Source organism: Bos indicus, chromosome X (assembly GCF_029378745.1).
Source record: "Bos indicus isolate NIAB-ARS_2022 breed Sahiwal x Tharparkar chromosome X, NIAB-ARS_B.indTharparkar_mat_pri_1.0, whole genome shotgun sequence".
Lineage (NCBI taxonomy): Eukaryota > Metazoa > Chordata > Mammalia > Artiodactyla > Bovidae > Bos > Bos indicus.
The window spans coordinates 60208257-60478882 of record NC_091789.1 but is presented as its reverse complement, the minus strand read 5'-3'; the positions used below and the strand labels follow the sequence as shown (position 1 = coordinate 60478882).

General features: G+C 46.7%; 2 protein-coding genes and 1 non-coding gene across 8 annotated transcripts; all 3 read right to left on the bottom strand.

Moving 5' to 3' along the window:
* Nucleotides 1-48862: 48862 nt before the first annotated feature.
* Nucleotides 48863-48935, bottom strand: TRNAW-CCA (transfer RNA tryptophan (anticodon CCA)). The gene has a single exon. It is a non-coding gene; the product is annotated as a tRNA-Trp (tRNA).
* Nucleotides 48936-51632: 2697 nt separating this feature from the next.
* On the bottom strand, nt 51633-74070 carry PRPS1 (phosphoribosyl pyrophosphate synthetase 1). Its single transcript, XM_070784703.1, has 7 exons — nt 73793-74070; nt 61766-61949; nt 59896-59994; nt 58652-58776; nt 55499-55672; nt 53280-53439; nt 51633-52694 (listed from the first exon to the last, which is right to left on the bottom strand). The coding sequence occupies exons 1-7, from the start codon at nt 73912-73914 to the stop codon at nt 52602-52604; spliced, it is 957 nt and encodes a 318-aa protein (XP_070640804.1). The 5' UTR covers nt 73915-74070; the 3' UTR covers nt 51633-52601.
* Nucleotides 74071-93542: 19472 nt separating this feature from the next.
* FRMPD3 (FERM and PDZ domain containing 3) lies at nt 93543-239184 on the bottom strand. 6 transcript variants are annotated; one of them, XM_070785392.1, is made up of 15 exons: nt 238862-239184; nt 162480-162634; nt 158400-158502; nt 154747-154792; nt 144323-144427; nt 139435-139542; nt 136166-136297; nt 134014-134133; nt 129792-129928; nt 129364-129490; nt 127105-127194; nt 124889-125068; nt 114004-114148; nt 98944-99765; nt 93543-97366 (listed from the first exon to the last, which is right to left on the bottom strand). In XM_070785392.1, the coding sequence occupies exons 2-15, from the start codon at nt 162625-162627 to the stop codon at nt 94413-94415; spliced, it is 5217 nt and encodes a 1738-aa protein (XP_070641493.1). In that variant the 5' UTR covers nt 162628-162634; nt 238862-239184; the 3' UTR covers nt 93543-94412. The 6 variants fall into 6 exon arrangements, with proteins under 6 accessions (XP_070641493.1, XP_070641494.1, XP_070641498.1 ...); XM_070785393.1 differs by lacking the exon at nt 238862-239184 and adding an exon at nt 178916-179061; XM_070785397.1 differs by lacking the exons at nt 98944-99765; nt 238862-239184 and adding an exon at nt 178916-179005.
* Between the last annotated feature and the right edge of the window lie 31442 nt (nt 239185-270626).

Genomic DNA, 270626 nt, shown 5'->3' with positions numbered 1-270626 from the left:
GGGCATGGGAAAGGGAAAGTTCCCAGAAATTTCTGCCATCAAATTACGAAGGCTAACCCCCTCCTTTAGTAGATTCAGTCAGTCATCCATTGCTTCATTCAATAAATATTAATAGAGAACCTATTGTGTGCTGAGCTCTCTGACAGATGAGGTTCCTGATCTCCTGGAGCCTACATTCTAGCAGAGGGAAACAGACAATCAAGAAACAAACAAGGACTTCTCCAGTGGTCCAGTGGTTAAGACTCCACACTCCCAATACAGGGGACATGGGTTCAGTCTCTGGTCAAGGAAGATCCCGCATGCTGCACAGCCATAACAAAGAGGCAAACAAACAACAGCAGCATCAGGTAGTGAGGAACTGAGGCTACAAGACAGGAAGAGACTTGCCCAACATTGTATTGTCCATGTCTTCTCTCTGTCTCTCAGTTTTTCATTGAATATATTTTGAGTGTCAAGTATCTTCTATGTGCCAGGCACAGTGCTAGACAATGAAGATACAAGATAAATAGGACAGACAGGGTTCCTGTCCTTACAGAGTTTATAGTATAATCAGGGAGTGTGTGCGTGCTGAGTCATGTCCAACTCTTTGCTACCCCAGGGACTGTAGCCCGCCAGGCTCCTCTGTCCATGGGATTGACCAGGCAAGAACACTGGAGTGGGTTGCCATTTCCTCCTCCAAGGGATCTTCCCAACTCAGGGATTGAACCCACGTCTCCTGCGTCTCTATAAATAAACACAAAGAAAACCAGAGAAACTTACAGTTTCTAGTCCAGTATGTAAGGAAGCCCTGGTAGCTCAGTGGTAAAGAATTCGCCAGCAATATGGGAGAAGCGGGTTTGATCCCTGGGTTGGGAAGATCCCCTGAAAAAGGAAATGGCAACCCACTGCAGTATTCTTGCCTGGGAAATCCCATGGACAGAAGAGCCTGGAGGGCTACAGTCCATGGGGTTGCAAAGTTGGACACAGCTTAGTGACTAAATGACAAAAAAAAAAAAAAAAACATGTAAGGAGTTGAAAAGTCAGCACTCCATTGAACAACAAATAAAAAGCTTAGATTCATAAGAGAAGTGAGGTCACTGAGTAAACTGTTGCCCTCCAAACTGGAGAGACAGACAAGGAGATACAGACTCACAACTTAGAGCAGAAAGCTCCACCGAAACCAGTACTGGAGTAGGAAAATCTGAACGTAATTAAGGAATTGCAGGTTACTCAGTGTGGACAAGCTGTGATTTTAAAATTCTAGAGGACCCAGTCCACAGGGAGGCCATAATACTTTTGTTAACTTTGTATCCAGGAGCTCAACCAGGTCCTTAGAGTGAATATTGGAAAACAAAAACTTCCTGTGCTTTAGGCAGAGGGGAAGCAAAAAGCAATCATTTTGAAATACACCAGATCATTCTGCACTTCTTCAAATGATCTGCCTTCTGGAGAAGCCAATTAACCAATGCCTAACCTTCTGGGGTTTTATCAGAGCCTAACTGACCCAGGAGAAGGAAGTAGTCAATTCCAGCCAATTCTAACCATCTTGTTCCATCAAAGCTGGAGGAAAAACTGAGATGCACTGGTGGTGTTCAAAGTCGAGGGGCACAACATCATGGACTGAGACCTAACCATAGACCTGTGGAATTCTTCCCCTCCTCGACAATTTACCACTATTTCACTATTACCCTGGTTCCTTTCACCCAGTGCATCATGTCCCCCTTTCAACAACAATGGAAAAAAAAAAAAATACAAAGCCTATTCAAAGGCAAAAAACACAAGCTGAAGAGACTGAACAAGCATCAGAACCAGACACAAATATGGTAGGAATGTAGAAATTATCAAACCAAGAATTTTTTAAAACTATGAAGAATATGCTAAGGGCTTTAATGGATAAAGTAGACAACATGCAAGAATAGATGGATGATGCAAGCAGAGGGATGAAAGTCTAAGAAAGAATAAAAAAGAAATATTAGAGACTGAACACACTGTAACACAAATGAAGAATGCCTTTGATGGGCTCATGAGTAGACTGGATACAACTGAGGAAAGAATCTCTGAGGTTAAGGACATGACAATAGAAACCTCAAAAACCGAAAAGCAAAAAGAAAAAAGTGCAGGAAAAAAACACAACAGAATCCAAGAACTGTGGGACAACTACAGAAAGCATGATATATATGAAGTAATACCGCAAGGCAAACAAAAAGAAAAGACATGTTTGAAGCAATAGTGATTGAGAATTTCTCCCAAATTGTTGTTGTTATTGAGTCCCTAAGTTGTGTCTGACTCTTTGTGACCCCATGGACTGCAGCACGCCAGGCTTCTCTGTCCTTCACTATCTCCCAGAGTTTGCTCAGATTCATGTCCATTGAGTTGGTCATGCCATCTAACCATCTCATCCTCTGCTGCCCTCTTCTCCTCCTACCCTCCATCTTTCCCAGCATCAGGGTCTTTTCAAAATTAATGTCAGACACCAAACTACAGATCCAGGAAGCTCAGAGAACACCAAGTGAACAATGCTAAAGAAACTGCATAAGGGAATATCATATTCAAACTTGAGAAAAATCCAAGATAAAGAAAAAAAAAAAAAAAAAAACAAACCTTGAAATAAAGCCAGAGGGAGAAAAATACCTTACCCATAGGGGAGCAAAGATAAAGATCACATTTGCCTTCTCCTCAGAAACCATGCATGCAAGAAAGGAATGGAGTGAAATATTTAAAGTATTGAGAGAGAAAAAAAAGACACCAACAGAGAATTCTGTAGTTTGTAAAATTATCCTTCAAAAGTGTAGGAGAGGGCTTCCCCGGTGGCTCGGTGGTAAAGATTCCTCCTGTCAATGCAGGAGACATGAGTTTGATCCCTGATCCAGGAAGATCCCACATGTTGTGGAGCAACTAAGCCTGTGCACCACAGCTACTGAGCCCAGGAGCTGCAACTACTGAGCCCATGTGACACAACTACTGAAGCCCATGCACCCTAGAGCCCATGCTCCACAACAGGAGAAGCCACCCAAGTCAGAAGCCCACACACTGCAACTAGAGAGTGGCCGCCACTTGCTGAAACAAGAAAAAACCCTGAGCACCAATGAAGACCCAGCACAGCCTAAATAAATAAATAAATAAAACTACTTTTTAAAAAAGGTGAATGAGAAATAAGGACTTCCCTGGTGGTCCAATGGTTAAGAATTCACCTGTGTGTGTGTGTGTGTGTGTGCGCGCGTGCGTGCGCATGTGTGTGTGTGAGAGGTGGTGGTGCAGGTTAGATCCCTAGTCAGGGAGCTAAGAATCCATATGGCTTCTGGCCAGAAAACCAAAACACAGAACAGAAGCAAAGTTGTAACGAATTCACAAAAGACTTTTTAAGATGGTCCACATCAAAAAAAATATTTTTAAAAAATTGAAGGAGAAATAAAGAATTTCTCAGACAAATGAAAATTGAGGGAATTTGTTGCCAGTAGACATGTGTTGTAAGAAACATTAAAAGAAGTTCTTTAGTGACAAGGAAAATAATACAGGTCAGAAACTCAGATCTGTATAAAGAAAGGAAGAACATCAGAGAATGAATATGTTAAGCTAAAGTAAAAACTTTTTTCTTATTCTTAATTGATCTTACAATAACAGTTGTTTTCAAAATAGTAATAGCAATAATGTATTTGATTATGTATGGGGCTTCCCAGGTTGCTCAGTGGTAAAGAATCTGCCTGTAATGCAGGAGATGCAGTTCAATCCCTAGGTTGGGAAGATCCCCTGGAGAAGGAAATGGCAACTGAATTCAGTATTTTGTCTGGAGAATGCCATGGACAGAGGAGCCTGGTGGGTTACAGTTCATGGGGTTGCAAAGAGTCAGACATGACTGAGTGACTAAACAATAACCATTTGATTATGTATGTTTGTGTATAAGTGAAATGAACAACAGCAGTAGTACAAGGGACGAGAGAGAGGATTGGAATATTTTGTTACTATAAGGTATGTGCACTGCCCATAGGATGGTATAGTATTATTTGAAAGTTGACTTGGATAATGTATATTGTAAATGTATATTGCAAACTCTTGGGCAACTCAAGACTGAAGGAGAACAAAATCAGAGGACTGACACTATCTGATTTTAAGACTTACTATAAAGCTAAAGCAATCAAGGCAGTATGGTATCGATGAAAGAATACACAAAGAGATCAGTGGAACACAAAAAAGAGCCCTATAAATAGACCCACATAAATATACTCAACTGATCTTTGACAAGGGAGCAAAGGCAATACAGCAGAGCAAAGGTAGTCTCTTCAACAAATGATACTTGAACACCTGGACATCCACATACAAAAGAAAATGAATCTAGACACAGATCTTTATCACTGTGGCTTCATAGTAAGTCTTCACGTTAGATAGTGGTCAGTCCTCGGACTTTATGTGTACATGTAAAATGTAAAACTATGACAACGTTGAATTCTAGAAGCTAACACAGGAGAAAATCTAGATGACCATGGGTTTAGCAATGACTTTTTAGATACAGTTCATGAAAGAAATAATTGCTATGCGGGACGTTATTAAAACGAAAACTTCTTTGTGAAAGACACTGTCAAGAGAATGAAAAGGCAAGCCACAAACTAGAAGAAAATATTTGCAAAAGACACATCTGTTAAAGGACTACTATCCAAAATACACAAAGAACTCTTAAAACTTAATAATAAGAAAATGAATGGCCTGATTCAAAACTGGACAAAAGACTGAGAACTCCTTGGTGGTCCAGTGCTTAGGACTCTACGCTTTCGCTGCTGAGTGCCCCGGTTCGACCCCTGGTCGGAGAACTGGGATCTCGAAAGCCTCGAGGTGTGGCCAAAAACAATTTTTTTAATAAAAAAATAAAAGTGAACAAAAAACCTGAAGAGACATCTCACCTGAACAGACACTATACAGATGCAAGTAGCATATGAAAAGATGTTCAGCATCATATACTATCAGGGAAAGGCAAATCAAGACAGCAATGAGATACCACTACACACCTATCAGAATGGCCAAAATCCAAAACACTGAAAACACCAAATGCTTGGATGAGGATGTAGAGCAAACAGGAAATCTTATTCCTTGCTGGTAGGAACGCAAAATGGGACAGCCACTTTAAAAGACAGTTTGGTAGTTTCTTAACAAACTAAACATACACTTTCATAAATCCATCAGTCATGCTCCTTGTTACTTACCCAAATGAGTTGAAAACTTATGTCCACACAAAAACTTGCATGTGGATGTTTAGAGCAGCTTTACTCATAATTCTCAAAACTTGGAAGCGACCAAGATGGTCCTTCAGTAGGTGAATGGATAAATAAACTGGGGTACATCAGACAATGGGATATTATTCAGCACTAAAAATAAGTGCGCTATCAAGCCATGGAAAGACATGCAAGGATCTCAGATGCTTATTACTAAGTGAAAGAAGCCAATCTGAAGAAACTACAAATTGCATGGTATCAATTATATGATATTCTGAGAAAGGCAAAACTATGGAGACAGGGAAAAAGTCAGTGGTTGCTAGGGGTTGAGGGGAGGGAGGGACAAATTCTCAGAGCATAGAGGATATTTAGGGGCAATGAAACTACTCTATGATGGCAGATACATTTGTCAAAACCCCATAACATGTGCAACATGAATAAGGACTTTTGAGTGATAATGGCATGTCAAGGTAGGTTTATTGATTGTAACAAATGTACCCCTCTGGTGGGGGGCGAGCCTAGTGGGGGAGGCTGTGCATTTGGGGGGACAAGGGGTATTCAGAAACTCTATACTTTGCACTTAGTTGTACTGTGAATCTAAAGCTGCTCTAAAAAATAGTCTATTAATTAAAGGAAAAAACCCAGAATGTTGATGCAGCATTTCCCTTAGAGATCATCTGTCCACTCTACTGATTTGGCAAATGCAACAGCTGAGGCCCACACAGCAGAAGGTACTTGCCTAAAGTCACACAGCAAGCTGGTAGCAGAGCCTGGGCCTAAACCAAATGTTGTGTTTCTCTGTCTGATATATATATATATATCACACCAGGTAGCAAGGGTCAGCACATTAGTGTTTTTTTTTTTTTTTTTTAGTTAGACAATGATTTGCATGTACACCTCTGAAATAGCTTACCAGCTCCACTGTCTGCAAAAGGACAGAATGTTTTAGCCTGCAGTCCTTCACCCTTGGAGAACAAACTCTCCGCTTCCCAGAAGATCAGCGCCACACCCAGGCCTCGCTTCTATCCAAGTTCTACTGAACCATCAGGGTTAGGGGCGGCCCCTGAGGCCAAAGCCAACAAAGGAGCCTGGGGCCTGGCTCTCTGTCCCGTTCTCAGCCCTCCAGCTCTTGCCCAAAGTCCAGAACAGGGAAGAACAGTTGGTAAACCCATTCATTAGGTCCTATTTATTCATCATAAAGTCTCATAATTTGTTTTAAGGGAGACTTTTTACCTTGATTAACATCCAAAGCTCCCAAGCGTGTGTGAAGCTATGTTTGAGTCTCTACCAGTGTACCTGAAGTGTGCGTTGTCTGCAGTTCCCTGTGGGCGACTAGTGCCTCTGTCAACGCTGTCCTTTCCAGATGCTTCTGACCACGGCCTGGGGCCCTATTTGAACTGACACATGACTACACCCTCACTCTCTGACTTTGCAGACCACCCCAATTCACACGTGGATAATTTGATCTTCGCTGTTTCCTTCATGTTGAAAATGATTCCACGGGCAGTGACCCTTTAGAGAGATATATGCTTTTTCCTGCTCAACCCTAGCCCCAGTCTCTGGGCTCTCTGTCATTAGGCCCCCACCTTCCTCTGCTGGAGAAGGATATTGCAACCCACTCTGGTATTCTTGCCTGGAGAATCCCATGGACTGGGGAGCCTGGTGGGCTACAGTCCCTGGAGTTGCAGAGTCGGACATGACTGAGTGACTAACACTTTCACTTTCCTCCACAGGTGAATTCCTTCCTTTTCTGGGTTTTCAGTCTTGTGTGTCTACTGACTCGGGAGTTAAAAATGAGCTTCCTTCTTTCTTCCTTATAATAATGGCTCTCTTTCAACCCTTCACCATCCCCTCCTCCAGCTGCCATCCCACCTCACTCCTTCCCTTCACAGTCAAAGGTCCTTAAAGAAGAACCCCATCACTGAGCCCTTCTGCTCACTCTGCAGCCCTTGTAGTTTGCCTTTAGCTGCCCCCCATCCCCATCTGTGCAGCTCTTGTCTTGGGGCCCCCCCATGCAGCCCTGGGCACTGCTGAGCATGCTCCTCTTACAACTCCCTCCCCCTGGGCCTCCAGACCCTATTCTCTCCTGGTCCTCATGCAATTACTACTACGATTTCATTCTAGCCACCTTCATGAGGTCTTCATCTTCTGCCTCTCCTGTTAGTGTTCCCCAGGACTCTGCCCTTGGATCTCTTCTCACAGTGATACCTACGCTCCCCCATTCTGGCCTCGTCTTTTCAACCTCCATCTATATGGTCCCACATCTATGGTCCCTGCCCAGACTTCTCCCCTGAGCCCCAGACCCATACATCCAACAGATCCAATCTGCTGACACCTCACACTTGACACATCTGAGGTGACTTGACATTTCCCCACAAATTCTACTCTTTCTACTGTGGTCCCCATCTTGCTGAATGGCCCCATTAGACACCCAATCACTGAAGCCAGATAGCTGGGAGTTATCCCAGACCCCTCTTCCTCTTTCTTCCTCCCCTACACCCAGTCCATCAGTTTGTCCCACCTGCTGCACCTTCAAACATATCCAGAACATGACCACTCTTTTCCATTTCTACTATTGGGTTGGCCAAAATAATTCATTTGTGTTTTTCCACTACATCTTACGGAAAAAGTCTGAATGAACCTTTTGGCCAACCCAATACTACCTTCCTGCTCCAAGTCACCATCCTCTGTCACTTCAAAGTGGCCTCCCTGCTTCTACTCTCTCCCACTTCAGTTCACATCCCACATTATAGCCACAGGGATCAATGTAGCATAAACTGACCATATCACTCCTCTGCTCAAAATATTCCAACAGCTTCTCATGTTCCTAAGAATAAAATTCAAACTCACTACCATTGCATAAAAGAAAGTCTACATTCTGATTCCCGCCTGCCCTATCCAGCCATTCTCACAATAGTCCCCCTTCCCATCAAAAGTCCCAGCCCCTTTCCGTGCCACACTCTCTCCCCTTTCTGGATCTTTGCTCACAATTCTTCCCTCTGCCTGGTACAATCTCTCAAAATGGCCAGCCAACAATTTGACCACAGACTCATGTTTCAAGACGACAATAGAAACCCTTCCTGTTATTCCCAGCTGAATCTACCATTCCTTCCACAGTGTCCTCTATAGCACCCAATGGTCATTATCAGGAAATGCTTGTAAAGCACCTACTATGTGCTGCTCCCACCCTCTCTGTAGGTAACCAATTCTATGAGTTTCCAGCTTCTACTTATTGTGTTCCTATACAAATGAGAAGATGCATCTATATTTACTTATTTCCTCTTCTTTTTACACCAAAGGAAGCATGCTACAGATACTTTTCTTGTTTGCTTTTGGCCTTTTTCATGTACCAACATATCCTAGAAATCACTCCCTATCAGTTCATAAAGAGCACCCTCCTTCTATTTTATAGCAGCTTGGGACTCCATTCTGTGGTTGTACCAAAGTCTGTACAACCACTCTCCTCTGTAAGGATACTTAGGTAATTTCAAATATTTTGCATATATGTAAACAAAGCTATAGTGAACAACCTTGTGCATATACATTTTCATATTGTTTGAGGTGTATTGTCAGGGTGTCTGTGTGTGTGTGTGTGCGTGTGCTCAGTCATGTACAACCGTTTGCGACCTCATGGACTGTAGCCCACCAGGCTCCTCCATCCATGGAGAATACTGGACTGGGTTGCCGTTTCCTCCTCCAGGGGATCTTTCTGACCCAGGGACTGAACCGACATTTCCCACATCACCTGCATTGCGGGCAGTTTCTTTACCACTGAGCCACCTGGGTAGGTTCCTGGAAATGTGACTGGTAAGTTAAAAAGTAAATGCATATATGATTTTGTGAGATGTTGTCAAATTCTCCCCTGAAGGGTTGTATCCATTTTCTTTTCCACCAGTAATGTATGAGAGTCACCTCAGGAATTTTTGGAAGAGGGTTTTCTCAGGGCATGAGCTCTGTTTCCCAGCTCACCTGTCTTTGTGACTGATCCACCCCAGCACATAGAAGGCTGCTCAGCCTCTCAGCACACAATCCTGCCCTTTGAGAATTCTCCTTCTGGGTGGAGCAAGGCAGAAACCCACACCCTGCATTGCTGGCAATGCTCCTGCATCTTTTGCCTTCCACATTATTTGTGAAGGAAAAACAATCAGCAAATTTTACACTGGCTTCACGTGTGCAAGGCTCCAGACCTATCAGAAGGTTCTTAAGTCTCAATCAGCTTGAGGAACAGAGGAGGAAGTTCAAGGAAAGTTTCGTACTTTTCTAGGCTCAATGAGTACCAATTTGGTTTGTTCAAAGGCATCTAATGAGGACAGGCATCCATCTTGTAAATAAATAAACCATCCTATTCAGAAAAATAATAAAAGTAACTTACTGTGCTTCAAGGATCACAAAGTGCTTTCATACACACACACACACACACACACACACACACACACACATTGTCTCATTTGATCCATACAACAGAAGCATCCATGCTGGAACCATTGCTTCCTTGGCCAATCTTTGATGTACATTAAGTAGTTCGTGGACTTTGATTGTAATTTATCTACCCAGACTTCAAAGGGTTAATGAGAGTTGAACTCCCAGCAACCTGAACTTATTAGAGGAACATGGTTGGAGGGAGCCTGGGAGCCGGAAGCGGTCAGGAAGCCCAGTCAGCCCCAGGCTCGAATTTCCCTGACTGAGAGCCTCCAATGAATTATGATTGAAAACCCCCAACTGCACTGTATCCTTTCCCTTTAATTTAGGCGTTTAATAAACAGATTGCATCGTTCTCCAAAAATGAGGAAGGTTAATAATTTCCTTGGACGAAGAGTTCCAAGCAGCCCTTGTGGCTTTGTGCAGACCTTCAAAAGAACTTCTGCAGACAGAGTCTGTGAAACTTTTTATAGTTGTCTATTAAATTTTCACTAAGCTCCCCTGCCCTCATTAATATCATTAAGGTATAGACTTGAGAACTTGTCCAATATTTGTCAGATATCCCAGAACCCAGGGAAGGGATCTTAAGCTATAAATCTGATGATGCCCTCATGGGGCATTTCTCCTGCCAGTTTTCCCAGCTGGCAGTGCCCTCCTGCTTCTTCCTGGGCCCCCAGGACTCCCCACCATTGCACCCTTGCCAGGAACTAGTTGAAAGAGGCCTTCTCTTGACCCCTCAGCTCATGGCAGAAAAGTGTCCATCTACCAACATAACAGGCTGGCACAAAAAATGTAAAATGAGGAGGCAAGGTCATTTGTCTCTTGGGCCTTCCCAGCTTGTCAGGGCTCCAAGGGCAGTCTGGATGGTGTGGAGCCTGTAAAGTCACAGCTTAAGGAAGCAGTTATGAGTATGGGATGTGGGATCAGATAGACCTGAACTCAGATCCTGGCTCTGCCCTTTGCTGGCTTTATGTTCTTGGGTAAGTCACTTAGCCTCTCTGAGCTTCATTTTCCTTATCTGTAAAGTGGGAGGAGGTGAGACATAATAGTATCTATGTCACAGGAGTTGCTGTGGGAATTTAATGAGATGAAGAATGCAAAATGCTCGGCCTGGTATCTGGTGCACAGTAGCTATTAGACTCCTAATAAAAGAACCAGGGTTAAACAGAAGCAGACTCAACAGGTATAAAGAACAAATTAGTGGTTACCAGTGAAGAGAGGAAAGGGGGCAGGGGCAAGACAAGGGTAGGGGTTAAGAGGTACAAACCACTATATATATATATATATATATATATAACAACGGGGAATATAACCAATATTTTATAATAACTGTAAATATTTATACTAATACTGAATCAATGGCTTAGTGAATAAGGAACCTGCATGCAATGCAGGAGACACAGGTTTGATCGATGGCTCAGGAAGATCCCCCGGAGAAGGGAATGGCAACCCACTCCAGTATTCTTGCCTGGAAAATCCCATGGACAGGTCTACAGTCCAAAGGGTCGCAAAGAGTCAGACACAACTGAGTGACTAAGCACACATACATGTTGTACATCTGAAACTTACATATTGTAAATCAACTCCAATAAAAAATAAAGAAAAGGAAAGATTCCCTGAGTCTTTTCAGTGCACTTTTTCAATGCCTCTCTTGCCCAAGGAAGGGCACTCCCAAAGCAGAGAGTAGATAGTGAGGCCAGGCCTGACCTGCTGGGGCCCAGGGAGAGCAGATGGCAAATGCCTCTTTGGCCTGTGCAGTGTATGGAGGTACCAGAGCTGACTAGCAAGCGAGGCTTTGTGAGAATTTTCCTGTCTAGGGTGATTTTTGTGATTATCTACAGCTAAAGGCTATAACCTTGGTTGACTATCCATTTGGAGTCATTTCTCCCTAATAGAACTAAAGAGCCTCTTGATGAAAGTGAAAGAAGAGAGTGAAAAAATTGGCTTAAAACTCAACATTCAGAAAACTAAGATCATGGCATCTGGTCTCATCACTTCATGGCAAATAGATGGGGAAACAATGGAAACAGTGACAGACTTTATTTTCAGATCAGATCAGATCAGATCAGTCGCTCAGTCGTGTCCGACTCTTTTGACTTTATTTTGGGGGGCTCCAAAATCACTGCAGATGGTGACTGCAGCCATGAAATTAAAAGACGCTTACTCCTTGGAAGAAAAGCTATGACCAACCTAGACAGCATATTAAAAAGCAGACATTACTTTGCCAACAAAGGTCCATCTAGTCAAAGCTATGGTTTTTCCAGCAGTCATGTATGGATGTGAGAATTGGACTATAAAGAAAGCTGAGCGCCAAAGAATTGATGCTTTTAAACTGTGGTGTTGGAGAAGACTCTTGAGAGTCCCTTGGACTGCAAGGAGACCTAACCAGTCCATCCTAAAGGAAATCAGTCTTGAATATTCATTGGAAGGACTGATGTTGAAGCTGAAACTCCAATACTTTGGCCACCTGATGCGAAGAACTGACTCATTGGAAAAGACCCTGATGCTGGGAAAGATTGAAGGCAGGAGGAAAAGGAAACTACAGAGGATGAGATGGCTGAATGACATCACCGACTCGAAGAACATGAGTTTAAGTAAGCTCCAGAAGTTGGTGATGGACAGGAAAGCCTGGCGTGCTGCAGTCCATGGGGTCGCAAGACAGGACTGAGCGACTGAACTGAACTCCCTAATAGGTCTTCAACGGAGTTCTTCCCCAGAAGCAAACATTCTGCTTTGGGAAGCAAAGCAATTGATACTCCTTGGACTGTGAGCAGGACGCCTCTCCTCAAGGCCTGGTGTGAGGTAGCAGAGGAAAGAGACTTCTCTCCCCAGCTCACTTTGTGGTGGGAAGTTCTGTGGTTTTCACAAGGACAAGTGAGGGGCGGGGTGGGGAAAGCAAGGATGTTGTGGCTCCTGTGATTGGCCATCCGCGGAAGTGGTGTGTCAACAAGCAGCCAATTCCACGCAAGCTGGGGAGTGCAGGCCCCGCCCCTGACCTCACGTGGCCCTGCATGAGGTTGCTGCTTGCTTGCTCCTGGACCCAGGAGCACTGGGAGTTCTGCCCAGCTCAGCACTTCATTATACTATGGAGGCAGGAAGGAACTGGCCAGTAAGTACTTAGCTCCTGGTTGGGCCACAGCCAGACTAAACAGAGCTGGGATATGCGACTGAGGGTTGGTGCTGGCTTCACTGCACCCCCGGGCAGTGGAACTACAGAGCACCCCCAAATAATGGATACCAGAGTCACTTCATTTCCTTCCCTCTCCAAGCATCTGCTTTGGCTGCCAGAACCCAGATGTGCCACGAGGCATCCATGAATTCATCCTACCAGAATGCACTCAGCTTTCTCTGCTTGCTCCTCTGTTAACCTCTCTCTTGTGGGAGAATAGGACCCGGGGCAGGGTGAGTGTGGGCAAATCATTCCCCTTCTCGGGGCCTCAGTTTCCTCATCTGTGAAATGTGTGGACTGAACGCTTTCACTGAGGTCTCCATAGCCACTATTCTCAACCAGGTCACCATCATAACCTGATTTGTCTCTCTGCTTCCACTCCCGTCCCCCTTTTCATCCATTGCTAACACAGCAGCCAGGGGACCCTCTTTAAAAATGCAAATTAAATCGTAACTCTTCCAGGTTAAAAGCCTCCCATCCCACTTTAAATAAAATCTGAAGTCCTTACCATGACCCACAAAAAGCCCCATGTGATCTGGTCTAGTCTCATCACCTGCCCCCCACCCCCTGCCTCCTCACTCCCTCTGTTCCAGTCCAAGCATTCCAGCACGTTCCACAAACACGTCAAGCTTGTAACTGCCTCAGGTCCTCACGTGGCTGTACCCTCTGCCTGAGATGCCCTTCCCCAGCCTTTTGCCTGTTTACCTTCTGGTCATGCTTATGGTCTTGATTCAAGGTCAGCTCCCTGGGAAAATCCTCCTTGTACAGACAGCATGCTACTGCTAAGTCGCTTCAGTCGTGTCGGACTCTGTGCGACCCCATAGACAGCAGCCCACCAGGCTCCCCTGTCCCTGCTCGCCCCTCCCAAAAGGCTAATTCAAGTACTCCTGTTATATATGCTTTTACCGGACACTGTTTTTTGCCTTCATAGCCCTCTCACAACTATAAGTCTTTCTACAATTATTTGACATCTGTCTTCCCCACAGAACTGTAAGCTCTGTGAGGGCAGGAGTCTTGTCTGTCCTGTTCCCCTTTTTATCTTTAGTACCTTCCCTGACTGGTAGCTCAGACAATAAAGAATCTGCCTACAATGCAGGAGACCCAGGTTCAATCCCTGGTTTGGGAAGATCCCGTGGAGGAGGGCATGGCAACTGACTCCAGTATTCTTGCCTGGGAAATCCCACGGACAGAGGAGCCTGGTGGGCTACAGTCCATGGCATCGCAAAGAGTTGGGCATGACTGAGCAAATAAGAATGCACCTTGTGCAGTGCCTGGCACATTTGCTTCAGTGAACGAATGAGTGAATGAATGAAGCTCCTTGCTGGCCTGGGCAGCCCACAATGTCAGCCCCATAGTTCCTTAATCTGGTCACTGTGTTCCCACCCTCTCTGGGGCTCGAAAGCAGCAGTGTTGATCTATTGACCTCACTGGCAGGCAAACATGGTCTCCGAAAGGCAAATGTGAAGGACTTTGGTTTATGTCATTCAGTCCTCTTGCTCCTTTCTTTAGTGATTCAATCCCCCCTAGTATCCATCCAGCACCTACAGTATGCCTGACCCTTCCTCAAGGCTGCTGGTCTAAATGTATTGGGCTCCGAAAGAGCTCACGTGTAAACAACCAGCTCTCACACGCTGCAGCCTGTGCTGAGTGCCGGGAGGACAGAGGAAAGAGCAATTGAGCATTGATTGTCCTGTGGAAATTTAGTGGGGGAAGGGGGGGGCAGAAGATTGTGCAAGAGGGTGATCTAATTAGTGGCGGGGCAGGAGTGCTTTTCCTGATGGAAAGAAGGATGCCCATGTCGGGGGCAGCATTCTGGGGTGGACTCTGTCCATCGGGTGGCCTTCAGGGACTGCCTGCTGGGGTAGCAGGGCCACCAGCGCCCCAAATACAGTCACACATTGCTGGCTCTCACAACCATCCAGGGAATTTCTGAAATATGTGGAACCCACTCCTTCCTCCTACTCAGCCCTGTAGATTCTGATCGAGTGGGGTCAAGTGTGGAGTCTGGCTATCTGCCTGTTTAATAAACACCCTCCCCCCATCCCCCGCCACATCATCTTGAGGCAGGGGCTCTAAAGAGAACACTTAGAGGGACACTGGCACATTGCTCTGGCAGGCGACTCATGCCTGAGTGGGAACTTAAGTGGAAGCTTAGGATGACGGTACTTCCTGAGCACTTGGATGCATTGCTGATGGATGCAGGAGGGGTTAGGGTTAAGTAACAGAGTCTGGGTGAGGGTGGCGGTTAAGTATGTAAGAGTCCTGAGCCCATGACAAAAGTCCTGAGGGCCTACGCGGCCATCTGTTCCCACGTGTCCCCCACCCCCAGACCAAGGATCTCTTGTGTGCTGGGGTGGTTTTGGGGCCAGAAGGGAAAGAATAAGATGCGGGTTTCTTAGAGGTGAACTGGGAACAGTGGAATCTCCAGGCTGCTCCGTCTCCAAATGGGCAGTGAGTACACCGGGGTCCAAAGGCCTAGCCTATGGGTGAAATAGAGCGACAGAGTAGGAGATGACACGAATGCACTTCATTCATTCATCCAATCATTTCTTCATTCCACAGACTTGTGCTGAGGGCCTGTACTAAGTGCTGTGAGGTTTGATGGTGCCACCACCTGGCCACCTATCAAAGTCAGGAACCAGAGTGTCGTCCTAGACCCTTCCATCTCTCTTCCTTATCCCCTCCAGGCAATCTGTTTTCCAAGTCTCATTGATTCCACCTCCTAAATGTCTAGTGATTTCAGCCCTCCTCCCCCAACCCCTCTGGCACTGCCTGAGCACTGCAGCTCACTCTTTTGCAGACCTTTGCAGAAGTTTCTTCACTGCTCTTGCCAAGCCCAGGCTTGCCTCACTCTGATCCATTTCCCACACTGTGGTCAGACTGATGGTCTTATTCTGAAACAGCTTTATTGAGATATATGTTATATACCATACAATTCAGGGCTTCCCAGGTGGCGCTAGTGGCAAAGGACTCGCCTGCCAAAGCAGGAGACATGAGAGATGTGGGTTCGATCCCCGGATCAGGAAGATCCCCTGGAGGAGGACATGTCAACCCATTCCAATATTCTTGTCTGGAGAATCCCATGGACAGAAGAACCTGGCTAGCTACAGTTCATGGGGTCAAAAAGAGTCAGACATGACTGAAGTGACTTACCACTCAACACACACACCATACAATTCACCTGTTTTAAACATATAATTCCATGATCTTTGTATATTCAGAGTTGTGTAATCATCACCACAAGCCAATTTTAGAACATTTCCGTCACCCTGAAAAGGTCCCTCGTGCCCATTAGCAGTCACTTCCTGTTCTCACCCCTAGCCTCAGACAATCACTCATCTACTTTCTGTCTCCACGGATTTGCCTTTTCTGGGTATTACAATATAAATGGAATCATGCAATATGTGGTCTTTTGTGTTGGGCTTTTTGATTGCTTCTCTTAATATACACATCTGCTCAGTTAAAACCCTTGGATGAAATGATAATTAGCTGGTGGATGGGTTGTGTTAACTAACCTTACTGTGATAATCATTTCACAATATAAATGTATATCAAATCATCAGATAGACCTTAAGTTTACACAATGTTTTATATCAATTACATCTCAGTAGAGTTGGAAAAAACATCTTGAGCAGCTGTTCATCATTCACCCATCAGACACCTCATGTTACTGTTCCATGTTATTTATACCTTACCCTGTGGTTCCCTAACATATAGGAATGCACTTTTTGGCCAATCCAATACACTCTTTCCTGCCTCCACACCTCTGTGCCTGCAATTTCCCTGCTTGGAATGTACTTTGTTGTTCAGTCACTAACTCATCTCTGATTCTTTGTGACCCTAAGGACTGCAGGATGCCAGGCTTCTCTGTCCTTCACTGTCTTCCAGAATTTGCTCAAACTCATGTCCACTGAGTGCTGGATGAGTCCAACCATCTCATCTTCTGTCATCCCATGCTCCTCCTGCCTTCAATCTTCCCCAGCATCAGTCTTTTCTAATGAGTCAGCTCTTGGCATCAAGCGGCCAAAGTATTGAAGCTTCAGTTTCAGCATCAGTCCTTCCAATGAATATTCAGGATTGATTTCCTTAAGGATGGACTGGTTTGATATTCTTGCTGTCCAAGGGACTCTCAAGAGTCTTCAACACCACCATTCAAAAGCATCAACTCTTCTTCACTCAGCCATCTTTACAGTCCAACTCTCACATCCGTACCTGACTCCTGGAAAAACCATAGCTTTGACTATATGGGCCTTTGTCTGCAAAGTGATGTCTCTGCTTTTTAATCCACTGGCTAGGTTTGTCGTAGCTTTTCTTTCAAGGAGCAAGCATCTTTTAATTTCATGGTGGCAGTCACCATCTGCAGTGATTTTGGAGCCCCCCCCCCCAAATAAAATATGCCACCATTTCCACTTTTTCCCTATTTGCCGTGAAGTGTTGGGACCAGATGCCATGATCTTAGTTTTCTGAATGTTGAGTTTTAAACCAGCATTTTCACTCTCCTCTTTCACCCTCATCCAGAGGCCCTTTCCATCCCCCTAAAGAGGCATAATCTCTGGTAAAATGTCTCCAACATTCCATATCCCAAATTCTGCTTATCACTTCCTCTGTAAGCACTTTACACTTTGTATATGCTTTATTCATTGCACAACTCATGTTGCTCTGTAAGTAACCATACTGATCATACCTCCCTAGACACACCATGAGTTCCTTGAGAGCAGTAGCATGATGCCCCCTGTATGCCATCTCTGTATCCTCAGGAATAGAGACGCAGACATAGAGAATGGACTTACCGACATAGCTGGGAAAGGAATGGTGAAACTAATTGAGAGAGTAGCACTGACATATATCCACTACCATGTGTAAAACAGACAGCTAGTGGGAAGCTGCTGCATAGCACGGGGAGTACGGCCTGGTGCTCTGTGACAACCCAGAGGAGTGGGATGGGGGGTTGGGGTGGGAAAGAGGCTCAAGAAGGAGGGGAGATAGATTAGATTAGATTAGATAATTATGGATGATTCACATTGTTGTATGGCAGAAACCGATACAACATTTTAAAGCAAGTATCCTCCAATTTAAAGGAAACGGTTGTCAAACCAAAGAGAACTGCATGAGATTGAGTCCACAGACCACCCTTGAGGCGCTCACAGTCTTGTGGGAGAGCAAATAAACCACTGACTCACCAGTGAACATTGATTGAGGCCCCATTCTGTGATGGTGGGAGGAAAGAAAGAATAAAAAGCGCTAATGGTAAAAAACACACCTGCCAGTGCAGGAGACATAGGAGACTTGGGTTTGGTCCCTGGGTGGGGAAGAGCCCCTGGAGGAGGGCATGGTACCCCACTCCAGTATTCTTGCCTGGAGAATCCCATGGACAGAGGAGCCTGGTGGGCTACAGTCCATGGGGTTGTAAAGGGTCGGAGAGGACTGAAGCGACTGAGCATCCGCACATGATGGCAGCCATGATGAGGATGTGGACAAGATACACTCTCCACAGATCAGTGCATTGCAGTGAAACCATGACATAACCAAGTGTTTTGGTGCAACAGTGGGATGTCCTAATGGCATTCCAGAAGAGAGGGCAGTGACCAATGTTAAGACTCTTGAACAGAGCATAATGGAGGAAGAACTCGAGTGTGGAGAAGGATCTGGACAGGAGTGGGAAATGTAAAAAGCAGTCTTCCATGGCAGCAAGAGAATGACCCAAGAAACATCTTGGGATGGAGGGGAGGATGGTTTGGAAGAGGGAGGGCCCAGGAGTGAAGGAATCAGTTTGGATGCTGATTCCTTGGCAACTTCATCCAAGAAAGTGTGATGCCAAGGGCCTGAAATAGGGCTCTATCAGTAGGAATGGCAACACAGCTGAAGTAAGGTTTCCAGATTTAGCAAATGAAAATACAGGACACAATACAAGGGACACACTAACTAAAAAATAATATGTTGTGTGTATTCGAAATTCACATTTAACTGAGCACCCCTGCATTTCGCCTGACATGCCTACACTGGTGGAGAGCAAGATGGGGCCAAACTTGGAGAACATTGAATGCCACGCCAAAATGTTCACCCTGTGCCCTGGTGGGTAATGAAGAGCCACTGGAGGGTTTTAACCACAGGTGAATAGATACCTTTCACAGTGATGGTTCACGTAGTGGCAAGGGTAACGGGCTGAGGCATGGTGGTGGTGGCTGGAGGCTTTAACAGTAATTCAGAAGACAGACGCTCAAGGGTCTGAGTCCTGGCAGAAATGGTGGGCGCAGGAAGGGGTGGAGAACCCAGCTCAAATCAGATGCTCCAGTAATGCTAAATACACACTGCAGGAGTAAGGCATGGGGGCTGTGACTCAACACCTAGGGCCATCGAGGGAGCTGCCTCCAAGTTGGGGCGCCCGTGAGTGATTTCACCTGCTACCTCTTGCCACCCAAGGTGGGGAATCCAGGCATCAGCGGTGACACTTGGGAGGAAGAGACTGAGCAGCGGCAAGGGCAGAAGCCCCTCCCAGGCTCTCCACTGCCTTCCATTCTGCACTCTTCCCTTTCCCCTCGGGCTCCACTGCCAGTCCAGAGCACACAGTGTTCTCCCAAACAGATGCATGAATTCTGGGCTGGGTGATTCACTCTCCCTGGCCAGAAGGCCCTGCCTGCTGGGACAAGGACCAGGCCATGCCCAAGACCACCCCAAAGGGCCCCCTGGTGCGAACCCTTACAGAAAAGTACACACCGAGGAGAACAACAGGTGTCTAAACAGTGCTGGCTCTCTCTGGGGGACAATTTTTAGCACGGCTGATGAAAGAGATGCCCCATCTTAGCCCTGCTGGCCAGGAACATCTAGAACACTCTCCCAGCTCAAACCTAGGGCTCCCTGGGGCTGCAAGAGCCAAGAAGGCCGAGCCTCCTGCATGTTGATTTGTTTCCCACCAGCCAAGACATCTGCACCGCCCTCTGGTCCTGCCTGGTCCCATGATCCTTGGGGCTGCACGTGGATCTACACACGGCTGGGGCAGACACCTACAGCTGACAGAAGGAAAGGGCTCATCACAGGCTGCAAAGCTGGGCACAGAGGATGGGATGATATTTTTTTCTCCACAAGCCCCACTGTCTTTCTTCAGAATCTCTGGGAGGCAGTGGTCCCTCAGCGCCTGGGCTGGAGTTGCCAGCACCTTCCTTGGTAATTCTGAGGCCATTATGCTGGCGGTGAGGGGGCTATCGGTCCAAGGGTAGTGGCTGTAAACTCAGATGGAGCTGAAGTCTAGGCTTCGCTTTCCCTTTACTACCTATGGGCCTTGGACAGGTTATTTAACCTCTCTGAGCCAGAATTGCTACTAGCCATGTGTAAAATAGAGCCAATTAGGGTAGTTGGGGGACTTTCCAAGTGGCACTAGTGGTAAAGAACCCATGTGCCAATGCAGGAGACATAAGAGACGCGGGTTCTATCCCTGGGTTGGGAAGATCCCCTGGAGGAGGGCATGGCAACCCACTCCAGTATTATTACTTGGAGAATCCCATAAACAGAGGAGCTTGGCAGGCTACAGTCCATAGAGTTGCAAAGAGTTGGATATGACTGAAGTGACTTAGCATGCACATAGTTGGGAGGATTAAATGAGATTATATATGTAAAGCATTTAGCCCTGTACCTGGCACTTAGGAAGCATTCATTAAATGCTAAAGGGTATAATTGCCCACCTTTGACTTTATGTCCATCTCCCCTTGTCAGATTTTTCCCCAGGGTCACAGCTCAGAACCATCCCCTTCAGGCCACCACCGCGTGGCCACAGAGCCCTGCTTAAGAACCCTTGTCTCAGGGACTCAGTCCTTGCTCCATAGACAGTGGTCCTTCCAGGGCCTCTCATCCTAATTCACAGCAACTTGCCTCTATGGCTCAGCCTTTTGCCTTTTATCTCATGTGCCATTGTTGGAGAAGAAGCCAGAGACAGAGGGCAAAGGGCAAGGGCAGAGCCAGCAGGCTACGCCAGGTGGGGCCAAGGAGATGCTGACTGTCCAATCAGCCCTTTTTCAGTGTGGGGAGGCAGCTACCGCCGAGGGAGGAAGTTTTGTAAGAATGTCCAGCCTTACTCTTGCCTTAAGCAGGCATGCTGGGAGGTAGCAGCAGGTGTATGTGGCGGAGGGAGGGTCGGGGGGAATGGCCCCTTCCCCCCTCCAAGCTCTGATCTCTTGGGTGGAAGGAAGGAACAAGGAGCTCAAAGAACTCAAAGATCACCTCCTACCTAGCCATCCCCGTGGCCACTCAGCTACCCTCCTCCAGTGCAGGCACCCATGTGCCCAGATTCATACCACACACTGAAAAACGAAGGAGAAAAGCTAGTCTTGAAAACAGAGGGAGTCTTGGAGGGCCAGGCAGTGACCCACCACTGGAGGCATCTGTTTGCTCTCCCAACTGTACACCAGATCTCAAAGGCACCTCCTTGTTCCTGCACCTCCCAGGAGTTATCAAGAGCAAGTGTGAAAATGTCCCTGGTGCTAAATCAATTAGGATCGCTTTGGCAATCCAGCCTTTAACAACAGCTTTTACTGCACCTTCTAGATAGAAGCCAATTAGATCTTCTCCAATCTCTAGGAAAAAGAGACAAGCACTTGAGAAAAAGAGGACACAAATAGCTGCATTCAAGGCAACTACACAGAGAAAATAGTCAGTGGGGGAAAAAATATAGATGTTATCCTTAAAACATCTGGGAAATGGTGTCAGTCCTGTAAAAGCAAGGCTGGTTGGTGGTGGGGGGCGGCTTTCCATTGGCCTTGCCCAGCTGTCTTCCTCCCACTCAGAACGAAATGTTCTGTCTTTCTGTGGTTATAACCTCTTTTCACTTGGAATGACTTGCCCGTGTCTGGACCTTGCTCAGGGCTGCCGCTCTAAGACGCTCTCACGCAATCGCAATCGTGAGTTACCCAAGTCAACCTCGGCGGACGCTCTCCTCCCCCGCCCTCTCTCCTGCCCCACTGCTGCCCAGGTCCCACAGGAAGAGTCGCTGCGGTTGGTTCTTAAGCGGCATGCAAGGCATCCCTTGCCTCCCGCTCACCCTCCCCGGTGAGCACATGGCTTCCCATGCAGCGTGGGCCGGGGAAGCTAGAGGGCGTGTGCGTGGGCCGGGCAGCCGCCCGACGAGGGCTGGGTGGGGAGGGGAGGCCCGACTGCCGCGGAGCCCCACCTGTGTTCCTGTCGAATCCCGGCTTACTTACCAGAGGCACCTGGGAGGATCGGGGGCTCTTTCAATTTCCCAAAAGCCTCTGACAAACGTCCTCACCCAAAGCTGCCCCGGGAAAACCAAACGACCTATGCGAACTCCCAGGCACTTGAGAGGAGTTGGGGTAGGAGATGTTTGGGTTTAGAATCCCAGAACCAGCGTGGGATGAGGGCAGTGGGCAGGGCCAGGGTGGCCAGTCACAGCCTTCCTTCGGGGGGCTTGGAGCGGAGCAGGGGTTCAGATGTCTTGGGGAGCGCCAAGGAAGTAAAGGGGAAAGCAGCCACCGGCCAAGACAGGGGTTCTCAAAGTTGGTTGCCAAGTAGAATCAACTGAGGAGCTTAAAAAAAATTCCGGTGCCCGGGCTTCACCCCAGACCAAAGTGATCTGAGTCCCTGGGGGTGGGACCCAGGTGTGAGTAGCTTTTAAAAACTCCCTACATGGTTCCAGTGTGCACCCGAGATTGAGAGCCCACGGTGTCTAGAGCCTCAGTGAGCTGGTCTTCAGCCTCACAGCCCTGACCACACTCGGGAGCTTGTTTGAACTTCGGGCGTCTCCAGCCCCACCTCTGGCCCTACTGAATCAGTTTCTGCATTTTTAAAGTAACCGCTTTATTAAGATATAATTCACACACCACAAAATTCACGCTCTGAAAGAGGACAACTCAATCATTTTTACTGTAAGTTTCACAAATTTGTGCAACTACCACCTCTTACCTGATTTACTTTTCATCACCCCCCAAAGTAATCTGGTACCCATTAGTAATCACCCCGCCTCCTCCAATTCCCTCCTCCATCCAGCCATGGGCAGCCCCTATTATACTTTCTGTGGATTTGCCTCTTCTGGATATGAGCATGTGCACTTTAACAGAATACTGGCCTGCCAATGCAGGAGATGTAAGAGACATGGGTTTGATCCCTGGGTGGGGAAGATCCCCTGGACGAGGGCATGACAACCCACTCCAATAATCTTGCCTAGAGAATCCCACAGACAGAGCAGCCTGGCAGGCTACAGTCCACAGGATCGCAAAGAGTCCAACGTGACTGAAGCAATTTAGCACGTACATCAGGTGATTACTCCGAGAATTACAGTTTGAGAAACACTGGTGTGAGAGACCTTCCAGAAGCAGCCCTTGCTGGCTCCCTTCCCATAATTGCTGTCATGCAAACATGTGGGTCCCGGATTGCTAGATTTTCTGCTTTCTCAAGAGAGGCCAGAAATATGTACTTTCATGTGAAATCTTTCACATTTTAAAAGGTTGGCAAGTAATTCAGATTTTTGGAAAACACTGTTTGAGCCAAAGAAAACATGCCTGAGGGCTGGATTCAGCCTGTCAGCTGTCAGTTTGCAACTTCGGATGATCCCCAGGTTCTGACCCACTCCTACCAAAGTGCTTCCTACTCCGGTTGTCATCCATTTCTCCTTGTTCCATGGATATGGGAGAACAACTACTTCATAACGTTCTCATAAAATCCTCTGTATCTTATTCTTCCCTCTCCAAACTGACAGCTATGCATTTATTGAGGACCTACTATGTGTTTTGTGCTTTATGTCTCTGGATTCACTTAAATCTTCACAAAAATTGTTATGGCAGATATTGTGATTCCACTTTTAAGGACAAGGAAACTGGAGCTCAGGAGGTTAAGTACCTTTCCTGATGTTGCAAAGTAGCTCAGTGTCCAGCTCCTGAATGTTGGTGCCTGGGTCGTGCTACCTTTCCTTTGCCAATTTTTGCTCAGATGTCCCATTTTTCATCTTTTTTCTCCTTTTGAACCTTCTCCATTTCCCCCAGATTCTGGACATAGCTCTCATACAAAGCATGGTCTCAGTGAGCCTAGGACTTAGGTTTGCTGGGGAGAGTCTCAATTCCAACCACTGAAACTTGTTTCCCCTAAGTATACTCATCCTTGCTTACTAGGCATTCTGATCTTTGGTTTGGAAAATGCAGCCAATGTAAGTGAGCCATGCTGTCTTCTGAGGCTGATTCATATCCAACTTGTGGTCAACTCCCTCCTTCACTTGGTGTTTTTGTGTTTATTTGTGTTGAGCCAAATTATGTTGTCAGGTTTTGTCACTAACAAGCCCCTTGCACTTGTCCCCACTGAATTTCATCTGGTTTCAAAGGACCTTCTTTCTCCAACTCATCTGACCAGAAGTCCTTCCGTCATTTTCTGTGGGTTTGGCCTCTTCCCAACCTGCTTTCATTTTCAAATTGCTTCAATAAACTGTCTCCACCCTCCCCAAAGGTCTCATCTGTCTCTGTGCTTTCATTGCTCTGGGAACCCTGGTGAGGCCTCCTGGGCTTGGAGCAGACAGGTGGAGGGAGGGCAGAATCTGTTCCCCGAAATGGGTTGGGGTGGAGGAGGGTCTGGTTGGGACTGCAAATGCTCCCTCTTGGTGGCCTTAGGCTGGAAGCTCTCCTAGGTCAGCTCCAGACCTAGTTTGGCCCAGGAGGGTGCCAGGGGTCCACAGACCTCTCTTCAGATCAGAGAGACCCAGGGTCCTGGGAGATGCTCTGGCTGGAGGTCCTTTAACTCAATCCTGGCCCCCTTGGGACATCCCACTGTCCAAATGCTGTGGCATCCCAAGCCAGTTGCTAGGCACAGGGCTCTCAAACAATGTAGTGTGACAGCTCCCCAGCCCGCCCCAGGGGCCTCCCCAAGCCACAGGGTGTGGTTTGCAGTCTGGGTACATTCTGTACCCTCACTCAGGGGACGGGTTTGTGGTTCTTGGTGCTGTGCAGCAGAGCCCCGCCCATGCCTTTCCTCTACAGCCACAAAAACAAGCTTAGACATCAGGAGGGGGGAATCGAAACAGTGGCTGTTACTGTACAGCTGGGCCTAGGAGACTCTGAGATGGACACACCCCCTTCCCGTTCTCCTTCTCTGAAGGCGTCTGGGGCTTGGAAGGTCAGCATTACCACCAGCTCTCTGCTGCTGGCTCTTGGCTTCCCTCCTGAGACCCATCCAACAACAACCTAGGGGGAGGCAAGGCAGGGCTCTCTGGGGACTAGCTGTTACTGTCTTCCCCAGAGACCATGAACTATAGCTTTCCTCTGTGTGCAGGCACTGTTGTGAGCACTTGACAGATCTCATTTAATCTTCACAACACCTGAAGAGCAGTCCCTGTACTGTTATCAGTCACATCTTACAGACAAGGAAAGTGAGGCACAGAGGAGTTAAACAGTGTGCCCAAGATCATACACTACCAAGTGGCATAATCAGGATTTGAACCCTAGTCTGAACCCCTGATCTTGCCACTTGGATTAGACTGCCTCCTTTCCCCACAGTGTTCCTGAAGACTGGACAGGTAGCATACGTGTATGCTAAGTTGCTTCAGCTGTGTCCAACTCTGTGTGACCTTATGGACTGTAGCCCACCAGGCTCCTCTGTCCATGGGATTCTCCAGGCAAGAATATTGGAGAGAGTTGCCATGCCCTCCTCCAGGGAACCTTCCTGACCAAGGGATCGAACCTGCATCTGTCTCCTGTATTGACAGGCAAGTTCTTTACCACTAGCACCACCTGGGAAGCCTGGACATGTAGCACCTCCTAGCAATCTTTTCATTGGAGAATAAACCGTCTCAGGCCTTGGAGGGGAGGACTTACTCCCTGGAGAAGCTGGGAGAAACAGGCACGACCTTTGCCCAGTTATAGGGATTCCCCAGGACTCCCTGAGAGTCAGGCCACACCCAAAACTGCTGGCTTGGCCGGCAGTGTCTTCTCTGCAGAGGGGCGTGTGTGTGTGTGTGTGTGTGTGTGTGTGTGTGTGTGTGTGTGTGTAGAGGGTGTGTGTATCTGGGTGTTTGTGTCTGGGCGTGTGTGTCTGTGTACAGGCACAGACTGTGCGTGGGGTGGGGTGGAGTAAGGAGCTCCCAGAGCTCTCTGGCGCCCTCTTGAGGCAATGCCACTCACTGCCGCTCTTCTCTGTATGTGACCTGCTTCTGACACCTGAGGCTCTGTCCTGGGACCTCAAAACCCATTTCTTGTGGGCTGCAAGCTCAGCGTACCAGGCCGCTGCTGGGCCTGTTTTGTTTTTATTTTATTTAATTTATTTTTTAACCATTTTAAGTGTACAATTCAGTGGCATTAAGTATATTCACATATGTACAACCATCACCTCTATTCATCTCTAGATTTTTTCATCATCCCTAACTGAAACTCTGTACCCATTAAACAATAAATAACTCCTGAGTCCTCCCTCTCCTCAGCCTCTAGCAACCACTATGCTACTTTCTGTCTCTATGAATTTGACTATTCTAGGTACCTCATATAAGTGGAATCATATAGTATTTGTCCTTTTGTGACTGGTTTAGCATAATGTCTCCTGTTTGACCACTTCCAATTTACCTTGATTCATGGACCCAACATTTCAGGTTCCTATGCAATATTGTCCTTTACAGCACCTGACTTTACTTCCATCACCATCTACAACTGGGCATTGTTTTCCCTTTGGCTCTGTCTCTTCATTCTTTCTGGAGTTATTTCTCCACTCTTCTCCAGTAGCATATTGGGCACCTACCTACCTGGGGAGTTCCTCTTTCAGTGTCATATCATTTTGCCTTTTCATACTGTTCATGGGGTTCTCAAGGCAATAATGCTAAAGTGGTTTCCCATTCCCTTCAATGGCGAATTTAATTCAGATGATCCTTATATCTACTACTTTGGACAAGAATCCCTTAGAAGAAATGGAGTAGCCCTCATAGTCAACAAGAGTCCAACATGCAGTACTTGGATGTAATCTTAAAAGTGATAGAATGATCTCTGTTCATTCCCAAGGCAAACCATTCAATATCACAGTAGTCCAAGTCTATGCCCAAACCAGTAATGCTGAAGAAGCTGAACGGTTCCATGAAGACCTACAAGACCTTCTAGAACTAACAACCCAAAAAGAGGTTCATCATAGGGGACTGGAATGCAAAAGTAGGAAGTCAAGAGATACCTGGAGTAACAGGCAAATTTGGCCTTAGAGTACAAAATGAAGCAGGGTAAAGGCTAACAGAGTTTTGCCAAGAGAACGCACTGGTCATAGCAAACACCCTCTTCCAACAACACAAGAGAAGACTCTACACATGGACACCACCAGATGGTCAATACTGAAATCAGATTTATTATATTCTTTGCAGTCAAAGATGGAGAAGCTCTATACAGTCAGCAAAAACAAGACCAGGAGCTGACTGTGGCTCAGATCGTGAACTCCTTATTGCCAAATTCAGACTTAATTTGAAGAAAGTAGGGAAAACCACTAGACCATTCAGGTATGACCTAAATCAAATACCTTATGATTATACAATGGAAGTGACAAATAGATTCAAGGGATTAGATCTGATAGGCAAAGTACCTGAAGAACTATGGACGGAGGTTCATGATATTGTACAAGAGGCAGTGATCAAGACGATCCCCAAGAAAAAGAAATGAAAAAAGGCAAAATGATTGTCTAAGGAGGCCTTACAAATAGCTGAGAAAAGACGAGAAGCTAAAGGCAAAGGAGAAAAGGAAAGATATACCCATTTGAATGCAGAGTTCCAAAGAATAGCAAGGAGAGATAAGAAAGCCTTCCTCAGCAATCAATGCAAAGAAATAGAGGAAAACAATAGAATAGGAAAGACTAGAGGTCTCTTCAATAAAATTAGAGATACCAAGGGAATATTTCATGCAAATATGGGCTCAATAAAGGACAGAAATGGTATGGTCCTAACAGAAGCAGAGGATATTAAGAGGTGGCAAGAATACACGGAAGAGCTATACAAAAAAGTTCTTCATGACCCAGATAACCACAATGGTGTGATCACTCACCTAGAGCCAGACATCCCAGAATGCAAAGTCAAGTGGGCCTTAGGAAGTATCACTACGAGCAAAGCTAGTGGAGGTGGTGGAATTCCAGTTGAGCTGTTTCATTTCCTAAAAGATGATGCTGTGAAAGTGCTGCACTCAATATGCCAGCAAATTTGGAAAACTTAGCAGTGGCCACAGGACTGGAAAAGGTCAGTTTTCATTCCAATCCCAAAGAAAGGCAATGCCAAAAATGTTCAAAGTACTGCACAACTGCACTCATCTCACATGTTAGCAAAGGAATGCTCAAAATTCTCCAAGCCAGACTTCAACAGTTCATGAATCATGAACTTCCAGATGTTCAAACTGGATTTAGAAAAGGCAGAGGAACAGAGATCAAATTGCCAACATCCGTTGGATCATCAAACAAGCAAGATAGCTCCAGAAAAACATCTATTTCTGCTTTATTGACTATGCCAAAGCCTTTGACCGTGTGGATCACCACAAACTGTGGAAAATTCTGAAAGAGATGGGAATACCAGACCACCTGACCTGCCTCCTGAGAAATCTGTATGCAGGTCAAGAAGCAACAGTTAGAACCAGGCATGGAACAAGAGACTTGTTCCAAATTGGGAAAGGAGTACGTCAAGGCTGTATATTGTCACCCTGCTTATTTAACTTATATGCCAGAGTACATCATGTGAAATGTTGGGCTAGATGAAGCACAAGCTGGCATCAAGATTGCTGGTAGAAATATCAATAACCTCAGATACGCAGATAACACCACCCTTATGGCAGAAAGCAAAGAAGAACTAAAGAGCCTTTTGATGAAAGTGAAAGAGGAAAGTGAAAAAGTTGGCTTAAAACTCAACATTCAGAAAACGAAGATCATGGCATCTGGTCCCATCACTTCATGGAAAATAGATGGGGAAACAATGGAAACAGTGACAGACTTATTTGGCGGGGGGGGGGGGGGGGGCTCCAAAATCACTGCAGATGGTGACTGCAGCCATGAAATTAAAATTGCTTGCTCCTTGAAAGAAAAGCTATGACCAACCTAGATAGCATATTAAAAAGCAGGGACATTACTTTGCCAACAAAGGTCCGTCTAGTCAAAGCTATGGTTTTTCCAGTAGTCATGTCTGGATGTGAGAGTTGGACTATAAAGAAAGCTGAGCGCTGGAGAAACAATGCTTTTGAACTCTGCTGTTGGAAAAGACTCTTGACAGTCCCTTGGACTGCAAGGAGATCCAACCAGTCCTAAAGGAAATCAGTCCTGAATATTCATTGGAAGGACTGATGCTGAAGCTGAAACTCCAATACTTTGGCCACCTGATGCGAAGAACTGACTCGTTGGAAAAGACCCTGATGCTGGGAAAGATTGAAGGTGGAAGGAGAAGGGGATGACAGAGGATGAGATGGTTGGATGGCATCACCAACTTGATGGACATGAGTTTGAGCAAGCTCCGGGAGTTCGTGATGGACAGGGAAGCTTGGCGTGCCGTGGTCCATGTGTTTGTAAAGAGTCAGACGCAACTGAGCAACTGAACTGACTAGCATAATGTCATCAATATTTACATGCCAGTTGTGGCATGTGTTGGCATTTCATTCTTTTTTAAGGCTGAGTAATATTCCACTGTATGTAGGGACCACATTTCGTTTATCCACTCATCTTGTTCAACCACTCATGTTGATTTGGGTTTCCACCTTTGGACTATTGTGAAAAATGCTGTGACCATGGGTGTTCAAAGATCTGTTGGAGTCTGCTTTCATTTTGGCAAATATGCCTAGAATGGATGTTGTGGTATTAGCCCCTTCCCCACAATAGGCTAGTGGCCTGGCCCTCCTCAGAAGAAACTTGCTGTCACAGATTTCTGCCCTGACTCCGCTTTGTCTCAGCGCACCTATCAGCATCTCTAGGAAAAGCTCCTCACTTCACCCCATTCTGCTGCAACATGCATGCTTCGACCCCCTGGACCATAACCGGCTGTGCTTCTCTGTCCATGGGATTCTCCAGGCAAGAATACTGGAGTGGGTTGTCATGCCCTTCTCCAGGGGATCTTCCTGACTCAGGGACCGAACCTGTGTCTCCTGCATTGGCAGGTGGATTCTTTACTACCAAGCCACCTGGGAAGCCCCATCCTGCCTCTAGGCTGTTGCCAAACTCTGACTGGTGAGCCTCTCTGGGCTTCATTTACTGTTTCTGCTTTGTGTACTTATGGTCATATCCTCTCCCCTTGAAGACCATGTTGGTTTTGATTGCCTTCTTTGTCAAATCCATGAGTACCATAGCCACAACTGCCATGGCCTTTGTACAACAAGTGGGAGAGAGTGTGGTGCCATGGTAAACTGTGTGGGCTCTGTGGGCAGATTGTGGGGGAGTTTGAATCCTGGCTGGTCCTAGTGTAAATTGGGGCAAGCTACTTAGCCTTGTCACACCTCAGTGTCTTTATCTGTCAAACGGGGACAATAAGGATAGTAATCATCTCAAGAGCTTGAAAAGTAAGTGTTAGTTGCTCAGTTGTGTCTGAGTCTTTGTGACCCCATGGACTATAGCCTGCCAGGCTCCTCTGTCCATGGAATTCTCCAGGCAAGAATACTGGAGTGGGTTGCCATTCCCTTCTCCTGGGGATCTTCCCAACCCAGGGATCAAACCCAGGTCTCCTGCATTGCAGACAGATTGAGCCACCAGGGAAACGCATCTCGTGCATGAAAGTGAAAGTTGCTCAGTTGTGTGACTCTTTATGACCCCAGGGACTATACAGTCCATGGAATTCTCCAGGCCAGAATACTGGAGTGGGTAGCTGTTCCCTTCTCCAGGGGATCTTCCCAACCCAGGGATCGAACCCAGGTCTCCCACATCGCAGGCGGATTCTTTACCAGCTGAACCATGAGGGAAGTCCAAGAATATGGGATTGGGTAGCCTATCTTCCCAACCCAGGGATCAAACTGGGGTCTCCTATATTGTAAGAGGTTTATCAACTGAGCTATCAGATAAGCCCATCTGGTGCATAGTAAACTCTTAATAATTGGGACCTGTTAGGTCACCTTTTTCCTCTTCAGTGCCTTCTTGACTACCAAAAACAAAACAACAACAACCCCATCAGGAGATAGCAGGTGCCACCTCAGTCTGATTTCCAGGGAGGGTTGTTGTTGAATTTTTAGACTCCTTCCTCCATCATCCTCCACTCCTTCCCTGTGTTGATCTGCCTTCTCAGGCTGCCACCCCTCCACTTGTGTGCAGTGTTTTTGTTAAGTTGCTGTTAACAATAAAGACTAGAGAGATTGTTCTCTTCACCCACAGCCCAGCACATTGTAGCCATTGTGTGCTCGTTAACCTGGAGGTGCCTTGTTGGGCTCCCACATGGGTTGAGGAAAGCTGCCAAGAGCAGCTGGCTTGAGGAAACTTCTCTTCCCCTCCCAGGAACCTGAAACAGTAGGGAAACATTGTTTATGGCTTCCAGGATAGGAGAGAAGAAACCGGGCTCTGGGGAGTTCCTTCTTATCAGTAAAGATAGCTCTATCTACTTAGTCCTGTTGGTTAAAGCAATATATTAATAGGGTCTATTCATGGGGTGAAGACCATCACTTCTGTCTCCCCAGCCATTCTCCAAACATTGATTGGGTACCTGTTACAAACCAGGCGCCATGGTTCACACAGATAAGTAGAGGAAGTTGCCTGTTCTCCAGGGCACCCAGGCCAAGAAAATGGGAACACAGAGATTAAAGAAGGTCACCACAGACCTCACCTACACAAGTCCTCCTAAGAGAAATAAGGCAAGACTTCAAAAAGGCAGTGTGGACTTTTGTGTTTTTTTTTTAAATTTTTTCATTTTTATTTTAGATCATCATTTTAACTCTTTCTACTAGTAAATGCATTTTATTTCTTTTTTATTTTTTAACCACTGGACCGCCAAGGAAATCCCTGCACTGACTCTTGAAAGAGAAGTTTTTCGGAGTGAGACAAGGCACGGGGCATGGGGCACTCCCCCAGGGGACATGACATGACACTTATGCACCAGGGGACTGAAACTGCTGGGGTGCTGAGGGCCATGCTGTGGCCTTGGCCAATGCATAAGGAGTGCAGCAGGGTGGCAAGATGGGCAGGGGAGCAGAACCCAGAGCATGGGTTGTTGCTGTTTGTTTTGTTAATTTGGACTTTATTCTGCACATTTCCCCATGGCCTCCGTGGAGCTGCCCTGCTCTCCTCGGGAGCTGAGAGGGGAGGAAGGGACATGGAGGGACACTGAGCAGATGGGGCTTTAGGATACTTGCCCCTCTCCAACTAGAACAGCTCCATTCTGACCTGTGTTTAAAAGTTTCATTTGTTTCCCTAAAATCTTTTTTAAAAGTTCCTCTGTTAAAACCATCACCCACACAGAAGTTTCAAACCTGTTGCTGTGGACAGTGGGCAAATGTCAAATGATTTGGAATAGGGGACTTGATTTATATGCTTTTATATATATGATAAATCAAAGATTGTGATAAATCAAATACATGTATAAGTCAAATATATCAACTTGCTTACTCTCCAATCCTTTAGTATCTTCCCATTGTCCATAGCACTGGAGGAGGGCATGGCAACCCACTCCAGTATTCTTGCTTGGAGAATCCCCATGGACAGAGAAGCCTGGTGGGCTATAATCCATAGGGTCACAAAGAGTCAGACATGACTGAGCGACTAAGCATAGCACAGCATTGTCCACAGCAGCAGTTTTTAAATATCAAAATGTATATATATATAGATAAAGATATATCTGCTATATGTATGGAGAATGGATTCTAGGACAAGAATGTGTGTTCAGTTGCTCAGTCATGTCTAACTCTATGCAGCCCCGTGGGCTGTAGCCCACCAGGTTCCTCTGCCCATAGAATTTTCCCGGCAAGAATACTGGAGTGGGGTGCCATTTTCTGCTCCAGGGGATCTTCCTGATCCAGGGATCGAACCTGAGGCTCTTGCATCTTCTGCATTGGCAGGTGGATTCTTTACCACTGGCGCCACCTGGGAAGCCCCAGGACAAGAATGGAGGCAGAAAAAAAAAAAAACAATTAAAAGTTCAGGAAAGAATATGGTGGCTCAGAAAGGGGTGAAAGCTATAGAGATGGTGAGATGTGGTGGGGGTGGGGCTAGGTTTAGGAAGCAGAATTGGCAGAACCTAGCAATGGATAGGGCAAGGAGGTCAAGAAGATGTCAAGTATGACTTCTTGGTTTCTGCTTAGGGCCAGTTCCTGAAGTGGGGGAATCTGATTTGGGCAATGACTTGAGCTAAGTCTTAACCACATTGGTTGGGGCAATGTGACCTCCAAGTGGAATCTCCTAGTAAGAACTTGGCTGTATGACTCTGAGTTCAGAGAAGAGGTGTGGAGTGGGGCTGTAGACTTGGAATTCATCGGTAATGAGGCTGAATGAACTCCCCATCAGCCCCCATCAGCCTGAGTGCAGAGAGAGAAGACAAGGGCTCTGAGTTCGAGAAGGGCCCTGCAAAGCAGATTGAGAAGGAGCAACCAGTGAGTCAGGGAAACCAGGAAAACGTGGAAGAGATCCCAAAATGAAGGGAGGAAAGAATTTCAAGAAGGACTAAGTGATCAGTGGCAAAACTGGTGCTGAGAGGTCTAGTCAGTTGAGGACACACAATTGATCACTGGAGCTGGTGACTTGGAGATAATCAGGAACTTTGACAAGAACGGTTTTGCTGAAATGTTGGGGCTGACAACTAGAAGAGAATGGGTTGAAGAATGAATGAATTAAAAAGGAAGACCACTTGGGAAGCGAAATTGAAGCCATATGTGCAGACAATTCTTTCAAGAGTTGTGTTTTGTTTTAGAGAGGAGGCTGGAAATAAGTTCAACTTGAGGCAAATTGAGTGGGAGGTGCCTTTAAGACATCCAGAGTGTTCATTTCGGCAGATGGAGGTACAGGCCTGGAAATGGGAAGAAAAGTCTGGGCTGTATACAGTTTCATGAGTCACGCATTCAGTAGGTAATCACTGAAGTGCTGGGGACTGATGGAAGAAGGAAAGTTAAGGTGGTGACTAAAAATAGAGAAGATTTGGTAGGAGGGCAGCTCGAAAGTTGAGGAAATTCCTGGCTGTTGGCCTGATAGGAGCTAGTTAGCGTGGCTCTATTTATAAGGGACATAAAGCTGGTCTATGGAAGGCTGGTGTTTAGACCTCATGAAGCACAAGGCTGTAAAGTAATTGGAGCTCTCTTTGAGGGCGATTATCTTGTTTAGTTGCTAAGTCGTGTCAGACTCTTTGCAACCCCATGGACTGTAGCCCACCAGGTTCCTCTATCTGTGGGACTTCCCAAGCAAGAATACTGGCGTGGGTTGCCATTGCCTACTCCAGAGGATCTTCCCCACCAAGGGACTGAACCCATGTCTCCTGAATTAGCAGGCAGATTCTTTATCATTGAGCCATCTGGGAAGCCCAAAGGCAAGTCTAGATGGGCCCTAACTCTTGACATTTATGATCTGGAAACTACGTCAATGAAGCCATCCACTAGAGCGGGGGTCCCCAAGTGCCTGGGCCAAGGACCAATACGGGTCCATGGCCTCTTAGGAACCCAGCAGGAGGTGAATGGCAGTTGGGGAAACAAAGCTTCATCTGCTGCTCCCCGTTGCTCACATTACTGCCTGAACCACCCCCAACCCCAGCCATTCCATGGAAAAATTGTCTTCCGTGAAATTGGTTCCTCATGCAGTCCATTCTGAAGGAGATCAGCCCTGGGATTTCTTTGGAAGGAATGATGCTAAAGCTGAAACTCCAGTACTTTGGCCAACTCATGTGAAGAGTTGACTCATTGGAAAAGACTCTGATGCTGGGAGGGATTGGGGGCAGGAGGAGAAGGGGATGACAGAGGATGAGATGGCTGGATGGCATCACTGACTCAATGGACGTGAGTCTGAGTGAACTCCGGGAGTTGGTGATGGACAGGGAGGCCTGGCATGCTGCGATTCATGGGGTTGCAAAGAGTCGGACACGACTGAGTGACTGATCTGATCTGATCTGAACAAAAAGGTTAGGGACCACTGCACTAGAGCAAGATACAAATTAAGCACTCGTTTCCAAGAGAAATGTACATAATGACACCAGTAGTGGAAAATAAGAAAAACAGAAATTGGGGCTTTTGTGGTAGCTCAGTGGTAAAGAATCTGCCTGCCAAAGACGGGACATGGGTTTGATCCCTCATCTGGGGAAGATCCCACGTGCCCCAGAGCAACTAAGCTCATGTGGCACAACTACTGAGCCTGTGCTCTAGGTCCCGCAAACTGTAACTACTGAGCCCATGTCCCACAACTACTAAAGCTCACCTGCCCTAGAGGCCTTACTCTGCAACAGGAGAAGCCACAGCAATGAGAAGCCCACACACCGCACTATTGAACTGGTGCTCTAGAGCCTGGGAACTACAACTGCTGAGCCCACTTGCTCTACTACAGAAACCCATGTCCTAGAGCCTATGTTCTGCAACAACAGAAGCCACCACAATGAGAAGCCCTCACACTGCAACCAGAGAGTAGCCCCTGCCACACAATTAGAGAAAAGCCCATGCAGTAGTGAACACCCAGCACCATCAAAAAATAAAAATATAAAAGTATTTTAAAAATTAAAAATTATATAAATCAATACTACAGAGTGTTTATGGACATAAACCATGTAGTAAAACTATCAAAGCATAACTAGGTGGGACTTCCCTGGTGGTCCAGTGGTTAAGATTCTGCATTAAGAATCAATGCAGGGGGCATGGATTCGATCCCTGGTCAAAGAACTAAGATCCTGAATGCCATGTGGCACAGTCAGAATACATGAAGTCTCCAGCTACTGACATTTAAAAAAAAAAACCAACATAACTAGGAAAGATCCTTCCCCACCGACCACCAACTCCACAATAATGGTTGACAGTGGGGAGGGTAGAAGAGGAACAGGGAGAATGTTAACTGTTTCTGCAGTGTCACATTTCTTTCTTGTTTGCTGTTGAAAGGATACTAGGTAAATATGGGGAAAAGTGAACATTTGTTAAATCTGGCAGGTGGCTATGCAGGTGTTTATTATAACAGTACCACTTTCACTGGGTTGTTGTGAAGAATGGTTAATCCACCAAAACTACTTTGAATAGGACTGGTACATTACTGCACTCAACTATGAACTTTTCAAAGCAGCTATTATTGTTTCTTTATTTTTCTGTGTGTTTGTAGGCTTTCAAAATTTATTAAATATGTATTTCCACTCTGTGGAAAAAGTAACGATTAACTTCTGAGCACTTTGAGCTCCTAGGGGAATGATCACTGTGCTAATACCATTCATTATAATCCAGACCATTTACCTGCCATAGCACTGCAGTGTGAAATGGGCAACACTGCAGAGGCGTTGAAAGAAAAACACAACTAGCTAAGCGGTGGGCCCATCAGACCTTCCAGCTCTATTTCCCTTGAACTTACGCTGTTCAATTTGAATTCAGACTATTATAGTCGATAGGAACGTCTCTGCCAGTTTGGAAGATTGGCAATTGTTGAAACTGCTCTTCTGTGGCCAAGGGATAGAAGTGTCTCACTAGAGAGGCCAGGATAGAGGCCTGCAACAGATGAGAGGGGTGAGCACATTGTCCAGCGGGAATAGACCCAGTCGCCATGCTTAGATCTGTGGACTGGCTAACAGAGGCTGGGAAACACCTCAGGGCAGGAGGAGTAAGTAGAGGCCCTAAAAAGAGCAATCCCAAGTATGAGACTATGAACTGTTAAAGCTGGAAGGGCCCTTGCATGCATGCTAAGTTGCTTAAGTCTGGTTCTTTGTGACCCCATGGACTGTAGCCCACCAGGCTCCTCTGTCCATGGAATTCTCCAGGCAAGAATACTGGAGTGGGTTGCCATGCCCTCTGCCAGGGGATCTTCCCGACCCAGGGATCAAACCCACATCTCTTATATCTCTTGCATTGGCAAGTGGGATCCTTAACACTAGTGCCTCCTCGGAAGCCCAGAAGGCCCATTAGAGATCATCTATAATCTAATTTTCTGTCTAATTTTTCTATCATTATGAATTCAAAAAAGCAGGGTCCAGGAGGAGACAAGACATGTCCAGCATTGCCCAGCCACTCAGTGGCAAGTCTGGGAACAGAACTCCAGACTCCAAATTTTTCTGGTGGGTCTGCAGGGTCTCTTCCAGAGGCCACCCTGCCTTCCTGGCCCTGCAAATCCTTTACCTGGGAAACAAGGTTAGGGCCTGAGAATGCAACTCCCTTCAAAATGAATTCATCTCTTCATGGAATCCTCCCTTGAAGCTTTGACCATATTGGTCCAAAGATGCAAGCTCAGTCTGTGAAGGCTCTGTTCATTTATCATGCACCAATGACAATATGAAATGCAGGCCAGGCTGTCAGGGGTGCAAGGTGATACCTGGGGTGGATGGAGAAAGGCTCTCATGTGTGGCCAGGGACCAGAGTCTTCAGTCCTAGAATGATCAAACGAAGCATGGAAAAGCTGCCCACAAAGTATATTGAGTTTGGGATGATGGTGAGGGGTTGAGGGGACAATGACAAGCAAGAGAGGCCCCTCAAGGGCAAGACCAATGAAAACAGGTTGAGATAAAAGGTTGGAGGGGAGAGTAATTACCAAACAGGCCAGAGGGGAGTGCCGGAAGCTGCTGAAAGGATATGATGGGGGTTGTGGGGGAGTAGTGGGGACTGGAGGGAGGGAGTGAATAAAGCCAGGAGGTTATTTAATTATTCCAACTTCGCCCTTTCTCAGAAGAGATTTGCAGTAGCTTACCAGGGCTCACAAGATAAGACAGCATAGATTAAAGATAGAAAAACAAGAGTGGGCAGAATGTAGAGCCAAGAATAAGGGTAGGAATGCATACCATCAAAACCTCTGCTCCCACGAAGGGTGGGCCTGAAAGTCACCTCTAAGCTTTCTAGCAGCAAACAGGAAAGGGGAAAGAAATCTTGGACACAATTCACAATGTCCAGCAGATAAAAACAAACTAGTTGCTCAGAAGGGCAACTGTTTCCAGTACTCAGATCAGACAGGAATTCCTCCTGGGGGGTCCTCAGAGAGGATGCTGTGGGATACAATGAACAACATCCTTGACGACATCCTTACAACAGCGGTAGCAACAAGTTTCAAAGGACTGTTTTTCATAAGGACCCTCAGGATGGGTGGCCTGTATCCCACTGCAGTCAGGCAATTAAATGCTAAAAATAGCGTGTGAAGGTGCAGAACAGTGTGGCTAGTATGTTCACACTGGTGGGAAAAAAAGAAGGTTATATATAGGCATACATATGCATAGGGCCACTCTGGAAGAATAAATTGGTAACAGAGGTTGCCTCAAGGGAGAGGAAGTGGAGGACTGTGGCTGGGATAGGAGAGACTTCCTTTTCATAGTATACCGTTTTGTACTGCTTGGATTTTTGTTAACCATGTCTTATCTTTTTCAATAAAAGCATTCGTTACTAAAATAATAATGACATGCACAGTTCAGAGGGTCAGCTGGGTTTTTATCTCTGAGCCACAGACAGGCCGAGGATGTTGGGAAGTTCTCCTTGATGTTTATGGAAAGTTAATATTTATTGAGCAACTCTTGGGTGCTAAGAGCTTTCATTTCCATTTACTTGTCTAATCCACACAATAATCCAGAGAGAGAAATCTACCTCATAGACAATCAACTCAGTTTCCTTGGAGAAGAGACCTGAGTTAAACTGCTTATTTTTCTTCAGACTATTGATTTTTGTACGAGAGGTTTGCAAATTGGGAAGAAAAGAACCAGCTATGAGGAACGTAAAAGAGCAGTTGCATGGGACTTACTTATATCACAGAAATTAGTCATTTTTTAAAAAATTATTCATTTTTATCTGAAATTCAAACTTAGCTGGGCATCCAGTATTTTTTTTAGCTTTTTACAAATGTAGATCTAATTGAGAGAAGACATTATATTAGTTTCAGGTGTGCAATATGATTCACTATACATATATATTTTTAAATGATTACCACAATAAGTCCATCCAGTATTTTTTTCATGTTTTTAAATCTATTATGTAACTTGAAGACTTTTTAGGTGTATTTAAACCATATATAGTACATCAGATAGAATTATTTGCTATATATTCTGGAGATTGAGACCACTATTTTACCGTGGTTTTTTTTTTTCCTATTCTGGTTTTTTTGTTGTTGTTTGTTTTCCTTTTTCTAATTTCCTGTTGGTTACTTGTATCATTTTTAGAATTTTATTTTAATTATTTATAGTGCTTTTGGGGTTTAGCTGATTGTATAATTTTTCTAGTGGCTGCCTGAGGCATTATATAATATATATTACATATAATAATATAATAAACTTATCACAGCCTACTGGTGTCAATACTTTTCCAGTTTGAGTGAAGTATAAAATTCTTATCTCTCTTTACATGCCATTATATATAATATAGTGGTCTTTTTTCTTATTTTCTTACATTTTTTCTAGCTTTAATAAAGTATAATTTATAAATATATAATTATCTTAAATATTACTTCTATATATGTTGAGAACCACATCAGACATAGTTATGTTTTGTTTCAACCATCAAACATAATTTAGAAAGCTCAAGAAGAGAAAGCAAGCCCATTGCATTTACCCATGTTTTTGCTTAACCATATTCTTTCATTTTTTCTCATGTTCTAAGACTTGATTCCTTCTTTTATTGATTCCTTTCTGCTTGCATGCTCAGTTGCTTCAATTGTTTCTGGCTCTGTGCAACCCTATGGACGGTAGCCCACCAGGCTACACCATGGGATTCTCCAGGCAAGAATACTGTAGTGGATTGCCATGCCTCCTCCAGGGGATCTTCCCAACCCAGGGATCGAATCCGCGTCTCTTATGTCTCCTGCATTGGCAGGCAGGTTCTTTACCACTAGCACCACCTGGGAAGCCCTTCTTTCTGTTTAACCCCTATTAACTCAGAAAATCTTTTTCTATTTTTAGGGAATTAACCTAAACAGCCAATTTTGTTGCACATTTCTGTTAATCAAAGTTTTACAGTGCTTCTAGAACCTTGGCATCAAAAAAGCAAGAGAGTTCCAGAAAAACATCTATTTCTGCTTTGTTGACTATGCCAAAGCCTTTGACCGTGTGGATCACCACAAAATGGAAAATTCTGAAAGAGATGGGAATACCAGACCACCTGACCTGCCTCCTGAGAAATCTGTATGCAGGTCAAGAAGCAACAGTTAGAACCGGACATGGAACAACGGACTAATTCCAAATAGGTAAAGGAGTATGTCAAGGCTGTATATTGTCACCCTGCTTATTTAACTTATGTGCAGAGTACATCATGAGAAATGCTGGGCTGGATGAAGCACAAGCTAGAATTAAGATTGCCAGGAGAAATATCAATAACCTCAGATATGCAGATGACACCACCCTTATGGCAGAAAGCAAAGAAGAACTAAAGAGCCTTTTGATGAAAGTGAAAGAGGAGAGTGGAAAAGTTGCCTTAAAGCTCAACATTCAGAAAACGAAGATCATGGCATCTGGTCCCATCACTTCATGGCAAATAGATGGGGTAAGAGTGGAAACAGTGATAGACTTTATTTGGGGGGGCTCCAAAATCACTGCAGATGGTGACTGCAGCCATGAAATTAAAAGACGCTTGCTCCTTGGAAGAAAAGCTATGACCAACCTAGATAGCATATTCAAAAGCAGAGACATTACTTTGCCAACAAAGGTCCATCTAGTCAAAGCTATGTTTTTTCCAGTAGTCATGTATGGATGTGAGAGTTGAACTATAAAGAAAGCTGAGCAGCAAAGAATTGATGCTTTTGAACTGTGGTGTTGGAGAAGACTCTTGAGAGTCCCTTGGACTGCAAGGAGATCCAACCAGTCCATCCTAAAGGAGATCAGTCCTGGGTGTTCATTGGAAGGACTGGTTGAAGCTGAAGCTCCAATACTTTGGCCACTTCATGCGAAGAGCTGACTCATTGGTAAAGACCCTGATGCTGGAAAAGATTGAGGGCAGAAGGGGATGACAGAGGATGAGATAGTTGGATGGTATCACCGACTCGATGGACATGGGTTTGGGTGGACTCTGGGAGTTGGTGATGGACAGGGACGCCTGGTGTGCTGCGGTTCATGGGGTCACAAAGAGTCAGACACGACTGAGCGACTGAACTGAACTGAACTGAGAACCTTACAAACATCCCTTCCCATGTATGTCAGTGACATTGAGTTTGTGCTAATGAGGCCCTCTGCTGTCTGCAGAGAGAAGGGCAACACCATAAATCTAGCTGCTGCTGCTGCTAAGTTGCTTCAGTCGTGTCCGACTCTGTGCGACCCCATAGACGGCAGCCCACCAGGCTCTCCCGTCCCTGGGATTCTCCAGGCAAGAACACTGGAGTGGGTTGCCATGGCCTTCTCCAATGCATGAAAGTGAAAAGGGAAAGGGAAGTCGCTCAGTCGTGTTCGACTCTTCCCGACCCCATGGACTGCAGCCTACCAGGCTCCTCCTCCCATTGATTTTCCAGGCAAGAGGACTGGAGTGGGTTGCCATTGCCTTCTCCGCCATAAATCTAAAGGATGTAGCAAATTTTTCTACACTGGAACAAGGCAGAGCAGTTTATAAATTACATTCAATTATCACAGCAGCTGATCCCCAAACTTGGGGACTTGTAATGCCCTAGCTCTTTTCAACTTCAGGATACTCTTTCCTTCTCTTCTCACAGAAATGTGTAGTGAGATAGTTTGAAAATGAAACTTACGTCAAACTACATTTTGTATATTTAGTGACAAACTCTCTCCTTAACCCCCAAATTGGGAGACAACTTGGAGCTTCATGGAGGTAGGTCTGGGCATGGCAGTCAGTACCATTTGCCAGAGAAAGGAAAAGACTCACAGGGGCCATCCTGGAGTATGGAGTGGTACTAGCCTGGAACCCTCCAGGGCCTTTATTCCACCATATTAAGGAGGAAATACAATAGCGTCAGAGCTGAGGGGCCAGGTCCACCTTAACCTGTGGAGAGCAGGCTGGCTTTCCCATGAGCATTGCCTTCTGCTCCATCTAGGCCTTTGCCCAGAAGAGTCTTGAGTCAGGGCATAAAGGGAGGCAGTGGGAGCTGAGTTTGGTCCCAAGCAGGGGAAGGAAGTCTGTCAAAAGGGAACCTAATGCATATTCCCAGGAAGTGTGGGAAGGACACCACAGCACAGCTACTATCCCCACTGAAACTTTTCCTTCTCTTCCCCCAACCCATGAGAACAAAATTACCAGTACCAACTCCTTAGTGTTCCCCTGCAAGGCTTTCCTGGTGTCTCAGACAGTAAAGAATCAGCCTGCAATGCAGAAAACCTGGGTTCCATCCCTGGGTCGGGAAGATCCCCTGGAAAAGGGAATGGCGACCCACTCCAGTATTCTTGCCTGGACAATTCCATGGACAGAGGAGCCTGGCAGGCTACAGTCTATGGGGTCGCAAGGAGTTGGACATGACTGAGTGACTAGGCAGGCAGGCAAGAAGGAGGAGAGCTCACACTTACTGTCAGGAACTGTATCAGGCACTTGACGTAATTGAAATCCTTTAAGAATCACAACAGCCCTCACACTAACCATGGTAATACCTAAGCTGATTGAGGGTTGGTTGGCCTCTGTGTCAAGCGTTGTTCTAAGCACTTCACATGAGTTGTTTCATGTAATCCTCACAGCACCTAGACATAAGGCCCTACTGTTATTACCCTTTTCTAGACCACACAGTCAAGTGGGAGAGCTGGGATTTTAAGTCATGTTTGGGGGCTTCCCAGGTGGCACCAAGAGTAAAGAACCTGCCTGCCAACACAAGAGACATAAAAGACATGGGTTCAATCCCTGGGTAGGGAATATCCCCTGGAGGAGGGCATGGAAACCCACTCGAGTATTCTTGCCTAGGAAACCCCATGGAAGAGGAGTCTGGTGGGCTACAGTCTATAGTGTCATACAGAGTCGGACATGACTGAAGTGACTTAGCACAGCTTGACCCCAAAGCCCACATTCTTAGTCACTAAACTTTTGGTAAATAATGGAACTCCAATTTGAACCCAGGTCTGTGAAGAAATTGCAAACCTAAGGTGCCTAGGTGAGGAGGTCAGATGAATAGAAGTTGTGTGAAAAACTCTACCAGCCTGTGCATGAGGGGAGAGGTGTGAGCACACACACACACACACACACACACACACGCACTCATGCTCGCATGCTGAAGAGAGCTACAAACCAGTCAAGGTGGATCACCAGCTGTTGCTGCCCTTCTGCTGGACCACCATGTAAGAGCCACAGAGGCAGTAGCTACTCCAGTGTGGAGAATGTGGTTGAAAGGGCTGTGAGGAGACTTGTGGGGGTACTGGTAATGTTCTTCTTCTTCTTTTTTTTTAATCTGGGTGCTAGGTGGGTTCAGTGTGTGAAAATTCATTAAGCTGTAAACTTGTGAATCGCACACTTTCCAATATGTTACTCATCAATATAAAGTTATGGTTTTTTCCAAAGGCAAAAGGGGGTTTAGGAAGATGAAAATTAAAGTGAAAGTGTTAGTCACTCAGTTGTGTCCGACTCTTTGCGACCCTAAGGACTGTAGCCCGCCAGGCTCCTCTGTACATGGAATTCTCCAGGCAAGAATACTGGAATGGCCATTTCCTTCTCCAGGGGATTTTCCCAACCCAGGGATCAAACCTGTATCTCCTGCATTGCAGGCATATTCTTTACCATCTGAGCCACCAGGGAAGCCAGTGTAGACTTAATTTTGCCGATTCCTTCAGCTAAGTACAACTGACAACTCTGGACAGTATGTATGAAAAAAACCACAAGAGACTTTGAAAGATGGAGAAGGCAGACAGGCTAGGGGTTTTTAGACTCAAGCAATGACACATGGTGGTGAGTTTCCTGAGTTTTCTTCTTGCCTCATTTTTTCAGCCTTGGAGCTCAAGAAACTGACAACCTGGAAAGGCTAATGGTTGCAGATTAAAAAGCCCCAGGAAAAGTCATCTCTCTCTAGGAGAGGGACAGCTTAGCAAGATAGAACACTTTATTTTCATCTTTTTACTTTCATTTATTTATTTATTTGGGTGCACCAGGTCTTAGTTGCAGCATGCAGGCAGGTAGGATCTTTAGTTGGGGCATGCGAACCCTTAGTTGCAACATGTAGGATCTAGTTCCCTGACCAAGGATGGAACCCAGGCCCCCTGCATTGGGAGCACAGAGTCGTAGCCACTGGACCACCAGGGAAGTCCCAAGACAGACCATTTTAGATAAGAAGCTCTCTAGTGTCGCTGAACACATCCACCAGCAAAGGCTGAGTAGGGAGCAGAGATTTCAACATCAGGCTCCCAAGCTCCCACCTGAGTCCCTTACCAGACAGGATGCCAGAGAAGGCAGAGGAGGGAGCTAGGTGGTAATTTGGTCCCTGCTTGGGCATCAGTGGAGACCACGTGGGGAGCCAGGACTTCTACACCCACAAGGCGGTAATTTGACTACTACACTTCCTTCCTGGCTGGGTGGTGTCAGATGCTCTAGTAAAGAGTTAAGACTTTCTCTGTCACCCAGCAGTAATAGAGCCATACCCTTTCCACCTGTGATGTCTATTGAGGCCAAGTGGGGAGCGGTAATGAGGAATTCCTAGGCCCCCCAGCCAGGAGGTATCAGTGGAGACTGGAACACCCAACCCTGCCCACCAAGAACAGGGAGGTTCCCTACACAGTTGTCTGTGGAGGCTGAGTGGGGACCTGTGTTTTGACCCCCAGCTGGCAGTCCTGTGGTGGTGCCCCAATCCCCTCCCCTTTTTGTGCTAGAGCCCTGTCAGAGGGAGCTAAGCTGAAACAGAAGGCTTAGAAAAGATCCCCCTAAATTTGATCAGACACTACAGCAAAGAGGATCTAAGGATGGCAAGTAAGCACAAGAAAAGATGCTTAACATCATTAGCCTAGGGAGCACAAATGACAACCAGGAGACATTACTACACACCACTCAAACTGGCTAAACACAGGGCGAAAATCCAAATGGTGACAACCAAAGGCTGCGGAGAAACTGGACCATTCGTACACTGCTTCTGGGAATGTTAAAATGGTGCAGCCGCTGTGAAAACCAGTTTGGCAATTAAAAAAAAAAAAAAAACACGAAACATGCAACCACTATAAGACTCAGCAACTGTGTTTCTGGGCATTTATCCCAGTGAAATAAAAAACTTCTGTTCACACAAAAACCTGTACATAAATGTTCGCAGCAGTTTTATTCTTAATAGCCCCAAACTGGAAACACAGATGTCCTTAGATGGGTGAAAGGTTAAACTCTGGTACATGTATACCATGGAACAAACTATTGATAACATGCATTTTGTATTAATAGCCAGAGAATTAGGCTCAGTTTAAAAAGAAAAAAAGTCTATCCCAAAAGGTTACATGCTGTGTGGTTCTATTTACATTACACTCTTGAAATGATAAAATTATGGAAATGAAGAACAGATTAGTAGTTGCCAGGGACAAGGGAGGGTGCAGGGGTGGGAGGGAAGCGGCTGTGAGGGCTCCTGGTGACGATGGCACTGTCTGTATCTTGCTTGTGTCAATATATTGATTCTGTTGTATATTACACTCTAGCTCTGCAAGCTGTGACAAGCAGGAGAAAGTGGGTAAAGGGGGTATGGGATCTCTGAATTATTTTTCACAACTGCATGCGAATCTAACTATCTCAAAATGAACATTTTAATTAAGAAGAAAACAAGGATCCTGTTCAGCATGGACACAAGGCTCTGAAGCCTTTGCCCTCCTTTGCAATGAGTCTCTGACTGCCATTCCCTAGCTGGGTTGGTGATGTAGCCTTGTAAATCTGGCCTTGGACCCTGTTAAACTGTTACCATAGATTTTCTCTAGTTCACCTGCTGTTTCCGCTCTTGCCTCACTCATGCCTACCTCCCAAATACACCAAAATCATCATCCCTGTCATGGAGCAGCAGATTATGGGTGAAGGCTTTTTACACACGTCTCCCTAATGGTCACATGCTGTTGTAAACTGTAATTTTAAAAATATCCACCTTTCTTTCCTGTACAGCCTTCTATGTTGGCTTCCATTTATTGTTCTCTTTTAGATAACCTATAATCCAGGTTTTTACCTTGTGCATTTAAAACTCTTTTTACCTTTCTTCACTGTTCCCTAGCTTTCCTCCCGTTACATATCCTCCTCCCACTTTTCCTTATCCTTTGGATTCAAATATCCAGGATACTTAAGGCTGGCCCGGTTTGCAGCCCCACTGCCTCATAACTATCTGGAAAAGGCATTTGGGCAAAAATATATTGATGACCACAACCTCTCCACAGGCAGCCCCATCCTCCACGGTACCAGCATCCACCAGGTTCTGTTGCATTTTGCTGCCCAAAAGTACAAATTGGTCTTCTCTCTACCAACACTTCTCTCGCCCTGGCCACCCTCATCTCTCCCTTGGACAACTGCATGGCTCCATAACTGACCTTCCTCCACACTTAGCTCCACCCAATCCATTCTTCACATACTGCCAGTCTATTTTATCTGTCTGGATCTGATCCTGTCAGGTCCCTCTTCCAACTTTCAGGGGTTCTTCTCTGCTCCTAGAATGAAGTTCACATTCCTTAGTATGTCTTACAAGTAGGATAGCATGTGATAGCTTACTCAATTATCCAAACCAGGACAGCATGGAAGGGGGTGCTGTTACTAAGTACCCTGGGAAGACAGGCATCCAGTCATTCTTATACCATCCGTTATGATCTGGTCTTCCCACCCCCGTTACTCATTACAGCTCCCCATCTTACCTGTAAACACACACACACATACCAGCCCCATTCTTGGTTTTGTTTTTTTTTTTTTGGCTACCCTGGGTCTTCATTGCCATGCAAAGAATTAGTTGCCCCAGGGCATGGGGAATCTTAGTTCCCCAACCAGGGATCAAATCCACATCCCCTGCATTGGAAGAGAGTCTTAACCACTGGACCACCAGGGAAGTCCTCCTCAGCTGCATTCTTTTTTGCTATTTTTTTGCCTGAAAGACCCTTCTCCCCGAACCCCTTTGGCCAACTTGTAAGCAACTGCTTTAAGTCAAAATGTTTTCCTTGAGGAAGCTTTCCCTGACTTCCACCACTGGCTCAGGTGACCCTCTTGTGCTCCCATCGCACTTGGCTCTTCCCTCATCATAATCTCTATCACACCAAGTTGTAATGCCTTATTTCACCCTCTAGACAAGTGCTTCGGGTAAATAACAGTTTCCTTTCTGAGTTCTAAGCATCTAGCACAGCACTTGGAATGTGCTTACACTGTGTGCACTTTCCTGTCTGCTGAATGAGTGAGAATTGAGCACCGTGTTGTCACCCTGACTGCTGGCGACATAAAGGGGAAGAGGGGACCTGGAGAGCTCTAAGCTCTTAGCAGGTGCTTAGAGCCCTGAGCAGGTTTGGCTCCCCCTGGTGGCAGCTGAGTAGTAGTAACAGGCCCCGTGGGAGACGGCTGCAGGAAAAGGATGGGAGGGGGAATCCTCCTCAAGCCAGGCTTCAGCAGCTCTCCCCATGGCTGCAGCCCTCCTGCATAGTAAGTCCCCAACCCCTGTCATCAGAGGCCCTACCCCAAGAACTTTGAGGATGAGAACTACAGTTCAGTGGAGTGGCTCCAGGCTGACTTACTGCTCTGTGTATTGCCCGGGTGAAATGGACAAGGCTGACTGTCCTGTTTTTACATTCAAACCATGAATCGAAACCCCAGTATGTGTGTGAGCTCATGGCAACTGTATGGGTGAAGTGACAAGACCTGGCTGGAACAGCAGGTGTGGAGGTAAACTTGGAGAATACAGATACAGAACTGAGCCAGTTGAAAAAACGAAGGACAGAGAGGAATGGGACAAAGGCTTCTTGTCACTCTGCAGGGCTTCAGACATTTTTGTTTCAAAAGGAGCCTTCCCCTCCGTTTTTTTTTTTTTTTCAACATGTCACTCTTTACCTTTAAAAATTTTTACTTTTTGGCCATGCTGTGAGAAATGTGGGAATCAGTTCCCTGACCAGAGATCAAACCCATGCTCCCTGCATTGGCTGTGTGGTCTTAACACTGGATTGGAAGTTCCCCTTCCCGCCCCTTCTGTTTTTCACAGGTGGCTGCCTAGCTACTGAAGAAATGTGCTGGGGAAAAGACCTCGGGGAAAGGGAAAGATGAACAGTCAGACTCTGATGGCTGGCTTTGGTCTCCCTCGGGGCATGGGGGTGGGGACAGTGAGCTGTCACTGGGGGGGGGCATATAATAGATCAGCAGCAAAGAGGATCAGCTGGAAGAGGAGCTAGCCACAGGGACTCAGCTGGAAGAGGAGCCAGCCAGCTTTCTGAGGCTCTGGGGCGGGTAAGGTTACCAAGGGTTGGGATGGAAAGTTTCCCTGCCCCTCTGGGTTTCCTTTCCTTTCATTCTGGAAGCTAAAAACCAAGGGAACATACTCAAAAACACAGGGCCTAAAGACCTTCATGGCATAATCAATGTCCTTAGGAACATCAGAGACTAAGGGCATCCAGGCAGGAGAATGGGGGTTGGGGGAATGGAAGGTGGTGGACAGGCCCTCAGTGCTGAGACAGGAAAGCAGCCTCGGGAAGGGAGAAGCAGCAGGGCCTGTTCAGCCCCTGCAAGGCCTTTGCAATCTTAGAGGTCAATTCAACTTCCTGAAAGCTTTAAGGAAAGAACCCTACCCTTGCTTCTTTTAACCTCTGTAGGTTGATATCACCCTCTGTATCTCCCGCCCTTCATTTCAATCCTTCTCATTAACATACACTCAAGGGATGGAGGGGAAGTATTTATACTGATTCATGCTGATGTATGGCAGATACCAACACAACATTGTAGAGCAATTATCTTCCAATAAAAACAAAAACAAAAACATACACTCAAGGGGATTCCTGGTGGTCCTGTGGTTAGGACTCAGCTCTTTCACTGCCGGGCCTGGGTCCAATCCTTTGTTGGGGAGCTAAGATCTTGCAAGCCACAAAGTGCAGCCAAAAGAAAAAAGCATACAGTGGGCCCACCACCATCCAAATGAACCAAAAGAAAGTGAAAGTAAAGTCGCTCAGTCGTGTCCGACTCTTTCCCCGTGGACTGTAGCCTACCAGGCTTCTCCATCCATGGGATTCTGCAGGCAAGAATACTGGAGTGGGTTACCATTTCCTTCTCCAGGGGATCTTCCCGACCCAGGGATCGAACCTGGGTCTCCTGCATTGGAGGCAGACGCTTTAACCTCTGAGCCACCAGGAAAGCCCCAATGTTACCTCAAATCAGTCTCCTGGTTATCAGATTTATGAGAAACTGACTTTACACTGCAATTTCCTTGAGATTCGACAACACCTGGCCTTACATTCAATTTTATCCCTGAAATACGTTTTTCTAACAACAGGTTTTTCTTAACAGCATAAAGGTCTGAGGCAGCTAACATCACTTGCCCCAGCAGAAATCACCCCAGAAGGGCAACCCAAGAACCAATGGCAAGGCCTGATGGATCCTAACTCTCATGTGTGCCTAGTACAAGGGACCTGAACATACCTATTAGCATCTTAACTCCCCTGCAGTTGTCCTACCAAGACCTAGACTTTGGAAAAGGTGATTTTTTAGAAGAAATATTTGAACCAAGCAAGATTTTACAGAACATCAAGTCATCAAAAATCTGTCATAATTTGGAGAATTTGCTTTATTTTTAAACAAGGCGTGTAAGACCTGCAAGAAAAGCCCAAGAGAAAACAAGCCTCAAAACCTAGCCAAAGAATAAAGCAGGAGGAAGAATCTTTAGCTGTAGCTCCATTTCAATCATGACCGTCAAAAGAACCTGTTTCAGGCTTCCCTTGTGGTCCAGTGGCGAGGACTCCACGCTCCCAATGCAAGGGGCCTGGGTTTGAACCCTGGTCAGGGAACTAGATCCTACATACCACAACTCAGAGTTCACATGCTACAACTAAAGATCCTGCACACTGCAACAAAGATAGAAGATTCTGCGTGCCACAACTCAAACCCAGCACCGCCAAACCAATAATTTAAAAACCCAAGTCTCCTACAATGGCAGGCGGATTCTTTACCACGGAGCCACCAGGGGAAGCCCCTTTGCAATCCTTAGAGGATCCGACACAGGGCCCTCCTATAAGGACCTCTTTTGGTCCTTGATGCACAGGTTGAAAAAGGCCTGTGCCTTTTTTCATGGTAATGAAAATGAATCCCTGGCAAAGGCGGGGCAAGGGAAAACCAGACACAGAGGAGACTGGGGCTCAGGGCTGCAAGAGCCAATCATCAGGGCTGAAGAAGCATCCATCTTAAGACTGGAGGTGCAGATTCAAGCCAGGGTAGGGGGCTGGCTCCAATTTCTGACCGCGGACATAAGGGCTATTCTTGCAAATAGGGTACTTACACTTTTAGTGGTCTCCAGTCCAAGCGGTGGGGCCTCGGGGTGGCAATACAGTGCTTTCTATCCTGCCCCCACAGCCCACAACGTGACTTCTTTCTGGAGGTCTCTTCCCCCTCCCCCACAACCAAGAGCGAGATGGTAGGAGGGCAAGTTAATAGGAGAGCTTTTTCTTTAATTTCAACTTTTACATGATTCTAATAACCCTCAGGTTAAGGGCTACATACTATTGATGGGCAAGTTAAAAAAACTCGAGCAGAAAATGCTTTTATTTCAAATCTGGAAAAGCCCCAACTTGAGATGAAATAAACCTCTGATAAAGACATTAGGTTTGAGAGTTGCCCAGTTCAGCCTTGGTCTAAGTAATCTCCTTTTCTCTGGTTCTAAGGGTAAGGGGAGGTGAGGGCATGTGAAATTAAACCTGGTGATGTCTTTTGCTCAGAAGTAATTACAAAGCTATTAAGGCTACAGTTTCTTCTAAACCGTGCTTTCCTTGCAACTCCATTCAGCTTTTGTGCCTCCTCCCTGGCCCCTCCAGGCCTGTTCCTGCTACTGTTCTCCAGTTAAGAATTGCTTGCCATCCAGGACACTTGGGACTCTCTCACTGGAGGAAAAAAACAGTCCTGGCAGTACTTCAGGCACTGCTGGGTGTCACAGGGAATTGAATCTTGACCTTCCCTCAGGCATAGGAATCAAAGATGGGGGCTAAGGGCCTTTCTTGAGGGCCTCAAAACCTCATCCTAGAAACTGGATTGCCCAAGGCCCAGAGAAGAGGGTCCTGATGTCAAAAAAATTCTGACCTAGCAAACCCTGATTCACTGACCCAATACTTCAAGAAATAGCAGAATCAGCAATTTATGGCATCAGTGTTCCACGTCAGCTGGCCCCAGAGCAAAGACCTGAAATAGAAGAGGCCTAGAGGGTCAGAGGAACACATTTCACAGCTCAATTTGGTTCCCTTTTGAATCACTTTTTCCAAAAGATCATTGTAAATACCCTGATATTCAATATAAAACAAAAACAAAAGCCAAACCAGGCTTCAAAGACAAGGCAGCACCCTTCACAAAGCTCTAGAAGCATTTAGTTTCCCAAAAAGTCAGTGCGCTTATTTGATGATGCACACACACACTCACACACAAAACCCTCATGTAACATTTTGGAACGCATTATAATTAGAAGAGCTGAAATTAAATGCTAAATGTGTGTCAACTACAGATGGAGGGAAGTTTTAACCACATTCGGCAAAACTGGCTCAAAAATGAATAAATTATAAAAACTACTCTCTTCCTCTAAGAAAAGACCTAATTCCTATCATCAGGATTAAGAACCAGAGATCCAACAGGCATATACAGCCTACAACTCAGGTATAATGCAAAGAATTACACTATACCTAGTTCTCAATTAACCCCAGGCATCTTCAATTCTTATAACTGAAGAAAAGTGCAGCTGTGTCTATTCTTGGCTTAACAATAAACAGCTTGGAAACAAAGAAGTAAGAACCATGATTGGGCGGCCAAGACACCTAAACCAAAGCTTCAGCAGGGAGACCAGTACAGATATAGACCCACAATCAAAGAGATAACTTTATTAGTTTCTTCTACAAGAGACAGTAATACCAACTTTTTTTAAACAGAAATCTCAGGTCATTTGAGAGGCCAAATAGATCCAAAGAAGAAAGATGATAAACAGTTAAATTAATCAAAAGGCACTACACCACAGTGGTAGTGGGCTAAGGAAGATCAAGCTACAGCAAAATCATCTCATGTTAATGTTACAGATCATAGAGCAGGAATTGAGTTTGCTTTCCAGAAAATGATGGCACAACAATCACTTGGGACCAAGTGGATAGAAGATCAGGCCAAATGGAAAGGAATAGGGACAAAAAAGAATCCAAGTAACAGAATCCAAGCAAAGGGTGATGGATCAGGCTTTTTCCTCCCAAGAAGCATTTGCTCTATGGTGGGCTGCTTCCCCTCAGGGTCCTGCCCTAGGGCTTCTCCAGCCTACAGGGGCTCAGCAACCAGATCTGGGTTCAGGTTGCCCTAGGTTCTTTTATAATTTAGTACAGACTTTAGAGAACTTATCACACATTGCAGGGGGGTGGGTGTGCTGAAGCATTCACATACAAAGTAGTCTGAGCTTCCCCAAACATATTTGGACACTCTACAAAAAGCTTTCCAAAGTCCAACATCTTGTAGCAGCCGAACAGTTAAAGCTGCAAGGCTCACAAGATCAAAGAAGCCAGGATGAGACAATACAGGTAGAAAATCCCAGCGGCTAATGTCACTCTATATTTCTCTAACGTATTTGGTTGACCAAGAAGTTCATTCAGGTTTTCCCATAAGCTGTTAAGGAACAACCCAAATGAACTTTTTGGCCAACACAATAGTAGTAACGCTCATATAACTGATGAGGGATGTAGAAAGCTACACTGCAACAAGCTGGGTCTTCTGCTGGATTTTTCATCAAATACCAAAGAAAAAAACAAGGGGTGAGGCTCACTTTATTTTTGAAAAGCCTCAGGAGTTATTCTATTATAAAGGGACATGGCTGAACAGATAGGAGACGGATTCTCCATTGTGAGTTCTCCTGATGGCTTCTGCGAGGATCATGGAGATGTCAATCACCTAGGAAGGCAAGGGGAGCATCGGGTTAGTATACAGACAGAGATGATTGACTGGTCATTGCAGACACTGATGAGCAGCCCAATGAGGGTCCTTCCTCTTGAGACTGTGCACTGTGCTGTTTCCCCAAGTGAGCCCACAACCAGCTGCTCTTCATACTCACATTTTAAATATAACCAACCGCTTAAGAAAGAGTCAAAATGCTAATGGAGGAAACACTCTTGACTCACCAAGATGGCGGTGGGCTGGCATTTAAAAACCAGTTTGAAGGTTTCACATTATGTTTGCAGGGGCTGACAGACAAGAGTGACACACACAAACGGTAAAGCATGGACCTGATGTGCATCACAAACACTGGGAGAGTCTGTTAAAACACAAAATTCTGGGTTCCATCCTCCAGAGAGTCTGAGGTCAAGCTGTTTGAATTTTTAGACACATGATCCTTCCTTTTGGGTCACAGATCCTAATGGTTAACCCTTGAGAGCAATGGAGGAAATCTTCAGAACCCACCCAGACACCTAATTCAACACATGTAATCACCTCCTAAATACTCAGGGGAGTCTTGTTTTGCAAGAATCTCAGTCTCACCTGTATTTTGGAGCAATGCTTCATCTTATCCTCCTGAGGTATGGTATTGGTGACTACTACTGCTTCAAAGCATGCATTATTAATACGAGAAATGGCTGGGCCAGAAAAGATTCCATGAGTCAGGATAGCATAAACCCTGGTGGCTCCAGCTGAGAGAAGTCTAGAGGAAAAAGGAGAGTTGATTAGGAGTAATCTTACTTGTTACTATAAAACCAAAGTTAGTGAAGAGGAATGTTTTAGTCAGCTTGCACTGCCATAACAGAATACCACAGACTGGATGACTTACACTGAATTTTATTTCTCGCTTGTTTCTGGAGGTTGGGAAGTCTAAGATCAAGGGGCCAGCAAGGTAGGTTTTGTTCTGAGACCTCTTCTCTTGGTTTGTTGGTGGCCATCTCACTATGTGCTTATGTGATCTCTTTGTGTGCACAGATTGAGAGGAGGAATGAGGTTGGGAAGAGCTCTCTGGTGTCTCTGCTTATAAGGACACCAATATCATCATCTTAAGGCCCCACCCTCATGCCCTCACCTAAACCTAATTACCTCCCAAAGGTCCCATCTCCAAATACCATCACACTGGGGGTTAGGGTTGAATTTTTGGGTGATACAGTTCAGTCAATAACTTATCTGAATAGGTTTGGATTAGTGTAAAAGGACTGTGGCACAGACAGCTATGCTCAACAAAATCTGTCTCTTCTTTCTAGTACACAGCTGGACACTTCCCAGCCTCCCTTGCATAGTTAGGTATAGCCAAGTGACTTACTTCTGGCTATCTAAATGTGGACAGATTCTTATAAAAAACTTCCCATGGATGATCCTCCATGCTCTTTCCCTTTCTGGCTGGCCACAATGGAAATGTTAAAGATGCAGTGCCATAAGACTGAAAGGGGCATACTTGCACTGGAGAATACCATGAACAAGTAACTTTACTGTGTTAAGGGAGCTGATCTGTTATGAGCAATTAGCATTATCTTACTAATATGATAAAAGGAGTTTTATAAATGCATACTCCAGGATCCAAGCCAGGAAATCAGTCCACATACAAGTTTTGTTTTTAGCACACACACACACACACACACACACACACACACACTGGAGAAGAAAACTGCAGCCCACTCCAGTATTCTTGCCTGGAAAATCCCATGGATAGAAGAGCCTGGCAGGCTACAGCCCATGGGGTTGCAAAAGAGTCAGACACGGCTTAGCAATTAAACAACAACAAATATATATGAGATTTTTAAAAATTATGAGAAACAATGCTGTCCATAGTGACTTGGATTATAAGCAATGGGTAGCCACTTACAGTTTTAAAGGAGGCATGAGTGGAATCTAGTTTTAGGAAGATAAGCCAGTGGGGCAGCAATGTGAAAAATGGACTGGGAGGTAAGAGACTGGTGAATGGCAGCAGAGAAGAGAGGCAAGGTAATTCAGAACAGTGCAGGCAAACGATGAGAAGGAGTAAGAATGAAGGAAGGAGCAGCAAAATGGTCTAGAGGTAAGGCCAGGGCTTTCAGCTTAGATAAAATATGAAAATGGGGATATATTTCTGTCTGCTCAGGACTCTGGATTTCTTACCTTAACCTGTTTTAAAGAACTATCAAAAGTAGATTACTCAGGGAATTCCCTGGCAGTTTGGTGGGTAGGACTCCATACACTTTCACTGCCGAGGGCACAGGCTCAACCCCTGGTCAGGAAACTGAGATCCCACAAGCCACAAAGTATGGTCAAAAACAAGTACAATACTCAGAGAGATAAGATAGTTTTTTGGAAATACAGTGGTGATAGTTGCACAACATTGTGACTATAACTAATGTCACTGAGCTGCACACTTAAAAACGATTAAAATGGGGAATTTCCTGGTAATCCAGTGATTAGGACTCTGTTTTCAGTGCTGTGAGCATGGGTTCAATCCCTGGTCAGAGAACTAAAATCCCACAAGCTGCACGACACCGCCCCCCCCCCCCCAAAAAAAAAAGTTGAAATGTCAAATTTCATGTTGTATACAGTCTAGCACAATAACAAGGAAAAATAAAACTAAGAAACTAGAGAAAAAAAAGTAAGAATACTCATCAATTTACATGCATTGCAATTCAAGCCTAGGGTGACAAAACAGTCAGTTAGAATTCCCTAAACTGAGTTGCAAAGAAAATCAACAGGCTTAGGGCAGTCAGGCAGTAGTTTTTCACGTCCAGCGCCCAGCCCCACCAGCAGGCACTCACTTGTCAGCTGCATGGCAGATTGTGCCACAAGTGTCAGCCATGTCATCCACGAGGATGGCCACACGGTCCTTCACGTCTCCTACGAGCACCATGCGGTCCACTTCATTGGCCTTCTTCCGTTCTTTGTGAATCAAGGCAAAGTCCACATTCAACCGGTCTGCGATGGAAGTCACTCTGCAACACAGTGTATTCACAGGTAAAACCTCACTTAAAACCACTGTGTGTGTGTATCTTAAGACAAAGAAAGGAACTAAAGGATGGACTTATTTTCTAGGTGAGAATACTCCATGAAACTCAACAGGTCCCAGGGTTGGAAGAAAGTAACTGCAATTAATTGGCATCACAAATTGGGTTTCATAGACTAATGCCTCCATACTCCAAGATGTAGATGCCTCCCACATCCTAAGAGCAGTTTATGAATTATTAGTCAAACTTAGATTAAAATTCACTCTGGGTTACAGTAGGAGATAGACAATTCTCACCAATCCCAGGAAGCAGTATAATGAATGCTAGGGCATGTTCATTTACTGGACTGGCAGCAGAAGTGGAGAGATATACGACTTGGTTAACTAATGCCAGGAGTGTAGATGGTCCCATTATGACATGCAAATGTGGTGAGAAGTGAACCTGAATTTGAGGGGAGAGAAGCAGTGCCCAGCCTGTTCTGTTGTGCCCTCATCACACTCAGTTCAGTGATCTACCAACTGTCAATGTCAACTGTACCTGGACACCAAGCTTGGGAGTTCCTTTAATGACTGCTAGAAAGAAAGTTATACCAATTAAGCAGGCAGACTGGGCATCTTGCTGTACAGACCAAAGGATTTCCAAATCAAAACAGAATTCCTTTTGTTTAAATTACAAGGTAATACAAACCAGACTAGAAGGTGGGATAGAAGACAAATCTGTCTGGTGACAAAGTACCACGTAATCTCTCCATCAGCAATGACTGCTGCCTGTGACATCTGTGGCCACATTCCACCCTGCCATCTTGTTATATGTGAAGAGGCCTGTGCTTTGGGCTTTGTTTTTTAATGTAGTGCTGATCCAACCAAGTATCAAGTCCTATTTCCCTTGTGACTATGCTCAAATATTTTGAGTTTGTGCAAAATATGGGAGAAGCTGTGACCATATAATAGAGAACAGACAAGACCTGGACCACAACCTAGGCAGCATCTGCACCTGACCTAAACGACCCATATCCTGTGTGCTCTCCACCCCCACTGTGCAGGCACATAACATCAAGAGCTACCAATCTGCTTGGAATGATTACTTAGATGAGGCAAATGCATGATCACTTAGTTCAAGCATCCTAAGCCATCCATACTCAGTGGCCAACAAACTCAGTGACCGACAAAGTGTAAAGGGCTCAAAAAAGTCACTCCCTATATCCTTGAGGGGAGAACTACATGCAAGTCACAACTGCACAGGCATTTCTACCTAGTCCCCAAACCCTGCCAAGACAGATGTGATAGCCACTCACTTTGAAAAGATTCCACCACTAAAAGAAAATTACAGGACTTCCCTGGTTAACAATCTGTCTGCCAATGCAGGGGACATGGATAGGATCCCTGGTCCAGGAAGATTCCACATGCCTCAGGGCAACTGAGCCCATGCACCACAACTACTGAACCTGTGCTCCACGAGAGAAGCCACCACCACGAGAAGTCCACACAGCACAACTAGCCCCCACTTGCCACAACTAGAGAAAGTCCGAGAGCAGCAATGAAGACCCAGTACAGTAATAAATAATTTAAAAAAGAAAACAGTAAACAAAATTATGGAGCAATAAACCATCTACTGAAGGCAGTTTTTCTATACCCAACTTTGGAAAGAAAAATGTGCTTGATTACTTATTTCAAATGAGACTGTTTGCTCAGTCTCTGTAGAAGATGATCTTCACAAGTATGACAACCACTGTGAGGGGATGTGTTTTAGGCTCTATCTCTAGTATTACAGATGGTAACTAGCAACAACAAGGGACTCGCAAAGCCATGCATCTGGCTGGAGAACAGAACTCAAGCTCTCAGCTTATCAGTTCTGTTGAAGTTCCTGAAATAAAGAGGTCGTTGAGAAATAGTCATTGAAAATTTGAATGGCTTTTGCAAAGATGTGAATTGGCATTTCCTAATCATCTGTGTTTTGTAGCTCTTCATTCTATTTCCACAACAAGAAGAACATGTGTCACACTTCTGAATGCATTACTAATGAGTGAGCCACTAAGGAAATGAAAAGCTCTTAGTCTGTACCACGTGAGCTGAAGCACTGCAACTAGCGATCCCTGGCAATCAGTTTGTTTCGAATGTTCAGCGCTTGGCTTAAATAAAATCACCACACTTTCTTTTCCGTCCTGCTTAGTATTCTAATTCAAAAGATCAAAATGGTTTAACCAACAACATTAAGAGATATGTAAAAGCTTGTGCATGAGTGCTAGGCTGCTTCAGTGTGTCCAACTGTTTGTGACCCTCTGGACTGTAGCCTGCCAGGCTCCTCTGTCCATGGGATTCTCCAGGCAAGAATACTAGAGTGGGTAGCCATGCCCTCCTCTGAGGGATCTTCCTGACCCAGGGATTGAACCCATGTCTCCTGCATTGAAGGCGGATCCTTTACCACTGAGCCACAGGGGAAGTCCATGTAAAAGCTTACTTGTTCACTATCATCATGGGTTTTGATAGCAAGTGGCATTCATTAGAAAATCAAATTGCCTCCTCCTCCTAATGGGTCATAGTGCTGTCACTGACCCTGCAGTGCTGAGTCACTAATGGGTTTTGGTCAAGCCCATGATCCCAGACTATTTTGTGCCCCTCTGCTGCTATCTTATCTTTCAGGCAGTGACTCAGACCAGTAAAAGAGTGAGTAAAACCATATCCAGCCTGTGTCCTAAGCTATCAGAACATCCAAATACTTAAAAACTGTTGCTTCTCAGTATCTTGTAATCACCTATACTGAAAAAGAATTGGAAAAAGACTTTATATATATGTGTAGTCTTTATAGTCTTTTTCAGACCACTTTGCTGTATACTTGAAACTTAACACTGTAAATCAACTATACTTCAAGAAAAGAAAAACTCAGTTCAACAACAAAAGATCACTTTCTGACACAACTGTCTGAAAACTTTCCCCAATACATTGGGAATAATATGAATTTCAACCATACCTCTTTGCTCCTCCAGCATCAGGTGAGACAATTGTGCAGTTCCTCCACTCAGAGATGTTCTCCCTTATCCACTTGAGGACCGCTGGCTCTGCATACAAATTGTCGACTGGGATATCAAAAAAGCCCTGCAGAAAGAACGAACCTGGGTCAGTTTGGCTTGTTTTCCTTCTCTTCCATTTACAAATAATGAACACAAAGAGAATAGTAACTTGCCCAAAGAATATTTTACTGGAACATTCAAACTGATCCGAAAACATGCCTGGTATGGCAGACTGTAAAAGCAGACTCCTAAAGTGTGGGTTGTGCAAGAAAGCCCAGCCACAAAGTGAGCCCCCGGCTAACCCACAACTGACCATAGACACATGAACAAGCTCCTGAGGAAAACACCCAAGTCCAGCCAAGATCAGAAATACCCAGCCAATGTGCAGACCCACAGGGTAATACATACTTACTACCTTCTGCCACTCAGTGATGGGCTGGCTTGTTAAGAGAGCCAAAGCTAACTGGTAAACCAGTTAGAGATGCTATGGTATATAAACCTAGTGGAAGGCATTTATAATAAATGGTCACAGTAACTAGTAGTCAGGAGATTTGTGTTCTAATACTAGTTGCTACAGATTTGTTGTACTTCACAACTAATCTGTCCCTCTTCTATAAAATGGCTGTATAATCATCTGGCCTATATCTCACTGAATTCCCAGAAGCCTCCAAAGATAATGATTTCAAAGTCTCTTTAAAAAGTATCAACTATAAGGTAGTATTCTGCTCCCCAAACTCTTTTAATGCTAGAAAGTAGGCTCCAACATCTATGGATCTAAATTTAATGATGACAATAACAACTCCCATTTATTTCATATCTTTCATGAGCCAGGTGTTTCACTATGAATTTTACATCTTGTTTGATACTCACGATAACAAAGCAGTGTGTATTCAGAGAAGTTAAATAACCTGCCCAAGGTTACAAAATTTGTAAGTGTCAGAGCCAGTATTCAAACTCAGATTGATGCCAAAGCCTACTACGCTCTTCCCAGAATCCCAAACTGCCTCCCTGTACAACCAGCCCACATGACTAAGACCATAAACTATGCTTCAGTTGAGGATGTTGAAAATGTCATCAATGTCTAGTTTATCTGAGCTGTACTTGGGCAGTTTTTGCTTCCCTGTGATTTTCAGCATTCAGTCCTCTCTAACCCCATGTCTAATCCCTAATAATCCCTAAGCTAATATTTAGCTCCCAATGATACCTGAATTTGAGAAGCATGAAGGTCCATGGTGATAATATGATCCGCGCCTGCTACAGACAGCATATTTGCAACCAGCTTGGCTGAGATTGGAGCCCGGCTCTAAATGGAGGGAAGGAAAGAGGAAAAAAAGCCAATCTGAAAAACAATTCATTTGCTCAGGAAGCATTTATTTATTGTATACCTATTGTGTTTAAGGCACTGAGCTAACAGAAAATTCATACAAAGTGACATAGCCACTGATTTTCACTTCATCACAATCTGGCACAAATAGGAAGTGGAATATCATTTTTCCAAATCAGGATACATACATCAGAAAAAACCTTCCCAACGTTTCACTTTCTTCATGTATATATTTTCAGCCTATTCAAGTCTTTCCAATGCTCAATTATTTAAATTAGGCAGACTGTATACAAATTTTTTTGAAAGAATTGTATTAAAATCTCTTTTAAGACATACATACTCAAACCTGTACAACATCTAACATGTCAACATTTAAAGGCACATCAAAGGATGAAAAGTATAGTTTTATTTTATTAATTACACCACTCCCCTTACTCATCCGGAGGCCCAACTTCCAGTAACCTCAATCCCCTTAAATAACAGGTAAACACACCTGACTGCACCATAAAATAACAAGGCCCATGTCCTACACTCTACTCCTTCAGTCAGTTCAGTCCCTCAGTCATATCCAACTTTTTGCCACCCCATGAATTGCAGCAAGCCAGGCTTCCCTGTCCATCACCAATTCCCAGAGTTCACTCAAACTCACATCCATCGAGTAAGTGATGCCATCCAGCCATCTCATCCTCTGTCGTCCCCTTTTCCTCCTGCCCCTAATCCCTCCCAGCATCAGAGTCTTTTCCAATGAGTCAACTCTTCGCATCAGGTGGCCAAAGTACTGGAGTTTCAGCTTCAGCATCATTCCTTCCAAAGAACACCCAGGGCTGATCTCCTTTAGGATAGACCGGTTGGATCTCCTTGCAGTCCAAGGGACTCTCTAGAGTCTTCTCTACCACCACAGTTCAAAAGCATCAATTCTTCAGTGCTCAGCCTTCTTCACAGTCCAACTCTCACATCCATACATGACCACAGGAAAAACCATAGCCTTGACCAAACGAACCTTTGTTGGCAAAGTAATGTTTCTGCTTTTGAATATGCTATCTAGGTTGGTCATAACTTTTCTTCCAAGGAGTAAGCATCTTTTAATTTCATGGCTGCAGTCACCATCTGCAGTGATTTTGGAGCTCAAAAAAAATAAAGTCTGACACTGTTTCCCCGTCTATTTCCCATGAAGTGATGGGACCAGATGCCATGATCTTCGTCTTAGCAGCACTGTATTCTATTGAAATAAAAATATCTAGGCTTCTCCCAGGTATTGGACATATTAATAAAATCTGGGCACCAACTACCATGGACCAGCAAAGTTTTACCTATATGCTTTATCTTCTAATACTCCAAAGAAGGTGAGCTGTGCGTGTGTGTATTCATGTAACAGACTTCAAGTTATACGAAGAGGTCACAACTATAACCAAGAGGGTCCCAGAGGATCTACCAGTTTAAAAAAATACTCTGCTCCATGGGAGCTGGTGCTTAGTCTTACTGATACAATGAAAAAAATATCACTGAGTTAGCCAAAAGTCACATATGTATGACTGGGATAAAACAGACAGACTGCAAATGTGTTGCTTTATACAAACCAATCACATCAATTGTTTAGAAAATCAGGTAATGCCTAAGATAAAAAAATAATATCCTCTAAATATACATTTGATAATTAAGGAAGTTTTTTTAACTTTGGGCAAGTGCTCCTGCTTCTCCTGATTTAAGAAAAGAAAGAATTAAAAAAAAAAGAGAGAGATTCCACTCCTACCTTATCCTTCTTATCCTGCCGGGCATAAGGGAAGCACGGGATGACTGCAGTAACCCGGCTGGCTGAAGCAATCTTGCAGGCATTAATCATAATCAAAAGTTCCATGAGATTGTCATTGATTTCACCGCAGCCACTCTGAACAATGTAGACATCTTCTCCACGAACACTTTCTCCGATTTCCACACTATAGGAAAAGGAAGGACAACAAAAACAGATTTTAAAGCACTATACTGTACATCTACAGTAAGGTCTAAAAGTCACAGCTTCCCCACTAGTATGCTATGAATGGATTACAGGAGATTCCCCTGGAGGAGCCCCTGTACCAGAAACCGTGTACTGCCTGTTTACTCCAGTGTCCTATACCTGTTTTTATAGGTGACACGACATGAAAAAAATTGGCTAAGGTACTTAGTAATTGGACCATAATTTCAGTAAGCAGGCTGTATCTCATTTCATATGTGTGAATGCAAATTAGATACAGCATCTATGACTGTCATCAGTATATAATAAAGGAATCAGAAAACTCATACAAGGAATGAATCACTACTGTTTTAGAATGATGCCTTCTACAGAAGACCGTACCACGTCTACCACACTGGCAGTTCACTGAACAAATGTTCATATGCCAGTCACTGTGCTAGGTGCCAGGGACACGATGGAGAACAGACATGGTCCTTGCCTTCATTCTATGCTAACTGTACGCTGGTCCAATTAGTAAGTCTTATTTTAAAAGAATTCCATAGGAAGTTACTCTAATTATGGAGTAAAGCTATATTTTACTATAAAATAGTAAAATATTTTAATATTTTATTTACTATATTTAATATTTTATTTTATTATATTTTATTTTATATTTTATTACTTTAAATAAAATAATAATTTTATTATTATATATTTTATTTTATTTTAAATAAAATAATATTTTATTTACTATAAATATTTAATATTTATTTACTATAAAATGCAAGTTTTAATATTTGTACTTGGATCCTTACCAAAAATAACTTCTTAAAAATAACCTCAAAAAAAAAAAAAAACCTCAGTGATACCTCAAAGCAAAACCATTTCCCCAATTAATATCGTAGGTGACGAGGAGGAGAGGGGGGTGTGTGGGTATATGTACGTGCATGCTTGTGTAGGCAAGTAGATCAGAACAGTTAATAACCTGTACTGATGAAGAGGAAAACTTCAACAGGACATAATTCCATTGTCAGAAGCTGATATCAGAGATAATTATTATTTAAAACTTATTTGTTCCCAATCCAAGTAACAGTTGTAAGGATCCTACTTTTTAAAAGAATGGGGTTACTTTATATTATAAAGCAAGAAAAATAAAAGCAAATGGTAAAAATCAAACCAGAAACCAGTTAGAACAGGGATGCTGAAATTCACAGTAGTCCAAACAAAGACAAAAACATATTAGTTTGGAATACCTGGACAGAAACCTTCAGGCACTGAAAAATGGGCAAAATGAACCCAAAATAAGCAGAAGGAAGAAATCAGACATAAGAGCAGAAACCAATGAAACAGTAAAACAATAAAGAAAAACCCCTGAAACAAAAAGCTCTTGGTGGGGGGGGGGAGGAATCAATAAAATTGATAAACCTCTAGAAAGGCTGACCTAAAATAACTTTACAAGAGAAGCTTACCAAACATTTAAAGAATTAACACGAATTTGGGGGACTTCCCTGGTGGTCCAGTGGCTAAGACTCCAAGCTGCCAATGCAGGGGGCCTAAGTTAGATCCCTGGTCAGGGAACTAGACCCCACATGCCCCAACTAAGGCCTGACACAGCCAAATAAATAAATAAAAACTGATTTTTGCGTAATCTTTTCAAGAAAATAGATGAGAATACTTTGCAACTCATTTTATGAGGCCATTTATTACCCAGATAGCGTAATCTTTTCAAGAAAATAGATGAGAATACTTTGCAACTCATTTTATGAGGCCACTTATTACCCAGATACCAAAGCCAGACAAAGGCAATATAAAAAAAGAAATCTACAGAGGAGGAGGAAGACAAAAATGGGTGTGGTTGCGACAGGGCAACAGGGAGGATCCTTGCGATGACAGAATGGTTTTTTTTTTCCTTGACTCTATCAATGTCAATATCTTGGTGGTTGCATTATACAACAGCAACAGCCAAGAAAACTACAGTTTGGAAAAACTAGAGTTGGGAACCTTGGGAAAACTGCATAATGGGTACACAGGATCTCTCTGTGTTATTTCTTACAATTCCATGCTAATCTAGGATGACTTCAAAATTCTATTTTAACAAAATGTGTATTGTTATACCTTGTGTATACTTGAGTAAATTACTGCAACCCTCAGTGAAAGCTGAGGTCATAAAAGTACTGGGTTGACCAAACAGTTCGTTCGGGTTTTTCTGTAACATTCTATGGAAAGAACTTTTTGGCCAATCCAATATATCTTAAAACAGGCACTTCTGTAATAAGTCAAAAGAAACTAGTCCGATTGTATCAATATTTTCTGAGAAATGAGTTCTAGTTTGAGGTTAACTTGAGTAGTAGCTCATCTGGAAAAATATTTTCTCCCTAGTTTACTAGGCATCAGTCAAACCGTCTTCCTTTACATTCCTTGATTCACCCTTTCCTGCCTTTGCACACATATTCCCACTATCTGGAATGCTCTACCTGCAACTAACTCATTAATTTCTTAGGTCTCCAATCAAAATATCATTTCTGACCATCTTAATACAAGTGACTTCCTTAAGAACCTATAACATTAAAAATGACTTTAAAAATATCAACCAATTGCACTGTGTGAACCTTATGTGCATACTAATTCAAGCAACTGTTAAAAAAACCACATTACTGTTAATTTGTTTTAGGCGAGAAAATGGTATTGTGGTCAATGATATGTATGCAGATCATATGACAGAATATCGAGGTTTGCTTCAAAATAATCCAATTATGGGGAGTGTGGCGAGGTGGAATATTAGATGAAACAAGATTAGCCATGAATTGATAACTGCTGAACCAGGTGATCAATTCTTCGGTACTCAGCTTTCTTTATAGTCCAACTCTCGCAACCATACATGACTACTGGAAAAGCCATAGCTTTGACTAGATGGACCTCTGTTGGCAAAGTAATGTCTCTGCTTTTTAATATGCTGTCTAGGTTGGTCATAGCTTTTCTTCCAAGGAGCAAGTGTCTTTTAATTTCATGGCTGCAGTCACTATTTGCAGTGATTTCAGAGTCCAAGAAAATAGACACTCACTGTTTCCATTGCTTCCCCATCTATATTCAATGAAGTGATGGGACCAGATGCCATGATCTTAGTTTTCTGAATGTTGAGTTTTAAGCCAGCTTTTTCATTCTCCTTTTTCACTTTCATCAAGAGGCTCTTTAGTTCTTCACTTTCTGCCATAAGGATGGTGTCATCTGTGTATCTGAGATTATTGATATTTCTCCCGGCAATCTTGATTCCAACTTGTGCTTCATCCAGCCCAGTGTTTCTCATGATGTACTCTGCATATAAGTTAAATAAGCAGGGTGACAATACACAGCCTTGACGTACTCCTTTTCCTATTTGGAACCAGTCTGTTGTTCCATGTCCAGTTCTAATTGTTACTTCTTGACCTGCATACAGATTTCTCAGGAGGCAGGTCAGGTGGTCTGGTATTCTCATCTCTTTAAGAATTTTCCACAGTTTGTTGTGGTGTTGGAGAAGACTCTTGAGAGTCCCTTGGACTGCAAGGAGATCCAACTGGTCCATCTTAAAGGAAATCAGTCCTGAATATTCATTGGAAGGACTGATGCTGAAGCTGAAACTCCAATACTTTGGCCACCTGATGCAAAGAACTGACTCATTGGAAAAGGCTCTGATGCTGGGAAAGATTGAGGGCAGGAGGAGAAGGGGACGACAGAGGATGAGATGCTTGGATGGCATCACCGACTTGATGGACATGAGTTTGAGTAAGCTCCCGGAGTTGGTGATGGATAGGGAAGCCTGGCGTGTTGCAGTCCATGGGGTCACAGAGTTGGACACGACTGAGCTAATGAACTAAACTGAACTGGGTGATGGGAGGAAGGTACCATCCTTGCAAGGTAGGAAGATCATTTATTCTCTCTACTTCTGCAGGTATGTTTGAAATATTCTATAACTGAGTTAAATAAATAAAGTGACTCTCCCCAGGTATTCTCTCATTATCCTGGTTATTCTCTGCAGAACACATCACAGTTTCTCATCACCTTATATTTTACGCACTTGTTTATCTGTCACCCTTACTAGAATGCAAGCCAGCTCCATGAAGGCAGGAACCGGATCTGTCATGCCCAACCGGCCAGTGTCAATAACACAAAGAAAGAATGAATACCACTCAGGATTAGGATGCCCCTTGAGTCTGCTCACTTTAAGGCAGAATATGAACCTTCTGCACGCCTGCTGTTGTGAATTCAGAAGACAGTTGATTGTCCCTCACAAACTAACTCACCTCACACTAGAGGTAAGTGGGTCCAACATGTTTCTTCAAAAGGTTTTAACAGATCTGCTCATCCCTTTAACAGATACTCAGCTGACAGATATTTAATGGGGGTGGAACTACAACCTGATGAGTTCACCAGGATTTGATGGCTACAAAGAATTTTATGGTGGGATCCTGAAACAGTGATGCCAAGGAACATAATGAGCCAAACATCAATTTTGTGGACCCTAAGACATAGTTGAACAGACATCTATTAATCACCAAGATCAGCCTTAAGAAACAACTAATGTGGGCTTCCCTGGTAGTTCAGTGGTAAAGAATCTGCCTGCCAATGCAAGAGACTTGAGTTTGATCTGGGAAGACCCCACATGGGGTGGGGCAACTAAGCCCACGCACCACAACTACTGAGCCCACCTGCTGAAACTACCGAAGCTGCAAAGCCTAGAGCCCAGGCTCCACCACCACAATGAGAGGCCCGCGCACAACTAGAGCCCAGCACAGCCAAAACTAATACATTTTAAAAATTATTAAAAAAAAAAAAAAAAAGAAAAGCAACTAAAGGGACTTCCCTGGTGGTCCACACTCCCAATGCAGGGAGCCCATATTCAATCCCTGCTCAGGGAACTAGATCCTCCACGGCACAACTAAAGAGCCCACATGCTGAAGAAGACTGAACATCCGTGTGCCACAACTAAGACCTGGTGCAATCAAATATTTTTAAAAAAGAAAGAAAGAAACAACTAAATCTGTCGGCAACGTCAACTACGCTAATGCCAAAATTGCTTTCGGGAGACGTTGTTCTAAATTCAAATGGGCACGCAGGAGGAGACCAGGGAAAGCTTCCTGGAAGAACAACTTGCATGTTGTCTAAAAGTAGGCCCAAGAGCACTACTGTCCAATGTGGGAGTCACTGGCCTCGTGTGGTTATTGAGCACCTGGATGTGGCTACTGCAACTGAGGAAGGGAACTGAGATGTGAAGTAATATTAACACCATACCTTCCTGTAAAGACAGTAAAAAATTTTTAAATGTATTGATTTTTATATCGATTATATGTTAACTTAAAAAAATACCACTCAAATGGATAGAATTCAGTAACACCTGTGGAGCTAAGCCTGCTCTGCAAGTTCCTCACTGAGGAGGGCCAAACAAGAGGCCGAGGGAGTTTCAAGGTACTTCCAAATCTCCTTTACCAACACTGCCTGCCCTTTGAGAGGTTCCAGGCTAAGAGTCCCTTCTATGCTTTATGGTGCACAACTCTATGGTCCTGACAAAGTAGTATTTCAAATATCTGAGCAACTTCAAAACTCAAGAAAATTTTAGTCCTGCCCACTGTCATCCCCACTACATCATCTCCTTGTCCAAGACCAAGCTCTCCACTTCTCTGGGGGAGAATGAAAGTCAGGCACATTGATTGCCCATAAAGCCAATTGGATCTTCCATATCTGGTATAGGAAGCCTATGGCTCTCGTTTGAGTCAAGAACACTAAGAGAATCATCTGTGCTCCATTCACTCACCAGTCAGACTGCTGGATTAGGAGCCAGGAAAGAGCAGTTTGACAATTGACCTAAGACAGTATAAGGGACAGGCTAATTATCTACTACTCTAAAGCTGTCTTTTTATCAAATAAGGCCAGAAAGCAACATACTTAACACCATGGTGGCTTATCTCTTTTTAACAAATGCCTCCACTATCAAAGTCAATACAAAAAATTGCTTACATTGTTCATTATGTTACTGGGTATCATTATTTAAGGATCCCACCCAAAAACTTCATAGAATTGTGTGTCTGGAAGTAGTATCTAAAGATTGTTATGAAAATAAAAATTACATAATTTACTGCACAAGCCTTTATGCCTTTATCCCTTTGGCTGCCAGGAAGCCAAGGGATACAGTTAAAGTAACACTAAATAAACTTCAGTAATCACTTTATGCCAAATTCTTCACATAGTTACTATAGTCCTTTGTTCTAATAGGCTTCTGCTGTACTTATCTAACTTTTTGTACCTGTGAGCATCATGAAACACTAAACCTTTCTTGAAAGCAGGCAAGGTATTAATTACAAAATTAAATTTTCACTGCCAACTTGTACCACTTTTGTATTATATCACCTAAGGATAATCAACCAACAGTGCGGCCGTTTCCCAAAGCCAAACTTAGGACTAGCACTTACCTTTCAAGCACAGGAGGATGTTATGACCAGACATGCATTTAATAACTAGAAAAAGTTATTTAACTATATGAAAAATAAAAGTAGCACATGTAAATTAGGACACTGTCCTTGTTTTACGGTATGCAATTCCAATCTCACTAATCAAGACCAATCTTTTCCTCCAGTTAGTACTATGATGTACTTTCACAAAGTCTTTTTCAAAAGCCCAGGAACTACACTTAGATTATACAGCTTGGTCAATGAACAGTTCAATGAATCCTCAAAAAACCTTAATATTATTCTTATGGTTTCCTCTAAGTCTCAGAGATAATAAGTTAGGCAGTGATGTATGGCAGAAGAATTTATGGTGTGCCTGAAACCTGTTTGCTTTTAAACCAGGTAGGAAGACCTGGTTTAGCAACTGAAAGGTAACTCTTCTTGCTCTTTCCCTCTAGCTAATGGCTGCTGCTGCTGCTAAGTCACTTTAGTCGTGTCCGACTCCATGCAACCCCACAGACGGCGGCCCAACAGGCTCTTCCATCACCAGGATTCTCCAGGCAAGAATACTGGAGTGGGTTGCCATTTCCTTCTCCTAGCTAATGGCATGTCCTCCAAATTGGCTTTGGGCCAGTGATTCTCTCAGCTGTTCTGGGGAGGCCAGGTGACTAGCTCCATCCATTCCATTTAAACATAAAACAGAAAATACAGTGAATTTAAAAATGCCTTTTAATTGGTGGTATTTTTAAGAAAATCTCAAGAATTTAGATGGGTGCTGGCACATGCAAAACAAGGATTAACTATAGGAAAATCCTAGGTAACCAAGGTTAGTCACTGCCCTTTCAGCCTATCTAGAGTAACCAAATAAAACAAAGTTATTTAACAATATTGAAGAGAATTGAATCCAAACATTCAGTATATATCTTTTTGCCTTTTCATACTGTTCATGGGGTTCTCAAGGCAAGAATACTTAAGTGGTTTGCCATTCCCTTCTCCAGTGGACCATGTTTTGTCATTGGAAAAGCCCCGATACTGGGAAAGATTGAAGGCAGGTGGAGAAGGGGACGACAGAGGACGAGATGGTTGGATGGCATCACCGACTCAATGGACATGAGTCTGAGCAAGCTGCAGGAGTTGGTGATGGACAGGGAAGCCTGGTGTGCTGCAGTCCATGGGGTCACAAAGAGCTAGACATGACTGAGTGACTGAACTGATTTAGTACATATAATAAAAAAAGAAAAAGACCCAGGGGACTTCCCTGGTGGTTCAATGGTTAAGAATCTGCCTTACAATGCAGGGAGTGCAGGTTAGATCCCTGACTGGGGAACTAAGATCACATGTGCAGCAAGGCAACTAAGCCCACGCACCACAACAAAGAGCCTGCATGCTGCAACTAAGACCCGACACAGCCAAAATAGTTCTGAAAAAGAAAGAAACAGAATCACATACAAAGAACCAACCAGTGGTTACCAATGAAGAAGGGAAAGGGGGGAAGATAAGGGTAGGAGATTAAGAGTACAAACTACTGTGTATAAAATAAGCTAAAAGGGTATATAGTACAACACAGGGAATATAGCCAACATTTTATAATAACTATAAATGGACTATAACATTAAAAAATTATTTATCACTTTGTTGTACACCTGAAACCTTATATAAATACTGCATGTCAACTACACCTCAGGTAAAAAACTCAATACATTCAGAAGTTCCAAAATCCAGATAAATATTGTATCAGCAAAAAAATTAAAGGACTTGCCCCAGAGGTGGGCAAGGTACCCTCTGAATCGTAGTTCCTTCATCCATAAAATGGAGATTGTAAGAGTAATCTCTTACAGCAGTGTTGAGGGGATTATATGTGAAATGTGTATAAAGTACTCAGCATGGGAACTAGCACATTTTAAGCACTCAGTATTTATTATTATTAATATCACCATTACTAATAGCAGAAACTTGTTCAACTTTTTTGGAGATCAATTTGGCAATAAGTATTAAAAAGCCTGAAAAGTAGTGTATACCTTTTAACCTAGTAATTCTAGAGATCCAGGAGTTTTCATTTAAAAGCATTAGATCAAAAATTATAAATATTGAATAGGGACTTGGTGATCTAAAATTATAGTAAAATCATGACAAGACTGTACAGCTATTTAAAACAATGGAGACTAAATATTAAGAGAAGTGTTCAAAATATAGTGCTGAGTGAAGAAAGCTATAAACAATATGCCATACTTTTTTGAAAAAGTATATAAACACACAAACACCTGGAAGGTCATAAACTCAAATGTGAACCGTTTGTCTTGGGTGGTAGAATTATTTGGGACATCTTTTATCCTATATTCCCCACATTTTTTGCAATACCATCACCATCCCTTACCAACACTGAGAATCTGTTAAGACAATGTTCTAAGAATTTTACTCCCATCTCATTTAATTGTCACAAAAGACTCTAAAAAACGTGTATGCTCAATCATGTCCAACTCTTTGAGACCCCCATGGACTGTAGCCTACCAGGCTTCTCTGTCCATGGGATTTTCCAGGCAAGAATACTGGAGTGGGTTGCTATCTCCCCATCCAAGGGTTCTTCACGACCCAGGGATGGAATCCGAGTCTCCTGCATTGGCAGCTGGATTCTTTATCACTGAGCCACCTGGGAAGCCCAAATTTATTATTTTAAAGTTTTATAGAGCCATTCCCTTGGTCTTCAAACCTAGGTCTTCCACATTGCAGGCACATTCTTTACTGTCTGAGCCACCACAATACTCTGGGTAGATAATATTTTACAGGTGAGATTACTGAGGCAAAGAAAGGCTTAGGATTCAAATCCAGCTTCTCTGACTCCAGAGCCGGAACCCTCAATCTCTTTCATAGCTATCTGTGTGCCATACACCCACATATATGTATGCATGTTTCTCCTTAAAAACTTGACAGCAGGAACTCCCTGGTGGCACAGTGGTTAAGAATCTGCCTGCCAATGCAGGGGACATCGGTTTGATCCCTCCTGAGAAGATACCACACACCACGAGGCAACTAAGCCCATGTGCCACAACTACTGAGCCCATGTTCTAGAGCCCAGGAGCTGCAACAACTGAGTCTATGTGCCCCAACTACTGAAGCCCTTCTCTGACAACAAGACAAGCCACCGTGATGAGAAGTCTGTTCACAGCAATGAAGAGTAGTGCCCCCACCCCACTCCCCTGCCAACTGCTACTCGCTGCAAATAGAAAAAGCCCACTCACAGCGAGGAAGACCCAGCGCAATCAAAAATTAATTAATTAAAAAAAACTGGACAGCAAAGGATGATCCTGACTTCACGAGAAAACTACTCAGGAGAGCATCAACCCCTGAGATTGTGCCAAATTGCAGCAAAACAGTCTCATCTGAGGATGGGCTTGCAGTTCCCCATCTAATGACCCATAGCACCCACTGTGGGTAGGGGCTATCCTGTCCATGACCTTTAGATCCCAGAGTCAGGGCAGCAATTACCACTTCTGCAGTGCAGAAAAGCCAAAGGTTGGGGGAGGGAGGTGAGGGGAAGCTCCATCGGCAACATATTCGATTATGTTGAATGAAGATTTCAGAACATCTAAGGAGCCAAAAAGCTAATGATAAAGCCAGAAACAAAGCAACCGAACCAGTCAGCAATTTTCCACATTGGGCTTAATCTTATCCAGTGTTTCCAAGCATGTTACTGTCTGGTTATTTAAAAATGAAATCAGCCTTTTAGCTCAGTCTCAGTAGACTGGGACTCCAGACAATTTTAGAGAAATCAATCAGTAGACCACTAAACTGTTCTCCTCCTCCCCTCTCCCAATTTAGCCTCAGGTTCTGATGTGGTGCACTAGGCAGAGGGTGCACAGGGAAAATAAAGTCTTTGTATTTTTCCTGGAAGCATAGAAAAAAGATTTAATAGTCACAGTTCTCTAGGGAACAACAAAAAACCTCCAAATGAAAATCATTCTGGTCCCCTAGCTATACTGCCACTTGCAAAGTCTGGTCCTGTTTTATTACAGCCCATGAGTCATAATGGTGTGGTTAAAGCTAAAGACAGCAGCTTGGCGAGCCTTTCGACTAAGGTATTGTCTGGTTACAGAGGGCATCAGGGCTTGCACCATCATTTGCATCACAACCAATGGCACGATGATCAAGCATCCAGAAGGAAGCTGTCCACTAGAGATGAATGCTTTTACCAGCAGGGTCTACAAAGGACAGGGGAAGTTACACTTTGGGAAGAGAAAAGGAAAACAAAAGCACTTAGGAAAAAATGTTCAAGGCAATCTTCACTAATTTAACTGACTCATTAGGTTTGGTGTGAATTTTCCCCTTAATAGAGGACTGACTGTGGGTACTGCTCTGACTTGATCAACAGGGTAACAACAAAACACAGAAAAACACTTATCAGAACCAGAAGATTCTAGATTTAGATGGAAGTGGTACTGAAAGGATTTGGTGACCAAGTTATCTCTAAGATGGCCCCAAGGTTCAGGAGCATGGTGGAAGTGGGGGGAGGGAGCAAATGTAATCAGCAAAGCAATGACAAAAAAGTCATTGCAATTAACTATGCATTTCCAGCCTTCCACTCCATTATCTTTCTTCTATTATCTTAATATTCAGGGATAAAAATGTTTCTTAAATCCCCCACACATTAGAAGAGGGCAAGTTCAGGATAGACTTTGGTTCTGAAAAATATGCTTTTGCACTGTTTTACAAACAGCTATGCTTGGGAAGATCAAGGATTCCAGAATTAAGGTTCCCTATTATTTTCTGGATGGCTCAAACCAAGATGCTGGCAATCGGGATGCAGTTAACGCATCATTTTATTCAAGCGACTAGAGTTAACTTCGAGTTTAAAGATGTGAAAATTCAACACTCGCCAATCTAAGGAAGTCCTCAGTATTAATTTTGGCGCCCTCAGCACATAATGTCAAGTTCCCTCAACAGTAAATCCGATCAACACGGTTTCAAATTGAAAAGCTGCTTCTCAGACGCTAGGGGAAACACCACGAGGGTTCAGTACGCAGTAAGATCTCCCAAGCGAGCCGGTCTAAGAGCAGAAGAGAACCCAGTCTGGATGGCTCAACAGCTAAGCGGCAAAGCCACGTGTCCCCACCGCGGAGCCTAGGCGTTCTTCCCCTCTAGCCGCTCTAGGAAGCCACCATCCCCGCGTTGGGTCCTCCGGCGATTGGCGTCAAACCCAGTAGCTTCGCCTCCTGCTCCATCTTGACTCCACCCCACCTCACAGTGAGAATGAACGTGACCCTCCCGCGAGAGGTAAAATAACGGAAACAGCCCGTGAGGCACGCTCGTCACAGAGCTGCCCCTTCCCCCCAAACCCGGCCCCTTGGAACTCATGCTGTGACCTCATCCCCCTACCCTCGGTTGCCCTGGCCTCTCCGGCAGGTGAGGCCGGTCGGCGTCCCAACTTCATCCTCACCAGGTCTCCTGGTTGCTGAATTTCTTAGTCACCACCTTGCCCAGTTCCAGGCCCAGGCGGTCGGCAATCTTCTGGGATAGGTCCTGGTGGGAGCTGCCGCTGAAGATTTTGATATTCGGCATCTTGGCCAACTACCCTAGGCTCTCTTTGCTTAACGATCACTGGTGCTGCCTCCGAGACCCGAACCGAGTCGGCCCTGAGACTCAGTACTAAGCACTCGCGTTTCTACTCCGCCATCTTACATTCCCGCCCGGTGCGCGGCTCTAAATCGCCCAGCGCTGGGTAGGCGGAGTCAGAGAGGAAGTTAACACCCAGCCCTCTCCGATTGGCTGAGCGCTAGCGGGGGGCGGGTCCTCGTTGTAGTTCCGCCTACCCCCGACTGTCTCGAGGATTGACTGGAGGCCCTGAAGGGGGCGAGGCTAACGAATCGCCCCGCCCCCTGCAGCGAGGCAGTTGGGGAGGGCAGAACGCCTAGAAGCCCGGGTTCGGATGGGGGTGGAGGGATGCTGGTGACGCGTAGGGCCAGATCTTTCCTGCAAGCGGGAAATCAGCCACGCTTTTTTTTTTTTTTTTTCCTTCAGCACCTGAAAGTAAGCCTGGCTCTGGTTTACAATTCCTTTTTCTTTTCTTTTTTACAGTTTCTTTTAAAAATATCTATTTCTCAGGATAGCAGCCGCAGTTCTGAACATGATTTTTATCTTTTTGTAAGGATGGAGCTGAACTTAAAGCATGATTGCCTCACAGACAGACGCCCATAGCACAGGCTCATCCAAAGGGCACACCGGTAATTTCACTATCCCCTGTGCCTGATAGACAAGTCCCAAGGGGTAAGTGACTGAGGGCAAGCTACCTGAGTCATCCAGAGACACTGCAAGAGAAGTCACATTTCGTTTTTAGCACTGGGACCAAGTACGTTCAAACAGGTGCTGGAGTATGGATTTTCCACAATATCTGGGTGATAAATGGTCTGATTTATCTGACCCTTGGAAAGGAAAGAAAGTACAGTATACTTACAGGACTTCAGATAAAGATCCCCGAAGGAGTCAGAAAACCTAGTTTTGGGTACTATCTGCCTGATGTTATCCTCAGCATCATATTCTACCTGTTGCTAATGTGTTGTTTTACACCACTATTTTATTACTTGTGTGATGATACCAGCTAATTAGACCAAAGACAGCCTTTATTCTCACACCACATTTTCATTAAGCATATCCCAACCATGGGTTAGAAGTAAGACAAAACTCATGTAATTTTAGAATCATACAATTTTAGTTAGAAGTGCCATAATGCTCATAACTACAAGCTGTAAAAATAGAAGGGACTTCAGAAATCATCTAGTCTACTAGCTTCATTTTACATACGGTTGAAACGGAGACCAGACATGGAAAGGAATTTGTCCAAGTGGCAAAGGCAAAAAATATTTCAGGCAGCACCCTAGCTTTCTCTTCCTGCCATTTTCAGCAGTGCCCACAGAGGACCTCTCCTTCTGACCTTTTGTTATAATTTTATGAGTTCAGAAATTCAATATAAGCCCAGGAGTACAGGAATACTTGAAGAAGGAAGTAGACTACAGGCAGAATATTAGCAGTGTTCCATCACAATTCATTCATCAAATATTTACTGAGTGCTTCATTGCATACAAGGCAGTATACTAGGCATTGAGGGGACTATAAAATATTTGCCTCCAGGGAATTTGCTCATTCAATATTTATTGAAATTTTTGTTGAATTCTTCTAATGTACCAGGCCCTGTTCTGGGCACAAGAATGCAGTAGTAAACAATCAGAAACCCCTGCTCTCATAGAGTTTACATTCTCAAACAATAAACATGTAAGTGAAGAAACTGTGTAATATATCAAGTGGTGATAAACCATATGGAGAAAAATCAGGGGAAATGTGCCATGGTGCTTGTGGAGGAAAGGGAGAGTCTAATTTCAAGTAGGGGAGTCAGAGAAGGCCTATCTGGGAAGGTGACATTTGAGCAAAGACCTCATGGAGATAAAGGAATGAGGCCTGTTGATATCTGGGATAAGCAGAAGGCACAGCAAAAACTCTAGGGAAGGAGTGCACCTAACTTGTTCACAGACTAGTAAGGAGATTGGTGTGTCTGGTACAGAGTGAATATTGGGACCACAGGGGTGGAGCACACCTGTAAGAGAAAATAAGATCAGTGAGATAAGAGTGATTGGTGGGAAGATGTCAACCATGTAGGACTGTGAAGATCATTTAAAGGATTTTTGCTATTACTAAGTAAGGGTTTTTACCAAAGAATGACATGAGCTGACTTCTTTCTTAAAAGGAATAGAGTGTAAGCAACAAGCCTTTGACTGTGTGGATCACAATAAACTGTGGAAAATTCTTCAAGAAATGGGAATACCAGACCACCTGACCTACCTCTTGAGAAACCTATATGCAGGTCAGGAAGCAACAGTTAGAACTGGACATGAAACAACAGACTGGTTCCAAATCGGAAAAGGAGTACGTCAAGGCTGTATATTGTCACCCTGCTTATTTAACTTCTATGCAGAGTACATCATGAGAAACGCTGGGCTGGAAGAAGCACAAGCTGGAATCAAGATTGCCAGGAGAAATATCAATAACCTCAGATATGCAGATGACACCACCCTTATGGCAGAAAGTGAAGAGGAACCAAAAAGCCTGTTGATAAAAGTGAAAGAGGAGAGCAAAAAAGTTGGCTTAAAGCTCAACATTCATCATGGCATCTGGTCCCATCACTTCATGGGAAATAGATGGGGAAACAGTGGAAACAGTGTCAGACTTTATTTTTTTTGGACTCCAAAATCACTGCAGATGGTGATTGCAGCCATGAAATTAAAAGATGCTTACTCCTTGGAAGGAAAGTCATGACCAACCTAGATAGCATATTGGAGAAGGCAATGGCACCCCACTCCAGTACTCTTGCCTGGAAAATCCCATGGATGGAGGAGCCTGGAAGGCTGCAGTCCATGAGGTCGATGAGGGTCGGACACGACTGAGCGACTTAACTTTTACTTTTCAGTTTCATGCATTGGAGAAGGAAATGGCAACCCACTCCAGTGTTCTTGCCTGGAGAATCCCAGGGATGGGGGAGCCTGGTGGGCTGCCATCTATGGGGTCGCACAGAGTCGGACACGACTGAAGTGACTTAGCAGCAGCAGCAGCAGATAGCATATTCAAAAGCAGAGACATTACTTTGCCAACAAAGGTCCGTCTAGTCAAGGCTATAGTTTTTCCAGTGGTCATATATGGATGTGAGAGTTGGACTGTGAAGAAAGCTGAGAGCCGAAGAGTTGATGCTTTTGAACTGTGGTGTTGGAGAAGACTCTTGAGAGTCCCTTGGACTGCAAGGAGATCCAACCAGTCCATTCTAAAGGAGATTAGTCCTGGGTGTTCTTTGGAAGGACCGATTCTAAAGCTGAAACTCCAATATTTTGGCCACTTCATGCGAAGAGTTGACTCATTGGAAAAGACTCTGATGCTGGGAGGGATTGGGGGCAGGAGGAGAAGGGGATGACAGAGGATGAGATGGCTGGATGGCATCACTGACTCGGTGGACATGAGTTTGGGTGAACTCCAGGAGTTGGTGATGGACAGGGAGGCCTGGTGTGCTGTGATTCATGGGATTTCGAAGAGTCGGAGACTGAACAAGAAAAGCAGAGAGACCAATTAGGAGATGACTTCCTAGTAAAGAAGATGAGACATTTATACAAATATTTAAGACACAGTACAATTTAATACACTACCTTACAGAACTCTGTGTTCGGGTAAAGAGCAAGGTGCTGTAACATAGACCCTAAAACACAGTGGCTCAAAGAACACAGACTATTTCTCTCTTGTATAACATGCTCCCAGGCCGATGGGACCATTCTGCTCCATGCTATGTCATGAGCACATCCACCTTCCAGTCTGTGGGAAGGAGGAAAGAGAAGAGGTCCAGAGAATGACATGAGCTGACTTCTTTCTTAAAAGGAATAGAGTGTGGGGACCAGATGCCATGATGAATGTTGAGCTTTTTAATCAAGTCACGTGGAATTTCCCAGATGGTGCTAGTGGTAAAGAACTCGAGTGCCAATGCAGTAGACGTAAGAGACACAAGTTTGATCCCTGGGTTGGGAAGATACCCTGGAGGAGGGCATGGCAACTCCATATTCTTTCCTGGAGAATCCCATGGACAGAGGAGTCTGGCGGGCTACAGTCCCTGGGGTTGCAAAGAGTCAGACTTGACTGAAGGGCTATGGAAATTGCTCATTTCATTTTCCATCACATCCCTTTGGAATGAGCTTAGTCACATGGCAAGAGCTTAGTTGCAAGTCACACCTACCTGCAAGAAAGACTAGGAAATGTCTTATACTCAGGATGCAGAGGAAAAAGGGATTTTGGAGGTACAACTAGACATGCAACCCAAACAAAGTGATAATGCAGACTCTGGTAAAAAATGTCTCCTCTACCTGGGATATCCTGAGTCTTTCTGGCAGTGAAAGCACATGAGCTAGGCCTTGAAGGATGGGCAGGGTTTTGGCAGTGATGAAATAAAATTCATATTTTGTGTCAAGACAAAATTCTTCTCTGCCCATCTGGGACTCCTCCTTCCCTTTTAGTGTGTATTATTATTATTAACCAGACCTCTCTAGAAGATAAACTTCCTTCTCATTCTTGTGATGGGTCATGATGACCCACTACTCACTTTGTATGCACAGATCAGGATTATGTAAGCTGTCAATCAAACTGTGATTTGATGTATAACTCTATGTCTCAGGGAGGCCTGGCGTGCTGCAGTCCATGGGATCACAAAAAGTCAGCTATGACTGGACAACTGAAAGTGAAGTCGCTCAGTGGTGTCCAACTCTTTGCGACCCCATGAACTGTAGCCTGCCAGCCTCCTCCATCCATGGGATTTTCCAGGCAAGAATCTTGGAGTGGTTTGCCATTTCCTTCTCCAGGGGATCTTCCTGACCCAGGGATTGAACCTGGGTCTTCCACATTGCAGACAGACTCTTTACCATCTGAGCCACCAGGGAATCCCTGACTGGGCAACTGAACAACAACAAATGTCTCAAAAACTTATATAACTGCTTTGACCTGTGATGGGCAGAACAGTCCTTAGTGCTGTCTGAAAGACTGTTTCCCAGATTACAATCCTCAGGTTGGCTTGAATAAAATTTTTCATTCTTTCTTAGGTCGATTGTTGATTAATTTTTTTGCTGACAGCAGACAATGATTGGGAGGAGGTGGTTCTCCCCTGACAAGAAGAAAAGGTGAGGAAGTAGATGTGTTGAAGAAAGGTAAGTAGTCTGCCTTGACTAGCGTATCAGGTACCATATTGATTTTATTCTGCGGGTGATGGGAAGCCATTTACTATTCTGGAATAAGGGAATGACATGATCATAATTGTGCTTTTGGCAAGTTTAACTGTGTGGGTTAATAATAGGGAAGAGAAGATTGGAGGCAGGCAAACCAGCTTGGGAGGGTAAGTTAGTAATGTCCTTAATTGGGCCAGTAGCTGTAGGTTTAAGAGGAGGGATGAGAGATGTAAATCTCAACCTTTTGGATGTCATGGACCCCTTGGAGAACTTTATGAACACAAGGGATCTTCTCCCCATATAAATGATCAAAGAACCCTGGGCTTATTGGATTAAAACTAATAATGATCCCATTAGGACAAAAACTAAGTCACCTAATCAGAGAATTCCAGAATATAAATGTGTGTGGGGAAAATGCTGTTATCTTTATTCAATTTTTCTCTCTCTAGAAAGGTAAACAACCTTAGGGCATGGGGGATGGGAGTCTTAGTCCTTATTTTAGGTAAGGTAATCGGGAGGAGAAAGTTTAAAGGAGACTTGAATTAAAGTGATCCAGGAAAAAATGTCCACAGACCTTTAGGGATGGATGAACATGGCCAAATTTGTTGTTCAGTTGCTCAGTCATGTCTGACTCTTTGTGACCCCATGGACACAGCATGCCAGGCTTCCCTGTCCTTCACCCTCTCCCTGAATTTTCTCAAACTCATGTCCATTGAGTCGGTGATGCCATCCAACCATCTCATCCTCTGCCACCCTCTTCTCCTCCTGCTTTCAATCTTTCCCAGCATGAGTTTTCTCCAATGAGTTGACTCTTCACATCAGGTGGCCAAAGTATTGGAGCTTCAGCATCAGTCCTTCCAATGAATATAGAGTTGATTTCCTTTAGGATTGAATGGTTTGATCTCCTTGCTGTCCAAGGGACTCTCAAGAGTCTTCTCCAGCACCCAGTTCTAAAGCATCAATCAAAGGTGCTCAGCCTTCCTTATGGTCCAGCTCTCATATCTGTGCATGACTACTGGAAATTAGGTCATCAGAATAGGAACAATGTATGTGAGGCTGGCATAAGGATCCTAAAATACGAAATTTAGAAAAGAGTGTGCTGAGTTATATGTAAATGGTGATGAGTTCTGTAAGTTTGATATCATTCCAAAGAAATATGCTGAGATCCTTCTATATGTCAGGGCTTCTATATGGAGGGCGGAAATGCAAACAGTACACATTCTTTTCTTCCTAGCATGCAAGACAGATACAGAAATAAGGTTAAATATGGGGGGCAGGGGTGTGAGAAATGCAGTCAAGTTGAGAAGATGTAGGAAGAGTCTTGAAGGAAATGGGTCTCTTAAGATTAGTGAGGTTTGTTGCATGGGAAAAAAGGATGGTCACATCCCAGGTCTGAGGTGAGTCCCTGGGATGGGCCATGAACTGTGAGTTCTTGGCTTCATGCAGGAAAGAATTCAAGAGCAAGCCATAGTAAAATGAAAGTTGTTTTACTTAACAATATACATGCCACAGACAGAATGAGGTCTGTCTCAGAAAGTGAGAGAGGCTTTGGGAGAAACACATTCCACAGAGTGTGGGCCATCTCAGAAAGTGAGAGACCCTGAAATATGGGATGGTTAGTTTTTTTCCAACCTTTTATTTTATATTGGAGTATAGCCAATTAACAGTGCTGTGATAGTTTCAAGTGGACAGCAAAGAGACTCAGCCATACATGTACATGTATCCTGCTGCTGCTGCTAAGTCGCTTCAGACGTGTCCGACTCTGTGTGACCCCATAGACGGCAGCCCACCAGGCTCCCCTGTCCCTGGGATTCTCCAGGCAAGAACACTGGAGTGGGTTGCCATTTCCTTCTCCAATGCATGAAAGTGAAAAGTGAAAGTGAAGTCGCTCAGTTGTGTCCGACTCTTAGCGACCCCATGGACTGCAGCCCACCAGGCTTCTCCGTCCATTGGATTTTCTAGGCAGGAGTACTGGAGTAGGGTTCCACTGCCTTCTCTGATACATGTATCCATTCTCCCCCAAGCACCCCTCCCATCCAGGCTGCCACATAACATTGAAGAGAGTTCCCTGTGCTATACAGTAGGACCTTGTTGGTTATCCATTTTAAATATAGCAGTGTGTACATGTCCATCCCAAACTCCCTAACTAACCCTTTCCCTCACCCTTGGGGTGGTTAGGTTTTATGGGCTGAGTAATTTCATAGCTAATGAGTTGGAGGATTAGGATTAGTCCAACTATTTGGGGAAAGGGGCAGAGATTTCCAGGGAATTGGGTCACCATCCACTTTTTAGTCTTTTATGGCTAGCCTCAGAACTGTCATGGTGCTGGTGGGTGTGTCTCTCTCTCTCTTTTTTTTTTTTTTTGGCACACCACATGGTATGTGGGATTTTACTCCCCCATCTAGGGATCTAACCCATGCCCCCTGTAGTGGAATTGCGTGTGTGTGTGCTAAGTTGCTTCATTTGTGTTAGACTCTTTGTAACCCTATGGACTGTAGCCCTCCAGGCTCCTCTGTCCATGGGATTCTCCAGGCAAGAATACTGGAGTGGATTGCCATGCCCTCCTCCAGGGGATCTTCCCAACCCATGCAGAGTCCTAAACTCTGAACTGCCAGGGAATTCCCAAGGGTGTCATTTAGGAAAGTTGATGTATTACAATGGGCATTTAAGGAGGTTCAAGCTCTTCTAGTGGAAGTTGACTCTTCTACCATCTTGGGCTTACTTACTTCTAACCAGTTTATATTGTGTTCTCAACATCTAAGTCATTCTTTTAAAGGTTGTGCCCTGCCCCTTTCCTGTCTCAGGTTTATCAAAGGCCTTGGGGCAGGTAAATGCACAGATGGGGAGGTGAAGTAAGGGAAGGTATGTTTGGAGCTCAGGCAAGAAAGCAACTCAGAAGCTTATGATGGTCAGTTTTATGTATCAACTTTTCTAGGCAGTGGTCTTAGTTATTGTATCAAACACTAATCTGGGGGTTGCTGTGACAGTATTTGGTAGATGTGATTTATATTTCTAATGATTGTCTTTAAGTAAAGGAGATTTTCCTAGACAATTTGGGTGGGTCTGATTCAATCAGTTGAAATGTCTTAAGAGGACAATTTCAGTTTCCCTGAGGATAAAGGTATTCCACTAGTAGAATTCTAATCTCCCCTTCCTGGTGACTGGCCTACAAATTTCAGACTTGTCCAGCCAGCCCCTGCAATGGTATAAGCCAATTCCTTATAATAAATCCCTTAATATACACCTCCTACTGGGTCTGTTTCTCTGGTTGACACTGAGTTATACACAACCAGGTTGTGGAGGGTTTTGAATGCCAGTTTCAGGCTGCTAAGGGTAAAGGACTAGAGTCCTGGTCCCCAAATAGGAGAGAAGGGGAGGGGAGAATTCAAACTATTTTGTTCTAGAAAGGGCTGAGAAATGTCCTCTTGCCTGTTTCATATTTCCAACTAACTCCAAAGCTCAGGGCTAGTGGGAGAATTTTGTAAGCACCTTCCTCACTGAGAGAGTCCCCTCCCTCCTCTATAGGGCAGGTCTGGTTTTGCTTCCTTCTGAGATTCCAGGCATTATGTTGTTATTGCCAGGATTCTCTGTCCTCCACTGTCTCCCAGAGTTTGCTCAGATTCATGTCCTTTGAGTCAGTGATGCTATCCAACAATCTCATCCTCTGCCACCCCTTTCTCCAGACATTATAAAAGTGAAAGTGTTAATCGCTCCATCGTGTCCAACTCTTTGTGACCCTAAGGACTATAGCCTGCCAGGCCCCTCTGTCCATGGAGTTTTCCAGGCAAGAATACTGGAGTGGGTAGCCATGCCCTTCTCCAGGGGATCTTCCAGACCCAGGGATCAAACCCCTGTCTCACTGCCTTGGAGGCAGATTCTTTACTGTCTGAGCCACCAGGGAAGCAGGCATTATCCATCCTAAGTCACTTCAGTTGTGTCTGACTCTTTCGATACCATAGACTGTAACCCATCAGGCTCCTCTGTCCATGGGATCCTCCAGGCAAGAATACTGGAGTGAGTTGCCATTTCCTTCTTCAGGGGATTTTCGCGACCCCAGGGATCAAACCCTTGTCTCTTATGTCTCCTGCACTGGCAGGCAGGTTCTTTACCACTAGCACCACCTGGGAAGACTGTAGCATTATTCAGTTCAGTTCAGCCGCTCAATCGTGTCCAACTCTTTGCGACCCCATGAATCGCAGCACGCCAGGCCTCCCTGTCCATCACCAACTCCCGGAGTTCACCCAGACTCACATCCATCAAGTCAGTGATGCCATCCAGCCATCTCATCCTCTGTCCTCCGCTTCTCCTCCTGCCCCCAATCCCTCCCAGCATCACAGTCTTTTCCAATGAGTCAACTCTTCGCATGAGGTGGCCAAAGTACTGGAGTTTCAGCTTTAGCATCATTCCTTCCAAAGAACACCCAGGACTGATCTCCTTTAGAATGGACTGGTTGGATCTCCTTGCAGTCCAAAGGACTCTCAAAAGTCTTCTCCAACACCACAGTTCAAAAGCATCAATTCTTCGGTGCTCAGCCTTCTTCACAGTCCAACTCTCACATCCATACATGACCACAGGAAAAACCATAGCCTTATAGGAGGGTCTAAATTTATCCATTTATTCAGTCACTTCTTCTGCAGGGATTTCTTGGGCAGCAACTATGGGCAAGATAACAGTGGTCAGCCTTTGGATTACAGAAATGAATAAAACATGACCTTTTCCTTGAGAAGCTTTACAGATTCGTAAATGACTACTTTAACAGCAGGCAGAGAGAAAGTTATGGTTCTCTCCTCCCATCCCCTGCAGGAATATAAGGAAGGAGTTACAGTAGAGTCTCTTCTGGTCCTGCCATTTCAATCCCAGTGCGCAGGGCTCCTTCTAAGCAGCAGCTTTGACCAGCTGGACTTCCTTGTCATCTTCAAGCAAACTTTCCTGCTCCTTCTGGGTATTAGCATTTCTTTCAAGCTATTTTCTCTTTTCTGTCTCCTGCCTTAGTTCTATCTCTTTCCCTCTCGAGGCCAGTGTGGCCTCTCATTGTTCATATCCTCACCTTCACATTTTCAGCCAACTCCTAACTCAGTGCCAGGGTGATGGCAGGTGGGTGTCTCTCTTTTGTCAGCACACCAGAGGGCTTTCAAAGGCCACCACAAAGCACAGTACATCTGTAGAGACAGCCCGATGTGCTGAGCCCACACTGAGTGCACCAACTCTCAAGAGTTAGCCCTTCTGTGGGCCCTGAACTCCCAATTTATGTTCTCTGTGTCTTCAGTGAGCACACAAACTCTTTGAGGCCAGAGACCATGCATCTCTCACAGCCCTTAGCACAGACCCTTAGAGTGGATGCATTTTAAAGATTTAAGAATTTGAACTGAAAATCTGAACTGATGCCAAAGATATATTACGAGGTGAGTAGTAACAGCTTTTCAAAAGGATTAACTTTAGTAGTCCTTTGAAAGAGCAAAAGGCATAAATGTAAGTCATGGTTTTATTAACAAAAGTCTTCTTCTTTTTTTTTTTTCCATGTGCCTTGTGGGATTTTTAGTTCCCTGTCCAGGGATTGAACTGGGGCCCTCAGCATTGAGAGTTCAGAGGGCTAACCACTGGACTGCCAAGGAATTCTCAACAGTTTATCTTTAGGTTTACTTTTTCTTTTCCTCTAATTTTTGGCTGTACCCTGTAGCATGTGGGATCTTAGTTCCCTGACCAGGGACCGAACCTGTACCCCCTGCATTGTCATTCAGTCGCTAAGTCATGTCTGACTCTTTGTGACCCCATGGACTGCAGCATGCCAAGCTTCCCTGTCCTTCACCATCTCCCAAAGTTTGCTCAAACTCATCCATCGAGTCAGTGATGCCATCCAACCATCTCATCCTCTGTCATCCCCTTCTCCTTTTGCCTGCAATCTTTCCCAGAATCAGGATCTTTTCTAATGAGTTGGCACTTCACATCAGGTGGCCAAAATATTGGAGCTTCAGCATCAGTCCTTCCAATGAATATTCAGGGTTGACTTCCTTTAGGATGAACTGATTTGATCTCCTTGCTGTCCAAGGAATTCTCAAGAATCTTCTCCAGAACCACAGTTCAAAAGCATCAGTTTTTTGGCTCTCAGCCTTCTTCATCATCCAACTCACACCCGTACATGACTACTGGAAAAAGGTGGAATCTTATCCACTGGATCACCGGGAAAGTCCAACAGAAGTCTTTTAAATCCAGTTCTGGGACTTCCCTGGCACTCCAATGGTTAGGACTTTGTGCTTTCATTGCGAAGTTTATTCCAGTCTATTCCTGGTCGGGGAAGTAAGACCCCACAAGCCATGCAGCAAGGCCAAACAAACAAAAACAAACAGACAAACAAAACGCAGTCCTGTTGCAGAAGATTTATCTCATAAAGCCAAGTTTGCTGCTTTACCTTAGGATTTGCCTGAACCCTTTAGATGGATTTCACTCTCTAGGGTTCTTGTGAGTTGGTTTCATGTGAATGTAGGCTTTATTGTACAAGGTCAGTATTCCAGGGAGTGAGAATCATCCAGGGATTTAAGAAACAGGAGATTTTATCCCCCTTGACAGAGGGGATTAGATGAAAGCAGCAGGGCCAAGCTGGCTCGGTGGTCTGTTCTGGTGCTTACATTTTATGAGGTTGCGGAGTTCTCCCAGTTTAATTACTGACCTGGCGAATGTTTGGGTGATGCTAGAAGTACTTGTCTTTGTCTAAAAAAATGCTTATATGAAAGAATGTAGGGAAAATGTGCTCTTTTAAAGCTAATAGGCCCTCTAGTTCAACCCACTCCTTTTATTAATGTATAGCAAGACACTGATACTCAGGGGAGGGAAGTGAATGCCCAAGGTCACACAGCTAGTTCTTGAAAGAGCTGCAAGTAGAACCCAAATCTCCTGGCTCCTAGTGCCGCTCTGTTACAGAGCCAAGCTAGCATGGGCTCAGGGCTGCAGAAACGGCAAGTCAGATCAAAGCCTCTTCCATTGTTCAGCACGGGGAACATCTGCCTGTTTTTGACTCAGTTCTTTGAATTTTTCCAGGTCCCTGGAGGCATTGTACATTCCTGCTGTGCCAGGCAAGGAAAGGGGCAGGAATGCTTGTCCTTGTCTCCGTTTCCTACCAATTCTCCTGTCCTTGGGGGCCAAGAATCACGTCATTGCCATATGGCATTTCCCCCCTTTTCCTCTAAATTGTACTAGGAAGCAGGAATTTATAGGAAATGTACCATTTCCTAAAAATTGTACTAGGAAACAAGAATCTGCAAACAGCTTGCCCATACTGCAGATTTACCTTCAAATTTATATGAGGGAAATTCCCTGGTTGTCCAGTGGTTAGAACTCTGTATTTCCATTGATGGGGGGCATGAGTTCAGTCCCTGGATGGGGAACTCAGATCTCACAAGCTGTGTGGCTTGCCCCCCACCCCAATATTTTTCATATGAGGTAGGGAGAGGTGGGTGGGTTTCTGAGTTTACAAGTAGACAGGCTGAGGGATTGAATGATTAGGATTCTAGAGAAGGCAAAGAGAACTCTGTTTACCTCAGTGGCTTAGACCATCCCCACTGGCATAATGCCATAACCGAGAGAAGGGATTTCCAATGGCCATGTTACCTAGGTCACAGGCATGCATACAAATTCAAATATCACATTCATTGCATCCTGCACTGGTTATCACTAAAGCTAGCTTTATAGGAAGCCATGAGGCATGGTATAAATTGATTTGTGTGTTAATCAGATGGCTCCGAAACCAAACATAGGCCTGTAATACTAGTTTTTATGTGGGGAGAGGAAGAGGAGGAAGAGGTCATTTTGTAGGGGGGGAATGCCTAGAGGGTTATCACCATGTAGGGCATTGACCGGAGAAGGCAATGGCACCCCACTCCAGTACTCTTGCCTGGAAAATCCCATGGACGGAGGAGCCTGGTAGGCTGCAGTCCATAGGGTCGCTAGGAGTCGGACACGACTGAGCAACTTCACTTTCACTTTTCACTTTCATGCATTGGAGAAGGAAATGGCAACCCACTCCAGTGTTCTTGCCTGGAGAATCCCAGGGATGGGGGAGCCTGGTGGGCTGCCATCTATGGGGTCACACAGAGTCGGACACGACTGAAGCGACTTAGCAGCAGCAGGGCATTGACAAGCTAGAGGAATGCTTGAGGGCCCAGAGTGTCCTGGCAAGGGAGAACCAGGGGTAGGGAAAGAACCAGGGGGTGGGAACCAAAGCCAGCTTTGCCTTCTAAGCCGTCTTGCTGTGATCTGGGAGCTGAACTGCCTCTCCACCCCCTGCCCCCATGGGTCTTCAAAAATCATTTCTCCTGCTGCCCTTGGCCCACTGCCATAGGTTGGCAAACTTCTAAGGTGGGAGTGGGATGCACAGGAGCTAAACACAGGCACTGCAGCAAGAACTCGAAGCTGTCCTTGAGAAGCTGGCTAAGAATTTGAAATGGAAAGTTGTTTCCTGTGAACTAAGCCTGAATGTTGAAAAAAAAAAAAAATGAGAAGCTCAAGTTTCCTTGAATTATAGCTGCTTTAAAGCAAAGAGGATGAGAATGGAGAGGAGAGGAAGGTGTCAGAGAAACAAGCTGGGGTACTGGCCAATGGCTGAAAAGAGCGTTGGGTCTGCCTGACAGGGAGCCTTGGGTCCAGGATGGGAGTGTGTACTGAGGGAGCAGGTGGGCTTCCCAATTTCAAAAGAAAGGCCCGAGAGGGCAGAGACCTCACACATGCCTTTTTGAGGGGAAGGTGGTTTTTGTCAGAAAATAATGGATATTTGAAGGAAATAGACACCCAATTTCCTAGTGCCAGGCTCTTGGTACAAGCTTAATTAGTTTCTGTGGACTGGCTGCAAACGGAGCAGTTCGATTTGCACTTGTTAAGCTCTACAGCTAGGACTTTTACAGCTGTTTTTTTCAGTACCACCTCATTAATCCTCCCAGCTGCAGAGGGAGGCTGAAGACTCAGTCATCTTCGTTTTAGAGAAGAGATCCAAAGAGAAGAAATGATTTGTACTCCCATCAGATGACAAGTTAGCGGCCAGGCTGAAAATAGAACCGAGCCCTGATTCTAGGGGGAACCACTCACCTTATGCACATGGCCACCCTGCTTTGCCTGCTCATTGCAGAGGAAGAAATTTTGGGTGGCATAGAATCTGACTTCCCTGTCTGTACCCAGGGCTGTGGTTGGTGGTTTATTTGCAAAGTCGTGTCTGACTCTTAGTGATCCCATGAACTGTAGCCTGCCAGGCTCCTATGTCCATGGGATTTCCCCAGGCAAGAATACTGGCGTGGGTTGCCATTTCCTCCCCCGGGGATCTTCCCGACCCAGGGATCGAACCCATGTCTCCTGTATATTGCAGGCAGATTCTTTACCACTAAATCATGGGACTGACCCTGTGCTAAAGTGTGTCAGAGGCAACACTGGGGCTGAGAAGGAGACTTTGATAATGTGCTCAATCTCCTCCTGGCGCCCCTTCCTGGCACTCTGTCATGCCAGGTGTCTCATACCCAAAGAGGTGCCTGACCGCCAGGGCCCAGATGCACAGAAATAGGTGAGCCTTAGCTGTCCTCCCCTTGGGGCCTACATCACTATATAGTTCATCTGATGGACTCAGAGCGTGTCCAGCATTTTCACCAACGCACATCTAGGGGTAGAGAAGGGTGAACCTGGACGCTGGTGCAGTAGACATGGTAATGAAGCCAGAAGTATCAACCATGCGTCTCGAGTGTCTTTTGAAATGATATGTTTTCTTTACAGCAAGTTCAACTTCTTCATTCCTCTCCAAAGTTTTACATAAAAACATTGAAGATAGGGACGTCCCTGGTGGCCCAGTGGCTGAGACTCTGCACTCCCAATGCAGGGAATGGTTCAATCCCTGGTCAGGGAACTAGATCCTGCATGCTGCAACTACAACCCTCTCCAGCCAAATAAAAAAATAATAAGTAAAATAAATATTTTTGAAAAGTTAAATATATCATTCATGTGGTATTTGCCTACAAAATCTTTGAGAAAAATGCCAGTGCATAATGAGTATGGGTCATACCCATAGGAAACTCAGATTCCCATTTGAGGAACATGCGGGAGGGATGTTCCCCTCATTTTGATGATGGTGACTTTTTGGACACAGCTGCTCTATATGACTCCACTGCTTCTGAGAGTCACATGGCACTGGGGCCGCTGGGTGAAGAGTCAGCTGGGCTTGCAGTATCCTGCACCTTCCACCCCAACCTTATCAATGACCCACACGCTGCCTGTACCTTGAGCAACAGTTATAGGCCATCCTCTGACGAGTGTGGCTGCGCCTGTGCCTCTGTTTTCAGGGGGAGGGGCTTTAAATTTGGCGCTAGGCTGAGTACTGCAGGGTAGCAGGTGAAAGCTTGGTCTGAGTTTGGAAACCAGCTAGCTTACTGCTTACCAGCTGTATGACCAAGGTAGTGACTTAACCTCTCTAGGCTTCAGTTTCTTCCAAGAAAAGTGGATATGCTTGTGGTATTTCTCTCTAAGGATCTTAGAAAGTTTAAATAAGAACATGCATGTGTGCATGCGTGCTAAGTCACTGAGTTGTGTCTGACTCTTTGTGACCCCATGGTCTGTAGCCCACCACCAGGCTCCTCTGTCCATGGGATTCTCTAGGCAAGAATACTGGAGTGGGTTGCCATGCCCTCCTCCAGGGGATCTTCCTGACCCAGGGATCGAACCCATGTCTCTTGTGTCTGCTGCATTGGCAGGTAAGTTCTTTACCACTAGCGCTACCTGGGAAACCCGATAAGATCATGCATGTAAAGTACTTAACACAGTGCCCAGCATAGGGTAGATACTCATACACGTTTGTGTGTGTGTGTGCATGCGCACACATTTAAAGGCAGGGATCAAATTTTTCTGTGCTGTGGAAGGCTCCCAACTTATTCATATTCCTTTCAGCCAAAGCAGTGAACATTAGAATGAGGCGTCAGTATGCAGAGGGAAGGACAGTCATCGCAGATGGGAGGGCAAGAAGCTCACAGTGAGCACACTGCTAAGTGGTAGGTCCAAAACCTGCAGCTGGAAAGGTCAGTGAGGGTGCCCGGCAGTGTCCCTGAGATACTGGGAGCATGGGCAGCACCTGCAGACTTACTGGTGTGTGGGCCGTGATCATGAGTGGGAAGCAGAAACCCAAACTGAAACAAGAAGTTCTGTACCTGTGAGAAGTCAGGCCTCCATGGTTTCCATGTAATGGTTGCTCCCAGCAGGTCAGGGCGTTGAAACCAAGAAACCCACCTGGAATCCAGGACATTTTGCCCAGACCCGAGACTGAACCCTCAGGGGTCATTTCCTCTGAAGACACACACACACACACACACACACAGTCTGGCTCCCAGGCTGACAGGATGGGGCATGGGATGGAGTTAGTACTCCCATCCTAGTGGCTCTTTGGAGAAATTTGATCCTAAGACAGAAAACCATACCCCTTCCTAGTGCTGGTAGCCGATCCTCCCCGGTCCCTTTGGCAGTAGAAGTTCTGGCTCAGGCGGCCCCTTTCAATTCATTGTTGATGAAATTGACTATGATCCACAGTGTCTTGATAGCAGTTTGGAAAAAAAAATGTGATTGTGCCAACACCACTGGCATCCTGGGCCCACGCCAGTAGTGTGAACCCATTTTCCTCAAATGGCCTGAAGTTGGAAAGGCAGGAGGCAGGCTCTGGGGACTTGTGTCAGGTACAGGATGGCTGGAGAGGATCAGCTTCCGGCTCCAGCTCAGGCCAAAGATGGTGAGGAAGGTGCTTGTGGGGAGAAGCCTGTGCCAACCCCACCCAGGTCTCCCAGCTACTGCAGAGAACCACCCCAGGTCAGGAGAAAAGGAGTCCATTGAGCACCTCAGGAGAGTTTGTGGAGCTTTTGGAAAGTAACTGGTGAAACTCAGCTCTGAGTCTGTGGTACACTTTTCCTAGTTGGCACAAAGGTATCTCATAGACTTGTGGGGACCTGTGATTACCACAAGGACCCAGAACAGGAGAAATAGAATCAGCACCCACCATTAGATATCTCTGAAAAACCAGAGATGTCAGCTCTGCTTAGGGTCCTGCTGCTTCTATTGTACGGAAATACCCCTCTCCCTAGAAATCGCCAGAGGCCATTGCAAAGTCTGTAATGAACGTGACTCCTCATCTTTGATAGGAGGATGCCAGGTTGCTGCGCCTCATCCAACTGCACTGACTAGGGTTAGCCATTCCCAGAGAGAGGACCTTTTTCACGAGGGTCAGAGGTCTGGCAGGACTCTCTCACGGCAGTCATCTCATTCAACACATTCATTCAACAAATGTTTATTGAACACCTACTATGTGCCAGGCAGGTACTGTGTGGGTGCACACCCAGACTATAGAACTGAATAAGATATGCTTTCTGACTATAAGGAGCTACCAGTGTGGTACAGGACCACAAGTTTCTGGACTGTCCAATCAGGTCATTTTGAGTGGTGGCCTCTGTTCACACTGGGACTGACTTCAAGAGTCCCAACCTTGATGTCATGGGATGTATCCCTGGTGGGTATTTCCCCAAAGAGTTCTGCCACCAGGTAACCCTGGGTAGCCTCCCACATGCAGAGCCACCCAGCCTGACTGCTGTCTCTGGTTCCTCCTCCATGTGTGGCTTCCAAACCACTTTAGCCATGACCTTTGCAAACATGAGGAAAAGCATCTGTGTCCAAGCTTTGGGAGGAAGTAACTCATTAGGGCTGCTGTACACAGTTGTATAGGATGTACACTCGGCCAGGGAAGCAAGTGGGGCTGAAATTACCAAGCTATGTGTCCAAAGGCCTAGCATCACCCAGAGGACTGGATCTGCCTCCCCTAATTCGTCATGGCAGGTGGGTGCAGCAGGGAGAAACTTCCTAGTTGGCACAAAGGTATCTCATAGACTTGTGGAATCTGTGATTACCACAAGGACCCAGAACAGGAGAAATAGAATCACCACCCCCCACTAGGTAACTCTCTGAAAAACCATCTCTGCTTAGGGTCCTGTTGCTTCTATTGTATGGAAATACCCCTGTCCCTAGAAATTGCCAGAGGCCATTGCAAAGGATTGGCTAGCTTTAACTACAGGCTAGTTCTGAGGTAACTGGGTGCAGTTTCAGAGGGAGAGGCCCCATTTCCCAAAGCAACGTGAAAGCTGACCTGAACCTCTGTCTCCTAGCTCCCAGGCTGCCCAGTTCTCCCAGCACAGAGCACATGGTGTTTCTGTGCTGCCCTTGCTGGCAGCCACGGAGGCCAGTGGAGCCAAAGGCCCCAGGGTCAAGTGAAAGGAGCACAGTATCCAACTCCTGTGACCAACAGGAGACTTCTAAGAGGGGCAAAGGGGAGGCTGGAAGAGCAGGGTTCTCAGCTCTCCTTGTCCACCGGGGCCCAGATAGATGGGTGAGGGGCCCAGTGGGAGCATTCAGAGGGCTGCCAGCAATCAACAATTCAAGGACACAAGGACTCCCACACAGAGGCACTGCAAAGACTTATTGGGATAGTAAGATGAATAGATTTAATCATTCTTGTTTGAAAAACAAGACATAAATTAGTATATATATAGAATTTATATATTTTATGTAGTATATATACTATATACAGACATTAGAAAATGTGTCCTCTCCATGAGGTTGAGGGAGAGGTGAAGGATGGCGGTGGAATGAATGACACAGGCGGGACCTAAATGGTGAAGAGGCAGGATCAAGAGGTTGGGAGAAGAGGGAGACCATGTCAGCAAGTGGGCTCACAGTGGTCGTGGGGGCAAGGGTTCCCCACCTGGCTGCATCTCTGGCCCATTAAACAACTTGGTCCTGTGGGAGGAGAGGCAAGGAAGAGCGGGGGGCGCTGGCTTTTGCAGAACGAGCTCCTCTAATCCTTGCCGGGAGGAATTGCCACTCAGGGGGTCTTTTATCACACTCGGGGGTACCAAGGATAGGTGGGGGTTGAGCACAGTGTACATCTTTATAAAACTCACATAAGAACGGGAGGTTTCACATGAGCCCCTCACAGAACGATGAATGAGGCAGACACAGGGCACGAGCATGTGGGAAATGGGGAATATGGAGAGGTGCATGAGAAGCAATCTATACAGAAGAAACATTGGCTTTCTTTGTTCCCTACAATGGGCAATTAGTAGGGACTCCGTGTCTTCACTCCCAGGAACACTGTGGGGGGACGGTGACGGCAGCAGATGTGTGTCAAGAAGAATGCAAAACAGTGTGAATTCCCTTCCAGATAACTCCAGGGGAGGGGAGAGAGAGAGAGAGAGAAAGGGAGAGAGAGAGGTGCAGGACTGCACCGGGTAAGGCGCTCAGCTTCTTTTCTTAGAGAGACAAATCCACAGGGTCAATACACAGCCAAAAGCATATACTCAGGATTAACATATCACGCTAGCTTCCAGAAGTTTAAGATATAGTCATCGACACCCCCCCACCCCCGACCCCCTGCCCCCCACCCCCCACCCCCCACCCCCAATCTGTAGCTAAGTCGGACTCCTAAGGACAGTCTGTCTGGTAGAGAGATGTTGAGAGGAGTCGCATGCTGGCAGCGACAGCCCCTGTGCTGGGCCGGGCTGGGCAGGGTGGGCTCCAAGGCCTGCACTGGGTCTCCCCAGGGCAGACATGGTCACCAGGTACCTTACCCAGGACGAGCGGGGTAATCCCAGATGCCTGCTCCCTAGTGGACTGAGCTGCCCTGCCCGTCAGCGAGGGACAGGGCACTTTGGGAATGGCTGGTGTGGAGCTACTGGGCCCAGGGGCGAGTGCTCCCAAGGCTGCCAGCCTGTAGAGCTGGCCACCAACAGCCCAGAGTGGCTGTTTTCTGCAGACCCACCACCTGGGCACCAGCCCTCAGGGTGGCTCCTGCCAAGTGAGTGAGAGCTTGGGCACATCTGGGCTGTGTGCCCTCTCCCCTCTGCTCGCTCGGCACCGCCGTGGCCCTGGAGGGAAACAGGTGCCAAGAGGAGCTCGAGACCCACGGGCCTCTGGCTTCAGGCCTGCCTCCCTCTGACTCCCACGATGGAGCAGGAAGTGGACCTGACGTCACGTCTCAGCCCTAGAGAAGAGAGAAAATACAGCTCTGTGACGGGCGTAGTGACGGGGGGGCCGTGGCCCTCACAGTGACGCCCAGAGGCCAGGGAAGGGGCGAGGATACCCAGGGTGGCAGCTGCCTGGAGCCCTCAGGGACAGCCTCCAATCCAGGGACTTCTCAGTCCCTGGAGACTGAGGACTCAGGGGGGCCCTGACTGGCCCAGCAGACACATATACTCACCACAAGATGCAAAGACCACAAAGCTCAAACCTGGGGCCACGGTTGGAGAAGGGGGGCAGGCCTGGGCAGATGGCCTACTTAATAAGGGTCTTTAAGGAGCGGGTGAATGTGCTCATAACAGTCGCTGAAGTTGGGGAGCCTGGCGGGTGGCCCCCAGCTGCCCCCAAGGCTGTTGCTGCCTGCTGTTGCTGCTGCTGCTGCTGGTTAAGGTTCCGGGCAGTGGACTCTTCAGCTGCGCGCAGCAGGAAGGTGTAGTTCCTCACCACTTCCTCCACCTTGGCCAGCAGCTCCTGGCGCTGGGCCTCAGAGCGCACGATGAACACCAGCCGCACAAAGGTCTCAATGAGGCTGCTCAGCACCTGGAAGCTGCCTGTGATGGCCGCCAGCATGTGCGTGGGGCTCTTGTCCACGTTGGCCACACGGCGGCAGGAGGCCCGGAGCTCCTTGAACTTGAGAGCCAGTTCCAGTTTGTATTCAGAGATCTGGGAGACGTAGGGCTTGGGGGCGCGGGCCTCAGGACTGGCCACACACTGCCGCAGGACCGTCAGCAGCTCGTTGGTGTCCAGCCGGGCGGCCAGGAAGCCGTCGGGCAGGCCATAGGCATGGGCCCGCAGGGCATTGATTTTGGCCAGGCTTCCCTCGAAGGTGGACACCCGCAGGTCGATCTCCTGGGTGCGGGATGCCTCGGGGCTGCTGCTGCTGCAGGTGGTGGCATCCAGCACCTGCAGGGTCCTGCTCACCACGGGCACTACCTGCTCATCCAGCTTCATGCCGGGCAGGATCTTCATGGGGATGGAGTACGAGAGCTCATCCTTGCCATCACTGGCATCATCTGCCATGTCACACTTGCGGTAGTAGAAGCAGTAGCGGATGGAGCAGCACTTGCCGTTCTCACTGTCCTCGTCCAGCTCTGCGGGCTTCCGGTACACCTCTTCTGGCAGTGAGAACACGGCCATCTGTCGGGGCCCTTTGGTCTCAGGGGTGACATGGACGTAAGAGGGGTCTCCCAAGGTTGGGGACTCCAGCGACTTGCTTTTGGGACCCATGCCTAGGGGGAGGCCCGCCTCTACCTCCTTGGCCTCCCTGGGCAGCATGCCCAGGGGTGGGTGCGGGTAGATGTCTGAGGTCAGTGAGGCCCTGTCACCCTGGTCCAGCTCACTGATGCTGTAGCGGCGCATCAGTTTCCTGTAGTTGGGAGCTCCGAGACACTCGCCCCCGGAGGCACACGTGGTCAGGCAAGAAACACCACTCTCAGGGTCCGATCGGCACTCTCGGGACTCCAGGCTGGTGGAGCGGATGCGCCTGACACTGGTGGGGGTGTCGAGGCTCAAGCCTGGGCCAGCCTCTGGCTGCCTCTGGGTAGGGGGGACCCTGTCCCGATCCTTCCCCCGGAGGCTGGGCACTGGTGTCTGGGGAGCCTGAGGCCAGGCCCCCCTGCACATGCGCTTGCAATCGCAGCTGCGCCTCTGCTCACGGGACATGCCGGGTCCCTGCTGCACAGGGCTGCTGCGGAGCTGGCAGCTGCAGCGGCCTGGCGCTAGGGGTTGCAGGTACTCGGCTCCTGGCAGCTCCCCCTGGCTTGGCGGCTTAAGGAGTTCCTCGAGGAACTCCAGCTCATACTGCTTCACCTTCTGCAGCTGGGCCTGCCGCTCATCGGTCTCCTTCTTCTGGCGTGTTGGGAAGGTGGCAGAGAATAAATTACGGAGCCGGAAAGGACCCCGGGAAGATTTGGGCTTGACAGGACCTTCGGAGGCTGACTGGCCTCCATCCAGGGTGGTTTCGATCTTTCTGGAGGGCATAGTGCTCACCTGCCGGTTGATGGCTTGAGGCCTCAGTGGGCTCTGGCCTCGTGTCAGGCAGCTGGGGCTCTGCAGAATCATGGGGTAGCCGACTCGGGGGACCAGGCTGGTCTCCTCAAGTTTGCTGCTTTGGGGGGTGCTCTCCAGCTGCCCCTTCTCCCCATGGCCAGAGACAGTGCCCTGTTTGTGCACAGAAGGCTTGGCACCCTCGGGCCCACCCTTGCCTGCCACCTCCCCAGTACCTTGCTTGCCTGCTGACTCTCGACTCGCTCGAGACAGATAGGTTTTGGGAGGGAAAGTTTGAACAGGCAGCCTGTCCTCTTGTGGGGAGAGGTGCAGGCTCTCAGCTCGGCTGCCTGTGGGTGCTCTGGAGCTGGAAGAGACCTCTGGGCTCAGCTGCTGCTGGGAACTGCGTGAGGTCTCCGGAGCACCGGGGCTCATTTTGAACTTCAGATTCTTAGTGGCACTGCCACTCATTGTGCTAATTTCTGGCCTTACTAGGCTGACCTCTGACCTCCCCATGCTGGCCTCTAGCCTTCTCTCTCCACTGCTGGGAGTGTTCCCCAAGGCTCCGGCAGGGGCAGGTAGGCTCTTAGTGTGAACCACCTGCTGGAGGGCAGCTGAGATGATGGCTGGGGTCATGCTGCCCTTTGGGTCCAGGATAAGCTTGGGGCTCAACCTGACCTCCTTGGGCAGATTCTCCCTTAGCTCAGAGACCTGCTCTTCACTAAGGGATGGTGTGGCTGCCCTCAGTGACATCTCTAGGCCTGCCCTAGTGTGGCCAGGCCCTTTGTCCTCAGGAACTGGGGACAGCAGGCTCAGATTCTTCGGCTCACTCAGCTGTGGGGACAGTGCTGGGTGCACTGCCAGGGCATATGTTCGTTCACGCTGTGGCTGGGCCTCCGATGAGGGCAGCTTCCTCCGAGCACCAGGGGGACCGGGACTCTGACCTGCAACCACTGGCTGGAGGGATGAGTTGGGATCCGGGCGCCCGAGAGAATAAGGGGCCGTGAGAACAGCCTGGGCCGCACAACTCTGGATCCGGAAGGGCAGGTCCTTGCGGGCCAGGAGGCTGTCCTTGTTGAGGTGCTGGGCCAGGAAGTAGGTGGTGTTCTGGTGCTGCTTCATGGCCGACATCATCTCCGACATGTCTGTGAGCTCTGAAGAGTTGGTCTCATGGCCCGAGTCCAGTGATGATTCAGGGGTGATTGTGGCCAGCACAATCAGACCTGGGGGGACAGGAAGAGGGGTCTGCAGCACTTACTCAGGTCAAGTCCTTTCCGATCATATGTAGATGGTCTGTGAGGGTAAAGGTTAGTCAATAGGATTTCAAGCTGGGAAAATCCAGTCAGCCCTGGGGGGCCTGCAGGGCTGAGGGTGTGAAGCGGGGAGGGGAGGGGACAAAGAGAGGCAAGCTGGGAGAGGGGTGATGAAGGGCTGGAATCCAAAAGAGAAACAAAAGAGGCCAGAGAGAAGATCTGGGCAGTTTGATGGCAAATTAACATGCAAATCACAGGCAACATAACATGCTAATAATCATCACTATTTTTAGACTCAACAGCCTAGGAAATTTTTGTTAATTGTCCTGAAGAGAGCTGACAAAGAGAGCTCCCTCTCTCTGGCACTCCTCATTTGGCCAGGCCAGCCTACTGTCCCCGCAGCTGAGACCATTTAGCAGACCTTGGCCTCTCTCTGGCTACCACATGGGCCTCTAGCCTGGGAGCAGCTAGTGCTTGGAGCTCCAGACTCTGAGTAGAGAGTCACGCTAGGCCTAGGGGCCGAACACATAGGGGCTGCCCAACACCAAGGATGCTCTTACAGACAGAAAAGGCACACGCTCGCCCTGGTCAGCTAGGCTCCCTCTGACCCCAATAGCTTCACTTTCTGTCCACACTTGTCCTTGCCTCACATGCTTTCCCATATGCCTTCTTCCTCCCTATTTCTTTCCTTTCACTACAGCATTGACCTCTTTTAGGCATATGTGTATGGAAGGATGTACATGTGGCTATGGGTGCATGTCAGACATGTGGGCTTGTTTATAAGATGGATGTATGTGGGTCTATAACAGGGAATAACATGCATGTTGTATGGCTTGCCTACCAAATAATAATAACAATGGCTACAATTTACTGAATCCCTACAATGTACTAGGAAGTGTTTATGTACTTTGCAAGAATGATCTCAATTTAATCCTCACAACACCCCTATGAGATAGGACTGTTCTCAGATCCATTTAAGATGACGAAAGTGAGGCTCAGAGAAGGTTAAGTGGCTTGGAAAAGCAAAGGTGACACCGAAAAGTGGTGAAGGAGCCAGGACTTGGGTGCCTCTGACTGAGAGCCAAAACTCTGAGGTGGGATAAAGGCCTTAGCCCTGAGCAGTGATGGCTCCTGGCTCCTCTGATCCCAGGTCCCTACGTGGTTAGTTGGTCATTTTGTTTTTCTTCCAGACACATGCATGCTGGATGCTCTTTGCCTGTCTTCTATCTCTCTCACAATTTTGCTCTGATCCTCCATCCTGGCCTGGCTCCGTAGCTGTCATGGCCCCAATCCCTGGGGTCCATCCGCAAGACATTTCCAAAGCGATGGGATGGTGAGAGCCAGACCTGTAGTGGGGGCTGAGCAGTAGCTCCCTGTCACAGCATCATCGCTCCCCTGACCCTATCTGAACTGCCTCTGGGCCATCCACTGCCCTGACACACCACGCTGACTTTGACCTCTGCTTGGGAAGAAGAAATGTCACCTGCTGGCCCTGCCTGGCCAGGACAAGGAAGGGGAGGCAAGAGAGAGGAGGAACGGGCTGTTACCTGCAGTCTGTGGGGGTGGGGGATGTGGTCCATCCTCTGAGGCTGCCAGGGCTTCCAGAGCCTGCAGAGTGGACACCAGGGCATCATCTAGCTCCTGGGCATGATCTCGGACTGTCCGGGTCTGCACGCTGTCAATCAGTGTCACTGGAATCTCATCGTACAGGAGCCCCCGCAGGTGGCGTCCTTGCTCTTGGCTCTGGGCAGCCCGGCGCTTGGGGTCATCCTCATCAGAACTGTTGTCTCGGAAACCAGGAGGTGGGGCAGCAATGGCAGGCAACAGCGAAGTGCTCTCATCTTCTTCCTCTTCCTCCTCCTCACTCCCAGGGGGTGGGAGAGACATCAAGTCCACCATATTGTCACGAGAGGAGCCAGACCTCCCACCTTTGCGAGGGCCCAGCTGCTCCTGGAGTTTGGCTTTGCAAGAGTCACAGTAGAAGTTCAGGGCTTCAGCCCCAAGGGAATTGTCCAAGGTGTAGGAGCGGGCCCTGCTGGCACAGGGCTCGTGGTCTAGGCTAGCTGCATCAAAGTCATCAGGGATCGCCTCATAACCTTGGCCAGAGCTCTTGGACGTGGGGTCAGACTTGGTCCGGGGCCTGGTCTCCTCAAAAAAGATTAAGTTTTCATTGACATCCATCCGGCTTTCCTGTTCCTTCCTTTGTTCCCGCATGTGGAGGTAGCAAAAGCTGACAAGCTCAGAGTCGGCAGGTGGGGGCGTGCAGCGGCTCGACTTCCTGGGGCTGGTGCCCACGCTGCCCACATAACTACTCTCCTTTTTCCCCAGGTGGCCCCCAGTGACAGGGCGGTGGGCGCTGTGCATGTAATCTAAACCCAGAAAGAGAATCAACAGATGAGTCCTGGTGCTGAGGACTGTGGCTGACTTCACATGGCGTCTTGGGCCTGGGTCTCTGGCGCCCAGCTGGGTGGTGGGTACTGAGAAAGAGCATGATTTGGCTCCTAGAGATGAGGGGAGGGGCAGCCAGGCTGCTGCTGACCCTGAAAGTAGAGTGAGTAGAATTGAATGGCCTGGGTGGCTAAGAGCCCCCAGGGATGGGGGCAATGGGGGCCCCCATGGGGGGCCTTTTCTGCAATGGGCAAAGGCATGGGGTGAGGTGGTGTAGGGATGAACACCTTGGTGTCTGGGCACAGCTGGACTCTTACATGGGTATATGTCTGGTCCAAGAGTCAGCTGTACGGGTGAGGTTTGTTTCATGTTCCCTCGGAACTGTCACTGTCTCCAACCCCCTCTATTCAGAGCCTGTGTTATACTTGTGTGAGGTTGTATCTCTTCTAGCAGAAGGAAATGAGTCTGACAAGTTAGTAGTGCTTTAGTGAGAAAGTGTACAACAGGTAGTACAATTCCAAGAGTGTGTATTTCAAAGAGGATGGTCAATGGAGGGCACCTAAAAGAACAGAGCTCTACTAGCAGAATTTGGGGCATCTGAATGTGTCAAGCATATGAGACAGATGCTGGCATGTATATTATGTGGGAGGAGAGTAGGAAGAGCATTTTTTTCAATTCCTCAAATCACATCACTTCTCTGTATTCATACAGGGCTAGCCTGCCTGCTCTATGTACATGTGGCAAAATATTCTAGTCAAGTATTTATTTTCCTGACCATGCCTCACTTAAGAGGAATCTTAGTTTCCTGACCAGGGATGGAACCCATGCCCCATGCATTGGAAGCACAGAGTCTTAACCACTGGACTGCCATGGAAGTCTGCTACCAAATGTATTTTAGAGACAGTAAGTGCAGGAGGAGTTCACAGAAGAGACAGAGGCCTTCAGTCTAGAATGATCAGAGAAGACTTTCACAGAGGAGATTTAACAATGGTAAGTATGTAGATCTGAGGATTATTCATAGCAAATGCTTTCTTTCTGAATGGCTTCTCTCTTTTAGGCTGCTTTTTGGCCCCTTCCCATGTTACTTGTGAGAATATACTCAGACAATGCCAGTTTTCTTTGCTATCAGCAGACAGACCGATGGCAAACACTATCTTAGGCTAAGGCTATATACCTGATCCAATTTAATCCTCACAACAACCCAATGACGTAGGTGCTATCATTATCCCCATTTTACAGAGAAAGAAACTGATCCATTCATTTTGTGACTTACCTAAGGTCACATGAATTGTAAATGGCAGTCTGGATTTTTTTTGGGGGGGGGGCGTTATGCTACACAGCTTTTGGGGTCTTAGTTTCCCAACCAGAGATTGAACCCACGACCTTGGAAGTGAACGCTCAGAGCCTTAACCATTGGACCAGCTGGGAATTCCCTGGCAGTCTGTATTTGAGCCCAGGTTTGAGAGACGACGAAGCCCATGTATTTTTTTTTTCTTAAACTTTTTACTTTATGTTGGAGTATAGACAGTTAACAGTGTTGTGATAGTTTCACTTGGACAGCAAAGGGACTCAGGCATATTTATACGTGTATCAGAGCTAGTGGAGGTGATGGAATTCCAGTTGAGCTATTTCAAATTCTAAAAGATGAAGCTGTGAAAATGCTACACTCAATATGTCAGCAAATGTGGAAAACTCAGCAGTGGCCACAGGACTGGAAAAGGTCAGTTTTCATTCTAATTCCAAAGAAAGGCAATGCCAAATGCTCAAACTACTGCACAAGTATACTCATCTCACACGGTAGTAAAGTAATGCTCAAAATTCTCCAAGCCAGGCTTCAGCAATACATGAACCTTGAACTTCCAGATGTTTAAGCTGGTTTTAGAAAAGGCAGAGGAACCAGAGATCAAATTGCCAACATCTGCTGGATCATCGAAAAAGCAAGAGAGTTCCAGAAAAACATCTATTTCTGCTTTATTGACTATGCCAAAGCCTTTGACTGTGTGGATCACAATAAACTGTGGAAAATTCTGAAAGAGATGGGCATACAAGACCACCTGACCTGCCTCTTGAGAAACCTGTGTGCAGGTCAGGAAGCAACAGTTAGAACCGGACATGGAACAACAGACTGGTTCCAAATCGGAAAAGGAGTATGTCAAGGTTGTATATTATCACCCTGCTTATTTAACTTCTATGCAGAGTACATCATGAGAAACGCTGGGCTGGAAGAAGCACAAGCTGGAATCAAGATTGCTGGGAGAAATATCAATAACCTGAGATATGCAGATGACACCACCCTTATGGCAGGAAGTGAAGAACTAAAGAGCCTCTTGATGAAAGTGAGAGAGGAGAGTGAAAAAGTTGGCTTAAAGCTCAACATTCAGAAAACTAAGATCATGGCATCCGGTCCCATCACTTCATGGCAAATAGATGGGGAAACAGTGGAAACAGTGGCTGACTTTATATTTCGGGGCTCCAAAATCCCTGCAGATGGTGATTGCAGCCATGAAGTTAAAAGACCCTCCTTGGAAGGAAAGTTATGACCAACCTAGACAGCATATGAAAAAGCAGAGACATTACTTTGCCAACAAAGGTCCATCTAGTTAAGGCTATGGTTTTTCCAGTGGTCATGTATGGATGTGAGAGTTGGACTATAAAGAAAGCTGAGCACCGAAGAATTGATGCTTTTGACTTTGATGTTGGAGAAGACTCTTGAGAGTCCCTTGAACTGCAAGGAGATCCAACCAGTCCATCCTAAAGGAGATCAGTCCTGGGTGTTCATTGGAAGGACTGATATTGAAGCTGAAACTCCAGTACTTTGCCCACCTGATGCAAAGATCTGACTCATTGGAAAAGATCCTGATGCTGGGAAAGATTGAGGGCAGGAGAAGGGGACAACAGAGGATGAGAGGGTTGGATGGCATCACCGACTCAGTGGACATGGGTTTGTGTGCACTCCAGGAGTTGGTGATGGACAGGGTGGCGTGGCATGCTGCAGTTTGTGGGGCTGCAAAGAGTCGGACACGACTGAGTGACTAAACTGAACTGAACTGATACTGTTTCTTTCCTTCTGCTTGTTTTGAGTTTAGTTCACTGATTTTGTTTGTTTGGGGTTTATTTTGTCTATGCCTTGTGGCTTACAGGATCTTAGTTTTCCCACCAGGGATTAAACCTGAGCCATAGCAGTGAAAGTCCCATGGCCTAACCACTGGATTGCCAAGGAATTCCCATACTTTGTCTTCTTCAAGTTTTGTAAGGTGGAAGGTCAGGTTACTGATATGAAGTCTTTTTTTCTTTTTAAATCCAGGTGTTTATAAATTTCCCTCTAAGCCCTATATTAGTTAGATCTCATAAGTTTTCATGCATTGTATCTTCATTTTCATCCATGTCAAAGTATTTTCCAATTTCCCTTGTGATTTATTTTTTGACCCATTGGTTATTTATGAATGCTTTATTTAATTTCCATGTACATATGAATTTCCCAGGTTTCTTTCTGTTATTATTTTTTTCTATTTCTGTTGTGCTCAAAAAACATACTTTATAAGATTTCATTCCTTTTAAATTTGTTGAGGTTTATTTTATGACCTAATAATATATGGTCTGTCCAGGAGAATGTTCCAGGTGTACTTAAGAAGAGTGTATATTCTGCTATTGTTAAATGACATATTCTATAGATTTCTGTTAAGTCTAATTGGTTCATGGTGCTGTTCAGGTCCTCTGTTTCTTCACTGATCTTCTGCCTAGTTGTTCTATCCATTATTGAAAGTAGGGTATTGAATTCTCCAGCTATCGCAGTTTTATTGTGTTTTTCTCTTTTCAATTCAATCAGGTTTTGCTTCATGTATTTTGGGGCTCCATTGTTAAGTGACATCATCACAGTTTTGTGCTGGCTGTAAGCTCTAGTGAAAAGTAACACTGATTCATTGCCCCCGTCAAACTGGAATTTGAAAGGCATTTGGAAGTTTTTTTTTTCCCCCCCCCAGCATCTAGACCACTATGATGAACTATAGGGTAATGGTTAAAAACATAGGCTTATATAGTTATATGACAGCCTGTATGCGAGGAGAGTTTGGGGAAGAATCCATTCAGTTCAGTCGCTCAGTTGTGTCCGACTCTTTGCCACTCCATGAACCACAGCATGCCAGGCCTCCCTGTCCATCACCAATTCCCAGAGTTTACCCAAACTCATGTCTACTGAGTCAGTGATGCCATCCAACCCTCTCATCCTCTGTTGTCCCCTTCTCCCGCCCTCAATCTTTCCCAGCATCAGGGTCTTTTCCAATGAGTCAGATCTTTGCATCAGGTGGGCAAAGTACTGGAGTTTCAGCTTCAATATCAGTCCTTCCAATGAACACCCAGGACTGATCTCCTTTAGGATGGACTGGTTGGATCTCCTTGCAGTTCAAGGGATTCTCAAGAGTCTTCTCCAACACCAAAGTTCAAAAGCATCAATTCTTCGGTGCTCAGCTTTCTTTATAGTCCAACTCTCACATCCATACATGACCACTGGAAAAACCATAGCCTTAACTAGATGGACCTTTGTTGGCAAAGTAATGTCTCTGCTTTTTCATATGCTGTCTAGGTTGGTCATAACTTTCCTTCCAAGGAGGGTCTTTTAACTTCATGGCTGCAATCACCATCTGCAGGGATTTTGGAGCCCCGAAATATAAAGTCAGCCACTGTTTCCACTGTTTCCCCATCTATTTGCCATGAAGTGATGGGACCGGATGCCATGATCTTAGTTTTCTGAATGTTGAGCTTTAAGCCAACTTTTTCACTCTCCTCTCTCACTTTCATCAAGAGGCTCTTTAGTTCTTCACTTCCTGCCATAAGGGTGGTGTCATCTGCATATCTCAGGTTATTGATATTTCTCCCGGCAATCTTGATTCCAGCTTGTGCTTCTTCCAGCCCAGCGTTTCTCATGATGTACTCTGCATAGAAGTTAAATAAGCAGGGTGACAATATACAACCTTGACATACTCCTTTTCCGATTTGGAACCAGTCTGTTGTTCCATGTCCGGTTCTAACTGTTGCTTCCTGACCTGCACACAGGTTTCTCAAGAGGCAGGTCAGGTGGTCTTGTATGCCCATCTCTTTCAGAATTTTCCACAGTTTATTGTGATCCACACAGTCAAAGGCTTTGGCATAGTCAATAAAGCAGAAATAGATGTTTTTCTGGAACTCTCTTGCTTTTTCGATGATCCAGCAGATGTTGGCAATTTGATCTCTGCTTTGCTGGAGCAGCCGTGAAGAGATACCCCACATCCAAGGTAAGAGAAAACCAAGTAAGAGGTAGGCACTGACAGAGGGCATCAGAGGGCAGACAGACTGAAAGCACAATCACAGACAACTAGCCAATCTGATCACATGGACCATGGCCTTGTCTAACTCAGTGAAACTATGCCATGCTGTGTGGGGCCACCCAAGATGGACAGCTCATGGTGGAGAGGTCTGACAGAATGTGGTCCACTGGAGAAGGGAATGGCAAACCACTTCAGTATTCTTGCCTTGAGAACCCCATGAACATTATGAAAAGGCAAAAAGATAGGACACTGAAAGATGAACTGAAAGATGAACTCCCCAGGTCGGTAGGTGCTCAATATGCTACTGGAGATCAGTGGAGAAATAACTCCAGAAAGAATGAAGGGATGGAGCCAAAGCAAAAACAATACCCAGTTGTGGATGGGACTGGTGATAGAAGCAAGGTTCGATGTTGTAAAGAGCAATATTGCATAGGAACCTGGAATGTTAGGTCCATGAATCAAGGCAAATTGGAAGTGGTCAAACAGGAGATGACAAGAGTGAACATAGACATTCTAGGAATCGGCAAACTAAAATGGACTGGAATGTGTGAATTTAATTCAGATGACCATTATAATTACTACTGTGGGCAGGAATCCCTTAGAAGAAATGAAGTAGCCATTATAGTCAACAAAAGAGTCCGAAATGCAGTACTTGGATGCAATCTCAAAAATGACAGAATGATCTATGCTTGTTTCCAAGGCAAACCATTCAATATCACGGTAATCTAAGTCTATGCCCCGACCAGTAACGCTGAAGAAGCTGAAGTTGAACAGTTATATGAAGACCTACAAGACCTTCTAGAACTAACACCCAAAAAAGATGTCCTTTTCATTATAGGGGACTGGAATGCAAAAGTAGGAAGTCAAGAAACACCTGGAGTAACAGGCAAATTTGGCCTTGGAGTACAGAATGAAGCAGGGCAAAGGCTGATAGAGTTCTGCCAAGAGAAAGCACTGGTCATAGCAAACACCCTCTTCTAACAACACAAGAGAAGACTCTACACATGGACATCACCAGATGGTAGACACCGAAATCAGACTGATTATATTCTTTGCAGCCAAAGATGGAGAAGCTCTATATAGTCAGCAAAAACAAGACCGGGAGCTGACTGTGGTCAGATCATGAACTCCTTATTGCCAAATTCAGACTGAAATTGAAGAAAGTGGAGAAAAGCACTAGACCATTCAGGTATGACCTAAATCAAATCCCTTATGACTATACAGTGTAAGTGAGAAATAGATTTAAGGGACTAGATCTGATAGACAGAGTGCCTGATGAACTATGAATGGAGGTTTGTGACATTGTACAGGAGACAGGAATCAAGACCATCCCCAAGAAAAAGAAATGCAAAAAAGCAAAATGGCTGTCTGGGGAGGCCTTACAAATAGCTGTGAAAAGAAGGGAAGCAAAAAGTAAAGGGGAAAAGGAAAGATATAACCATTTGAATGCAGAGTTCCAAAGAATAGCAAGGAGAGATAAGAAAGCCTTCTTCAGTGATCAATGCAAAGAAATAGAAAACAATAGAACGGGAAAGACTAGAGATATCTTCAAGAAAATTAGAGATACCAAGGGAACATTTCATGCAAAGATGGGCTTAATAAAGGACAGAACTGGTATGGACCTAACAGAAGCAGAAGATATTAAGAAGAGGTGGCAAGAATACACAGAAGAACTGTACAAAAAAGATCTTCACGACCCAGATAATCATGTTGGTGTTATCACTCACCTAGAGCCAGACATCCTGGAATGTGAAGTCAAATGGGCCTTAGGAAGCATCACTACAAAGCTAGTGGAGGTGATGGAATTCCAGTTGAGCTGTTTCAAATCCTGAAAGATGATGCTGTGATAGTGCTGCACTCAATATGCCAGCAAATTTGGAAAACTCAGCAGTGGCCACAGGACTGGAAAAGGTCAGTTTTCATTCCAATCCCAAAGAAAGGCAATGCCAAAGAATGTTCAGACTACTGCACAATTGTACTCATCTCACACGGTAGTAAAGTAATGCTTAAAATTCTCCAAGCCAGGCTTCAGCAATACGTGAACCATAAACTTCCAGATGTTCAAGCTGGTTTTAGAAAAGGCAGAGGAACCAGAGATCAAATTGCCAACATCTGCTGGATCATCGAAAAAGCAAGAGAGTTCCAGAAAAACATCTATTTCTGCTTTATTGACTATGCCAAAGAAACAGTATAGAGGACAGAAAAATAGAGAAACATCAGTGAATCTAAAAGTTGGTTTTTTGAAAAGATTGATAATACCAACAAACTTTTAGCTGTACAGACCAAGCTCAAAGAGAGACAATTCAAATTATTAAAATCAGGAGTGAAAGAAAGGACATTACTACTCACTCTCCATCAATAGAATCATTTATAAGGTGAATATTTTGAATAAGCTTATGCCAACAAATTAGATAAGCTAAGATAAAATGGACAAATTCCTAGAAATACACCAATTACCAGAACTGAATTAAGAAGATAGAAAATCTAAATAGGCCAATAGCAAGAAGATAAATTGAATCAGTAATTAACTCTCCCCAAATTAATCAAGTCAGTCAGTCAGTCAGTCCAAGCCCAAAATGACTTCACTGGTGAATTTCATAAAGTGCTCAAAGAAGTAATTTATAGTATTCTTCACAAACCCTTCCAAGAAATGATAAGGAACAGATACTTCTCAGCTCATTTTATGATTGTCAATATTACCTTGATACTAAAGCAGACAAAAACATCACACAAGAGAACTACAGACCAATATTCTTTATGAATATAGATACAAAATATAGTCCTCAACAAAATACTAGCAATCAGAATCCAGCAACATATATCAAGAATTACACATCATGCCCAAGAGGGATTTATTGCAGGAATGCAGCATTGGTTTAACATCTGAAAATCAATTAATGTAATATACCACGTTAATAGAATAGAGGACAAAAACCACATGATCATCTCAACAGACACAAAAAAATCATTTGACAAAGTCCAACATCTTTCATGATAAAACTCAACAAGATAGCAATAAAAGGAAATGTCCTCAACATGATAAAGGTTAACTGTGAGAAACCTAAGTTAATTTCATACTTGATGGTGAAAGACTGAAAGCTTCCCCCTAAAATAAGGAAAAAGTCCAGGATTTCTACTTTCACCACTTCTATTCAACACCATACTTGGATTTCTTGCTAGGACAATTATTAAAATGAAATACAGTCATCCAGATTGGAAAGAAAGAAGTAAAACTATTTCTATTTGTAGATCTTATATATAGAAAATCCCAAAGAATCCACTAATAAAATATTAGAACTAATAAACAATCTCAGCAAGACATCCCTGGCAGTCCAGTGGTTAAGGCTGTGCTTCCACTGCAGGGGGCACAGGTTCCATCCCTGGCTGGGGAACTAAGATCCTGCATGCCACACTGTGCAGCCAGAAAAACAAAAAAAAGCCCAATATCAGCAAGGTTACAGTATAAAAACTTAATATATAAAAATCAATTGTATGTTTATGCAGTAGCAATAAATAATCTGATAATAAAATTAGGAAACAATTCTATTTACAATAGCATAAAAATAATATACTTAGGTATAAATTTAATAAAAGAAACTGGAAACTACTGGAAACTACAAAACATTTATGAAAGAAATTGAAGAAGATTTAAATAAATGGAAAGATACTATGTGTTCATGGACTGAAAGACTTAATATTGCTAAGATAGCAATACTTCCCAAATTGATCTATAGATTCAACACAGTCCCTATCAGAATTCCAGCTGACTTTATAGAAGTGAAGTGAAAGTCACTCAGTCACATCCAACTCTTTGCAACCCCATGGACTATACTCCATGGAATTCTCCAGACAAGAATACTGGAGTGGATTGCTGTTCCTGTCTCCAGGGGATCTTCCCAACCCAGGGATAGAACTCAGGTCTCTTGCATTGCAGGTGGATTCTTTACCAGCTGAGCCACAAGTAGAAATTACAAGCTAAGTAGAAACTGACAAGCTAATTCAAAAATTCACATGGAATCACGAGATCCAGAATAACTGAAACAATCTTAAAAAGATCAAAGTAGGAGGACTCATATGTCCTGATTTTAAAACTCACTACGAAGCAATGGTAATTCAAACTGTGGTACTGGCATAAGTTTAGACATTATAGGTCATATGGAATAGAACTGAGAGTCCAGAAAAAAATCCCTTTTTTATGGTCAAATAGGCCAATTTAAGAGCTTCCCTGGTGGCTCAGTGGTTAAAAAAATCTGCCTGCCAATGCAGGAGACATGAGTTCGATCCCTGAGTTGGGAAGATCCTCTGGAGAAGGGCATGGCAACCCACTCCAGTATTCTTGCCTGGAGAATTCCCTGGACAGAGGAGCCTGGTGGGCTACAGTCCATGGTGTTGAAAAGAGTTGGACACGACTGAGCACACACACACACATGCTGCCTCTCTAAACATATAGTCAATGTAACCACATTGAGTGGGTTTAATTTAGATCACAGTGGCTGACTCTAGGGAACTCTAGGTCAGCGGGAGAATGGTATGTAATGACCTCTGTGCTTTAGGTAAGAAGTGCTCTAGGGGAGCACCAAGCCAGGAGCACGAACTAGCAGTTCAGGAGGTCTCTACCCACAGGCACTGTTCACAGGGCTCAGCCATGTACCAGGTGCTAACTCCCTTTGAGGCAGATGAATAATCAGCATAGCCAGCCTGGCAACAAGCTGCCATCATAGGTGGGTCCCAGAGGCATGTGCACTAAGCAGGTGGTGACTTCTCTCAGCCAAGGTCCTGATGTCCAAAGGTGGCTTCCCTCCCTGCAAGATGGAAACATCTCCCAGCACCAGGTTGTCAAGGCCAGATGAAACACAGCCTGCCACTTGGTGCTGTGATGTGCAGATCCAAGGAGCAGCATGGGGCTGTGTGGCAGAGACAGTGTGCCTGCAAAAGCCCACATCTGAGGACAGAAGGTTACAGATGCCAGTAAAGTCAGCTATGATATGCTGACGGCTGGGACAGCATGCCTCTCAGACTGAATCTGCTGTAAATTGCTCATCAGCTTTCCCCAAGAGGGATGCCCTAGTCTAGCCCTCTGTACTCAGTTACTCTCAAGGGTAACTTAAATGCTTGCAAAGAAATAGGATAGTGATTCAACTGTGCTGTGCTTAGTTGCTCAGTTGTGTCTGACTCTTTGTGACCCCATGGGCTGTAGCCCCCCAGGCTTCTCTGTCCATGGGGATTCTCCAGGCAAGAATGCTGGAGTGAATTGCCATGCCCTCCTCCAGGGGATCTTCCCAACTCAGTGATTGAACTGAGGTCTCCCGCATTGGTGGTGGTTTGTTTACCGTCTGAGCCACCAGGGAAGCCTGGTGGTCCAACTAGATCACTATATAAGTATATGTGTGTGTGTGTGTGTGTGTGTGTGTGTGTGTGCGTGTGCTCAGTTGTGTCCAACCCTTTGCAACCCCACAGACTGTAGCCTGCCAGGCTCATCTGTCCATGGACTTTTCCAGGAAAGCATACTGGAACAGATTGCTATTTCCTCCTCCAGGGGATCTTCCTGGCCCAGGGATCAAACCCGCATCTCTTGCGTCTCCTGCATTGGCAGGCGGGTTCTTTACCTATATATGCTCAAGTATATCTCACACACATACACACACACACACATACAGCAGGATGTTGACTTAGCTAGCCTCCTATTACTTGGCCTTGCTATATTCTACAGTCCAGTAATCATTACTGGTTATAATAATGACCTAGAGGCTTTGGAATAAGTTCATGTTCTTTCTGACTCATCATTAAAAAAGCCTGTTATGTTCAATCCAGCTTTAGCACTCTGTGCATGTCATGGAGTTTTAACTTCATGAAAATCAGTAAGCCATGCATGGGCTATGTAGTAGCCATTAAGCATAATACTTGATTCACTAGACCAAACTGCCTTATAACCGTGAGAGAAAATGTAGAGTGAGTTCCTCCAACTGTCATCCCAGTTGGGGCCCCCAAACCTTACTTTCATGGATTTCCCCAGGATACAAGGGAATTCAAGGCTGGAGAGAGAAGGTAGCTGCCTCTGGATTTCCCACAGCTGGAGAACAGGCATTTGTCTGAGTCTTTCTCAAGCCCAGGTATTGTTCTGTTGTGTCAGCTGAATTTCCCCTAAATAAATGCAAAGGCACTTACTGCACTGACATTATCCATTTCATCATCTGTCCGTATTCCCCCGCTGGACTGTAAGCTTGGCGAGGACAAAGACCATGTCTGTTACTCCTGGCTCTATCCGCACTGCCTGGCACATAGTGAATACTAGAGAAAGAGTTGTTGAGTGAATAAATGAAATACCTCCTGTGGGGAAACTACTGATAAAACCCAAGAGGTAATCCCTTCCTTCCCACATCCCCATTTTCCTTTTTCATTCAGTCTCAGAGGAGAGGAGGTGCTTTCTCTTTTCTACTTGTGGGTTTAACAGCATCCTTTTGGCCCAGCCAGCTGAGAACTGAGTCGAGCTAGCTGGCAGCCAGTAACTGCCGAGGGACAAGAATAGAGAGCAGGCCAGGGATACCAGGCCCTGAGTGGTCTGGAGCTTTGGTTCCTGAAGGTAAAGCCCAACTGAAGTTGGCAGGATTCCTTTTCCCTATAGGCCTTGGCTAAGTAACACAGCACTGGGCCTTGTGTTCTGAAATGAAAGTGCGGGCCAACAGAGGAAAGCCATCTCAGCTTTGTACCAGGGACTGATGGCCCCTCACTGTAATCTGGGCAGAGGGCTCCTCAGTGGTACCCATTGCTGTCTTTCTAGCCTGTCCTTGGGGCCAAGGGAGAAGAAGTGCACACCAGCCCCTGACAGGCAGAGCCGGGAGGCTTGCCCTGTGCCACTGGCTGAGAACACTGGGTGGCTGTTGTTGAACCCAGCATCTGACAGTCCCAAAGGCCACACAACTAGGCCCTGCTGTGGACTCAAGGCCTTGGGGAGGTGAAGCACTGCAAACAGCAGGGACACCACTGTGGTCTGTGTGGCTCCCACATGGACAAGTGAGGCCCTGTGGTAGAGACAGCCTGAGCCCCCATCACTCTGCAGGCCCAAGGGGGCTCTCAGGAATCAGGAAGGACCAAAACCCACATCCAGTTTTTTGGAAACCTCTTTGCAGGCTGCAACACCTCCATGAGAAATGGATTTGCCTTTGGAATAGCAGCAGGGTTGCAACATACAATGTGCTCAGTGGAACTGCCAGGACACAGAAGACTGTGCTGCTTACTTGGTGCCATTGTCCCCACAGCAAGGAGAGTATTTAAGGACAGCATTGGCTAGGGTGGGATGACAGAAACACTTTGTCAGGCCGGGTGGGACTGGCAGAGTCACTCCCAGGGTCTTGTGAAAGTGGATCCCTTTAAACAACTGTCATTTCCACACCTGGTCCTCAGCTGGGTTCCAGGCTTTTCTTTCTGGCTTTCCTTTTCCATGTCTCCCTCTTGGTGCTGTTCAGTAAGAGGTATCACTGGATGTGATGACAGAGAGGAAGACCACAGGTGACACTGACAAGGTTAATGCTGGCCTTGGCATCCTTTGACCATCAGAGGTTTGATAGTGCAGATGGCAGCTCAGCCCCTTGGCTCCTTCTATTCTAAGTCACTTCCTATGCTTCTCTACGTAGAACCTCCTTCATGTGCCTTAAGGCCACTGATCCTTTCCTACATCTGTGTTTGGTGGATTGCCTTCTAATTCCTTTGGTCAGGGGCTTCCCCAGTGGTCCAGTGGCTAAGACTCCGAGCTCCCAATGAAAGGGAGCCTGGGTTTGATCCCTGGTCAGGGGACTAGATCTCACATGCCATAACTAAGATTTCACATGCCACAACTTAAAAAAAAAAAAAAGATCCTGCATGCCACACAAAGATGGAATATCCCACATGCTGCAGCTAAAACCTGGCACAGCCAAATAAAATAATAATAATTCCTGTGAACAATGCGATGAGATGTAAACACAGGCTTGTCACCACGTTCGTGAAGAGATCATGAAGTGAGAGGGTGGGTGTGAGTGTACACAGCCCACAGGCTGCTGGTTCATCCCCTGAAAGTGTGTTTCTACTCCTCACTCTACATCACAGGTAACCATACTGCAAACCAAGACAGCCTTAAAGAGAAGAGACAAGCAGCAAGGCAAGCGGATGGAGTCATCAGCATGTGAGGAAGGCGACTCCTGGGCAGTCAGTCTCAACTTCCGCCCACGATGTTTGGGTGCTGGGACAAGGCAAGCCTCGGGTGTAATACATGGAATGTCTGTTCTTTGGGTCTCCTCCCTCTCCTCCTACTGTGGTTCAGGACAGCAGTATCTGGACTGGGCTGATCTGTCCTAAGGCCCCTATGTGTCGCATCACCAGCACAGCTCTGGGTGATACACTGAGTTGCCTCACTGGGAAGCCTTCTGTTGGGGGGCAGCCCTTGACTCTATCTGATCCTAGTGATCATTCCCTCCTATCTCTGAGCCTCTTGCTGGGCTTGCATAGCCCTTCCTACCCCCGCCTTCCATGGCCTCTTACTCCAGGCAGCTCCGTCAGTGCCCACTCTGATGAACAAAAGAAAGGTTTTAGCTTCATTTTCAACTGCGCCAGGACATCTGTGCATCTCTCCTAGATCACTGTACCTCTAAAGCTTTGCCTTAGATCCCATGTGATTCTCCAATTGGTTCTATGCATTGCTCGTTTGCTATTTTTATGTTATGCTTGTTGACCAACTCAGACACAAAGTATTGTCACCGGCATCCTTTGTGGGACAGGCCCATATGAAGGCCAGCTGTCTTTTCCACTGGCTTGGGCCAGGGGAGACGCAATGGTGTATCAGGGACTCCTGGTAAACCAGGAGCTGGAAGAAAGGGGTGAGCCTTCCTCCATGTCTGCAGGGTCCAAAGGGCCTCTGAGACACTGAAAACTCAGGCTGAGCCCTACCTGCCTTGATCATTGGAGGTGGTAGAGGCTGGCTGGCGGGCCTGGAGAAGACCATCTTCTTGGAATCCAGCAGGAGGCGGCAGTACCCCGCAATCAGGCAGGCAAAGTTGGTGGCTTCGGGCCACTCCATCAACAGCACCAGAGGCTGGGGGAGAGACAGGAGAAAACGTGAGGAGGCAGGAGGGAGGGGAACAGGTACATGTCCAGGAGAACAACAGCAAAGACAAGATGACTTGAATAGTTAACGAGAACATCCTTTCTGAATCCCACATTAAGGCACCTAGGCTGACAGATAATTTCTTCTGATTTGAGAATTTATTTATAGTCAACTCTTCCCCAGGTATCAAAACTAAATCAACCTTTAATTACACATTTAATGAACCACTTTTACTGAAACAGACTAAAATTATATAACATCACATGACTGCTGTGTGGCTGTTTGGGTTTACTGAGGCTCGGCAGATGGGCAAGCCTGCTGAGAGAACAAGGCTAAACCTGGGAGTCTAGGCTAGGTTGGGGAAGATCCTTGACAGGAAGTTCCTCAAATGCATGAACTATCTCTTACTCAACTCTATAACCTGCTATGATACCCAGGAGAGCTCCCCGGACATGGACACTCTGAGCAATCCAGTCCTCCCTGTGTCTTCTGGGCCACAAAGTCTTTCTGGTCTGTAGTCCTGCTCAGACCTGCATGCTGTTCCCCGCATTTCCCTCTATTTCCCTAAGTGCCCTCACAGTGTTAATCGGTGCCACTTAAAAGAGTTTCTTGGTCAAATATGTATGTGAAACAATGAGTTAAACAAAGCTATGCACACAATTATACTTATGGGAATTCTCAGATCCTTTAATGTGCGCTGTGAAACTTCAAGAGGAGGGCTTTAATACTGCAACTTTTTCCAATTATTTGATCAAAAAAATCTATTTTTATAGAACATCTCATAGTAGCAGGGCTGCTTTTTTTTGGGGGGGGGGTTGTTTTATTTAACCCACACTGGAAAATACTAGCATACTCTGTTGATTTCTGTTCCTGACCCTAAATCAGTCAAATTAATCTTGGGGTTAGCTAGCTGACTACTTCAAAGACCTGGCAATGATATACCAACAAAAAAAAAACACCACACACACACAAAAACACAAAAAAACCCCCCAACCCCAAAAAACACCTACACCTTTTCCAGAAACCTTCCCAATATCTGTATTCTTCAAGTGTGGCTTGAAAATAAATTTGGGTCAGACTGAAGCCAGCCATGAGAGTATTTTCCCTGCCATAGGGAAGTGGCCTCCAGGTAAAGACCACTGAAGACTAGCTAAAGAGGAAGCCATGGGGTCATGCATCATCTTGTCTTTTGAGTGTTTCTGGACCAAGCATTAAGAGCAAAAGGAATTAAGAGGAGGGAATGAGCCTCCTCTGACTAGTGAAGAAGCTACTGCAACAGTACAGGTGAGGGGTGATTAGGACCCTACTAGGGGATTTCTTGATAGCTCAGACAGTAAAGAATCTGCCTGCAATTCAGGAGACCTGGGTTCGATCCCTGGGTCAGGAAGATCCCTTGCAGAAAGGAGTGGCTACCTATTCTAGTATTGTTGCCTGGAGAAACCCCACGGACAGAGGAGCCTGGTCGGCTACAGTCCATGGGGTCACAGAGTCGGACACAAATGAGCGACTAACACTTCTACTTTCAGGGCAGTAGCAGTAAAAAGGCACATCACAAACACTTGATGGAACTTGGTCACCAACTTGACGAGCCCTGTTTGGCTGGACCCTCACCTTGGGAACAATTCTGAATCCAAACCAGCTCAGCTTTTAGCTAAAGTTGCAGCAGTCAGTTTTTTTGCTATCTCTCAGGATCCTGAAACATAGCTTGCATTGAATATTTTCAGTTCATATAGACCAGGGATTGGCAAACTTTTTCTGCAAAGGGCTAGATAGTAAATATTTTAGGCCTGGTAGGCCACACAGGCTGTGTTACAGCTCTGCTATTGTAATGTGAAAAAAGCCATAGATAATCTGTAGGCTAAACAAATGGGTGTGGTGGTCTTCTCCAAAAACTATTTCTAGAAACAAGTGCTGCTGGGTCAGGTTTGCTTCATAGTTTGCCACCTAATCTATGAGTAAAGCTACTTTCCAACTAAATACAATAGTCTGTATTCACATTCACACCTCTCAGCTTGTTTCATTTGTCAACAGTGATCTCATAGTCCTTTGGAAATTCTTCTCTGGACTTCTGTTTCCGAGAGATGACACTGTGCTCTAGTTCTATAAGCTCTGACCACATTTGTCTCTCTCTCTCTCTCTGGGTCTCTTCTTGTCTCAGGCTCAGTCCTCAGGCATCAACTTTCATTTTTGAGCTAGGGATCCCAAAGTCACTATTTCTAGTCCATTCCCCTCTTGAACTCTTTTCCTATCTCAGAGCTTGTACCGTGCTGGGTCTATATCACACAGTCTTGTGCTGGATCGAATCCTATCTTAAGTTGTTTAATAGTTATTGTTCATCTAATTATACTGCACGCCACAGTAAGGCATTTTGGATTCTGCCCCACAGACAGTGAGTTAGTGATGTTCCTGTGGAACTCATTCAACACCATCAGGAAAAAAACAAAAAGGAACCATCTTTACCCAGAAGAGCAATGACTCTATTCTCCAGTGATAAAGGGACCAGGGATGAGACACTACCTTTGAATCATTGTTTGGAAGGGGTAGAGGAGATGTTTGTACCTCCAGTTAACACATGCTTCTCAATCACCACAGAATGGTCAACTTTGTGTACAACAAAGCAGAGGCAGAGGGGAATGGGATGGGGTGGTGAGGCAGGGGGAGAATAAGATCCCCTTCCTTTCTGCGTCACCCCCTGCCACCAACAGCAGAAGGATACATAGAGTGGGTGTAGATAGCTGCTACTGCCATTACTAAGGCCTCTTGCCATTACTACAAGCTAGGCTGGCCTCTGGAGCATTCACACACATCATGGCCATTGCTTCATTCTGGACCCTCATAATCTTCCTCTAAGACCAAATCTTCTCAAGGTACATGTAAATGGGTCACAAGTGTGCTGAGATCCTGAGCCCCTCAGCCTCTGGCCAAAACTGCCTCATCTGTTTATTCCAGTGGGCCATACAAATTGTGATATTTTCATGATTAAGAAAAGGTGAGGATACACTAACCTGAGGACCTTTGATAGCCTCCTGATTGGCCTGCCTTTTTTTTTTTTTTTTTTTTTTCTGGCCATGCTGCACAGCATATGGGATCTCAGTTCCTGACCAGGGAGCAAACCCATGCCCCTGTAGTAGAAGCACAGAGTCCTAACTACTGGACTACCAGGGAAGTCCCAGCCTCTTTGCTTCCAGTCTCTACTCACTTCACCTCCATCCTGCGGCCTGAGCATCTGTCTAAAACACAACTCTCACTTAAAATCTTTAATATCTCATCACCTAAAATCTACTGCCTTCCAACATCACACAAAGCCTCTCGTGACCCAACCTACAGCTCCAAGCACATCTTCCACTAACTCTGACTCCTCTCATCACTGTCCTTCACCATATGCTACAGCAACACCACATCATTTACAAGGTGCTAGACAGGCCTTGTGTCTTTGCCCCCTCATACCTTAACCTATGCTGTTCCCTCTGGCTGAAATGCTCCCATGCCCTGTCCACCTAGCAAGCCACTACACACTGGCTAAACGGCTCAAGGACCACATGACCCCCTGAGAGATGCAGCCGTTCATCCTAGAGTGGGGCCAATTAGGTCCTGCCCTCATGGAGCTTATAATCCATCAGGAAATAAGATATAAATGAAGGGAACTTCCTCAGTGACTAGGACTCAGCACTTTCACTGTGGTGGTCTCAGTTCAATACCTGGTTGGGGAACTAAGATCCCACAAGCCTCTCAGTGCAGCCAAAAAAATAAATGAAGTAATCATACAAAGGAATATGATTACAAGGTGTGATAAGCACTACGAAGGGAAAGTGTGTGTGCATGCTAAGTTACTTCAGTCGTGTCTGACTCTTTCCGACCCCATGGACTGTAGCCTGCCAGGCTCCTCTATGCATGGGATTCCCCAGGCAAGAATACTGGAGTGGGTTGCCATTCCCTTCCCCAGGGGATCTTCCTGAGCCAGGGATTAAACCCTTGTCTCTCTGTATCCTGCCTTGGCAAGTGGTTCTTTACAACTAGTGCCACCCAATATGAAGGGAAAGTAGAGAGACCGATCAGAACATAGAATGTACTGGACTGGTGGGTGGGTGGGTGTGAATGTGTGCATGGGTGACTACTTTGGGTTCAGAAGCTGGAGAGAGGTTCTTTGTGGAAATGGCACTGACTGACAAATAGAACGAGAGACCACTGGACCAAAGCACAGGCTGACTGACTGATGGACAGACTGATGACAGACTAGCTGGCTGCAAGCAGTCTGACTCACTGATGCACTGGCTGATGAGCTGGCTGCAGGGCAGGCAGAATGCCTAACAGCCTGACATCTTGACTGGTTAGCTGGCTAGCTGGCCAATGGATAGATCAGAGGCTGAGTGCCTAACTGGCTGATTGACTGAACTGTCTGCCTTCAATGTCCCCTCTTCTCTCCTACCCCCACTATGGCCCAATGTCAGTAATAAAACAGTATGAAACAAAATCTTATGCCCAGAGAGGGCCAAACGTAGCCTGAGTTGGCTCAGCAAAGCACATCAGCAGCCTCTCATCTGCATCGCCATACAACCCAATCGGCTCCAGCAGGGGCCAAATGTAGCTCATGAAAGGAACAGAGGCAGTTTTTGCCATCAGGGGTAAAAAAAAAAAAATCTAATCAGAGGCAGGCAAGCAGAGAGATTGGATAGGTTTTCTTAGAAACCTTCAAAAACAACATTTTATTTTAAATAGGATTTTAATGATCATGACGCCTAATGTAATGCTTGTCCCGACAGAAACCACTAGAGCAATAAGGCTCAAACATGAGAACAGGAGACATACTGGGCCACAAGAGATCCTTTGGGACTTTAGCGTGATGATTTCTTTCTCCCCCTTATGGGTTTCCGTGGTAATGGGGTATGGTAATGGCCCAGAGCCATCTCAGTCCCAGACTGCTGTCTCCTGGAGAAAGATATTTGCAGACTACCTCATGTTTACCTCACTCAGAGCAAGTAAACTGAGTGAAAACTGTAACTAAATAGGCCCAGTGAAAAAGTGAAAGTGACAGTCGCGTCCAGCTCTTTGCAACCCCATGGATGTAGCCTACCAGGCTCCTCTGTCCATGGGATTCTCCAGGTAAGAATACTGGCGTGGGCTACCATTCCCTTCTCCAGGGAATCTTCCTGACCCAGGGATTGAACCCAGGTCTCTGACATTGCAGGTGGATTCTTCACTGTGTGAGCCACTGGGGAAGCCCTTAAATAGGCCCAAGCCATCTTCAAATGGAAAAGAGGAGAATGGAGTTGGAGGCATGGCCAGCCCTGAGAAGGTACAGCAGGGATTCATCTGACATGCTCTAGCACCACCTTCCTGGGGTGCCCTGGGAGTTTGAAGGCACCCAGCACTTGGGGATGCCAGCTAGGGAGGGGACTGGCCTTGGGGGAGCCTCAGCTCACACTAGCATCCCTGAAAACAGGAAAAAATGGAAATTTAGAGGCCTGGAGGAGTAAGGAACAAGATGGTTGTCCTTGAGTCCCAGGGGACTGGTGCCTTTGCATTCTTGCCTCCACAGCACCAGGAAAGGCTAATTGTAATAGTCGGCCAATTCGGGGGCAAGGCAGAATATCACTTTAAGGCAGTGGTTCTCAGGCCAGATGCACATTAGAATCACCTGGGAAGCTTTAAAAACTTATCTACTCCTGACCTCATCCCCAGAAATTCTGGTTTTTAAATGGTTTGAAAAGAAGGGCCTGGGCAGCCAGTGGTTTTTAAATCTCCATACGTGAATCAAATGTGCAGTCAGAGCTGACTGCCTTAAGTGAACAGTCTCAGTTATTAAGGCCCTTCCAGAATATTCCCAAACCAGAATAGCACATCTAGGGGGAAATGGCCAATTCTGGTTTGTAACTTCATGTTCCTTGTTCAGGAAGTTCAAAGAGTCTTTCCTCAGTGTACCTCATGCAGTGGTGTGCTGGTAAACATTTAACAACCAGTTCTCCAAAGTTCTGATTTGTAGCGTTTGCTAACTTCCCTGGCATACATACTCCCACCATGGCTGCTTTCCAGTTATCAATATGACCTCACTGAATGCAGAGTTGGGAGAGATACATATGCCCAATCAGCTCTTATGTGCCTGTGTGAGTTGGGTCCAGCACGACACTGGCCCTACAGAGAGACTCCTACTGAGCCCAGGAAGTCACCCTCCAGTGCAGAGCTTCCCAGACTGTCTTCCCAAATCCTCCTCCTTGTGCACATATATGGAAGAGGCACTGCTTGGTAACCACAGATCCTGCTAATATAAAGTGCCTGCTGGAAGCTTCCTTAATCCCCCAGCCAGAATTAATTTCACACTCCTCTGTATTCTAACATGGTCTTCCCATGTTAAGAACCTGGCAGCCAATGCAGGAGACTCAAGAGACACAGTTTCAGTCTCTGCATCGAGGAGGAAATGGTAACCCACCCCAGTGTTCTTGCCTGGGAAATCCCATGGACAGAGGAGCCTGGTGAGCTACAGTCCATGGGGTCACAAAAAGTTGGATGTGACTGAGCATGCATGCACATACTCTAACATGATCTTGCTACCTCTTCTAAGGTACCTTCTTTGGTATGCATATAAGGGTGTACTTCTTTCTCTCCTACAAGACAGTAAGCTTCTTGAGGGCTAGGAGCCATTTTTTTTTTTTCATCTTTGTATCTCCCATTGGGTTTAGTGTCCTTCCAAGCAACAGTAAATTCACAGTAAATGACTGCCTAATGAAACCTGGATCATTTTGTCCCCACCCTTCCTCTTTTCCTCCTACCAGTATATCACCAATTCTGCCAGTTTACCCAAGAAAGGGACACTTCCCTGTCCATTTCATAGGGCACTGACTTGTAAATAGAGATGCTCATGTCAGACATCTCTGAACACAGATGCATCAGATTTTATGTTAACAGAAGTTGGGTTGCAGATGAAACATTTATCAAAGAAATGACACTTTAACGGAGTGAATGAGAGCTTCCTATTTGAAGGAATCTTAGTTTCCTGTTGCTTCTGTAACAAATTAAACTTAGTGATTTAAACAGTACATGTGTGTTCTCTTACAGTTCTGGATATCAGAAGTTTGACACAAGTCTCATAGGCTAAAATCAAGGGTAGGCAGGCCTGCGTCCCTTCTGGAGGCTTTAGAGGAGAACAGGTTTCCTTGCCTTTTCTGGCTTCTAGAGGCTGTCCACATTCCTTGTTTTATGGTCCCTTCTTCCATCTTCAAGGCCAGCAAGGTTGGGCTGATTCCTTCTCACATCACACCACTCTGACCTTCTCTTCTGTCTCCCTCTTCCACTTACAAGGACCCTTATGTTGACACTGGGCCCACCTGGATAATCCAGGCTAATCTATTTATTTTAAAGTCAGCTGACTAGCAATCTTAATTCCATCTACAACCACAATTCCCCTTGCCATATAACATAGTGTATTCACAGGATCTTGGGCTTAGGGCATGGGAATTTTAGGGGAGGTGTATGATTCTGCTTACCACACATGATAAACCTTTTGACAAAGTAGAAACATTTTAATATAAATTAGAATTCTCCCATAGTTTCTCATATGCATTTTATCAGCACCTTTAAGTAGAGCCAATCTGATCTATCTACCACTTGATGGTTGTATCATCTACCTAATGATTTGCTGCTTTTCACTCAGCAAAGCATAACCTTCTCATACCCCCCTCCATGCACCAACAAGATGTCCTGTTTACCCTGCGATGTAGTGTCTCACCACCTCACCCAGCCACAGTGTGGACCGTCTGTGAGCCGTCTGCACGGCACCGTGCTTCAGTGCATTCAGGATACAGGCAGCAGGCAGCAAGGGTTAGGTATAAGACCTCTGCATTGTGTGTGGAAGAGAGGAATGTGTATGGGGATATGCAAGCAAACTCGTAGTAATTCTATGTTTCACCCTCACTCTTGTCCATTATCACAGCTATTCCTCCAGTTCAGACCCTGCCCTGGTCACTTCACCCTTGTACTTGCACTACTTTCCCCTCTCTGCCTCCCTGGCTTCACATTAGCCTTGCAAACATCCATCTGGTACACTGGTCCCAGTCAGCTTTTGGCCTGTCATTCCTCTCTTCAAGGGCCTACAGTGGATTCCTAGTATTCTAACACATTGAATCTCAATTCCTCGGACTGGCCTTTGAAACTTTTCACCAGCTCGTTCTGCCCACCCCCAATCTCTCTCCAATCTCTTTTCTCATTATTCTCCTCTCCAGCCAAGCAACTATGCTTATCGACCCGCACATATGGCTTACTTATTTCCGTGCTTGCTCTCTGTCTGTGAACACATCCCACTTCTCCTTGCTAATCCATGCCTATCACTTCAAGATCCAGCTTCAAACACTCTCCTGTGGGAAGCAAATTCTGATTAACCCCTTCCTCTTCTTTTGTTCCAGGTTCCACACCACTGCTGCTGCTGCTGCTGCTAAGTCACTTCAGTCATGTCCGACTCTGTGTGACCCCATAGACGGCAGCCCACCAGGCTCCCCCATCCCTGAGATTCTCCAGGCAAGAACACTGGAGTGGGTTGCCATTGCCTTCTCCAATGGTTTCACACCACACTTAACCACAAAATTGACTTCATATGAACTTTTCCTCAGTGCTGTTTTGCATTGGCAAAAATAATAGGTTGCATTTGTTGAGTACTTACTCTGTGTCAGACAGTGTCCTAAGACATTTTACCTCATTTTCTCATTTAATCCTGAATGACGACCTTTGGAGACAGGCACTCCATTTTGCAGTTGAAGAAATCAGTGTTCAGAGAGGTTAAGACACTTTCTCAAGGCCACACAGCTAGGAAGTGGCAGAGCTGAGATTTGAACCTGGTCCGTCTGATTCCAGAGGTCCATACATGTTCTGATGTGGTATGATTAAGGCAGGTCATGTGCCTTTGTGAGTCTCCCCAATAAGAGTGTGACCCCTCCTGGGTGGCATTCATGCCCACAACTGTGGCCAGATCACTCCTAGAAATGAGAGGAGGGTTCCTCACTCAGGCAACACCCAGCAACTCTGCTGGGGCTGGTTCCTCCCAGAACCACAGATGCAGAGGTCAGTGGTTCTCAAACTTGACTGTACTACCGAATCACCAGGGAACTGAAAAAGAAAGAAATCCTGATGCTCGGGCTGCAGCCTGACCAATTAAATCACAAACTCTGGGAACAGGGTTCAGTCATCTGTATTTAAAAAAAAAAAAAAAAAAAAACTCTAAAGGAAATTCTGTTGTGTAGCCAATGTTGAGAATCACTCTCCAAACAGGAGACTCAGCTGGAAACCCGTTTCTCAGTTTTAAACCCTTTTAATTTCTCAGGAAGTCATATCTTCCCTGTATGTCTTGTCTTTCCTCCCCTACTTCCCTGTCTGTTTTGCTTTTCACCCAACAACATCTGAGGAGGCCAGCAATCATTGGTTGAGGAAGTGGCCACAAGCCAATTAAATACTGGCTCCAGGAAGGTTCCTAAACCAATGGAAAGCCTATGAATCACAGGTGGAAAAAATTAATATATTAAAGCTTCCTGGGTTTCACAAAGACAAAAATAAATAATTTGCTCTTTTAGAAACAGCAAACATTCCACCTCTTAATCTGCTAACAATATCTCCCCCTGGGAAATCCTTTAAGATTAAGAAAGGAAACTTGCACCTCCTCTAACAGCTTCCACCAGCTGGCAGGCAGGCCTGCCCCCCATCCACACTGGTCACTGGGTATTCAAACAGGAGAGCCATAGAGGGGGCGGCTGATCACGGCTGCCAGATTCTGTACAGGCGACAGCTGCTTGCCAGTCTGAAGGAGCTGATCTATGGGAAAGGTTGTAAGATCCTAGAAGAACTTGACTCTGGAAGGTGAAATGGGGACGAGGCTCTGCCTGCTCCCTGTCCCCCCAGGACCCCTTGGTTCTGTCCACACACTCAGACACTCCCCTCCTCAATGAATCCAAGTGTGTGCACCTATGGCACCCAAATGGTGTGCACACATCCCTTCAGCCTTGGGGGAAGCCGGGGGCGGCGGCGGGGCTGGGGAGGCCAGAGTCCCAGGGGCTGGTCCATTTACCCCAATGCCCCACGTGAATATCAAATTCTATGTGTGCTGTGACATGAGAAGGATTGGGAAGAGATGGCCTAGGGGTAATTCCAAGTTCCCCAATCTCTGTGCCCATTGCTAAAAACCTCTCACGGGTAGATCAGACACTTTCTAGCCTTCCCTAGCATGGGCTGACCTTAATAGGGGGTCAAGGGCCTCCCTGGTGGCTCAGTGGTAAAGAACCTGCCTGCCAATGCAGAAGACTCCGGTTGAATCTCTGGTCTTGGAAGATCCCACAACTGAGCCTGTACTCTTGAGTCCAGAAGCTGCAACTACTGTGCCCTAGAGCCCATGTTCCACAATGAGGGGCAACGAGAAGCCCATGCACCGAAACGAAGAGTAGCCCCCACTCATCGCAACTAGAGAAAAGCCCATGCAGAAAAGCCTGTGCAGCAATGAAGATCCAGTACAGCTGATAAATAAATAAATCAAAATTTTTTTTAAATTGCAAAGGTGGTTAAAAAAAAATGAGGTCAAGATAGCATGTCCCAGAGGGTTGAAAAGAGGAAGAAAGATAAGCCCCCAAAGGCCCAGGATCTGAACCACTTCAGAATCACTGAACCTCACCTCATGGGCTAAAACTATTTGTCAAGTTTACTTCTTCCTCTCTTCCCCAGGCCTGTTCCTGGGAAGGAACCCCTCGAGGCTGGACTTACCTTGGCATCCATGATGCTGGTCTCCACCCGGGCCACGCCCTGGTTCTCCCGGAACAGCTGGATCTTGCTGATCTTGCTGAACTCGGACAGCACAGTGGTGAGGTTGGTTTTGAGGTCAATAACATGGCTGATGCCGTGTCGGGGTCCCACCAGGAGGGTGGTGGCTGACTGCTTCTCATCCTGGGGCCCCAGCGTGGTGCACAGCATTCACAGAAAGAAGGGCAAAGGAAGTGGGGAAGAGGAGGTGGAAGGCGGAAAGACAAAACAGGCATTGGACTGGTTCTGTTGGGAGATCTGGAAATATCTGGAGCTCAGGGTCAGGGCAAGAAGACAACCTCGAAGGGAAAATGGTCTGGGATGCCCCTGTTCCCAGGACAGGGCCCTGGATCATCGGTCTAAATGGACACATTAGCCTCAGTAGCAGGGAGAGTGAAGTGGGCAGCAACAGGGCTAGTTCTAGCAAAATCATCAAATAGGTGAGGTCTGTTTTGGTGCCTTTGAAGTACCCTTGTCCTACTAAACCCCAGAGATTTTTCCATTGGTTGCCTTGGGCCACTCAAGTCTCCCTTGGTGCTCTGTCTGAACAGGTGGCATCTGGTGTTTGGTCTTTACCCTCCCCCACCAACAGCTTGCACTTCTCACCTCGTGCTAAAAGCTAAACTGACAAAGTAGCCTGGAGGGGGATCTCCCTCCCTAAGAAGCTATTTGCTCTCTTGAATAGGCACTATGGGCTTCCCCAGTTGACTCAACAGTAAAGAATCCCCTGCAATGCAGGAGATATGGGTTCGATCCGTGGGTCAGGAAGATCCCCTGGAGAAGGGAATGGCTACCCACTCCATTATTCTTGCCTGGGAAATCCCATGGACAGAGGAGACTGGTGGGCTACAGTCTATTGGGTTGCAAAGAGTCAGACACGACTAAGTGCACACACACGTAATAGGGACCACAGTAGTCTTACCCCAGAGGAATGATCTATAAGAATTTCAGCAGTGGACTTCCCAGGATCCTCAAATCTCAGTATGTAAATGGTCACCTCTGTGCCTGATGGACTAGATTCCCTTAAGTGGTCCTGACAGGCTCCTTGGTGCCATCAAGCCTGAGTCCTCTGCCAGCCCATTCCCTGGCATTAGCATCACCCCAAGGAACCTCTTCCATCTGTTCTAGACACTTTGATAAGTGGCTTTCCATCAGTGTGCCCCACGAGCATGACAGCGTGTTCCCCAGAGCATGACTAACACCTGGATCCAGTAAGCAAATGATTTGAATTTCCTTTCACAGAAGCACACTAGGGTAAACTAGCCCGGGGCACAGTCTTAGGGGGACCACTTATGCCCTACCTCAGGCGAGCATTGCTATACTGAAGGCCCTGGGTGGGGGCTGGTGCAAGGGGCATCCAGGCTGGGGGACTGAGGGAATATGGGTAAGAACAATGAAATAGGGCAGGGGTTGGCAAATTCTGGCCCACAGGCCAATCCAGTCCTCTGCCAGTTTTTGTCCAACCCACAAACTGAGAATGGTTTTGTACATTCTTAAATGCGTGGAAACAATTCCAAAGAACCATATTTTGTGACACATAAAAATCACATGAAATTCACATTTCAGCATCCGTAAACAAAGAGATATTGGAACAGAGCCAGGCCCATTTGTTTATGCACTGTTGATGGCCACTCTTGTGCTACAATGGCAGGGCTGAGTGGTTGCGACAGGGACCCTTGTGGCCTGCCTGCCAAGCCTATGCAATTCACTTATCTGGCCCTTCACAAAAAAAGTTTGCTGACCCCTGAAATTGAGAATAGGAGGCACAAAAGAGCCTGGAGGGATGCTGAAAACAAATATTGTCTCCTACTTTACATTTTATTTTTGGGCTGCACCACATGGCCTGTGGGATCTTAGTTCCCCAACCAGGGATCGAACCCAGGGCCTTGGCAGCAACAGCACCATGTTCTAACCACTGGACTGCCAGGGAATTCCCGAAAGTTTTTACATTTTACTTTATTTATTTATTAATTTTTGCCTCCTACTTTAACCATTTTACCAGAGGTGGGACCAGAACACCACAGGACCCAATGGGGAGAAGGAGGAAGGGGAGGGAAGTCTTTTAGAAATATTCACTGATAGGGAATGCCACCCAAAAGATCTAATGGAGTCCCTTCTGTCCCCCCACCCAAGGACAAGTGCCCCTAAAGAGCTCCCACCCCCTCACTGGCCTCACTTACCAGGCCCACAGTGTTGAACAAAACGCCCGTGAACGTTGGAAGTTCATTCAGAATTCGAAGATACTGGAGTTTGGCCTGAATTGCAGAGCCCTGTGGAAACAACCCACCCAGAAGTGTGAGAAACTTGAGGTGCAGAGGAAAAGCAAACCCATGTTTTCAGGAAGGAGGGTCAACAGCTTTGGATAGGCAGTAGTCAGACCAGCCAGCAAGCCCCACTGTGGGACCTTTGGGAAAAAATCACAGGAAGGTTCCAGTTTGGACAGCTCTTGCCAGACTTTAGCATCCCACCCGCCTTCCTAAACCCTCCTGCTACCTCCAGGTCCTCATTCCTGAAGAATTCAGCTTACTCATTTTTTTCCTGGGTTAATCTCAATGCATTTCCCCAACTTCAACACCCCATGACATCTATACCTCTCTCCTGAGATCCCTGATGACCACTAGGTGCTGGCCATCCCCAACTCGATACCTTTATCCTGAGCACTCCTAAGTCCCCACCCTGCTCTTCCTCTGGCAGAAAAATTTCCAACAGTGGTCCAGGCATTCCCTGGGCATTCAGGCCAGAAACCTGCGAGTCACACTGGACTCTTCCCTCAGCCTCTCATGTCACCAAATCATCTTGATTCTACCTCTTAACTCCCTCTCCACCCTACCATCCCTCTTCTCTAGCTCCATGGTCATTGCCTCAAGGTCTGCCATTTGCATCTGTCAGCCATGTTACCTTCAGTACCAACACTCATTTCCCTTCACATCTTCAATGAGAGGGAGCAGCCTAAAACTTAAATCACATCAGCTGCCCAATTAAACCCTTTGATGGCTGTGTGCTGCTTACAGGATGAAGGATAATCCCTTTCCACAGCACATGAGGCCCTCCATGAACAGGTTCCTGCCAACCTCTCTGGCCTCTTCTCTTGTCTGCACCCTACCCAGGAAGGTTTCTTGAACCCTCTCTACTGGTTTATGTCAGATTTCTCTGCCTGGGGATGTTCCTCCCTGCAACTCGTCTAGACAAACTCCTATCTGTACTTTAAGACCCATCTCTGGCATTAGATGGCATCACCAACTCAATGCACATGAGTTTGAGCCAACTCTAGGAGATAGTGAGGACAGGGAGGCCTGGCATGCTGCAGTCCATGGGGTCTCAGAGTCGGACACGACTGAGACTGAACAACTGGCATCAAATGCACCAGTTCCTGGCTTTTTCCATCTCCTTCAGGATGGGCTGGCTGTTCCTCCTCTAAGCTTCCAGGGAACCTGCATGAGTTGGATTGCACTGTTGTGACTGCCTCTGGTTTTCCCACCAGCCTATGCTTGACTCAGGGCAGAGACTCGGCTTTCTTCATCTTCATGTCTCTCGCCCAAGTGCTGGGCGGGGGTGCGGCGGGGGTGGGGGGGTGGTGGCGCTCACAAATGATGTTTGCTGAGGAGACGGTTAGGAGCCCTGAAACTCTCCACTGGGAAGAAAACAATCTGATTAAATATGCACAGCAAGGTAGGAATGGCTTAACTCTCCGGGGAAATTTGCATCTTAAAAGAGAAGCTAGTTGGGAATGCAGGGAATCTGGAATGGGTGTGATATAAGAGGGCAACTGTGTCTTGTGTCTCCATCTGCATGTGGATTCTGGGGCCTCTCACCACCGCCTCTTAGGAGGCAAGTGGATTGAGCCTTATAAGTCAGAGAAGGGCCTGCAGGGCTGGGGAGGCAGGGAGTGGGAGTCCCTCAGAGGGCACCCCAGAAAGGGAAGGAAAGTACAGCAGTGACCTGAGCCCTCAACGTGACCTGGAGTGGCCAGCAGTGATCTGGAGTCCTGTTATCCAGGTCAGACCTTGTCCCATGGGGTTGGGCTTTTATCTCCCTGTACCAGGACTGATGAACTAGAAAGCTAATGGAGGACAGAGTAGTCGATTCCATGGGAAATGTGTCTATTCAGGGTTCGGGGCTTGTCCACACAACAGGTGCTTCATCAGCAATGACTAAATCGGTGAAACAACCCAAGAATTTTTTCTGCCTGCATCTTGGTCCCTTTGCTTTGAGGATCCTGGGCTCTCCCAGTAACTTGCCACTGAGCTGTCTCTGGGGGAGGCTCAGGCTTGGGGAAAAATCTCCACAGTCATCCTCCATATCTGGTCAAGCTGGATGTGTATCCAGGTCAAAAACAGCAGGGAGAGTCCCCAGAAGACCAGACTTGCTGGGAAACCAAGCAGGAGTCCCCCAGTGCCACTAGTGCCCCAGCAGGGGGCCCCGGGGCTGACTCTGGATACCTTGGTGCCACTGGAAGGATGTGTTTGGTGTGCCTTCAGCTGCTGAGAGAGAGATTTCCGGAGGGTCTTCTCTTTGATGCCCTGTAGGAGGGAGGGGGGAAGAAAGGGTTCCAGGCCCCACTCCTTCCTAAAAGCAGAAGAAAAGTAGGAAATTAGAGGGACAAAGTGAGACAGGAAAGGAAGATGGCAAGACAGAAACGGAGTGAAATTGGAGACAGAGGTGGAGGAATGGAGACTAGGGGGCGGGCAGGAGGCAGGCAAGTAGGAGCTGGAGCTCAAGGGCATCTTGGTCTAGGGGGTTTGAGGAAGTCCAGTTCTCACTCCCATCCCAGGCCCATGGTCCTCAAAAGCATAGCACAGCTCAACCACTGTACCTTCTCCCTGTGTGGCTATGTGCCCCCCTCCTGAAGTGCCCTGGCACAACTCACTCCACATTCTTGAGCGAGATCTTCTGACTAGGTCGAGTAGCTGAGACAGTGATATAGATGTGGAGGGCAGCAAGGCCCAAAAGCATCTCCGGCTTGGGGTCCATTCCAAAGCGTTCTCGGATGACATCATTCCGACTCTGTGAGAGAGGGCAGTCCAAACCCATCAGTTAGAGATCTTTCAGCCACTGCACCACGGACTCCCTTACATCCCAGAAGAGAATCCTGGTGTCACTAAGAATCCCAGATCAAAGGGAAGAGGAAGGTTCTGCCCTTGGGGAAGAGATACTATTTGCTTCATTCAGCAGATAGTTGACTGCCCCCTTCTCAGTGCCAGGTACACACGATGGCAAGGCACAAACAGGTAGGATGTCTAGGGCACTACAGAAGTGAGACATGGCAATACTCCCCTTCTTTCCTCCTGTTCCAAGAGACCTTTCTGCCTTTTCTCTGGGGCCTATACTCACCACTGTTCACCCCCAGCCATCTGAGGCTCCTCTACCAGCTTAGATAAGAACAAAATAAGAGAGACACTGGGAGGGATTCTCTATAGGGCTCTGGCCCAGAAGCCCACAGTGAGAGATGGATGGCAGGCATGGGGCAGATATTCTTTTCCTTGGTGTCTGAAGATCAAAAGCAATAATGAGTCAGTCTTCCCTCAGTTCAGTTCAGTCGCTCAATTGTGTCCAACTCTTTGCGACCCCATGAATCACAGTACGCCAGGCCTCCCTGTCCATCACCAACTCCCGGAGTTCACCCAAACTCATGTCCATCGAGTCGGTGATGCCATCCAGCCATCTCATCCTCTGTCGTCCCCTTCTCCTCCTGCCCCCAATCCCTCCCAACATCAGAATCTTTTCCAATGAGTCAACTCTTCACATGAGGTGGCCAAAGTACTGGAGTTTCAGCTTTAGCATCATTCCTTCCAAAGAAATCCCAGGACTGATCTCCTTTAGAATGGACTGGTTGGATCTCCTTGCAGTCCAAGGGACTCTCAAGAGTCTTCTCCAATACCACAGTTCAAAAGCATCAATTCTTCAGTGCTCAGCTTTCTTCACAGTCCAACTCTTACATCCATATATGACCACTGGGAAAACCATAGCCTTGACTAGATGGACCTTTGTTGGCAAAGTAATGTCTCTGCTTTTTAATATGCTATCTAGGTTGGTCATAACTTTCCTTCCAAGGAGTAAGCATCTTTTAATTTCATGGCTGCAATCACCATGTACAGTGATTTTGGAGCCCCCAAAAATAAAGTCTGACACTGTTTCCACTGTTTCCCCATCTGTTTCCCATGAAGTGATGGGACCAGATGCCATGATCTTCCCTATGCTATCCTAAAAAGGATCTCCTGGAATTAATGGCCAAAGGTAAGAAAACCCTCAGACCCTGAAGGTCAGAATCCCAGCTATCAAGGATCAGCCTAGGTTAGACCAGTTGCCCATTGTGTTGAGGTGGAACCAGAATAAGCTGAGAGACTAGAGAGCCACAGTGGTATCACTACAGCAGAGGAGACAGTGTAAAAGGAATGCTTCATCAATGATCATCTATGTAGAAAATCCAACAGAATCAACAAAAAAATCTACTAGAAATAATGAGTTAACAAGGTTGCAGGATATAATCAATATTTCAGTATCAACATAATCAATATACAAAACCAACCATATTTCTACATGTTTGCGACCATCAGAACCTAAAATTGAAAATCAAAACCATTTCTAATAGCATCAAAAACATGAAATTATTAAGGACAATCTGTCAAAACATGTGAAAGACCTATACACTGAAAAGTACAAAAAACTGTTGATAAAAATTACAGAAGACCTTAAGAAATATAGAAATATACTGTCTTCATGGGTTGGAAGATTCAAACCAATGTATAGATTCAACACAATCTCGATCAGAAGCACAGCAGGTTTGGGATAGAAACTAACCATCTAATTCTAAAATTCACACACAAATGCAAAGGTCCTAGAATGGCCAAAACAGTTTTGAAAAAGAATAAATTTGGAGGACAAACACTACCTGATTTTAAGACTTGTTAAAAAGCTTCAGTAATCAATAAAAATAATAATAATCAATAAAAAGCCTCAGTAATCAAAAAAGTGTGATGGTGGCATAAAGACCGACAAGCAGCTCAACAGAATAGAATAGAGACTTCAGAAATGACCCACACATATACAGACAACTGATTTTTCACATAAGCACAAAGGCAACTAATGGGAAGAAAGGATGCTCTTTTTAATAAATGGTCTGGAACAACTGGATATCCATATGGAAAAAAGAAAGAAATCTGATCAATACTTTGTACCACATACTAAAGTTAACTCAAAATGGATCACAGATCTAAATGCAGAGCCTAAAATGATAATGCTTTTAGAAAAAAACAATAGCAAAATCTTTGTGAACTTGGGCTCGGCCAAGATTTCTTAAATATGACACCATAAGCACAATCCATAAAACAAATTGACAAATTGGACTTCATCAAAATTCAAACTTCTGCTCTGTGAAAGACACTGTTTAGAGATTAGGATGAAATAATTGCAAATAACACATCCAATAAACAACTTGTATCTAGAATACACAAATAACTCTCAAAACTTCCTAATAAGTAAACAAACAACCCCAACTTAAAAAGTGGGCAAAAGATTTGAACAGATACTTCACCAAAAATGATGCATGATGACAAAGAGGCACATGAAAAGGTGTTCAACATCATTAGTCATTAGGGAAATGCAAATGAAAACCAGAATGAGATACTTCTATACCCTATTAGAATGATGGAAATTTAAAAATACTGCCAAGTGCTGATGAGGGTGTAGAGAAACTGGGACTCTAGCACATGGCTGGTGTGAATGTAAAATGGCACAGCCACCTTGGAAAACAGTATTGGAATTTCTTCAAGAAATTAAGGAAAGATAGATCTACCATATGATCAGGTCATTCCATTCTTAGGTATTTACCCAAGAGAAAAGAAAGCATATATCATACAAAGACTTGTATATGAATGTTCATAGAACCTTTATTTGTAGTAGCCAAAACCAGACAACCCAAATATCCATCAGCAGATGGACTGGTAAACAAATTTTTGTATATCCATACCATAGAACAGTACTCAACAATAAAAAGGAATGAATTACTGATACACATAACAACATGAGTGGGCCTCAAAATCATGCTGAGTGAAAGAAGCAAGATCAAAATAAGGGTTTATACTGTATGATTTCGTGCCTATAAAATCTAGAAAATGCAAACTAATCTACAGTGACAGAAAGCATGTCAGTGGCTGCCTGGGGATAGGGGTACGAATTACAAAGGAGACTGAGGAGACTTTTGGGGGTGTTGGATGTGTTTAATATCTTGATTGCGGTGATGGCTTCAAGGATATAAACATATGTCAAAACTTACCAAATTGTCATTTTAAATATGTGCAGTTTGCTATGTGTCAATGAGACCTCACTAAAACTATCTTCAGTATAAAAGGAATATAGCTGAACACATCATCATAAAGGCGAAAGGCAAGGTGGACAAGGTCTTGTCACCAAATTCCAAAATATCTGAACCAAACATCCATCTCTGCGCCCAGCAAACATTCACTCATCCTTCAAGGCTAAGAACACGCATCTATCCCTTCCACTGTGAAGCCTTCACTATGCCTCACCCAGGAAGAGTTGGCAAATTGCTTCCTGAGCACCCCTACTGACATTGTAGCCTGCCATCCTCATAGTGCCTGTCACACTGTCTTGTATTTATTTGTGCACATATCTGTCTGAGCTCTAGCAATCTGCGACAGTTCTTTGATCATTGTGATTGCCAGCACCTAGCACAAGGCCTGGCCCAGAGTAAGTGCTTGGCAAATGTTTCTGGATGAACTGATTTGGGAACTGTCTCCTTACTGGAGCTTAGAACTGAGGAGTGGAACCTTCTGGTACCCAAATGCACTTGTTAAACCAGGGTATCCTGCGAAGATGCCAGAGTTACCAGGGTTGCTTCCTCCTGAATGTTGATGGGATCTGTCTAGACAAACAGACAAACAGACAAACAGACTGGCGCCCCAGACAGCCCAAGTTGCCAGGCCAACTAACTTGACCATGCCCTACCATGGTAGCCAAAAAGGAAAGAGCTACCTGAAGGTTGGAAAAATTTACATTGTGACAGCAGAGCAGCCTGCCTGCTTGTTTGTCCATTGGTCTGTTTGTCTGTGTACCCCAAAACCAGACTCTACCTGGATGTACAGGTACTCGAAAGCAGCAGGATCCCGACGCAGCAGCTCCACGGGGTCTTTGGGAAAGAAGCTTATCCGGAAGAGGCATTTCATTCCATGATAGTGTGTCCGCTGCACTACCTGAATCCCGGAAGTGAGAGGTGGGAGGAAAAGAGATCAGGAATCAATGGCTGGGGTGGCAGGAGTCTGCTCAGGGCCCCCCAAACAGAGCTAGCTGCTATTTCCTACTCTGTCTTCTGCCTGGCTGATTCCAATTACCCTCGGGGAAAGTGATGAGGAGCTGAGTCTTTTTTGCTCTTCTGACCCAAAGTGATTAGAATTTTTCAAACCACTGATCCATGACTTGGTCTTTATCAACAACCCAAGGCCCAGGACACAAGGTAGGAAGAAAGAGCTCCCGGCAACTTCTCTGACTCTTCTTGCTGTGGGGCCTTTGCCTTGCAGAGGGGCTCAGCCTCTGGCAGAGGAAGTTGCTGATGAGCAACCAAATCAAAGAGTTAAAATCCTATTTGGAGGTGTAGCTGAAACAAGCCAGCAATATGCCAGTAACTGCTGAAGCTGGGATGGGTAATGAGGGTTCATTATCCAATTCCTTCTACTTTGGTGTATGTTTGAGATTTTTTAAATTATAAATTTATTTATTTTATTTGGAGGCTAATTACTTTACAATATTGTATTGGTTTTGCCATACATCAACATGAATCCGTAATAAAAATGCTTAAAAATCCCATTTGGAACAAGAGATCAGTTGGATCCATAAGCTCCCCTGATGGGCAGGGAGGTGATTAGGCCTCCATCCAGGCAGGCCATCCACCTTTTTTCCTTCATAGATGGGAACCTAAGTCTCTGGACTACATTTGGCTGAGAACTACCCTTGAAGAATTCCTCTCTCTTAAATCCTTTCATTTTGGTGTGTCTCATTTCAGCTTTTGCTTTGCTTCCTTTAGACATTTCTTTCTGGCCGTCCCTCTCCAACTCCTTCTCTCCCTCTCTGAGAATGTTCTTTTTTTAAAGCAAATGAGAGATTCTTTCTTTCTTTGGCCATGCCATGTGGCATGTGGGATCTTAGTTCCCTGACTAAGGACCAAACCTGTGTCCCCCTGCATTGGGAGAACAGACTCTTAACCACTGGACCTCCAGGGAAGTCTGCACTGCCTGGGAATACTGATTGGCCCTGGTTGCCTGTCTTCCTCTTCGTGGTGAATCACCATTAGTGAAACGTTATCCAGCAATCCTAGATTTCACTGGCTTTTTTCCATAGGCGGGGAAGATAAGACACTTCCCCTACTCCACTGTGGAACCTGACATGGCTGTCACATGGGTGACACGGGTGACACACTGTCCATTCTCGGCTTCACTCAGCCCCTCCTCAGTCCACGTGTCAGCCTCGGGGGTTTCACTAGACTCCACTCGCCAACTCCTCCATATTACAGCGCTAATCTGAAGGTTGAGTGTCCTCTCAGAGGCAGAAACGTCTAGCAGGCAGGGACTCCATGAGATGGTGGAGTTGACACTGCTCTTCAACTCAGCCTTCCACACAATGAATTGCCACTCCACGCCTTCCCTAACTAGTGACCACCAAGACTAACAACCGTCATGCCTTTTTTAGGTTACAAGAGACATTTTAAAGAATTTATTTATTTATTTTGGCTGAGCTGAGTGGCTTGTGGGATCTTAGTTCCCCAAGCAGGGATTGAACGTGGGCCCTCAGCACGGAAAACATAGGGAGTCCTAACCACTGGACCACCAGGGAATTCCCAAGAGACATTTTCTTTAAAACTTTTTTGGGATATGGACCATTTTTAAAGTCTCTATTGAATTTGTTACAATGTTGCTTCTATTATGTTCTGTTTTTAATTTTTTTTTTTGGTCATGAGGCATGTGGGATCTTAGCTCCCTGACCAGGGATCAAACCCACACCCCCTATATTGGAAGGTAAAGTCTTAACCACCAGACTTCCAGGAAAGTCCCTCAAGGGACATTTTTAAAGGCCTCTGTGGGTGGTTGGGACAGATCTTGATTGAGAACTGGGACTTCTAGGAGCTGGCTGAGCAAGTCATGATGAATTTTCCAGTAAGAGATTGCCTGGTGGCCTCTTGTCTACTAGAGGCCACTTGCAAAGGTATGAAGCTGTGACAGAGGAATTACTTACATAAGCCAGGGGCTGCTTGTCCTGGAGAAGCAGGAACTTTTGGTTCTGTTCTGGTCCGGCATACTCAAGGACAAGAGCAAAGTGCTCAATGTACCTCAGGGAAAGCCGGTCCTGTAATGTCACCATCACATCCTATAAAGACAAAGGAGCCTTGAGAGAGAGAGATCCCTTCCAGCTCTAAGATACTTTCTGTACCCAACATGGCAGAAGGGGACTGAACATCAAGAGAGTCCTGGGGAGAAGGCTGAGGGTGGGAAAGTGGGTCAGACAGAGCCACTGGCCTTCAGGGTGGCCCAGGCACAGGGCTCCAGGACGAGGAGAGTGACCTAGGAGTGTTGTTCAGAGGCCTAGGCCCTGGAGAACACAGAAGGGGTGAAGGGAGGTCTTCCTAAACTTGGTTGGTCCATGTAGATGGCAAAAGAAGGTCATGGCCCTTCCTCCCCCTCCCCCCTCTCCATTCAACCAATGATCTCCTGAGCCTGTCCTTAGTGCCATGTGTGGTGTGGGTTCTTCCCTCAGCTTCTCACGTAAATGAGGATGTTCCCTCTGGTTTGTCCAGCAACTCTTTACTTAGGAATCAACAAAAGCCAAGGCCACAATTACATGATTTCAAGGGTACATGATTTCTGGATTCATAATCTAAATTGAATGACTTGCAGTTACTGGCAAAATATTCATCTTTGTCACTGGCTTTTAGAGATGATCAATTTACCAACTTGAAAAATGTGTCCATGCAGAGGAACAACATCACATGTTCTATGTACAGTCAGGAATCTGATGACTTCCAAGCTCCGTCTGCTCTGCTGCCTGCCTTTTAATATTAGGGTGTCTGGAACAGATCTGTGGGGGCTGCCCACATGTCAGTTCTGAGACTTCCCATCTACCTGCTGTGACTTTGGCATACACCGACCTCTAACACGTGTGTTTTAGAGTCAGCGTGGCTCAAGCCTCCAAGGGCCAGAGAGAAGCAGACTTGGGAATGCAAAGCTCCCTTCTAGCCAGGGTTGCCAAACAAGCCCCTCAGTGAACACTGAAAGCCGATTTGCTATTCAAATGCCAGGCTGGAAACTGGCGGGTACTTGAGAGTATCTCTTTGTATTATGCAAGTAGTCACAGAGGCCCCAGTGTTGCTGGAGTGCTGGCACAGACAAATGAGGTTGTCTTTGCCTTTCAACTGCAGTGGGACTGTGGGTGGCCAAGCTGGTGATTGCCAAATTGTATTACAAGTGTAATGGCCCCCGTGCCAGGCTGTCAATTCACCCAGGTACCTCTCCAGGACAAGTGGCTTGGCAACCTGTCCAAGTTCCAATGAAGCAGCCAGTGCACCCTGAAGTCAGGGTATGGTCACCAACCAGGGGCTGCCATTGTTTTGGAAAGCTGGGGCTACCTGGAAGCACCAATGGTGGTGACATTGTGAGGGGAGAGAATGCTTAGAGAAGCTACTCAGGCAAAAGAGAGTGGTAAATGCTCCAGTGTGGGAACAGATCAACATGGCCATACCAGTCCATGATGTAACACACAGGAAGATTCTGACACACCCATACCCACTTCTTGGACTTGGACTTGGGAGGGCACTTGGACATCACTGGGTGGCTTAGTTTTAATGTCTGTCCCATAGACGGAAGCCTTCAACAGTCAAGAGACCACCTCAGGACAGCTTTGGGAGTGTGTTTTAGTCCTAGGTTCCCTGGGGAATCCACCCAGGCCTAAGCCTTCCAAAGAAACTCTCGGTTCAACCAACACAGGTTAAATAAAGCCTAGAGTTTTGCAACTTGGCTGCTACTAGCACTTTGGACAGGACAATTCTTCATCATTTGGGGACTATTCCATTTCTTGTGGGACACTTGGCATCTCTGACCCTGAGACACTAAATGCCAGTAGCACGCCAAACCATGGGGATGACCCCACATACACTCAGACATTCCCAAAAACTACCTGGGAGGGGGCAACGCTGACCCAGGCTGAGAATCGCTGGCAAAGTCAATTCTGAACACCTGGTAACTCCTCTTAGGGAAAGTTTCCTGGCCCACAGCTTGCTTTAGTACAGGGTTGTATTGGTCCCAGCAGGGGTACCCCAGGAGAGCCCTGGGCCAAGTGGGTTTTCTGGGCAGGTGCTGTAGCTGCCTGGCAGTCTTGTTGTTCAGTCACTAAGTCGTATCCGACTCTTGTGACTCCGTGGACTGCAGCCTGCCAGGCTCTGGGAAGCATTAACTGCATGGAAACATTCACTCTGAGGATGGCATTCTCTTTCTGGAGAGAATCCAGAAGGAGCAGGAACAGATATTTCTGTCCCAGAGCAGAGTAGATCCAGGTGGTTAATGGTACATACTTCTCATCCTCAGGACTAAGGGAATTGCTACAACTTCCAGATGCCTGCTGCTGCTGCTGCTGCTAAGTCGCTTCAGTCATGTCCAACTCTGTGCGACCCCATAGACTGCAGCCCACCAGGCTCCCCCGTCCCTGGGATTCTCCAGGCAAGAACACTGGAGTGGGTTGCCATTTCCTTCTCCAATGCATAAAAGTGAAAAGGGAAAGTGAAGTCACTCGGTCGTGTCTGACTCTTAGCGACCCCATGGACTGCAGCCTACCAGGCTCCTCCGCCCATGGGATTTTCCAGGCAAGAGTACTGGAGTGGGGTGCCATTGCCTTCTCCCCAAATGCCTGGCTGAGTTGTTAAGAATCAGAGCTCTTTAGTTGCTCTTCTTGTGAAAGGACTGGCCAAAGGGACTGTTGGTGGACTTTTTTCAATCTTGTTCAGTGCTTAAGAGCTGGTTGTTATTTAAAAAGCAAGGCATGGCTAAGCTAATCTCCTGAGAGATCATTTGTTGATTTCTGTGTGTAAACTTGCATAGGTGTTATTGTAGCAATACAAATCACTTTTGCTTTATAAATGGTTTAATGATCATCACACTCCTTAGCTCCTAAAAGTCATGAAGGATGCAAGGTAACATGACACAAAGCAGTTTGTTAACAGATGTGTGCACACATGCATGCCTACCCACATGCATGCACATGTACATGAATGCACACACACACACATTTACAATCACTAGCACACAGTTGGGCAGGCAACTTTCCCCCCACTACAGTCATCCAATGACTGTACATTTTTACAACCAGGTACTTCCAGGAGCAGGAGGTCAAAGACCAAGAGCACCTTGCTCTGGCAGTGAGCAGCCCTGTGCAGACTCAGAGGAACTCTGAGACCAGTGGCTGTGTGTGCTCCAGAGAGTACAGTACCGACCCGCAAGAGGAGATTTTGTGGGTACCTTAACAGTAGTCCGGCCATCAAACGTGAATGACTTGATCTGCCCATTTTCTAAGAAAACCTTCAGGACATTGGGGATGAGGAGGAGAGCTTCTTTCTTCATCATTTTCTGTGAAAGGACAAGGAGGGGGCTCATTTAGAAGGAGGAGGGAAGCAGAAAGGAAGAGAGAGGAGTGAGTGAAGGAGAGGGAGCCAAAGGTATGGAAGGACAGAGACAGAAGAAAGAACTGATCAAAGATAACATTACACAGAGACCAAAAGCAAATTCTCCAAGAAGACAATGGGCCATATCCAAAGCTCACCCTTCATTTGATGTCACAGCACACCCACGGTCTACTGTGGCTCAAAGCTCCACAGCTCAGAGGGGGCTTGGCCAATAGAGACCACCACACCCTGAAGGGCTGATGGGAGGTCTTAGGAGCCCACCTCACTCACCAGCTCCTATCTCCTGCCTCCTTCCTTTCCACCGGGCCCCTCACACATTGAGATCACTTCCACGCCTTTGCCCTGCCAGTCTCCCTCCGTCCAAGCATCTTAGGTCTTCTCTGACCTAGTCCATGCCTACTTCTCCAGTCATGTCTTATCATTCCTGGTACCCACACTGTTCTTTCATACCTGTATACCTCTAGCAACTCATCATTTGAGGACTGCCTCACTCCCCAAAGGACATTTAGCATCTCTGACTCTGAGACACTAAATGCAATAACAAGCCAAATCATTGGGATGACCCCAAACACCCTCCAGATATTCCCAAAAGCTCTCTGAGAGTGGGCAGTACTGACCCTGATTGAGAACCACTTGCAAAGCCCAGTTCTGAACACCTGACAACTCCTTAAAGCTTTCCTGGCTTAGGCATTTCTGTATTTATAGAGTGGTTCATGTTAGGCTCTTGATAAACCTTTATTAAATAAAGACTGTTTCCTCTGCCTCCCTCTTTTGATACCTGGAAAACTTCTACTCATCCTTCAAAATCCAGCTTAAATATGAATTCTGTAAAGCCTGTCTAATATCATTAGGTACTTGAACCTGGTGTTCCCACATTGTTCTTTTAGCAACTTATACACACCTATCAGTTGTTGTCGTTCAGTCGCTAAGTCATGTCCAACTCTTTGCCACCCCATGGACTACAGCATGCCAGACCTCCTTGTCCTTCACACACCTCTCTAAGTGCTCTTAAATATTTAAGTATTTCCTTATGCATTCATTTTTAAAAATTTTTTTTAATCTTTTGGCCACACTGTGTGGCATGTGGGATCTTAGTTCCCTGACTAGGGATTGAAACCACATCCCCTGCATTGGCAGCATGGAGTCTTAACCACTAGACTGCCAGGGAAGTCCCAGTGCTCTTTTTGAAGAATGTGTGTCTTTTGTAACCGAACAGTTAACTCAGCACTGGGACTATGTCCTATTCAATCTTTGTGGCCCTGACATTGAGCAGAGTTCCCAGCGCACAGATGGTGCTCAATAAATGGCTGCTGAACATATGAGCAGGAGGTGCTTACTATGTGCTTGCTTGATTAGACTCATTACGGAAATCCAACCATTTCCTTGGGCCAACATCATCAGTTCTAGAGGACCTGAAAAGCTGCCTCAGACGTGCAGTGTCCTGAATTCTCTGAGCCTCTGCTACACACTCAGCACTATACTAAGCCTCATGAGGGTACAGCAAAAGCAGAGGACCAGGGTCTAGCCTTATACTGTTTTTAAAAACATTATTTATTTATGGCTGTGCTGGGTTTTTGTTGCTGCAAGCAGCCTTTCTCTAGCTGCTGGTGAGCAGGGGCTATTCTCTCGTTGCAGAGCATGGGCTCAGTAGTGGTGGTGCATGGGCTTAGTTGCTCCGTGGGATGTAGGATCTTCCCTGACTGGGATTGAACCTGTGACCCCTGCACTGGCAAGTGGATTCTTAACCACTAGACCACTAGGGAACTCCAAGCCTTACACTCTTACAGTGACGTGGCACACACATGATCCACTAGAGAACAATAAAACCAAAACAAACCAAAAGGTATAAGTTAAGGTCTCCTAGATGGCGTGAATTGGATTTTGATTGTAAAGGAGATGGCAGGCGTGGACTATCAGAGAGGCCAGACAAGAACAGTCCAGATCTAGGGACTGTCATGGACAAGTACAAAAACATAAAGCAAGTCCTCTTGGGTCGGGATGTGGTAAGAGGAGGGGGTGGTGCTGTTGTGACATCAGGTCATTTCCTGATGGAGTCAAGCCACATCGGGGAGTGATGGGATCTAAAGTTAGAAAAGTGACTCCCTGGTTCTCTCCCTGATCCCAAGATGCTTCACTCCCACCAAGCCCAGAGGCCCCAGATTCCCAGGCTGATGACGCTCTGTGGTGGCAGGTTTTATTTAGCACACTGGGTTGGACTCAGATAATTACTTAATTGATTTTGCTTAAAAATAGAGTTGGCAAGGAATGCCCATAGGATTTATTTTTGCTCTTGTTGCTTAATAAAGTCTGGAACAACAAGAGAAAGGGATTCTGGAGTCACCTGGGCCTGGACACCCCGCCCCACCCCCAACCCTGGACCTAAACAATGGGGAGGCTGCTATGGTCCACGCTGGTGGCAGCGGTGGTCGGGGGGGGGGAGTGTTGTGACATCAGGTCATTTCCTGAGCACAGCTAGGGTAGGAAGGTTGATGTCTCGGTCTCTCCCAAACAAGAGCCTGCCACCACCTCTGGTTTACCTGACCAGGAGCAACAGAGTAACCTGGGGTGGGTTCTAGCCACTCTGCGGCATTTATGTCTAGATTGGTCTGGAGTGGGGGCTTGCTTCTGCCTGTGGCTAGATGTGACATATGGAGAGGCGAGTCATGGTAGAGGGGAGAACACAAGGGAGAGGAAGAAAGGGGAGAAAAAAGGGGGGAAAGAATGGAAGGGGGAGGAGGGATAGGATTCTTCACTGGGTGACCAGGCCTTGGTGGGTTTTTCTGTGATGTTGATAGCTCAGTTGGTAAAGAATCTGCCTGCAATGCAGGAGACCCCAGGTTGATTTCTGGGTTGGGAAGATCTGCTGGAGAAGGGATAGGCTACCCACTCCAGTATTCTTGGGCTTCCCTTGTGGCTCAGCTGGTAAAGAATCCACCTGCAATGTGGGAGACCTGGGTTCAATCCCTGGGTTGGGAAGATCCCCTGGAGAAGGGAAAGGCTACCCACTCTAGTATTCTGGCCTGGAGAATTCCATGGACTATATAGTCCATAGGGTTGCAAAGAGTTAGACATGACTGAGCAACTTTCACTTCACTGAGATGGGAGAAGCTGCACCTGTCTATTGTGTGTGCTAAGTCTCTTCAGTCCTGTCTGATTCTTTGCGACCCTATGGACTGTAGCCCGCCAGGATCCTCTGTCCATGGGATTCTCCAGGCAAGAAAACTGGAGTGTGTAGCCATGCCCTATCCTTCAGGAGATCTTCCCAACCCAGGGATCAAACCATCTGTCTTATGTCTCCGGCACTGGCAGGTGGGCTCTTTACCACTAGCGCCACCTAGACCCTCCAAATTCAGGTCTCATTTCCTTTGGGTGTTCAGGGCTCAGGACACAAATGTACCCTTAGTGACTTGTACCTCAGCTGACACACAAGGACTCCACACAGCTCCCTTTCCTCTCTGTGGCCCCTGCTTTTCCTCAACCTCTTCTGCTGAGACTGACATGAAGCCCAGCCACCAATTATTCAGTTGGCTTAGCCAGTGGGGCCCAGTTGTCCCTTGGGCCTCACAGTCTTCCTCAAACGGGGAGGGAGGAGGGCCTTGGCAGAGTTTGGGGATAAGGGTCAGGGAAATTGAGTCGTAAGACATCTCTGACCTCTATCCATACCATCCTCTGGGTGGTTCTGCCTCAAAGAACTAGAGGGGTGCTGGTGCCCCACTGATTCTCCACTCAGGCTGGGCCTCCTACCTTGTCTCAGCTGCAGCTGTGCTTCACTACAGAAATGCCATGGGCCTCCCGAGAGCCCAGTCCATGACAGCCTGTGAAAGCACACAGCACCTGTTAGCGCTGCTGGCCTCCTCCCACCCACCCCCATGGGATATCACCAACTTCTGCCAACTCCTAGAGGACGTGAAGTTATCATCCATGGCCACCTAATACACATCTTTGTGTGTTCTACCCGCCTCTTCTCATTTGCTTATCTGAAGCAGACAGCTCAGTTCATGTTAACCCCACAAGGCAGTAATAAAGACAGTGGGCTGGCCATGACCCCTCCAGACTGGCTGCTGCATGACATGGGTGGTCAAACACCACCTGCTCCTCAAAACCCTACCACCCAGGGGTGGATTCTATACTGTCTCAATCTGAGTTGCCTGTCCTCCCAACATCACTGAGAGGAATCCAGAGGCAGGGAACAGGTATCTGTTTTGCATCCCTTGTAGTGCTGGGAACACAGCAGGCATCTAGTATTAATAAAAGTTCTGTGACTTAATGAGAGTCTATATCATTTCCCCTAGGCTGCTTCGCCCTTCACTGCCCAGTCTTCTCCAAATGAGACCTGGAGTTGCAGGATCACTTCAACGTGCCGAGGGCTCAATTTCGCCGCATTTACAGAAAACCACTACTTCCTTCCTGTTTCTATCAAGTAGCCAAATGTTTATGGAGCACTTGTTCCGAGTACTGTGCTAGAGGTGAAAATTTCTTGAAGTACCATGAAGATTCTGAGTGAATTGATACATATTCCTTCTCCCCATGATGCCCAGGGCTTCTCTGGATGCCACACACCCCTCACTCGCTCCCCACCCAGAGCCCCAAGGTCCCTCCTCTGACCCCTTCATAATGCTGTCCACTTTGAGGAGCAGCAGATGAGCAACTGGCCCAGAGGGATACTTCGACAGCCTGGCTGACTCTGGCCAAGGGCTGAGGGGAGGAGGTGAAAGCTCACTTACTGCATCTGTTTCTCCAACTGCCACCTGCTCGGAAAATCGGACCTTCACAGGATTGGATCTCAGCTTGGCCTTCTTTGCCGCACTAATGAAGGCAGATTTGGGGGACTGGAAAAAACAGAGAGGGCTCATGAGTTCACCATACTTGGAGAAAACCTGACATCTGCTGCATGGAGTTAAGACGTCTCAGTTCGGGTACCCCCTTTTGCCTTGTGGATCAATAAGCCAATAAATAAGTATTGATTCCCTACTAGGTGCAAGACAATGTGCTAAGTGCTTCCTTAGATGATTGGTATGTTCTGAGTAAGCTGGGCATGAATCGAATTTGAGTAAATTGAATCCCATTATTAATGCTCTAGGCCTACGGGAGTTTGCAAAAATTCTTTGTAATAACGTACACTGAAATTTTATATATTTGGTTTCCTTAATGTGAGATATACCTAAATGGTGATTTTTATTACATCTGAATATGAACATTGCAAAGGATTTAAGGAAATAATCTTATTCATTTCAAAGATATGTCCTGCCCCTAGGAAGGAGGTTCATAGAAAATATTATTTTAGATGCAGAAGAAAGGAGGCTTAGCATGCCAAAATGATTTATCCACAGTTTCTACACTATTTGACAGAAGAGACATTAGCGATTTTACCCAGGTGTCCTGGCTTCCAAGTTCTAGGCTTTCTACTACTTTGTTCATCCAACTCTGTAAGACACACTCAAACAATCAGCTAGGGTCTCTCGTTTTTGAAAACTCCCACAAATTCAGCAGGATGCATGGTTAGCAAATGCTGGAAACTGAGTCTTTCCTGGGTGCACTGTGGATTTGAGAAAATGCAGGAGTCCTAGTGAGGGGCACCCTCATGTCTCTGGGGCATTTATTCATTCGTGTAACAAATTTTGGGAGGGCCCACTCTGTGCCAAGCACTGTTCTACATGACGAGGATCTAGCAGTGAATAAGATGGACAAAACTCTGGCTTCAAGGAGTGCCTATCCTAGCAGGGACAGACAGACAGATAAGAAATACTGAAACACCTCTTAGGAGGCAAATAAGGGCTATGAGAACAAATTGAGCAGACTGAGGGACTACAGCAGAGATTGAAGTCGTGAGGGAGAGAGTGGTGGGGTTGTTATTTTAGACAAGACAGGCAGGGAAGACCTCTTTCAGGAGGTGACATTTAAGCAGAGGTCTGAAGGAAATGAGGGAGAGACAACCATGAGGATATCTGGAGAAAGAGCCTTCCAAACAGAAAGAAGAAGAAAGTGTCTGAGGTGGGAGGAGGAGTGGGGTGCATGGGGAACAGTCAGGAAGCCAAGTGTAGCCACAGCTGAGTGAGTGGGGAGCTGAAGAGGTCGTGCTCAGAGAGGGAGCCGGGGGCTGCGTCAGGTAGGGCCTTGTGCGTCCATGCATGCGTGCTAAGTCATTCTGGTCATGTTTGACTCTGTGCGACCTTATGGACTGTAGCCTGCCAGGCTCTTCTGTCCATGGGCTTCTCAGGCAAGAATATTGGAATGGGTTATCATGCCCTCTTCCAGGGGATCTTCCCAACCCAGGGATCGAACCTGCGTCTCTTATATCTCCTGCATTGGCAGGCAGATTCTTTACCTCTAGTGCCACCTGGGAAGCCCAGGGCCTTGTAAGCCATGGCAAAAACTTTGGATCTTGCTCCACCGGAAGGCTTTGAACAGTTTTGCTCAGTCATGTCTGACTCTTTGTGACCCCATGGACTGTAGCCTGCCAGGCTCTCTGTCCATGGAATTCTCCAGGCAAGAGTATTCGAGTGGGTTGCCATGCCCTTCTCCAGGGGATCTCCCTGACCCAGGGATTGAACCCAGGTCTCCCACATTTCAGGCAGATTCTTTGCCATCTGAGCCACCAGGGAAGTCCTTTTCCTCATCTCAGTATATGGCATCTCCAGTCTTCCAGTTGACTCCTTTCTTTTTCTCACCTCCCACAACCGATCCATCAACATAACTTCTTGGTGCTATCTTCAGAATCTAGCCAGAATCCACTCACTCGTCATCATAGCACCATTATTACCATCCTGGCGCAAGCCTCTATCATGTTTTAACTGTATTCTTGCAGGAGACTCCAAACTAGTCTCCCTCCTCCGGCCGCCAGCCTCTGGTACTATTTTCCACACAGCAGACAGAGGCGTCCTTTTTAAATGCAAGTCAGACCCTGTCTGTTCAAAACCTTCCGGTGGAACAAAATCCAAAGTTTTTGCCATGGCTTACAAGGCCTGGACTTCCCAGGCGGCACTAGTGGTAAAAATCTGCCTATCAATGCAGGAGACATAAGAGATGCAGGTTCGATCCCTGGGTTGGGAAGATCCCCTGGAGTCGGACATGACAGAAATGACTTAGCATGCACGCACGCACGCACAAGGCCCTACTGGACGCAGCCCCCAGCTGCCTCTCTGAGCAGGACCTCTCCAGTAAGGAAGGAGAAAATCAGGTTTGGGGCTCTTTCAAACCACCACCACTACCAGCCTTGCCATGCAGCCTGTGAGCCCTACAATCAAGCATTCCTTTGTGTTCCCAGCCCTGAAGGGTCCCTGCCAGCTGGGAAGGCAATACATTAAGCAATTTTCTGCCATTAATGCTGTAGTTGAGATTCATTTACCAGATCAGCCACAGGAGGGCAGGGCCCTAAGATAAAGACACACCAGAAACAAACGTCCTCATCAGCTCTTGGGCCCTGGTCCCAGCTGTGTTCTCTTCCGGAGCCAACAATCTCATTCCCCACGGAGGGCAGATTGCAGAAAGCCACCTGTTCAACCCAAGTCCAGCCGAACCTCAGGCAGTGGGTCTCCGTCCTGGCTAGAGGGCAGAAACACCGGAGGGAGGAGCTTTACAAAGCACCAGTACCCAGTCCCCACCCCCGATCAATGACGTCAAATTCCTGAGGATAGGACCCAGGTATTAAGCTTCGAATGATTTCAAAATACAGCTAAGGTTGGGAACCACTGTGCTAAAGGAATCTTAGACTTCTCATCCTGAGCCACAGGGACAATTTGTTGGCAGCAGACAATATAGCACAAGGAAATCCAGGGCTGGAGATGGCTGCAGAAAGTGATTATAGTATCGATTGTTCACAGGAGTCCAGAAATGCCTTTGTGTTACACAGCTTGGTGCTCAGATCCTAGGGGCGGGGGTGGAGGGGGCATGGGCTATGGCAGGAACAAGGGAAGGGGCGAGGCAGAAAGATCTGTAGTTCTGTTCAGGCAGCTCTGCTTGACTCGTCTCCACAGTAGTCCCATTTCCACTGGAGGTGCCAGACACAAGGTAGGGGAACTCTTTGTTCCACCCGACAGTCACCCTGTATTTTCTCTGTGATCATCTGTCATCCTCGAATATCCTCATGTACAGTGTGGAATGAGGCATCTCTAGAGACCTGAATGGGCCATGCAGTCCACCCTTCATTTTTACATAGGAAATGGAGCCCAGGGAAGAGGCTATGGTTTATTCAAAGTATCAAAATAATTGAGTAGTGGAGCAAAACCCAGAACCTAGATTTTCTGAGTCCTGGATTAGCTATACAATCCCCTGCAGTGGACTGAAGCTGGAAGTCCATTCCTGGTCTTTTGTTCAATGGTCTGGTTCTATCTTGGTCCCAGCGAATGGATTTGCACAAATAAAGAACCCTAACTGGTACCCTATAGGCAGAGGGGACAGCCTCTTTGCTATCTCTACCAAAAGTCCATGATTATATCCTGTCCTAGAGATACAACAACAAAAAATTCAGATATTTATAGGAGCAAAATCAGAAAGTGGGATTGCCAGTATTTTCAAGGATTTTAGTCATTTCCAGTGTCTGTTGTACAGCCATTTTCAGCTTGTTTGTGCCTCATTACTCACTGACCCCTGCCTGTTGGTTTCTAAGACTCCATCCTACTCTCAGTCTTCAGCCTTGATCACTGACAGTGACTCACTCATTGCCAGCTGGTCTCTGCTATATGTCATAGAGTCATGTCTAGCCTTGTGCTTTGACACAGATGACGCCTGCCTTGCAGTGTGACGTGAGTGGCTCTCAAAGGTTGCCCTGTCCCAAAGCATCTTCAAAGTGCAACTATGGGGCCTGAGGTTTTTGATACTAGAGTGGCCCATCTGAACTAAAGTCTTAAGAATTGGGAAGGCCCTGGCCCAAATTCAAATGTACCTGGAAGGAGTAATGAACACATTTCAGAGGTCAGCAGATTATGGGCCTGTGTGGGCCAGCTCCTGTCTACCACTTGTTTTTTGTAAATAAAGCTTTATTAGAACACAGCCATTCTCTTCATTTCTGCATTGCCTATGGCTACTTCTGTAGTACCACATATGGTCTGCATGCATGTGTGCTAAGTCACTTAAATTGTGTCTGACTCTTTTGTGATCCCATGGACTGCAGTCTGCCAGGCTCCTCTATCCGTAGGATTTCCCAGGTAAGAATACTGCAGTGGGTTGGCATTTCCTTTTCCAGGGGATCTTCCTGACCCAGGAATTGAACCCGTGGCTCCTGACATGTCTCCTGCATTGCAGGAAAAGTTTTTACTGCTGAACCCCTGGGGAAGCACAAAGCCTAGAGTATTTACTTTATGGTCCGTTACAGAAGAAGTTCACAGACTCCTGCACTAACTCATTAGCATACTCTCACTCATGTTTCTAAACCTTACCTGATGCTAAAAATCACCAGGAAATGCTTATTAAAACACAGATTTCTTTGGGAATTCTCCGGAAGTCCAGTGGTTAGGGCTCTACACTGTCATTGCCAGGGCACAGGTTCAGTCTCTGGTCAGGAACTAAGAACCCACAAGCCGAGTGGCATGGCCAAAAACAAAACAAACACAGATTTCTCAGCCCATTTCAGACTTCAAAGGTCAGACTCTCTGAGAGGGTAGGGCCGAGGAATTGCTGAAAATGTCCTAATCCACGAAGCATAGATTAATTGAGTACCTTAAAGCTGGGACATCTGAGCTCTTGACTGACCCCATTTTTCCTCTAAGCAGCTGGAAGTCTCATTTTGCAACAGGCACCCTTTCTAGCAAAAATGAATTTTGGCTTGAAACACGGGACTAGAATTTCTAAGTACCTCCAGGGCCATTGCAAGCCCCTTGAAGTAAATATGAAGCCAGCAGCTTGGTGGAATAAGCAATAGAGGAGACAGTCTGCCTTCTCCCTCAGGGCTGAATTCAGCAGCTGGTGATTCTTTGACCATTTTTTAATTTGGTGACTCTATTAGTACAGATTTCAGGGTTGTGTTCACATATCTTGGCCGAAGACAGGTATATGGCTGAATGTTTTAAGTGTACGATAGGGCCCCACTTTGATAATTGTGAAAGGATTTTAAGAACATGGAGCTCAGGTTCCTGAAGCTTTAACAGCCTCCTGATTTCCCTTTCTGCTGCCTCATTTTCTTTGACACCTGAACCTACTTATAAGCAATTCCCACAGCAACCATTGTGGGAGCCTGGGACTATGGAGGGCCATCCTGATTCCAGGGGTCCACTGATAAGGGACCTGGGGGTCCTTCCTTGCTGCATTCAGGACTGCCTACAGGGGAACATGTCCTCTCCCTGGATTTCAAGGCCCCTGACAAACCACACATAACCCTCACTTCCCATCAATCACCTAATCGAGTTATTCTGCCCACAGCTTCTTCCCGTTTCTGTGCCTATGTCATGCTGTCTCTTCACCATCCCCACTCTTCAGGGCCCCCTTGTGTCCCTCTTGCTCAATAAATGCCATCTCCAAAACCCAGCTCAAATCCTACCTTAGTCCTGAATCCTTTCCCAACCTTGCCGTTCCCTTCTCTGGATTTCCTATAGTCCTCCTTTGTGAATCCACATAGCCATTACTTATCTCTCCAACTAGGTTGTAAAAGAAGAGGTGACATTTTGCATTACTGTGTCTCCCCCAGCACCAAGCACAGAGGAGGCACAGAAGAGAAGACAGTCGTTGATTGCAGGGGCTAGTACTGAATTAATTCATCAATTAAGCAAATAGGACTTGAGTACCTACTGTCTGCCAGGCCCTATACTCAAGAAGCTCTATGGAAAACCAGTTCTTCTGCAGTGGTTCCCATGATTTTGGCTTTTTTCTGGACAGGTGGCTTCAAGCAGAGGGGACTGAGACTCTCTGGGTACAGGCTGTTTTCAAAACCAGAAAACTAGTTTCATTTGAAGGGACTGTCTGCTTGCTTTGCCAGGACTGTTCTAGGTCACCAGTCAGTACTTTATTTTAAAATATTTATTGAGGACAAATGATGTGTCAAGGTCTAAGGATACCGAAATTAATACATATTCAGTCAATCATGGGGAATAGTTGGTCACTCAAAGATTAAAGAACATTCTTAAATACATCTAGACTTAGTAAGTGGCTACCTATGCAATATTGTTTGAGGGTCCCTGGGAAAGGATCTCTATGGCCGCTCAAAATACTCCCCAATGGTCTGCTACGGTAGGAGTCACTCTCTTAAAAAGAAAATGCCATCTGAAAGAGACTACACATTAGACCACGCACCTTGGCTACATATCAGAATCATTTGGGGAGCCTTTTCAAAAGATCAATACCTGGGCTCCATCCCCACAGCTTGTAATTCAATTGGTCAGGGCTAGAGCCCAAGGATCAATATGTTTAAGAGTTCTCAGAAAGTTCTAATGTATATATAGCCAGGGTAGAGAACCACTGTGGAGAAGGCAATGGCACCCCACTCCAGCACTCTTGCCTGGAAAATCCCATGGATGGAGGAGCCTGGTGGGCTGCAGTCCGTGGGGTCGCTAAGAGTCAGACACGACTGAGCGACTTCATTTTCACTTTTTCACTTTCATGCATTGGAGAAGGAAATGGCAACCCACTCCAGTGTTCTTGCCTGGAGAATTCCAGGGGCAGGAGAGCCTGGTGGGCTGACGTCTATGGGGTCACACAGAGTCGGACACGACTGAAGTGACTTAGCAGCAGCGGCAGAGAACCACTGTATTAGACCATTGCCAGCCACACAATGTATGAGTGGTAGCAGCCTTAAATATAGTCTGGTTCAATGTTTCCCAGATTCTACCGAGCATCAGAATTACTTACTTGTGGCTCTTATTAAAAGTACAGATTCTTGAGCCACAACGTGAACCTATCAGGAGGAGACTGTCCTCTGGGAGACTGTCAAGCCTTCACAGGAGAGTTTGATAAGAAGAAGCAGTCTTCATGCACCCATGAGATATCAAGTGCTACCTTGTTACGTGATGTAGGAGCTACAACAGTAATGTCTGCTGGGGGCGGGGGGTGCGATCTTCAAGGAGTTTTCACTTCAGTGTAAGAGAGAAGATTTTCTCACTTGATTTTTGTTATTCACAGTTGTGTTAACACTGAACTAATGAATACTGAACAACTGTTCTTAGGGGGATTGTGTATGTGTCTCACATAGATTATAATCTTAAATTCTAAAAACAATTCATCCTGGTAGATTCGATTTTATTTCACCAGGAGAAAATGAGGTTCTGAAGTGTTAAGTGACTTGCCTGATGCCGCCCCTCTAACAGGTATCAGAGCTGGCATTCAAACCCCATCCCACTGTCCCCGGGCCGGAGTTTCCTGGACTACACTGCACTGCCCACTACCATCTCCATCCTCAGGACAACTCTGCATGACAACTAAAACAAGACAGAGCATCATTTTGCCTGACCTCAGCTGGGAACAGGTACATTGGGAGACTCAAATTTTTCATGCTCTGCATATGTCAGCAAATGACCAGGAAAGCGCCGTAAGTCTCGATTTTGGAGTCACAAATAAATTTTAGGAAGTGGGCAAATTGGAAAATATGAAATCTGTGAATAATGAGGACTGACTATACATGTTTGCAAGGCTGATATTTGGTCGGGACGTGCTGGGATGGCCATACCTATTGTAAAACATTGAGGGACTTTTGCTCACTGTCTGATAAGTAGTCTGTGCCCTAAGCTTTTTGGGTGCCACCTGATCTCTCCCCTGGAACCTCTTTATAAAAGATCAAATAACAAAGGGTTAACACCTGGCACAGTTAGGTGGCCTGCAAGACTCTGCTCCACCGCCTGTGGATGGCTTACATTCTCACTGGAAGGCCCTTCCTGTACAGGTTGCTAACTGTTTTGACTATCCCTTCTGTGTATATGTGCCCCCATACTTTTCTATGTTTCTAGGGTTTAGAGGGGCTTCTCCGGTGGCTCAGTGGTAAAGAATCTGCCTGCAATGCAGGAGACCCGGGTTCAAACCCTGGGTCAGGAAGATCCCCTGGAGAAGGTAACGGCAATTCCAGTATTCTTGCCTGGAGAATCCCCATGGACAGAGGAGCCTGGTGGGCTACAATCCACAGGGTCACAAAGAGTCAGACATGACTGAAGGAACTTAGCAGGAGCAGCAGGGTTTAGAGGGCACAAGGCCAATAACTAGAATGTAAGCTCTCCAAGGGTAGGAAGCATGTTTGTCCTGTGCACTGCTATATTCCCAGCCTGGAAGAGTGCCTAGAATAGTGGGCATTCAGTAAATGTCTGATGAACAAATTAATGAACTAGAAACTCTCATTGAGGTTAGTCAGGCAAAGATGTTTGGAAGACATAAGTCTTAAGGCAGGTATTCAAGGAAAGAGCCATGTGTTACAAGAGATGTGGATCACAACAAGGATAGAAGTCTACAGGGTGGTGAGAACTAAGAAATGTACAAGGAAGAGAAGGAGAGCACCCTGGCCATGACAAAGAGGTGTTGGGGGCACTGGGATGAGAGTTGGGACAGAGATGGGGGAGTGTTAGGCTCTTTATTCTGCACCTAAGTTTGGACACTTGAGTTTGATTTAGGTTTCCTTTATTCCAACAAATACTGAGCACCTATTCTATGTCAGATGCTGTTCCAGGTGCTAGTGATACAGCAGTGAACCACAGTCTACTCTCATGGAAAGCAGTCTGGCTGTTTCTTAATAAACTAAACGTACACTTAGTATATGACTGGACAATCACACTTTTGGGCATTTGTCCTAGAGAAACGAAAACTTATGCTCACAAAAAACCCTGTACATGAATGTTTATAGCAGCTTTAATATCATGCTAGCCAAAGCCTGGAAGGAACCAAGATGTTTTTCAACAGGTGGATGACTAAACAGTGGTACATCCATACCATGGAATACTACTCAGCAATAAAAAAGGAGCAAACTGTTAATACAAGCAATGGCTTGGATGAATTTCAAGGGCATTGTGCAGAGTGAAAAAATCCAATCCCCAAAGGTTACATACTTTATGATTCCACTTATATAATATTCTTGAAATGATGAAATTACAGGAATGGAGAACAGATTAGTGGTTGACACGGATTGAGGGTAGGGAGTAGGTGCCCCAAAAAAGAGCAACATGAGGCATCCTTTCAGTAATAGAACTCTCCAGTATCTTGGCTGTGTTGATACATGAACCCACACATGTGACAGAGTAACACTGAACCATTCACATCACTGTACCGACATCAGTGTCCCAGTTCTGATATAGTACTGTTAGGGATGTAACATGTAACCACTGGGAGAAACAGGGTAAAGGATACACAGGGATGTCACTGTACTAGCTTTGCAACTTCCTATGAATCTACAATGATATCAAACTAAAAAGTAAAAAAAATCAGGGATTCCCTGGTGGTCCAGTGGTTAGGACTCCATGCTTTCACTGTGGAGGATACAGGTTTGATCTCTGGTCAGAGAACTAAGATCCCACAAAGATTACTACGAGGAAGTGACCTAGTAACAGACACAGTGCCTCTGGATTCCAACTTTTAAGAAGGGCCTGGGGACTTCCATTTTTAATAAATAGTCCTGGTGACTATTATGATCAGGCAAGCATGGGGAACACTGATCTAGTCTAAATCCCTCAATTTACAGATGAGGAAACAGGTTCAGAAAAGGGAACTGACTCCCCCAAGGTCATACAGGCAGTTAGTAATTGAACCTAGACAAAGATGAACCTATTTGTCCAACTGCACCTCCCCAGCAACTTTATAGTAAATCCTCCACATACAGTGTTGTGTCTCATACACCATAGGCCATTTAGTATATACCTGTATAAAATGAATGAATAAGATTAGCACCCACAGTCTACAAGGATTAATGGAATTGGACACTGGACAGGTAAATTTTGATGGGACACAGCAAAAAAGAGGTAGAAAATATGTCTGGAACTGGGGCAGTGGTGGGGTAGCTTAAGTGGGGGAAAGCAGAGCACACAGGGCAGCACACAGCACTATGGAGCCCTTCAAAATCCTCAAGTCTGGGATGTGAGCATAGACAAGATGTGCAGAAGGTACGATTTTAAGTTCACTCCTAAACCCTTGGCTCACAACAATGCTGGTCCTAGTCTCTCCCATCTCCCTCTCCCATCACTGTCACTTTCCAATGTGGGAATGCTCTTGTCTCAATCAGGAGGAAGGGTGGATGGCAAAGAGGCTCACTCACCTGATGAGTGTGCAGAACTGTAAGAACGATGAATTCCTTAGCGCTCCTACAGAGAGAAGAGGGAACAGGAGAGTAGTGTATCATGCACTGGGTATTCATCTAGCACAAGAAGGAACACCAGAATTCTCCCCTGGGCTGCATTCAGGTATATGGATTAGGACAGAGGGCAATCTAAATATCTGCATGGCTGCCTCGCCTCCCATCATTTGTGGCAGCTGACATCCACCATCCATAGAGGTTCACACAGGCTTCTGAAAATGGTATTATCATTACCTCTGGGTTGTCATTTTTCAGGTCTTTTTATATTCCTTCTCACATTCTCTCTAGAAATCCTCAAACCCTAGGAACCTTTTATCTATAGGCAAAAAAGTTTGCAAGGAAAACGAAAGACCTGAATTAAGGAACTCAAAGGGAGCACAATCAGAGTCCTGGGAACCGTGTACCATGATTATTGGCAATTTGGTATTTAAGTAAGAGGAGAAACTCAAAGGAAAAACCCAAAGGAGGTCATTTGGTCATCATGACTCATACTCAGCAGAGTTGTTTTAATTGAAGGACCAAAAAAAATGAGAGCCAGAGAGCAACAGATGGAAGACAAGACTCTCCAGATAGCAAACATTCAAAAGGATGAAGAATTTGAAACTCTTCAGACAAGAATTATGCCAATGATCCAACAAGCTGTGAGGTATGAAAATTCTCTCCCAAGAATACATCATCCTTTAAAAGAACTAAAAGAAATGGAAAGAGTTCACCTTGAAGGAGCTTCCCCTCTTTGCTGGTCTTTTTACAAATGTTTCTGGGAACAAAGGTGTTCAGGAAGCAGAGTCAAGACACCCTTGATTCTGGGTATTCAAGAAAAGCCCGGGCTTCCCTGGTGGCTCAGTGGTAAAGAATCCGCCTGCCAACACAGGAGACTCAGGTTCGATCCCTGATCCGGGAAGATCCCACATACTGTGGAGCAACTAAGCCCATGTACCACAACTACTGAGCCATGCTCCACAACAGGATAAGCTACTGTAATGAGAAGCCCATGCATTGCAACTCGAGAGTAGCCCCTGCTCTCCACAACTAGAAGCAATGAAGATTCAGCACAAAAATAACAAATAAATAAAATTATTTTTAAAAAAAGAAAAGAAAAGCCCAGGGCCCCTGCTCGAGGACTTGGACTGGTACCATATTCAATGAGGCAGAGTCCAGGGATGTTGTCAGCTCCTGGGTCTGGGAAGGTCCTCGAGTAAGGAAGGAGCTGTGTTCCAAGGAAAACACCTGGAAAGTCCTGTCTGTTGGCCAGGGCAGGGAACTAGTATAGATTGAATTATGTGACTCCTGTGCTCCAGCCCCTGCCACGTCTCCCCATATCATGTAGAGCAAAGCTAAAGTCCTTGCAGTAGCTACAACTACCCCGTTCCTTACCCCACTCCACACGTGGGCTTCTCCCATGTTCCCCAAACATATCACACACACTCCTGCCTTAGGGCCTCTACACTGGGTTCTTCTTGCCTTCTCTGATATCCTCATTTCCTCCAAGTCTTTCTTCAAATGTCACCTCCTCATTGAGGCCAACACTGGCCATGCTATTTAAAGTTGTACTCTGCACCCGTGTTCCCAGCATTCCTGATCTTTATCTTGTCCCCCTTTCTATTCTTCAATAACATTCATCAACTTCTAATATACTGTGCAATATTTATTTATCATGTTTACTGCTTATGATGTGTCTTCTTCCACTAGAATGTAAACTCCAATGGGCAAGGATTTTTGTCTGTCTTATTCACTGCTGTATATTCAGTGCCTAGAACAACAACTGATGCGCAGGAGACACTCAATATAATAAATATTCACTGAATGAATGAATGATTTGCTAGTCCCAGAGATTATCAAATGTGTGAGCTCTAACTTGACCCAGAAGGTGCTCTGAGCAGTCTCACAAAATTGGGCTACCTTGGTATGGGGTACAAAGATATCCACGAGAAGCAAAGCAAAGACTTCTGAGGGGTCAGCCTGAAAGAACCCCCAACATGCCCTGATGGGGTTGAAAGAATTCACCCCATGGTGATGTGGTGGTGGACCATGAAGGGTAGAGAGTGGGGGAATGCAATGGACAAACTGAACTTGGAGAAGAGCCAAACTAAGGGTCATTAGGGACCAGACACATACCAGGATATTGGGCTGGAGTGGGGAGCCTATGGAGGAAGACCTGCTCTGGACTTCAGGAAGGGGCAGTGCAAACCCTTCCAGAAGTAGCAAGGGGGCGTCACTCCTCTGCCTTTGAAGTGGAGGGAGGGGCCCTGGAGGCAGGTGGGCTTTGGGAGAACAAGAAAGATGAGTGGAATGAAAACACTCCAAATGGAGAAGGGTTGAAGGAGATGGAGGCAGAGATGGAGCAGACTACATCAGACAGAGAGAGAGAGAGAGTAAGAGAGCAAGCGTGTGAAGATAGATAGCTGAGGTCCCCCAAACTGAGGTTATCCCCTGGAATTTAGAGCTGAAAGAATCTAATTCCGTTCTCTCAGTTCTGTTGTCTTACTCCTTATCAAAGTGTCTATGCAAGGGGGCGTGGGGTGGTATGTGTGTGTGCATGTGATAGGCGTGTGGGGTGGGGGAGTATCTATGGCATAGGTGTGTGTGTGTGCGCGCATGTGGTACCTGTGGGTATGGGTGTATTTTTAGCGCATGGTGTGTGTGTGTGTGTATGTGGTGTGTGGTGGCATGGTGTATGGGGGGGAAGAGGTATGTAGTGTCTGTGTGATATGTGGTGGTATGGTATATACAGAGGTTGTTGTTGTTTAGTCGCTCAGTCGTGTCCAACTCTGAGACCCTGTGGACTGTAGCCCACCAGGCTCCTCTGTCCATGGGATTCTCCAGGCAAGAATACTGGAGTGGGTTGCCATGCCTTCCTCCAGGGGATCGTCACCACCCAGGGATCGAACCTGCATCTTCTGCCTTGGCAGGTGGGTTCTTTACTACTGAGCCACAAGGGAAGCCCCATATACAGAAGTAAGGGAGGGTAAAAGTCAGTGTGATGACTCCATGGACAGTGGTGGTCCTCCTCACATTCCTTTCTCTCTCTGACCTGCCCCCATCTGGGGAGGGCACTACACACACTGTGAGCAAAATCCAACATGGCAGTTTCCATGCCTCAACCTGCTGGCCAGGCATTTGGATTTTATTCTCCTTGTGGTTTTTTTTGGGGGGGGGAGGCGGTGCGGGGAGGGAGTGGCGGGTGGGAAATAATGTCTTGCTCACATTGATTCTGCTTATCTCAGAATGTTGTTTGAATGGCTTGTTTATTTCTTATTCTTTACTCACTTGGTCTGTGTCATTGGTCACTCACTTGTTCTCAGTAGTCACTGCACAGGTAAGTTGAAAACCAAAGGGCTTGGGTGAGGGGAGTTGTTGGGTGAAGGGAGGTGAGGTGAACTTCCAGGAGGCTGTTCTTTGTGTCTCTTCACATCACTGAATGAGGTTAAGCCAGAGTGTGTGAGGGCCCTCAGTCCCTGGAAGTTCTGGGTACCCAGGAGCCCTGGCTCAGGTTGCTCTCCCTGGGAAGACCCCTCTCTCTTAGCCAGGGAGGGCTGTGGCAGTCATAGTTACACTACTGGTGGGATGGGGATAGCCGTGCTCAGCTCTCGCAAGGCCCAAGAGGCTCCTATTACCTGATGAGTTCTATGAACCTCTCCCTGGGGGCTTCACTCACGTCCTCCTCATTAATGGCCACAATCTGGTCACCAGCCAGGAGCTTGTCCTCAGAGGGGCCTCCTGTGGAGGAGAGGAGAGAGGCGTGAGGCCTGGGTGGGAGGGAGTTGCCAGTGCCTGAGGGAGTGGCTGCAGGCACTGAGGCCTGCAGGAGATGCGGGCCGAGTGGTGCCACTGACAGGCAACTCTTTGAGCCCTGGGCCACTGTTGCCTGTAGCAAGTGGAGGGCAGAGGGCTGGAGAAAGAGAATGGAATGGCCCTGCCTAGGCTGGGAGTGGTGTGGTAGCAAAGGCCTGGTGCTCAAGCAAGGTTCACCAGTGATTCCCGGCTCGGACCTAGTGAGGAGCACAAACTTCGGTTTCATCAGGAGGGATCTGCTTGGGCACAAGGCATGGCTTCCAGACTACTGGAGGGGTTACAGGTGACAGGAGCGGGTAAGGAATCTTCTTACTTGAACATAATTCATACTTACTGGTCTGGAAGGATGTAGGCATTCACTTCCCTGGAGACAGGGGGATGAACTAAAGAACCTAAAGTGAAAGTGTTAGTGTCCAACTCTGTAACTCCAGTAGCCCGTCCACCAGGCTCCTCAGTCCATGGAATTCTCCAGGCAAGAATACTTGAGTGGGTAGCCATTCCCTTCTCCAGGGGATTTTCTCAATCCAGGGATCAAACCCAGGTCTCCTAGATTGCAGGCAAACTCTTTACCATCTAAGCCACCAGAGAAGCCCTAAAGGCATTTATTTTCTTTCACCTAAGAGACATGCTGCTGTCTGAGAAATGAGAAGAACAAGGCACAGACCCTAAATCACTGGCAGTTGGAAATTTGCTTTCTCTCCTCCTCACGTCTACTGTTGAGGTTTAGAAAGCAGACCTGCCTGAGGGCCCTACCTTCCTGATGGGGGTAAAGGGTGGGTTGGAGGGGCGCCCTGGGCTGTGCTGCCTCTGGTGCTTAGCAAAGATCTCCTTGGAGAAAAGGATTTTAGAGATTTAAGGAGAATGACAAGTAGAACTCAGCTTAACTCAAACCCAAAATAGGACATGTCTAAGGACATGTTTAAGGACATGTCTCACTCTCAACCCAGCCTGGATGCTTGTTGGGATCCACTTGAAAGGGTCAGATCCCAACTGTTCCTCTCTCTGCAAAAAAGTGTGCTGTGTAAATGCAACAAACATGAACAACAACCAGGTCACCATGTCAGTTGAGCATCACTCTGTGGCTCTGGAGAGTGGGGCCTGTGTGCTGAGGGTGAGGCCTGTATGCTCAGCGAGCAGGATTCCCCACTCCAACCGCAAAGACCCTCAACCCACTCTTCTGACAGCACAGGGATGTCAGAAACAGGAAGCCTGCTGGTGAAGAGCCCATTCTTTGCAGCAAGTCAGGCTTGGACGCTCAACTCAAATCTACAACTCAATGGCTGTGGGACCTCGGATGAGACATTTCATCTCTCTGAATCTCTCTTTCCTCATCTAAGAAATGGAAAAATAACAGCAGAAGAAAGATGGGAGGATAAATGGGATGATGGATGTAGAGCATTTAAAACAGTTGATTGATGTTGGTAAGAATTCAATAAATGGTACTTATTATGTCTTCCAAGGGACAGTTCCTTCCACTCATTTCATTCCTCCTATTTGTTGTCGTTTAGTCGCTTCAGTCATGTCCCACTCTGTGCGACCCCATGGACTGTAGTCTGCCAGGCTCCTCTGTGCATGGGATTCTCTAGGCAAAAAATACTGGAGTGGGTTGCCATTTCTTTCTCCAGGGGATCTTCCCGACACAGGATCAAACCCACATCTCCTGCATTGGCTGTACTGTGCTTATTTACTCAGTTGTGCCCAACTCCCTGTGACCTTTGGATAGCAGCCTGTCAGGCTCCTCTGTCCATGGGATTTTTCAGGCAAGAATACTGGAGTGGGTTGCCATTTCCTCCTCCAGGGGATCTTCCTCACTCAGGGATTGAACCCATGTCTCCTGTGTTTCCTGCATTGCAGGTGGGTTCTTTACCCGCTGAGCCAGGTAGATTCTTCACAACTGAGCCACCAGGAAAGATATTCCTCCTATCTACTTCTGCCAAATATGCCAATCTTTTAGGTGCAGACCACTCTACCTATTCCCTCCCTCCCTTCTTTCCTTTCTCCTGTCCATCCATTCATCCCTCCATCCTTCCTTTCAATGGAGGAGGTCCTCATAGAACTTGGTCTCCATCACAGGCCTTGGCTCTCTGATGGCAGTGGTAAGCTCAGTCTACTTACTATTTTCATGGAATTGTTTGTTGGCTTGTTCAGCCTTAACTGTTCCTCTCTGCTGCTGCTGCTGCTAAGTCGCTTCAGTCATGTCTGACTCTGTGCGACCCCATAGATGGCAGCCCATCAGGCTCCCCCGTCCCTGGGATTCTCCAGGCAAGAACACTGGAGTGGGTTGCCATTTCCTTCTCCGATGCATGAAAGGGAAAAGTGAAAGTGAAGTCACTCAGTCGTGTCCGACTCTTCTTGACCCCATGGTCTGCAGCCTACCAGGCTCCTCCGTCCATGGTATTTTCCAGGCAAGGGTACTGGAGTGGGGTACCATTGCCTTCTCCTGTTCCTCTATAGGATGCATCTTATCTTTTCTTGTGGCCTCAAAATCAAGTTTTCTGCATTGGATGGAGGGGCACCTGGGTTGGAGGCAGGTCTGAGATCAGCCTGCTGGCCCCATGGCCTCCTGTGGTCTCCCTTGTGGCTTTTCTTCTCTCCACTCCTCCAACCCCTTCTTATTCATTCTCAGACCACCTGCAGCAACCCTGTGAATTCTGTCTCCTCTAAAGTTAAACCAGGGTCTCCTGGTGATCTGTTACTAAGTTTTATATGGTCCCTCTTTCCCAGGATAAATTTGATTTTGGATCAGAGACTCAAAAACCTTTTGCAAAACTGCATGACTACCTCAGGAGCCTTAGGTCAGCCACAAACTCCTGTACCGAATTGTTTTTTTACTTTATGCCCTCCAGTTGAAGAGCAAGCTTACAAAAATCTTTTTCTTTTCCTTGGAGGATTGCAAAATTCATCAAATTTCTGCTAGACCAGTTTGTACTCCGGCTGCTCCTCTTGACTGAGCAAGAAACTGTTGTAAACATCTAAAGCCTCAGGCCCAGCAATTCAGGAATAGAGCTCCTTTCCGTCTGTCTTTTCTTGTCAATGCCTAGCAAGATTTGGAACAAAACAGTGCTCAGGCCCTTTCCCATTTCATTCACAACAGCAGGCTTTCACAGTTCTGGTGGGCTCGCACTTGGTCCACCCCGTATGGTCCCATTCAAGCCCTGCTTCCCTCCCCACCCCCCTCAGTGGCATCACACAGGCACAGGTGCAAATCCTAGCTCTGCTACTTCTTAGTGGAGTGACCCTGGACATGCCATTTCTCTTCCTCTCTGCCTCAGTTTTCTCATCTGTAAAATGGGAATGGTATTACTTACCTTGTGGACATAGCCGCAAGCACTGAACAAGATGATGTAAATTTGTACACTCTAGGGGGCTTCATCAATGGTAGGTGTTGTATTGCTACTGGGGCTTCAGAGATTTCACTTCCTCTCCCTTTCTCTGCCACCTATGGTCTATATCCTGACTCCAGCCTTCACTGGATGACCTATTTGGTGAGCGTGTACTGGTCTCTACAGCCTGATGATTAGATTCTTGGGGGCAGGAACTCTGTCTTGTTATTTCCCTATAACCTTGCTTAGAGTAGGCAGTCAATACATACTTGTTGAATTGAATCAGATCGGTATGTCTCACTCAAGGCAGTATGGCTCTTCTGTGAAGGTTCTATGCAAAGGGAAGTTTTGTTAAGACCCAGACCCTACTAAATTATCAACTGCAGCGTCAGTGTTGTGTGTGGATAAATCTTTAAAAACCAGCTCCCTCACACAGTTATTGGCTGGCAAGTCTTCACCCACTCTTCATGAATTCCTTGGCAACACAGTATACTTGGGTGCTCTTTTCTCTGGGACGATGTGTGGGTGTTTGGTGGGGGTGGGAGCCAGGGCCAGGGGGACACTCTGGGTGACACCTACCTGGCCTCACAGATCGCACCACCACAGGCCTCTCACTGCCAGCCACGAAGCCAAAGCCACATATAGGGTCCCGGTGAATGGTCACTTGTCGCAGCGTCTCTGCCGGCAGCTGCTCACATTCCATATCATTTGCGTTCTCTTCCTGCATCACATGACTGAGGGGGAGGGGAAGATGGGAGCAAAAGAAGACGCAAAGGCAGCTAAGCCTCAGAGCAGCTGGGAGGGATGCTGATAAGGGTGCTGGCCATGGCACCTGGGAGTTCACGCACATTGCTTCCTACATCCTCTGGCACCAGCAGAAGGGATGACCAATGCATATTTCACACTGGAGAAAGAAGAGTCTAGAAAGGAGAAGCCACTTGGCTATAGGGCCAGGGCCAACAGAGGACATGGGTGCCATGGAGCCTGACATTAGAGTCTGTCCTTTCCTCAAGATACTGGGACTCAGAAGGAGCCTAAAAGCAAATGTGTTGTTGGAAGGTTAACCGGTATCACCCATGGAATCGGCTATTAACTCCCTGAGAGAAACCAAAACCTTGAGGGAAGGGACTGCAAAACAGGCAAGGCCGTGGGGAAGGAATGTGAAGTCATTTCAGAGTGTGGAGCACCTTCACGAAGTCCTTGTGTAATTTTAAACTTTAAAATCCCTTAGGTCATATATAAAAAGAAAATATTGAGATGCCATATGAAAACAAACAGGCTCACATGGAGGACCAGTCCCTTACACAACTGTGCATAATGCTAACTTCTGTTTTTTGTTTTTTTGGCCACACCAAACAGCATGTGGGATCTTAGTTCCCCAATCAGGGATCAAACCCGTGTCCACTGCAGCAGAAGTGCAGATTCTTAACCACTGGACCACCAGGGGAGTCCCAATGCCAACTTATTTCAGTTAATAGGACAGCTGGAGAATAGCTGCCAAGGGCAAGTGGGAAGAGCCACTGCTGGAGGCTGTCAGCAGACCTGAACCCAGGTGAGCTGGGAGAAGAGAAATCGCTGCCCTGATACTTGGGAGAGATTATAGATGGCACTCCAATGCCCGTAACAGATCTTACTGAAGCTTCAGAATTATGCCAGGACTTTATAAAGGGTTAACATCAAGGGCAAGGGTGAAGCATATTGCAGGCAAGGATGGGTCTGAGCTCAGTATTTGAATGAAGAGCCTTAAGGAGTGAAGGCATGGGGACCCCTGGGCTATGTGAAGGCACTGGGTTTAGGGGCAGAAAAGAGGAGAAAAGGGAAATGAATGACCGGGAGGCAGGATAGGGCAGGTGGAGGTGGAAGAGAGGGGACCAGAGCCAAGAGGCTTTCTGGTCTAATAAATGAGGTTGAGTTTCCTAGTCTCGGCGTGTGTTTCTGAAACACTAAGGTTCCAGGCAGGGCCCTTCTGAACAAGATACAGAGGGCCAGGAGCTAATTAATCAAACTAGTGCAAGATTTGGAAAAGAAGTGGGAGGTTCTGACACTAGGAGAGTGATTGTTGACTAACTAAGAACACCAAATTCCTCAGGAGCAAACGGTTGTAAGCAATTAGGTTGTTTATCAGGACACAGATTTGCTAATTAGAGAGGAGCTTTAGGACTATCGATGGGGAGAGGGTGGGAAGATTTAGAGTAATTGTGTAAAAGAGAAATTCATAGTCCCAGACTCATCTCTCTCATTGAAGAACTCAGGAAGAAAGATGGACCGTGGCTGATTGGAATCTGACCACATCAACTATGGCTGCACCCAAGCTGACTTGGGCTCTGTCTGGTGTCCCTTAGGGAGGTGGAAGGGGCTTCCAGGGCTAGGTCAAGGCTCCTGAAGATGAGTTCAGGAACTGGCTCCTTCCATTTCACACTGGGTAAGACAAATGGTCACTCTTTGACAGAAAGTTAGTTGGGAGCTGGAATATGGCTAGTTGGTGTTCTAGAGAGGTACCCTTCCAGGACAAGGGCTCAGTGACGGTGGCCTCAGGCTGGCCCCTCTCTCATTTCTGCTCCTGGGGGCAGGTAGGCACTTGAAGGCTTGAAGGGAGCCACAGAGGATCTTCCTGTGGCTGCCATCGTGCCTCACCATGGAGGCTGCTTCCCAAATGAGCCCTTGGCCTGCTGTTTCCTAATCTCAGCTCACTGGCCCTAAAAGGGCCTCTGCTTGGGATGACACCAGCTCATTTCGGCCATGGGCTCCAGCCAGGGCACCCTGGACAATGAGAGCCTGTCGGGATACACAGGCTGTGGCGTGGGAAGCAGGGACACCACAAGGAAGACCCACACATGCAATGAGAGCGCTCGACACCCTGTCCTTTGCTCAGGGCCCCCTGGTCACTGCAACCTTCCTTTTGGTGCCTTTTTCTTTTTCTAAAGCTAGGGACACTCCAGTCTCCACTGGGCCTTGAAGTACCACCAATACTCATGAAAAGAGACACTCCTGGTGCCAGGGGAACCGACAAGCTAAGAGCCTTTTGTGACCCAAGTGTTCTGCTTTACTGTTTGGACTATGTTAATCCATCAACAAGTATTTATTGAGTGCCTACTCACACAGTTGGAGATTTGGGGAGGAGGCACAAGAAGTTACAGATCTCTGCCTTCAAAGATCTTCCAGTCTGGGGTTGGGGGAGGGGGAACACACAAGTGTACACTGAACAGGAGAAAGAGAGTGGTAACTAAGAATAGTATAAAAAGTCAAAGTGTTAGTTGCTCAGTTGTGTCCCAATTCTTTGCAATGCCGAGGACTGTGGCCCTCCAGGCTCCTCTGTCCATGACATTCTCCAGGCAAGAATACTGAAGTGGGTTGCCATCTCCTTTTCCAGGGGATCATCCCAACCCAGGGATCAAACCCAGGTTTCCTGCATTGCAGACAGATTCTTTACCACTTGAGCCATCAGGGAGCCCATGAGAATAGTATATGAAGTTCATAATTAAGGTCCCAATAGTATGTTCATAGAAGGGAGTGAAGACTGAAGGGCTCCCTGGAGGAGGTAGGACCTATGCTGTGTAGTCAGAAAATGGCACTGATGGGAAGAGAAACACGAGGCTAAGCTCTGTCCATGGGTGGCCCCCATCTTTTCACAGGGGACCCAGCTATTTCTCCCACAGCCACAGGCATGTCTCCAGGTGTGACTGGAGCACTTCATCCCTGGGTTGTGTCTGACAGAGCTGGACTACCTGTCCCTAATTAGTTCTTCTTCCTTGTGCTCAGTTGTGCCCCCATGGGTACCCATGGGTGACCCCCCATGGACCGTAGCCTGCCAGGCTTCTCTGTCCATGGAATTCTCCAGGCAAGAATACTGAAGTGGGTTGCCATTTCCTTCTCCATGGGATCATCCCAAAACAGGGATCAAACCTGTGTCTCCTGCACTGACAGGCAAATTTTTTACCATTACCATGGTGCCAACCACTAGATCCTCCCCCAATTCTGCAAGGAGTCCTTTTTTCACACTGCTTGGGCCTTCCCAGCATCTGTGGTCAGAGAAGAAACCCCTCCTTTAACACACTGGAAGGCCATTTTGCAGTGCAAATTGCAGCTGTCCCCACCCTCCTGGGGTTGGCATCTTTCAGTGTCTGAGGCTCAGTCAGTCCCTCCGAAATTTGCTCAGTGCATAGAGACTTGGGAGTGACATTGAAGGCCAGTGGTGATGGATGACAGCAGCTCAGCTGTCCATGGGCCACGTGACTGCCCTCCTGGGGGAAATATGCACTTTGACTTTGAAAGATGTTTGGCTTCTGGTCTCATCAAACCGGGCAACTCTGAACAAAATTATGAAGCAGCCACAGCTTATGGTCCTCTCTCCCCACCCTCCACCCAGCTTTGTTTCTGGGATTGGCTATTTTGTTCTTCAAACCACACAGTGCCTTCAATCTGTCCTGTTCCTACCCAAGGTCTCCAAAGGTATATCCCTTCAGCCTGCACCAGGCTTGCCCTCTCTGGTCAGTGACCTGGGTAAAGGTCTAGCCTTTTCTCTTCTGCCTAATGATAACACTTTATAGCCAAGTGGTTATTTCTTTTTTATTCTTAAACCCATTATCTCATCCAACAAAAAGATCCTTTCACATCCATTATCACTTCCTAGTCGCCAAACAGACTAGGTCTCTGCCCCTCCTCCAGCCCAGACTCCAAGGCGGAGGCCAATGAGGGACTCAGCTGGGGCCAGATTTCTTGGACAGGGCTCACAATCCCAGTACCCTCATCTATACCCACCCAGGGTCCCGGACCTTCTGGCTATTTAGTCTCCATCGCAGAATTGGCCTAACCCTGCAGCCAGCAGCTCTCCACATCCTGGCCAAGTCTGACGGGCTGGCCCTCATCTTAATTCATCTGTCTTGGATCCCATTCACTCAGCGTCACTGGGAGAAGGAAATGAGATCATAGTTACAGCAACCCTTTAGAAGGTTAAACATATCATGTAGATGTAGAGGTGGTGATCTTACCAGTGGCATCATTTGGGGTGGCAGGCAGAGCAGAGAATAAGGGCTGAAGATAAACTTCGCTTTCTACAGTCCGGGCCCTTCCCCCACCAACTCCTGGCCTCTAAGTGGCAGCCCCAAGAAGTGCTCTGCCCCCTCATTTTCCAAGCAACTGTCCCCACTATCAGATGACCTGGCTCCCTATGGACACCCTGGCACCAGTTCCTTTGTGGGCTAAATTGATCCCCTACACCACCACCACTAACAACTCCCACCCTCCACCCCGCATCTCTGTCTAAAGAGGAGCTGGTGGCTGGAGCTCATGCTGACAACTGTTGCTAGGCAGGATGTGGTTGAAGGACAGGTGAACTGAGAAGATGGACTGATTGTGAGCTGCTGCTCTCTCCCCTGCACTTCTGGGCAGGAAGATAGAAATGTTAACAGCTTAACTCCCAGGCATCAGCTTTGAGCTCCCCATCCCTCCTTGCCTTTGGCTCCTTCTTCTTTACATTTATTGGCTCCTTGGGGAGTTTTGTTGCTCCCCTCGAAACTGGCAGGCTGTGGAGACACATGGGGCCAATTAGCCCTCTGCTTCCAGTCATAGGAGGCTGATTCTCCTGAAAGCTCCAGAGATCCCACGTGGCAGCTGGGACCCCAGGAGATGCCATCTTCTCCTTGTGGTAGGAATGGGAGATCCTGGGTGAAGGAGCTGCTCTGGGTGCCCTCTTTTCAGGAGCTTGAACACAAAACCCTTCTTTTGCTAAAGGAGCCCTCACTTGGGCTCACTTACTCTAAGCAGGGTGGCTCACCCTTGAGTGTGTAGTTGCACCACCTGGGAGTAGTACTAGAATGATTCTGATGCAGTAGGTCTGGAGTTAAGTTTAAGATTCTAGCAAATTCCAGGGTGCTGCCCAGGTGGCTTGTTCATGGACCACACTTTGAGGAGCAAGATATAAAAGAACACCTTTGTCAGACAATGGGAGGGCCACAATCAAGTGGGAGGGATAAGGTGCTTTCATTCCGTTGGTTTATGGCATTGAAGGCACAGTTAAAACACAAATGCTATCTTGGGGAAACGATACAGAAAGCCATGCAAACAAATGACTGACTGGCTGAATCAGATTTACCCCAGGAGAGAATAGGGAGTGAGCTATAAGGATAAGAAGTGACAGGTAAGGCTGAATTAGGGGAAAGGAGAGAAAGATCTGGAGAGATGGGGCACCATTTACCCTGAAGAGTCTGGTCAGTCAAAGAACAGCCTGAGGTCTCACACAACATCTGGGAGTAAGGTGAGGACAATGCTGAGAGAGGACAGTGCTGAAAACAACAGCTACCATTTACTGAGGACTTGTGGTGTGCCAGGTACTATGCACATATTGCCTCACTCCAGCCTCACGACAACCCCATGAGTAGAAGACCTTATTGCCATTTTACAGATGAGGAAACCGAGATTGGGGAAGAGAGATTAATTTACTCCACGACATCCACCTATTTACACTGTGGTGTAGCTACAATGTCAACCCAGGTCCATCCAACTCCAGAGCCAATTTTCTCACACGATTTGGGCCAAGAACCTGTGGGTAAGTAACGGGCATGAAGAGATGTTGGGGGAGAGTCAGCAGACTGCTCCTCTGCCAGGGAACAGAAGGCCACGCCAGTGCTGTGTGTCAGAGCAGCCTCCCCTGAAGCCACCACAGCAGAGGGGACAGGTGGGAGACTCCAGCCCCAGAACTGACTTCCTACCTGCCTCCAAGTCCACCCTCCTACATGGGAGACTCAGCCCAGGGGGCCTCCCATGCCTGTTAACCTCAGTCACCACCAGAGAGAAGTGCACTCAACTCTGGTCATCCCTCAGAACCCAGGGGTTCTCATCCCCGTGGGCATCTGTTCACCCTCTAATGCCACCCTTCTCTTCTCTTCTCTTCGAACTCTTTTGCGGTGCCCTTGGGAATTCTCAGTCAATAGCAAACTCCTCTGTATCTTTCACTGACTCTCTGAAAGTGCCCTTTCGCTTCTTTCTCAATGGAAGCCGGCTTTATTCCTTGAGGACATCACTTGCCCACCAAGCCCTCTCAACAGGAAGCTGGACTTTTTTCCCTCTCAAATCTCAAGACCCTCAGGGCCTGTGTGTGTGTGGGGGGGGGTGGGGAGGGCGGGTAGGTGTCTCCTTGCTTGCCAGTGCCATTCCTCCTCCTTCCTTCTGCCTAAATCCTGCTCCCTTGTGGAATACGCCTGCCACCCACCTCTACCTCTCCCTCTCCATTGCTGTCTATGATATCCTGGGTAGTCCCCACAGTGACATTGATTTATGTTACTAGTCATATGTGATCTTCCCCTCTGCTCTAACTTTTTATTTTATTATGAGAAAATGTGTCTAACATAAAATTTATCATCTTAATAATTTTTTAAAGCACATAGTTCAGTGGCATCAAATACACTTACACTGTTGTGCCACGATCACCACCACCTGTGTCCAGAATTTTTCATCATCCCAAAGTGAAATTGTGTACCCATTAAATACTGACATCCTATTTCCCCCCTCCCCACGGTCACTGACAACCGTTATTCTATTGAGCTGGTCAAAAGTTTGTTTGAGTTTTTCCATTACATCATATGGAAAACTCCAAATAAAGTTTTTGGCCAGCCCAATACCATCTCCACTGTCTGACCACCACTTTCTCACTCTCTAAGATGACTATTTTATAGGTCTTCCTCTCCTCCATCTGCCCCACCTCCCCATTTATCCCAATGAATCTCATCTGATGACCTTGTCCTATATGTTATTGAGAAAACACAAGCCATCAAATGGGAGCTCCTTTATCTTACCACCACTAAATCTATACACCACCCTGTCTGCATCTGTACCCATGACTCTGTTTTCCCTCCTACTAAAATGGAGGATCTTTAGTTTCTTGTGTCAATGGCAGATCTACTCAGTTATGCCCTAGTACCATAAAGAAGACTCTTGTCTTCTCAAAGACTTCCCTCCTTTGGCCATTCACTCTCTTCCCTAAGTCATCAATCTCTTCATCTCTCCAGAATCATGCTAGCATACTGATGGAAATCATCTATCCTTAAGAAAACTAACAGAAATGACCTGGTTCCACTCCATAATCCCCTTACATGGCAAAATTGCTCGAGTTTTCTACAAATATTTTCTCCACGTCTTCATCTTCTACTTGCTCCTCAATCCACTCTAATCTGGTTCCTACATATCTCAACTCCACAGAATCACTCTTGTTAAGGCCACCAACGGCCTTCATGGTTCTCTCTCAGTCCTTATCTTACTCAGCCTCTAACCACCCTTGGACACAGTTGACCACTCCTTCCTTTTGAGGAGGCTCTCCTCCTCTGGTTTCTGTGGCTACTCCAACTACCTTTCTGCCCAATATTTCTTAGTTTCCTTTGTGGGCTTCTCCTCCTACACCGAATCACTGGATACCACAATTCTTGCGAACTCAGAACTTCTTACCAACTTCCCAGACCTTCTCTCTAGACTCTCTTTCCCAGGTGATCTCATCAGTCCCCTGGCTTGAAATACAATCTATGTGCAGACAATGCCCAAATTTCCATTCTATCCACACCTCTTCTGTGAGCCCCCAAACTCCTACATTCCAACGATCTACTTTGACATGTCTGCTCCCATGTCTCAAGGGAACTGCAAATTTAACATGTCCAAAACTGAACTCAAATTTTTCCCCCTCAAGCCTAGGCCTCTCTCAGCCCTCCTCATCTCAGTACATGGCACCATCATCTCTTCAGTGACTCAAGCCAGAAACCTCAGAGTCATTCTTGTGTCCTGTCTCTCTGTTTCCCTCACCCTCATCTCTAACCTCTCAGTAAATGCTTGCAGCTATTCCTTCAGAATCTGACCAACTCTCTCAATCTCCATGACTGTCACCCAGTTCAAGCCACCATCATCTCTCTCCTTCATTGCTGCAGCAGCCTTCTTTCTGGTCTCCCTATAGACATTGCTGCCCCCCTTTAAGCCTGTTCCCTATAGATATTGCAAAAGCCCAAATCATATCCCGTCATTCTTCTGCTTAACACCCTGAAGACATTTCCCACTGCAAGTGAAGAACATCCAAAGTTCTTTTCCATGGCCTACGAGGCCCTGTTGTGATCTCTTCCTTGCCAACCTCTCTTGTACGTGTGTGCTAAGTCACTTCAATCATGTCCGACTCTGTGTGACCCTATGGACTGTAGCCTGCCAGGCTCCTCTGTCCATGGGATTCTCCAGGCAAGGACACTGGAGTGGGTTGCTGTGCCCTCCTCCAAGGGATCTTTCTTACTCTTGCCTAGAACAATCTGGCCCCACTAGCCTCCTTTCAGTTTCTGATCAAGCTCTATGCTACCTTGAAGTCTTCCCAGTTGGTACTCCTTTCTTCCTGGAAACCTCTTTCCCTATTCTTCACGTGGCCAATCATCCTTCCTTCAAGTCTCATGTAAATATCACCTCCTCGAAGGGGTCTTCCCTGAAAACTCTGCCCCTTGATAGTCCTAACACTGTAAACTGATCTGTTTCCTTCATGATATTCATCAGGATCAGTAACTATAGACTCATTTCTGTGATTATTTGCCTGTAAACCTCATAAGAGTATTGATTATGTATCTTTTGTTCAACAGTATATCTCCACCTTCTAGTGTGTACATGGCACATAGTGGGTGCTATAATAAATATTTTATAAATGGCTTGATGGATGGATTTTGAGGCATAAGGATTAGAATCCTCTGGCTAGACCATGTAGTTCATTATCAAATGCCTACTGGCTCTGCCTCAGGTTTCTAAATGGGGAGTCTGGTCCATGGAAGAAAGCTTTCAACATCTCTGACCAAAGACAAAAAGAGGGAGAGAATGGAGTAAAAGCAAGCACACAAGGAGGGCTACAGTTTAAGAAGAAATGGCTACAGTTCTTAGAAGAGTATCAGGGCGGGAAATCTAATGACTATTCCTTCCTGGGACAGAAAAGTCTCTTTAAAGGGCAACAACTCTTCTTTCAGAATGGCCAGAGGCCCAGGGGTGGGCAGGATGACTTTGGATAGTCTTTTCCCTTCCAAGAGCCTCTAGGCAGACAATTCAATCGATTACTGTCCCAGGGCTGCCTCCAGGGCTTTCCGCCCTCTTTCCCTCCAGGTCTTCATGGCCCTGACACTTCTTTCTCAGCTGAGACTGGAGAGGCATCTCCCGGAAAACCTGCTGGTGTCTGGATTCATTTTCTCATTGTCCAAACAGTTGTTCTTCCCCAGAGGGCTGGAATGGAGACACCTGTCACCCATTCTAGCAGGTCACAAGGGAGCAGGTAGAGAGACCAAAGCCATTCGTCCTTCCACAAATACCCGTGAACCTGGAGTCACCTCACAAAAGACCATCCCCATGATCCTTCTGAGAGGAGGCTGCAGTGGACCCTCTGGGCAGCCGCCTCCTCCCCTCCCTACTTCTCCCCCTCAGGGGCTACACATTCAAGAAACTCAGACATGTTGTCTAATAGGCCCAGATATGCTCCTCAGCCCTCCCTGCCAGCCCAGTGACAGATGTGAGGGCTGTGCCAGTTGTGAGGCTGGTACCATATGGCACCATGGGTCACAAGGTCTGAAGCTGCTGCCACTGAGCTGTGGCGGAGTTTGTGGGGAGATCCTTGCATTTTAGCCCCCACTCACCTGTCACTGGCAGAGGCAGTGAGGGGGAACTGGAGCTATGAAATATTCACGGGAGCTTGCAGGAATTGTCATGTCACCCCAAAGAGCACCCTGGCCCCCACCCTCCACTTACACATGAAGTATTTCTGAGGAAGGCTGAGAGAAAGACTGACCGAGCCAGTGCGGGAGAGGTGAGGAGTGGAGGGGAAGACAGGAGTGGGGGCCAGACAGAGCCAGGAGGGAGAAGAGAGGTGAGGTGAAGCCCAGAAACCCAGACAGAAGCAGAGATATGAGATAAGAGGAGGGCTTTGGAGACAGTGAAGAAGAAAAGACAGGGCTGAAGAAGGCAAGCCTGGCAGAGAAACTGTGCCCGCCAACTCATTTGCCTTAGCTTTTTGGAGGCCCACTTCTGTGCCTCGCCTGTTCTCTAAATACCCTCAAGCTGCTCCCAGCTCTGTCCTCAGGCTCTGGCAGTAGGCCACACGGTAACAAGAGCCCTCTGTTATAGGACTTCCAGTGCTCCATCTCTCTGGGGAAGGGTACTGCTATTCTGCCACACTGACCGCATCCATTTCATGGATGGGGATGTGGGTGAGCGAGGGGCAAATCTGAAGTAGGCTGAAGAAGAAAACCCAGGACACTGTCCCAACTGGGGCCAATTCCCCAGCCACAAGAAGCTGTATTTTTTGGGGGAAAGAGATCAAGAGGAGAAAATAGGATGGAGAGAACATTCCAGAAGGTGGGAGGGAATGGTCATGATGGGAAAAGTGGAGCTGGCAGGGAAGGGAGCAGCAGGCCTGAATTCTTCCCCTCAGCGAGCATACCTCTCTGAGGCCAGGCTGGGCTGCAGAGCCCTGGCACAGAACACTAAGCTAGGAGAGGGTCCCTGGCCACCCAGATCTTTCTCTTTTCTTGGATCGCAGCCTCTAGTCTGCCCATGGCTGAACTGTAAACAAGGCTTGGAGGCCAGAGAGGGGGAGCAGGTGTGAACAGGGGCTTCTGGGAATATCCCCATAAGTAGCTACCTCCAGCAGCCAAAGACCTGGGACTCCAACAGTGGCCCTATGGGGTCTGCTTGGCAGGCACCAGCTGCACAGGGCTCCAGGCAAAATCTCCTGAAGCCAAATGAGGGCCCGCTCCTCGGCAGGCTGGCTGCGCTATCTCCCTCCACTCTGTGAGCCTGCCAGGCATCCATGGCCTGGGCCGCCAGCCTGAGAGGTCCCAGGCTAACTCCAATTAAACAGCTGGAGAATCTTGGAGTTGCCAGGGCCCTGGGAAGAAGTTATTTATTTCACCTTTATTCACTCTGAAGATTTGCAGAATGACAGGGGAAGGCTTTCTGGAGAAATTGCAGCTGGGGGTTATAGGAGGGGCCAGATTTGGACCCTGAGATAGAAGTGGGTGGTGAGGGGCTGTGGCAGGAGGCAGAGGAGACAGCCCAAGTGCAAGGCGCTGGGGAGAAGTGGGCCGGGGGAGCAGGCAGCTGGAGCTGACCCAGAGAGACAGTGGGTAAACTTTCTCCTCCCTCCCTTGCTCACGTCTGGCTCTGCTGGGGCATTATGTCCTCTCTGCAGTGCCCTCTTAGGGAGCCAGTCTAGTTGTGGCTGGACAGAGAAAGGCACATCCATCCCGCTGCTTTGCCTAGATGGCCCATCTGCCCCCTCTTTGCCTGAGATGATGCAGGTGGTAGCTGAAGCCCAGGCACCAAGCCCAGCAGGCACCAGGCTCACCTCTTGCGAGGGAACAAACTGGAGCAAGCCCCGGCTTCCCCCACTGTGCACTGGCTCCAAACTCTGTTCATTGGGTCCATGGGGGGAGGGGTGGCAGGGCAGAAATCAGGCCAAGAAGCAACTCAATAAAAGAGGTTATGTGAGCAGAGGCCTGGTAAATTCATGTCACCCCATCTGGAGGCATCCAGAGATGCCAACTACAGCTTCAGGGCAAAGAGATACCTTTTATTCTGCCTAATTGCATCTTCCTGCAGACAGTGAGTAAGAAATTAGAAGGTTTTTCCTAAAGCAAAGAGAAGATTCTATGGGATCAGAGAAAGGGAAACAAGGTTGGTGAACCCTCCACCTAAGAATAAAAGTAAAGGGCAGGTACTTCCCTGGTGGCTCAGTGGTAAAGAATCTACCTGCCAACGTAGGAGGCACAGGTTCGATTCCTGGTACAGGAAGACACCACATGCCTTGGAACAACACTGTGTGCAACACTATTGAGCCTGTGTTCTAGAGACTGGGAGTCGCAATTACTGAGCCCATGCGCCGCAACTACTGAAGCTGTGCACCCTAGAGCCTGTGCTCTGCAACAAGAGAAGCCATCACAATGAGAAGCCTGTGCACTGCAGTGAAGAGTAGCTCCGGCTTGCCATAACTAGAGAAAAGCCCGCGGAGCAGTGAAGACCCAGCATAGCCAAAAAATAAAAATAAATAAATAAAATTATTTTTAACAAAGTTAAGGGCAAGGGCAGGTGCCGATCTCATAAGGCGTGAGTTAGCCAGCACCTCCTCCACGTTGTTAGTTGGTTTCCAGGATGTGAATGGCAGTAAAACTGCAAAACTCAAAGGGCCTGTAGACTTGTTTTTGACTGGCTGTGAGGGTGATAAGGAGATTACACCCAACTATGCAACCAGGCTTGAGGGAGACAGGATCCTAAGGAATTCCAAGAACCCACAGGCTGCCTACTTGGCAACACTGCTTCAATGGTAGACCCCCCAGATTCAACTCATTATTTCTGGTTTTAAAACTAGACCCAGACATTGTAGAAAGAACAAAAAAGGGTAAGAAAAATAGCTTTTTTTTTAACCTAATCCTCAGTTACCCAGAACATTCTATTAACCAGAAAAGTCCTTCCCCAAGCATTCAGGTTTTGGCATTACAGGGTATTTGTATTTTTTCAGTGATTCACATATGCAGAGCTGGGACTCTTTGTTACATCATAATGCCAGCTCTGCTCCCACCTGCCCTCTTGTAAGAGGAATAATAGCAGAGCTATTATTATTAGCCATTATGTGCTCAATCACTCAGTAGTGTCTGACTTTTCGACCCTATGGACTGTAGCCCTTCAGGCTCCTCTGTCCATGGGATTTCCCAGGCAAGAATACTGGAGTGGGTTGCCATTTCCTCTTCCAGGGGATCTTCCCAACCCAGGGATTGAACCCATGTCTCCTGAATTGCAGGTGGATTCTTTACCAGTGCCACCTGGGAAGCCTTATTAGCTATTCTCCTCGTTGTAAGTCAGGGGCTCCCTCCACAGGCTCTTACATAGCATTTATTCATACAGACAACAAAAATTTACTGAGCACCTACTATGTGCCAGGCACAGTGCTGGGTACTGAAGAAAAACTAGGGCCAGTCTCTCCCCTCAGGGAGGGTGCAGTCTGAGGTGGAGGCAGGTATGTCAACACACAAATATAAAACCGTGTGTCACCTGGCACCACAGGGGGAAGCAGGGGATGCCATGGGAAAGAGAGGAGGGCTCTTCCCCCGGCCCTATGACTCCCACCACAGCCCCCTCACCCCAAGCTGAGTGGTGAAGGTGAGGAGTCCAGCAGACAGACAAAGCAGAGAAAGGCATTCCAGGAAGGGAAAAGATTCAGTAAAGAGGGAAACCTCTAGCTACTGAAGCTGCTATAATGGAAAAAAGAAGTCATAGGAAAAAAATCAGGCATAACTCGTCAGTCTTTAATTTCTAGGTATGGGAATGAGGGCGGAGGGCTAGTGCTACCCAGTGGCTCCTTTCATGTAGCCTTCTGAGATGATGCACTGAACTCAGAAGAGGTCACAGACACAACCAGGGACACAGCCCAACACTGGGTTACCAGCCACATATCTATACACCAGCCAAAAGCTACACGTGGAAGACCCCTGTCTCATGGGAAGGCAGAAAGGGTGGCCTGCTAGTGGATGCACTGAAATCCAGCCATAGTAATGGAGACCAAAGCTGCAAAGCTCAAACGCCATTATGCCCACATGGCAGCAGGTCTGTGGAAGCCAGCTCTGTGAACAAGACAGGGCTAATAGTACGAAATGACAAACATCCTGACTGCAGGGCCACCTGTGCCCCAGGAAGAGCCCCTCCAAACCTGGCTACATTTCATTCAGTTCACAGGGGCCATTCTGGGGGAAGGAGGGACAAAAATCAATAGAAACAGCAATATTTCTACACAAGCTACAGTCTCAGTTATTGAAGTCCTGCCAGGAAAAAAGGCCCCCTCTCCCTCCCTGGGAGGTAAAGAGATGACTTTGCTCAGCACTGCAAATCAGGCTCTAAAAACTTTTTAGAAAACAATTCTGAACAGAGGTACTCAGATAGAGCCATAATGTCAGATTAACAGCTCCAAACCAGCAGAGCAGACACTTGTCTAATTAATAAAACTTATAAAGCATAACAACTTATTGATGTTACAGGCCCAGCACTTAGTACAACAACAAAACCCAAATCCATGCAGAACGCTCCATGTTCCTTAGGAAACCCTTTCTCCGCCAACTTGTACAATCCTTTCATCAATGCAAACACAGGGCTGGGGGATGGAGGGAACAGTGCAGTTGTTGTTCAGTCGCTCAGTCATATCCAACTCTTTGCCACCCGATGGACTGCAGTGCACCAGGCTTCCCTGTCCTTCACCATCTCCCAGAGTCTGCTCAAACTCATGTCCATTGAGTCAGTGATGCCATCCAACCACCTCACCCTCTGTCGCCCCCTTCTCCTCCTGCCCTCAATCTTTCCCAGCATCAGGGGCTTTTCCAGTGCTGAGCAGAGCCCTGGGCAACTGGCCGGGGAGGAGATGGCTCAAAGAGTTGATGCACATCTGCCAAAGGTCTGGTCCAACCTGGACTTTGGAGCCAGGGGATCTGGGCTGGAATCCCAACTCTGTGGCAAGTTACTTAACCTCTTGAGCCTCAGTTTCCTCGTCTATAAAATGAGGCTCATGATAGTGCCTACTTCAAAGTACCTACATGAGGATGAAAGGTACAAAGTAAGTGTCAATTACTAATGGCTATTAGCAATGACTGTTATGGTTGTTATGTTTAGATACTAATAGGACCTGCTGTCCTGTTACAGCCTGCTAGGTTTGCCTCTCACCACAGAATGTAATGAGGATGATTTGAAATTGTTTCAAATCTCTGTGGACCTTGGGCCCTGACTTCAGATCTACAGAATAAGCAAGCTTTGCTATGGGAAAAACAAAGCCTGTATTATTACTTCATTAAAGTCAAGTTCTCATCCTATTTCTAGCCATTAACAGTGGGGAGTGAAGATCATGGTGGGGCAGGGTAGGAAGCCCAGCTCTGCTTCTCACTAGCTGAGGGACCTTGGGCTTGTCCACCCCTCAGTTTCTACCACCTCAATTTCCTCATGTGTAAAATGGGGAAAATATCAGGTTTTATCTCACAGAGTTGTTCTGAAGATTAAATACAGGTAAAGCACTTACAACAACTGTGTCCCCATACACAGAAAGCACTGAGTGAACACCAGTTACAGTTCTTATTGTACACGACTTCTCATTACTACCTAAAGAGCTTAGCACAATTCTTGGCATATAGTAATAGTGATGGTTGGTACTCTTGAACTCACCTTTGTGATTTCACACACTACCCTCCCCGCCCCCCAACTGTACACAGCTCAAGAAAAAAATGTGACAGGTACAGGCCTACATATTCCCGCCTGCCAAGCTTTCTACAAGTAAGCATCATCTCATAGGGCGGTCTCGTTTCTCAGCCTCGCAATGCTTCCTGAACTCGAGAGGGCAGGCCAGCCTGGGTGCATCCGCCCTTGGGAAGACTAGGTGCTGTGAGGAGGGCGGCTAGAAGTCCCCCTCCGGGTCCCCCGGTAGTTCAGATACCCGGCTCCCTCCTGGGGGCTGAGCTTTGGGGGCGGGGCGGCAGCGGGGAGGGTGGGGCCGAGTCCCCTGGAGGTGTAGCCCCTGCTCCCGCGGGCGCGTGCGTCGCGGTTTCCAGCTCTCCTTCCCAACCCCCACCCCCCGCCCCCCAGCCACCCCCACTTCCAGCGGAAAACTTCCCGCTTGCGCTTCCACCGTTCCAGCGGCGTCCAAACCCTCAGCCCCGCGCATCTTGTCTTCCTATTTCATAGCGAGCGGCACTGCGAAGAGGCACGCGGGTGGCCTGTCGACCCGAAGGGTTCCCTGGGGACCCAGGATGGGAGGACGAGAGATGTCGGCTCTAGACGCGCCAACTCTGTCCCCTCGTCCATCGACTGCTGGCGCCCAGCGGACGCACACCCTGGACCAGGGACCCATGCCAGTGCCGCCCGGAGTCACTGTGTGGCCGGCGAGGACCCCCAGCACCCGACTCCCCCAACCCCACAGACACCGGCCTCATCAGCTGGGCGCCCCACTTTCTGGTCCTTTCCTAGGCGATCTCAAACCCGGCTGCTCAGAGGGCTGTACTTACTGTCGGGGCCCTCTTTTGGGCCGGGGCTGGGCAGCTGCCTGGCCCAGGGAACCCTCTGGCCACCCTCTGGCTGTCTCCCCTCGCGCTACCCCCGGCTGTGCCCAGCACCGACGGTAGCACGGTAGCGGCAGCGGCGTCTGTAGGAAGAGAAAGATCACGCCTGCCTTAGAAACCCAGCCCCTGCTGTGACCAGAATCTTAAAGACAGAGGCGACTGGCTCGGCCCCAGAGGCGCGGCTGAGCTGAGGTGGCGAACTAGCGAGGCAGCTGGTAAACACGGCGTCTGCTGCCTCTAGCCCGCCCGCAATCCGCCGCGGAGGAGCTCCCCCCTCATCCTCCCCCTTGGACGGGCCCCCGCGGGGGAGCAGAGGAGGGGGGCTCCAAGTACTGTGACAGGCGGGTGATCCAGCTGCCGCTGGGTGGGCACTTACTAAGTGCCCGGCACTGTGCTTTCTAATCATCTTCTCATCTCAGCATCCTCCCCATTGTACAGAAAATAAAACCGAGGCTCAGGGGAGCAAAGCAAGTAGACCCAAATGCAGGAGCTGGGAATAAGTGGTGGGAAGCCAAGTTCAGAAACACGAAGAATGGCAAATTCACCGCTACCTGCCTCAAAAGCCACTGTGCTGCTGCAAAGAACTTATTTGAATACCTGTGTCCCCACCTCCTCTTTCCCCATTTTCCAGACAGGACTAGGGACAGGTGGCAACTCCAGGCCAGTTTGCTGGTGGAGGTGGGGGGTAGAGGCCCTGGGAGGTAGGATCCTGACCATTGTGCTAGTGCCCAGGAGTGGGCATCCCTGCTTACAATTCACCTGCTAGTGCCAGGCCTTGTGGAAGACAAAAAGGTCAAGGAGGTATTCTCCAGGTGTTATTCAGGAGACAGCCAGTGAGTCTGTGAGGTGTGGGTTATGCTAGAAAGATCAAAGGTGGCAGGGGTAGAGGCCCTTAAAGGAGCAAGTAGCCAGTGTTCTCAGACACCCATGGGAGAATCTTGGGGAACTGCTGGCAGGGACCACACCATCCACTCCTCTTTAGAGAATGCGTGGAAGGCAGCCTTCTGGGGAGACTGAGCCCCACAGGTTCTTAATAGGAGCTACCCTAATCTCCCTGCCATGGCAATGACATCTGTGAAATGGGAAAGGTCTCTTATTCCTTCCTTCCTGGTTAAAATGATGAAATAACACAGTATTCTTGCCCTTCTATTCTGATCATAAAAAAGAGCAGTTCAAGAACTTGTATTCTTCCCTCCCTTGCCCTGCTTATTCACTCAGTCATTCATTTGGCAAATGTTTATTTGCATCCACTCTGCATCTCCACGGTTCTGTGGGGGAGTCTACATGGGAGGTGGAAGGCACACAGGGCTGGTAGTTAGGAAACACATTTAAAGTCCTAGTTCTTTCGACTAAATAGCTGTGTGACCCTGGATGAGTCATGTATCCTTTCCGGACCTCCGTTTTCTTGTTGGTCAAACAGGGATAATAACACCTTCCCTTCCTGCTTCATGGGGGTGTCTTGAGGCTCAATGGAGATAATGGATGTGAAGGAGCTTTGAAAAGTATAAAGCCACTAGACAAATGTCAGGGATTAGTCTGTCTCCAAGGTGGGAGGGGGCTGCTGGGAAGAAAAGCTTAAGAGAAATCCTGGCTGACGCTCCCAAATTGATTGCACTGAATTCCATCTTCCCCGAATCACTGATTCTGCACTCACAGGAGTCTCTGCTCTGTGAAACATCGTCTTCCATCAGCAGTGCCCATGACATCAAGGTTAGTGATGACCTGGTTTTAAGCCAGGGAGATTGTTTGGGGGACTTGAGTGGAACCGGGGTGGGTGGCAGTTTTGCCTCTGGGTCTCTAATTCCCGGCAATGGCAGCATCCTCCCCCTTCCCCACCTCCATTGAGCCCACCAGACGTATCTGGGTAGAAACCATTTGAGGCCCCCAGAGACACCCTTTCAGGAAGCAAAGGGTTCATGTCACACAGCAGTGGTGGCCCTCAGGGTGAATGCTCTACACTTTGGGAAGCTAGGCTTTCTGGGTTCAGTCTAGCTGACTGAAATCTACAACAGAACTAGTGGAGCCTCTGGGAGGGTCTTAAATTTGCTCAGTTCTCTCCTGCAAGTGCCGTCAAATAGACCTATAATCTAAATTACAATAGTACACTTGCTATGCAATACAGTTACGAGACATATTCCCAAATTTCCAAAAGTACTCTCCCCTACCCTCTGCTACCCGAAGTAAAAACACAGACTAAGGAAACACAGGGTCTTTCCAGGAAAACCATTTCCAGAAAAATCTGCTAGCCTCTTTCCTTCCTTTCCTTCTTCCCACCAGACTGTCACCCCAAAGCTTCTTCCATATAAAAATACAGAACCAATGTGGAACGGGGAGGCCTCTGGGGACCATGGCTGGCTGAGTCCAGAGCTGCACCCCACAGCTCTGGGGCCAAACCAGGATGGAAGTCAGAGGCAGCGATACAAAGGAGCCCAGCTTTGGGCCAGGGCACCTTCAGTCAGCAGGTCCCTGGGGGAGGTGCAAACTCTACACCCAGCCTTCTTTGGAAGCCTAGAGGCTCCACTCAATGTCTTCACAGATTCCTTTGCCACATCCATTTCACCCAGACTGCTCCTCTTAATAAAGTGTTCCTGCGACCACTCCAGACAGCCTGATGTTATCCTTCACTCTCCCACCCTTCTCCCCAGCATGGGCCACACAGCAGTGATTCAGGCCTCCTAGGTCACAATACAGTTTCCTGAGCACCCAAGCCAGGCTGTGACAAAAGCTTTGGATGTGGGTGTATCAAGTACTCCTTCCTTGCCCCCTCAGGGTGGCCTGGGTGCTGGATTGAGTCTCAGTCCAAGTTCCCACACCTACACCAGCCGGCATCCTCCTCCCTGAGCTGGCTGCCACTGGTCTACCCCCAGCTACATAACCTGAGTCCAATTTGCAAAGTCTTTCCTTGCTGATTGTCAATAAATCGCCCATCCCCCTGAAAGACCAGAAAGCTTCAAGATCTGAAGGAATGAATCACCGGTGGTGAAATTCCAGGCACTGTGACAGGCAACTGAGGAAACATATTTGATCACATCATGTTTACCTATGTGTGAGGCTGGCCCTGAGAATATTCTGGCATTTTTCCTCGACTATAATGAAGACTTGGAATAACAGCAAAGGAAGACATAGAAAATACACCAGGCTGGGAGCAGGGACATCTTCCTGCTCATCCCAGTTCCATTAGTAATTAGATATATGGTCCTATACTTTTCCTTCCTAGGGCTCTGTTTCCCCATATGTCAAAAGAGAGCACTGGACTAGCTGATTTCCCCTTCGTGTTTAACAGGTTCAGGTTCTGGGCAATCTGGCATGGAGATAGACTGATGTTCCCTCCAGAGTGGGCCCCTACTAGGAGGACACTGGGCAGGGCACTGTGTATGCACGGGCATCAGAGGGGGCAAAAGGGTTGGCACTGTGTGCATAAGCTTGGTGCTGCTATTCAACAATGTAGCCAGTGTTTGACCCACCTTTGCTAGGAAGCAAAGAGAGGATTTATTCACTGCCCCCACCCCATCTTGCCACCAGGATCCCTCAGGTTCCTAGCTGCATCTTTCTGCCTGTGAACCCCCACTATACCTCCCAGGACTTATTCCAGCTGCCCCAGGATCAGGATTGACATTCTCCAGTGAACACCTGTGCCCCGTCACACGTTCCTGATTGAGTGATGGGTAAACACTGCCCCAAGTTTCCTGAGTGCCCTCCAACTGTCTCCACCACCTTTGGATCCAGTGTGTGTTAGTTGCTCAGTCATGTCCAACTCTTTGCAACCCTATGGACTGCAGCCCGCCAGGCTCCTCCATCCATGGGATTCTTGCCATTTCCTTCCCCAGGGATCCAGTAACTAAAGGGTTAATGCTTGGCCCAGTAGGGGGTGCTGACCATTCTGCCTGTTCAGCCATACAGGTGATATTAAAAAAATAAAATTTTCCAGCCTCATTGGCATGTGGAATCTTAGTTCCCTGATCAGGAATGGAACCCGTGCCCCCTGCAGTGGAAGCACAAAGTCTTAACCACTGGATGGATCACTAGGGAAGTCTGGCGATAGAATATTTTTAGTATCACTCTAGTCTAGGATTCCCCTCTAGTCTAACACACCAGCCCCTTCCCAGGCCATGTCTCCATGAAGATGTGTCAAGGGCTTTCTGGATTGAGGAATGCGCCACTTGCTGCCTCAGTCAGGTGGGTCCTGATTGCTTTGCCAGGAAGGAAGAAAAAGTAGGGAATAGGGGGTGGGGAGACTGGCTCTGTACTTAGCAGCAGCTGCCCTAGTGACTCTGCCCTGAGGTCTGGATCCACTTGCCAGAGGATGAAACCAAATGTGTTGAAACTGGAGGGACACTCCTTTTGGCTATAACCCGAACAGGGTGTTGATTCTGCACCCCTCACTGGTCTCCCCCCATCCCCGCTGCCTCCCACTCCCCAGCCCCTCCCTGGCCACCTCCCACCAAGGGCTGTGGGCACTCTTACCTGCTCCTCAGGCCCACCTGGGGTGCCTGCCACCATTTTCTTTGCCTCCTTCATAGCCGACCCCATCCCTTCTGCTCTTAGCCACGGTGAGGCTCCCCAGCTTTGAAGACCACCTCCCCCCGCCCTTGGCCTGTTTCCCCTCCCTCTGCTCTTCTACTTCCTCTCCCTGCTAAGGTCTGGCTGCTCCAATGGGTGCACTGCCCCTGCGGTGCGAATGTTCTGTTCTCTCAGGGCCCAGTATTAATTTGCTCTCATTTGTGTGCTGCTTTGTTACTGTGCATGGCCTTTTCTTGATGTGCCACGCTGCTCCCGCTGCCTCCATTACCTCCCCACCCACACCCTCCTTAATCTTGTAATATGGGGCCCTTCCCTGTGGAGAGGGGGTTGGGCTCCCTCAAAGCTCTTTCTGGTACAGTCTTTAGTCGTTCAGGACCTCTTCACAACTACCTGAGGAAGCACAGCGGGTGCGAGTACTGATCGCTGGGGGAAACCATGAGGAAACCAAAGCTAGGAACGCTTGCTCGTCTACATGGAGATACAGTGTGATCACTGTCCAGGCCTAGAACACGGCTCTTCCCCACAGGACCCCACATGCTTATGGTTTTCATCTTCAACACTGTTCTTTGAGGCCCTAACCAAGTCCCCAGAAAAGTCCATATACACACACACACCCACATGCACTTTTGCTTATGAATTTGTGAGGGGTCATAGAACCTCAGAGGGTCAAGCCCCAGCACAAGTATTTTTTGGAGCTGCCCAGGTAATTCTAATATGCTGCCAGGGTTGAGACTCACGGCTTGAAAGGAAGATGTAAAAATGAGAGATGAGAGAGTGTAAAAGCCTCAAGAAGCCAAGAGCTTTCTTATAAACGTTGGGCGTCCCCGGTAAGAACTCAGTGTAGACTGGGATGGGAACTTACGATCTAGCTTCCCTGCCTCAGTTTCCTCCCTTCTGCCTGAAGGAAACCATTCTGCAGGCCTTCACCACCCCTCCCTAGCCCTGGACAGGCTCTGTAAACCAGTCAGCACTGATTTTGTTATGTGAAGGGATATTAAGAAGGAAATGCACCTCTCTCTCCAAATACACAGGCTGGCTAACTGCTAGGTAAGCACACCTTTAGTATCCTCTGCCTACAAGCGTGGAGCTGAATTCTGCTGAGTAAGGCATGGGGTCTCTCTCCAGGTGAAGAATAGAGACTTCCATGTCAATCATCTAGAATGAGGTACTCCTTAGGTAACAGGCTGGAACCCCTAATAATAATCATATGGATAGCTATTGTGGATCACTTCCTACATTATAGGCAAGAATACTGGAGTGGACAGTCATTTTCTTCTCCAGACCTTGCCCTAGTGAATACATTTACTCCTTTGGGTCTGGCCCTATAGACATCTATGCCTATGAACCCTTCACCCCACTCCTCTGCACTCCTCTTTACTGTGGGGAGAGGGAAGGCTGAGTATCCCAGTTTGGGAGAGTACTCGTTAGTGGTTGGGACTATAGGTGTTCTCTGGCCCATGGAGGTATGCTGGGAGTTAGGAAGGAGGACCCCAGGGACACGGACAGTGAAAGATGACTGAGAGATATTATCTAGGACCGACTGTCTAGTCTAGCATCCTGGCCCTTATCTGTGAAATGGGCATAAAGATGATAACAGTACCATGTCTACGCCATGGGCTTATTATGAGGATTAAAATGAGTATAAATATACATACACATTTAGAATCATGCCTGGCTCAGAGGAGGTGCTCAACAAACGTTAGCTATTTCATTCTTCTTCTCCATGTTGGTTTCCCAGAATTTTGTCATCTCCTAAGCTTTTAAAAAAAATTTTTTTTATCTATTTTTGGTTGAGCTGGGTCTTCATTGCTGTGTGCAGGTTTTCTCTAGTTGCGGTGAGCAGCAGCTACTACTCTTCATTGCAGTGCACCAGCTTCTCATTGTGATGGCTTCTCTTGTTGTGGAGCATGGGTTCTAGGTGCACAGACTTCAGTAGTTGCAGCACGCAGGCTCAGTAGTTGTGGTGCACAGGCTTAGCTGCCCAGTGGCATGTGGAATCTTCCCAGACCAGCGATCAAACCTGTGTCCCCTGCATTGGCAGGTGAACTCGCATCCACTGCACCACCAGGGAAGTTCCTCCTAAGCCTTTGACATATGAAACTATCAGCCTGGTCTAAACAATACTGTAAAGCGTTACTGATAAAAGACTCCTGTGATGGGTCAGTGTTACGGGGGAAGGTGAATCTCACAGATGCTTCTTCCCATGGAAACCATCTCATTCTAGTGCCAATAGTGGAAATTCTGGGTGACATTTTATTAAGGGAGATGACATTTCCTTGCCTTGTTCATGGGACCACATCAGAAGGCCCTCCACCCCCTTGTCTACCTGGCAGTCTCCTACACATCCTTCTGAATTCAGCTCAAATCACTTTATCTGGGAAACCCTCTGTGAGCCTCATCTGCCTCCCCAGGTGGAGTTAATTTCAAAGTCTACTCTACACTAGAATATAAGCTCACTGAAGGCAGGGAGGGCATGACTTGTCCACTGGATCCCCAGTGCCCAGCACAAGTATCAGTATGCAGTAAATGCTGGTTGGATGAACTGGAAGAAGGGGGATGTGGGGAAAAGAAAGGTTCAAGCCACATTTTGGGGGGATTCTCTGGTTCCCAGCACATCTTCTAAGTCTGATTCTGTGTGGCTCCTTAAATTCTTCAAACCATTACCAAACCATCACTTAATGGCAAATAGATGGGGAGACAATGGAAACAGTGACAGACTTTATTTTTGGGGCCCGAAAATCACTGCAGGTGGTGACTGCAGCCATGAAATTAAAAGATGCTTGCTCCTTGGAAGAAAAGTTATGACCAACCTAGATAGCATATTAAAAAGCAGAGACATTACTTTGCCAACAAAGGACCATCTAGTCAAGGCTATGGTTTTTCCAGTACTCATGTATGGATGTGAGAGTTGGACTATAAAGAAACCTGAGTGCAGAAGAATTGATGCTTTTGAACTGTGGTGTTGGAGAAGACTCTTGAGAGTCCCTTGGACTGCAAGGAGATCCAACCAGTCCATCCTAAAGGAGATCAGTCCTAAATATTCATTGGAAGGACTGATGCTGAAGCTAAAGCTTCAATACTTTGGCCACCTAATGCGAAGAACTGACTCATTTGAAAAGACCCTGATGCTAGGAAAGATTGAAGGCAGGAGGAGAAAGGGATGAAAGAGGATGAGATGGTTGGATGGCATCACTGACTCAATGGACATGAGTTTGAGCAAGCTTTGGGAGTTGGTGATGGACAGGGAGGCCTGGTGTGCTGCAGCCCATGGGGTCATAAAGAGTTGGACATGACTGAGTGACTGAACTGAATCATCCCTAACTCCCTGTGCCCTTCCCAGACCTATTTTAAGGCTTACCTGTAAGGTAGATGGATGGGATTGTTTTGCGGAGCCTTCCCAAACTTTCAGTATGCCCTTGCTCCTTTGAACAGCCCCTCACTATGATGGACCCATGGGCTTCCATCCCCTAGGCTCTTTAGGATGTCCCCAAACCATTGAGCATTTCCTGGAGCACCCCTCTTGAGCATCAAAGCTGAGATGCTTTATGTCCCCATAAAACATGTGAGGCCTTGCTGTCCCACTAGGTCTTCCTTCCAAGACAACATATGTGAGTCTCCCGTACATCCATCCAATGGGGATTTTGAGCCCTGACTTTGAGGCTAGCTGGGGAGCTACTTCCACGTGGATAGGGTTCCAACACTACTACAGCTGGGGTGAGATTTGTACCGTCAACCCTGCCACCCTCCATTAACAAAAACACAGGCCCACTCTGGACCATGCCTGCAGCTCTGCTCCACAGTTTTTCACTCCTCCATCCCAGGTCACTGTGGCCTGGGTCACCATCTCCCACCCCACTGGAACTTCCCCGCCCATTTCCTCTGGATGATTGAGTTCCTTTGCCAGGAGCAACTTGTCTTCGTGCAAAAACAACTTGAAAGCCATTAACAGAAAAGAGCATATTTCAGAAAAGCCAGATGATTTTAAAGCATTAATAGACACCTTTGCGATTCCATTTCAGGAGGAGTTAATGTCTCGTAAGGTGGCACTGGGCCGAGGACTGCTTGACACGACAGCCCTCCAACACTGAAGAAACATGCCCTAGAACCCAAGATTTTGCCAGAAAAGCCAGGTGAGATCTGAGGAACAGTGAGAAAACCCAAGATGAGAGGTCCCACAGAGTGTGGAGCCCAATGCCACATGCGTGCGTGCGGGTGCACACACACACACACACACACACACATCCAGAGACACAGGTGGGGCCACCGTTGGCACAAAAACACCACCCACACTCTTGCTATAAGACCCACATGTGATTTGCCAACAAATTGCAAATTAACCTCCTAGTGAACAGATTAATGGTATTCATGGTAATTTACACTCCAAGTTTCATAGCAACAGACTTTGAGCATTCTGGTTGCATAAGAATTCAAGGATTTTCAAGTTCCTGGAGACATTGTAGTAATTAACCTGATAAGCCTATGCAAATTAGCCCCAATTTGACACTGTCATTTTTGAATCCAATATCCAAGGTATTTGCCCAGACGGTTGCCCATCGCCTCGTGTCGCTGATCCAGCTCCTTGGCTTGAGGTGCTAAGCTGACAGATGCCAGTCTGCATTTGTCTATGCAAATGAGGCCCCAGAGCAGAACTCCCCATCAGGCTGGGGAAGGGACTGGACAGTTACAAATGGGCTCCTTGCACAGTGATGAGAATTGAGTTAAGGCTTCCAGAAGCAATGGAGAGGGGGCTGCAGTCAATCTACACATGACTGACTGAGCTATCGTTTTAAGATTCTTGGTTGAGGACAAAAAATTCTGACTTGCATGAGAGTTTGAGCTTTCCACCTGAAGGTTGGGAAGAAGCCTCTTTGTGGTCTGTGGCTACGTGCCACTGGAGTTTTGTTTTTTTTTTTTAATCTTTCCAGAAAGATCAGCTTCTTAAAATAGAATCAAAAGCTGGGGTTCCCTGCTTCTCCCCTGAGAAGGTGAAGTTTAATTGGCTATATTTCCCATTTTGAGCAAAAAAATCACAGAACATACTCAACTCCCTCATCAAATCAATCAGCCTATGGGCACAGCATGCATGCTCTTTCCACAGGTTGACTGGTTCCTGTCTAATAATGTTCAGCTTCAGTGGGTGGCCACTATACCACCCCCCCACCCAGAGCTCCATCCTTGACTTCCTTCTTGTTTGAGCCCTTGAACCACCAGAAGTCACTGAACCCCCTGGGTAATCTGCCCTGTGCTTCCTGCTCTGCAGGGCACAGTAATGAAGTGCCATGAAGGACATATTCCTGACCGACTGGCTACCCACTGCCACTTCCAGATCAGGTCTCCCAAGGACCTCAGCTGGTTGCTTGTGGTCCCGCCACCCCTACAGATTATTTTGGAAATGGCTTTCTGGAGCCCTGGTTTGGGGGCAGGGGGTGAGGATGGAAATATTGCAGAGAAACTGTCCAGGTCGCCCAGATCCAACCTGTCATTCAAGGGCTACCATCTGGTACTCAGCGTTCTATGCAATACAAGGCCAGGCAGGGTAAGGATAAGAGTAGCCTCACCACTCTAGAAGAGCTAACACTTGGAGGTGATAAAAACTTGAAACTTATACCAGGGACATTCAGTAATAACTATCTTTATCTGTATTCCTGAGCAACCTTTGACTAAGTCAGGATTTCAGAAGTATTGGAAGGCCTCCGGTTGGCTTCTTCTCTGAAGGCATACCTTGAGCCACCATTCCAAGATGATGCCCGGGGCCACTCTCCCTCTTGTCTACCTTCCCCTTCTACCCACGACCATGTCTCTATTCATCCAGCTACTGACCCCTCTTCTTTGACTGCCAACGAGACTTAGTGTCCACCACACTGGCCCCCAGAACTGTGAGCTCCGGACCCCTGGGCTGCAGCATACTGCCAGAGGGATGCACATCCATACACTATGAAGCATAAACTGTGGATATGTCAATCAAAAACCTACAATGATAATGATGATGATGATGATGCTAAGAACTTCCATTTGGGGAACATTTACTACATTCCAGACACTTTACATGAGTTTGACATGCAATATCTCATTGCATCTTCATCATTACCTTGTGAGCCTGGTACTATCATTAGCCCCATTTTGCAGACAAGGACACCAAAGCAAAGGTTTGAGCAATTTGCTCAAGATCACACAGGTAATACTTAGAAGTGCTGGAAATTAAACCCTGGCTGACAGATGCCGGAGACTAGGCCTTTAAGCACCATCCTAAAATACCTCACACATGTGTGTACCACTATTTTCTAGATGTGAGGCAGATGTCGTAATGAAATTCCTTTAAAGGTATCGTATATTCAGATTACTCTGGTCATTATATATTTCTCAATCAATGGATGCATTCATGTATGCATGCTAGGTCAATTCAGTTGTGTCCAACTCTTTGCGACCCTAGGGACTATAGCCCGCCAGGCTCCTCTGTCTATGGGATTTTCCAGGCAAGAATACTGGAGTGGGTTGTTATTTCCTTCTCTTGGGGGTCATCTCAACCCAGGGATTCAACCCACGTCTCTTACATCTCCTGCATTGGCAGGCGGGTTCTTTACCACTAGCGCCACGTGGGAAGCCTGATGTCTTTGTGTTACCAAGCAAAGTCAGAAGAGCCCAGGTCTAAACGTTAAATAAGTGTAACAAGGGTCCAGAATATGGGTCCTCGGTTTTAGCCAGATTGAGAACTGTGCAGACAGACTGCACAGACTGTGAGAACTGTGGGTATTTGTGCATGGAGTATTCCCATTTCATGTCCTCTCAGCCATGAAGGGACACATTCTTTTATCTGCTCACCTTTTGTTTTATTTCAAAATACCTGTGTGTCTCTGTAGCTGTGACAGGGTAGGGAGCCATGTTGAAAGCTATCTGCACATTCCCATTAAGCAAACATTTATTGAGCTCCTACTGCCTGCCAGACATTGTTCTAGACCGGGGGGGGGGGGGGCGGGGGACACTGCAGTGAACAAAATAGTAAAAAAAAATCCCTATCCTCATGGAGCTTGCCTCCTAGTGACAATATACAAATAAATAAGTAAAATTACATATTTTACAAAGTGAGAAAGTGCTTTGGAAGGAACACTGAAGCAAGGAATTGGGGGTGAGTGGCTGCCATTTTCAATCGGGTGGTCAAGAAAGGCCTGTATGAGAGGGCGACAACTGAGCAGAGCCCTAAAGGAAGGGAGGGAGCCAACACTGTAGCTGTCGGGGGCAGAGTCTGTCTGCACAAGGAACAGCACAGGTGCCGGCCGGGGATGGAGCTTGCCTGAGGTAACCAAGGACTGACAGGGAGTCAAGCTTGTGGAAGAGTTTGTCTGAGAGAATGTTCTATGTATAGAAGTGGATTCCAAAATGGGCTCTGCCATTAGCTCTCCAAGTGGCCTACAAGGGTCACCCTATCCTGGTTTGCAGAACTAGCTCTAGGCAAAATTATGAGGCAAACGCTTCTGTCTCTCCTCAACTCCCTAGTCCTTTCTTGTTGCCTCCTCGGGAGCCCATTTGTTCCTCTCTCCCCAGTGTTTGGGGCCTCTTCAGTGCTTTCTGCCAGCAAAGCTAGTCCCATAGCCTCAGAAATAAAGAACACAGCTTGGGGGTCCCACAGGTCTGGGCTCAACTCCAGGTTCCACCTCTCACCAGCTGTAGGACTTCCTCTGGGTAAGTCATGTATTTCTATGAGCCACAGTTTTCTTATTTTTAAAACGGAGGTAATAAAGTATTTGGGGGTTTCCTTAAGTGGCTCAGATGGTAAAGAATCTGCTTGCAACACAGGAGCCCCAGGTTTAGTCCCTGGGTTGGGAAGATCCTCTGGAGAAGGGAATGGCTACCCACTCCAGTATTCTTGCCTGGGAAATCCCATGGACAGAGGAGCCTGGCAGGCTACAGTCCATGGGGTTGCAAAGATCTGGACACAACTTAGTGACTAAACAACAAAATAAGGTATTGGGAGGATTAAATGAAATAAATGCATGTGAAATGTTGAGACCAGTGCTGGGCACATAGTCAGTGCTCAAGAAACAGTAGCTGCTATTATTCATTCACACCCATGTATAAACTCTAGAGACAACTGTGCGCCTGGGGACCCCGTGAAAAGTCTGTGGATTTCTTGCAAGGAAAATTCTCAAATATACCAACTGTGGGTTGTCAGTAGAGAGGGGGGAAAAAATGCAAGTAGAATCACCATTGTAGGGAGTGTCTTACATTTTTAACATTACAAATGGGTATTGATGTTGGCTTGGCCAAAAAGTTCATTCAGGTAATCATCATACCAAAAGACTTGAATGAACTTTTTGGCCAACCCAATACTTAGAAAGCCAAGCAGTGCCATCAATTGGCACTGGTAGCATCGCTGAGAGGGTAGGAAATTCAAATGAAGCCTTGGATCTTCTGAGGAGATGTGAGGAGGTGTTTCCATAGTTTCTTCCCTCTTTACTCTGTTGCTTTTGTTCATATGGGCAACAGAGTAAAGATCTCTTCATGGGAGAGATCAGAATCATGGTTCCAAACCCAGAACAAGCAACTTCTATGGTTGGCAGGCCCTCCAACCCAAGAAGCCTAATAGTGGGAGTGTCTTTTGCTTTCACACATATCATCCTGCTGGTCCTATTACATCCTTTTCCTGTATTCTGAACAAAACTTCCTGTCCAGCCAGAGAAAGTAGCCTCTGAGGAGGTGCTTGGTAACAACATCCAGGAAACTTCAATGACAGCTTTACCATGACCTAACCAGAGCTTGGGCATGTCAGCCCCTTATTGTACAGAATGATTGCAACCTGGACAAGTTTCTCAGAAATCAAATCTTCACATATCAAAGCCTATTTTCCATTTAACTTTTAACATAAAATTGAAGATGTGTTTCTCTGAGAAAAAAAATGAGGCCCTGAGACTTAATAAAAAGCATGTTTATGAATGCGATGCAGCAACACACTTGAAAAATCACAAATGTGAATGGCAAAAAATGAGAATTTTCTTATAAAATATTAACCATGCCCCCAAATGAGTGGCAAGATCTGAATATAAAATAGCTGGTGTTATTTTGATATCTGGCACAGTAGCTTAAAGGCCCCAAAGAAAAACAATGACAGCTTAACTGAACAGAACACATCAGACTGAAAAGTTGCCCAGCTCCTATAAAATTGCCTTTCTAATGTTCTACAGTGGGGTCCAGGCACATTATTTGGAGGCTCAGAGCCTGAGTTCTAGCACTCTGGAGAAGTTGCTGGATTTCAGAAATGAACAGGTTGATCTGGCCCAGAGAATAGACAAAGTGGCACAGCCGAGGCAATGTTTAAAAATGCCCCAGGAAATGAATTAATTGGGGCCATGGAGGTAAGTGGAAGACTATCTGGTAACACAAGACTTGAAACTCTGTAAAGTGAGACTTCGCTTAATGTATAATGAATCAGTCCCCCAATCTCTGTCGCTCTGGCGAATGTCTTTCCATGGAGTCTCTGGACAATGAGAAATTCCTTTGGCTTTCCACTCTTGGCACTTCCCCCAAAGTATGCTGCAAGGAACACCAATCCCAGAGGAGGCTCCATAAAGGAGTTCCATGAATAAAAAGTTTAAGAAATACCTAGTACTCCAAGTCAGTACTTCTCCAAATTTAATGTGCCTACAGATTGACTGAGGATCTTGTTACAATGTTGATTGTGACTCAGATAGTCTGGGGCAGAGGCCTGAGATGTTCCATTCCCAGCAAGCTGCCAGTCCTCACACAACACTTTGGTGGCAAGGCTCTAAATGTCCTCTTGGAGATTCATGATTCTCATTAGTATGTTAAGGGCTCTGTGAGACCCTGTAGTAAAGTTTAGCTTATCTAACCCAGCATTTGTCAAACTCACTTGTACCTGGAAACCTTTCTCTTCCTGTGGTACCTATTAATCCCACACACTGTGGAAGCCAATTGGGGAGTGCTGTTTAGGCTAATACTACTCTACCTGGAGTGACTTCACATCATCTGAGAAGTCGACATTTTGGGTCGTGGCCACAAACTTCATCTAGGGCTGGTTAATGGCCCTGCAGAGACAAAGGTATGCCAGGGCTGTGAATTGCCATTGGTTTCCAAAGATTCCAAGCTCAATGACAGCAAAATATCATAAAACTCTATTTACCATCCTGCCATACTCACCACATTCCAAAATGCTTTACAACCTTAATGTGGCTCAAGCTGAAATGAAAGCAGGGAAAAGTGAAGAGATTTGGAGCAGAGAGGAGCAGGCATTTTCGAAAGAGCGATGAAATGAGATGATGAGCAAATGGCACTGAAAGCAGACAGGAGGTAAGGGACTCAGGGGTTAGTTGGGGTGAGGAGGAAGGAATAGGCATCAGTAAGTGATGCTAGTGGGCAGGGTGTCCTGGAAGTGCAATGAAAAGAAAATATACAGTCTATAAAATCCAACCTTGGGACTTCCCTGGTGGAAGAGTGGCTAAGACTCTGTGTTCCCACTGCAAGGCACCCGAGTTTGATCCCTGGTCAGGGAACTAGATCCCACAAGCCACAACTAAAGATCCTGAGTGCCACAACTAAGACCTGGCACAGCCAAATAAATAAATTAATTATTAAAAAGAATTAAGTGGAAACAGTGGCAGACTTTATTTTTGGGGGCTCCAAAATCACTGCAGATGGTGACTGCAGCCATGAAATTAAAAGACGCTTACTCCTTGGAAGGAAAGTTATGACCAACATAGACAGCATATTAAAAAGCAGAGACATTACTTTGTCAACAAAGGTCCGTCTAATCAAGGCTATGGTTTTTTCAGTGGTCATATATGGATGTGAGAGTTGGACTATAAAGAAAGTTGAGCACTGAAGAACTGATGCTTTTGAACTGTGGTGTTGGAGAAGACTCTTGAGAGTCCCTTGGACTGCAAGATGATACAACCAGTCCATTCTAAAGGAGAACAGTCCTGGGTGTTCTTTGGAAGGAATGATGCTAAAGCTGAAACTCCAGTACTTTGGCCACCTGATGCAAAGAGCTGACTCATTTGAAAAGACCCTGATGCTGGGAAAGACAGAAGGCAGGAAGAGAAGGGGATGACAGAGGATGAGATGGTTGGATGGCATTACCGACTCAATGGACATGAATTTGAGTAAACTCCGGGAGTTGGTGATGGACAGGGAGGCCTGGTGTGCTGCAGTCCATGGGGTCACAAAGAGTCGACCCACAACTGAGCGACTGAACTGACTAAAGTCTCAATAAACCTGGGAGGAAGAAATAAATAAAATACAGTGTAAATGAGAAAAAAGAATCGAAGGTAATAAAAAGAAAAAAACAACCTCAGAATGAGGAGGAAGACAATACAAAGAGTCATCTTGATTAACTGGCTTCCACCTGTACAGGTCTCAGCTATGTATTTTCCCAAAGTTCTGCTGCACAAATTGTTTGGCCACGAGGCTCTCTCTGGGCAGATCTCTCATTCTCATGGCATTGGCTGCCAGATGGAAAGGGTCTGGGTTGTCAGTTCATGTAGGAGGTCATCTGCTCACACCCACGGTGGCCTGTCACTCCAGCTCCTCTTCCAATTAGCACATGGATCCGAGAGGGCTCTCCAATTATCAGAAGGCAGACAGTGCTTCTGAACTGGAAAACACAAGAGATGGGAACTCCTGCCCTGGGGGTCAGATGGAGGCCACACCACAGCTCTGTTACTCTGTGAGGCCATGGGATAAACAAGCCCATTGAAACCTCAGTTTTCTCCTCTTTAAAACAGGGTTAAGTACACCCATGGTGGATTCAAGTCAATGTATGGCAAAACCAATACAATATTGTAAAGTAAAATAAATAAACAGAAAAAAATTTTTTAAAAAACAGGGTTAAGAATAGGATCTGTCTCACAGCAACTTGGTGAGGAAATGATTAGGGTGATCCTGGTAAGCTGGTCAGGACAGTGCCTGCCACAGAACACGAATCCAGTAACTGTTAACTGTTATCAGTTCAATAGTATTCTTTTATTATTATTAAAAGCTTTTTAGTGCAAATTACTTGGCACAAAGAAAGCAGTTGACAAATGATCGCTGATATGATGACAGGATGACAATGACCATGACAATGAGGACAGTGATAACGTTGCTCTCGATGAGGAGGGAGCTTGCTTTGCCTCAGCCCTGCTTTGGCAGTAGCATCAGAAGGGGGTGTGGTTTGAAAGGCTCTGGGGTCACACAGTCCTGGGTTTGAATCCTGACTCTGCTATTGACTAGTAGGTGAGCCATTTTGCCATTTGCAAAATGTGGATGAGAGTTTTACTCACCTTTCCCTTGTGAGGAGGGAAAGAGACGATGCGTGTGAAGTAGCAAGCCTAGCGCCTGGTGGACTGTGAGCACCAATAGCTGTGAACCCACTAGCTAGCCAGGCAATGTCTGAGAATTTTTGAGAGTTCTGGAAAGTAAAGTAACAGGACTCAAGATGCCCTTATAGTCCAACATGAGAATCATGGACAGGCCCATAAAAGACATGATGTGCTTTTACACACATCACCATTTCACACAGACAAAAGGTAAATAACTTGTTCAGGCCCGTGTGCAGAAACCCACCCCTGCGCTGAAGAGAATATCCAGTGTATGGAAATTCCTAACTCAGTTTAACGTGTTTGTTTTTCTTTTTAAAAATAGTGCTTTTTTGTTCAGGAATAGTAGTTTAAAAAAAAAAAAAAAAAGATGACTAAAAGCCTCTAGACTGCCAGCACTAGGCATGCAGGTTTGGGTCACCATCAAATTCAAAAAACAACATATCCACTGAAGAAAATATCGCATTTTTTTCATCTCAAGTAGTTTTGTAGCAACAGTATCTAATTTTTTAGGTCATGAATCAAGGATGCTTTTCTCAGCTCTTGGGAAAGTCCCGTCAACTCTGCAAATGGGCCAAATTTGAATATTAGCCATAAGGGCTAGACACCCACAAGTACACAAAGACTCCCTCAAGTGCATACACAGACAGTCACTCTCCACATGCTGTGCCAACTTTGGGCCTCCCCTGCAAGACGTGGGCCCTGCTTCTCTGGATGGAAATAGAGTGTGCGTCTGCGATGGTTCTTGGAGCCAGAACGAAGGGGCCATCCAGGGTCCTTGTCAAAACCAAATGGATCTGGAGTGAAATTTCAATCATCTCATCAGCTGGCACTAGATCCCTCTTAAGGAGAGAACTGGGACTGCCTTTAGGAAAAGATGTTGATAAGCTACTTGCCTTGACAGCATGGGTAGGCAGGAGTCAAGGCAACAGAAAAGGGAGCGTAATGCCGGGTGGGGAAAGTGAACAGAACTTTGGGGGTTGCTGGGGAAGCAGAGAGGAGAGGAGTAGACAGAGGAAAGAGAGGGGGACTGGGGAACAGGCTGGGAGGCTAGAGCCTGACTGGGAAAATGACCATGGCCTAAGGCCCAGGATTCCCAAGTTTACATTTTCAGTTGTTTGTGCAAGCAACCAGAGAGAATCACCTGAGGGAGCTTTTTTAAAACCTGGGATGGCCCCGGGGCCTCCCTTCGGAGATTCTAATGTAATTAGTCTGGGGTGGGGCCTGGCATTAAGGCTTCTAATAGCTCCCCAAGTGATTCTGCACAAGTCAAAGCTTAGAACCACTGCTCCAGATGGAACTCTTTCAGGAGAACCAGGTGCTTGGGGTGGGTGGGGGATGAGGAGAAAGGAGGCCTTTCCTGGGAATGCAGGGGTCTGGGAGCATGGCGATTTGGAAGGATCTTTTGGGCAGGGAGGACCTGGATTAGAAGGATAACTGATGCCAGTTGTTTGATTTGCGCCTCAGCTGCCCAGTCCTTCCTCCCTGCCCAAGTAATTATGACTCCCGGCTCAGCTAGCCCATTATGCTTCTCCTAATTGCAAACATAACCTCTCTCCCCTTCCCATCAAGCATTATTTGCCCTGGATCCTATTTTGTTCATGAGCCTGCTTTTGACAAGTAAAGGCCAATGGATCTGATATATAAAAACTTTTCTTGGACCCCAAAAAATAATTGTATATTTTAACAAAGGTCTTCAGAGGACAATGCCCAGACTCACAACAATAATGACAAAGCATGGAGAACATATTCTGGGGTGAAAGGGACCTGTGTGTGTGTTAGCTGCTCAGTCGTGTCTGACTCTTTGCAATGCCAGGCTCCTCTGTCCAAGGGATTCTCCAGGCAAGAATACTGGAGTGGGTAGCTGTTCCCTTCTCCAGGGGATCTTTCCCACCCAGGGATCAAACCTGGGTCTCCCGCATGGCAGGCAGATTCTTTACCATCTGCGCCACCAGGGAAGCCCAACTTCAAAGCACACTTTGTGAGTAGATGGCTAGCCATGAAGCTAATGACTAGAGATCCACGTAGAAGAAATGTCAGGAACAGCTGGGCCCATTCTTCCAGGGGTTACTGGAGACGGCACCCAGGAAAGGTCCAGCCATCCTCCAGCCACATGGGGCTCTTCTGGCCCCCAGCCACCAGCATCTTCCTCCCTACTCCTCCACCAGCCCTTCTAGCTCTTTACTCCTTCATTGTTTGCTACAGCTCTGAAGAAAATAAGCTCCACAGGCCAAGCTACCCTGTTAAAAGCTCACTCCATCATGGACATGGCAGGACTCAGCATTTTATTGGCGCTTTGGCCTTTGCCGGGGAAGACAGGCAGAGAAAGGCAGGTCGCAGGTGCCAATTCCCCGGTTTTTATAGGTCCAAGCCCGAGGGATGGATCATCCTGTCACACCTCCCGAAGCTAAATGTGACAAATGAGCACTTTTCAGTGGGAAAACCATTAAGCGGGATGGCGCCACGGAGGAACAGTCCTCCTTCGCCTAGGCCCCTCCCTCCATGCGCTCCTGCCCTCCACACAGGGAGAGTCTAAGAGAAGGTGATGCTTCCGGAGACCCTGGGGCCTCAGAGGCTACCAGAGACCTGTCTTCACAGCTGCTTTTCCCAGGCTGACTGATTCAGAGGCAGGAGCTCGAATGGAACAGGCTGCAAACTCTATGTCAGAATGAAACCTGTTAATTTGCTGACCCTTTCCTTCACCGAACTGGGCTTCCTGTCTTATCAAACACAGAACTTGAATGCTTTTTCAAATCTAGTCAGTTCAGTTCAGTTGCTCAGTTGTGTCCGACTCTTTGCCACCCGATGGACTGCAGCACACCTGGCTTCCCTGTCCATCACCAACTCGCAGAGCTTGCTTAAACTCATGTCCATTGAGTCGGTGATGCCATCCAACCATCTCATCCAGAGATCAAATTGCCAACATCTGCTGGATCGTAGAAAAAGCAAGAGAGTTCCAGAAAAACATCTACTTCAAACCTAGTAATCCCAATAAACCTGGGAAGGAACCCGCATATTTTCTAATATTTGTTGTTGTGGTTCAGTCGCTCAGTCGTGTCTGACTCTTTGCGACTCCATGGACTGTGGCACACCAGGCTTCTGGTCCATCACCAACTCCCAGAGCTTGCTCAAACTCATGTCCATTGAGTTGGTGATGCCATGCAACCATCTCTTCCTCTGTCACTCCTTCTCTTGCTTTCAATCTTTCCCAGTATCAGAGTCTCTTTCAATGAGTTGGCTGTTCACATTGGTGGCCAAAGTATTGGAGCTTCAGCTTCAGCATCAGTCCTTCCAATGGATATTCATTTCTAACATTATTAAACAAAATTTAAACAGCTAGTACATCTGAGCAGGAGTAAGCATCTAAGTTGGCCCAGGATCGTTCTCTGAAGACTGGAGATGCTTGTTTGGGAACTCTCTTCTCTGCCTCTATCTTTCTGTCTGCTCCCCTGCCCCACAACTGTCTGGTGTCCCTGTCCCTGTGATTCCCACCCCTGCAAAGAAAATCTCAACTGACCAGTTCCTATAGTTGAGACCCCCTCAAGGACTCAGCCATCCCTAAACCAGATCCCTCAAGACCTGCCTTAGCAGCAGAGGAACCCAAGTTCCATGGCACAAGGAGTCCTTCCATCCCAGGGTGCCTGCCTCTTTCCCTTCTCCTCACCAAATTACTTGGTTGGCTAAGCCCACTGGCATGACTAAATTGGAACATTCTTCTAGGAAGAACCAGGAAGCAGACATTTCTGACTAAGGACAAACTGATCTGGGGTTGCCTCCACTCTATAACTCTGACATCTTGGGATGACCAGATCTTTGGCCTTCCCAATTAGTGAAACATCTCCTTGGGGATTTGCTCCCACACCTGGGGAGCAGACTGAACTCTGAGAAGTCTGGGAGGTTGAGGATGGTGCTTAACCAGGCACTGGGAAAACCAGCAGCTTTGATTTTCCTGAGAGGCAGCAGCAGGATTACTGTTGAACTCTTCAAAGCCTGGTGCCCTGTCCAGCTGGTATCCACCTAGAGTTGGACTTGCCCTGGTTTGTGCATTCCCTAAATGTCCTGGGCTTGCTGGGTCTCTATGCACCCTGGGCCAAGCCCCTCTCCTTCTGCCCTGGCCCTTGGTTCTAAGCCCCAGCACCTGCCTGTACCCCATCTCAATCCCCCTGCTCCTCTTGGCAGGGACCCGCACCAGCTCCCCTCCCTCTTGCCCCAGGGGAGCCAGCTGCGATGACGCAGCTTGTCAGGGCAGGAGATTGATGGCAGGCCCTCTGCTTTCCTTCCCCGCCCCTTCTTCCACTGTCTGGTTCCTTCCAGCTCTGGGGTTTGGAGAAGGAGGGAGGAGGCAGAGAGGGAAAAGGCTTAGCTGTTCCATTCACACCCTTGATTCAAGGGCTTTTGTTGGTCCTTACTTGAAGGGGCTCAGCTGAGAGGACACTGGCTTTCTTGTCAGAGTGGAGAGGTTTAGGGAACTGGGCTCCTTCCCTGTTGCCTCCTCCAACCCCGGGGTCTGGCCCCAAGCTGGTCCTGATCCAAGGCCCCTTTCTGAGGCCCCTTTCTTTGTCCCAGAAGCACTTTGGGCAGTGGGCTTCAGGCCCATCTGTTCCCATAATCCCCTGGTCTCTGAGAGGTCCCAGGGAGCTCATTTGGGAGCCTTGGGCCTGGGCCTCCAGGAAGTAGGGGAGGGGACGCTTTAAGCATCATGAGAAGGAGCTGCTGGATCCTAAGGACTAAGCTGTCTTCCCCACCCAAACTCACCCCCAACCATGCAGGTTTCTACCTGTTCCTGGACCTGCCACGGGGAGGACAGGGAGATTATCTGCTGGGGTCTGGACAGGCACTATGTGGGGACGATAAAGCTCTGCAGCTGAGTGCCCCTGGCCACCATCATCCTCCCTGCCCACCTCACACACTTGTTCTTTCACAGGGAAAAGCACCAACAGGAGGCCTCTGTCCAGATCAGCAGGCAGGCAGGGAGCAAGAGTGAGCTGGCATGCTGGAGGTGAGCCTCACCCCCACCAGCCCCAGCATCAGGGCCCTACAGGCTGAGGGGCTGTGTTCTGGCTACAACAACTGATTCCAGAGGGGGCAGCTGGGAGGGCAGGGCACAGAAAACAGGGGACACAGCAGTCAGAGTCACGATTCAGACAAACAGTTGGCACCAGACTGGCAGGAAGAGAACGGGCATCCAAGATGTGGTAGCTGAGCCAAACAGGTGGGCAGAGCACAGGAGCAGAAAATGCAGGGCTGAGAGAGCTGAGAAATCTGGGAGTGTTCCTGAGGCGGGCCCCAGCCCTAAGAGACCTGCCTCACTAGATCTCCCACCCTCGGGCTCTGAAGATGCCTGGCAAGAACAAAAAGCCTGGGACCAGGGGGTACAGGGAGGAGAAGAGCCTCAGGGGGAAACTTGGGAACCTAAGGGCGGGTCACCATGGAGCACAGGAGCCCATGGCTGATGACAGCCAGAACCACAAGTAGTCTATTCAGTGCCTTTGTGTATAAAGCTTAGAAAAAGCTACTTCCTCTGGGTAAACACAGCCCCATGAACATGTGGCTTTTTCAGGTGAAAAATGTACCCCTTTATCCAAGTAGACTCAGCCCTTCAGGAGGACACATGATGTGGGGAGCAGAGCACGAGCAGGATTTCCTCCCCTACTTATTTTGTCTAGTTAGTCACCTTTATGCAGTTCACAACCTGCACAACTGTACATGGCAACCCAGACTGTAACAAATAACTCCCCTCCTCCTGCATATTGAGGTGCATGGAGACTGAGCTGCTGAAAGTTTGCCTGCATCCCATTCTCAATGGGCTAGAAGGAAAGGGATGGGCCTATGGATAGGGAAAATGGTGAACCTGGCGGGGTTACCAGACCAGTGGGAGGCTACATTGTGACGTGGAGATAGATCTTTTCCTTTTTGAGGGAGTTATTCTCTAGGTCCTTCTGCCCATAAACAACTTTGCAACTTTTTGTTTTTACTGTGTTTTATCCTGTCATGGAAGCAATACAGGTATCATGTGTGTGTGTGTGGTTTTTTTAGAGGTCAAGATTTTTGGTCTTTGAATTTTATTATATTTTTTAAACTTTTAATTTTGTATTGGGGTATAGGTGATTCACAAATAATGTTGTGATAGTTTCAGGTGAACAGCAAAGGGATTCCTCCATACATATACTTGTATCCATTCTCTCCCAATCTCCCCTCCCATCCAGGCTGCCACATAACATTGAGCAGAGTTCCCTGTGCTGTTCAGTAGGTCCTTGTTAGTTATCCATTTAAAATATAGCAGTGTGTACATGTCCATCCCAAACTCCCTAACTATCCCTTCCCCCCTGGAAACCATAAGTTCATTTTCTAAGTCTGTGAGTCTCTTTTTGTTTTGTAAGTAAGATCATCTGCATCATTTCCTTTTAGATCCTACATATAAGGGATGTCATATGATATTTCTCCTTCTCTGTCTGACTTACTTCACTCAGTATGACACTCCCTAGGTCAATCCATGTTGCTGCAAATGGTGTTATTTCATTCCATTCTTTTTAATGGCTGAGTAATATTCCATTGTATATATGTACCACATCTTCGTTAGGGTCAAGATTTTTAATACAATACACACCCACGAAAACCTATATTTATTCTAACACCAACACTTATTTAGGAATTATTTTATATTTTTTTATTTTTTAAATTGTGGTAAAGTATACTTAACATCAGGCTTTCCTGTTGGCTCAGTGGTAAAGAAGCTGCCTGCCAATGCAGGAGATGCAGGTTCAATCCCTGGGTGGGCAAGATCCCCTGGAAAAGGAAATGGCAACCCACTCCAGTATTTTTCGCTGGGGAAATCCCACAGACAGAGGAACCTAGTGGACTACAGTCCATGGGGATAGCAAAGAGTCAGACACAACTTATCGACTAAGCAACAACAATAACAAATATATAACATCAAATTTATCATCTTAATCATTTGAAGTGTCCAGCTCAGTGGCACTGAGTACATTCATATTGTTGTGCAATATACATGTCTTTTTCATTTACCAACCTCTCCCTTGCATTCCCCACCCCCAGAGCCCTCCATATAACCTCCCTGCCCAAAAGTGTTGGCATGCAAGCCAACTCTCTGGGGACCCCATTCCCTCTTGCTCTGCTCTCAAGTGGAACCTAAATTGCAACAGTGCTCCTCAGTTCCCTTATCTATACAATGGAGGCAGATCAAGGTCCCTTCCTGTTCGGAGGGTCTGTAATTCTGAAAAGCCTGTCCCACCTCCTGTCACAAGGTTTGCTTCCTGGCTCCTCCTCTCCAGCAACTCAACAGAGGGTCCTGAGGCTGGAAGCTGGTGAAAGTAAAAGTGTTAGTCACTCAGTCATATCCAACTCTTTGTGACCCCATGGACTGTAGCCTGCCAGGCTCCCCTATCCATGGAATTCTCCAGTCAAGAATACTGGAGTGGGTAGCCGTTCCCTTATTTAGGAGATCTTCCTGAAAGCTGAGGTGGGAAAAAATATGAGCCCCAGGGCAGAATCTGGTCAACCCTGTGCTCAGAGTTGAAGGTAAAAGTTGGGCCAGGTACAGCAGAGATCAAGGGCCTCAACCTGGGACCAAGGGAGATAGCCGAGCCTGTAGTCAGCCAGCGGCTACCTGCTAACGAGCACTTCACTGACATTACCTTCATTCCAGAGTGGCCTTTCCGGTAAGTCTCTGCTGACAAAGGCATGGGAGGGGGAGCGGGCTGGAGACAGAGTGAGGACCTACTGGAGCTTGGCCTGACTCCAGAGTATGGCTGTCTCGCTGGGTAAGACAGGAAGGGAGGAGGGGCAGGCCTCTTCCAACTCCTTGCAGAGATGTTTGAGAGAATAAAGAACTCTCAGCTCATGCGGGTTTTGCCTGCCAGAACGTGTTATGATTTATACACAGCAGATTGGAACAGGATTCAGGGGCTGGACTAATTAATTAGCAGGGTGGTCTTGGGTAAGTCCCTTCCCCTCGCTGAGTCTCAGGTTCCTTCTGTGTACCGTTTGGAAGGAAACTGAGCTAATGTATCATCTCCAGCATTCTAGCCGATCCTGCTCTGTCCAATCTCCCACCCGCGTTCATTTGTTATGACGACACTGCATCAGGCCCTGCTTACAGCCTGATTTCTTGCAGCTTCAGTCTCCATAACTTTGGAGCATGGCCATCAAACATGACGTGGAAGGGAATCCAATTTTCCAGAGGCTGAAGTGAGAGCTCACTGAGGATTCATTCTGGCCAGCTCTTTTCCAGACCACCTTGCTCCCCTGCCACTAGGCCCTATTGCTTGTTCAAGCGCTTTCTCTCTCTGTCTCTCTCTGGCTTGCTCCATTCTCTTGGTGGCATTTATCCATTATGGTGATTAATGTAGACACCAGGCAAATGCTGGCCAAGGGAAAATGCAAATTAAGTCCCTGTCCCTTTCCTTTGTGCCTTGAGAGGGGCAGTCAGAAGACCTTCTATCCTTGTATGCTGAGGAGGGGTGAGGCCCTGGTGGGGCTGAAGCAAGTGGGTCAAGCAAAGCAACAGTGGGGACGATGTGACCCTTACAAATTACAGCTTGTCAGGACTTCCCTGGTGCTCCAGTGGTTAAAACTCTATGCTCCTGATCCAGGGGGCATGAGTTCCATCCCTGGTCAAGGAACTAGATCCCACATGCCTCAACTAAAGGTCCCTTGTGCTGCAACTAAGACCTGGTGGCAGCCAAATAAAAATTAAAACAACAACAACAAATTACAGTTTGTCCTGTGCTTGGGAGGACCAGACCCCACCCTAATGGCTCTCTTTGTTGAGTTCTGAACTGATCCTTAAGCCCTGCCAGCAGTGAGATGGATAGCACCTTCGTACTCCAGGCAAGAACATCTGGAAGGTTCCCCAGCACTAGATCCTTCTAGATCCTTCTCTTTCATCAGCAAAGGTTCAAGTGGCTGACAGAATACATGAAGGTAGGGCTGTGTGACTGAATCACAAGTCTTTCCTTTTGACTTCTCCTCTCACCAAACCTTGGACCACCAAGCCATTATGGATTAACTTTCAGCAAGCCATTCTGATGCCCACCTGCTGCTGCTAAGTCGCTTCAGTCGGGTCCGACTCTGTGTGACCCCATAGATGGCAGCCCACCAGGCTCCCCCGTCCTTGGGATTCTCCAGGCAAGAATACTGGAGTGGGTTGTCATTTCCTTCTCCAATGCATGAAAGTGAAAAGTGAAAGTGAAGTCACTCAGTCGTATCCAACTCCTAGCGACCCCATGGACTGCAGCCCACCCAGCCCCTCCGTCCATGGGATTTTCCAGGCAAGAGTACTGGAGTGGGTTGCCATTGCCTTCTCCAATGCCCACCTAGGGGATGTATATTTTGATAAAATTTCAAGAGTGGTGAAGAACTGCACAAAACCAACCAAAATGAACTGATGACGGTTTCAGCAACTTTATTTCTCTGTGTCAATCAATCAGGGAAGACTCACAAGCATGCCCATGGTCCAGAGGGAGGGGTGAGGCAGAAACTGGACAGCTGGCCTCTGAGTAATTCAGAGCCATTGAGACACCCGTAACTCTGAGCTGTGTTATGTCGCAGTCTAGGGACTCTCTACATAACAACTTTCCTATCACATATGCCACATGACATCCAGAGTAGAAAACTGCCATCTTACCTGCCAACTAACTAACAATGGCCAACCACACAGCAACTCATTCATTGTCTCCACTCCATCATGGGTTCCAAATTTCGCTGTGCCCATGAGGCCCATGACTCCTCTCTGGTACAATCTTTGGCTGCTTCTGACAATCATGTATCCATTTCTCGATAAGCCTATTCACATTAAGAGTTCTATTATGAATATTTATAGAGAGCTGCTAAAGCAACCCTAAGCACAATATGATAACCACCTTTATATTCATCACCTAGATTCAACATTTATTAATATTTTTGCCATTTTGCTTTATCTTTGTGTGTATATTTATACATATTTTATTGTGGTAAAATATCACACATAAAGCTTACCATTTTAATCATTTTTAAGTGTACAATTCAATGGTTTTAAGTACATTCATACTGCTGTGCAACCATCACCATCATCCATTTTTATACCCATTAAACAACTCCCCATATTCCCCAACCCCTATTTATATCTTTTGAAATGCTGTATCAGTTTAAAGTTTCAAACATCATGATGCATCACCCCTAAATACTTCATCATTCATCTCCTAAGAATGAGAATATTCCCACATAATCACGATGTCATTCTCACACTGAAGACAATTACCGATCTGCTATCCAGTTGTCAGGGTCTTCTTAAATAAGCAAAGGGTTCTCTACATGCAAAATGAGGGGAATGAGTCACATCCAGTCATTTCATAAACCATGGAGTGCTGGATAAATGTGAGGCATTAATAGCCTTATTAGATGGTCTTACAAATTTGTTTCAGCTCTAAAATTCAATTCGTGTTTATGATTTTCCAAAAGGTTCCACCTCCAGATCACCTGATGTGCCAGAGGCCGCTCCCCACCCCCTCCCCAGTGCCCCAAGGAAGTGAGACACCCCTGGGGGTGAGAGCCTTCATTCCAGCCCTGCCTCTTCTACCCTTACACCTGATCAACAGTCAACAAATATATCAAATCAGACTTCTCTGGTGGCTCAGTGGTAAAGAACCAACCTGCCAATGCTGGGGACACAGGTTTGATCACTTGTCTGGGAAGATCTCACATGCCTCAGAGCAACTAAGCCCGTGCGCCACAACTACTGAGCCCACACTCTAGAATCCGTGCTCTGCCACAAAAGAAGCCCCACAATGAGAAGCCCACACACCATAACTAGAGAATAGATTCTAGTCGCCGCGATTAGAGAAAGCCCATGTGCAGCAACAAAGACCCAGGGCAGCCAGAAAAAAAAAAAAAAAAAAAAAAAACCTCCCCCACAAATATATCAAATATCAAATAAATCCATACAAATCCCACGACTGACTCCACAAAGGAGAAAAAAGGCCACATAGAGTAGGTTCTCGAGACTTGAAACATGAAAGAAGCCATGCCAAGGAGGCCTTGATCAGGCCACCAATATGGCCACTGGCCCAGGGAGCAACAGGTCCCAAAGAAAGTGGGGTGTCTAGGGCCCTCCCTCCCCACCTCTAGCACTGCTCCCACCTCTCCTCAAACCAGATTCTCAGCTCACTGCAAATATTTGAGCTCCTTGGTGTCCGTATTTGTCTCTGCCTTCAGATAATCTGTGCACAGTCACCAATCATTTGAGTTTTTGGCTGCTTTTTTCCCAGCCATCTTAACAATCAACTTTGGTATGATTGCACAGCTTGGCTTTGCAGTCTAGCACAACCAGGCACTGAGTCAAACATTTTCTTTTTTCTTTATTTATACTGTGTCTTGTTTCAGAAAGGATTTAAAACGAGGAGACAAACATTTAGTAAACACCCTGGACCAGATGCTTGAAACTCTGCTAGGTGTTGTGGGAAATGCAACAGAGTTTTTTTTGGGTTTTCTTGTTTTGTTTGTTTTTACCCTCAGTCGAGTTTACAATTCACTTGGGGAGAGAAGACTCTCTTAGGAGGCAACTAACTCACAACAGCGCTGGCCCTGGGAACTGGGAACTTGAACACCTGCCGTCTTAACTCCAAGCCTGGCCATTAGTTAGCTGTGTGATCTTGGACAAGTTGCCTCATGTCTCTGGGCCTCAGTTTCCTTACAGATAAAATGAAGAAGCTGTGTATGAGTGTAGAGACAGAATGATGAGATTGGTAATATTGGTTTTCTGAGGGGATGGGATTAGAGGGACAGAAGAGGGGGATAATTTTTTTTTCTAGAAGCTTCTCTGGATTTTTTTGACTTGTAATGTGCATGCATGACTTTTGTGATTAAATACATCTATGATTTACAAGTGGGAATGGATGGAACTTGCTACATTCTGGTTTAGCTCTAACCACAGTCTGTGAGTATTTGTGGTTTGGACAATACTTAACATTTGGAGTTAGGAGACAGGAAAGCTCACCGAGGGTCCTGATAATCAGGGAGAGCTTCCTGGAGGAGGGGAGACTCCAGGCGGATCTGAAGGACTTGCATGCTTTGGATTAGTAGAGACACGGAGAGAGCATCCTTGGCATAGGGTGGAGATGGGCAATAAACGAGCTGAGGCCATAATAGAAGATGGAAGACCAAGAGTAGAATAACTCTTTCCTGAGGCCCAGAACCATCTTAGGTTGGGGATTGGGGTTAGCATCCCAGGCTGGGCAGGGAGCCTGAGAGCAGGAACAGTCCAGCTCAGTCCCCTTCTGGGGGCAGCCCCCCAGGCCCACCTGCCATCACAGCAGCTGCAGAATCTAAGTGGAAGAATGTCTGGAGGCCCCAGCCTGGTGCTCTTGGATCACGGAGTAAGCATAACACTTGGGTATTAGCTAATCAATCTCGTAAATTCATCTCTCTTTTACTGGGATCTGTCAGGAAGCTGATTAAATGCTGTGCGAGTGGGATTTGGCTCAGATGCTAGCCGGGAGCTTGGGGCTGAAGTTTTTCAATGTTCAGCTCATGCATAAAATTCATAGTTTATCATTATCCAGACTTGCTTCTCTAGAACTATCCAGATGGGAATATTTCTATGTGACAGTCCTATCCTGGGTGAGCTGGTTGTCTGGCCTCTCTCCCCACAGTTCCCTCTGCAATAGGTGCTGCCCCCACCCCCACTCAGCTCTGTCTGTAGAATCACCAGGCCAGGATGCCAAGAGCCCTGGGCACTGAGCTGGTTGTTTCTCTTTCCTGGGGCCCCAAAGGGATTCCCTGGGACAAAGCCAGCACCCTATACCTCCGGTATCCTTGGACAAAACTGGGGAGGAGGCTGGATGTCTTTAAGGAGTGACACGTGTATGCCACCCCTACCACCTCCTGCCCCCATCCCTGACTAGATGCCCTCTGGTTGTCCTTCTAGCCTGGGTGCCCCTGTTCATCCCTGCTCTCCACTCTCAAGACCCCAAATTCTCCCAAGTCATCTAGGCCTGGGTTCCTTCCCCAGAGGCCAGTCCCTCCTTTATCCTCAACCCTCGGCCTAAGCAGGTGAAGTAGTCCCAGCTAACAGGCAGATGGGAAAGGACCAGGGAGGAGATCGAACCCAGACCACAACCTTCTTCAACTTTTGCCTCTCTGTCTTCCTTTCCCCCTATCTGCTCTGAAGGGATGGTGCTTAGATTTTCCACCAGTGTACTTCCTCCCACCTTGTTTCCTCATCTGTAAAGTCTCTTCCAGCTCTGCTATTCTCCTTGCTATGACTACACATACAATTCTAGCAGTCCCAGTGGAACTGGTGATTCCATGTTTATTCCTACTATCTTCTCCAGTTTTTAGGTAGCCCCCAAAGAAGAATGATACTAGAACCAGCAACTACCGTATGTTAAGCACTCACTGAATGCCAAGCCCTATGTTTGCCCAGATCTCAAAGCAGGGATTCTGTCGGAACCTGCAGCTTGGCCAGTGGTGGAGGGATGAAGGCATCAACAAGGCACCACTGTGAAAGATGACTAAGCATTGGGTAGGTGCTTGAGACTGAACTGGAAGCTAAGGGGTTCAAATGGTGTGCAGTGGATATAGTGTGTATCCTTGGGGGTTAAAAAATGGGACAAATGGTGACATTTCAGTCAACAAAAGACCAATCTTCCGATTCATCAGTGGATCATATACATTTTTTCTTCACTTGGCTGTTTGGAAAAAAGAGGCAAAGGATAATGAAATAAAGCCAGCATGAAGGAAAGATTCAAGTAAGTAATTTTCAGGAAATAGTCTGGATTCAGGATTTTCACCTATATTTTCTCCATCCTATAAAAATAACAAAACTCCATTTGACAGATGAGGAAATGAAGGCTCTAATAGGATAAGCTACAGACCAAAGTCACACTGCTAGTGGGTGGCTACGTCGGAAGTAGAACCCACATCCTCTGACTTCTAGAAATCAGTGTTCTGACTGATATACTATACTATCTTCCTGTGACCCCAAACATTGGGGCTGATATTTAGAAAGCAAAGCCCTTAGTCATCAAACAGAATCCAGTTCACTGAGCCTTACATTCTAAGGCAAGAAAGGGACCTCAGACTTTAGAGAGAATGTCAACAATGAATCAAAATAAAAATCCCCAATCCACCAGAAAACTGCATTATTATCTGCCCATTCTCAAATATTCTGGTCAACAGAGGTTTCACTCCTTCTATGGATAATTCTCTTTTAGGCATCTGGAAACAATGGCTGAGCTGACATCTCATTGGCTCAGAGATTCTTCTTAAACCAATGACTGCTTCCCCCTTTGGATGTTGTTGAGGAAATAGCAGCTCAGGCTAAGGTTGGGGCAGAGGAAAAAGGAACTGCAGAAAACAAAAACACATTCCCAGCTGAGGCCCCTCTTCCACAGAGCAGAGCAGACACTTGACAGAGCTCAGAGGGGAAAGAGAGCTGAGATGAAATGGCCTTCACAGGCCAAGGAACGATCCTCTGTCCCCTGGATAGCATACAGGGCGCATAATCTCTTTCACACACACTGTGTGTGTTAGCCATGGGTGTGCAATGCATCTGTGTACAGGGAGAGGAAATGTTCCTCTCTAGGAGCACACACAGATGTGTGTGTGTGTGTGTGTGTGTGTGTGTGTGTGTGTGTATAAGAGAGAGAGAGAGAGAGAGATTCAGTAACATTTGGTGTCCTCGCTATAAACGCAGAGCTAGCCCTACTGTTGGTGGAGGTGGGCCTGATAATTCTCTAAAATAAAATTCTGGAATATACACCCATCCTCTTTGGGGAGTCTCCTGTATCAGGTCTTGATTTAGTCAACTTGTCCTCCTTGGACTGCTGAGCAGAAAGCCTCTATCAGCACCCCTGCCCTCTATCCCCTTCAGGACAGTTCAACCTGTTGCAGCCTTTGTAGGGGTTTCCCAGGTGGCGCTAGTGGTAAATAACCTGCCTGCCAATGCAGGAAACATAAGAGACAGGGGTTCCATCCCTGGGTTGGGAAGATCCCCTGGAGGAAAAGATGGCAACCCAGTCCAGTATCCTTGCCTGCGAAATCTCATGAACAGAGGAGCCTGGCGGGTTACAGTCCATAGGATTACAAAGAGTTGGACACAACTGAAGTGACTTAGCATGCACACACAGCTTTTGTATACAGACCCTTCTGCTTTTTTTCCCTTTTCTTTACTTCCTGCTATTTGATTTTCTTCAATCTCATGTGCACATAGGAGGCACTTTTACAAATCCTGCTCATTAGCGGCAGCAGGGCCAATGGGTGGATGGGGGAGAAACCACTTTCTCATCAATCTCTAATAACTTCTGCCCCCTGCAAGCTACCCTGCAACAATACGTACCCTAAGTGAAAACCATGTGTAAAGGCTGCTTCCAGACAAGGCTCCTCAACTCTCTACCCATGAGACTGTTGCCCCTCCGTGTTCATCCTGTATGACAATTGCAGAGGCCACTCTTTGAGGATTTCTCTGCATTTTGCAACTCCCTTCCTTAATTTTCCTCCATTCCTCACCTCTCTCACACTCCACTCTTTCTTGATTTTCTCTTCCCTTTCCCTTAACCATTCTCTCAATCCTTGTGCTTTCTATTCTCTGTCCTCTTTTGACCTCTCTGATCTGCATATTCCTCACCTCACCTCCCTCTCTCTCCAGACCAAGCCTCAATTCTGGAATCTTCTCCATTCTGAATTCCTTTCCTCAAGCGCCAAAGGTTTCCAGCACTTCCCTCTTTGCAGGAGTGCAGATAAAGGAGAGGAGGAGTCTACCCTGAGCTTACCCAGGGCCCCACCGAAGGGACCGAGGTTTCCCTTGGTAACGAGGGGAGGGATAAGGGGAGTGCATCTCTCTGTGACGATGACTGTACTCTTAGAGCTTAGCATTTCGAACAGGTCCTCAAAACACATCCGCATTCGCTTCCCCGTTTCTTCATCTCAGAATGTGTTTGAAAGAAAATTAGCTATTTGGTAGAAAAGCATGTGTGTATTTTGGGGGTGGGGGTGGGAGAGTGCTGTTACACAAATGAGAACCTCTACTCCTGGCTTAGGCATGTGGAGATGGAGTAGAAACTGCACTGCAAAGTCAAGTTTGTGGGGCTCCAAAAGGTTGTATGATCTGGACCCCAAGCCTTCCTTCATCTGGCTGTCTATCCCCATCATGTCCTGAAATTGGGCTAAGGGCCAACAAACTCTGGGTAGGATAGCAAAAAGGGCAGATTTGGGAATATGACCTGGATTATGGTCCCATCTCTGCTACCTGTTATTAGCTGTGCACCCCTGAGCAAATCACTTCATCTCTCTGAACCTCAGTTTCCTCCTATGTGAAATGGCAATTATCAGTGTGCCTAATCCACAGAAATCCATGTAAAGCCCTGACCGAGAAGAAGACACTTGCACTCAGAGAGGTTTTCTGATTGGGTTGGGAAGCGGGGTCTTGTGTTGTGAGAGATCTGCCTCATTTGGGCTGGGCGCCCTGGGTCAGAGCCAGGTATATAAGTAATAGCAGCTATAATTTACTGTTACTTTCCCTACAAGAGCTCACAATATCTCACAACAACCCTGCAAGCTAGGGACAATTTATCTCCATTTTGCAGAGGAGGAAATGGAGGCACTGAGAAATGAAAAGACTTGCCCTAGGTCAAGAAATCAGCAAGTGGTAGAGCCAGGATGAGAACACAGGAGCAAAAACGGAGGAGGAGGCACTGGCAGATAGTTGCTACATGCAGCACTACTGACTGAGCCCCTCTACCCAAGGCCCAGATCCATCACACCCAAGGGAGCCCACAATCCGTGCAGTCCTTCTTCACTGTTAGCCAAGCTCACCACCCTGCAAACAGCGGCTTGGAGCTGACATGGCTGCAGTGGCCTGTGGGAGGCATCCAAGGGCTAGCTCAGCAGAAACGACAAACCCTCCTGCTTCAGCCCCTTGTGTGAGGCTAAAATTAACAACTTCCCCCACCGCAAACAAATGCAGTTGCTGAACCTGCATTCCCCTCTCTTGCTTCGGCTGCCACTGGGCTTCCTGGACCTTGTCCCAGCTCCCTCTTCTCCCCCTGGCCATGCCCATAGAGTGGGCCTGGTGGGCAAGGGCAGGGGCGTTGATACCACTGGACACATTTGGACCTGGAGCAGAGGGTCCCGGGACATTTGGCAACCCCAGTTGTGGATCAAATACCTCCTACCTACCACCCAGGCTACCTTTTTGCTCCTCCATTTGCCCCTTTGGTATGCAATATTTCTGGCCACCACTAAGTCCAGTAACCATTTTATGCTGACCCTGAATTGGCCAGGATGTTCCAAGTTTCCACTTCACTGAGGCTTTTTTATCACCTACCATCAATCCTCATCCATTTATGGTAGACAACCTCTACAATGGCCCAAATAATCTCCACTTTCTGATACTTACACTCTGTATATCCACTCACCCTGAGCTTGGGCTAGACCTCAGGGCTCACATGTAATGAACAGAATACAGCAGAAGTGATGGGATGTAACTTCTGAGATAAAGTTATCAAAAGACTGTGGCCTCTGCCTTGGACTGGCCTACCCTTGATCATGTATCTGATCTCTCTGATCAACTGTACTGGAAAAAGCAAGCTGCCATGTTGTGAGCCACCTAATGGAGAGGCCAAGAGGCATGACAAGGAACTAAAACTCTAAGTCTGCCAACAGCCACATGAGTGAGATCAGAGACAGATTCTTCAGCCCCAGTGGAGTCTTTGGGTACTACAGACCTGACCCATAGCTTGACCAAAACCTTATGAGAGGCCTTGAGCTAGAACCAGGCAGCCAAGATGCTCCCAGATTCTTAACCCACAGAAACTATAAGATGATCACTTTGTTGTTTTAAATGGCTCAGTTTGGGCCATTTATCTAGCAGCAATAGATAACTAATATACCATCTTGTATTCCATTCCTTCAAAGCTCTGCTTTATTCCAGGTAACAATGGCCAACGAGCTAATGTTTTGATTCTTTTTAAACAGCCAGACAAGAAGAAGTCCTAATTTAGTTAAAAATGCTTGAGAGACTTCCTTGCTAATATAGTGGATAAGAATCTGCCTGACAACAGAGGGGACATGGGTTCGATCCCTTGTCCAAGCTGATTCCACATGCTGAGGAGCCACTAAGCCTGTGCACCACAAGTGACCCACGCTCTAGACCCCATGTTCTGCAACAAGAGAAGTCACTGCAATGAGAAGCCTGTACACTGCAACTAGAGTAGCCCGCACTTACCTCAGTTAGAGGAAGCTCATTGCAGCAACAAAGACCCAGCACAGCCAAAAGTAAATAAACTAATTAATTTTAAAAAGTATTTTAAAAAAATGCTTGAGTCTCTAACTCACCACTAAAGAACAGTGGTGGTTTTAGCTACTGGTAGGAGGCTAACGGAAAAGATTATTGGGGAAGAAGTCCCACATTTACTTTGTAGACATTGGGCTCTGAGCCCAGGCAATGCAGGGCTGATCAAATTGTGACCAGAATAACTCAAGGTTCATGGCAACATCCACACTGTACTTCTTCATACCAGTCTTGTCCTTGGATAAGAGTAGCTAAAGTCTAAGCACTTCATAGATTGTACCACACAGGAATATAGCCAATGTTTTATAATAACCATAAATGAAGTATGATCTTTAAAAATTGTGATTCACTACATTATATACCTGTAACTTAAATCATACATCAACTATAATTCCATCTTTTAAAAAGTCTAAGCACTTCATAATGATTAATTCATTTAATCCTCACAATAACCCCATTCTACAAAGGAGGAAACTGAGGCATAGAAGAGGTAAGTAACTTACCCAAGTTCAAAGTCAGTAAGTGGCAGAGCAGAGATATGAACCCAGGGTCATAACCATGTGCTCTAGGGGAGCCCACGTGTACTGGGCAGAAGGATGCATTCTGGTTACTCCAAGTTGTCAGGACCTTTCCTTTCTTTCCTTCTATCTTCCTTTCATTCAGTTCAGTTCAGTTCAGTCACTCAGTCATATCCGACTCTCTTCAACCCCATGAACTGCAGCACGCCAGGCCTCCCTGTCCATCACTAACTCCTGGAGTTCACCCAAACCCATGTCCACTGAGTCGGTGATGCCATCCAACCATCTCATCCTCTGTCGTCGACTTCTCCTCCTGCCCTCAACCTCTCCCAGCATCAGGGTCTTTTCAAATGAGTCAGCTTTTCACATCAGGTGGCCAAATTACTGGAGTTTCAGCTTCAGCATCAGTCCTTCCAATGAATATTCAGGACTGATTTCCTTTAGGATGGATTGGTTGGATCTCCTAGCAGTCCAAGGGACTCTCAAGAGTCTTCAACACCAGAGTTCAAAAGCATCAATTCTGTGCTCAGCCTTCTTTATAGTCCAACTCTCACATCATACATGACTGCTGGAAAAACCATAGCCTTGACTAGACGAAACTGTTGACAAAGTAATGTCTCTGCTTTTCAATATGCTGTCTGAGTTGGTCATAGCTTTCCCTCCAAGGAGTAAGTGCCTTTTAATTTCATGGCTGCAATCACCATCTGCAGTGATTTTGGAGCCCAGAAAAATAAAGTCAGCCACTGTTTCCCTATCTATTTGCCATGAAGTGATGGGACCGGATGCCATGATCTTAGTTTTCTGAATGTTGAGCTTTAAGCCAATTTTTTCACTCTCCTCTTTCACTTTCATCAAGAGGCTCTTTAGTTCTTCTTCACTTTCTGCCATAAGGGTAGTGTCATCTGCATATCTGAGGTTATTGATATTTCTCCCAGCAATATTGATTCCAGCTTGTGCTTCCTCCAGCCCAGCATTTCTCATGATGTACTCTGCATATAAGTTAAATAAGCATGGTGACAATATACAGCCTTGACATACTCCTTTTCCTTTTTGGAACCAGTCTGTTGTTCCATGTCCAGTTCGAACTGTTGCTTCATGACCTGCACACAGGTTTCTCAAGAGGCAGGTCAAGTGGTCTGGTATTCCCATCTCTTTCAGAATTTTCCACAGTTGATTGTGATCCACACAGTCAAAGGCTTTGGCATAGTCAATAAAGCAGAAATAGATGTTTTTCTGGAACTCTCTTGCTCTTTTGATGATCCAGCAGATGTTGGCAATTTGATCTCTGGTTCCTCTGCCTTTTCTAAAACCAGCTTGAACATCTGGAAGTTCACGGTTCATGTATTGCTAAAGCCTGGCTTGGAGAATTTTAAGCATTACTTTACTAGCGTGTGAGATGAGTGCAATTGTGCGGTAGTTTGAGCATTCTTTGGCATTGCCTTTCTTTGGGATTGGAATGAAAACTGACCTTTTCCAGTCCTGTGGCCACTGCTGAGTTTTCCAAATTTGCTGGCATATTGAGTGCAGCACTTTCACAGCATCATCTTTCAGGATTTGAAATAGCTCAACTGGAATTCCATCACCTCCACTAGCTTTGTTCGTAGTGATGCTTCCTAAGGCCCATTTGACTTCACATTCCAGGATGTCTGGCTCTAGGTGAGTGATCACACCATCGTGATTATCTGGGTCATGAAGATCTTTTTTTGTATAGTTCTTCTGTGTATTCTTGCCACCTCTTCTTAATATCTTCTGCTTCTGTTAGGTCCCTACCATTTCTGTCCTTTATTGAGCCCATCTTTGCATGAAATATTCCCTTGGTATCTCTAATTTTCTTGAAGAGATCTCTAGTCTTTGCCATTCTATTGTTTTCCTCTCTTTCTTTGCATTGATCGCTGAGGAAGGCTTTCTTATCTCTCCTTACTATTCTTTGCAACTCTGCATTCAAATGGCTATATCTTTCCTTTTCCCCTTTGCTTTTCACTTCCCTTCTTTTCACAACTATTTACCTTGCTCAAAAACTGACAGCAACTACCCACTGCTTACTGGATCAGTCCAAAGTCCTCTTCACAACCTTTACCATAATTTGGCCCCAGTCCACATATCTTTTTCTATTCTCCACGATGTAACTTCTACTTTTAGCTGCAATAAATCCTGATTTTCTCCCACTGATAAGCTATCTTCCTGTTTTGTTTTACCTGGAAAGCCTCAATCTTTCTAGCTGGAAACTACGAGGTGTGACATAGAGAGGGTTTTATACTCAGATCATCTGGGAAAATCCTGAAGACCCTTCCTCTCTCAGATTCCAAGATTAGGAATACTCTACCTGAATGAAAGTGCAGCTCTCAGTTGTCAATGCTCTGTGCCAAGCATGTCACCCAGCCACACCCCATCTCTTCCTGAAAGCCCTCCCCACTTTGTTCTGCTGGTAGGAAGTCTCTCTCTGAGGCACACAGCATGGACTCTGCTCAAGCTATTCCATTCTGAGCTTGAACATCACCTCTGCAAAAATGCCTCTCCTGTTACTCTCCATCCCTTGCCACTTGTTAATTTCCTTCCTGGCACTCACTGATACAAGTAGTTCATGCTTATTTGTTTGCTTTCAAAATGTTCCCATATAGCACATGAAACTCTGCTCAATGTTATGTGGCAGCCTGGACTGGAGGGAAGTTTGGGGGAGAATGGATACATGCATATGTATGACTGAGTCCCTTTGCTGTCCACCTGAAACATAGTTAATCAGCTATACTCCAATACAAAGTTGGCTTCCCTGGTGGCTCAGATGGTAAAGAAAAATATGCCTGCAATGCAGGAGACCCAGGTTTGATCCCTGGGTTGGTAAGATCCCCTGAAGAAGAGAATGGCTACCCACTCCAGTATTCTTGCCTGGAGAACTCCATGAATAAAGGATATAGTCCATGGGGTCACAGAGTTAGACATGACTGAAGCAACTTAGCACACAACACAATACAAATAAAAAGTTCAAAAAACCAAACGTGTTCCCACTGAAATGTATATACCACGAGGAATGAGATTTCATCTATCCTGTTCACGACTGTGTCCCCTGTGCCTAAAACATAGTGAGACACATTGGTGATACTCACTGAATATTTGTTGGTTGAGTAAAAAAGATGTTTCACTTGGAATTTTTTTGTTTTTCCCCAGAAGTAGTTGAGAACAAGTGTCCTAAGGGCAAAACCCATGTCACAGTCTTCAGTTTTCCATGGCATGTAGTATAACACAGGATATAAGTAAATCCTAAGACCATACTTGTGGAGTAAGACTGCTGGGATGTCTTGCCCATGACTGTTTTTCACCCATTTAACTGTACTACTCCGACTTACTGGGCTGTTGGGGATGTGGAGCTGCAGAGTGGCATGGGTTTTATTTTAGTGCATGATGTTCTAGTCTCGATGCTTGCAAGGGTTTGATCGGGATGGGGTGGGGAGTTTGGCAGGTTTTCTGCAGGGTCTGGGTAGTGGAGATGGTCTTTGCAGGGGAGATGGTACAGCAGAGTCAAAAGGAAGGATGGAAGGGGCTACCCTGATAGGCAACAGCTGAAGCCCACATAAGTCATAGAACAGGAAATCTTGGGGGTGGAGCAGGGGGTGAGGGGTGAGCCATTTACGGTATTCCAACTGCAGCGTGGTCATGGCATTTTGAGGCTTCAAAGCAAATGCTGGAGGTCTCTATGTGAGTAGGAACGTGGACTGTTATTACTGTAGGCCTCGGTGACCTGGCGTGAGAGAGGGAGACAGAGAGAGAGAAGAGAAGGAAAGCCTGGGGTCTTCGTGTCTAAAAATAGAAAGAATCTAGTGAGAGGAAAAAGCCCATTTCTGAACCTTAATGCAGTTAGGCAGCGGAATAAACTGCCTAGCAAGGAGGCTGAGTCACTGGCATTAGAGGCATTCAGACTAGGCAAGATCAGATCCTAAGGGGGTTTTATCAACACCAGCAAGCCTGTCCAGGCTGTGGGCAGTGGGGGAGGTGGTGGGGCTTCAAATGGATCCATTGAGAGGCCTTTTGCATGGTCAGTCCCAAGGGGCAGCTGCGTGTGTGTGTGCTCAGCCAACTCACACTCCCGCACCCTCCGTGGAGGGATATGACCCTGCTTCCTCTTGTCTGTTTCACTGAGGATGAAAGGGGCTATTGCACTCCAGAGATTTCATCCCTTCTCCCTACTACCAAGTCACTTATGTGATCCTGATGCCCCCGCAAGGGTCCAGGTGTCCCCTAGGCCTCCTCACTCAGAAGCTTCAACAATCCTACAGATTTACTTTCTCACACACACACACACACACACACACACACACACACACAGAGGCATGTGGGCTTCCCTGGTGGCTCAATGGTAAAGAATCTGCCTGCATTGCAGGAGACATAGGTTTGATCCCTGGATCAGGAATATCCCCTGGAGAAGACACAGCAACCTGCCCCAATTTTCTTGCCTGGAGAATCTCATGGACAGAAGAGCCTGGTGGGCTACGGTCCATAGGGTCACAAAGAGTCGGGCATGACTGAAGCGACTGAGTACGCACTCACACAGGCATGCACATGAATACGTGTGTAGTCTGTATATTTCAAATACATTCTCTTCCTCTCTGGCTCCGTCTCTCCAACCTGAGCTATTTTCAATAGCTATCAGTTGGACTCCTTCACACTTGTGTCCCTCTGGTTCCCAGAGGGCACCCCTTGCCTTTCTGACCCTCAATGCTTCCTAGAGTCTCTTGACAAGAGACAGGAGTTGTCTCTGCCTCTGGGGGTATCCTTGCTATCTCCTCAAGGCCCAGCAATGGGTATAGAGGTGCCCGCCCATTCTGCTCTGAGAACACAGACAAAATGCAGACTATACTCGTCCAGGGGTCCTGCAGAAGAGGTCACATTCTTTTCCTCCCCACCCTGCCCCATCCTCTTGTTCCTCCCCTCTATGGGGAGCAGAGAACTCAAAACCCTCTTCAGTCCCACTGAAGGGAAGAGGAAAAAACAAGACCCAAATGAAATGGAGCGACTAGTAGTCTGAGAAATTGAAACTGTGCCAGAGGCCCAGGGAGGAAACAGCAGCGGGTGGGGAATGAAAGTGGAAAGGCCCCAGCTGAGAAGCCAATGACCACAAATGGCCCTGCAGGGTCCTGGCCTGGCCAAAGCTGCTCCGCTCTGCTCACGGTTGGCTCAGAGCTGAGCATCTAGCTGGGCGGGCCAGGGGTAAAACTGGGAAGTAGGTGGAGCTAGTCTCTGGTAGCCCCTAGTTTGATTTTATCCCCATTTTGAGACCTTCTCCCAGGTACCCAGTGCTTTCTCACTGTCCCTCACCACCACCAGATTTCCCAGCCTGGTGTCATTTCTGCAGAACCCTGAGTGCAGCAAGTCATTTGTGCACCCAGGCGTGAAATGGTGGGTCAGGGCTGAAAGCTGAATCCTCCATAGCTACTGCATGGATGTTCATAGATTGTATTCAAAGAAGAAAAGAGAAAGATGGTGGCCTGTGATCAAATATGTACTGAAAACCTTAAACAAGGATAGTAGTTTCTCTACTGTGGGACTTCTCAGAGCCTTTAATATGCTAAGATGCACTGTGAAGATCTAAGAGGGGGATCTAGACACAGAATCTTTTTTCTTCTTTGTAGAGCAGCTTACAAGAGTACTGGAGAAGGAAATGGCAACTCACTCCAGGACTCTTGCCTGGAAAAGTCCATGGACAGAGGAGCCTGGTAGGCTACAGTCCATGGGGTCACAAAGAGTCGGACATGACTGAGCGACTTCACTTTCACTTTCACTTTGCAAGAGTGGGTTTTTTGTTTGTTTTGTTTTTGCCCAAGCTGTGGGATCTTAGTTCTCCAACCAGGGATCGAACCCTTGCCCCCTGCAGTGGAAGCACAGAGTCTTAATTACTGGACTATTACTACCAGGAAAGTCCCAAGAGTAGTGTTTTACTGGATGTATTTCCCCTCTCAGATAATATACTTGCATTTTAACAACAGTCTCTAACACCTACACCTGAAAGAATGACTGTGATAGTGGGAAAGCAAGTGCCCAAACTGTTAGCACAAGTGGTGCTAACCACCAGGCGTAAGGAACATATTTCTGGCCAGAGGACCTGGGTGGTATGGCTGTCTCATGTTGCACATTACAGGTGATTGTTACCAGCTGGCCTGCTCCTGCCCCATACAGTCCGGAGTACCTACTATTTATCTTTTTTGTGCTGTGTCTGGGTGACTAGTATGAAGGGAATAGATAGGAGCCTGTCTCCCCAAGACATGCCTATTTCTCTTGCTGACACACTCCTTCCTTCCTGAAGCATTTGACATTTGTGACCTTGTTCTTCACTGACACCACCAGTCCCCCACACTCCATCCTACAAAGCCCCCCGGGCCTGCTACCTCAAGAAGGGCCAGGTGTGAGACGTGTGTGCAAACCAAACATTCCTTTACAGTGCACAGACCTGAGAAAATGGGGACAGTGGAGAAAACTTGAGGGCTCCGCCTGGTCACACTGCTCCTCTGCTGGCCTACTAAGTGTCCTGACCAGACCAGTCCCCAGAGGGGAACTCCACTAGCTCCTGATGAAAGAAGTGAGAGGTTTTCAGCATGGTGAGCTGAGGAGTGGGTAGCAAGAAGCTCTTTGGAAAGAGGTGACTTAGTCCTGAAACTGTGCAACTCAGATTGGGACTTGAACCCAGATCTTTTAACTGAGATCACATCTGGTCTCAAGACTTAATGAAGCTCAGGTTCTTGATGTCTCATCACAGTAAGAATTCAGTGAGAGACAAAGTGATAGGTAAGAAGTGGATTTATATTTAGAGAGAGACACATTCCACCAGGTGTGGAACATCTCAGAAGGTGAGAGGCCCTGAAATGTGGGGCAATTACTTTTTTATTATTTTTTAATTAACTTTTAGAGTAGTTGTAGATTTACAGAAAATCTGCAAAGAGAATGGACTTCTCATATACTCATACCTAACTTTCCTGTTACTCACAACTTGTTTTAGTATGGTGAATTTGTCACAACTAATACACCAATATTTTTACATTATTATTAACTTAATTCTGTATTTTATGTAGTTTCTTAGTTTTTTAAACTCTATTTTTATTCATTTTTTGCTTTAAATTTCTTTTTAATTGGGTAATTGCTTTACAATATTGTGTTGGTTTTTTCCATACATCAGCATGAATCAGCCATAGGTATACATATGTCCCCTCCCTCTTGAACTTCCCGCCCACCTCTCTCCTCATCCCACCTCTAGCTGGTCACAGAGCACCAGATTTGAGCTCCCTGTGTCCCACAGCTAATTCTCACTGGCTGTCTAATTTTGCATATGGTACTGTATATGTTTCCATGCTACTCTCTCCATTCGTCTCACCCTCTCCTGCTCTCAGTGTGTCCACAAGTCTATTCTATATGTTTGCATCTCCACTGCTGCCCTGCAAACAGGTACATCAGAACCATCTTTCTAGATTCCATATATATATATATATATATATATATATATATATATGTTAATACACAATATTTGTTTTTCTCTTTCTGACATTCCAGTTTTTTTAATCTTATTTTTGTATTGGGGTATAGCCAATTGACAAGGTTGTGATAGCTTCAGGTGCACAGCAAAGTGACCCAGCCATACACACACATGGATGCCTTCTCCCCTACTCCCCTCCCATCCAGGCTGCCACATAACATTGAGCAGAGTCCCCTGTGCTATACAGTAGGTCCTTGTTGATTATCCATTTTAAATATAGCAGTGTGTACATGTCCATCCCAAACTCCCAAACTATCCCTTCCCTTTGGGGTGGTTAGTTTTTACGGGCTGAGTAATTTCATAGGCTACTGAGGGGGAGGGATATTCCAACTATTGAGGGGAAGGGGCGGAGACTTTCAGGAATTGGTCCACTGCCCATTTTTTGATCTATGATGGTTGGCCTCAGGACTGTCCTGGTGCTAGTGGGTGTGTCACTTAGCTTATGCTAATGTGTTACAGTGAGCATGTAATGAGGCTCAAGACCCACTGGAAGTCATATCTTCTGCCATCTTGGATCTAGTTAGTTCTAACCAGTTTTTGTTATGTCCTATGGCTTTGTCACCCTTTTAAAGGTTGTGCCCTGCTCCCTTCCTTCCTGTTTCAGTCCTGGTAAGGGTAGGTTACCTGAGAACAAGATGTTTTCTCTGAGAGTTCTCCAAAGGTGAGAACTGTATAGTATCAAGCTCTTCATAAAAGCACAGTGGCTACTGTGTGCTGGTTAGAGGACCCTGGGAGGACTGTTTTCAGCTCTGCACAGGACCCCTCAGAGGCACCCTCACAAACTGGAGTGTTACCGAAGAATGATGACTGAGATGCTGCAAGACCAATGGGTTAAGGCCTCTTCTAGGTCCTGGACTGGTATTGAATGTTATGAACCCAGGGTGAAGACATGTAGGCACACTTAGCCAAGTGAAAATGTGAAAGGGAGACTGAACTAGACGATCTTTCAGAACCGTCTTCCCAACTTCATCTTTCCTTCTATCCCCTGTTTCTGTCTGTCACTGAGAACCTTCCTAGTTTATTGCAGATCAGAGTCACACTCTTGCCAAAAAAACTAACCCTAAAAGGCAAAAGCAGGTGGGAGGTGGCCCAAGCTCTGAACTGGCTGTCCGCCTCAATTCTCCACTCCCACCTAGAGTCTTGTATTTTGCTATCCCCCTTACTAGGACTCTCAGAGGTTGCTTGGTGCTAGCTAGTTGATCTGATAAACTAATCTGCGCTAATGGGATCATGAATGCTAATGAATCAATGTGTTACTTTCCCAAGTGACATATTTGCATTTTAACAGAGGTCTTCAAGAGATAATGCCTTAACTCAAAGGAGTGATTAATGTTGAAATTTCACCTGTTTGCAGTCTAGTAAAGGAGATATATTTGGAAAGGGAACTTTTCCTACCCTTTACATCACACCATCTGCTAGAAGAGGAAAAAGTATGTCCCTGCCCTTGAGGGGTTTACAGTTTATAAAGTTGGGGAATTACAATGGCTGACATTTATTGAGCTTCCACCAAAGCGTCAGGCCCTGTGCTAAGTGCTATATAAATATTATCTTTCAGCCCTCTGCTGTAAGTACATATTTTGCAGAGAAAAGGGTTGGGGCTCAGAGAGGTTAAGTAACTTACTACCAGATTTCATTGACTCTGGATATTAGAGACAACATTTTCTTAGGTTTCCCTGAAGAAGAAAAGATGCCGCTGACTTGACTACAATGCACCATGGCATACAAGAAGCATTTCAGTTTCAGAAAGGTTCAAACTGTGTCTTTGAAACTGTGGAATACAGTAAGTGCTGAGGCTGGCTCCAGAGTAGATACTGTGCCTAACACTATTCCCAGAACTCAGATGGGAACTAACTGGGCAACACACTTTGATATAATAATATAATAGCAAGCACATATTTTAATAGAAAATCATTACACAAGGACTGAGGAGGTTGCACACTGAGTCTGAGGTTAGTGGCAGCATGGATCGATGGGGTTAGGAAGGTCAGTAGTGAAGAGCAACAGGGACAGGGTTCCACGTACAGGGGTTAGGTTGTGCAGGGCTTGGGGCCCCGGTGGGGGATGGTAGGCAGCAAATAACCTACTGTCAGATACCCTTTCACGGGGGAAGTAGGATTTTGAGGGTATGGCACTCTGGCTGGCTTAGCTCAAGTGAAGGGGTTTATCTGGGAAACCATGAGAGATACTTTAGCAAGATGTGATGGGGAAGCAAAGTGAACTGGCAGATGGTCTTCCAAGGCTGTACATGCATGCTCAGTCTCTCAGTCATGCCCAACTCTTTGTGACCCCATGGACTGTAGCCTGGGAGAAGGCAATGGCACCCCACTCCAGTACTTTTGCCTAGAAAATCCCATGGACGGAGGAGCCTGGTAGGCTGCAGTTCATGGGGTCGAGAAGAGTCGGACACGACTGAGTGACTTCACTTTCACTTTTCACTTTCATGCATTGGAGAAGGAAATGGCAACCCACTCCAGTGTTCTTGCCTGGAGAATCCCAGGCACAAGGGAGCCTGGTGAGCTGCCACCTATGGGGTCGCATAGAGTCGGACATGACTGAAGTGACTTAGCACGACTGTAGCCTGCTGGACTCCTCTGTCCATGAGTTTCTCCAGGCAAGAATACTAGAGTGGGTTGCCATTTCCAACTCCAGGGGATCTGCCTGAGCCAGGGATTGAACTCGTGTCTCCTGCATTGGTAGGCGGATTCTTTACCACTGAGCCACCAGGGAAAGCCCCCTTCCAAGGCCAGGATAAGACATTTCAATGTGATAGTGTGGACAAAGTAAACAATTATTGATTCTCACAATTTAATGCCAACATATTAGGAAAGGCTCATTCTGACCACTAGGATGAATTAAAGCTCTCACCTTAAAGCCAGGGGCTTCCTGAAGGGGAAAAAACCCATCAATGTGCAAGGGGGTAGTGTCATTAGAGGTAGCAGAGTTCCAGGGTGCTAGGAACCCTGGCCTCTTCGCTGTCTCTCTGGATGTGCAGTCCCCTCTCTCAGGTTGCATTCCTTTCCTGGAAGAGGAAATAGCAGCAGCACCTACCTAGGGACCCGCTCTCCCCATGGTGATGGGGGAGGGGTACAGACTAGATGATGTATGGCTTATCTCCCCCCATCCACAAACTAGGGTCTGTTGAGCCCCTAATGGTGTGTCCAGCACCATCCTTCGAGGTATACATCAAAGAGGCCCCTGAAGAACTCATCCCCTAGCTGAGGAGAAAGGGGAAGACACAGGAAGTCGAAGCAATAAAAGATGATGGAATCAAGTGCTAAATGGTGGAAGAAAAATGGTCCAAATTCCAAAATGGAAGAGGGGGAACTGTGGGTGACAATGTCTTTTCCTATATTTTTCTGTATTCTCAGAGGTTTCCCCTCTGTATTGGTAATATTTTATATCATCAGGGAAATTTTATAATTAAAAAGAGGAGGGCAACCAATGAGGGGTAGACTGACCAAGAAAGGCTTCACAACAGAGGCTGGACTTGAGCTTCTTAGAGGACACAACGGAAGGATGTGCAACGGTGGAGAAAGGTGGGGGTGGGGCTGCAGGTGGCGCAACAGCATGGAGATGAGTACACAGAGAGGAGTAAGCTGTAAGTGGGGTACAGTAGGGCATGGAGAGTAAGAAGACTAGTGGAGCTTCGGGGTCAGGAAGAAATAGGTCAAAGGGAATATAGATTTATATGGTGACACTCAGCTGTTGTGGAAGACTGGCCTTGGATACCAGGGAGAGGGGTTTCTATTTGACATCGTAAGCAAAAGGGAGCTATTATAGGCTCTTGAGCAGGGAAGTGACATGATGAAAGATGTTTTAAGGAGATTCCTTTGGCAGCAGCGTTGAAGGATCACTTGGCAGGAAGGGGAGGGTGCAGCAACCAGAGGGATCAGTCAGGAGGCTGCTGCAGGAATCCAGGTGTGAGGTAATGAGAGCCTGGGCTATGATAGCGGCAGGGGGAATAGTGAAGAAGGCATGAATTAACGAGGCATTTGTGAGAGGTGAACCACCAAGGCGTGCTGGTTGACTGATAGGAATGGGGAGGGTTAAGTGATTCCAAGGCTCAGAATATGGGCTATTCAAAGGGTGACGGTGTCACTAATAGAGGTAGAGATCCAGGGAGGGGCTCGGGATCAGCGTGGAGGGAAAGGTTGGAGAAGACATCCTGAGTTTGGTTTTAGCTGTGATGAATCTAAAGTGATGGTAAACTCCTAAGAGAAGATGTCCTTTAAAGGTAATCATGAAATGGAACTGGAGTTTAGGTTAAAGACCAGGCTTTATCATTTCCTGCAGTCACCCAGAATTCCAAAGCAGGACAAGCTGTATTTACACTGGCTGTGGAAACCACTAGAGAAAGGGGAGCGAAAAAAAGGAAAAAGACCTAACAGCCAGTTCTGATTTGGACTTTGCAGGTGACAGACACTAAACTGTGTGGCAGCAGCAGGCTGGTGGCTCTGTTTAAACACCCCCCCCCCTCCTTTTTCTGTCAGTGAGTGATTTCCCTATATATTAGAAAGATTACAGCTTGACTCCAGGTGATGAGATGAATATGGAACAACACTCACTTTATTAATCATATCTGCATTCTCTGTGATTTCACTGATGGTGGCAACAGAGCCAGTGTGACACACAGCCCCCTTGCCAGCCCTGTGAGTGGGCTGGTTTTCAAAGTCCCAGCCTACAAACACAAGATGCGGACTTCTGGATACAGAATTGAAGGCAAGTCCTATTCAAAAGTAATCTGTGGGACGTCCCTGGCAGTCTAGTCATTAAGATTCCATGCTTCCACTGCAATGGATGCAGGTTTGATCCCTGGTCGGGATCCCCCATGTGGGCAGTGTGGCCGAAAAGGAGAAAAAAATAATAATCTGGGTACCTCAGTATCCCCTTGTGTTAACTGGAAATTGATCTGTAACTGACTTGCTTGGGCCTGGGTTAGAAGGGGGAAGATAAAGAGAAAGACTACTGAAGGGGAAATGGAGCAATAGAAGACAAAACTTGGGAAATAGTGAGTGCAGACTGCAGCAGCATTTCCAAAATGAGAGGATTTGACACTTACCTGGTTGCCTCCTAGGCCAGTTGTCACCACCATGCCCTCTTCTTTTCTGCATTTAATGGGCTTTTCCACATGAAGAGTCATAGATGGGACAACTGCCCTTGTCAGAGACTCGTGCTCCCTCCTCCCAATCCCACACTTCAACGAGCATCTTCCACTTGCAACGCTTGCCCACTTCTCAGCCACCCTCTATCCAACCATCATCCCTACCTCAAACAGGAAGACTGATCAGAAATCAGAACACAGTTCTCCAGCAGGAAAATGCCAGAGACCACTAGTCCACAGACTACACTGTGTGTGTGTGTGTGTGCGCGCATGTTCATCCACCAATCTAGCCATCTGTTCCTGTTTTTCCAGTACGTTTGGATCAGAGCAAAGAGAGGCCTGTTTGGGTGGCCCTGCCCCCAGAGCTGAGTTCTCTTGGTGGTTTGGAGCCTGCAGCCTGAGCAGACTTACTCTCCATTCATTCTTTAGAAGGCATCACTGTCTCCAACAAGAAGAACGAGTAAGAGGAAGGGGGCTCAAGTCTTACAGCTATCCCTTTATCTGCAGTTCCCTATGCTCCTCCTACTCAGGGATGGGGGATGTCCAGACACCTGCCCAGGGATGAAATTCAGTGGTCTGGGCAGTGAGAAGAGAGCTGATGGGGGAAGCAAATGAGCAGGCAGAGGCCTCTACCATCAGTCACCCTCCCACCCACCTGTGGGATCCTCACTTATTTCTCTCATACCAGCTGTAACAACAGGGCTCCAGCTGGCATTAAAGTGCTGTGGTAGCTCTCACCATGCTCTGACACAGGTGTGACCACCACTGGGATGATCCCAAGTGCTGAGAGGAGTTTTCAATCTGATTCTACCAGGGCCGTCGGTTGAAAGGCATCTCTGCTCTCACAGGTCTTGGGAGCTTAAAACAGCCTTCCTGTCAGTGTAGGACTCAGCACTCCAGCTCAGCTGTCTTCTCCACTGGATTCTGCGGCCAGACTCCCCATTGCTCACTCCTTCAGGCCTACCAAGGAGGCCCCAGGTGCAAATCTACTTTATTCTTAACTGATTAACCCATTGGTGTCTTAGCTCCAGTAAAATTCTACCACAGGAGGGCCCTGAGGCCTGGGGACAAAAAGACTCTAAATTCTGAGGCTAAGAGGAGGGTGTTGACAAGACAAAGACCAGGACCAGTGAAAGTGTTAGTTGCTCAGTCCTGTCCAACTCTTTGCGACCCCATGAACTGTAGCCTGCCAGACTCCTCTGTCTGTGGAATTCTCCAGGCAAGAATACTGGAGTGGGTTGCCATTCTCTTCTCCAGGGGATCTTCCCGACCCGGGGATTGATCCTGGGTCTCATGCATTGCAGGTGGATTTTTTTTTTTTTTTTTTTTTTTTTACCATCTGAGCTACCAGGGAAGCCCAAGACAAAAACAAGTCAAGAGAATCTACTTGGTGATTTACCAGGTACACCAATGCCTTTGATGCCTTTTGGATCTGACTCTTCTTTCTCTCTCTCTGGGACTTCCCAGATGGCTCAGTGGTAAAGAATCCACCTACCAATCCAGGAGATATGGGTTCGATCCCTGGGTCAGGAGGATCCCCTGGAGAAGGAAATGGCAGCCCACTCCAGTATTCTTGCCTAGAAAAATCCCATGGACAGAGGAGCCTGGTAGGCTACAGTCCATGGAGTTGCAGAAGAGTTGGACATGACTTACCAACTAAACAACAACTCCTATCTCAGCCCAGCGCCACCACCCTAATTACCTCTCACTAGGATTGCTGTCAGAGAAGGCAATGGCACCCCACTCCAGTACTCTTGCCTGGAAAATCCCATGGACGGAGGAGCCTGGTGGGCTGCAGTCCATGGGGTCACTGAGGATCAGACACAATTGAGTGACTTCACTTTCACTTTTCACTTTCATGCATTGGAGAAGGAAATGGCAACCCACTCCAGTGTTCTTGCCTGGAGAATCCCAGGGACGGGGGAGCCTGGTGGGCTGCAGTCTACGGAGTTGTACAGAGTCGGACACAACTGAAGTGATGCAGCAAGAGCAGCAGCAGCAAAATTGCTGTAGTAATTGACAAGTTGGTCGCAATCCTTCTTATTCCAGTCAAGTTTGGTTCCTGGGGCAGAGCTAACCATCCTAAAGCAATTTGTGTTCATTGGCCAATAGCCCTCCAGAGCCTCCTTAAGTCCAAACTCCTCACGCTGATATCAAAGATGCCCTGAATCCAGGTACCCCTTCCCCAGTAAGTCATTTCTCCCCCACTGCACCTCCACACCCATCCTCTCCTCTAGTCTACTCTCCTCATTCTTCCTTAATCACATCATGACCCTCTCCACTTCCACCCTTTTCCCTAATCATACCTCCCCCTTGGAAGCTTGCTCCTTTTCTAGCCAACAGTCTCCATCTCACATATTATTAACAACCTAACTCAAGTTCAGCCTCCTCTGGGAAGCCTCCTCCCTCCAATCCAGCCCACATTGCTCCTCTCTCTGTACTCTGAACCCCTATGGTGCTTACTGTTTAGAACACCTAATGTGGTAGGTAATTGTTTCCCAACTTGTATTATTCTTAGTTGCTTCATATGAATAAGTATGATTTTTCTGCTAAATTATGAGTTTCTAAAGAGCAGGCTCTTGGCTCTCTCCTTCTCACCAGAACATTGGCATTGGGCTAGACCCAGGAGTGCTCGAGAGACCCCTATTCCCTTGACTTAACTCCATAATGAAGGAAGGATGAGATGAATGAAGGCCCTCTGAGGATCTTCTCCAGCCGTTTCCTCCACATGTTCCAGGCCTTGGAGGAGCTGAGGCTGCCCAGAGAGGTCTAGCCAGCCAATCGGCTGTTGGATCTCTAGTTTTCAGTCCACTCCCACCTCCTAAGGCTTTCAGAGCGATCAATAATGCTGCTTAAGTGATCAATCTGAGACACAATGGACTGCAGGGGCCAGTGTTTGATTAACTCGAGAGAATAAATGTATGTTGGAAGAGATGGAGCAGGGAGGGAGGAGCAGAAGAGAAGGCAGGAAGAAAGATGAGCTAGGGGAAGATGGAGGGAGAGATTTTATGAATGAGGAGCTGATAGGATGGAGCTGAGAGTAGTTCTCAACTGATTCAACAGCTGAAGCACGTTCTTACTTAGGCAACTAAATGATCGGGGGAGCTTTCTCAGAGCCCAGTGAATATGCTGGGGCTGCTGGGCAATCTTTGACCTTGGCAGGATTACTGCTGTCACAGCCAACTGAGAGCCTAAGAGGCTGCAGGCTCCATATTGGATAGAGAAGTGGGTTGTGGGATGGAGACTTGGGGCTTGAGCTATGCTCGTAGGCTGAGTCCACAGAAATCCCAAGCCCTGGCATCCTTCGGTCCTCCACCCAAGACTGATAACTAGGCTATCCATGATGATATTGGAGAATTGGCTTATCTGCCAGGGTGATGTCAGTATTACCTTTTCTCTGTCCATTGCTGTACATACTACCCCTAATCCCCCTACTCCAAGGCTCAGGGCCTGGAAATTTAATTATTTGGCAGTTAACAAAAAATGAGTTTCTTTCCGATTTTTATTTTTCTGGAGGGCCCAAATCTCTAGCTGTACCACTTCATAGTTTTTTTTTTCCCTAGGAAAGATAGTGTTATCAGGAAAAAACAGAGCAGATGGCTTATTACTTTGAGAAAGTTCCTCCTTTCATCTAACCATGATTCCTGCTGCTCTCATTTAAAACCTATCCTTCAGATATGATATAATGGTGTTATGCTCACCATCATTCAGGCTCAAAGCCTTTGACTCTGCTTCTTTCCTCACCATATTCATCCAATTGGTAGGTACATCAGATATCTTCTGCCTCCAACATCCATCCACCCACCTCCTTCTTCCTATCCCCAGCCAGCTACTGTAACAGCCTGCTAACTGGTCTTCATGTCAGGATGGCCCCCTTTAAATCAATCTGCCAAAGGGAAAAAAAGAAAAATGAGCCTGAAGCTAATCAAGCCTAGAGATAACTTCCACTTACAAGGGATGCAGGAGATAGTGGAACAAGCTAAATGACAACAGGGTGAAGCAAGCAAACCAGAATGCGGGCTAATGGGTGGAACAACTGATGAGACTTCTCTGTTTAAGTCAGAGAGAGGGGACTGTCAAAAAGTCCTTAAGAGGCATAATGAGAAAATGTAATGTGCTGAACTTTTTTGGATCTTGATTCTAACAAGCCAACTGTACAACATGTTTTGAGACAGTTGACACTCATGCGTGGACTGGGTCATGGATAATAAAAGGACTATTGTTACTGTTAGACATGTTAATGGGACTGTGGTTATATGAGAAAAATCTCCATTTTCCAATGTGCATAGAGAGGTATAAGGGTGAAATGACACAACTGATGTTTAAATTTTATTTTAAAATACTTCAGCAAAGAAAAAAAAGGATAAATAAGGTAATATGGCCAAGTCCGTCTAGTCAAAGCTTTGGTTTTTCCAGTAGTCATGTATGGATGTGAGAGTTAGACTATAAAGAAAGCTGAGTGCTGAAGAATTGATGCTTTTGAACTGTGGTGTGGGAGAAGACTCTTGAGAGTCCCCTGGACTGCAAGGAGATCCAACCAGTCCATTCCTAAAGGAGATCAGTCCTGAATATTCATTGGAAGGACTGATGCTGAAGTTGACACTCCGATACTTTGGCCACCTGATGCAAAAAACTGACTTATTGGAAAAGACCCTGATGCTGGGAAAGACTGAAGGCTGGAGGAAAGGGGGATGACAGAGGATGACATGGTTGGATGGTATCACTGACTCAACGGATATGCATTTGAGAAAACTCCGGTAGTTGGTGATGGACAGGGAAACCTGGCGTGCTGCAGTCATGGGGTCGCAAAGAGCCAGGCATGACTGAGTGACTGAACTGAACTGATGGCCAAGTCCTAATCACTACTTATTGTGGATAATGGGTATATGGAGTTACTATACTATTTTCTCATTTTTTTTGGTTGGGGGGGAAAGTTGTTCATAATAAAGAACAAAAACAATAGTCATCCACTGTACCCCAGACTCCTTTCCTAGCTTTATCTTCTACTCCTACCTCATTTCTCTGTGACACCTGCCCTGTGTCCTTGCCCAAGTGATTCTTGTCTCAACTTTATCCCTTCCCTCACTCATTAATTCATTTATTCAATAAATATCTTGTAAGGACCTCTTGGGAGAAGGCAAAGGCACCCCATTCCAGTACTCTTGCCTGGAAAATCCCATGGACAGAGGAGCCTGTGGGCTGCAGTCCATGGGGTCGCTAAGAGTCAGACACGACTGAGCGACTTCACTTTCACTTTTCGCTTTCATGCATTGGAGAAGGAAATGGCAACCCACTCCAGTGTTCTTGCCTAGAGAATCCCAGGGACGGGGGAGCCTGGTGGGCTACCGTCTCTGGGGTCGCACAGAATCGGACACGACTGAAGTGACTTAGCAAGGACCTCTTGTACACATTGGGCCTGTAAATGCAAAGATGACTGAGGCTGAGGAAGATGAGGGGACTCCTTCATCTTTATATCCTTCCCAGCAACTAGCACAGGACCTTGCTCATAACAGGTGCTCAACAAACATTACTGGAACTGATATGCAGGGGGAGATGGGAGAGAATCCCTGTCTCCTATGAACTCGTATTCAATCCAACCCAAGAAATGCTTATTGAACACATACTATGTGTAAGGTGTTGGGTGCTGTGGAGATAAGAGATGAGAAACACCAGGCTCTTTCCTCCACTGAACTTACAGTGTAGACAAGACAGATAAGAAGTTACATTTGCATGTGAAGACTTTATGAATTAATGATTCTAGAAATAATAATGGGGTATATCAGTGATGTACTAACCAAATGCATTTTATTTTATTTTTTGGTGGCATGCAGGATCTTAGTTCTCTGACAGAGACTGAACCTGTGCCTTCTGCAATGGGAGCTCGGAGTCTTAACCACTGGACTGCCAGGGAAATCCCCGATCAAATGTATTTTAGAGACAGTAAGTGTAGGAGTAGTTCAGAGGAGGGAGAGAGAGGCCTTTGGTCTAGACTGGTCAGAGAAGACTTTCACAGAGGAGTTGAATTTGAATGTGTATGAAAGGTTGGGTACAGGCAGAGAGGAGAGGGGAGGGGCACTCCTGGTGAGTAGGATGGCATGAACAAGAGTACAGATGCAATAGAAAATGTACAAAAGACCTGCTTAGGAACCCTGATAAAAGAAATTTGCCTGGAGTAGAGAGTCCACATAGGGCTGAGTTTCTCAAGTAGACCAAAACCATCAGCATCACCTTGAAACTGAGCAGGACCCTGCGGAGGCCCTCCTGGGGACAAAACTCTTTTGGAGTCTCCAGGTTTCTTCTTTGCAGGATAAAGTCTTTAGCCCCCTAGAACTCCCAGAGTTCCAATGGGCAGATTCGAACAGCTGCTAATCTGGGAAGGGAGGGGATGAAGAACCTAGGGAGGAGCAGTCAAGAAACAATAGTACAGTCTTGGGGCAGGGCCCTAGTCCCTCCTCAAGGAATATGTTGTTGTTATTGAGTTGCTCAGTCATGTCTGATTCTTTGTGACCTCATGGACTGCAGCATGCCAGGCTTCCCTGTCCTTCACTATCTCCCACAGTTTGCTCAAACTCATGTCAAGGAATATATATAAGATCTTTGAGTTCTTCTGCAGGAACTAAGGCCTCCACCCAGGTGAAGGATGGCAACTTCAGGCTGAACATAAGATTCCTGGAGTAGCCACCCTGTAGCCCTCACCCCAAATTCTGCCCACTTAAAAACTTCTCCCCCTAAACCATCAGGGAATTCAGGATTTTTGAGCAGGAGCCAAGCATTCTCATTTCAGAGCACTGCAATAAAACTTTCCCTGCTCCAAACTCTTGACGTTTTGGTTTATTTGCATAGGGTACACAACAAATGACTTGGGGGAGTCTGTTCAAATGCATTCCTGGACTCAAGCTCTAGACTTATTGAAGCAGAAGTTCAGATGGGGGACCCAGGAATCTGCATTTTAGCAGTTCCCCCAAGCGATTTTAAGACACATTAAAATTTGAGAATCCATGATGTAGGCAGAGTAGAAAATAACCTTGGAAGAATACGCAGTGTTAGGCCCACTCAAGGAGAGCCTTGAATGCCAGGCTCAGGAAGCTGAAATTTACCCCTCTGGTAATCACTCTCTCAAAGATGATCATACATGTCATGAATAAAGGATATTAGTAATATTAATTCAGCCAGTGTGTGTACTATGGACCAGAATGGAGAGAGACTAGTACAGTGTACTTGAGGTGGCAGCAGGGTCAGGGTGAGCCAGGGTAGTCAGAGATGGTTCTGAAGTTTCTGGTCTGGGAGACTAGAAAGCATGTGTAATAGAAAGGTCAGAAAAGCAAGGCATTTTTAATGAGATGAATTTGTGAACGTTGAGTGGGACATGAAGGCAGACTATCCAAGGGGACGCCCTCAGCAAGAAGGTGGAAAGCGAGGACTGACATAGTGGGGAGGGGTTAAGTTTGGGTTAGAGAAGTGGGAATGGTCAGGAAGGGGGTGAGAGGGGAAGCCATGACCCCTGGCTATGCACCCTTGCAGACAGAGGAAGTGGAAACAGGAAGAGGACACATGGATCTGAGGGGTAGGAAGAGTAATAGCAAAACAGAGGGAAAAAGAGGAGTCACTGAGGTGGAAGGAGACCCAAACAGTGCAGCCAGGCAGAGAGCATCTTCAAAAAGCTAGGGATGGCTAGCAGGGTGGTTAATGACAAGGTGAAGCTGGGCTCAGAGAAAGGTCACTAGCTGGGGCATGCATCAAGAGAAACCGGCTCATCACCTGTTTATCACCGTAAACACAAACAAGCACACTGGCTCCTCCACAGAACAGGCAGCATCCGCTCCCTCGCCTCCCCCTGCCCTCCCCGCCCCACCCACCGTGTCACGCTGTCCTATGCACACTCCGGTTTCTAACTGCCCAGGGGAGTAGGCGCTAGTGTGCCACTGGGCTGTTAACATTCTGTCAGAAGGATGGTGCCCTCAGAAAAAGGGGCGCTGCCTGTCGTGGGTGGGAAATAATACAGGACCCCAAGATCCCTGCCCTCAGCTGGAGGGTGGACTAGAAAGGAGGGAAGGTGGTGCCCTTTCCTCCCCTTGCTCCCTCCCCTGCGCCCCAGCCCTCAGATTTCTCAGCAGGGCCGCAAAGTCTAGCCCATTTTGAGAGTCCTTCGTTTAGGCTGCTGATAATGCAAGAGAATGTTTTCCTTCTTGAATTTATGGTAAGAAGAAAAACAGAAGTCCTTGAGAGAAGAGCCAGAACAGAGTTTTCTGCTGCGAATGCTAATAACCTTAAGGCTGGACCACAGCTGAAGCTATCTTGGGTGTGGCCTCCTCCCAGGGGCCTGAGCTAAGGGTCTTCACCTAGTATGGATGAGGGCCCTCCCAGCCCCCCTAAAAGTGATCGGCAGGGCCTCTGTGAAGCATGAACCCCGAGAAGCTGAGCTTGTCAGCGTGGGCTTCATTTCCTATAATTTGCTCCAGGTGTGCATGTCTTCGGGTATGTATGTGCATGTGTGCACAAGTGTGCTTGTGTGTCTGCCTGTCTTGTCTGAAGGTATTGTGTGCAATGTACATGTGTGTGCGTTTTGTCACTTCAGCTAGCCTGAAGCCTTCAAAGGAACAGGGATCCTGCTTCCATGGCATTGGTACTGCCTTCTCAGGGTGCCTCCTCTGGTGCTGGGCTGCGGAACCCAGTCATTTCTGCAGAGTGGGGGTGGGTGGGTACAGAGTGCTTCTGCTGTCCTGCTCCCTCCAGGGACTCAGGGGGTACTACTGCAGTGAGGCAGTGCAGGACCAATGCCTCTTCTCTGCCCCTGCCCCCCTGAACCACCCCCAAATCCCACCCCTTGTCCCCTCCTGCCTTGCCCAGCCTGCTGCTGTTCTCAGCAATCCCAAGGCTTTCCTGTTGCACTCTTTCAATCTACTATTGCTCCCCAAAGGCCTGGTTGGTGGCAAAATCCCCTGATCAGGCCACATGGCTCACTTCCCCAAGACCCAGGAACTGTGCCATTCACCAGAGAGAGGTCCCCAGACTCCTGCAGCCTCCTAGGAGTCCCCAGGCCCCTCACCCAGGGAGGCAGAAGCTTGACTCTTGGAAGCCACAGCACCAACAGCATCACTAGCTGGTGTTTATGGGGGCACTTGCTGGCTTTGGGCAGCTAGCCCAGCCAGTCTGCAGGGCACCTCAGATCTGGGAGATGCTAAGAGCCGAGAACCTGGGGCACCTACCCCTCTACTCTGGCTGGCCTCCTCTCTCTGGTGGTCACATCAGCTCACACTTCTCAGCCAATTGTGGTAGTGAGTGTTGGTGGGAGAGAGGGGAGGATCTCTAAACACACAGCAAGGAGTGTCTCTCTCCTACTTGGATCATATCCCCTCCCTTCTCAGAATCCTGCAGTGGCTCCCAACTACCTCTCACATCCATTTAAACCTTCTCTCTGTGGGCCTCCAAGTCCTCCATAATTACATCCCACCTTCCCACATCCCCATTCCCACACACGCGTTATGCATAACTCAGGGCCAGACAGACAGTCAACGCCATCCACAACAGCTCCAGCCTGGGTCCTGCCACAGGTGCCCAAAGCCCCACCAACAGAGCCACTCCTCCGCCTCCTTTGAAAATGCAAATGTTAACTGAATGGGAAAGGCAATACACCGCCATCAGCTGTTAACACCTAGGCCAGACCAGGATTCTGTCATTAGATTTGACTGAGCTGAGAGCTAAGCCCCATCTAAGCATCTAAGGGAGTGGGGGAGGGGACCCAGAGGCGCCGAGCAGCCGACCGGAGGGGTGCAGGGAAGGGGTTCTGACGTCGAAGCATCTCAGTCACGATTTTACCAAAGGCTACAGTCTGACTCGGCATCTCCACTTAAACCAGTCAAAACCACTACTTCTCCCCCACAACACACACACCAAATTGCTTCCCCTCCACACATACCATACATCACATCTTATTTCACCTCAAGGGTACCCTCACACCAAGCTGCCGAGATTGAATTGCTTCTCTCACATGAAAAAATAAAATAAAATAAGCTACGAAACTGGATAGAAGCTAGCATGTCTGCCTGGGCATGGCCAAGTCTTGTTGAGGTTTCCCAGGGGAGAGCCGAGAGTCTTTGGCTCAGAGGAAATAGCAAAGGCTTCCTGGGAAGCCTCTCTCAGCTCCCAGGAAACTAGGTTCCCCAGTTTCTCCTGCAGTGAGCTTGACGGGCCCAGAAAGGGAGGGAGGGGCAAGGTCCCCCCAGCTGATGGCCCTGGTGGCTGAATCGCCACAACAGCCTGGGGCCCTCAGGCCAAAGTGTGTGCTTTTTACCCCAAGACTTCCAGGGGAGAAAACTCACTTGGGGCTTCTTTCTGCGTCAGCACAGAGTCCCCCACCCTCCAAGCCAAGAAGGGCGCCCCCAAGGCAGCCTTGCTCTTAGAGCAGTTTGTGATACAGGGCAGAGTCCAGGGACTGCCCCGCCCTCCGCAAGACCTGCCGGAGGTAGAGACCACCCGGTGGACTCTAGGGCTCTGCAGCTGGACTAAGATGCAGAGGGGAGGGGACAGGCCTGGCAGAATTGGGGGTATACTGTGATCAAGGGCTCTTTGGTGGCAAATGGTGGGCATACTACCTGCTTCTAACAGGATGGTGTCAAGCATTTTTGCCCCTGCAGTGGTTTCAGTGTGTGTGTGTGTGTGTGTGAGAGGGTGTGTGTGTGCAAGAGAGGCCCAAGAGCTTGGGTATGAACGGGCACGACTACAAGAGTTGGGAACGTTTTTTGCCCAGAATGGAGTTCTTAAGGGCCCTGGTGGAGGGGTCCACAGCAGCACCTTGGGATGGGGGGTGGTTGTGTGTGTCTTGGGGGGCGCAGGTACTGCATCTGCAGTGACGTGCAGTTGTCATGTAGTTTCTCTGAGACAACACACTCATTCACAGACATACACTCCAAGCTCCAAAACACCCAGCTGGGGAGTCGAGTGTGTGTGTGTGTGTGTGTGTGTGTGTGTGTACATGTGTTAGCAGTGCTGGGGAGGGGGTGCATGTAGGGGTCTGTGTTTGGGTGACTGCTTTATTAGCATCCTGGTGGGAGGGGGCAACTGTAGCTGTGTGTATGTGTGTGTGTGTGTTTCCTCTTTGGCTGGGGGTGACTCTGTAAGCTGAGCGCCGGGTATACGGTGCGGCTGTGTGTGCGTCCGTGTCCTCGTGTGAACATGGCCCCGGGAACCACGCACATGCTTCAGACAGCTGTTTCTGGCAGCCCCGAGGCTTGGGCTTCTCGGGGTACCCCGGCTAAGTGGCCACCTCCCAGCAGCCGGGCCCCGTGTCTCGCCGGCTCTCCCAACTGTGCCCACGGCCCCGGCGCGCACACAAAGGCTCCATAATGAACGCGCTGAGCTCCCCTGAGCTCGGCTCCTGAATCCGCACCCTCGGCGGCCGAGGCGAGCCCGCCAAGCCGGCGACTCACCGGGGCAGCGGGCACACCACCGGCTGCTCCCCCCGGCCATAGACCGCCCAAACTCCGGGCGGCCCGACGCTGGGCGCCCCCCGCCCCGGCTCCCGGCTCCCGGGGGCGCCAAAGCGCCCGGCATCCCCGAGCCGGCCCCGGGGCGGCACGCTCCCGCCGCGACTCACCCCCAGCCGGTCTGAGACTGCGGGCGCGCCCCCCTGGAAGCAGCGCGCCTCTTACCTTCCTCCTCCGCCTCCTCTTCCTCCTCCTGCTCTTCCGCGGCGCGGCGGCGGTGGCGGCGGCGACGGCGGCGGGACTAGGGCGCCCGTGTTCCCGAGCCCGGCACGGGCGTGGGGCTCAGTGGCGCCGGGCGGTGGGGCGGGTGAAGGTTGGCGGGGCGGCAGCAGCTGGCCCGGGACGCGGGGAGCTGGCGCGCAGGCGGCGGGCTGCGGGCAGGCTGGCAGCGGCGCGCGCGGGCTCCTCGGGCGGGCTCCATGGCTGCGCCGCGGGCGGCACCATCGCCGTGGCTCGCTCGTCTCGCTCGCTCCGGGAGTGCGGCAGGCGGCGGCGAGGTGACGGATGGCGGCGAGGCGGCCGGACGGCCGAGAGGGGAGGGAAGAGGGGGCGGGGGAGGGGAGGGGAGGGGGAGGAAAGAGGGGAGTACGGAACGAGGGGCCTCTCCAGCGCCTCCCGACCCTCGAGCGCTGGCGTCGGTTTCCCCGAATGGGAACGCGGCTTAAAGGCACAGCTGCCGGCTCGGGTCACAACTAAAAATAAGCACAACATTGACAATTGGGGAAAGGATCTCGCAAGATACAACCCCACCAACCCAGCTCCCCAGCCCGGCGCTGCCTCACTTCTTGAACCTGACCGTTCCGGCTTGGCTCTACCGGGGAAACTGCTGGCGGCTAAGAAGACAAGCCCATTTTCAAAGTGAACCCGGGGAAAGTGGGGGAAATGGGGGCGGGGGGACGAACTACGGAGAAGGGACCACCGGGCCGCTCGCCTCGGGACTTCATTCCCTGGCCCCTGACCTTGCCTCCAGCACCCCCTCGCCCCTGGGGTTTACTCGCCTTCTGCTGGGGTTGCCCGCCCTGCAGCCCCCCTTCTGGTCACCACCGCCGGCGTCCACACGCACCTTGAGTTTCGGCTCCGGCTCCAGCTCGCAGCGCCTCTCCCCAGCACTGGAGTGCGAGCTGTTTCGAGCCCAGGCCCAGCCTGGAGAGCCCACCACAGGAAGGGCGCGATCCGCCGGCTGGCAGAGGTCCACTTTGAGCATGCAGTCGGTTTGGTGAGAAGAGAAGGAGGTTAAGGTGTGTGTGCGTGTTTGTGTTCACCAGCAGATGGAGGGAGGGTCCTGCACAACACACACACACACACACACACACCCCCTAAAGGAGAGTAGCCAGGCACACAGCACAGTGCCTGATGAATGATCTCAGGACATTTTTAAGAGACACGCTGTGAATACTAAACATGTAGCAACTGAGATTCAAGAGAGGCTCTTGGGGGACTTCCCTGGCGGCCCAGTGGTTAAGACTCTGCTTCCACTGCAGGGGACACGGGTTAGGTCCCTGGTTGGGGCGGAACTAAGATCCCACATGCCCCGTGGCGTGCCAAAAAGAAACACAACAAAAAGAAAGGCTCTTGGTCTCCCTGGTGGCTCCAGACCCCTTTGGAAGAGTTTTGGCGATCTAGAAGAAAGGCAGATCTCCTCCCTTAAAAGGTGACCTTAGTGGGGATCCAGAGGGCCTGGGAAACTGGTCAGTGGGTCTGGAAGGGCAAAGTTGAGTCCAGGGAAAAGAAAAACAGGAGGAAAGGGTGGAACAGAAGAGCCTCTGGTGATTCGGAATGCCTGCTAATTTTTCCCGTGTCAGAGGCCCCTCCCAGACACAGCTAACATTGGCATATTTGAGCCTCAGCAGTTCTAGGGTGAAAAGTGAGCCCATCTCAATTTTCTCTGTGTGCTTGGATTCTGGAAGGGAGGCTGTTGGGAAAAGGGGACCCATTCCAGTTGGAATCTTTTCCCCACCCCCAGTTCTATGTAAGCATTTGGGTGAAGCCTCAGAAGATACTGGAGGGCCATCATGGGGCAAGAGGATGGTCGTGTGAGCTATGTGGACTTTCCACAATACAGAGAAAAGCTCCGGGTGCAGGGCTCTGTGGCTGTTCGCACCTGGGATCATCAGTGGAGTAGCTGACTAGCAGATCTGGCCATCCATCCACTGAGCACGCTTTTTGCTTCCTTCCTGGCACTTCCTACTGTGAAAGAAAAGAAAGGATGGAAATTCCCTGCATCTGGATGGGGGTAGCCTAGGCTGGGGAAAACAAGCCGGTGGAATTATTAAATATGGATGGTAAGCAAAAGTAAAGACATAGAGGGAGTGAAACACATGGCCTTCCCGGGCAAATGCACAGGCAGACCCCCATGCAGGAAGATGCTGTGGGGAGCACAACATACACACGGGCACACACACAGATCACATGTGGGGCCACAGACACGCTGAGCTAGTACAAGGAAAAAGAAGTCTAGTCTAGCCAGGGGAGTGACTCAGACTTGATTTCTAATCCTTCCAAAAGGGAGAGGTGAAGAGAAGAGGGGAAGAGATGGCCTCCTGTCTCCAGGGACTGGAGAGGAGGCCTAGGAACCAGCTGTCCAGTATGAATAATGCTATTTGCAGTCAGACAGTCCCTGGCTGGTTTCCCTGGGGGTGGTGTCTCGGGGGTGTGGGCATCCCCTCCAGAGTTCCCTGATCCTTACCCAGTTCTTTCCTTATTAATTTTAATGTTAATAACACATGCCAACAAGTTGGGGCTTCCCCAGTGGCACTAGTGGTAAAGAATCTGCCTGCCAATGCAGGAGACATAAGAGACTCAGGTTCGATCCCTGGGCCAGGAAGATCCCCTGGAGGAGAGCATGGCAACCTACTCCAGTATTCTTGCCTGGGAAACCCCATGGAAAGAGGAGCCTGGTGGGCTATAGTCCATGGGGTCGCAAAGAATTAGACATCACTGAAGCGACTTAGCATGCACGCATGCTAACAAGTTGGTTTGTACCAGTTCTTACAATAAAACTCAATGGGTTAATAACGAAAACAAATGCGTTTTGTGACTCTGATTAGCCATCTTCTGCTGCTTGCTGGGCTCACTGGGAGCAGATGCCAGGCTCCAGTCAATCTGCTGTGTGGTAAACACAAGTAAATAAGGGGTATTGAAGGGGAGAGAGTGTTGGGAGGGACTGTAACACTGGACGCATGCATGTGTGAGAGCTCCTGGGTGAGCAGTGAGGCATGGTCCAGTCTAGAATAGTGATTAAGGAGACTTCCCTGCTGGGCCCATGGTTAAGAGTCTCAACAGCCAATGCAGGGGGCGTGGGTTCGATCATCGGGGAACTAAGATCCCACATGCCGTGTGGTGCAGCCAAAATATTAACAAACAAAACAAAAAGAATAGTGATTAAGTACACAGCTTTTGGAATCTGCTTTTTATTAGAGGTGTGACCTTAGGTAGGTCACTTAACCTCTCTAAGCCTTAGCTGCAAGATGGAGATGCTGGCAGAACCTACCTCACAGGGTTATTGGAGGTATTTAAATAAGATAATGGAAATAAAGATCATAGTACATGGTAGCTGTCAATTCTTTCTCCAGAGGAATCTGCCTCCTAGTCGGCTACTAAAAGCCTCCCCAGTTTGTTCTCACTCTGCTTTTTTCCAGTCTGAAGTGATGTATTGTGTCTTACTCTTGGCCAAAATGAGTTCTCAAGCCAGTGTGCACATTGACAGATTTCATTTTGGAAAGGAAAACTCCCTCTCCCACCCTCCATACCCCTCCAAGAATCACATAGTAGGATTTGTTTTTGTTGTTTAACAAACTGTGTGTACCCCCTTTGCTCACCAGGGAGGAGGGAGAGCCAGAGGCAGGGTACAGAGAAGGTTCCTCAACCTTCTTAACCTGGCACCCAAATGCAGCAAAATAAACACTTGCATGTAAAATTGGGACCCTCAATCCAGTCACACTGAAATTTGGTGAGGAAGATCCCCTTGGGATGAACTTTTAGTCTCTTCAAATCTCATGACAACTGGATGACAAATGATGATCTTCCATCCAAAAATTTATTTCCTACTGAAATCAATACATTGAGAGGAAGCTAATAAGTGGCACTATTTTGCTCCCTGGCACACTGAGAGTGGATGGAGGCAGCCCAGCCTCACTGGTACCTTAGACTGTAATCAACACTTAACGATCAAGTGACCCAACTCACCTTTAACTGAGAATCCAGGAATAAATGGACAGAGACTCTCTCGGCCTTCAATAATAATGGTAATACTGACCACCATTCATCCACCCATCACTCACTGCAAGCTAGGCACTCTGGTAATGCTCCTAGGAAAAGGCAGACGGTTCTTCATCCCAGGGGATACAATTAGTTCCACTTCCCTGGTAGGACCTCCAGCCAGCCCTGAGAGCATTACATGCATTAACTCATTTCATGATTATCACAACCCTTTTACTTAGGGAGCATGATCATCCTTATTTTATGGAGGAGGAAGTAGCCAAGACTCACATAGCGATAAGTAATGGAACCTGAATTTCAACCACAGAATGACAGCGAATAGTGATAATAATGACACTTGCTAACTTTTATTGAGCGCTTATTATGGACCAGGCCCCATGCTAGCATTTTGTGTGCATTTGCATATGTAATCCTCACAATAAACCTGAGAAAATAGGTAGTATGATTGTGACTACTTTAAAGGGAAATGAAGGCTCAGAGAGGTTAAATAATCTCCACAAAGTCACACAGCTGCTACGGCCTAATCCAAGACTTGAACCCATGCCAATTTGACTGCAATGGTGATAATGTCTCCAACTGGGGTTGTACAGTGGAGACAGCCTTTTCCAGAGACAAACTCAGCTCCCTGCCTCTGCTGGGAGGCATCCAGGAAAAGATGAATAACTGAAGAGCAGAATATCACCAATGGCCAATGGCAAGAGCAGGAAGTGCATCTTCCTAAGGCAGCAAGGGGGCCCAGCCCCTGGGAGACTAGGCAGGTGCAGGTCGAAGGAGGGATGGCGTAATTAGAAAGACCAAGGAGAAAACCCACTTTATAATATTTCAGCCCTTTGTCTCCCTCGTGCCTATCGGCAAGACACCCACAGATACTAAAGCATCTGGGGCCAAACTCCCAAGTTCCTGGGATCCAGGGGGAAACTAGGAGCTACCAGAAAAACAGGAGGCCAGAGAGAAAGATGCAGAAGGAAAAGTCCATTTCAAAGGGTTTGTCACTATGGAGGATAGAAAGCAGGACTTTTTATTTTTAAAAATATTTATTTATTTGGCTTCACCAGGTCTTAGTTGTGGCACTCAGGATCTTTGATCTTCCTAGTGGCCTGTGATAGCTTTAGCTGCGGCATGTGAATTCTTAGATCCCTGACCAGGGATCAAACACCGACCTCTTGCATTGGGAGTACAGAGTCTTAGCCACTGGACCACTAGGGAAGTCTACTAAGAGGGCTTTTTTTCTTTTTTATTTGATTGGAGGATAATAGCTTTACAATATTGTGTTGGCTTCTGCCATACATCAACATGAGCTAAGAGGGTTTTTTTTAATCTGTTTTTGTTGTTGTTGTTTGATTTTTGTTTGTTTGTTTTGGGCTGCATCTCATGCCTTCCCTCGTGGCTTCAGACGGTAAAGAATCTGCCTGCAATGCAGAAGACCAGGGTTCAATCCCTGGGTCGGAAAGATCCCCTGGAGAAGGAAATGGCAACCCACTCCAGTATTCTTGCCTGTGAAATTCCGTGGACAGAGGAGCCTGGTGGGCTACAGTCCATGGGGTCACAAAGATCAGATAAGATTTAGCAACTAAACAACAAAACCAGTATTCTTCCCTGGGAAATCTTATGGACAGAGGAGACTGGTGGACTACAGTCCATAGGGTCACAAAGAGTTGGACACAACTGAGCAACTAACACGTTCACTTTCATGCCCTCAGTAGTAAAAGCGTGAGTCCTAACTGCTGGTTGTTGTTGTTATGTAGTCACTGGATCATGTCTGACTCTTTTGTGACCCCATGGACTGTAGCCTGCCAGGCTCCTCTGTCCATAGGATTTTCCAGGCAAGGATACTGGAGTGGGTTGCCATGCCCTTCTCCAGGAGATCTTCCCAATCCAGGATTGAACCCCATGTCTCCTGCTTGACAGGTGGCTTCCTTATTACCAAGCCACCTGGGAAGGCCCCTAACTGCTGGGCCACCAGGAAATTCCCTAAGAGGGTTTTTAGTGGCCCTTCGTGTGCTAGTTGAGCTTACCCACCCAGTGTGGGCTGGGAGATATTAAGGGACCAACTCCCAGGCTAATGAGCTGCAAACTGCCCATTAGTCCTTTCCCAAGCCTTGCTGGCTGGTACCCTCTCCCCTCTAACGCAGCTGCCCAGCAGGCCCTGCCACCTGCTCATTCTGCAGGTCCCAGCTATCTCCCAGCTTCCCAGGCTCCATTCATATCCCTTTCCCACACAACTTGCTAGGGAAGCGGGGAAGCACCCAGTCACAGGAGGGGAACCCGCAGGGTCAGAACTAGGGTTCTTCCTACAGTGATGCCCTGTGACTGAAATGGGGTCTTGGCTCTTCTCTGAGGCTTGAAGTCAGAGGGACACTATTTATATTCATGAAGCCCAGGCCTCTTTGGCGTTGCTGGCTCCTTAGCCATCCCTGCTTCTGCTCATCTTACTTACCCAATGAAGATTGGTTTAACAAGATTTCCTTTCAGTATGCCACCTCCCCAACTCCTCCCCTCAGTAAGCCACTTTCTTTCTGGATCCTCTGTGCCCTTCCCTAGATAGTCCCTCAGGCTCTGGGTGTTTCCCACATGCAATCTCTGTCCTCCATCAAAATGTCTCCATCCTAGTCATAGACAGTCCGATAAACCAATCTATATTAGGTAAACACAGACTGTAATTGGCAGTGCTTCTCAAACTTTACACACACACACACACACACACACACACACGAGTGGAATCCCTAAGAACAGAATAAATGAGGATCTGAAGGTAAAGTCCAAAATGGCCCCAAGTGTTGTATTTCTTCTTCAAAGTCTTACCTTTTATTTCAGAAATGTGAATTTTCAGATTCTACCCCCATAGCACACTGGTGTTTGACTTACCATGTCAGTATTGCATAACTCCAATATCCTGGCATGCCCTGAAGCTCCATAAAGGTACACTGTGTTAATCCTGTGGCTCTGTGTATCCCACAAGAGCTATAGAGACCCCTATTCGAGAAGCTCTGAGTGAATGCATCATCCCAGAACCTGCTTGCTTCTGACCCGTTATCTCTATCGAAGACAGTGGTGAACAGAAAAGAATGACTGAAATGGTTTGGAGTATTGGGGTGAAGTGAAGTCTAGGGGGAGCCTGTCTTCTCGTGAAGCTCATTTCTCCTGCAGAACCAGCCACACCCCTAGAGAGCAGTGGCAGCCTCCCACCTGGTGTGACCCAAGCCTTCCCCTTTCTCACACCCCCCAGTTGCATGTGCCAGAAATTCTCCTTTGGGTTAAGGCCCAGTCTCCAGAAGGTCCTGGTAAATTGCACATGTTATCTAGAATGGACATCGCATTAAGTCATTAGTGCCGATTAATGCACACACCTGAATAAATCTGTCAGATTGCCTGTCACCTCTTGGAGGGCAGAGCTGGAAGGGGAATGAGACAATGACCAGGGACCTTTTATTGGTGTGCCATGCGGTAGGGGGACCTTTCCCCAGCTGTGGGCCTCAACCCCATTGCAGTGGAAAGGCTGGTTCCTGGGCCAGCCAGGATCCCCCAGACTCTGTATTTAACAAGTGCCTGGGACAGACCTGAAGCCAAGCACAGCCAAAGCAGGGTGAGAAAGAATTTTGCTCTGGGGGAGTTGGGAGCCAGGGTCTAACAAGAGGCCACTGAGGGCGAGGAGTAAGAAAATCTCGCCACCAGCACCCTGTCATTGCCCTGGCCCCACTCTGGAGCTTCCTCCCCTCCCCCACCCCCATCTTTCTTTCTCTCTCCTTTAGAGCTTCTGCACTACTGGCCCTCCTTGTCCACCTCCCTCCTGCACAGGGAGCCCCGTGGAGAGAGGACCAGTGGCTCAGGAAGGCCTCGGAGTAGGAGCTGAATTGACAGACTCTGGGGAATCATCCATTGCTTCCTTGTGTGCCTTCCTTCTCTCCCTCCTGCTGGCATCTTAGGCATGTTTGCCCTCCTGGAGTTAGGAAGCAAAACACCAATTTAAATTGATGCTGACGGAGCCTGTCAGATGCCAAGTGCTTGCTGCTGCTGCTGCTGCCGTCAGTATAGCTCTTCCCCGCAAAGGAGTCCAGGCGTATGCTTGGGACACTGCTGCCAGGACATGCCCTCCCGGCCCTTACTCCATCTCTGCGGGTTGGGGTGGGAGTGGGGTGAAATTTGGAAAGGAGAAACTGGATGGATGACAGGACATGTTCCCAGGCCAGTGAGCAGAGGCCTGGGTGCTTCTGAACTAATAGGCTCTCCATCCTGGCTGGGCCACAGTGTGGTCAGGGATACTTGACTTAACTTCTCTGTGCCTATGGTTCCCCTGGAAAAAACCCAAAGGAGGATCGAACATATGTCCACTGCTTTTCATGGGGCCGCAGACTTACAGAAGGATGCATCTGTAGCTTTTTGGAAGGAAAACATCACCCAGAGATAAATGTCTCTTGAAAGACTTTAGGGAAGAAAGGGTGTTTAAATCTACCTCCCCTCAAAGCCCTGGGGGTCCGCACTAATCTGATAAATGAATTCTTGTTAATGTGCTGCATGCATATGTGCTAAATCACTTCAGTCATGTCCAGCTTTTTGCAACCTTATGGACTGTACCTGCCAGGCTCCTCTGTTCATGGAATTCTCCAGGCAAGAATACTAGAGTGGGTTGCCATGGCCCCCTCCAAGGGATCTTCCCCACCCAGGGATGGAACCTCCCGGTTTCTTATGTCTCCTGCATTGGCAGGCAGATTCTTTATCACTAGCACAACCTGGGAAAGTGGAAGTGAAAGTTGCTCAGTCGTGTCTGACTCTTTGCGATCCCATGGACTATATAGTCCATGGAATTCTCCAGGCCAGAGTACTGGAGTGGGTAGCCTTTCCCATCTCCAGGGGATTTTCCCAACCCAGGGATCAAACCCAGGTCTCCTGCATTACAGGTGGATTCTTTACCAGCTGAGCCACAAGGGAAGCCCAAGAATACTGAAGTGGGTAGCCTATCCTTTCTCCAGCAGATCTTCCCAACCCAGGAATCCTACTGGGGTCTCTTGCATTGCAGGTGGATTCTTTACCAACTGAGCTATCAGGGAAGCCCCTGTTAATGTGCTACTGCATGCTAGTGGGACTTCCCTGGTGGCTCAGATGGTAAACAATCTGCCTGCAATGCAGGAGACCCGGGTTTGATCCCTGGGTCAGGAAGATCCCCTGGAGAAGGGAATGGCAACCCATTCCAGTATTGCTAGTGGGCCAATGAGTTCCCCTCCCAACAGTTTGCCTTCTTCTTCTTTTTTTGTGTGTTTTTTTTTTCTCTCTCTTTTTTTTTTTTTTTGGCCACATGATGCTGCAATGTGGGAACTTAGTTCCATGACCAGGGATGGAAACTGTGCCCCCTGCAGTGAAAGGTCCTAACCATTGGACCCCTAGGGAATTCCCAAGTTTGCATTCTTGTCAAGAGCTAAACTATCCATGTCCTTCTCCAAACGTGTGATTAATAGTGGGAATGCTTGCCATGGAGGCAGGTGGCTGAGGACTTTGAGGGTATGGAGCCCTTTCCTGGTTTGCCTTCAGACAATCCTTGTCTGCATGTGTGCTAAGTCGCTTCAGTCATGTCTGACTCTGCGACCCTATGGACTGTAGCCCACCAGGCTCCTCTGTCCATGGGCTTCTCCATGCAAGAATACTGGAATGGGTTGCCATGCCTTCCTCCAGGGGATCCTCCTGACCCAGGGATCAAACCTGCATCTCTTACATCTCCTGCATTGGCAGGCAGGCTCTTTACCACTAGCACCACAGTTGGCTTTTATTTGATTTTCAAAATAACCCTGTGAGGCATGTAAGGCTGCTATAATCCCCATTTACAGATGAGGAAATTGAGGCTCAGATTGGCTAACTGTCCAGGACCACACCGGCAGGAAGCAATTGTTTCCTGCTGACACCATCCCCACCTCTTTTCCATGCTGACTCCACCAGAGCAAAGCACAGGGGTCAGGAACACCAGGCCTGGAGGGTTCAGCTGGCTTCTCCCATTCTCTTTTTCTGTCACTAAATGTCTCTCTTCCTCACCTCTGTCTGTTTTGGACCTTGTTTCCTGTTACTCTGGCTGCCATTCACCAGATAGGAAAGGAAAAAAAAAATTAGTTTTGCAAGGAAAAGCCAGCGTTAGTTTGTGTGTCTCAGTGGGCTAAAGCAATAACCCCCAGCAAGGCCTGACTAGAACATTCTCACTGCTGGACTGTCAATAACTTGCTGTGTTTGACCTGGAGTCAATTGATTAACGTTTCTGTCGCGAGATCTCATTTTTTCAACCTGCAGAGGCCTCTCCTGGCTTCTGGTGGGGTGGGCCTGGGGAAAGGAGGGGGAGAGGAGAGCGGTTGGAGATAAGGATGCCTAATGAATAACAAGGCGAAAAGCACTTTGCCACCATCCCTAAGTGATGCATCGATACTGAATGGCATTCTCTGCCTCAAAAGTCATGGCTCTGAAATGAGAGGCATTTGTTAAGGCACTGCAGGCAGTTCCCTGGTAATCCAAGAAGCCTCCTATTTAAGGAAAAGTCTAATTATAGCTTCTTTTCTTTATCTCCTCCTCTTGTTCATTAAGACCAAAGGACATTTGCTCGTGAAATCAGATCTTGGTTTCAGAAGATTTCATCTGCTCCCACAAATTGAATTTCCCACCTGGAGTCAAATTCTCTATTTATAACAGAGATATCATCTGCCCAGAAATCTGTCCTTGGTCCTGGCCTAAGCTTGCCAAGTTGTGCTTGGAATGGTGACTAGTTCCATGGGCTTCGTGGGTCTGAGAGAACGGAGGCCATGGTCTCAGGGTGTGGAGGCCACACTGCATCTGTTGGAGATATGCTTGAGCTCTAGCTGTTTTGTCAGGTGAAGCCTGGCCCCTCTCTGCACTAGAGCATATTTTCAGTGGCTGGAGCTCAGGCGGTTTCTTAAGGGGTGTAGTCTTAGGCTTGGTCTCCCTGTCCCCACCTCTGATCCACCATGATCACTAGAGTCATCGTGTTAAAGCATGACTGGTGCCAAGACACTCCCCTGATTAGCAGCCTGTAGCACAGAATCCAAACTCTTCTGCTAACACCCATCTCAGGGTAGTCCACCCCATCTGCCTGCTCCACCAGGCAAGGCTCCTTACTCTTCCTTGCTTCTACCCTGCCTCCTGCATTTTGATCTTGCATTTTCTACAACCTCTGTTCCTCTCCCTCTTTTCTGCCTGGCCACATCGTGTCCCTTCCCTAGGCTCCACCCCATCGCTTTCAGAGGTCCCATCCTCCTTTGAGTGCTAAGTACTGAGACCTTCTCCCTGTACCATTTGGCACATATCAGAGTGAGTGCCTTGTTGCAGCCCTTGTGTTTTGGGCTTGGACTGTAATTTGTCCTTTTGTGGTCATAGACTGGTCTCCCTACCTTTGTGGGTGAAGGCCAAGGCTTGAGCTCCTTCTGATCTCCCAGAGTGCCTGGCCTGATGCTGGGTTCCGGCTGCCTGCAGCTTTGCAGTCCCAGTGACTGCCTAGTTTTCAGCCTTCAGGGCCTCCCCCTCCGCTTTTCTTGCCCTTCACTGGAAGCTTCTCATACCATTCAGTAGCTTCTTCCTTTTATAAATTATTTTGATGGTTCTTCCTTGGATCTTCTTCAGTTTCTCTGAAATTAATCAATCCAGAGGCAGCCAAGAAAAAAACTGGGAAGTCGGGGAAGTTTGTCTTTCATACAACGCTCTCTCTGCTGGTGGCTCAGCGTCTGCAGATGAGCCAAATAACCATTGTTTTCACTTTCTGTTTCCTGAGATTAAACTTTACTTTTAAAGAAGCATGTAAATACATTTTTTTATGATTAAAAACAATTGTGATTGCCTATCAGGACGCTCTGAGTTCCTGAACTCTGAGTAGCTGGAAGCTGGGACAAAGTGGTTGTTCTAAGAAAGTGAGAAATGTACTGTTGTTGTTCAGTTGCTCAGCCGTGTCTGACTCCTTGCGATCCCATGGACTGCAGCATGCCAGGCTTCCCTGTCCTTCACTGTCTCCCAGAGTTTGCTCAAACTCATGTCCATTGAGTCAGTGATGCCATCCAGCCATCTCATCCTCTGTTGTCCCTTTCTCCTCCTGCCTTCAATCTTTCCCAGCATCAGGATCTTTTCTAATGAGGTAGCTCTTCGCATCAGGTAGCCAAAGCTATGGAGCTTCATCTTCAGCATCAGTCTTTCCAATGAATATTCAGGGTTGATTTCCTTTAGGATTGATGGGTTTGAATTCCTTGCTGTTCGAGGGAAACCTGTGTAATGCACTGCCCCATCCCTCCTCTCCCCCTTTTTCCTCCCTTCTCCTTTCATCCATTCAAATATACCGAGGTCCACCTCATTACCAAAATCCATGTAAGATGACCAAAGGCTTTAGACCTAGAATCTCACCGCACCCTATTTAGCATTTTCTTTGGAAGAGGTTTCAGAGTCAGTCTCAGGTTACAAGAGAGAATTCAGTCATAACTGACCAGAAGGAGGTAGGACAAGGCAGCCTAGGGGGGTGATTTACAGAAGGTAAGGAAATTGGCACCAAACTCAGCAGCTTGGGTCTCCTCCCTGCCTTCCTGGGAACATGGCTTCCAGACCATGACACCTGATTAGACTCTGCTGGACACTGCTTCACAGTAAGCTGTAAACAACTACCACTGTGCCTTTCTCAACACATAAAGACTCTCCAGGGGACAAACATACTCTGTGAATCATTTTCATGTGAACACCCAGAGTCCAGTTTGGTTTCACTCTGGGGTCCCCTGATTCAGGACTTATTACTTCAATCTATTCATGGTCACTCTCCAGCTCTCAGCAAAGCCTGTTCTTTTTCTAGGAGCCTCTTCTACCTGTGGTCCCTGCTGAGCCTTCCTTGAGTAATCAGTAGGTCTCCTTAACCTTCCAGGTCACACAGAGACTTACACTGCTTTCTTTTTGTCTTCCTTGAATTGTCATTTCCTTAGCTCCCACCACAAATAGTGGCACCTGTTTTTCATCTGCTTTTAGAGTGAGGACCTGCTGGGTACATTCAGGACAAGAGGGACCTGTGCCCAAGACCAATTCTATCTTAGTTCCATGTATGAGTGTATACAAACCCCATCATTTAGCATAGATATGTTCACTGTACTAGGGCAGAAGGATGATACTTAAAAAGATGGAGGGGGAACTTCATTGGTGGCCCAGTGGCTAAGACTTCACACTCCCAATGCAGGGGACCTGGGTTTGGTCCCTGGTCAGGAAACTAGATCCTGCATGCTGCCAACTAAGAGCTGGAGCAGCCAAATAAATTAAATAAAAAAAGATGGTGGGAGAATTCACTGAATTCTTCACGTGAACCTAAATTCAGTTATATATACTTTTATGTATATTTGTATTTTCACACATATAAAATAATATATACATAAAACTAGATCTAGATCCATGTCTATACATAAAACAAAAGAATGGAAACCCCTGTTTCCTCAAGACACACAGTGCCTCACAACCTCCCAAGATTCAATTTTCCCAGCAGGATAAGTAACTTGAGGCTGTTTTTTAACCCTCCCACTGTCTGGACTATTACCACATGCATTTGCACATGTACACACTCACACACACGCACACACATGATCCTTAACAGGTATATGTTGAATCTTCTAGAATTAAATGTGGGTTAGGCTTTGGCATCTGATGTTAGCTGGGGTTCTAGTTCAGCATGATCTTTATTAAGCCACTTTATCTTTCTGGCTCTGACTTTTGACATCTGCAAAAAGAACAAATTAAACCAGACAATTTATAAAATTTCTTTCCAATTCTGGTTGCCAATGATTATCTGGTGCTAGGGTCTACAGGAGATGGAAAGGATCCAAAGGAAGTTCTCTTCTTTAAGAAAATGAAGCATTGAAACACTTGCAATGTCTGGATGGGAATGGAGTTGGGGAAAGGAAGAGCAGGTATCTGAAGTTAGAGGAGCAGTGGAATGCAAGAGAAAATAAAGAACTTTTCATTCCATATAATAATAGCTTACATAGTGAACTCAATAGGTGCCAGGCCTGTTACCTATTGCATTGAATCCTCACAACTGTGTGAGTTAAAGACAGTTGTTGCTCTCATTTTTAAGATGAAAAAACTGGCACCAAAAAAGGTAAGTAGGGCTTCCCTTGTGGCTCAGGGCTAAAGAATCTGCCTGTCAATGCAGGAGACAGGGTTTGCTCCCTACCTGGGAAGATTCCACATGCCTCGGAGCAACTAAGCTCACCGCTATCAACTGTCGAGCCTGCACTCTAGAGCCCGGGCGCCACGCCTACCGACCCCACGTGCTGCAGCTACTGAGCTGCCTGCCCTAGAGCCCGCGCTCCACAATGCGAGAAGCCACCGCAGTGAGAAGCCCGCACTCACTGCAACCAGAGTAAGCCTGTGCAGCAACGAAAACCCAGTACAGATACAAATACATTATTAATTAATTTTAAAGAATATATAAAAAGGTGAGTAAACTGTGTGAGGCCACACAGCTGGCCATTGGAAGAGATGGGCTGCAAACCCTGGTGATCTGACTCCAGAGTGTGTGTCCTTAACGACTCTCCTGCCCTCAGGGACAGGATAGGAAGATGATATTCAATGTGGAGTGCCATTAGGAGGAAAGCAGTTCACTCTCAATCCCTTACCTACACTGAGGCTGTCTCGACAGAGAGGCTCCTCAGCCCCCAGAGCGTAGTAGCTGCTGCTGCTCTCTGGGTGTGGATGTTGAGGGCTGAGGCATCCGAGGAGCTGCATTCTAAGGCCTGAGACTCCCTGGGTTACTGGGGGACAGTGCAAGCTGCCAGACCGGCTGCAAAGCAGTGTGCCATCACCAGCTTTTTCAATCACTGAGAGCAGGAACACCGTGTCCTGCCTTTGCTCTAGGCCCCGAGAACTGTACCCAACAGGGGAGGGGCATTTTTCCTGATTTCCACGCCAAGCCCTCTCCACTGATGAGAAATGGCCTCTGATGAGAAATGGCCTCTGTGTTTATCTCTCTCCTCACAACTCCCCATCCTCCCTCATCTGAATGAACCTGTCAGTTGTCTCCTGAGGAGCAGCTACAAACCAAGCTACATTCAGCAGTAGTTCAAAATGGGTCAAATAAACGCCTGTCTTTGACTTACTCTAGAAAGAGAGTGACCACAGTGTTTATTGAATATACTCTGACTCACCCAGCCCTGGGGAATCTGACCAGAGGGAGGTTCCAGGCACCTGGTAGACAAAACTGAAACCAGGAAACCCTTTGTTGCCTCTCTGGAAAGGGAGAGAGGCAGTTCTGGGTGCAGGGTCTCTAGATCTGCTGACCAGGAACCTTCTTCTTGGAAGCCATCTCGCCTCCTGCACACCCCTCCAGCAGGGCCACCTGAGATTTTTCAGTGGCTTTTTTCTTCATGTCTCTTTTTTTTCAACCTGTTTTGGGTTCCCCTCATGATTTTTCCTTTTTTACTGTTTTTGGCTGCACCATGTGGCATGTGGGATTTTAGTTCCCTGACCAGGGATTGAACCCAGGCCCTCCAGCAGTAAGAGTGCAAAGTCGTAACCATTGGGCCTCAGGAGAATTCCCTGGGTTCCCCTCATTATAAGAAGTTTTTCTGCAGGAAAATTCAGCCAGCCTACAGAGGATGGTTCTGAGGGGTTGTCTGAACCTCAAAAATCTCTCTACCCATTACTTTGCAGAGGCCAGGAGTGGGACTGAGGTCAGGAGGGAGAGGCCCCACAGGTCACCTTTCTTTGCCCAAACCATTGCCCAGGTGTCCCCCAGGTTCTTAGAGAATTGGCTCTATGAGATGATGACAGCCTGCTTCCCTTGCTCCCCACTCCAGGCTCTCTTGTTCTGACCCCTGATAATCTACAGCTCAGCCACCAAACAGTTCCCAGATTCCTCTTCAGAGCTGTCTGGGAGGACCGCCAAATCTACTGCATCCTATAGACCAGCCTCTGCTTACCCGGCAGGTACAAGCCCAGGCCAACAGAAAGGAGGCCATCACCCAGCTGGTGTCAAAATGCTGGAGGCTCATCTCACCTAGGCTAAGAGGTGCCTCTGCTCTTCCCCCTTCTTTACTCTCCCTGTAGGCGGTCCGTTTAGAATTTCTTTTCCCCTTCAAGGCACTCTTTGATGTTCTTTTTAAGAGGATTTCAGCGCTGGAGGGATAATCACAAACCTGATTTTCCTCAGCTCACACCTCCACTAGGAAAGGTTTCCAGCCCTTTCTGGAGTATTATTTGACTAGATCCTTTCTTATCTACTGCCCATCCTTGCTCTTGCTCCTTGGGGAGACATTGCCTTTCCACAACAAGGCATTTTCTTTCTTTTCTTTTTTTCGGCTGCAAATTGCAGCATCTTGGTTCCTTGACCAGGGATTGAACACGTTTCCCTTGTGGTGTAAGTTCGGACCCCTAACCACTGGACCACCAAGGAATTGCCCTAGGGCATTTTCTATCTCAACAGCCAGTTGCTCCTAGAGGGGAAGTTTGGATGGACCTTTGAATGAGAATTTCCCAGCGTTGTATGTGTGGCACAACCCTGATTCCTGGGCAGTATTCTATGCCAGGCACTGTGGTGAAAAAAGATGTTTCTTGTCCTCATGGAGCTTACAGTCTAATGGGAAGAAAGACATTAACTGAGTCATCACATGCATATCTAGAATTGTTACAAGCTGGGGATCCATGCTCAAGTAGAGAATAACAGAGGCAAGAGAACTGACTTCATTTTTTGTTTGTTTAAAGTCTGTACAGAAGTTAGTGTTTGAAATGTAGTTAGATTTTTTGTTTTCATTTTTAAAATTATCTGTTTATTTTTGGCTGTGCTGGGACTTCATTGCTGTGCATGGGCTTTCTCTAGTTGCGGTTCGTGGGTTTCTCATTGCAGTGGCTTCTGTTTTTGTAGAGCAGGGGCTCTAGGTGCAAGGGCATATGGGCTGCTGTTACTCAGCAGCATGTGGAATCTTCCCAGACCAGGAATCCAACCTGTGTTCCCTGCATTGGCAGGCAGATTCTTAACCACTGGACCACTAGGCAAGTTCAAGTTGACTTCATTCTTATTAAAATAACACATGGACCTGGTTGAAAAAAAAATCAAACACTACAGAACCACTTGGAATTTACCAAGCAGAATCCTTTGCTTCTCTCCCCTCAACCTTCAGTTCCATGAGGCTGCTACTTTTAACCTTTCTCTTTTAATTCTTTGATTGACTGACCTCTATTTCTCTAAATAATATGCTTCTGTCCTCTTTCCTTGATTTATCAACTTGAGACATTCACCTATTGGATTTCTCCTACGATAGATGTATGTGCAGTGTTCAACAGTACACCCACTTTCATTTCTCCACGCCTCCCAGTATAGCTATATAATATTATAGTTCTATTACTAAATATTATAACATTAATGTATGTAAACCATTGTTCCATCAACTATAGAGAGCCTCTCTCGGCTCTTCACTTTTATCTGATTAGGTATGATATGGTTCACGTATGATACAGGTCTGTACCCTGCCCTCCCACCTTTTTCCCCATTCTACCTATAGTTTCTGTTCAAATGTGTCATTAAGTACTTTTACATTGCCAAGGTTGATAACATTTACATTCTCTTCTATAGCTATGATTATATGTACCATGCTTTATTTATAGGCTGATTCTGAAATTTGACAACCAATAAATACTGTTTATATTAGTGTGACTTTGAAAATATAATTCACTGCAGACAAAGAGGTCTTATGATTTTCATGGGCCACTTTTGCTTTCGTGGGCCTTTTCTTCATAAAGGGATCAAAGATGATATTTTGTGGTTGTATTAGTATAAAGACAAATGTATTCATCTTATATATTAAAGGCTTTTCTTTGACCTAGAAGTTCATTATTCCTTCTGGTTTTAAAATAAAATATTTTTGCGGTCTTCATATGATAGAATCATACATATGCATACTTCATTTGTGATCTTTGGTTAATTAAGTTAGTGTAATTTTTACAATCTTTAAAAACAGTTTTGGAACTTCCCTAGTGGTTTAGTGGTTAAGACTCCATGCTCCCAATGTGGGGGGCCTGGGTTGGATCCCTGGTCAGGGAACTAGATCCCACATGCTGCAACTAAGACCCAGTGCAGTCAAATAAATAAAATAAATTTAAAAAACAGTTTTATTGAGGCATAAGTAACCACAATAAATTGCACATGTTGAAAGTATAAAATTGGTAAGATTTTTTTTTTTAGGTCCCACTGTGGGTCATGTGGGATCTTAGTTCCCGAGCCAGGGATTGAACCTGTGCCCCTTGCATTGGGAGCACAGAATCCTAACCACTGGATATCCAGGGAAGTCCCACGATTTGTAAGTTTTGACATATGTATATATCCATAAAACCATCACCACAATTAAGGTATTAAACATATGCAACATTCTGCAATGTTTCCATGGGCCCCGTTGTAATTCATTCTCCCCATCCCAAGGCAACCACTGCCCTGCTCCCTGTCACTACAGATTAGAATTTTTTATAACTGGAATCATGCAGCATTTATAGTTTTGTGTCTGACTTCTTTCACATGTCATATTTGTGAAATTCATTTATGTTACTGTGTGAATCAAAAGTCAATTCTTTTTTATTGCTAAGTAGGATTCCACGGTATGACTATATCAAAATTTATCTGTTTGCTTTTACTGGGCATTTGAGTTCTTTCCAATCTTTGACAATTGTAAATATAGCCTCAAAGAACATTTGGGTACAAGTTTTGGTGTGGATATGTGTTTTCTTTTTGCTCTAGGCATGGAATGACTAGATCATATGGTAGGTACATGTTCAACTTTAAAAGATACTACCCAAATGTTTTCCAAAGTGGTTGTACCATTTTAAAATGTCACCAACAATCAATCGGATTTCCAGTTGTTTGACATCCGTTTCAAGACTTGGTATGAAACTTCCCTGGAGGCACAGTGGATAATCAGCCTGCCAATGCAGGGGACTTGGGATTCAACCCTGGTCTGGGGAGATTCCATATGCTGAGGAGCCAATAAGCCCGTGCCCCACAACTACTGAAGTCCAAGTGCTCTTGGTGGGCCCGTGAGCTGCAACTGAGTCTATGTGCTGCAACTACTGAAGGCCACATGCCTAGAGTCTGTGCTCTGCAACAAGAGAAAACACTGCAATGAGAAGCCTGAGCACCTCAATGAAGAGCAGCCCCTGCTCAACGAGACTAGAGAAAGCCCCTGCAAAGCAAGGAAGACCAGGGCAGCCAAAAAAATAAAATACATGATTAAAAACAATTTTTTTAACTTGGTGTGATATTTCTTTTAATTTTAATTTCTAGTGGTTGTGTAGAGGTATATCGTTGTGTGCAGTTTTGTTGGGCTGCACCCCACAGGCCTACAAGCCCTGTACTTGCCCAGTTTCAAGTCTGAAGAAAGAGCTCAGAGTCAGTGACAGAGAGATCAATGGTTTAATGGATGGGGGATCTTGTATGCCTAACTGGTGGGCAGGACACGGCAGCAGTCTGTGTTGGGGGCAGGGTGGGAGGCAGGTAACCATTATAGAAGGAATATTTTGTTTGTTTTTTGTATTTTAGGGTTTTGGGGGTCTTTATTAAGTGATGCTTTAGTCTCAGTTTCTTCCAGGGACTGGAAGTGGGGGTGATCCCACTCCCCCCTGGTTGTCCCAGACTTGCCATCCTAGGCAAAGGACACAGGAAGCCTGCTCTCTTCTTAGAACAGCCTGGGAAGCTGGGCTAGTGCTGGGGATGGTGAGGGGAGGGGAATAGCAGAGCTGAGACCCGCCCCCACACTCAACCCCCAGCTCCAGCTCGATGTGCAGCTTGAGGGGGAGGGGCCAAGGCAATCCTGGCCGAAGCCTCCCACACACAATTCCTGCCTTTGCTGCTCCACACACCGCCCTGAGCTATTCATGATCTCTGCTCCCACATTCACCTCCACATTCCAAAACTAGCCCCATGCTCAGCTCCTCCAGGCCTTTAGTCCTGGGGAAGGACAAAAGTGGGGAAGGCCATCAGGGCAGAGGGCACTTGGCCAGGCAGCTTCAAGGGGCCTCTCCATTCTGCTGCCTATCTGAATATAGGCCCTAGAAGGAATATTTTTGATATTTTTTTATTGGGTCTTAGTTGTGCCACTCAGGATCTTTTCTGCATCATGCAGGATCTTTTCCTTGTGGCATTCACAGTCTCTAGTTGTGGAACACAGGCTTCAGTAGTTGCAGTGCGAGGGCTTAGTTGCTCTAAAGCAAGGATCTTAGTTTCCAGACCAGGGATTGAAACTTCATCCCCTGCATTGCAAGGCAGATTCTTAACCACTGGGACCACCAGGGAAGCCCATACTCAGGTTTGATTTCTTTCATAAGTGTTTTCCAGCATTCAGCATATATACCTTGCACATGACTGGAAACTGGGGCTTTGAAAAAAAAATTATAGTTGACCTTTGACCAACTTCGGAGTTAGGGGCACCAACCCTCCTCACTGTTGAAAATTTGCATATAATCATATCTATGGTTCCTGTATTATTGTAGTAGAAATTTACTGGAAAAGAAAATTCCATGTAAAAGTGGAGCTGGGCAGCTCAAACCCATGTTGTTCAAGGGTCAACTATAATTCTGCGTGACATTCAGTTGGCTTTTTACTTATATTTGTTGTTGTTCAGTTGCTAAGTTATGTCTGACTCTTTGCAATCCCATGGACTGAAGCACACCAGGCTTTCCTATCCTCTGCTATCTCCCAGAACTTGCTCAGATTCATGTCCATTGAGTCAGTGATGCCATCCAACCATCTCATCCTCTGTTGTCCTCCTTCTCCTCCTGCCCTCAATCTTTCCCTGCCTCAGGGTCTTTTCTAATGAGGCACTCTTTGCATTAAGTGGCCAAAGTATTGGAACTTCAGCTTCAGCATCAGTCTTTCCAATGAGTGAGTATTCAGGGTTGATTTCATTTAGGATTGACAGGTTTGATCTCCTTGCTCTCCAAGGGACTCTCAAGCGTCTCCTCCAGCACCACAATTCAGAAACATCAATTCTTCGGCACCTCTGGTCCAACTCTCACATCCTATTTATATTTATTTTTCTTAAGAAAAATCTTTTGGGCATGCCATGAGGCTTGTGGGATCCCTGTTCCTTGGCCAGGGATTGAATCTGGGCCCTCATCAGTGAAAGAGTCCCAACCACTGGACTGCCAGGGAATTCCCTTAGTTGGCTTTTTAGTTAGAAAACTCATATCTTCCATTAAGGTTGTAAAATTTGATCATAGTACTCCTTTTAAAACATTTTTTGACTGTGCTGGATCTTTGTGCTGGACTCTGTAGTTGCCATGTGGCATGTGAGATCTTAGTTCCCTGACCAGGGATTGAACTCATGTTCCCTGCATTGGAAGGCAGATTCTTAAGCACTGGATCTACAGGGAAGTCCCTGATCATAGTATTCCTTTGGTAACTTTCTTTTTCATTCCTTTTGGAATTTCTAATATTTGGATGATACACATTGAACCTCTTGAAATTTTTTTGTTTGTTTATTGGTTTTCTTTCCTCTTTTATTTATCATATTTTTTTTCTTCATTGTGGGATATTTCCAATCCTCTGGGCTTCCCTGGTAGTTCAGCTGGTGAAGAATCTGCCTGTAATGCAGGAGACCCCAGTTTGATTCCTGGGTCGGGAAAATCCCCTGGAGAAGGGATAGGCTATCCACTCCAGTATTTTTGGGCTTCCCCGCTGGCTCAGATGGTAAAGAATCCACCTGCAATGCAGGAGATCTGGGTTCAATCCCTGGGTTGGGAGGGTCCCCTGGAGGAGGGCATGGCAACCCACTCCAGTATTCTTGCCTGGAGAATCCCCATGGACAGAGGAGCCTGGCAGTCTACAGTCCATGGGGTCTAAAAGAGTCAGACATGACTGAGTGACAAAGCACAGCACAGGCTGAATTCTAAGATGGAGGTCAAGAGTCCTGCCCGCTGTGTACATTCCCTGTATAATCTCCTCCCTTTGACTGTGGGTGGGACCTAGGAATATGATGGGACATTACTCCAATGATTAGGTTACATGGCAAAGGTGAAGGGAATCTGTGGATGTAATTCAAGTCCCCAATAAAATTTCTTTTTAGTTAATCAAAAGTGAGATCATCCTGGGTGGGCCTGACTTAATCAGATGAGTTCTTTAAAGGAGTGCTAGGAGTCAGAGTCAGAAGAAGTTGGAGAGATTCTTCTGCTGTCTTTGAAGAAGAAGACAACCATGTTGTGAACTAAAGAGAGTGGTGGCTTCTAGAAGTTGTGGGTTTGCCTACAACCTTAAGGAACTTAATTTTACACACAACCTGAATGAGCTTGGCATCTAGATAAGAATACATCTTGGGGACACCTTGATTGATTGCATCCTTGTGTGGCCCTGAGCTGGAAACCCTGCTGTGCTGTGCTTGGCCTTCTGCCATATGGAAACTGTGAGATTATCAATGTGTGTTGTTTTCAGCCACTAAGCCTGTGGTGGTTTGTTACACAGCAGTAGGAAACTAACGCACCTGTCATGACTTTTTGCTTTGCCAATCAAATTTTTCATTTTCCAAGAGCACGTCATTTAAAAAAATTAAACTCATTTATTTCAAATAAGTAATACTTCCATGAGGTTCAAAATATGAAAACAATATACAAAGGTTTACATTAAAAAGTTTTGCAAAGAACTCAGTTGTATCCTTTGTTATTTTGTCTACCTTCCTATTCTTGTTTTACAGATGCAATATATTCTCAAATTTCTCTGTGAATGCTACTTGGAGTTTTATTTAAAGCTATTTCCCTGCTTTAACTCTGCTTGTTCCATTTATCTTGTGATTTCTCTCTAATGTTCCAGCCTTTCTTTCTGTGTTTAATGTTCCTATGTTTCCTGTTCATCTTTAGAAATGAGGCAATAGAGAGTCTCACTGGGAGCTGCGTGTACGAGCAGACCTTGTCAATGGGCAGATTTTGCTTAAGGATGATGGGAAAGGAGCTGGTTTTGAATCTTTAGTGAGGGGATGCGGGTGGCGGGGAGAAGGGTCCAAATAGCAAACTGCAGAAGGCCTAACTCTGAGGTAATGGCACCCAATTAGCTGTCTTCATTCTGTCTAGACACTTTGTTCAATTTCTATAAAGAAGAAACCCTTTGTTTTCAGGTGGGCAAGTAAATATTTGGCTGCCAGATCATCTCCAGTAGGAGTCTAGGGGTCAGCTCTTCACTGTACAGAGACTCAGTTGTGAGGCCCTGTTGCTGGCCTCTTCACTGTACAGAGACTCAGTTGTGAGGCCCTGTTGCTGGCCTCTTCACTGTACAGAGACTCAGTTGTGAGGCCCTGTTGCTGGCCTCTTCACTGTACAGAGACTCAGTTGTGAGGCCCTGTTGCTGGCCTCCCGTCTCCCTCTGCTCTTTGTCATCCTCGCAGTCGTAGCAAGGCCAGACCTTGCTAAGGTTTCCAAGGCAGGCAGGCTGCCTCTAGCTGCAGCGCTTCCACACATAGTTTAAACTGATTGTTTGCTCTACTATGCTTCATCAGTTAGCACTCCTCCAGATGCTTTCTGACTTCAGAAATTTATTTAAATTTCTCATCTGCTGACGGCTCCCCTCCTGTTCTTTTTATTGTGGTGGGTTTATGCATTTTAAAATTTCTGTACTATTATTTTAATGAGGTCTCTGGAGGGAGAGGACTTAAATGTTTGTGCTCAGCCTACCATCTTGAACTGAAAAAAAAATGTACAATGGGGATAATAGTGGCGCCTATTACACAGGCTTTTTTGAGGATTAAATGATTGTATGCATGTAAATTGCTTAGCACAGTGCCCGGCACATATTTGATTATTTGTAAATATTAGTTGTTATTATTATTATTGCCTTGACAAGCAATTGGATTGTGTTTCTGAACAGGAAATCTTTCGCCAATGCCATGGGAAGCCACACCAGGCAGATGACTGCTATAGCCACCATTGATTAAGTCCAAGTTTCAGTGTCTTTGGTTCTAAAAATGATGCTTCTGGGAAAAGCTTTAGGTTTGGGAGAAGTCATGGGGGTAGAGGGGTGGGTAGAGGGAAGAGCTACGTGTCTCAGGGGGCAAGCCCTGAAATGGATGCAATGAAGCAGAACCAGAGTGACAAAAATCTCAACTTTCCCTTGTAGCAAACTAAGAGCCAGCTGTGCTGATGGATAGAGGGTGGTCTGCAATAGCAGCCCTAGCAAGCTCAAGTAGAGACCAGTACCAAGGCAAAGAAGATGACAACAAGGAGCTCAGATTTGCCACTGACTCAAGGAAGCCAGGGGGGATGGAAGCAGGATCTAGGAGGTGAATGAATAGGAAATAGATTTGTTTTTTTTCTCAGAAGGATTGGAAATCTTCCCACTAGCCGCTCTTTCCCTTCCCTGTGCTTCAGGCTCCCTTGCTTCCTACTGAGTAATTGATGGCAATGTGCCTCGCTACATCTGCTAACCCCTGACAGAGGCCAGGAGGGTGAGTTGTTGTGGGCCTGGATCCCCAGTCCTCCCTTCCAGCAGAGCCAGCTCCCTGAAGACAGGGCTGATCTTATATGCAGTGGGAAAGGGGAGCTTGCCTTGGTTTTCTAAAACCTTTAGCAGGTCTACCAAAACACCATCTTGACCAGAGATAACACCCTTGCTAGTCTTCTGCTGCTGCTGCTGCTAAGTCGCTTCAGTCGTATCCGACTCTGTGCGACCCTATAGACAGCAGCCCACCAGGCTCTCCGTCCCCGGGATTCTCCAGGCAAGAACACTGGAGTGGGTTGCCATTTCCTTCTCCAATGCATGAAAGTGAAAAGTGAAAGTGAAGTCTCTCGGTCGTGTCCAACTCCTAGTGACCCCATGGACTGCAGCCTACCAGGCCCCTCCGTCCACGGGATTTTCCAGGCAAGAGTACTGGAGTGGGTTGCCATTGCCTTAGCCTGCTACATGGTTTGAAATCCCACAGTTAATTTGGGTTTGCTGTCTTCAGAGTTCCTAGTTACAGTGCTAACATCATGAGAAATTTGTATTCAGGCATGAGTCCCTCACCAGCCTTTTCTGTCCTTCCCCAAACAATAAAAATTGACTAGAGACCAGTCAAGAAACCCAGGCAAGGCTTCACTGGGGCCTCCTTACATGGGGTGAGGGTAGGGGTGTGTCCAGGGTTCCAGCAAAGGGATGGCTTAGGTGTTTTGTCCACCCTTATGTGGTGTTGTGTGCAGGGGGCATGAGCAGTACCTTGCTTTTGCTCACAACACCTGTTTTTGCTCCAGGTTCCTCAAATCTGCTAGTTGACTTTGAACAAATGAATAAGACCTGGGACCCCTTGCTGCAAAGGCGACAGTTGGGTATTTTGGCCTTGTTTGTATTTTTTGGGTGCTGAATTTGCCCCAGCTGAGCATGCACACAGTTATTTTTAGTCCCATATAGTTATTTTATATTTTGGTGCTTGAGGAGAGGTGTGTCCAGGTGCAAGCATGGCAGCACTGCAGCAAAGGGTCCCAGGTGCCAGGCCTGTCTCAAGTCTAATTTATTTGTTCAGTCAAACAGTCAACCAGCAGATTTTCCAAAAGAGGTGAGAAAGAAGGGGTACCTATATCTGGCAGAGAGAGATGGACAAGCCAGATCAGGAACACGGGTGCCCTTCAAACAATCTTCTCAATTTGGATGGGAGGTTGGGATGCTTTCCAAGGTTCTTTCTCCTCCATGATTTTAAATTTTTGAGAGACTAGAGGTAAAATAACTTGGCAATTTCTCTTGTTTACCTGGGAATTCCACGGTATCCAGTCACTTCAAAAATAGAGAGAAAGACAATGTGGCTTAGCCAGTGGGTGAAATGTCTGGAAAAGAATTTAGAGCAAAGCCCTGGGAGGCTTCTGTCCTTCACAAAATCTTTAGGGAAACGAGTAGAGATTTTAAAAAGCCCTGAAACCTGATGCTATGGCTATGATTCTAGCCCAATTACACTCTATTTTTCGAGATAATCACTTGTTTTCTCTGCCTCAGTCTCTTCATCCATACAATGGGCATGGTAATCCCTGCCCTATCTATTTCCACAAAATTGATGTGAGGCTTTAAAGAGCTAATGGCTATGGAAGTGATCCAAATTGTCAAGAGCTCTTTAGATATATCTTTATATATTAGACTTCACAAGGGCATACTGGCTGGCCTCAGTTGGAAGGAAGATTTTTTTATGTATCAGACTTCACAAGGACATAGTGGTCTGTATCAGTTGGAAGGAAGATTATTTGGAAGGAAAGTTATGACCAACCTAGACAGCATATTAAAAGCAGAGACATTACTTTGCCAACAAAAGTCCATCTAGTCAAAGCTACGGTTTTCCCAGTAGTCATGTGTAGCTGTGAGAGTTGGACTATAAAGAAAGCTGAGCACTGAAGAATTGATGATTTTGAACTGTGGTGTTGGAGAAGACTCTTGAGAGTGCCTTGGACTGCAAGGAGGTCCAACCAGTACATCCTAAAGGAGATCAGCCCTGGGTGTTCATTGGAAGGACTGATGCTAAAGCTGAAACTCCAGTACTTTGGCGTGTCATGCGAAGAGTTGACTCATTGGAAAAGACCCTGATGCTGGGAGGGATTGGGGGCAGGAGAAGAAGGGGACGACAGAGGATGAGATGGCTGGATGGCATCACTGACTCAATGCACATGAGTTTGTGTGAACTCCGGGAGTTGGTGATGGACAGGGAGGCCTGGCGTGCTGCGATTCATGGGGTGGCAAACAATCAGACACAACTGAGCGACTGAACTGAACTGAACTGAAGCATTATATAATTATAGAAAATATAGAGAAGGCTCAAGAGAAACATAAACATCACCCTTAACCCAAGCCAGACATATGTACCTTTAAGGATTTGGATTTTTATGTATTTCCTTGTACTCACTTTTCCTCCATGACTATGTCTGTTTGGCCCACCACTATAACTCCTGAATCTGCCACAGTACCCAGCATCTATTAGATCTTCAATAAATATTTGTTTAAGGAGTATATATACTTATTTTATATGTACTCATTAAATTTATATTTTAAATATATGTACATATACATATATTTATCAGGAAGCTTTCACAAGCCCTTATCCATCAAAGGGCAGACAGAATGAAAACCACAATCACAGAAGGCTAACCAGTGATCACATGGACCACAGTCTTGTCTTACTCAATGAAACTATGAGCCATGCCATGTAGGGCACCCAAGACAGACAGGTCATGGTAGAGAGTTCTGACAAAACGTGGTCCACTGGAGAAGGCAATGGCAAACCACTTCAGTATTCTTGCCTTGAGAACCCCATAAACAGTATGAAAAAGCAAAAAGATAGGACACCGAAAGATGAACTCTCCAGGTCGATAGGTACCCATTATGCTACTGAAGAAGACTAGAGAAATAACTCCAGAAAAAATGAAGAGACAGAGCCAAAGCAAAAACAACACCTAGTTGTGGGTATGACTGGTGATGGAAGTAAAGTCTGATGCTGTAAAGAACAATATTGTTCTTTACAATAGGCACCTGGAACGTTAGGTCCATGCATCAAGGTAAATTGGAAGTGGTCAAACAAGAGATGGCAAGAGTGAACATTGACATTGCAGGAATCAGTGAACTAAAATGCACTGGAATGGGTGAATTGAATTCAGATGACCATATATCTACTACTGTGGGCAAGAATCCCTTAGAAGAAATGGAGTAGCCATCATGGTTAACAAAAGAATCCGAAATGCAGTACTTGGGTACAATCTCAAAAGTGACAGAATGATCTCTGTTCATTTCCAAGGCAAACCACTCAATATCACAGTTATCTAAGTCTATGCCCCAACCACTAATGCCAAAGAAGCTGAAGTTGAACAGCTCTTTGATGATCTACAAGACCTTCTAGAACACCCAAAAAATATGCCCTTTTCATCACAGGGGACTGGAATGCAAAAGTAGGAAGTCAAGAGATACCTGGAGTAACAGGCAAGTTTGGCCTGGGAGTACAAAAATGAAGCAGGGCAAAGGGTAACAGAGTTTTGCTAAGAGAACACACTGGTCATAGCAAACACCCTCTTTCAACAACACAAGAGAAGACTCTACATATGGACACCACCAGATGGTCAATACTGAAGTCAGATTGATTATATTCTTTGCAACCAAAGATAGAGAAGCTCTATATAGTTAGCAAAAAAAAAAAAAAAAAAAAAAAAGACCAGGATCTGACTGTGGTCAGCTGAAACTCCAATACTTTGGCCACCTGATGCGAAGAGCCAACTCGTTGGAAAAGACCCTGGTTCAGGGAAAGATTGAAGGTGGGAGAAGGGGAAGACAGAGGATGAGATGGTTGCATGGCATCACTGACTTGATGAACATGAGTTTGAGCAAGCTCTGGGAGTTGGTGATGGACAGGGAAGCCTGGTGTGCTGCAGTCATGGTGTCACAAAGAGATGGACACGACTGAGTAACTGAACTGAACTGAACACAGTGAAAGGCTTTAATGTAGTCAGTGAAGCAGAAGTAAGTGTTTTTTCTGGAATTCCCTTGCTTTTTCTATGATCCAATGGATGTTGGCAATTTGCTCTCTGGTTCCTCTGATTTTTCTAAATGCAGCTCATACATCTGGAAGTGCTCAGTTCACTTACTGTTGAAGCCTAGCTTGAAGGATTTTGAGCATTACCTTGCTAGCATGTGAAATAAGTGCATCTGTGCAGTAGTTAGAATACTCTTTGGCATCACCCTTCTTTGGGTTTGGAATGAAAACAGGTTATGATTCTAGCCCAAATGCATTCTATTTTCCAGGATAATCACTTGCTTTCTCTACCTCAGTCTCTTTATCCATACAATGGGAATGGTAATACCTGCTCTATTTCCATAAAATTGTTGTGAGGCTTTAAAGAGCTAAAGAGCCATGGAAGTGGTCCAAATTGTCAAGAGCTCTTTAGATATATTTTTATATATTAGGCTTCACAAGGGCATACTGGCTGGCCTCAGTTGGAAGGAAGATTTTTTTAATATTTTTTTTTCTGACTATGTAGGCATTATATAATTATAGAACACATAGGGAAAGCTTAAGAGAAACATCAAAATCACACTTAATCCTAGCCAGATGTAGGTACCTTTAAGGATTTGGATTTTGGTGTATTTCCTTCTAGTCTCTTCTCCTCTCTGAAGGCAAAGACTGTGTGGTCTACCACTGTAACCCCTGAGTCTGCCACTGTACCTAACTTATATTAGATTTTCAATCAGTATTTGTTTAATGAATACATATACTTATTTTAATTAAAAATTCGATATGTACAGTTTAATATCCTTTCTTTACCTAAGTAATCCGAGTACTTCCTACAACATTAAACATTCCTTAAGATATGACTCCACGTGCCTGCATGCTCAGGTGCATCTGACTCTTTATGACCCCATGGGTTGTAGTCCACTGTCCATCAGGTTATCCTGGCAAGAAATCTGGACTGGGTTGCCATTTCCTTCTCCTGGGGATCTTCCTGACCTAGGGATGGAACCCGCGTCTCCTGCAGCTCCTGCATTGGCAGGAAGATTCTTTACCACTGAGTCACCTGGGAAGCCCATAATTTTTCATGTCTGTACTGTATTATATCATATCAATGTATCAGCTCTCTATTCTTGGATATTTGTGTTGCTTCCAACTGTTTACTATTATAATTAAAACAGATAAATATCCTCATAGCAAAATCTTTGTGCTCATACCTGTTTATTTCCTTTAGATAAATTCTTAGCAGTGGGATTCCTGGGTGACATAGTAAGCACATTTAAAAGACTTTAAATATATGTACCAGATTGCCCGCCATGAAAGTTTTGCCAATTTACTTACCCACCAGCAGTCTGTGGGTTTTCTTTTTCTTTTTTTTTTTTTAGGGCACATAAGTTTTTTATTTCGACTTTGTCATATCTATCCTTATTTTTCCTTTGTGACTTCTTCCATTGCATTTATACTTGGAAAGTCCTCAGGGAAGATCTTTTAAAACGATAAAAGGCCAATTTGTATGCTGTTCCTGGTTTTGCAATGCAGTGTATTCATGGAAGCTTTATCATAAGACAGTCCACATACTGGGAAATGGACCAAGCTCATGCATACACATAGCTGTATTCATCTATTCCAATTTTATTGGGTTTCATCAGCAGAAACTAATGAATATGTGGGTGAAGGCAGCAAGGGGTGAAGTATAGGTGTTCAGAAAGCAGTGTTGCAGGGCAAGCAGTGAAGAACAGCACTTGCCTCTTAATGGTTCATCTTTGTTTCTTGAATAGTAGAGAGTTTTCATGCAAACTCTGTTCAGAAAACCTCCTTTCAAAGCTGGAAGAGCCCTATAGTGCAAGGCTAGGAGGTGAAAGAGAGGCTCAAGGAAGACCTAGGGTTATCACTAGATTAAGGAGATGCTAGAGAGTGTTAAGTACTTCACAGAAGTTTACCCTGATTCGACCTTCGTTGACTGGGAGTTTTGAGTGATTTGAGAGTTGGATGGCTGGGTTTTGGAATGAGTAAAGCTCAAGCTGGCCCTCACAGAGAAGTGGGGACTATGTCTCTGACCAGTGAAAGCTACTTGTGGTTCACTCTGGGGCAGAGGAGTTAAGAGACATTTCAGAAAGGAGAAGTTCAGTCATTGATCATCTCTATTCCCATAGAATATAGCAGAGTGCCAAACACATGATAGGCACTCAGTAAATATTTGTAGAATGCATGCATGAATAAACCAATAGTTGCTCTGTTAGTCTGTTCACCCTGAGAGTTTTTTTGTCCACTCCCCATTCCCTGGTAGCTTCTGTTTTTGTTTTTTTTTTTTTTTTTGCCTCACCTCAAGGCATGTGAGATCTTAATTCCCAAACGAGGGATCAAACCCATGACCCTTGCAGTGGGAGTGCAGAGTCTTAACCACTGGACAGCCAGGGATGTCCCTCTTGTAGCTTTTATGCCTTGGCTTCCTCCTTCACCATCCAAACTTCCTCATCCTGTTTCCCATTCTCTCAAGGAGTGTTTCTCAAGATCCTGAAACTGAATATTCTAATTATAATATTGGGTAGTGGTTAAGAGGGCTTCCCTGATGGCTCAGATGGTAAATAATTTGCCTGAAATGCAGAAGACCCAGGTTTGATCCCTGGGTTGGGAAGATCCCCTGGAGAATGGAATGGTTACTCACTAGTTCTTGCCTGGAGAATCTCACAGACAGAGGAGTCTGGCAGATCCAGGTTGTTCACTTTGTGATAGAGGAACTGAGGTTTAGAAATGATAAGTAACTTGCCCCAGGCCACACACCACTCAATGGCAGATTGAGGGTGCCGCTCGTGATATACATGGCCCTAGAGCCCGTGCTCTTACCCGCTGTGTGTGTGTTAGTTGCTCAGTTTCTCTATCTGTAAAACAAAGTGAACAATAGTATCTATTTGTTTGGGCTATTGTGAGGATTAAATGAGATAATGCATGTAAAGACTTTACGATGGTTGGTAGCTATATCAATGTCCTGCAGTTGCTATAACAGCACATACAGGGTAGCTTACAAACAACAAAAATTGATTTCTTCTGGAATCTAAATGTCCAAGATCAGAGTGCTAGCCATGGTTGGGTTCTGATGAAATCTCACTCTCTGGTTCATCAGTGGCTTCTTCTGGTCATGTCCTAACATGGTTCAAGTGTTAAGGGAGCTCTGTGGGGTCTTTTTTAATTAAGGCACAAATTCCTTTCATGAGGGCTCCACCTTCATGACATAAGTACTTCCCATAGGCTCCACATCCTGATACCATCACATTTGCATTAGGATTGCACATATGAATTTAAAACTTTCAGAC

Bases quoted from the DNA above. Each gene is read 5' to 3' on its own strand.
- PRPS1 (XM_070784703.1), bottom strand. From the start codon at position 73,914: ATGCCGAATATCAAAATCTTCAGCGGCAGCTCCCACCAGGACCTATCC. The intron at 58,777-59,895 runs GTATCATTGGGA...TTCTTTCTGCAG, and splicing joins TTCATGCTTCTCAAATTCAG to GGCTTTTTTGATATCCCAGT. The intron at 53,440-55,498 runs GTGAGTGCCTGC...TTTTTCCTCTAG, and splicing joins ATCTGCCATGCAGCTGACAA to ACTTCTCTCAGCTGGAGCCA.
- FRMPD3 (XM_070785392.1), bottom strand. From the start codon at position 162,627: ATGCAGGAAGAGAACGCAAATGATATGGAATGTGAGCAGCTGCCGGCA. The intron at 158,503-162,479 runs GTAGGTGTCACC...TCTCCTCCACAG, and splicing joins GGTGCGATCTGTGAGGCCAG to GAGGCCCCTCTGAGGACAAG. The intron at 139,543-144,322 runs GTAAGTGAGCTT...GTCCTTTCACAG, and splicing joins CAGTTGGAGAAACAGATGCA to AAAATGATGAAGAAAGAAGC.